Below are 275,166 nucleotides of genomic sequence, written 5' to 3'. Positions count from 1 at the left end.
CTTGAGTGTTCTAACGCCACTTCTTCAAAACAGACTCGCCCAGGCCGTGGTATTTTGTGGAAGAGCCACACTCAAGGGCCAAAGAGCCGCATGTGGCTCGCGAGCCGCGGTTTGCTGACCACTGGCCTAGTCCATAGAGCCTATCAATTGTTGTACTGTTGATATTTGGCTCTGTTGACTAATGAGTTTGCCGACCACTGGCCTAGTCGGCAAACTCATTAGTCAACAGAGCCAAATATCAACAGCACGACGATTGAAATTTCTTGTGAGAGCCAAATTTTTTAAACTTAAACTATATAGGTAGGTACATTGTTATTAACTTAATTAGGGTACTCCTAAGCTGGCCTTTGCTAAAAACTCAAGGGGCCAAAGAGCCGCATGTGGCTCGCGAGCCGCAGTTTGCCGACCACGGGACTAGGCGATGGCTCCTAGACTACAAACCTATACAGCATGTTACTGTCCAAAATCCTGTAGGCAACTGGAATACAATGGTAAATATTGGTATCTAAACATAAAAAAAGGTACAGTGAAAATGCTGTATAAAACAGCGGCCACCAACCTTTCGGACCTTACGGACCAGCCGTGGTCCGCAGACCCCCGGGTGGCGACCGCTGGGATAAAAGATAAAAAATGGTGCACTGAGCAGGCGCACTTGCTGTGAAGGGAGCCTGCAGGAGTGGAGGCTGCTCTGGGCGAGTCAGTGAGGGTGAGTGGATGTGAAGGCCTAGGACCTCCTGTCCACCACTGTAGACTTTATACACACTGTACACTCAGGCTCCACTCCATTTACAAAAAAATACTTTTCTTTCTTTAATACTAAATTAAACTGAGCTTACTTTTTTACTTTATAAACAAAAAGTATTTCTTTAACCCCTGGCCAGTGTGACTCGGTTGGTTGGAGCATCATCCCTTACACTGAAAGGTGGCGGGTTTGAATTTCCGGTCAGGGCACATGATCCCTGGTCGGGGTAGGTATGGGAGGCGGCCAATCGATGTTGATGGTTGATGTTTCTCTCTCTCCCTCTCCCTTCCTCTAGATTCTAGAATCAATGAAGAAGAAAAACTAGGACCCAAACACACACATTAGCCTAGACCTACACAGCACTGTCTTCCATTGGCACTTGTTTTCCCACGGGAAGTTCAAGGGCAATAACAGGCCCGGAGTTGCCACCTCCGGTGACAGCAGTGCCTCCTTCTGGAAAACCTCCTGGAGGGCCTGCCCGAGGCTCCTCTTGGGGGCCCGTCCCTCTTTTCGGAAAGCAGGACCTCTAGGAGGTCCGCAGGCCACAGGACGTTTTCAGTCCCTTTATACTCTTATGGGACCAGTGTCATCTGCAGGCAAGACATGCGTTACCCTGAGTCAGGACTGCGCTTGGTCTGTTACAGCGGCATTTAAAGTGGGTTTTCAGTACCAGACATTTTCTCCACCAAAATCTCAGGGAGGGTCCCACCGCGCAGGGAGGTGCCCACGATGTCACAGAGGGAAGCGCTCAGCCAGGCAGGGTAATGCCGCAGCGCCATGGCCGCCATGGCAACTGGGCTCTGGTCTGCGGGCTCTTAAGGATTTCTGTGACCTTGGGGCGGGGCACAGTCCCCAGACCCAGTTTAAAAAGCGGAAACCATACACAGGAAGCATCTATCTCGGTCTCTTGAGATCTTGCTTCCAGGTGTACCCCTGGCTCAAATAGATTCTTACAGAAATTCACAAAGAACTGGAAATCATAAACAGGAGAGATGGTCTGCAGCCGCCCACACTCCACCTGGCCCTTCCTCGTGGTGCGCCCTGGTCCAGAAGGTTCCACCGCGTTTTTTCGAAGGAAGTATTACGCATCTGGGAAAACAGATAAGGTGCCCACGGTCACCAAGAGCTGGCAGATCGGGAAGCCATCCCGTCTCCATTCTTCCCACGCCCCGGCCCCTGCCACGCCGCCCCGGGCATCTTCCAGCGGAGGCCAGTGCTCCTCGTGCCAGCGAAACGCGTCCGGTGGCCTCTCCACGGAGAGCCGCCATCTCAATGGACGGGGCCGGCGGCTCCGGGCGACCCTCCGGGAGCCACAGGGCCCGCGCTCCGGGGCGCCACTCCCGCCACGGGCCCCAGCGCTGCGGGCGCCCGCCAGCCCTTCCCGCGGCCCCGCGGGGCCTGGGATTCTAACGGGGCCGCGTGCGCGGGGCGGCGCCGCGCGTGATTGGCCGCGCCGGGCTGGGGGGCGGGCCCGCGCCGGGCGGCCCGCAGGGCGCCGACAATGAGGCTCCATAAAAGGCAGCGGCGGGGGGCTGGGGCCCCGGATTGAGCCCTCCCCGCCCGGGGTCCCGACGTTCCAGGTCGCGGGGAGGCCCGGACGCGGCCGTCGCAGGCCCGGCGGGCGGCGGGGAGGGGGCGGCGGCTGAGCGCCAGGCCCGCGCGCCGGCCCTGCGGAGCCCGGGCGCGGCGGCCCCGGCCGCACCATGGCCCTCAAGGCCGAAGGCGCCGCGCTGGACTGCTTCGAGGTGACGCTCAAATGCGAGGAAGCGGAGGACGAGGACGAGGCCGTGGTGGTGGCCGTGATCCCGCGGCCCGAGCCGATGCTCAGAGGTGAGGAGGGGAGGGGACTCCACTTCCGCGTCGCGGTCCGGGGTCGGACCTGCCCCCGGGGGCCCCCGCGCACCCCTGCCCCTGGGGTCTGGGCCCGGCGCCCTCCCCCTCCGCTCCGGCCGGGCGCCCGCCCCGCCCCCTCCCGGGCTCGGAATCGCAGGCCTCCCGAGCCCCTCCCCCGCCCGGGGTCTGGAGCCTTCGACCCCTGCCCGCCCGCCGCGCTCCGGAGCTTCCGGTGCCCGAGCGCCCCCTTTCCCGAGCCCAGCCGGCGGCCGGATCCCCGGAGTCGCCTGCGGTCCGCGGCCGTGGTCTCCCGCCCCGCGGAGCGGACACAGGCCCAGGGCCCGGCTGTGCCACCGGTGGGCCGAGGGCGGCGGGCCGAGGGCCCGAGCACCGGGGCGCGGCCGCCTGGTGGTCCCGAGCGGTTCGGAGGATGGAGGCCGGCGCCGCAGCCTCCGGCCCGGAGGATTGTAAGGGCCCTGCAGCTCCCCGGCCCCCACCTCCACACCTAGGCCCTCCACTTGCGCGAGCCACAGGTGTCACATTCCACGGCCTCGGGGGTGAGTGGGGGTGCTGGCAGCACCCGGTTTCAGAGAAGCCCTTGCCTGGGGGGGAGGGGGCGCCCGCAGCCTCCCTAGGAGGAGAGTGGCCGCGGGAGGGGCCTCGAGGAAGGTCTGGGAACTTTCCTCCAAGTCTCCAGGCCTCCGGACGGGGAAACAAAGGGCACCTTAATGGGAGAAGCACTGGTCATGGAAATGCAAATAGCCTGACCCCCAGGCCCCTCTTTTTGGGGGGAAGTGCCCAGGGGAGGCAGAGGGGAAAGCCATTCGCTTTACCTCCGGGACGGAATGAGGGAAGGGCTGCCTCTTCCGTTTGGAATCTGGAGGGTTCGAAGATGAGTGGGGGATAAAGGCACCATCCTCAGAGCTTCCAGTCCAACAGAGAGAGCATCTCCCAGCTTCTCCTGGTATTCATGGAGTGCTCCGCGCCAGGCGGTTAGGGATGAGGAACTAGAAGCCCAGAGAAGCTCATTAGGGGACACCTACTATGTGCCAGGCACTGTTTTAGGCTGGACATGCTAATGGCCATAAACAAAGAGGAAACTGCCCCTCTGGAACATACACACGCACATCCTAAGGACCGAACGCAGACAGACGTAAATCAGCGCATAGTAAGCCAGGTGGCGATCAGTGGTTCCGAGAACACTAGAGCAGAGTGAGGAGGAAAGAGTGGGGTCAGTGTTTTATTTGGGACATGGATGGTCGATTCTCTAAGGAGGTGAAATTTGAGCACAGACCCAAAGGAAGGGTGGGAGTGAACCCCAGAGAGACGTGGAGGAAAGCCTTTTAGGCAGAGGGACTTGCAAGTACACAGGTCCTGAGGCAAGAAGCTGTGGGGGAGAGAGAGGATGAATTCAAGGTTTGGGGCCTGAGCACCCAGAAGGATGGGCTTCCCGCTAACTGAGGTGGGAAGCCTTCGGCAGGCTTGGGAGGTCGGGAGTTCGGGTTGGAACGTGGTAAGGCTGAGGTGCCTGGGACACATTCCAGTGGGGAGGTCAGGTAGGAAGTTAGACACACGAGTCTAGATTTCATGGGAGAGTCTGGCTGGAGGTATAAGCACGGGAATTGTCAGCAGGCGGGCAGTGGGACCAGACGGTGAGAGGAAGAGGGCAGACAGAAGCGGTCTGAGAAGTCATGTGTGCTCCAGCGATTCCAGGGCGGAGATGGAGTCATTCCCTCATCAGGCATTTCTGAGCGCCGCTCTCTGCCGGGCACTATTGATGCTGTTGATAACAGGCGTGAAGGATCAGAAGTCCATGCTGTCCTGGAGCCTACAGTGTGCATTAGGAACACCTGTGAGACACACCGTGCCAGGTGGTGATGTGTGCTGTGGAGGAACGGAAACGGTGACGGGGAAAGGAGTGCGCAGGTGGCGTGGCGGCAGCTTTCTGCACTGGCAGAGACGGCCATGGTGGGAATGTGGTTCTTCAGCAGCGACCTGGCAGAGGGGAGGGAGCCGTGCAGGTTCCTGGAAAGAGATGATGAGGGACGGAAATGAAATGAGGAACTGGCGTAGGTGACTGAAAAAGAGCCCCAGTGAAGGAAGAAGAACCACAGGAAGGTGGTACCCTGGAAGCTGAGTGACAGGTCAGGATGGTGGAAGTGATCAGTCAGAAGATGAGGTTTAAGAGCTGACTGCTGGGTTCAGCACGGGTGACCTTGATGAGAGCTGTTCTGGACGAGTAGTGGGAAAGAAAGCCTGATTCCAACTCGGGGTCCAGGTGCCTACCATGGTCACATGGGAGTTAGATACACCCCCACTTTGGACCTGGATCTTCTGAGTCCTAGCCAATTCCCCTGTCATTTCAAATGCCACCTCTTCCATGCAGCCCCAGGTGCCGGGGCCTCCCATATTGGTATTTCGTCCCGTCCTCTTGGGTGGGGACGAGCCGTACCCATGAGGGGTCTTAGGCACTCCGCACAGCCCTGAGCTGCCTGCCTTTGCCGAGCTACCAAGAGCTCCTGCCCTGGCAGCTAATGGTCCTTGTGCACAAAGGGCAGGCGCCGGGCAGCCCCATGGGGATGCGGTTACCGCTGCCAAGGCTCAGGGGCGCTGTGCGAGGGGCTAGCTTGGATGGGACGGGCGGCCTTCTGAGGGAGCCTCAACAGCTGGAGAAGCAGGCATTGCTCACTCACTGACCGAAGGCCCATTGAGCATCTCCTCTCCTATGTGCCCGCCCTGTGGGGACAATAAGATGATAAAATTTACCATCTTTGACCTCAAGAAAGTGTGACTTGATGTCAGATGTGGATGTAACAAACTGCCAGGGCTGGGAGGCCGAGGCTCCCAGGCGTGAGAATCTGAGCGGGTCCTTTAAGGGAGTGTAGGAATTTGCCAGATTGACTGGGGATTCTGGGTGGATGTGCAAGTTTATTATTTTAAAATATATTTTTATTGATTTCAGAGAGGAAGGGAGAGGGAGAGAGAGAGATAGAAACATCAATGATGAGAGAGAATCATTGATGGGCTGCCTCCTTCCTGCACACCCCACACTGGGGATCAAGCCCGCAACCCGGGCATGTGCCCTTGACCAGAATCGAACCTGGGACCCTTCAGTCCACAGGCCGATGCTCTATCCACTAAGCCCTGGTTGGCAAACTGCGGCTCTCGAGCCACTTGCGGCTCTTTGGCCCCTTAAGTGTGGCTCTTCCACAAAATACCACGGCCTGGGCGAGTCTATTTTGAAGAAGTGGCATTAGAAGAAGTTTAAGTTTAAAAAATTTGGCTCTCAAAAGAAATTTCAATCGTTGTGCTGTTGATATTTGGCTCTGTTGACTAAGGAGTTTGCCGACCACTGCACTAAGCCAAACCGGGTAGGGCCAAACAGTTTGTTCTTGTATTGTGGTTATTATTACCTAACTTGCCCATCCCTGTAGTGTTCCAATAGGAGACAAAGGCAAGGGCTGTTTACGGGAAAGGGAAGGGGACATTGTGTCAGTGTTCGGAAGGCATTTCTGACGGTGCAGATACCCTAAATAGTGAGGCTAATTCTAAAGGATGTTTTTAATTTTCAGTTCAGTGGTCATCGTATCTGCTTTCTTCTTATCCTTGCTTTAGGACACGTAGCTTTAGGCCCAGTCCAAAGGTTATTTTGCCCTTTTAACATCCCAAAGATTTGAGGCATAAGATGTGCAAGGTAGTTCCTCTGGGATGACAGCTCCAGCTCCATTTATTTATTTTTTCCTCCTTTTTTAGGATGAAAGCTGAAGAATTTATTTTGTTTAAAAATTTTTATTGATTTCACAGAGGAGGGAGAGGGAGAGAGAGATAGAAACATCAATGATGAAGAGAATCATTGATTGGCTGCCTCCTGCACGCCCCTCACTAGGGATTGAGCCCGCAACCTGGTTATGTGCCCTGACCAGAAATTGAACTGTGACCTCTGGTCCATAGGTCAGTGCTCAACCACGGAGCCACACCAGCCGGGCTATTCATTTTTTCACAGTGGAATGCTCCTCCCGTACACCCCAAGTGTGGGGACTTGTGTCCTAACTAATACTGGCCATGGGCACCTTTGCTGATCACACCGCCCCCTCCTCCTTCCGTAGTGGCTCAGCAGGAGAAGACCCCGCCGCCCAGGCCCGGCCTGCTGGAGGCAGGCGGCAATGGCTGTGAGGAGCCCAAGCTGCAGATGACTTGGGAGCAGGAGTTCCTGGTGGGGAACAGCCCGGAAGGCAGCGGGCGGGCGCTGTGCATGGTGTGTGGGGCCGAGATCCAGTTCCCCTCGGCGGACACGGCGCGCGCGCACATCCTGGAGCAGCATCCTCACACCCTGGACCTGAGCCCTTCTGAGAAGAGCAACATCCTGGAGGCCTGGAGCGAGGGGGTGGCCCTTTTGCAAGATGTCGGAGCTGAGCAGCCATCCCCACCCAACTCAGGTAGTTGGGCCGGGGGTGGGGGTGGGAGAAAAGCAGGCCTGTGGGAGCACGCGGGTGGCGCTCACGGGGCATTTGCCCCCTTCAGACTCGGCCCAGGACGGCAGTGCAGACCCTGACTCTGCCCCAGACCCTGCCAGAATGCCAGCAGAGATTGTCGTTCTTCTTGACTCCGAGGACAGCACAGTCCTCCCGAGGAGGACCCGGCCCAGGGGACTCCGCCCCCTTGAGCTTCCAGGTCAGTCATGGGGAGCCAGTGAGGCTGAGCTGGGGGAAAGGGAGGCACAGGCCTGTGTTCTGGGGTAGAGAGGCTGTTGGGCAGAGAGCTTCGGCAGCGGGGTTCAGGCATATTCCCTCTTTTGCAGTCGCCCCTGCCACAGAGCCAGTAAATAAGAAGCCCCGGAGTCAGAGATGGAAGGAGCCCCCTGAGGAAGAGCCCGTCAGAAAGAAAAGAGGCAGATCCATGACCAAAAACCCGGACCCGGACCCGGACTCTGACTCAGGTGAAGGGGGAGCCCGGGTCGGGGCACGTGGGGGTGGGCAGGGCCCAGTCCGAGGGCTCCCGCACCTCGCCTGAGTGGTGCTCAGGCCTCCAGGTCCTGGCCTCCGTGGGGGAAGGCTGCCCACCCTCCTGGACTCACAGTTCCACTCTCCCTTGCAGACCCCTTGTCGCCTGACTCGCCCACAGAGGCTTTCACAGCGCCCCCCGAGGTCCGACACTTCACTGACGGCAGCTTCCCTCCCGGCTTCGTCCTGCAGCTCTTTTCCCACACCCAGCTAAGGGCCGCCGGCGGCAAGGACGCCCCCAGGGAGGGGCAGGCAGCCGAAGGAGGCCTCCCCCCGCTGGAGAGCCCCTCTCCAGGTGAGCTCCCGAGGGAGACCGGGGCCGGGCAGGCTGCGTGGGCTCCGGCCCCGTGGAGGCTGCTCCTTGATGTTGGGCGCTTGGGTCCCTGCGAGATGGGGCCTGGGGCTGGCGGATTTGAAGGACGGGCTGGCTCTGGGCTGAGCTTTCCTGGCAGGGCCTTGGCGTGTCCCGGAAGTGGTCATTAGGTTGGACTAGGCCAGTCCTCCCCCAAGGTGACACCGGAAGTTGACTGGAGCCTGAGTGAGAGGTGCCCACCTGGGCCTGTTTACAGACTAGACCAGTGAACACTCAGCAGAACCTCTGGGCAGAGCGGCTCAGTGAGTTGCCGAATGACAGCAGGGAGCGTGTTTTTGTAGCACATCCTCCTGATCGTGAGAAACTTCTGTGCGCAGTTCCCTGGGTCCTTACGGAGTGCCTTTCTAGGAGATTCTCAGGTGCTTCCTTCTTCCATGCCTGTGTCAGTCCCTGTGGCTGCTCTAACAAGTTGCCACCGACCCAGTGGCTCCCAACAGCACAGATGTGTTGCTTTTCAGTTCTGGAGGTCAGAGGTCTCCCCGGCTGGAAAGTCACAGTGTCGGCAGGACCGCGTTTCCTCGGAGGCTCGGGGAGCCTGGATCTTGCCTTTTCAGGGTTCTAGAGGCCGCCCGCATTCTCTGCTTCGCCTCCTTCCATCTTCAAGGCCCACGGGGGCCAGCAGACCCTTTCTCGGGATGCCATCTTTGGCCTGATCTTCTGCCGCCTCGTTCCCCCCTTACGGACGCTTGTGACCACACTGAGTCCACCAGACCGCCCCCGAGGAATCCGTAGTTTAAAGTCAGCCGACCGGCACCATCCATTCCAGCCGCGCAGAGCCTAAGCCTGCAGCCTCGCTCCTCCATTGCCGTGGAACTTACCCTGTTCACAGGTCCTGGGGTTGGGGACAAGGACACCGTGGGGGCCGGTGTTCTGCCCGTACCACAGTCATGGCACCAAGCAGAGGCAGGGTTCCGATGAGAGCCGAGCATTTCAGTAGGGCGGAGGCTGAGCCTGCGTCCTCTTCGTTTCGCCATGCCGGGCCCTGCTCGCAGCGGCGCTGCTCAGGAAGTGGTTCTTGCAGGAGTGAGTGAGTGACGCGGGAGTGCCTTGTCCCAGCCGGTCTGCATGTGCGTGTGGCGTTAGAGCCCGAGGAAGAGGCACTCGAGAGGAAGAGCAAGCGTGCCCCTCTCAGCCCCAGCACGACCGCGATGCCCGCTCGTCACAGCTGCTCTGTATCCTCAGCCCTTCCCCAGGGCTCTGCGTGTGCAGCAGGTCGTGTGTGTGCTTCCTTCCCATCTCAGGCAGGCGTCCCTTCACGTAGATCCCGCTTTAACTGGCTCAAGTTTCAGCTTGAGTCACATTCCAGTCCTGCCTCCCCGAGACTGCTTGGACTTGAACGTTTCTGAGTCTCCTGTTGTCGTGGGTCACGGCGCTAAGTGGCTGCCTCTTCTCTGTTCAGTGGGTCTGCTTTCGTTCTCCAAAGAGCCTTCATTTTGAGCCCTGGGTTCCCAGTGCCCAGCTCCACCTCTGTGGCGTGGTGGGTAGCCGAGAAGGGAGTCCCTGGGCCTCGGTCCCTTTGGGGTGAGTGGGGAGAGACTTGAGGCTCAGCAAACTGAGTGACGGGAGGGGTGGAGGGGCTGCAGGTACTCCCCGCAGGGGCAGGATCTGTGGAGTTCGGACTCGGCCGGGAGCCACAGAAGACACTAAACAACCCAACAGCAAGTGGCCTGCCGCCCAGCCCCGAGCAGAGCCCCGTGGAAAACGACATGCGAGAGGCAGCCTTGGTCCCCAAGCAGCTGTGGCCGGAGGGACAGGCTGGAGGCAGTGCAGAGAAGAGGGCCCCACGCTGGTCCCGGGCAGAGGACAGCGCCGCAGGCTCTTCCGGGACCTCAGAGCTTGGCTGGATTTCTCCGAAACAGGCTTCAACCGAATGTCTCTGCTCTGAGTTGTTTTACGTATTAAAGTTCGCTGAAGATTTTATTTGAATAAAGACACTACCACTTTTAAAAGTTTAAAGATCAAGGTTTTAGAAGTTGGAGAAGTTCTCTGGTCAGGTCAGCTGAGCGGATGGATACGAGTGTGAAGCGGCCCGGAAAGGCTTTCTGGGGCCTTGGAGGGTGAAGGTGGGAGGGTGCCCAGGCCGAAGAGGCCCTGAGGGCCCGGCTCCCGTTTTCCCGAAGAGGACGCTGAGCCTTGGGAGGTAAGGCAGCGCGCTCAGGCCCCTCGCTTGCCTGGGCCCACCCACAGGGCCAGAGCCCAGCCCCTGGCTCCCTCTCTCCCTCCCTCCCTAGGCCACATCCGCTGCCTTTACTCCCCCCACTGTAACTATCGCTCCTGCAAAGGCTAGTCCTTAGACCCATCGCCAGGGCCATCTCTCCCCGCCGGACATTTCTCTGTTACCCATCAGTTTTTTTCTGGATTTTGCCCAGCAGCCTACACAGCTCTTACTTCTCCCTTCTTACCCCTCCTCCTTCCCTAGCCACTGTCCCATTTGTCCGTGGACTTCCATCCGCTTTGGGAATGGCAGCTCCTTCAGGTCAGGGTGCTTGCCTGTCTCACTTACTGTGCTCTCTCTCCCCAGTGCCCAAATAGGTGCCGCTTAACCAGGTATTTGGTGAATGAATGAATGAATAAGTGCCCCAACCGTGGGTCAGGGTGTATACTCACTCCCTGGTGACCCGCCCACAATCGCAGCTTTAAATACCATTCTTGTGCTCACAACTCCTGCCTTGACCCTCCAGCCCAGACCTCTCCCCTGGGTCCCAGCCTCTCTTCGAATTGCCCATGGACATCTCTACTCGGGCTAAGGGTTCTCTCAAGCTTGGCACGTCGGAGCGGAGCCCAGTCTCTTCCCCTCGCCCCCGGTCAATCTAGTCTTCCTCAGTCTTTTCTTCCTGAGCCACTGGCCACCTCATTCTTCAGTTTGCTTGGGTCAGACCCTCCGTCATCCTCTTGTCTCTCAAAACCACATCAGACCATGGACAAATCTGTTAGCCCCACCTCCAGACGTGTTCAGAATTCACCTCCTGTCCCACCTCCACTGCGGCTCCCCTGTCCGAGCTGCCGCTTGCCCGGTTCCTGGGACAGCCTTCCAGCCAGTGTCTGGCTTCTTCCCTTTGCCCACTGTGGCCGGTCTCGGAGCAGCCAGGGTCCCTGTCGAACACCCAAGTCTTTCCTGGTGATGTGATCCTCACCCCAGGACCTTTCCTGGCCCTGCACCCTCACTGCAGGCACTGGCCTTGCTGTTCCTGCAGCAGCAGGTCGCTCTGCAGCGGCACCTGCACTGTCTTCCTCCCACCGGATGCTGCTCCCCCAGCTCTCTGCCCAGCTGGCCCCTCACTTCCTGTCCATCTTTGCTCACAGGTCAGCATCCTGAGACCCTCCCTCTCCCCTTCCCTGGCATACGTTTTTTCCTTTGCATCTGTCTGCATACATCCTATTGCATCTCTTGTTTATTCTCATTGATTGGCTCTCATCACTGGGACATCAATTCCAAGAAAGCCACTTGCTCTGCTCCATGCGCCGCCGTTCCCCTAGCAACGTGGGGCAGAGCGTGGTAGCCTGATAAGTTACTGTTGATCAAGGAGCGAATGAGCGGGGTTCAGCCTGTCCTCACGGAGCTTCTGGTTTATCAGGAGGCAGACCAGCTGCTGAGGACAAAGCAGAATTTGCTCCATTGGGCTTCCCACGCACCGGGCACTGGGCTCTGGAAACGGGGGTGTGTGCGGAGACCTTCAGGAACATCCTCATAGTGGGGTGTCTGGAGGGCCCTGACCCTGCTCTCTGCTCCCATTCCTGCCCAGGTCCCCCTTCGGGCCTTCGCGGGACACTGGATCTCCAGGTCATCCGGGTGGATGGAGGAGTCCCCGGCAGTCAGCCTCCTACAAGATTGGTCCAAGCATCCCCAGGGCACCAAGGGTGTGGGAGCAGGTGACACCCCAGACCGCCCGCGGTTTTGTTGGAATCAGCACCACGGGGGGTGGCGAGAAGCAGGGAGTGGTGTATAGGTTCCTGCTTCCCGGGAGGGGGTGGAGGAGGCCGTGTCTCTTGGCTTCTCAGAGCTTCCGCTCTGCCACCTGATGAAGAGTGCCAAGGCAGGACGGAGGCGGGGAGGGGGCACAGAAAAGTGCCCGCCCAGCAGGTGGGGACGCGGCTGAGGCTGTGTGTTGGGGCACTGGGCCTGTGGAGAACCCCGCCGATCCTTTGCTGACCCACACCTCTCTGTCCCACCCCCTCCCACCCTCTCAGCCGCTCACCATTCTCCTTTGGCGCAGTGCCTTACACCAGAGAGAGGAGGTCACCACGGGGTTTGAGCTGAGTCCCACTACCTCGGAGGACGCCTCTCCTCCCCCCTGTCCAGGCCCCTAAACCAGGAGGCCTCCATTACCTCTTCCCGCTCCATCCCTGCAGGAGGCCACGCAGCCCACCTGGGCCTCATTCACTCCCACTCCTGTTCCGGTTGTACATACATCTCCTTGTTGACAATAAATTATTTTTTTTTATTAAGAGAGTTCCGTCTGGGCCATCATTGGGGGGAGGGGCTTGCAGGAGGGTAGCTGGCCTCCTGGGGTGACCTTGAGGGGCAGGAGGGCTGAAAGGTCCTGGGCAGGACCAGGGCAGGGCTTTGTTGGTCCAGAGGCCTAGGTCTGCCTTGGCATCAGAGAAGCGTCCCCCTTCCCTCCCCTGCCCTGGACATGAGCTTGCTGACTCCCAGGCCACTGTCCGAGAGAAGCCACCGCCCAGGGTCCTCAGCCTAGGAGGTGAGGCTTAACCTGACCTTTTTAACCTTTTGCACTCGACACGTAGTTTCACCGAGGGGGGGGAGGGGGATTTTTGTCTATTTTTCCAGTATCTTTTCTTGTTTTCATTAGCATGAAAGGACAAGTAAAATGTAAATGCCGTCTCAACTGATGCCACCACCTAAGCTTATCTTTTGCATAGGCAGCAATCTTGAGTAGGAGGGTCCAAGGCATGAGTCCTTGCATCATGCCTTTTTGAGCTTGCATCATCTTCCCTTGGTAAAGAACCTTCCTTATCTTTTCGTCTCCTAGGTTTGTTTAGGTTTCTATTAGCATACCACAGATGTCATGACACAGGGTTTAGTTGGATGATTGGTTTGCCCCCTAGCAGTTGCACGTTCTGAGTGAATTTCCCCTCCTCAGGATGGATAAGTTTTCCAAAGACATAGAAAGCAGCGATGATGAATTTTACTTCGAAAACGAAGAAAAAAGTGAAAAATGTAATAGTGACGAAAGTGAGTTCTCCGAGGATGCGAGTGGAGATGAACAAATCGCTGGTCCTAGTGGAACTACAGAAAGGAAAAAGTCCCTTGCTTTGCCCAAAGATCTGGCTGAAAGTACTGACAGTGACAGTGACATTGAATTCATAAAGGCAAAACGAAGACGCACAATTGTTTATTCGAGTGAGAGTGATGGAGATATAGGTGATAACATTGAGAAATCGGGTATAAGACCCAGTGAAAGTTACGTTTCTAGGGGAAAACAGGAAAAAGAAGAGTGGACATCTACATCTGTGAGTGACAAAGAGCCTAGCAGAATCCCTTTCTCCACTGGTCAGTTACATGTTGGACCTCAAGTTCCTTCTGGATGTGCCACACCAATAGCCTTTTTTCAGTTGTTTTTTACTGAGACGTTGATAAAAAATATAACGGATGAGACAAATGAGTATGCTAGGCATAAAATTAGCCAGAAAGAACTATCCCAGCGATCCACTTGGAATAATTGGAAAGATGTGACGATAGAGGAAATGAAGGCTTTTCTTGGTGTAATACTAAATATGGGTGTATTGATTAACCCCAACTTGCAGAGTTATTGGTCCATGGATTTTGAGTCTCATATACCATTTTTTCAATCTGTTTTCAAAAGAGAAAGGTTCTTGCAAATATTTTGGATGTTACACTTGAAAAACGACCAAAAGTCAAGTAAAGATTTGAGAACAAGAACCGAGAAGGTAAACCGCTTCTTGTCATACCTGGAAATGAAATTTAGGGAGAGATTCTGTCCTGAAAGAGAGATTGCTGTTGATGAGGCTGTTGTTGGTTCCAAGGGAAAGATACACTTCATCACATATAATCCTAAAAAGCCAACAAAACAGGGTATTCGTTTATATGTCCTCTCAGATTCAAAATGTGGTTACGTACATTCATTTGTCCCTTATTATGGAGGAATAACATCTGAAACGTTGGTGAGACCTGATCTCCCTTTTACTAGCAGAATAGTTTTAGAGCTTCATGAAAGATTGAAGAACTCAGTACCTGGTTCTCAAGGTTATCATTTCTTCACTGACAGGTATTACACTAGTGTCACTCTTGCAAAGGAATTGTTCAAGGAAAAAACACACTTGACAGGGACAATAATGCCCAATAGGAAAGATAATCCACCTGTTATCCAACATCCAAAGCTAATGAAAGGAGAGATGGTGGCTTTCAGGGATGAAAATGTAGTGCTTCTTGCGTGGAAAGACAAGAGGATAGTCACAATGCTCAGTACATGGGACACTTCAGAGACTGAGTCTGTGGAAAGGAGAGTGCGTGGTGGTGGGAAGGAAATAGTTCTCAAACCCAAGGTCGTGACCAACTATACAAAGTTTATGGGGGGTGTTGATATAGCTGATCACTACACAGGCACATACTGTTTTATGAGGAAGACTCTAAAATGGTGGCGTAAATTGTTTTTCTGGGGGCTTGGGGTCAGTGTTCTAAATTCCTATATATTGTACAAAGAATGCCAAAAAAGAAAAAATGAAAAACCGATAACGCATGTGAAATTTATTAGGAAACTAGTACATGATCTTGTTGGAGAATTCAGAGATGGTACACTAACTTCCAGGGGTAGATTATTATCCACTAACTTAGAGCAACGTTTAGATGGAAAGCTCCATATAATCACACCTCACCCTAACAAAAAACACAAAGATTGTGTTGTTTGTTCTAACAGAAAAATCAAAGGAGGAAGAAGAGAGACGATTTATATTTGCGAAACATGTGAATGTAAACCAGGTCTTCATGTGGGTGAATGTTTCAAAAAATATCACACCATGAAAAATTATAGAGATTAAAATTACTCTTTGAATGTATCAATAATTTGAAATATAAAAAAATCCAAATAAATAAGTTTGTTTGAAAAGAAACTCCAGTTTTTTATTCTACTGCCGCACTTTGTAAAATCTGGGATATTTAAAAAATTAAATCCCGAGTAGAATAAAGGAATCGAGTAAAAAGCAAGCGAGTGCAAAGGGTTAAGGGGAAGTGGTGGTGGCCAGCCCGCAGCGGGAGAGATGCATCCCCTCCCCCGCCCCACAATGGGAGGGTGTGCACGCGGGTCCTAAATGCAGCCCTGCCTTCAACAGTTCAGCTCTGTGTGCTCAGCTGAACGCTTTGGTTTAATTGGACCCGAGCCTTTGTCCTGTTTCCTGTTCCCCAGACCAGGAGGAGGTCCACCTTGGGTCTCTTCACCAGATTCCTTCCCCTCCAAAACTGCCATCACAGGCCAGTGATGGTGAGGACTGGTGTTTCCCGTTGGTGGTATGGTGTTCTGAAGAAGGGCCTGGGAGCTTCCCCCAGACCCCACACAGCACTGCCCTGTTTGGAGTCCAGGGGCAGGTGGGATAAAGCGGGGAGTCCCCCGTCTGCTCCTGATAAATACTGAGTGTTCAGGAGAAGGCGTTGGCTAGGGCCGAGGGCAGCGGTTCTCGTATGGCACTGACTCAGCCAGGTTTGAGACCATCCAGAAAGCCAGTCCCTAAATCAGGGAGGACCTGATTTAGAAGGATCTGGGCCTGAGGTCGCTGTCGCCTGTGCTGGTGTCACTTGATCCAGACCGGATGTGAGGAATCTCACTGTGATCTCACTCATGGGACGTGGTCCTTTCTCCCCATCTGACTCACTTGGAGCCCAAGGATGTATGGGGCCTTGTCCAGGGGAGGTGAGAAGACTCGTCAGCGGGCAAAGATTCCCGGCCCAGTGTGGCGTCAGGGGGGCCATGGGATTTCGGTGTCTGCCACCATTTGCGCAGGTTGGCAAAACTTGTGTCCTCCCTAACAGGAAGGAAGGAATGATGCTGGAAATCTGGCTCTGCAACCAGGATGTGAACTATTGCAGTTGATTACTCTTCATCCTTTCAATCGTGTGACTGTTTACATTATGCCGACGTGCTTTTACACAACGTGGCTGTGTTGCTGGATGTTCCCAATTGAGAAAACGTACATACAAGCTCGTTGTAAAATCGTGAAGCTAAATGCACCTTCCCCACTGTCAACATGATTCATGGTTTGACCCACTAGACTGTGAGCTCCTTCGGGGCAGGGACTGGTTTGCAGTGACTCCATTTTCCTAGAGCCCTGCACAGGGCCTGGCACAGAGTAGGTGCTCAATAAATGTTTGTCGAGTGCCCTCTTGGCTTGTATTTGTGCCATTTTTTCAACATAAGCTGGTCCCTGGAGTACAGTTCTCCGCCTAGGGCGGTTGCCACGGTGACGTCAGCCCCACAGCCCAGCTGGCAGGGGTCCGCCCAGCCTCGGCCTGGACCAGGACCAGGACCGGAGGGACTGGAGGAGCATGTGTGGCCGGGAGCTGCCACTGGGCACCTCTGGGCTCCGGGGAGAAGGAGGTAGAGAGCATGGAGCCAAGGGCATGACTCCACCCGGAATTCAGAGGGAGGTTTCTGAATGTAGGGCTGATGGCTCAGGGTCCCCCACCGGGACTAGAGCCCCCATCCCGGAACACCAAGAAAGCCTCGCAAATACCAGCGCCTCCCAGGGCTGGGTGATGAGAACCAACCACGGCTTGCGGGGAAGGGGTGGGGAAGAAGGTGCCACTGCCCCGACTCCTGCCACCCAAGCTCCTAGTCCCCAACACTCCTTTGTGCTCTGAAGCTGGCCACCTGCTGCCCCTCCCAGTTGCCCTCCTAGATCAAGGAGATCTTTTTGGATGCCAGTCATAGCCTGTGGGCAAAGCCGGTCTGAGACGAGGGAAGAAGCAGCCCCTCCCGTCCCTGAAGAGAACTCGTGTGAGGGTATGGCTAGGGGGGGGTCCGGCTGGGCCCTGTGCAGCACCCCATTTGCATCGCCGGTCTGGCCCATCACTGGGCTACGTGTAGCTCAAATGAGATGGCATTCTGGGCCCTTTGTAAACTGCAAAGCCCTACACACCCTGAGGTGTGGCAGAGGCTGGGGGCTGGGATAGGAGAGCGTCTCTGATGGGGTTGCAGACCCTCTGTCTCCCCCACCGGGTCTGTTGGGAAGGGAATGCCCAGCTGACCTCCCCAAGGGGCACAAGCAGGGAGGGGCAGCTGCCTGCAGCTGTGGTGACGGGGAGGGTGGTTCCACTGCACCCCGGTGTGTCTGTTTGCCCACCTCCTTGGAACCAGGTGCCTCAGCCCAGGCCCTTCCCTAGAGGAAGGAACAGCATCGGCCCTCGCACAGAATACACCGGTCTCCAGGGGAGGAAGGAGAGCAGGCCTTGGGGCTCCCCAGCACCATGTCCAGCCCCAGGCTCCTCAGGCCCCACATCGCCTAAGAAGCAGGAGCCGCAAGGGGGCGGGACGACCACCCGTGGGCTCCGATTCCAGCAAACACGAAGGAAGATCCCGTGAGCAGTTAACAGCCTCGTCCCCACTGTGGGTCACCCCGCGTTGTGCCCCTTGTATGGGTGAGGAAGCTGAGGCGCCGCGGTGAGCCAGGTGGCTTGTCTGATGTGCCGAGCCTGGGTCTGACCCCGAGCTGTAGTCTTCTACACTGAGCGGCCATCTTCCCCGGAGAGCCCAGGTGGGAGACAGGAAGGTCATTCACAGAGACAAACCTCAGCAGCAGCACCCGTCCCCTCGCACTCTGATGGTGGTGCCCAGTGTCCTCAGCACCCCAATTTGCAGAGTCCCCCCGGTCCTGGCACTGCTGCGATCGTGCCCTGTGCCCGGCGGTGCCGACCAGAGAGGCTCACTGCAGACGGGGAAGTGTGCCGCGCCGGCACGGCCAAGGGTGAGCCTGAGGGGGCGGTGAAGGATGGAGAACAGACAGACAAGAGAATGAAAGCTGGGTCTCGGTGGGACGCTGTCCTCTCTGATGGAGAGCTGGCGACAGCGCCACGGACTACAGGCCGGGTCTTTATTTTATAGCCGATGCCACGAGGCACAGTGAGGGCTGGTCAAGATGTTTACAACATTCTCGTGGGTTTCAATCCCACTCAATTACATGCACCTGAACTCTTATCAAGCCCACATCACTCAGGCACGTGGGGCCACGTGTTCGGACCACAGGTTCAAGCTGACAACCACAGCTGTTGGCTATCATGGTGCTGGGAGGGCTCTGCCCTCCAGGCTGGGACTTGCACGTGGCCACGAGAGGACTGTGCCCTCTCATCAGTCCGAGGCTTGAACCTGTCCACGCACTGGAGCTGCGCCCCACATGGAAGCGTGCTCCTCTCGCCTGTCCTGCTGACAGTGGCTGGGAACCAAGCAGAGGGCTTTTTTTAATTTTAATATTTTTATTGATTTCAGAGAGGAAGGAAGAGGGAGAGATAGAAACATCAACGAGGAGAGAGAATCATTGATTGGCTGCCTCCTGCACACCTCCTACTGGGGATGTGCCCGCAACCAAGGTACATGTCCTTGACCAGAATCGAACCTGGGACCCTTGAGTCTGCAGACAGCTGCTCTATCCACTGAGCCAAACCAGACAGGGCTCAAGCAGAGGGCTCTGAGGGTGGAGGCAGATCTGCTCCTCCCCTGCCCCTTCTCTCCAGAAGTTGGCTCCTGGGCCCCTGGGTGGGCCCTGCCTGCTGACCCTGGCCTCACCCAGGGACCTGTGACACCGGCTCAGGCTGGGCTTGGTATTTGGAAGCTACAAAAGCAGTGGCTGGTACAGTGATGTCCACCTGAGCTTGGGCCTCTAGGGGGCAGAGCATTGGGGAGGGGGGGTGGCGTGCTTCTCCTAGCCAGACCCTGTCATTTCCCCTCACTTCCTTTCCCTGACATGAGGCGAGTCCTCTTGCCCACCATGGAACCCACGTCTTCATGGGGAGCAGTTTGCCTCTGAGAGACTCGCCCCTGGCCCTCTGAGGTCAGAATTGGTGGAGACAGCCGTATGCAGACTGTGGCTCAGAGCTCAGGCTCGAGAGGCCACGCAGATCCCAGCCCACAGCTGTGAGATGGGTGAGATGCATGCGCTGCTCCGGGTGCTGGGGATACAGCCATGAACATACAGCCGCGAACAAGACAGACAGCCCACTCCCTGGCCCCCCAACCCCACCCCCGCTCCAGGGGAGACACAGCAAACCAGGTTCTGGGTGTGGCCCGCAGGGAGGATGCTGGGAGGAAAAACCAGCTGTCATGGAGGGGCGCTTTTTGTTGTTATTGTTCTTTTTTTAATCATGGACATTTTTTTTCTTGTTTTATCTTTTCTGTTTTTTATTTTAATATGTTTTTATTGATTTCAGAGAGAGGAAGGGAGAGGGAGAGAGAGAGAAACATCTATCAGCTGCCTCCTGCACACCCCCTACTGGGGATCAAGCCCACCACCTGGGCATGTGCCCTGACCTGGAATCGAACCGAGACCTCCTGGTGCCATGGGTCAACACTCAGCCAGTGAGCCACACCGGCCGGGCTGATCATGGACATTTTCAAACACACCCGAAAGAAGACAGAGAATAGCATAAAAAATGCCCATGTACCCCACTTCAACAAATATGGCCAATTTGGTTTCTCCTCATCTCCCGCCATCTCTCTTCCTTCTGGACTGTTTTAAAGCACCTCTGGCTCCAGATATTATATTATTTATAAAATCCCAGATATTATATTATTTCATCTGAAATTAGGTCTGTTTGTATCTCTAGGAGATGAACTCTCTGTTCATGTCATTATCACACTTTAAAAATTAATAGCCTAGCCAGCAAGGCTCAGTGGTTGAGCGTCGACCTATGAACCAGGAGGTTTCGGTTTGCTTCCCGGTCAGGGCATATGCTCGGGTTACGGGCTTGATCCCTCGTGTGGGGCACGCAGGAGGCAATCGATCAATGATTCTCATTGATGTTTTCATCTCTTTCCCCATCTCCCTTCCTCTCTGAAATCAATAAAAAAATATTTTTTAAAAATTAATAATCCCTTAATGTCATCTAATACATAGTCAGTGTTCCCATTACCCAATTGGTCCAAGAATATCTTTTAAAAGTTTGTTGAACCAAGATGGCAGCGTAGGTAAACACCTGTACTCACCGCCTCCCACAACAACATCAAAATTACAACTAAAATACAGAACAACCACCATCCAGAACCGCCTGGAAGCTGGCTGAGTGGAGGTCCTACAACTAGAGACATGAAGAAGAAAGTAGGTTGAGACCTGTAGGCGGAGCGGAGGCGCGGACCAGGCTGGTCTGGCACCCAATCAGAAGACGCTCAACTGCAGGGCTGTGCACACAGGGTGCACCTAGAGGACACGCACCGTACAGGACACCCGCTACACAAGGCCACTCTTCCAGCTCCAGGACTCACAGCAGCTCTACCCAACACACAGGAACAAACACCGGGCAGCAGCCAACATGCAAAGACAAAGAAACAGGTCACAAATGAGAGAAATGGAAGCCAGCAAACTGCTGGATACAGAGTTCAAAACCAGGGTTATAAGGTTACTCAAGGGTCTTGAGACTCTCAAGGATCTTAGTGAGAAGGTGAAAGACATGAAAAAGGACCAGTCGGAAATTAAGCATTCACTCACTGAAATAAAGAACAACTCACAGGGATTCAACAGTAGAGGATTACCAGAGTCAACTCAATGATATGGAATGTGAGGAAGCAAAAAACACCCAATCAGAAGAGCAAAATGAATAAAAAATATGAAGAAAGTGTAAGGAGCCTCGGGGACAATATCAAGCATACCAATATTCACATTATGGTACCAGAAAGGGAAGAGAGAAAGCAAGATATTGAAAACCTATTTGGGGGGAGGGGCCAATGGGGGGATAAAGACACATATGTAATACCTTAATCAATAAAGAAAAAAAGAAAGAAAGACAGGAAGAAAGAAAACCTATTTGAAGAAATAATGACAGGAAACTTCCCCCACCTGGTGAAAGAAATAGACTTACGAGTCCAGGAAGTGCATCGAGTCCCAAACAAGAGGAATCCAAAGAGGACCACACCAAGACACATCACAATTAAAACGCCAAGGGCTAAAGACAAAGAGAGAATCTTGAAAGCAGCAAGAGAAAATCAGTTAGTTCCCTACAAGGGAGCACCCATATGACTGTCAGCTGACTTCTCAACAGAAACTCTGCAGGCCAGAGGGAGTGGCAAGAAATATTCAAAGTGATGAATAGTAAGAACCTACAACCAAGATTACTCTACCCAGCAACGCTCTCATTTAGAATTGAAGGTCAGATAAAGAGCTTCACAGACAAGAGAAAACTAAAGGAATTCATCACCACCAAACCAGTATTATATGAAATGCTGAAGGGTATTCTTTAAAAAGAGAAAGAAAAAGGAGGAGGAAGAGGGATAAAAAATATGAACAATAAAATGGCAACAAATACATATCTATCATCAGTTGAATCTAAAAATCAAAATAAACGAACAAAAAATCTAATGACCAAAATAAACTGGTGAATAAAACAGAATCAGAAGCATGGAAGCATGGAACAGACTGACAAATCTCGGAGGCAACGGGGGGGGGGGATGGGAAGAGATTAACCACAGATCTTACCTATGGACACAGACAGTAAGGTGGTGAAGGCCTGCGGTGGGGCAGGGACCGGGTGGAGGGGGTACTGGGGGGTGTGGGTGGAACGGGGACATCTGTAATACTCTCAACAATAAAGATTTAAAAAATTAAATCAATAAAAGTTTTTAAATTGTGGTGAAATACATATAACATTTGCCATCATAACCACTCTTTATATATACATACATATACATACATACATACATATATATATACACATATATGTATATATATATTCTTATTGATTTCAGAGAAGAAGGGGGAGGGAGAGAAAGACAGAAACATTAATGATGAGAGAGAATCATGGATCATCTGCCTCCTGCATGCCCCACACTGGGGATCAAGCCCACAACCCGGGTGAGGGAGAGGGAGAGAGAAGCATTGATTGGCTTCCTCCTGCATGCCCCCTTCTGGGAACGAGCCTGCAAACAGGCATGTGCCCTGACTGGAAATCCGACTGATGACCTTTTGGTGCCCGGGACAACGCTCAACCAGCTAAGCCACACGGGCCAGGGCAGCCACCTTAAGTGTACAGTTCCGTAGTAAGTACATTCCTGTGGTGCAGCCAACCTCCAGGACGCTGTGAATATCTTTTCGCAGCTGGTTTGTTTGCAGCAGGATCTGAGTAAGGTGCACGCATTGCATTGGGTGGTGTGTTTCAGCCTGTAACAACCTTTCTTTCCTCCGTTTTTCCTTCTTTCTTTTTCCTTGATTAAAAACACTGTGCTCTGCCCGGCCCGCGTGGCTCGGTGGTTGAGTGTCGACCTATGAACCAGGAGGTCACGGTTCGATTCCCGGTCAGGGCACATGCCCGGGTTGTGGGCTCCATCCCCAGTGTGGGGCATGCAGGAGGCAACTGATCCATGATTCTCTGTCATCATGGATGTTTCTACCCCTCTCCCTCTCTGAAATCAATAAAAATAATATAAAAAAAAGGAAACACAACACTGTGGTCTGTAGACAGAATGTCCTGTTCTGGATCTGGCTGACTGCGTACCCGATAGGGGTTCGCACGTCCCCCCGGGGGGAGGCCGTGTGGAGGTGAGGGCTTCCATGCAGATAGATAGGGGAAGGGAGTCCGGGCAGAGGGGACAAGGAGGCCAAAACCCGGGGGCTTTTGCTCCCCAGGGGCTCACAGACATCCCGCCTTCATGTCAGACATTGTTGGAGGCACCAGGACCCCGCTGGGAACCAGAAAATGTCCCTGCTCTCCTCGGGGCCGGAGACCTAGACACTGCAGGGCTCCGGGTACGTGGGGAAGTCATCTTGGCAGACTGGCGAGTTGTTGCCTGCCCGCCCCACCTCCTCCAGGAAGCCAGGAAGAGCCCTGGACACCAGCTGGCACCCGCTCCCCTCTGCCAACCCCGAGCCTGAGGCTGCCGGCCTGTCTGCCGGCCTCCCCCAGATGGGAGCGCCCTGCGGGCTGGTTCCTGCACGCTCCCTGGGCCGCTCCCACTCCTGCCAGTCCTTCCTGGCGGCCCTTTGCATGTCCTTGGGATCAGATTCAGGGTCCCCGCCTCTGAGCAGCTTTCCCCCTCTTTCTTACCTTCAAACCAAAAACATCGTTTTCCTCTGGAAAGAGCACTTACTTGAAACAAAAAAAACCCTCCATTTTCACGAGCTACATTAAAGCCAGCACGCGCTGAAACGGGAAGCCCGGCTTCCAGAGTAAACGTGATGATCCCAAGATGTTACGATTCCCTGGAAAAGTCTGTTTTCCCCAAGTTACTCCATCCGATCCAGGCCCCATGCTCCCACAGGCCCCAGATCCTTTGCTTTGGGATCCCCTCTGCGCCCCATGTAAAGCTGCCCCCTTCTGCTTTCTCCTTTGCTTCTCACAGGGCCTCTGCCAAAACCAGCCTGGCCCCCCATCCGGGATATTTAGCCATCTCTGCAACGGAGGCTGCAGAAGCCTCAGACAGTGAGTGACCCGTGTGTGGGGGGTGGCTCGGTCCAAAGGGCACCTCCTCCCAGGAAAACGGACTGTGAAGGTGCCCTCCCCCAGGTTGGTATGCAGTGGCCTCTGGGAGCAGCTGGACCTTTCTTCTGCAGAAAACACGTGAGCCAGGCTGGCAGGGGCGTCGTCCCCTCCGTGCCAGGCACGAGTCCAGGTCATGGGTGAGGCCGGGCAAGCCGAGTGTTGTTGCCGGGTTAGGGTTTCGGAGAGTGTGGTAGCCCATTCGGGCTGCTGCCACCAAACACCACAGACTCGTGGCTTACAAACAACAAATGTACTTCTCACAGTTCTGGGGGCTGGGAAGTCCAAGATCAAAGCCCTGGCCGGTTCGGTGTCTGGCCAGGGCCCTCTTCCTGGTTTATAGGAGGCAGACTTCTCGCTGCGTCCTCACACGGGGGGGAAGGAGCAAAGAGCTCTGGGAAATTGCTTTTCTTTCTTTTTCTTTTTTTAAAAAATATACATTTTTATTGATTTCAGAGAGAAAGGGAGAGGGAGAGAGAGACAGAAACATCAATGATGAGAGAGAATCATTGATCGGCTGCCTCCTGCATGCCCCCCACCGGGGACCGAGCCCACAACCTGGGCATATGCCCTTGAATGGAATTGAGCCCGGGACCCCTCAGTCTGCAATCCAACGCTCTATCCGCTGAGCCAAACCGGCGAGGGTGAAATTGCTTTTCTAAGGGTACGAATCCCATTATGCCCATTGGGGTACATGGAGCCCTATGGCCTAATCGCCTCCCAAAGGCCCATCACCGTGGGGGTTAGGGTTTCAACATAGGACTCTTGCGGCCGGGGGGAGGGGGGGCGTGGCGGGGGGTGTAGGGGGTACACCTTCTATCTATAGCATTCAGGAAGGCCCCGAGAGCCAAGGGTTCAGCTACCCCTCATTGTACAGACAAGGGCCCTGGGCCCTGCGGGGGAAAGAGAGTTACCTAACGGCTCACGTGATCCATTCGTGACAGAGCTGGGACAGAATGGGCTCTCTGACTTCCGATCCACTGTTGTCCTTCTGGGAAACGGGGGGGATGTAGCCGGAAACGTGAGGCCCCGGGAGTCTGGCTAGGGTGTGCTAGTAATAACAGCAACCCACACGAAGTGCTGGCCTCCACCGCCCCTGTCTAAGCCTGTCTAATGTATTAACTCTTACAGCCTCGCAGCTCAGCCCCACGCGGCCACTGCGCTCACTGTTCCCATTTAAAAGATGGGAAGATGAAGGTCGACAGAGGTGTGGCGGCTTGCCTGAGAGCACATGCGACTGAGGAGCAGCGGGCTGTGGAGTCTCGGTGTTGGCCCTCTGCCCCACACGGCGCCTCTCCGGGCTGATTGCCCAATGCCCACTCCCCTGGCCAGGGCCCGAGCTTCCCTAGGCTTTGCCTTCCTTATTAGTAGATTGGGTAGTAGCAGTGCCCCCTGAGTACTGTACCTGCCCTGACACCCACACCGTGCACAGCTCTCAACGCGTGTTGGCAAAACCAGGAAAGGGGCCGAGACGGGCCGTTCCTGTCCTTGTGTAGCTCACGTCCTGGTTGTCCTGGTGGTGGTTGGACAGGGGGCACCGATAATTAACATTTCTAGCTCATCACTTCTAAGGTGCACACTTTTTCACACTCTACCATCTCTAAAATGTTCTCAATTCAATATGGTACGTGGCAATAGTGGCAAAGCGTGATGGACATTCAGAGACTCCAAGAAAAGTAGGGTAAATCTCTGCAGGATGTGGGGGGAGGGGGGCGGACTCCGAGGAGTGAGAGGGCAGGAGTGGGCCTTGCCCTCCGTGACCAGTTTCTGGCCACTCCCCATCCTCCAAGTGGCCTGCCCAGAGCGAGCCTGCCCTCTGGCTCCGTGGCTGGGAGGGTTGAGAACTGCCATGTTGCAGAGGCGTGAGAATAAGGGTGTCTTCCACTCCAGCACCCTGCGCTCCCTTTACTTCTTTCCTCCCTGCCCGCCACGGAGGGGCTGCTACTCGAAGGCCTCTTGTGCCTGCTGGGGTCGGGAATCCCATACATTTGCCTTCTCCAGGTCCAGTGGGCGTCACGGCTGCCCTGGAGCACTGGCCCTACGCTGTTCGTATGAAAAATAATGCGATAATTAACAAATAGCTCGGGCGGCGTGGCTCAGTGGTTGAGTGTCAACCTATGAACCAGGAGGCCACGGTTCGAATCCTGGTCAGGGCACATGCCCAGGTTGCGGGCTCGATCCCCAGTTGGGGGCATGCAGGAGGCAGCCAATCAATGATTCTCACTCATCATTGATGTTTTATGTCTCGCTCCCTCTCCCTTTCTCTCTGAAATCAATAAAAATGCATTAAAAATAAATTTATTAAAAAAATAGGTCCTACCTGGTTTGGCTCAGTGGATAGAGCCGACACCTGTGGACGAAGGGTCCTGGGTTCAATTCCAGTCAGGGGCACATGCCCAGGTTGCGGGCTTGATCCCCAGTAGGGGGTGTGCAGGAGGCAGCCAATCAATGATTCTCTCATCATCGATGTTTCTATCTTTCTCTCTCTCTCTCCCTTCCTCTCTGAAATCAATAAAAAATATATAAAAAATAGTAATACAAGAATAAATTCTGTGTTCCGTGTACTCACACTGTAAACCTACTTTTGCGTACCCCTGTATACCTCAAATCCGACCACTTCCTCTGCTGCTGCCTTCTCTAAGGCTCTGTCATCTCTCACTTGATTTATCATGACAGCCTCCTTCCTGCACTCCTGCCCCTTCACTCTGTTCTCAACCCAGCAGCCAGGCAGGTCACCTCACCCCCAGGGAAGCCACCGGCTTGGCTCCACTGAGCCTTTCTGCCCTCTCCTCCTACTACTCTCCTCCTGGCTCACTCTGCTCCAGTCTCATGGGCCTCCTTATTCTTCCTTTCTTTCTTAAAATATATTTTTATTGATTTCAGAGAGAAAGGGAGAGGGAAAGAGAGGTAGACACATCAATGATGAGAGAGAATCATTGATCAGCTGCCTCTTGCATGCCCCACACTGGGGATGCAGCCTGCACCCCGGGGCATGTGCCCTGACCGGGAATTGGGAATCGAACCGTGACCTCCTGGTTCATAGATCAAAGCTCAACCACTGAGCCATGCCCACCTGGGCAGCCTCCTTATTCTTTAAATAGCCAGGCCTGCTCCCGCCCCAGGGCCTTTGCTCTGGCTGTCACCTCTTTCTGGAATGTTCTTTCCCAATATCTGCAGAGCTCACTTCCTTTCCTCTTTCAAGTCTTTGCTCAAATGTCACCTTCTCAGTGAGGCCTACATTGACCACCTTAGTGCTGCAACTCCCTTTCCACCCACCTCGCCCTGCAATTCTGACCCCCCTTATAGCTAGCTCTATTTCCCCCATGGCATTTAATTTTTACTATTATGTTTGTTGTCTACCTCCACGCAGGTGGCGGGGGGTGGGTATTGAGATGTAAGTTCCCTGATAGCAGAGATCCTTACTTATTTATACCTGAAGAGCCTAGAACAATGCCTTGCGCATCCTAGGTGCTCAGTAGAGATTTGTGGATGAATGAATTTGCAAATTAGAGAGGGATAAATGTGTGGTAATGTATAATTAATCTTAGAGGAGAAGTAGGTGGGTTCAGGGATTTGAGAAGGTAATATCTGAACTGGATCTTGGAGTACACCTGGAAGTTGAGGTAGGTGACTGGCAATTGATCAGCCTGAACAAAAGCATGGAGCTGGGACAGCTTGGTGGCAGGGCAGGAGCTGGGGGAGGTGTCAACCGGTGATACCCAGTTGGAGGGTATTAGCAAGCTGAGGCCAGACTGTGCGAAGCTTTAGATGAAGGTACAGGCTTTTCCTACGGCCAGGACCAGCTACAAAACTTACGGGGCACCGTGCAAATGAAAACGAGGGCCCCTTGGTGAACGTTTCGGAATGACAGCAGAGTGTGAGGCTTAAATCAAGCTCAAGGCCCTTCTCAGAGCAGGGCTCTGGGTGGCTGCACAGGTTACAGGCCCAGGAAGCCAGCCTGCCTGTCCCATGGGGGAGCGGTGAGAGCCTCCAGCAGGACAGACATGTAATTGGAGCTGGACTTAGGAAGATTGTTCTGGCATGTCTGGTGGGGCAGGTCGGAGGGCGGCTAAGCAGAGAGACCAATTAGGCAGCCTCGTGTGGAGAGTGAGGAAGACGAGGGGACAGGTGGGATGGGGTAAGGTGGGCTAAGGGGCAGAGGACAGGGCTGGGAACTTGTGTGACCAGAAGCATGGGGGAAGTAGAGTGACCTTAGACAAGAGCATGGGCCGGGAGACTCCTGAGCACCCACCTTTGCTCCTCCAACCCCTTCCTCTTTCCCCTTCTTTCCAGACATCGGCCGTGCCACTCCCTTTGGCCACCAGAGGGCAGATCATTCTCACGGATTTTTCAAGATGAATTTGGGTTTGAGGGGGAGGTGGGGCGGCGGCGGGGGGGGGGGGGGGGGGGGGGGGGATAGCCTCTGTTCTCACCTCTTCCCTTTTTTCTCCCTCAACTCCTCTGCATTTCTCCCCAACTTCTCCCTCAATGGCTGGGTGCCTGAATGGAGCTGGGGTGGGCACGGGGAAGTGTAAGGGTCCTGGGATCGGGTGCACTCACTAAGACTGTAGATGGTAGCTGTTGCCTTAGGAAGTATTTTCATACCATCCTCCGACCGCAGCTGCCTGGCTGCCTCTTTCTCTGGCTGACTTGGCCAAGGGCTCTGCTCAGGATACTGTAGCTGGGAGTTGGAAGTCAAGGGTCAGAGGTGCAGCCAGCACTTTCCCCCACAATCCCTGCGCCTTTGGGAAGGCGTTGGTTGAACCTGGCTCCTGTGGGGATTCTGGCTTCTGCCCACCTTAAGCTGCCTTTGAGCCCGGGGAAAGGGGGGCAAGTTCTAACATGTCTGGAGTACTCTGGGTGGGGGCAGCTTAGAGCCAGAGGAATCAGACGGCCTCTCCCTGGTGAGACAATCCCGGGGAAAGGGAAGAGGGGGCCCAGGTTGCCACGCAGACTTCCTGTTAGAGTCAGGGGCTCTCCAAAGGGGAGCGGGGCCTCAGAGTTCATGAACCCAATGGCCTGGCTTTATTGGTGGGAAAGATGAGGCCCAGGGGAGGAAAGGGACGTCTGCAGGTACCCATTCTTAGCGCCATCCAGCGGAATTCTCATTTTCAACCGGTTTCTATTTCCTTTTCCTTGACTTTCTTTGTCTTAGAACTGAAATGTGAATTAAGATGAGAAGGTCTCTCTTATCTTACTTTGCAGGAGTATTTAAAAAGGTAACTGGCACCCAGCGGTGTGGCTCTGGTTGAGCAATGATTTCACAGTTTGATTCCTGGTCAAGGCACATGCCTGGGTTTCCAGCTTGATCCCTAGCAGGGGGCGGGCAGGAGGCAGACGATCAATGATCCTCTCATCTTCGATGTTTCTCTCTCTCTCTTCCTCTCGAAAATCAATAAAAAATATACTTTAAAAAAAAACTAGTACTTTAAAAATAAATGAAAAGGTAGCTGGCAGGATAATATGACTATAGTGTGATGTTTTGTGCAATTTTGAACAATTTAAAGACTTATTTTTGGGGGGGGGGCAGAGGAAGGTAACTGGGATTCAAAGATGTTATTTAGAATGTGATTCTTTCTGAGTCGAGGAGGCTAAACTCAGACACAGTATGTGATTTTCCCAAGATCATTTTCACTCCACGGGGCTGGGGCTGGCATGCGGGGCTGGGGCGACCTCTGAGCCTTTCACAGCTGGGAGCCAGGGACGCTGACCTGGTGCAGATGGTGGGTGATAAAGGGTAGGTAGACAGGTAATGGAATCATGCTGTACCGGACAGGTGACAGACATATTGATAGGTTGGGCGACAAACGAGCTGACCCACAACAAACGGACGCGCGGATGGGAGTTGCTTTAGAATCGCAGGGACGCCTCACAGCCTTATTTTCTATTTAGTCAAATCACAACACGCACCGGAGTTCCACGCTCCCTGTTCAAGGTTTGAAAATACCCGAAAACTGACGGAAAGAAGCGAAGAGTTAGACTCGGTACCACCCGAGGGAATGACCCGGGGCTCGCCGGGCCTCGGGTGTTGCCGGAAATGGCCGACGACCGCCGCCGTCGGCTGCGGGGCGGGGCGGGGCGGGGGCGGGGCCGGTTCTCCGCACGCGGGACGGCTTCGGGTGTTTCCGGAAACTGCCGAGAGCCAGCTGAAGTGGGCGGGGGAGGCCTGTGGGCGTGGCTAGAGCACCTGGAGTCGCTTCGTGGATTTCCGAAAACAGAGCCGAAGCTCGGTCTTCGGGATCGAGGAGGCGCGCGCGTCCCCGGGGGTTGCCTTCTTCGGTGTTTCCGGAACTCACCCGTAGTCGGCGGCGGGGAGAAGGAGGCAAGCCGCCCTCCCGTTCCAGGCCGCTTCGGATGTTTCCGGCTGCTGCCGGCGGAAAGAGCCGAGGGCCGGCGGTGGCGGCGGCCATGTTGGGAGCAGCAGGTCCGGCGGCGGCTGCCTGTGTGCCGGGCGCGGAGCAGTGCCGCTGAGGGCAGGGGAGGAGCGAGGCGGGCGGCCGACTGCGGCGGCAGAGAGTAGGCGGAGCGGCGCGGCCCGGCCGAAAGGCGGCACAGCCCAGCCGGGGGTCGGGGGGGTGCGGTCCGGAGCCGCTCGGAGCCGGCGCGGCCTAGCCCGAGCGGCGCATCCCCGGGCTGGCGTGAACGGCTGCCCGGCCTCCCCGCACCCCCGGCCGGGGCCCATGCGGCGGGTGCCTCTGCTGTGAGAAGCCCCGCCCGGCCGGGCTCCGCGCCTTCCCTTCCCTCCCTTCAAGCTTCTCGGTTCCCTCCCCTGAGATACCGGCGCCATGTCCAGCGCCCGGACCCCCCTACCCACGCTGAACGAGAGGGACACGGAGCAGGTAAGGAGCTCCGAGGGCTCCCGGAATTCTCCGGCCGGGCCCCTGCACCTTGCAGAGCCTTCTCCCTCCTCTGCTCTCCTCGTGCCCCTGCCGCCAACCTGCAAGCTCCAGCTGCCCTGTCATCTGTCTTCCGGCCCCGCACATCCCCCTCCGAGTCCTGTCCTGGGACCCACCTCATCCGGGCTGCAAGCTGCACACTTGTCTTTCTGCTGACCCCCCTTGTCCCCTCACCGCCCTCCCGCGCGCTTCCGTGTTACCTCCCCAGCTTCCTCTTCTCTCCCCTTTTTTCTCAGGGCCCTTCTGGTCTTCCTCCACCCACGCTCACAGCAGCCACCCTCTGCTCAGCCGGTAGCACCCGGCGGTTTGCTCCAGGTCGTGGTCCCCCTCTTCCTCTGCCTCTCTAGCCTGGTTTCCCCTCCGCCCGCGCAGGTTCTCCCAGTGCCTGGTTGTCACCCTCAGGGTCCTTGCCCCGGAATGTGTTCTCGGCCCCTTTCCCCCGTCCAGTTCCCCAGTTTTGTTTTGTTTTTACCCTGCTGCTTCCTTCTCCAAATGGTGCTCTCCCTCTTGCTTGCAACCCACCAGCTCCACCCTCATCACCTTTCCAAATCGTTCGCCTACTCTTTGCTCATCACTTTCCCTTCTTCTCTCCAGAAGCTCCCCGTGCCTCGCCGCTGGCAGTTGTTGCTTCCGCGTTTCCCCTACAGCTGTCATGCGCATACTTTTCCCACAGGTTGCCTTTGGGGTTCCAGTCATCACTCCCTTCAGTCTTGGGATCCCTCATGCTCTCTTCCCCTGGGGTTTGGCTTTTAAATCTCTAGGCCCCCCGTTTCTCACTGCGAGTGCTTGGCCAGCCTTCTGGGCCTCTCCCTAGCAAGGGAAAGATGTGCCCTTTCAGTCCACCCCAGGAACACAACACAACCTGTTGCTCAGCTCTCTTCCCCGCCTTGCTTCACTGCCTGGCCTTTCTCTCTCACCTGCCACGCAGACCGTGGTGCCTGCCTGCCTCTTCCCTCCCGGATCTGCCACTTTTCATAGCATCCTTCTCCCTGCTTTGCTGCCTTCCAGTTTCTCTGCTCTCACCCCCTCTGCCTTACTGTGCCTCTTCATCAGGATTGCCCTTCCATGTCCATATTAGTCTCCTGCCTTCTTCACATATTTAAGTCCCCACACATGCTCCTGCCCTCTCCCTTCCGACTCACTAGTCATGGTAGCTCCCCATGCAGGCGTTTTGCACACTGGTTTCTTGAGCTGCTCTCCCGTCGTGCTGACAATCACGGCTGTGGTTTGTCACCCAGGCCTTAGCTTTTCTGTGTCATCTCACCTCCACGCCGAGAGCGGCCACTTCCCACCCCTCCCCTTTCTGTCACCATCTCTAGTGTCCCTTGCTGACTGCTCTGTGGAGTGTTCCCTGCCTGTCACACCTTTTGCGGGCTTTTAAAAAAAAAAAAAACTTCACTTGAAAAAGGAGCCCTTGTCCCCTGGGGCCGCAGTGCTTTTTGCATCCTTTTGCCTCATTACATTCTTTATATTTTCCTCGTGTTCCCTTCTTTCCTTTTAGCCCATTGGGACCCTTGCTATATTCTCTTGCATGTTAACATCTTTCTCTGAAAATATTCCCTCTTTTCATCCTTCCTACATTTTTCTCTGGTTACCCCCTCACTCTGTCACCGGGGCAGTCAGGAACTCCAGAAGAGTTCTGGCCTCAGTTTTCCTGTGCGGTGGTGGTTGACCCTTTTATTACGGAGGTTGAGAGAGGGCTGGCTGATTTCCTTGTCGCCGCTGGATTTGGCAGCTGGTTCTGCATGGGACGGGGTCTTTGGCGGCAGGAGTGTGGTCTGCTTGTCATCGTCTCCCTCGCTGGCCTGCTGTTCCTCTGCTGATGGGAACCACTTGTTCTAGGCCCTCCTGAAGATGCCTCTTCCATTCCTTTTCCTATCACAATCTTTGGTTTAGCAGGTAAACCCTGCTTAACCAGAGCACTTTCCCAGGCTGTTGATTATGAGCTGGTAGGAGGAGGCCAAGGGACTGACGGGCACCCTCAGGCATTTGGGGAGTGGCGATGGAGTGCCTGCTCCCAGGGAGGCTGTGGGGGGCCTTGTCCTGCAGCAGAGAGCACCTGGCTGCCTCAGTGTGGTTTCTTGGTGCTGTTTACAAAATGTAAATGTATTCTTGCCGTGGCCTTTTCCTTGTGATGTGTGTGTTAATTTCTTCTCCTCCGTACGTGCTGAGCGCAGAGTAGGAACTTGGTGCACACCCATTGGTTTATGATAGCAGTCATCGGTGCACCTTTTGGGAATATAAGCTGCTCTTCGGTAACCTTGTGCAGAGCAGTGGCTGCACACATTGTCATTCTGTTCCAAATTACCAGTCACTCATCCCGGTCCTGTTCTCGATGGTCTGAGGTTCTGCGCCACTTCATAGCTTCTGCTCATGGTAGCCAGTCTTACCATTAACTTGATATGAAGTCTCATCCTATTAAAAGCACAGACTTTGGAAAACCTTGGATACACCATCACAGGCAGGCGCTGTACTGTTTAAAACAGGAAAGAAGACAAGTAGCAGCTCCTTGGTCACAAGACCAGAGATGCTGGAAGCATTGGGCTCCTTTGGAAGAATTCGTGCCACGCGGGGAGAGCAAGGACGCCCTTCTGGTCCCGGTGCCGTCCTAGCTAAAGTGGTCATGGGAGCTCAGTCGCTGCAATAAGCCGAAATGCTGTGAAACAGAAAGCAAGGACTTTGGTTGGGCTGATTTCTTCCCCAAAGGTCCTCGATCACCTTATTTAGATTTAAATGATTTAAACTGGCTTCACCAGGAAATAGGTAAACAGACTCCACTGGTTGTCCTCAAGTTCTAGTCTCTTGCTCTTCCTCTCCCCGTCTTTAAAACATGTGGCTGATGAGAAGCTGTTTCCAGGAGCTCTTTGATCCCATCTCAATTAAACACACATGAACACGCACACACACACATAAACACAAACACACACACACACACACACACAGAAGATGTTAAAGCATAAAAATAAACCCTGCATTGTAGGAAGATTGCCTGTTTGCTGTCAACTCTGCTTCTAATAGTGAAAGTAGGAGATAAAAGCAAGGCAAGCCCTGTCCTTAGCACGATGGTGTGACACCTGATTTCGGATGTGCTTTTTCACAGCCACAGCCTCTTCCTTCGGCAGGAGGGTTGTGGCCTCCTGGGCTGGGAGTTTGGGGGATTCTTAGTCTGTGAGCTGAGCTTTCTGTTCACTTTTCCAAATGGCTCCTCTGGCCTGAAGGCTTGGCAGTGGTGAAAGCAATCAGCAAGATGAGGTTTGTCTTCCCAGCCAGCAGCAGCAGTGGAGAGGGGTCCAACTTCCAGAGTTCACCTGCGGCTGCCTAGAGCTTTCTGTAGCACCTGTGGAGGGCTGCATGGCTTCAGGCCTGCTCCACCTCTGAGAGAAAACAGGGGCCTCTCACTACCCACCCCACTTCTGCTCAAGGGGCAGGGGAGGGTGATGCTGTCATTCCTCTAGGGAGGGAGGGGCATTGTCATTCTCTCAGTTCTGGGAAGGGGTGTTTGGAAATCTGAGTGAAGAAAGCAAATCCAACATAGGATCCTGAAAAGACCAACGGAACCACTTCAAACACACATCCCTTGGATCCCAGGGCTGGGTCTGGCAGAAGGTTGCCGTGAATAATTTGGTTCTGGTGGCATCTAGTAGAGCTCAGCTAGACCCCATTTCACCACCGCCCTGCGAGTTGTGCAGCCCCGCGCTCTGGGTGCCGGCTCTGACCTCTGCTCTTTGACTCCTTGGTGCTGCTTTCTAGTCAGGGATGTGGGTAAATGTCAGGCCATAGATTCTCATTTTATGGTTGGCCCTAGAAATCAGGTGTTCTTAGAGCAAGGGCTTTGGAGTCCCTGGAGTTCATAGAATTGCCATACCGTGACCTTTGAACCCAGTAAAGGTAACTACTAGTAAGCTCTAATAATTCCTCTCTGATCTGTGGGTTTGGGGAAGTAGCTAAGCAGATGGATACAAGGCAATCACTGCACTGTGGCCTGCTTAAACTCGGGCTTGCAGGGGGATACCTGAATCTTTCTGATGGCGACCAAAGATTGGGCCCACAGTTTTTTTCAGGGTAAATGTCTTAAGTAGTGTTGATGCCTCTAAGGTTGGAAGAGATTGAGAATCTGTTTACCTGAGAGATTTGCCTGGTTAGATCTCCTGAGAATCAAAAGCTGCTCAGACTAGACTGCTTTCTCTTTGGACAGAACAGCCTCATTCTCAGTAGGCATCTGGCCAGGACTAACCCATGCCTTCATGAACTCTTTCTCATTGAGCACTTAGCCACCTGGCTGGCATTTCTCCCCCCCAGGAGCTTCCATGACTTGCCTACATATATATATTATGTCGTCTTGAATGAATATTTTATGCCTAGAGTGCAGCCAGGCTTCAGACTTTGTGGCCCATTATCGACAAGAGGATGGGGGCTGGGTGCCACCTTTGGCCTGATGATTGTGTCTCTACCAAATGGACTCCCCCTCGCGCACTCTGAAGCCCATTAATGGACTGGGATGAAGTAACCTCAGCAAATGGAAAGGCGAGGAGGGTGGCCGGCCTTCCCTCCCTGAGACTGCCTGATGAGGCTTCCTCCGCGCTCTGCTCGGCGAGGCTGTGGCCGGGGGCTCTGGCCCTCTGCTCTGAGCGGAGCTGTGGGAAGGTTTCATTTGCTGTTCGCTGTGGTGGTGCTGCCAGGTTTGCCCCTTTCCTGTCAAATATAAACTGAGAGGGCTGTGGACAGGGTGGGTGGAGTTAAACATGGCCCTTCCTCCTTCCGCCGAAGTTCAGCACAATGACAAACCAGTTAGGTGGCCGAGTTTTCTGCTCTTGCTGGGAGATTCCAGCATTTGTACATTTTGCACTTGAAGCTTGGATTCTCCAGGCTTCCTCCCAGCCTTCATCAAACACGAGTGAGTCACTGAAGTGTTCTGTGCGTTTTCCCCTCCGTCTCAGAAAGGGAGAGCAAGCCTTTACAAACCTTGTGGGGGAGGAAACCACCCCTTTCCCACTCTGGCTTGGGAGGGGGCCTCTGTCCCCGTGTCAACCCTGAGAGCTCGAGCTTTGAGCGGAATGTCCCTCACTGCCCACCACTCTCGTTGGATGTAATTGCTGTCTTTTAGACTTGGAGAGGCACATGGATTCTGAAACACCGGGAGAGAATCTGGCCTCGGGGTTTCCAGCTCTCCCTCAGGAGGAGGGAACCCGCTAGCCCTGCTCCTCCTTTTGGGGGATAAATAGGCTGGATCGCGTCACCTGAATTGTCTGTTTTGTCCAGAGCATTTGAAGTTCCTTGGTCCCTGTGGGGGGTTCTTTCCACAGATGTCTGTCTTTGGGTTGGTACTCATTCCCCCTACTTCATGTGTTTCTTTTTCTGAACCAAATAATTAATTTTAGACTTAAAAGCTATGTAATCACAAGGTTTGGTAGGCGGGAGGGTGAAGTGGACACGGATGTTGGTGGCGGGATGAGTCCTGTGGGACAGGGGGGGTGGGAGAGGAGGTGAGGAGGTGGGTGTGTGGTCAATGGCTGGCTCCACGCCATCTCTCTCTCTCACACACGGAAGGCAGAGCAGACCAGAGGCTTTGCTGTGGAACCAGTCAAGCTGGTTTGGGGCAGCCTCGGCCTACTTTCCTCTGTTCTTTGGGAAGTTGGCAATACGAAGGTCTGTCTCCTCTGCGCTGCTCATTGAGGCGTGAGCTGGGACGATGTCTGTAAACACCCTCTCCCCCTCACACCGAGTGGGTCTCTGAGTTGAGGCTCCATGTGCGTGGGCCTTCTCTGCACCCACCCACCTCCAGGCAGTGTTGTCCCGGGAAGCTCGGGAAGCTCGAAGGTACAGCTCCTTTCCTTGGCCCCTTTGCAGTTCACCGCTTGGCAGAGGGCCCTCCGCCTGGCCAGGAGGGAGGGCCTGGGTCTGATTGGCTCCCCATTTGTTGATCTGGAAGGAAATGTGGACTCTTAACTCCTGGCGGTCGTGATCTGGCTGCTAAATCCAATGAGACCCCAGACCTCCTGCCTCAGTGCAGGGGACTGCCTGCTGGGGAAGGAAAGGGGAGGACCGCGGGTACTTCAGCGGAGGGGAGCAGTTGGGGAAGGCACCTGTGGGAGGTGGGAGCCATCAGCCACATGTTGGCACTGAGTGAACAGCAGTAGGGGAAGGGCATAGCTGGGTTCTGAGGCTCCCGTGGCCACCCGTGCTGCTAATGTCGCAGCTTTTCCGTCTCTCACTCCGCAGAAGACGCCCAGGTCTGAACGGTTGGTAATGAATGAATGAGCGAGGCTGCCTGCGAGCTGCTCCAGCCTGTGCCCTGGTCCTGGGGGGCAGGCTGCTCCTGTGGCGTCTACGTCTATGATGATCTACTCCCCCAGCAGCACTTTGCTGAGTTGTTGTTTGGGTTGCTGATAATCCTGTTGGGAGGGTGGCCCCCTTTTCCCACCATCTTCCTTAGCCTCGGGGGTTGGCTGGCCTTCCCCTACCCTGTCACTTCCCCGCCTTCCTCCCACGGATGGCCATCCTTGCCTGCTTTCGCAGGTGGTGTTGGAAGCACTTGTGCTTTGTTTTGCCCACGAGAGTTTGTATCACTGGTTCTCCAGTCACGGTGGGCCCTCGGTCCAGCATAGCTTCTGACTGCGTGGAGCTTACGGCAGAGGTGAAGGGAGCTCCCAGCACTTGGAGGCTTCAGTCGGTGGTTTTGTTGTGGTCAGAGCAGGCTCTGCAGCTTGAGGCCCTGCATTGGAATCTTGGTTTAGCCCCTCCTGTGACCTTGGGCTTGCTTAATTGCTCTAAGCCTGCTTGCTCCTCTGTAAAAAAGGAGGAATAACAGTACCTGTCTTTTAGGTGTAGTTGTGGCTATTAAAAGAGTTCATGAATATAAAGCACTTAGAATAGATCTTGGCAGGATGTAATCATCATCACTGTTTAAATGAGCAATTTAGTAGATTTTCTCAGAGTACCACATAACTTTAGGTCTGGGCCCTTGGAATTTCTCTGCAATTGATTAAAAAAATTTGGCCTCACAGTGACATTTTATATACCCTTCTGGCCCCAAGGTTATAGCCAGAGGGATAGAAAAAAAGAAAAGAGAGAAAAAAATAACAAAAAGGGGGGGGAGGGGAGAAAGAATTTGGCCTCTTCTAGCCATTGGGGTCCCAAAGGTGCTTTTTCTAGCATTTCTGTTTGTTTGTTTTAAATTTATTTTTCTATTATTTTTTTTTTACCAATCAGCTATCTAAGAGAAATCGAATGTTATTGGAAAGGTTTATGTTCTTTTAAGAGCACTTTTTTTTAAAGTTCACTTATTTTCAAGTATCAATATTAGGCCATCTTATTGATTAGGGGAAACCCCCTGCCGTCTGCCTGCCCACATTTCTGTGTTGTGACCGGTGGTGGTGCACGTGCTGCCGCATCAGTGGCTGGGAAGCCAAATCCAAAGACACCGGAGCTCGGGCTCCTCCGAGTTAGAGGAAGTGCCACCAAGCGCAGGATTCCTCTCGCCATGGTCCTTTCTTCCAGGGCAGGTCTACCCTGTTTCTCCGAAGACCACGTGGGCCCTTCGCAGCTAAGGATTTTAGGTTCCTTTTTCACCAGCAGAGGGGCCTTCAAAGGCAGGGTCTTGTGCCTCTGCTGTTGGCTCCCCGGTGTGACTAGAAAGCCTCCCCTTTGCGATGCCTGGAAGGTCACAGCCATTTCTCAGCTCTTCCTGTGACTTTGTGGGCTTTGCATCTGGGGCTGAGGTTGTGGTCTCAGTTCCCTGTTGGTCTTCCTGTCTTGCTCTTCTGGAGCCTGAGTGCCTTGTCAGAACAGCAGGCACGTTGCTTAGTTTTTCCCATCGCACCTGCGGCCAGGGAGAAAGGTGACAGTGTGGCCGCGAGCTCACAGGGAATATTTCTTCCACTGCGTTTTCCTCTTCCTTTTGACCCTTTGCTGACTTGTCTCACTTCCTTTATTTTTTTCCCCCCCTGTTTGGTTTCTTTGAACTCCGTTCCTTCATTATTCCTGTCCATCTCAGGTTTTCATCTCCACGTCCCCCTCGGCCTTACCTGTTTCTGTGCCTCTTTTGTGGCATGGCTCAGGAGAGGAATTTTGATAGTCTGAGATCTCCTTGATGTATAGAATCCCAGCACCACCCAGTCTTTTCATTCTCCTATTCCTCTGATTTCTGTAAAGTTAAGGATTCACTTCTTTAGAAACATTTTCTTTTTATGTCTCTGGAGCCACCTACCTCAGTAAAGCCAGGCTTGGCAACCTGACAACTTATTAGGGACGGCATCCCAGTTTCCCTGGTGACAGGGCTAAGCTGTTTCCTCTGGCCTAGTAGGAATGCCATAATCTAGACCCTGTCTTGGGAGAAATCTGAGGAAGCACTTGTTCATTTTGGTAGCACAGCCTTGGCTAGTTGCTCAGTGGTTAGAGCATCTGCCTGCAGACCTAAGGGTCACGGGTTTGGTTCCCAGTGAAGGTGCGGGCATGTACCTGGGTTGCGGGTTCGATCCCTGGCCCCAGTCAGGGTGTGTGCGGGAGGCAAATTTATGTGTCTCTCTCACATCTCTCTCTTCCTCCCCCTCCTCCCTTTCACTCTCCTAAAAATTATTGGAAAAAATATCTTTGGGTGAGGATTAATTTAAAAAAATTATTTTCAGTATTACAATGCAGTCTTTGCAATTTGTTTCACTCTTACTCTCTCACCAGTATACAGTGGAGTTTTCCAGAGGCTGAATGATGTGTGTTGACATCATCACTCTTGGCTAATGAAACATGTGTTTCTGTATTCTTGTTTTCTACAATTTTTAAGGTAATGCTTTAAGGTATAAATATGGAAGTTTTCAATGATGAACTCAGTTTGTTCTCAGTACTTCATCTGTGCCCTTACTAACTTTCTTTAGTTGTGTCTGCTATAATTTCTGTAAACCTCATTATCTATAATAATCTATAATAATAAAAGCGTAATATGCTAATTAGATGGACATCCTTCCAGACGAAGCCAGGGCTGCAAGGGAAGCCTGGGTCCCGGGTGCCTGCCGGCGGGAAGCAGGAAGCCGGTGCTGGCAGCCAGGGGAAGGGAGGCCTACGCTTGCACGAATTTCGTGCATTGGGCCTCTAGTTGTTCAATAAGTCATTATTTTGAAATCCCAGTATTTTCCCAGCATCTTTGAGAAAACACAACAGAAGTAAGTACAACTCACTTTTGGGAAACTTGTAATTTTTTAAATTTTATTTTCAAGTTATTTTAGTGCTTAATTCTATTTTATTCTGAAATAGAAGAAAACTTATAATATTTCTCTTATATTTAAGGATGGATTGTTGGCTTAAAAAAGGGAGATTAGGAGACCTGCTTTCTCAACACATAGCTGCAATGTCTATTTACTGAAATGGACGTATACACAAGTGAAAGCGAGGAATGACTCCAAAGAGACGGGGCAAAACTGTAAGAAATGCAAAATGATAATAATAATTAAAACAGGAAAAGTTTTCTTCTTCTCAGCTTTACAGATATTAATAGTGTACCTTATTGTGTCTTAAGCAACAGCACTTTTTTGTGTAGTTCAAGACCCATCAGTCAGAGTTTAGAGGAAAAGGAATTGAATATTTTAACTGTACACACCATGAGTTCTTTCAAAGCCAAAACTTGTTCCAGCTTTTCAACCTAGAAATGAAAAAGTCACTGAAGCCTCGTAGGATAATTATCACGTTGCTTTGGTGGGGAAACTGCACAGTAGCTAAGAGACCAGTGGGGTCTTGAACAGCTGACATCCTGTATGCCTGCTGGATGAAAGTTAGCAAAACTCAGGGCAGTGCCATTTCCTATGTTCCTGTGACTGGTCAAATGAAAGATTTAGCTGCAAACATGAAGATTAATATTTTGTTTACAGAATTTAACTTTCACCTTACAAATGAGCACCTTTATAGACATGGCTCAACTTGTATCAGCATCAGCTACAAAAAAAAACACTTTTGTATGAATAATGCTCAGCAGCAGACACAAGTGGTGATAAATATGCCAAGGGTTGAATAATATTTTTGACTCTGATTGTTTCTCCCGGAACAACTTCATTTCCATTTGCTCTGTGGGTGCAGCGGCCATGGCAGAGAAGACTGCTGGCACTCAGCATGCCCAGGCAGTGACACCAAACTCCTGGCGGTCGGAGACGTGGACTTTGTTCCCGCTACACAAGCCATTTGCACTTAATGTCCTGGATAAAGCACTAAAAATTACTATTGTTTATGAAATCTCAGTCCTCGAGCAAAGGTTTCTTTAGTATTCTGAGTGAGAAATGCAGTCTCCACGGAGCACTGCTGCTGTGCCCCGCAGTACAATGACTGGCTTGAGAACATGTACTTGTGTGTTGGAACTGAACCAGCTGCGTGGGTCATCATTTTTACTTGAGAGAACAACTGATGGACAAACTGTAGTTCTTCGTACTGGAGTATTTCGTGAAATGCATTTTCTTGAAATTGAACAAAGTGAGTCTGTCACCATTGCCAGTGACACAATTCAAGTTTTCAAGTGAAAATCACAATTTTGGAAAATTTGTATTTGTCAAAGAACTTTTTTTATGAGATCAGTGGTAAAATTAATGGAATATGATCTTTTGATGTTGTATGAAATGCCAATATTTGGAAATTCTGCATGAGTCAACGAAGGAATATTTTCCAAATTGCCAGTGGATAAAAGAGCCATTCAGAGTGCAAGATGACCAATGGATTTTAATGTAAAAGTACACAAAAGGTTCACTGATAAAATTTCAGATTGCACATTGCAACTAGCCTTTAAAAACTACCACTTGTTGCCCTGGCTGGTGTGGCTCACTAGGTGGAGCCTCGCCTCCTGCACCAAAAGGTTGCCAGTTTGATTCCCAGTCAGGGCACATGCCCAATTACGGGCATGATCCCCAGTAGGGGGCACACAGGAGGCAGTCGATCCATGTTTCTCTCTTCCTCCTTCCCTCCTTTCTCTCTCTCTCTCTCTCTCTCTCTCTCTCTCTCTCTCTCAAAATCAATGGGAAAAAATATCCTCAGGTGAAGATTAACAAACAAACAAATAAATAAAAACATATATTATTTAAAAACTCAAAGACCTACCACTTGTTGCCCCGGCTGGATGGCTTGGTTGGTCAAAGCATCGTCCTGTATACCAAAGAGGTTGGGGGTTCAAATCATGGTGCGGGCTCGTACCTAGGTTTCAGGTCCAATTTCTAGGTGGGGCGCCTACAGGAGGCGACCTATCATTGTTTCTCTCACTTCCTTTCTCTCTGAAATCAATAAACATATTGTCGGGTGAGGATAAAAACAGCAAAAAAAGACCACTTAATGAGTTTTGGTATAATATCAAAGAAGAAAATCTGCAGTATCTGAATGGCTATTAAACTCCATTTTCCAACTACAGGTCTGTGTGAAGTGAGATTTTCTTCATACCTTTGAACCAAAACAACATTTTGAAACACATTGAATGCAGAAGCAGATGTGAGAAGTTGGTTCTCTTGCATTAATCCAGACATTAAAGAGATATACAAGAATGTAAAACAATGCAGCTCTTGTCATGAATTTCATTCTATTTTTTTAAAATATATTTTTATTGATTTCAGAGAGGAAGGGAGAGAGAGATAGAAACATCAATGATGAGAGAGAATCACTGATTGGCTGCCTTCTGCACACCCCAACTGGGGATCGAGCTCGCAACCCGGGCATGTGCCCTTGACAGGAATTGAACCTGAGACCCTTCAGTCTGCAGACTGACACTCTATCCACTGAGCCAAACAGTCTAGGGCTCATTTTCTTTTAAATAATACAGTTTCTTCATTAAGAATAGGTTATTTGGCCCTAACTGGTTTGGCTCAGTAGATTGATCATCGGCCTGCGAACTGAAAGGTCCCAGGTTCAATTCTTTTCAAGGGCATGTACCTTGGTTGCTGGCACATCTCCAGGTAGGAGGTGTGCGGGAGGCAGCTGATCGATGTTTCTCTCTCATCAATGTTTCTAACACTCTATCCTTCTCCCTTCCTCTCTGTAAAAAATCAATAAAATATATTTTAAAAAAAGAATAGGTTATTTGGTTATAGGTTATTTTGAGACTGAAAAGTGAGAAAACCTCTGTTGTAGACAAAACCCGAGTTGATGGTCCCTCTTGGGTCGGTTACTTGCGATGACCTCATAAAGAGCCTAGTTTATAATTACCAGCCCCATATAATCTCTGCGTAAGCCTGAGAGACTGACCCACGTTAATTTCCTTCTTTTAGTACATACAACTGGCCTCATAAGGTGTTTGCTGCTTTATCTGTGGTTGGTTTGTTTCTTTTCCCTCAAAAAAATTAGAGAGAGGGGGAGGGTGAGAGAGAGAGAGAGAGAAACATCAATCTGTTGTTCCACTTATTGATGCATTCATTGGTTGTGTATGTGCCCTGACAGGGATCGAACCGGCAAGCTTGGTGTATTGGGACTGTGCTATGACCAGCTGAGCTACCCGGCTCCTTTCTCTTTTTTCTTTATTCCTGAATTTCTTTCCCTTTTTCTTATTTTCTCTTTATTTTATTTTTAATTTTTCTCATTTTTTTGGTTCAATTTTTCCACTTTTTCCCTCTTTTTTCTTTGGCATTTCACACAACATAAAAAAAATCATATTTTTCGTTTTTGTTTCTTTAGTTTGTTAATATTTGGTTTTTAGGTTTTTGGTCTGGCATTGTGTTTTTGATTGCATTATAAGATCAGTTCCTCAGGCAGACTTCCTTTGGTGTGTGTAAAGTTGTGGTTTGGAAAATACAGTTTTTGCATTAAAAATAAGTAACTCAGGCCCTAGCTGGTTTGGCTCAGTGAATAGAGTGTTGGCCTGTGGACTGAAGGGACCTGGGTTCAATTCCGGCCAAAGGCACATGCCTGGGTTACAGGCTCGATCCCCAGTAGGGGGCGTGTAGGAGGCAGCAAATCAATGATTCTCTCTCATCATTGATGTTTCTATCTCCCTCTTCCTTCCTCTCTGAAATCAATAAAAAATATATTTAAAAAAAATAAGCTCCCTGTATTTAAAAAAACACTCAGGTTTACATGTAATGGGTTTATGAATGTTCTCTTAAATTAATGGATACACATGTAAATCTTTCCTCATATTAATTTCTAATGTATTAAATAATTAATGGATGCAGTCTATATAAGCAGAAGTTTTTGCTTACATTTTTAATAGTACAAAGGGTTTCTGAAAGCAAAAAGTGTAAGAATCATGGTTGTAGACAAAACTTGAGTTAATTCTCTCTGGCTTTGGTTGGTCAATTTCTTGGTAATTTCATAAAAAACCATTTTGCAATTCCCAGCCCCTTCTTAGTCCTGACTGGCTCTCAGGAAGCCACTTGCTGCCTTGGCTTGCTGTCCTGGTTCGCTGAGGAAGCTGGCTCTCAGTGGCCCCAGGGACTTTGACCAAACTTGGCTCATTTCTTTCTTTGAGTACATAGCATTGGCCTTGTGAGTTTCTTTTAACTGTTAAAACAATTTTATTTTTTAAGTTTTGAGATAATTTTAAACTTAGAAGAGTTGCAAGAATAGTCCAAAGAATTCCTGTGCATTTTTCACCCAGTGTCCCTGTGTTAACATCTATGTCACCATCTCGGAGCATGTATCAAAACTAAAAATTAATCTTGGTACAATGCTATTGACCAAGGTACAGAACTCCTTTAGATTTCATCAGTTTTTCCACTGATGTGCCTTTTCTGTTCAAAGATCCAGTCCAGAGCCCACATTGCATTTAGTTGTCATGTCTTTATAGTCTCCTCAAATCTGAAATTTCTTAATCTTCCTGTGTCTTTCAGGACTCGTTTTGAAGAATACTGGTCAGTGTTTTATAGAACATTCCTCAGTTATGGTAGTCTGAAATTTTTTCATGGCCTTGTGCTTTAATCCTTTTCCCCCCATTGTGGTAAAATACCCATAACTTATAATTTACTTTTTAGAAAATGTGCATTTTTATTAATTTCAAAGAGGAAAGGAGAGGGAGAGATAGAAACATCAATGATGAGAGAATCACCGATTGGCTGCCTCCTGCACACCCCACATTGGGGATCAAGCCTGCAACCGGGGGAAGTGCCCTGACCCGGAATCAAACCATGACCTCCTGGCTCATAGGTCGACATTCAACCACTGAGCCACACCAGCTGGGCCATATAATTTATTTTAATATTTTTTTTAAGTGTAGTCCAGTGGCATTAAGTACATTCACAATGTTATGTAACCATCACCACTATTGCTAGAACTTTTTCATCATTCCAAACAGAAACTCTACATCAGTTAAATAATCACTCCCCATCTACCCTGCCCCCAGCCTCTGGGAGCCTCTATTATACTTTATGTATAAATTTTCCTATTCTAGATAACTCATGTAAATGAAATCATACAATCCTTGTTTTGTGTCTGGCTCAATTACTTAGCATAATGTTTTCAAGGCTCATCCACATGTTTTAGCTTTAATTCCATTTTAAAAGTTAACTGGGATTTGCCCAGCCAGAGAGGCTCAATTGGTTGTTTTCCGTGCGCGAGAAAGGTTGCCAGTGTGATTCCTGGTCGGGGCACATACCTGGGGTTGCGGGTTCAATCCTCAGTCGGGGGGTGTGTGGAAGGCAACTGATTTTTTAAAATTTATTTTTATTTATTTATTTTTAAATTTCTTTATTAAGATATTACATATGTGTCCTTATCCCCCCATCCACCCACCCCCCCCCCCCCCGCTCATGCCCTCGCCCCCCGGAAGGCAACTGAGTGATGTTTCTCTCTCACATTGATCTCTCTCTCTCCCTCCCTCTGTCCTTTCCTCTCTCTAAGCATGTCCTTTGGTGACGATTAAAAAATGGTTAACTTAGATTTTATAATGATGGTGATGATATGTTGAAAAATAATTATTAAGATGTAGTTGTAATGGGTTTAGTAGTATTTTAAATTAATTAATAGTTGAACATTTTCTCTGTTTTAATTATAATACAGTAGCTATAACCCACATAAACAAGCTATTTGAGGTCCTTGTAATAAGAGTGTAAAGGTTTCCAGACAGAGGTGTGAGAGCCGCTTCTGTAGACAGGTGTGGGGTTGATGTCCCTGCCTCGATTGGCTGGTTCCTTGCAATGACCTCATAGTGAGCCTTTGTTTTGCAATTCCCAGAGTCCTGGCGGGGCTGCTGGCAGGCACTCGCTGCTTTGGTCTGCAGTCCTTCCAGCTGAGGAAGCTGGTTCTCAGGGACTTTGACCAAAGTTGGCTTGTTTCCTCCTTCTAATACAGGGTATTGGCCTTTTTTTTTTTTTATTCCATTAAAAAGATCATTTGGCTTACTTGGATTTCATTATGACAGTAGATTTTTTTAAAGCTTATAAATTGGCTATTGGTCAATTCCAAAGTTGAAAACTGCAAAGCTTGCTTAGCCTCTAACCTTGAAGAACCTTGTGCCTACAATAGCTGAAGGCCATACGCTCCGGCCACTCCCCCAGGCCAGCACACCCAGCAGCCTGGCCCGGTGGCTGGAGGGCCCACACACTTTGTTGCTCTTTCTTCTGTACTTCACTCTTGGTTAGCCTTTTGGTTAATGCCTGCCCAAACCCACACGTCTGTAGGTGCGTGCTATTTCCTCCTGAAAGAGGTGAGCAGGTTTGGGGGGTGACAGCGTGTGAGCTTTATCTTCTCAGAGACAGCTAAAGTTACATTGGATATATCATCATTCTCGAGCTTGTCCTTTTGCTTATGCTCATCCTCTGATTTCTGTGGTCCTCTAACCTATCAACGCTTCCCTTAGTGCGGTTACTAGTCGACCTTTGGGCCTCGCTCTAGTAGTCACTTGGACCAGCTTTAAGCACATCTTTTTAAACTGATCTCATTTGTTCAGAATCACTTCTCATCAGAGCCATTAAAAAAAACCTGTTTAATCAAGTTCTTCACTTATATCAATTTGAGTCTACATATAGACTTGCCGGATTATAGCTCTGCTAGTATTTCCTGTCACTCAGCAAGTCCCACAATCCTGTGCTTTTTACACAAAGCATATTTCTTTTGGGATTCACACATGGCTTTCATTTCAGTTCCAGAATTGAACTTGATGTGCTTTTTCTCTCTTCGGCCGCTGGTCTGTACAGAAGATAGATTCTTGCTTTCAAAAAGCACTTGTTCACTCTGTTAGCTCAGGCAGTGACAGTAACGGTGTCTCCTGGGCGGACCTACGTTCCCTAGGTGGTTGGGTACTTTAAGGGTAGACAGTGCCCCAACCCATTCTCTCTCACGGGGCATGGTATGCCTTGAGTGTTTATAGCTATGTCTTTAGCTATAAACATAATAGCCAACGTTTATGGAGCACTTACTTTGTCCCAGGTACTTGCTTAGCTGTTTTACATTCATTAACTCATTTAATCTTTGTGAGATAGTAGGTCTTACTATTTTCCCACTTTACAGATGAGAAAACAGGCCCCAGAAATGCTGAGTAACTTGTTTAAGGTAATAAACCCAAGTGGTCTGGCATGTATGTTGGTGTCAAACCAAACTTTCTTGACTGCGGCGAACTTCGGCTCTGGCTTCAGTTGTGCCCAGACAGGAGGACAGAGGCCGTCCTTCAGCATTAGCTCCCCGTCAGCGCTGGGTAGGACGTCGCCCTCCTTGGCTCTCGAGTCGGGCACGGCTCCTCTGCCCGGCTGTTCCTCTCTGCCCTGGGCGGCCTGTTGCCCAGGTGGCGCAGGGGTGGAGACACGGTGCTGCTGTCCGGCTCACCTCCCTGGCCTTACTGCACCATGCAGAGCTGTGGGAACTAACAAACGGACTTAATCCTGCCTCTTACTCTTCTGTTTCTTTTCATCGGGAATTTTAAGAACCCCTTTAGAAAAACGAGTCCTGAGACCTAAAATTGGTAACGAACAGGTAAGTGCCCCACTGAGTAGGACGGTTGGGATGCCTGGAGTGGACTGTCCTGCACTGCAGCACCCAGGAAATGCTGGGGTTCTAGAGCTCTTTTAAAAGCACTTCCCCTTCCCCCACAAAAAAGAAAAAAAAGAGAAAGCTTTTGTCTGTGTATCTTAACTGGAGACGTGTTATCCTTAATGAAACTAACGTTCTCTCTTTACAACCCTCGATGTGTGTGCCCCTTACCCATGGAGAGGCCCCGAGCGACTTGCTTCTGGCCTTGACTGCCAGGGCCCTGGCACCGGAGCTGGTAGTCAGGCCTCCGTGTGCGTTTGGGACCTGCCAGCTCAGTCCGGGGAGCTGAACTCTGGCCATCTTGCTGTGTGTCTTTTCCCCGTGGCTTGTGTAACCTGCCTCCGTTCCTGTTTGCATTTGTTGGTCTTTCCTGGGCTCCCTTCTCTCTGCTGAAGCTCGTCCCCGTGGCGATCACGTGGGATCCTAGCCGGCGTGCGTTTCTTAGGGAGAGTGGCTGCTGGTGCGCCTCGCTGCGGTTTCAGTGAACTGAGTTCGTGAGTTTACGGTTTGATCTCCTTGCTTGTCTCACCCTGGCGGTAGTGCCTTTTCTTCTGTCCTGTGAGAAGTTTTCATTTTTATTCACACAGTCCTAAAATTTCAAGCCCATTTTCAGCTACAAGGATAAAGGGTTGAGCTGCTGCCCTTGGTTTAAGCATCATTTACCCACTTGTGCCCCTCTGCTGCCCTGGCAGAGAGAGAGGGAGTTTGACTGTATGATTGTATTTCTGTTCAAACCTGATTCATTTCTCCGAGATCACGGTTACGTGCCATTTCTAAGTGACTTTGGAACCCATCTTTTTGTTACCGAGGAAAGACCAAGGTCCACATAAACTACTCTGACAAGCACAGCTTTCTCGCCACTGATTCTTCCTCCCACTTCCCATCCTGCACGTTTTCCAGCGGAGGCAGCTGCGCTCAGACAGGTGTTCTTCGGGCTGCGGCCGCTGCTTCCTCGGAGAGCGCAGGGCAGCGTTTCCCTGCTCATGAAAAGGCTGCATGTCGGTCAGGTCCACAGGGGCTCTGCCCTCTGCGCTGGCATTCCCAGGGGGGAGAACCGCTCCCTAATTACCGCCTCACGCTGGCAGAGGTGTGGCTGCTAATTGATTAGATGTCACAGTCCTTGGCATTACTGTGGAACTGTTGGGGTTGTTTTGTTTTTAAATAAACAGGTTTGAGCCAGGTAAATTTATTTTGGAGAGATGAAGATCTCTATGAGGATTTCCATTTACTAGTCTCATGTCTTTAATGCCATTTCTATATTCTTCTTTTCTTTTATTTTTTTTGTCAATCCTCACCGAGGACATTTTTTCCATTGGTTTTTTAAAAACTTGTTTAGAGGGGGTGGGAGGGAGCGAGAGAAAGAGGGAGAGAAACATTGACGTGAGAGGGACATGTGGATCGTGTTTCTCCCACATGTGCCCTGACTGGGGCTGGGGATTGAACCTGCAACCCAGGTACATGCTCTTGACTGAGAACCGAGCCCTCGACCCTTCAGTGCACAGGCCAGAGCTCCAACCATTGAGCACACCGGCCAGGGTTCTGTGTCTTTATTTTCTCACTTGGTAGTTAGAGGCACTCGGTTAGCTTTTGCTGCCATTTTGGTGCAGGCGATGAATAACTTGGGCACTGTTCTCCTCCCGGGCACCTCGTGTGCTCCCGTTCTGCCCGGTAGCACTCGATTCCTTTCTGTGGTTTGTTTTCATTCCCTCCTTTCTGTCGTGGAATGGTTGAACTCTATTTTGAAATCCATTTTTCAGATCGTGTCTAAAAGCAAACACCCTGCCTTTCTTAAAACTACAGAACTGCTTGTGAGACAGCCGATAGGCAGGCTGCCGAAGCCCCGGTGTCCAGACCGGTCCCTGCACGATGACCGGCCGTGAGGGTTTTCCTCGGTAACAAATGTTCGGTGCCGAGCTCCCAGCTTCACATTCAGAACCCTGACATTACGAAACTCTTCATGGCAAACCCATTCCAGAAGAGTCTTGTGAAGCTAATCTGCTGTCGATGGTACAGGACAGGTTTTCAGCAAACCAATTCCCAGTCCCCCATACCTACTGAAAAACGTTTTTTTTAAGGAAGTGGTTTCTTTTTGAGGTGATATTTGAACCAAGTCTCTCACTAGCTTTTCCCATTTTTAAGATGGGGCTAGCTTCAGAATTGTCTTTTCCCCAATGGAGGACACTTGAGCCTCAATCCCTGGGCTCCGAATGAACTGACTGTCTTTCTTTTAAGATGGCAGAGAACCTTCTGTCTAGAGGATTTTGTCTTCTCAAGCTCTTCCAGGAATGAGGACTAGTAGCTGTTCCTCCCTCCTGCCTTCCAGAAGAGCTCGGACACTGCTGGTGGCCCGATGGGTCAGCACAGTTTACCACCTGGCACCCGTGGGCACTGACTGAAAGGGAATTGAGGAGGGAGACGATTGGGAGGTAAAAGGAAACTACATAATGTGCCTCCCTGGTCCCAGCCAGCGATGAGAGATGGTGGTTCTGGATGCAAAGCTTCAAGAATTCCTTCCAGCCCTGGGCGGTGTGGCTAAGTGGTTGTAGTGTCAAACCTCGTACCAAAGGGCCTTGGGTTCAATTCCCGGTCAAGGGCATGAACCTGGGTTGCAGGTTTGATCCCCGGCCCTGGTCGGGGCACATGTGGGAGGCAGCCAATTGATGTGTCTCTCCCACATCAATGTTTCTCTCCCCCCCCCCATCCCCCCCAACTCTCTAAAAGTCAATAGAAAAAATATCCTTGCGTGAGAATTAACAACAGAAATTTCTTCCAACTCTTCCCCTCTCGTGTTCTGTTGCTAGGGGCTTTTTCTGACTTTATTTCTGTAACTTTAAGTCCTGAGCAACTCTTTTGACTGTGTGTATGTTCTTCCCATGTCATCTTTGCTTGCATATTGGGCTTGTCCCTGGTTTCCAGATCGGGTGGGATAAGGAAAGCTAAATGACTGCTTCTGCAGTGTGTCTCCTTGGGTTAGCTTTCTCACCGTGGCCGCCTCAGGGGGTGGGCAGCCCCCCTCAGGAAGCCCCAGGCTTCAGCCAGCCTGGCCGCACGCAGGTCCCAGCGAGAAGTGAGACTGGGGTCGTCGGACCTCTTGGCCTGGGCATGGCTGCTCTGAGAAACAACAAAAGCCACGGACGTGTTTTTGTAGCACGTTGGGCGGAACAGGTAGACTGTAACCTTAGTTCCTGGATTGGGCCCCACGTCGGACTGTGTGATTTGTGCTCGTATCTCCTGCCAGCTAATCAGCTCCTTGGAAGGCTGGACTGTACTTTATCCTTCTCTGCATCCCTTCCTTCCCCGAGTCTTCAGAGTGCGTGTGTGTGGTCACCTTCCAGTCATTTGTGAAAGAAGATGAATTGTAACAGGGGCGTTCTTCTCCCCTTGTAACCGCACTGGGGAAGTGTGTCCATACCGATGTGTATCTCTCCAGTTGGGGCCATATAAGTCACACGTGTCTAATAGGTGCATGAGTGACTTTTTCAGGAGGAGGGGAAGGCTTACGCTGTCACTGGGTTAAGAACTCAGAGGAGAATGCTCGGCTGAGAAAACCCTGTCTGGCTTTCGAAGAAGGGACCAGAGCCGGAGAGCCAAGCCCCCCGGTTTTGCTGAGTTCTCTTCTTGCCCTGACCCACAGCACCGCTGGCTGCTGGTTAGACTGGCCTCCTGCCCCCTTGACGGTGGCTGAGTGAGAAGGCCACTGAGCGGTGGGGATTGTGCCTGGAGTTGGAGAGAGGATGTGGTGATCAAAGGCTGGCGTCGTTTATAGCGGGAGAAAGCTCGGGGGCAACGGACAGGAACCAGTTCACAGCCCGGCGCCTGCTGCTGTGAGGGCCCAGGTTCGTCTTGAGCGTCTCAGGGGGGATCCTTTGCTTTTCTGAATTGACCAACAGTTGTGAGGAGACCAGGGACCACGTTTGTGAATGGGGCAAGAGCGAGAAAGAACCATTTTCTTCTTCCTGACTCCCTGTCTGTGGCTCAGGGTGTGAAAGCGCCACCTGACTTTTGACTCTCCTGTTTCTGAGCTGGCGCAGGAGGCACCGGCTGTGCAGGGTGGTGGAAGAGGACCTGTTGGACTGGTCTGCTTGGACCCGCCCCGCGCCCCCCCCCCCCCCCCCCTTGGGTAGGGAGACTGAAACTGCTGAACTGCAGCTGCTGGGCTTTGCCAAGTCAGTTTCTCCTCCTGGATCACCTACCGTGGTGCGCAGACTCAGCTCCCACCCAGCAGCCCTTGGAGGAGCCGAGCTGCTGGGGAACCATGCTTCGGGTGGGGCAGGTGCTAGGTGTGCCACAGACCCAGCTGCGCCTGCTCAGAGCAGCTCCGACAGGCCGCAGAGCCTGGGGCTCCTGGCACTAGGCTGTGTCATAGTGCCTTTCCCTGCGCTTGTGGCCACATCGCGGTATGCAGGGAGCTGGGCAGCGTGGGGAGCTTGTAAACTGGGGGGAAATGCAGTCTGGGGAGGGAAAGGATCCTTCCCTGGGCACACGAGGTGCAGGATGGGCATGCTGCTCGGCTGGAGTAGTCATGTCGGGTAATTTTTCAGCCCTAGGCAGAAGAAACTGTCCAGTGTGTGAGCCTGGTGTCCAAGGCATGTTAGGTGAGGTTACACGGTGGGGCAGACTTTGGGCAGGCTGAACTGCTGTGAACCAAGGTCAGGAAGTGGTCTTCCGGACACGCAGACTGTGCCCACTTCCTGCTCCTTCTCAGGGACACAGGTCTGGCCGGCTTGTGAGTGCAGAGGCACCGAGAGCCCCGCATCCATGTGGGCAGACCCTCGGAGCTCATCCCCAGCCCGCATCCTACAAGGGGAGAAACAGGCCCCAAGAGGGCGAATGACTTGCTCAAGGTTATGTAACTTGTTTGGGCGGAGCTGGGTCTAGAGTTGCACTCCCTTGGGGACCTTGGCACTATTACCCCCCCCCCCCCCCCCCCATTGCTTCCACTTCAAAGGCATTCCTGTTGCTTAGAGGGCGGTGAGGGGCCACCTGCAGGCCTCATGGCAGAAGCGGGGCTGGGAGGCCCCGGCTGCACACACGGGAGCCGTTCTGAAAGCCCGCCCATGCCAGCAGGCCCCGGGAGCGCGTTCACGCAGTGGGCACTGCGTCCTAGCTTTGACCCACGTTCGAGGGTCACACGGAAAGGAGTGGTGCTATTAGGTGAGGAGTCACCCTGCAAAAAGCAGGAAGACCCCGACCCTGACTTTCGCTCATGGGTTCGGAAAGCCCTTCTTCAGAGCCTGTTCGGCACGGAGGCCACCGAGATGCCTTAAGTCTAGAAGTTTCCCTTCGGCTGCTCTCAGCCGTGTGTAATGGTGAACCAGACAGTCACCGGGAGCTGTGGGGACACAGGCCATCAGCAAGCAGTGAAGTCCTATGAGTGCAGGAACGGCTGACCTGCAGGTGCTGGAGCCAGACACACTGAGGGCCTGTGAGGCCAGAGGGCTGGAGCGGGAGGCTTCCTGCGGGAAGTGGGATCTGAGCTGAGGCCAACCTGGAAGGAGAGTGAGCAGATTCAGGTTCGGGAGGGAAAGTTCGGGTGGGGGTGCGGGTGGGAGGCTGTATAGCAGAGGCCTGGAGGCCTGGGAGAACTTTCTGCTTTTGAAGACCAGTGGTGGGAGCCCAGAGGGGGAAGAGGCCAGGGGCCAGGGTGAGGCTGGAGCTGCCGCCGGGAAAAGGAGCCACGTGGGTATGAAATTAGTTTTACATGTCTGCGTATATACACACAGAGAGATGTACATGCACATGTACATATACACACACGGATATGTAAATCGTGTGTGTGTGCATTGAAGTGGTGCTTTGAATAGGAAGCCATCACTTCCTGTTCCAGTGCTGGGCGCCCTGCTGAGATGAGTGTTGGTGTCTCCTCCCCCCCCCCCCCCAAACCGTGTGGAGCAGAGTGAAGGGCCTGGGTGTGGGTGGGTGGAGGGGAGGCTGTCCTAGGTGTCTGTCCTGGCAGGAGGACGGGGTTAGCCTTGGAGCAGGGCTGGCTGAGGACCCCGTGGGACTCCTTTAGGCCCAGGGGTCGGCACCAGTTCCCTCTTGTCATGGGGAGGGGTGACTCAACCCATCGCTGCCACCGGCTTCTGCAGGCTTTTCAGAGGCCCGCGGAGGCACCTGGTGAGAGAGAGGAAGTACCTGGCGGCCATCGCGCCTGCCACTCCTGACACATTCCTCTCGCTGAACAGCACCTCCCAGTGGCAGCCGCCGGCTCTGCGCTGACAGGACGGGCTCCCTCCCCGTGGGCGGGCCATCGGCTGTGGCTTCTGCTCTGCCCGTGGTCACTGCCTAGATGGCACAGCACAGCCAGTGAGTCCCCCTTCGCTCCTGTCATGGCGGTCAGGGGCGCGTGCTTGAGAGGCCGACCTCAACCAGAGGTTGTAGACATGACCGAACTCCACGCTGCAGGGTTCAGGGCGCAGCGGCAAAGCGCCTCGGGGCAATGGGAGCGCTTCACTCGGACTGAGTACAGATGTTCCCCGTGGACAGCTGGGCTGTCCCCTCTCCTGCCAGCGAGTGAGTCCCGTTCCCGTGCTAGCCCGGCTCTTACTGTTTCCCCTCCTGCCTTCCCCAGAGACCATTAAGCTGCCCACCTCCTGTTACGTTCCAGTTCTGATAGGAGCGCCATTGAAAGTTCTTGGCGGGAGACCAGCCCGCTGCTGCCCGGTTGGCTCCCTGCGTTCCCGGCGTGTTTGATGTGCACATTCCCCAGAGTTCCGTGCAGCTGGCTGGCTCTGTGGTGCCCAGAGATTGGCGCTCTCCTGAAAGGGAGACCCAGCTGCTGTCCTCCCTGGATTTAGGGGCGGGGTTTGAAAATAGAGAATCATAATCTCCTTCCTCCTCCTCCTCCCCTCCTCCCCCTCCCCACCCCTCCAACACCGCCAGCAAACTGGAGTGACTGGCTCTGGAGCCGGCTCAGGGACTCAGCCCGCCTCACTGCTCTGCATGGCAGCAGCGATCTGGAGGAAGATTAATGGGCTTGTGAGTATGTGAACAGGGAGCACATTGCATCTCGGCCTGCAGTTCTGTGGCAGGTGTGGACTCACTCTGGTGGTAGGCAGACCAGGGCTCTGTCGGGGAGATGGCGACCCAGCCAGGTATGTGTGTGCCTAAGGCCACCTTGTTCTTTAAGACTTGGAGAAATGGAAAGCGCTTCTAGATACTCCTGCTCTTCAGAGGAGCCTGGTGGGTGGTCGGGAGTTTATTCCTAGAATCTCCTGCAGCACAATATCCCCTTTTTTCTAAGCCAGTTGCTTTAGTTTCTAAGCTGGACTTACTACCTTCAGTTTTCTTAGGAAGGTTAGGAAAGTGGTAGCTGCTCCGTTGCTAGAAAGGGGGTGCTGGAGAGGGGAGCACAGGTGGCCAGCGGGTGTATCATGTTCCCCCTCTGGCTGGCTAGAGAGGGGACACCCTCACCCTCTTCTGCTGACCTCTTCAGCCAGCCCCGGCAACACCCACAGGGAGACATCCTCTTGCTGCTAAGGCTTGAGTGCCTACGGCACAGACCAGACCAGAGCAGTCCAAGCTTGCTGAGACGGGGGATTCGGGGTTCAGGGGCTGTGCCAGGCGGTTTTGCAGAGGACCAGGGTGGTGGGGGGAGACTATTTTGCAGGGCCAGGGCCAGCATCGGCGGCCGGCTGTGGAGAGCCTAGCTGCCCGGAGCCACCGGCTCGGGTGCTGACCACCGTCCCCTCTGGCTGTGTCTCTGGCTAGTGCTGTCATTGTCAGATTGGCCCTCTGGTTAGAGAGGACACCCTGACCTGGTCTCTGGGCTCGCTGCTGCCTGAGCACCTCTGCCCTAGAGCTGTACCCAGTTTGTCTCCCAGTTCTGACTTTGAGTGGGGCAAGAAGTGGTCACAGGAAGTTCTGTTTGGTAGTTGGACTTCTGACTGGGCATCTGGGCATCTGGGAGCTGAGTGCTTTTTTATCCAGACGTACCCTTGAGAACTCCCTTTCTTAAGCTCTGCGTCACATCTCTCGGTGGGCCAGGAGAGCTTTGCTTGGGTATTAATTGTTGGGGTTCTGTGTTGCTCACCCCTGTATTCTCTCCCACCCCCTAACAAACCCAAACCTTTCTTACAAATAACATTGAAAAAGTTGAACAGTCCTCAAGGTCACTGGATCGTAAGTGGTATTTGGCGTAGTTAGCTGCTCTGGTGTTTGGTGAGAGATTTCTGCTTTATATTGGAGCAGAAGATTTCTTGGCGGAAGGCCTCTGCGCTGTTCCCAGTGCTTGCCCTGTGTACGGGGTTTGCCCCCTCCCCTCCCCTCCCCTGCCAGGTTTGAATCCTCTTGCCTATAAACAAGTGCAGCAGGACGTGTCAGGCCAGCTCACATGACCTTGGTTATCTCTCCATGGGGTAGCCAGCATCAGCTTTAGATACACAGGCACTTGATGTGGTAGAGCCGTCAGGGTAAAGGGGAGATGCCAGGAGGAAGCCGGGGTCTGCCGAGGAAGGTGAGGGCTAGTGAACGTGACCCTCAGTGAGGACCACGTAGGAAAAGTCAGCTGCCGTTGGCAGGAATGAGAAGACGGCTAGACAGTTTCATTCCTTGTTGCCTTTTGTCCCTGCATTTCTACTCCTGGCAACTCATTTCTCTTTCTCCTGTCTCTCACATCCTGTCTGGAGGGGCCGGGGCATGCAGCTGTTTCAGGAAACTGCCCCCGAGACAGATGCGTGCATGCTAGTTCATGGGATACAAAACCCAGCACCAAAAATCCCACCTTCCCAAGCGGTGGTCTTGTGTTGTATGAAGGACAGCTGGCGGCGGGAGCCGGGCTGCCACGGAAGCGTCTCCACCCAGAGACACTCAGGAGATGGAAGTAGAGCTCAGTTTTCACACACGTTTCCCCCCTCTCACCACTGAAGAGGGGGTGCCCGTCAGCACATAACCGTCGGGACTCTGGCCACACTGTGTGTATGTGTGTGCTTCTCACATGCGAGCCACATTTCCCATTGTGACTGCTGATCTGCAAAGTTTCCAGGCCCATCTCTCTAGAAACTCTTGGCACAGTTGCCTGCATTGTATGTCTCAAGAGCTGTGTTGTATGCTCTGGATTTTCCTAGGGTGGGATGTGTATGTTTCAAGTGCTTTTTATCGGGGGAGAGTAGAGTGGACTCTTATGGAGGGGAGAAAACATTTTGGCTGCTGGGGACTTTCTCTGGTTCTGTAAGAAACCCAGGCTCCAGTACGAGCTGTGCGAGTAGAACTTGGCCTTTGACTCTGGAGCTCTCGGCCAGTTCAAAGATCCACCTGTTTTTACATGTATAGAGCATGTGTGGTGATCATTGGGTAAATAAGTTAAGCCCAAAGCCTTTTTAACAATCCACCTCTCTCCACATATCTTTTTCTGGCAACCTACAGAGTAAGTTAGGAAAGCATATGGAATTATAATAATAATAGCTAGTATGTCATGAGCATTTAGTATATGCCAGGCATTGTTCTAAGTGTTTTGGATGTTGGATATACAGCAATTTCTGACTTTAAAAAATCTGTTTTCTCTTGATAGAGACCCTTTTATGTCTGTGGGGTCTTTGTTGGTGGTTGGTTGTACGGACTAGACAGAACAACAGAATGGGTAGCGGTGGCTTCCTGCTGCCCAGTTAGATTCTTCTAAGCGGAGATGTCTGGGTGGTGTTTTTCTCTCCATCTTCAGGTCTTTATTTAAGCCACCATGCCTGTTGGCAAGTAGAGCTACCCTTCAGGATTTGTTGGGGGGGATCTGTATTCCTTTTGTGGCCACCTTTATTCCCTGCTCTCTTTGGAGGTGAAGAGCTAGAGACTTGGCTGCTCGCCTCCTTCAAAATAACCAGCATTCCCTTGTCTGCAGTCTGCGTGGTGGTACATCTAACAGTGCCCCAAAGCGGCCCTCTTCCTCCCCAGCACCACCTGTTCACTGGTGGTCCTAGTTCATGAGCTAATTTGTACCAAGGAGACCCGCTCCCAGCTTCAGATCGCAGAGGTCGGAATCCTCAGACCCTCCAGCCCACGTCTCCCTGCTGCCTGGGCCAGGGCTCAGCTGGCCTGTTCTGGACCACTCCCTTCTCTGAGAGACTCTCTTTCTAGGACTCTCTCTGAAAAGATGAATTAACTATAAAAAGTGCTTTTTATTTACTTTTTAATAGATGTTTATTGGTTTCAGAGAGGAAGGGAGAGGGAAAGAGAGAGAGAGAGAAACATCAATGATGAGAGAATCGTTGATTGTCTGCCTCCTACATGCCCCACACTGGGGATCGAGCCCACAACCCGGGCATGTGCCCAGAACAGGAATTGAGCCGTGACTTCCTAGTTCACAGGTGGACCTTCAACCACTGAGCCATGCTGGCCAGGCTAAAAAGTGCTTTTTAAGAAGACACTTGTAATGGAAAATGGCTGTCATCTCTTTTACCATACCCTACTCCTAGGCCAAGTGTGTAGACAACTAGGGCACCCTGAAGTAGAACTGTCACTGTCACCAGAAAATGAACAGTGTATGGCTTTGGGGGCAACCTAGGCCTAAAGCCAGAAGCCGACATGCACTCAGTCTGACTGAGAAGCTCTGTTTTCCAGTCTTCTCTTCTGACCAACGAGCCCTCCTCCATTTATCTGGCAAGCTAGCCAGGCACCTGCCCAGGTGGCCACTTAGCAATAGGGTCCAGCAGTCTCTGCCCTTGGCCCCGGGTCAAGACTGCAGTACAGGGACGGGCCTGGTGAGGTGGCTATGAGGTATGTCCCGGCTTCAGTTGCCAAGCGGAGACCGTTCTAAAGAGCGCTTGCTCTTTGATGCGTCAGGGGACTGCCCCAGGCTCCCTTTTGTTCTCTCTCTAGTGGAGTTCTCCCGGCTTCCTTAGCCCTTCTCCCCTGTGAGGCAGTCTCCACTCACGGCTCCTTTCCTCCGCCTCAGTCCTCATCTCCACCTGGTTTCCTACCTCCTTAGCCCAGTGGCTCCCAACCTTATTTTGGCCACGCCCCACCTAAGCCTCTCTAACATCCTGATGCGCCCCCTCCTCCTGTGACATGTAGTTCTTGTTATTCAAAAAGTGAACTATTGTCGAAACTGGTTTGGCTCAGTGGATAGAGCGTCGGCCTGTGGACTGAAGGGTCTCAGGTTCGATTCCGGTTGGGGGCACGTACCTTGGTTGTGGGCACATCCCCAGTAGGAGGTGTGCAGGAGGCAGCTGATCGATGTTTCTCTCTCATCAATGTTTCTAACTCTCTATCCCTCTCCCTTCCTCTCTGTAAAAAAATCAATAAAAAATATATTTTTTTAAAAAGTGAACTATTCACGTGGAGGAAGCCTAAAAGGCCATGAACTTGGTCTAAACAAGCTTGCAAAGAACATGGCATCTATGAAAGAGAAAAATAAAAGAACGAAAGTACAGTTGAAGTACTGAGGAAGAAATCACTAAGAAATTGTTTAAAAAATAATATGAAGTGATATGAAAAAATAGAAAATAGTTTCAAAACATAATAGAGAACTGAAATGCATAAATATGTCACAATATATATTTATATACTATATATGAGGCCCCTAGAACCATAAGAAATGCAAAAAATTCACTGTGAATAACTCATTCTTGAATTGTCCCCCTTAAAAATCAAATTGCCCCCCCTGTGGGGCATGTGCCCCACGTTGGGAACCACTGCCTAGACCTTTGGTCCTGCTCAGCCACCCCAAATACTTTGAAGTAACCCTCTTTTACCTCAAGTCCTCTTGTTTCAAGCCATCACCCAGGGTTTGAAGTTGAGGGAGCCCCGTTTCTGCTGCCCACTGCTGCTGGCAGAACAAAAACGTTCCTGGGTTCCATGGGGAACACAGAACTCATTGCCCTGCTGTGGACTGTGGTTAAGATCTGAAATATGGTTTATCAGCTATTCAGGTACAATGGGGGGCCCTCACGGGCTGGCCTGAGAACACAGCCTCCGTTTGTAACCTGTTTCTATGGGTAAATAGTTCCTTCTCAGAGCAGAACTTTGGGCAAGTTGGGGGTGTCTTTGGTACGCTGCAAAAGATTTGCATGTGCTTGTGGAAGTGTTCTCATTACTTTGTAGTCATAGCACCATCTACCACAAAAATTGTCCTCTTGTATGCAAATGACAATGACCAAAAGACACACACACACCACTTCCTACCCAGAAAGCTGTACTCATTTCCCGAGGGCCAGGTGAGAGTGAGCGCTCCATGTGGCCAATGGGACCCATTGTCAGGGAGCACTGGGAACAGGTGCCCTCGCCTGCTCGGTGTTTAATGTTCGGCCTGAGCAGCAGCAGCCCCGTCGGGTTTGTGGAAAGTCCAGCCCGTTGGATTTTTACGGGTCACTTAGGTGGAGCGGCCACATTGTAGCCCAGCTAGGTGGGGGCAGTTCTGAGGCGAGAGTGACGGTGATGGCCTTAGGTGGTGTCTTTTCTTCTGCTTGAGCTCTGACCTCTGGCCATGGTGACTTCTGGGGCAGCAAACTTTGTCCCAGTGTTTCTTCTGACATTTCCTCCTCCTTGAACTCCCTCTTTGAAACTGGAGGAGGAGGACAGCAGTATTTTTTCCACTTCCAGAGGGAGATGCAGCGGAAAGGGGCCCTTGCTTTATGCAGCACCTCCCCGTGTGGGTAGGACCCCGAAGGCCCTCGTCCCAGCGCAGGGCTGGTCTGCTCCCAGCTCAGCATGAATGGTTTAGGAAACCACATTTGGAAAGGGCAGAGACGGAGGGCAAAATCGCACCCAGGTAGCAAGGCTTGGCATGAATGCTGAGGGTTTTTGGTTTTTGTGTGTGTTTTAAGATCTCGTGCTTCTCTTTTACTTTGTGTTGGCAAAAACCCGGAGAAGATGGGAGATTCTGGAGGAGATGATTATGCTGGGTGAGTCAACTGAGCTCCCCAGCTGCCGTTTTTAGTTCCTTTGCTTTCTGTGCCGGGAGGCAGTTTGAGGAGGGGGAGGGGCAGGGGCAGGGTGGGGTTGCTGATTTCCGGAGCAGGACTCGAGGCAGGTGTGTGTAGGTGACATTTTGGGCCATCTCGGGCCTTACAGTCAGCACATCGATTGCAGGGAGAGATGCTGAAGCCGAGCTCTCGTGTGGCAAACAGTCAATGTTTCCTCCAGGTCCCTGTTGCTTTCCCAGAGCCTCGGCACTGCAGGACCCAGTGGTCTGGACAGCAGAGCCGCGGAAGGACTGAGTGAGAGAAGCAGAGAGAACGGTCTGAAGTGGGAGAGCCTGGTGGTGGCTGGGCAGCAGGAAGTTTGGAGGAGAGGGTTCCCCCTCTGTGATGAAAGGAGGGCTTGGGCTTGATTGAGGGGGGGCCCTGCTGGTTCTGACATTTCCTCCTCCTTGATGGTCTTGTTCACCAACTTGGCCTTGAGCTTTGTGTTAGGAGGGAGCACAAGGCTTTATGCTTGGGGTGGAGCAAGCACTCCATAGGGGTCATCTGTCCGCGGGAGAGGGGATCGCGCACTCGCTGCTCCTTGGAAGTTGTCTGCAGAGTACACTGGTCACGTCCTAACATGTTTCCTCCCTTATTCGTTTTTACACATTTATTGTTCAGAACCTTGTTGAATACTTCCGCCATGTGCTCAGGCGTTGCTGTGGGCCATGGATAAGAGACCAGGTCCCTCCCTTTGTGGAAGAGTGAAGTGGGAAGGGCAGGTGGTAACCACCAACTTCACAGGCAGCAGGTATCCGGAAAGAGGGGAAGGGGTCTTGTGGCAAGAGGTTTTGACCTTCCTTTCTCGGCCCTTGTCTTTTCTCCTGCGGGATGGAGGGGTAGGGTGACTTTAAGGCCAAAAAGTTGTACCACTTTGATTTGGTAAGTGTAGTCAGACCTCGATTCTTGAATGTCTCCCATCTCGAACAATTCGCTTCTCTACTTGACGGTTCTTTCATGCGGAAAGCTCTATGATCAGTCACAAGTCTCTCAGGCGACAGAGGAGAAGGTGACCGTGTGTGAGCCGTTTACCACGTTAACCTCTCAGGATATTGTGCTGTCAATATTTTTGTGTGTTTTTTTTGCTTTTGTTGCTGCTTATTAAATTTTTATTTTTATTGTACATTTCCTTTTTATTAAATTTTCTTTTATATTTCATGTCCTTTTTGTTTTTAAAGTGTTTATTTATAGATTAGACATGTAGTATATATTCGAAAGGTTAAAACGGAATCGTTTGGGATAAATTAATTCAGTTTACATTGTTTCTAATGGGAAAAATGATTCGGTTTTTGAATAGCCTTCTGGAAATAATGAAGTTCGAGAAACGAGGTTCCACTGTATTTTAACATGGGCCAGCTGGGTGCAGGCACTGTTAGGCCCTAAGCGCATACAGAAGTGAGCAAGACCTTGTCTTGATGGCTCAGAGCTCATGGATACACAAAGGGGTACAGATAGGATGGTGTGCGAGTCCAGAGCAGGGAGAGATCATGCGCAACTGAGAAGGGATCTGGATAATTCTTTAGACAAAAGGGACAAGAGGGCTGACTTACCTGGACCATTTAAGAGAAGGCATTATGTGCTAGCTGGTGCTTTGCTTTTAGTGAGGATCTGTGGTACTCTTCATACCATAGCTCTGATCCCTTTCCTACACTGCCCCAGGGGGGTGGCTGGGGTCCCACCACAGGGCTAACTCCAGAGGACGCCCTTCGCTCCCACCCCAGAGGCAGGCAGGCAGTGTGCTAAAAACGTAAGTTACTTGCAAAGGAAAGGGAGCTCGAGGGAGGCCCAGGCCCCTCAGCTGCACTGGTTAGTCTCCACGAGCTCCCCACAATCCTCTGTGGAATGAGCCAACCCTTTCTGCTGCAGGCTGCCTTCTGCCTCCCCCAGAGCCCGGGCTGCTGGCAGGCTGGCTCTCCTGTGATATGGAGGAACTTGGTGGTCTCCATGGTTACAGTAACCCACTGGTACGGGAGGAGCTGAATGGAGTGTGAGGCTGGCAATGTGAGCTTCCCCCAGCCCCTGGCACCGTGTGGTGCGGGTCTGTGGCTGTTTCTTGGGCCTTTTCTGGAAGGAGTTAAGGAACGGACGAGGAAGGGAAGAACGGGCACACCTCTGTCCTCTCTGGGCTACTCGGGCAGAGGCGGGTGCCTTCTCGCTCACCCACTCGTCTTGGCAGGAGTGGTTTCATGTTAGGAAAGGGTCTTTTTTACGAGACAGCCCAGCCATGGTAGAATTATGACTTGATTCTAGAAGGAATACCAGCTTTGCTACTCTGGTACTTGTAGTCAAGATCTTGGAGATTAAAACTCTTCTTAGGGCTCAGAGAACCCCTTGAGATGAGAAGCACGGTCCTACCTGAAAGTAAAGAAACCAGGAAGCATTGTGGAGACCTTACCTTGTACCAGGCGCTACGGCCCGTCAGCACCATGTCCTAGCCGCACTGATCCCGTGAAGTGTATGCAGCTAGTGTCCTCCTGTCCCAGGCGAGGACTCAGACTAAGAGAAGTCAGATCATCTCGCTCCGTCAGCTGGTAAGGAGCAAAGGCAGGGCTCCCTCCCACTCAAGTCCGTCTCTCCAGGGCCTCCCCCCATAATGCAGCAGGCAGAGAGGCTCTAGTGAGTCTAATGTGCAGTCCCCTCCCTAAGTTCTAGAAGGCGGGAACCAGGTCTCTCTGAGCTTTGCAAATGGCCTTGGCTCCAGAGGTAGGCACTCAGCAAAGGTTCGCTGAAGCGACAGCAGTAGTTGGGGAATGAGATGGAGCTCCCTCGGTGGGCTCCACCGGCATTTCAAGTGCCGGAAGACGGGACGTTGAGGGGCGCTCATTGTATTGTGGCTTCAGTGAACTAAGGGGAGTGAGTGAGCTGGAGGTGGCTCAGTTCTCATCTCACGCCAGGTCAGCTCTTGCCTGCTGGTCTTCCCAGGCAGGCCCTGGCCTCGGCTGGGGCTGCTTTGAGGCCCGCAGGCTGCTCCCCTCATGGCCCAGGCGGCAGTGCCGGTGGCCCTGGCTTGGGATGAGGCTTGCAGCCCAGGGAGTTAAAGGGCAAAGACGCTGCCCTTGCTTCAGTTTCAGGCTCTGCTTGTCTCCTTTGCCGGGGAGGCACCTACCCTGGCTGGAAAGAGGGAGCAGCCCTTTGACCGTTTGCCACAGCTTCACCCCCTCTCTGCGGTGGGGTATTAAGGAAAGGGGGTCCCTCAGGTGCAGCCATCACAGTTAACTTCAGGGGTGTGGGGGTTGCATCCAGCCTCTCCACTGGTCAGAGCTTACCACCGCTTTACAAGATCTCCTACCCAGAATGCTCCACTGGTTTATTACCTCTTGGCAGTTGAGAGTGACAGTTATTCAGGATCAAAGGATGCAAAGGCAGGGCTCCCTCCCACTTGGATGCACTGAAGGAGGAAGGGTTAAAGAGCTAGTGACGTGCCAGGGCCATGTGACTTCACAGCTTAGTCCTACCCCGTCTGCCCCAGCCAGCCTCTCTGAGGTCAGTGCTTGGTACTTCCTCAGATAGAAAGCCCCTTACTGCCCCGGCAGACAGGACTGAGGACGCAGTCTTTCAGTCCCTTCGGAGTAAAGGGGCAGGTGGTCCCAGGCCAGCCTGAGGCCCCGGTCCACATCAAGGCCCACTTTGGAAAGGAGTGGTCCTCTTATGGGACCACCCGGGGAGGCCTTTAAAACACCCTCCACTACTGGCCTTCACCAGACATTGGCATTCCTGTGGCCCCAGGCACCTTCCCTGCATCTTCACATCGTCACCTCGCCTAGTCTGGAGGAAGAGCCAGGGACTTGCCTTTTCGGGGGGAAGTAAAAGCAGATTAGGCATCAAGAAGGGTTGATGACTGGTAGAGGGGACACAGAGTACTTACGTGGGCACAAAAGCCCGGGCTCCCGTCCCAGCTCTGCATGGGAGGCGAGGGACCTTGGGCAAGTCTCTTCACTCCTGTAAAGTGAGGGTCCTGCCTACCCCATCGGCCTCTGGTGTGAACATGCAGTGCCTGCTGATCTCATGTGTAAGACAAACACTGAAGTAGTATGATCTTCAGGTGTCTGGGATTATGGCCGACCAGCAGGGCTCTTTAAGGTGTTGCCTCATGGGAAGGATCCCAGCCTAGGGTAGTGGATTGAATGGGAAGTGATCAGGGAGCCAGAAGAAAGGCCAGGACCAGAACACAGAGCACAGACAAGGCCAACAGGGGCTTTGCAGGAGGAAGGTGTGAGGAATGGCTGCCCCTGCTACCCCAGGCCCTCAGAGCTTGTTGTGTGAGGGGGCGGTGCGGGGGGCCAGGGGGTGGGGGGTTGGAGTTGGGTGGGAACCTGGGTTAGATTGCCAGAAACAGGGTTGGAAGGGACTTAAAGGGACATTTCATTCTTCGGCCTTTGGGTAAAATTTAGAACCCAAAGACCTCTGAAGGGCTTCACTGGATCCCTGGACCCCCTGAAATTTGCCCAAGATGTTTTGTATGTAAGCCACATGCATTTTCCTAAGGGTCCAGCTGCCGCTGCTGGGTAGCTGGTTTCTGCCACCTGTCCCCCAACCTTGTCCTTGGCGGGTGGTTTGCTGGTCTTGCCCCTCTGGGTCAGCATGTCTGATTCACACACTCCTCTGCCCTGGCTCCGATCCCAGCCCTTTCCCAGGTCCCACCTGCCGCAGGTGAGATAAGGACTTTATGACAGCCCGGCTAGAGTGAGTCTCCTCCTCACCCTCTCCCAGCTGTTACCCAGCAAGGCACCTTGGGGAGGGTGGGGCAGCCCACTTCCGGCGCGGGGGAGGGGAAGGGAGAAGGAAGTTGATCTAAACCCGCCTCTTTCTCTCTCAGTCTCCCTCCTTCCTGGTCCCCTCCTGCCCCTCTCCTCCCACCTCGCTCCGGTGTAGTGTCCTGAGCTCTGCATTTCCTGGCTCCAGGGCCTGACCCGCAAGAAGCCCCGGCTTGTCCCCGTCGCTCTGCTTGCCAGGCCCGGCTCTCTGCTAGTGGTAGTTTCGGTTGCGACATAGTCCAGGTTCCCAGGCAGGAGCCGCCGGGCCTGGCTGCTTTGCTGCTTTTCACGGAGGAGGTGGTGGAAGGTGTCGCCTGCTTCGGCTGAGTAAGGGTGGCTGGCGGAGCGCCCCCGCCCTGGGCCTGGCTCTCCCGGCCTCTGTACTTTGCCCTCGCTGCCTGACAGGTTCTGCTGTGGCTCTGCTGGATGGAAGTTGCTGGTAGTCCTTGTCCCTTTCTCCAGCCGGGTATGTTTTCCTCTTGTGTTGTTTTGCTCTGGGATTGCCCTTTCCTCTTCCTTCCCTCCCACCCAAACGGGCTCCTTGAAGAAGTGCTAGATGGAGCCAGCCGCTGGCTCTAGTAAAATCCGCGGGAAGGGTGAAGAGGCACTGGCCAGGGAAGGAAGAGCAACGACCAACAGAAGAGTCTCCCCTGAGACTCAGCCCGAGGGAGAGGAAGGGGTGGTGACAGGCAGGGGCCCAGGGCGGGCTCACGGGTGCCACAGTGAGGGGAGACTGCCATCTGGGGGGGTCGCCCCGGGCCAGTGCCAGGGACACTGTTCTCCCTCCGCTCCACAGAGCCGGGCTCACGCTGCCCTGGCCAGGGAGTGCCTGCTGTCACCCCTCCCAGTTTGGTCCCTTCCCTGGGAAGCCTCGGGACACCTGAATGCAGAGCCCCAAAGCGGAGCTTCTCTAGGGAAGAGCTGGTGGTAGGAGCCTCCAGCATTCGGGAAGGGGCCCTGCCCACCTGAGTCAGCGCCCGGCCTCTCGGGGTGGAGGCTGTCTTCCGGGCAAGCCTGGTGCCGCCTGGGCCAGGCTGGGATCCCAGGTGGAAGGCCCGCGGCTGGAAGGCTCTTGTCCTTTTATCCCCACGTCCTGCGTTCCCTTCTCCTCTCTGCGGAGGACGCCGCAGCTGTTCAGGCCCTCCTTCTGAGCCGGCCTGCTAGTGACCTGCGTGGTCTGCCGTTGGGTTCCAAGTACGGCCTCGAAGGGTGACTCCCTTGTTCTGTCTGAAGGCTGTCTGAGCGCCGTGGGGTCTGCTGTCACCCAGCTTCCTCAGACCACGGGGGCCTGCCTGGGCTGTGCTGTCAGCCAAAGCTGTAGGAATGCCTGGCGCTCCTTGTCTTACTGTAAGCAAGGAGGCTAGAGGGAGAGGGGCGATCTGGCTGTAGCCAGATCCTATTTGGTTGGCCCGCAAGGGCAGCTGGTCCTCAGCCCTCCACCCTGTTGGTGAGTGTGGTCCAGGCGGAATGGGCCTGGACAGAACCAGGGAAGGGACTCTCTCACCTCTTCGCTGGCCTTCCTGGGTCCAAGAAACAGTTTCTACCGGAGATTTCTCACGTCTCCCCGTGGGCCCTCCTCACCCTGTCCCACTTCCCTGCTCGGGGGACATAGGACAGCTTAGAAGAGGCCAGGAGGTTAGGAGAAGAACTACACACTCTGAGTCCCGAGAGTTGGGTGGTTCAGTCCTGAAAGGGGAGTGGGTGACTTGGGGGCCGGGGATCAGCGAGCACACACCAGTGCTCTCTCCGTCTCTGGGTCCGAGACAGGCAGAATCTTCACTCTTTACTGCCCTGGATACCCAGCTTGGAACCGGCCCTTCCCAGCTGCCCGTCCAGTCCCTCCTGCGAAGAATAGGGGTGCTGGTGTCGGCCGGCAGCAGGAGTCAGAGGGGATGGTGGCCAGCGCTCAGCCGTGACCTCTTTCCAGCAGCGAGGACCATAGTGTCTCTTCCCAGCCTCCACCGGGGCTGCAGCCAGCTCAGGAGGACTCTACTTAGATGCCCAAGTCTTGCTGACGAGAAGGCTCTGGCTTTAAGAACAGTGGTATTTGGGAACTAAAAATAATGGCAGTAATAGTTGCTCTTTCCTGATTGTTGGATAAAGCATTGTATGTGTGTCCTCTTGCCTGCCCAGTGTGAAGTAGGGAATAGCGTATGCCACGTTATAGATGCGGAAGCTGATGCAGTAGGTGGTGGGTGGAAGCGAGTGATGTTGGACAGACTGGTGTTCGACATCGACTGGACTGTCCTGACACAGGTGTGGGGTCACCACACACCACTCAGCTTTTGGCTGCTTTGCTTCCCCCTTTGTAATGATCCCTTCTCCCTCTTAAGGACGGTGTTGATGATACTAAAGTTAGCATGTGTTCGTAAGTGGCAGATTTGGGATTTGAACCCCGGCACTTTGTCTCTGGCCCTATACTCTTAAGCCCCTCTTGTCACAGTTGTTCCTTGAAGTCCATCCAGCATGCAGCTCATCGTGACAGGAAGTGCTGTCCCGCTATGCCATGCAGACCAGCCTCTGGGGCTAGAAACACCAAGAGGTATGGGCGCACGACAGGCAGTAAGATTCCCTGATATTTGGCTTCAGAGGGGCAGAGGGCCCAAATTCTCAGGTAGATGCTAAATCCCTATTCCACATTTTGAGGACTTGGAGACTGCCAAATCATATGCTCCGAAAAGAGGGGCGTGCTGAGAGCTCAGGAGGTGAAGGAGAGGTTGCCGGGAACTTTCCCACCCGTCTTCCGCTCATGGGAGTCGGGCCAGAAGGAAGGGCCCTGGAGCGGTCTTGCAGCACCTGCGGGAGGTGGGGTGAGAAGAAGCAGGCCACGGAGGCCAGGCCATCAGGACCCTGTTGCAGGGGACTTGGAGTGCCCTCTGGTAGACGAGCCAGTACCAGTGAGCCTAGAAATGTCCTTCTCTCCAAGGGGCATAACCCTTAGAGCTCCTTTTGGAGGGAAAAAAACAACTATTTGAAAATCTCCGGGTCTAGCAAATGCTGTTTGAGGACCAGCCAGGCTTATGTGAGCTGCATGGTGTCTGGACACCAGAGAGCAGGAGAGCTCTGTAGGCTGAGGGGACGCGGCAAAGGCTTGGGGGCGTTCGGCTTGCAGAAGAGAGAAGGCGCCCTGAAAGGCCAAGGAGGTGAACAGGGCCTCTGCTGACACGCCAGGAGCCTCTCCTTTCCCAGGAAATCTTTTCCCCTCAAAGGTTCAACCCGCCCTTGCTGGTGTGGCTCAGTGGATAGAGCGTCGGCCTGCGGACTGAAGGGTCCCGGGTTGATTCCAGCCAAGGGCACATGCCCGGGTTGCAGGCTTGATCCCCAGTAGAAGGCGTGCAGGAGGCAGCTGATCCATGATTCTCTCTCATCATTGATGCTTCTATCTCCCTCTCCCTCTTGCTTCCTCTCTGAAATCAATAAAATTATATTTTTTTAAACGGTTCAACCCATGTGCTTGTGGGATCTGAGTCAAGCAGCTCACCCCAAACCAGCCAGCAGCTGCTGTGCAGAGAGAGGAAAGCCCTCCACTGACACAATGAAGAAGGGAAACATCCGTCGCAGATACTTTGTGTTGTTGTTTTTCTGCCTCAAAAGCATCTGGTTGGGGAAGCTCAGGAACCCTGGACAGTTCCTTGGTGGTGGCAAGTCATGCCTTTCCTCTGTGGTTTTTGTGGGCTTGCTTCACTTACAGCCAGAAGGGGCTGTGAGAGGAAGAGCTTTGACTCACACTCTGGTCACCCTGCTCCCCTCCAGACTCTCTCCTGAATTTCCCAAGGCAGCGTGGATGGTTCTGGGGTGAGGCTCTGGCAGTAGCTTTGTCCCATATGCTGGAATGATGGTGTCGTGTGTTCTTTGAGAGATAAATCAGGACTCTAGACAAGACTCGGACCAGACTCTTAACAGTTTTACTGAGATATAATTCTCATACCATAAAGGTCACCCATTAAAGTGTACAGTTAAGAGCTATGCATCTCTCACCACAACCTCCCCACCCTCTTCTGCCCTCAGCCCTCGACGAATCTGCTCTCCGTCTCCGTGGATTGGCCTGTTCTGGACTTTCCATAGAAATGGAATCATACAATATGTATGACTGGCTTCGTTCACTCAGCAACATGTTTTCAAAGTCCATTCGTGGTGTTGCATGTGTCAGAACACTTGTTTAAATTGCCAGTGAATATTGCACGGTGTGGATATGCCAGCTTATCTGTTCCCCAGTTGATGGGCGTTTGTGTCATTTCCGCTTTCTGGCGGTTAGGAATATGGGATGTTTTGAATGAACATGCACAGAAAGTTTTTGTGTGGACATACATTTCCTCTTCCCTTGGTATGTAGCTACGAGTGGAATTGCTGTGTCACGGTATTTCTGTGTTTAGTTAGCCCTTTGAGGAATATACAAGTCTTCGGATGTCCTCCTCTGGACCATCCCCTTTTTGAGTTATGTTTCTGTGCCTGGTCAGTGCCATTGCTGTTATTCTGCCTCCTCACACCCTTTGAGCAGTGGGGTGGCTAAGAAGGGCAGACTGTTACCTTGCTCAGACCCTGTCATGCAGTCCATTCATTACACGAGGACTCATTGAGCACCTACCGTAACCCTGCCTGTCTAGTTGCTGGGATGTAACAGTGAGTACATGGGTCTTCTTGAACTTCCACTCCATCGGGACAGACAACAGATCACTGCAAAGTGAGAAACAGGAAAGGTACATGTAAAGTGAGTGCGTGGAAGTAATCCTGCTGCTGCTGCTGCTGTGAGATGCAGCCTTCTCCCGGGTGAACAGGCACCAGGGCGCATGCGGGGACTAGCAGGGCAGCGTGCTTACCGGGTGCTGTCTCCGCCCCGCAGCCCCCCTTGGGACACCTCGACTCCAAGCCCAGCAGTAAGTCCAACATGCTGCGGGGCCGCAACTCGGCCACCTCTGCTGACGAGCAGCCCCACATTGGCAACTACCGACTCCTCAAGACCATTGGCAAGGGCAACTTTGCCAAAGTGAAGCTGGCTCGGCACATCCTGACTGGGAAAGAGGTGAGCCTGGGCTGGGGACATGGCAGCACCTCCCAACTGTTGGCACCCCATAGGTAGTGGTGGGACTGCTACCTCAGCCGTCCTCTTGTTTACCGGACAGAAATGTGATCTGAGCAAACAGGAGTGCCAAGAGGGACGGGACAAAAAGGAGGTGGAAATAGGAAGGAGGAAGTGGCTTCGAGTCCTGGGTTTAGTCTGGTAAAGAGGTAATCTTGGGCTTTTTGTCTCATGTTCAGGTCGCTGTGAAGATCATTGACAAGACTCAACTGAACTCCTCCAGCCTGCAGAAAGTAAGCACACAGCCCTCTCGGCAGGGGTCCGTGACCTCCTGACCCCATTGGGATCTCCTCTTGAATCCCTAGTTGAACTCTGGTCCTCTCACTGTCCCTCTGCATGACTGTGCTGTCTGCGGGGCTTTGGCTGACCCTCGGGGCTGACTCCTGACGGGGCTCCCTGGCCACAGGCACTCTCTGTCGCAGCCTCTCTGGCCCCTCCCTGCCACTTGGCCTACCTGTCTGACCTACTTCTGCACCTTGTTATCTTTTGGCCTCTGGCCAGCCGTATGCCAAACTCATGTTGTAGCCATCACTCAGCGCATTCCCAGACCTGGAGGGATGAAGGTGGGTCACTCTGGAAGCACAGGGGTCAGAGGAGAGGGAACCTGCCCCGGCCTCTGCCAGCTGCGGGGAGAGCGGGCATTGAAGACGGGCTTTAAATCTCCCCTGTTCCACACCTGTGACAGGGAGTGCAGACGACCGGCAGGCACTCCCGGCTCTCCTCACTTCGGCTCCTCTTGGCTAAAAGGCGCAGGCTCCTGTGCCATAGTCTGGTTCGGTGAGGCGGGCTTCTCCTCCCCTCCTGACTACGGCGGGAAACCATGGTCTCACTTAGCTGGTGGGGAAACCCTCCCGATGGCCCCCTGCTCGAGAAACGATGAGGCGCTGGTAGGAGGCGGGACAGGGGACTTGCGTTGGCAGAGGGGGCCAGCGTGCTAGTGACCGTTGGTGTAGAACTGGACGCTGCCCTCTCCTTCCGTCCCGGGCTCCGCAGGCAGGAAGGAGAAGGAGGAAATCTCCCATCTGGCTCCCACAAAGCTGCCCCTTCAGGTCAAGTCCGGTTTCCTGTGTGTCCTCGTACTCCAGCTGACCCGGCTTCCAGTTTCTGACCTGGACTAGCCTAGTGCTTTTCACCCGAGGCAGATGGAGTTTTTCTTCAGGAGCGCATTGTGTCAACCGCAGTGACACTGGGGCGCTTGGGGTGAGGAGCTGAGGCCTGTCACTGTCAGAGCGGCTCTCGGAGTTGAGAGCGTGTGGGTTGAGGTGCCCTGACATGCTGACAGACAAAACCAAAGTGTTTTCTTTTTCTGTTGCCGTGGGAGCCCCAAGGTTCTTTGGTTCAAGGGAAACGTTGCTGTCACCACGCGGGCTCCCCGTTGGAGCTTTGGGAAGGAAGGGAAAGCCAGCTCCTCTCGGCTTGTTGGCTCAGACCCACAGAGCCGAAGCCAGTGTGGCGGGGCCCTTGGGCCTGGGGAGCAGGCCAGCCTGCCGCCACCGTGACGGCCAGCGTCAGTGGGCATCTTACTTCCCACCTCTTCCTCCCTGCCGCTTCCTGCCGGGCTGGAAGGCCCAGTACCAGACAGCTGTAGCCTCTTAGGAGCCTTCTAACGGCTCTGTTACCGAGGCCAGTCTGATTCTGGCCAAATCACTGGCTTTAAATTTTACCCAGCAATGACCCTAAAGGACGAAGATTGGAGAAGCTAGCCCCTCGGGGTTCTAGAAAGCCCAGAAAACTCCGGCTCTCCCAGGAGCGCCCTTTCCGGCCAGGGCACCCTCGGGGGAAGAACCCTGGCAGCTGCCTGTGGGCCCCATTCAGTGCTGCTTCCCATCGCTGCCCCTGAGGTGGGCTCCAGGATTTTTTGCTTCTTCACCCAAGACACTGCGGGACCAGGAAGAAAGCAGGAGAAACCTGGGCTCTGGCGAGAGAAGGGAGCCCAGGGCAGAACCAGGTCCTGAAGAATGGGAAGCCTGCCTCCACTCCTCTCCAGCTCATGAAAGTGCTGGGCATCATCAAAGGGGAGATGTGTTCACTTTATTTCACAAACTGGACTCCAGCCCTCACCCACCCTCCACCCCAAGAAAACTAGTTTGGCTCTTTGTGCGCGTGGAGAGGCCTGGAAGTTACAGAACCCCCACCTCCAGGCCGCTGGCCCCCGCAGAGGGGCTGGAGTTCAGTTCTGTCTTCTTTCTTTATGGAAATGTAAGGTTTGGAGGCCCCGGTTTTGTTTCACAAAGAGAGCGTGAGTGTGTGGAGGTGGATGTGATTAAAATTGGCATCCGCTATATATAGGAGTGGCTCCTGTCCCCTCCCCAGGGGCCCCGAGAGAAAGGCCTGCCCACTGGTGCAGGGCCCTCTGACTTCCGTGAATCAGATGACGGGCTCCTCCAGCGCTCCCGCCTTCACACAGACCGAGCTGGAGTCTCTTTTGTCCTGAACTTCAGTTCTGAGTATTCCTGCACAGGGGCTCACGGTCCCTCCTTGAGAGGCACCCAACCGAAACCCTTCTGCTGTGCGGGGCAGGATTTGGGTGGACCGCAAGGGGCGGCTGGCTTGCCCAGGTGCAGAAGCTCAGGGTACGAGCCGTCGGAGCCCAGCTTCCCTCCCGCTGACCCTTCCTCCCCCTCGCCTATTCTCAGCCCTCAGGGCCGGGCATGGGAGGTGCAGACAATTGCCCTGTTTCTTGTCCTTGCCCGTCTTCTTTTTGGAGAAAGGAGCCTAGCAGTGCCTCAGTTGGAGGGGCCGAGGAGAGCAAGTGGAGAAACATGACCCCTCTGTTTTACTTTCCAGCTGTTCCGGGAAGTAAGGATAATGAAGGTTTTGAATCACCCCAACATAGGTGAGAACCAGCTGCCGCGCCATTCTTCCCCCACATCAGGCTCCACGCCCCGGCATATTGTCCTTCTCGCCTGCGCCCTGCCCGCTGGGGGCTGCAGTCCTCGGGATGCCTGGGGGAAGCCCAGCGCCCAGTGCAGCTCTGAGAGGAACTGGTCCTTGGGAGGAGGGAGGGGCCTTCATCCCTAGGATGCCCCAGTGCATGTTGGGGCTCGGTATGTGGCCCCTCCTACTTTCTTGACTCCTGGCTTGGCCTTTTCTCTTGTAGTTAAATTATTTGAAGTGATTGAGACGGAAAAAACTCTCTACCTTGTCATGGAGTATGCCAGTGGAGGTAGGTATGGCACTGCCTCTCCTGCCGGGCGCCCACTCCGCCGGCCCCAGCGAGCTCTCACCCAGCCCTGTGCCCGTCTCTTGCAGGAGAGGTGTTTGATTACCTCGTGGCTCATGGCAGGATGAAAGAAAAAGAGGCTCGAGCCAAATTCCGCCAGGTGGGTGTGACTCCCTCCCTGGAGCACGGGTCTGACCGTGGCCTTTGGGGTCTGGCATACAGGGAGGGGCTGCCTGTCTGTAAGAGCCTGGGTGGCAGCTTAGAATGAGGTCCCAAGGTCACAGCTGTGCCAGCGCCTGTGCCTCCCCCAGGTGCTCGGACTAACCCTTCTTCCTTCCTTTCAGATAGTGTCTGCTGTGCAGTACTGCCACCAGAAGTTCATTGTTCACAGAGACTTAAAGGTAGGCGTGCTCGCCCTGGCTGGTGTGGCTCAGCGGATAGAGCGTCAGCCTGGGGACTGAAGGGTCCCAGGTTTGATTCTGGTCAAGGGCACCTGCCCGGGTTCCAGGCTCAATCCCCAGTTGGGGGCGTGCAGGAGGAGGCCGATCCATGATTCTCTTCATCGTTGATGTTTCTCTCTCTCCCTCCTTCTCCCTTCCTCTCTGAAATCGATAAAAATGTATTAAAAACATAAAAAAAAAAAAAAAGGTAGGCGTGCTCTCCCCCTGCACCTTTGATTAGGGCAGGTGTTCCCCTCCATTCACCGTGACGTGACCACCAGGCCTCAGCATGCCAGGCACCGCCAGCCTCTAGTGCTTTGGAGATAATGAGGAAGCCGCTGGTGTGCTGCTAATGGAGCCTGAGACTAGACTCAGGATCCCGTTCCGGCAGCGGGCAGAGGCTCTGGGCCACCCTCCAGTGTGCCAGGCAGGGCGCTCCAGTCAGGCGGCCCAGGGCTGACTGAGGGGGGATGCTGACGGCGTTGACACCCGCCGCGCAGCAGCTGTGCAGAGTGCACGTGCACGGAGGTTCGAAAGTGAGGCAGACGTGACCGCGGTGAGCCTGGGCCTGACCGGCTTTGGCAGCTCAGAGCGGCTCTGAGCCTTCAGATCCCAGCTCTCGCGTGGCTGCCCTCTCCCAGCCCAGCCTGTTCACGCTGAGGACGGCCTGCCTGGGGCTGGGAGAAGGTCCTAAGCCTGGAGAGGGCGTTCTGTTGGCTTTCCCGTCCCCGCAGCTCCTGCCTGCCCAGTGCCTCGTGGGTCCACCCGGGTCCCTGACGTTTCCCTCTTCCTCCAGGCAGAAAACCTGCTCCTGGATGCTGACATGAACATCAAGATCGCAGACTTTGGTTTCAGCAACGAGTTCACCTTTGGGAACAAGCTGGACACCTTCTGTGGGAGCCCCCCGTACGCGGCCCCGGAACTCTTCCAGGGCAAGAAGTACGACGGGCCCGAGGTGGACGTGTGGAGCCTGGGCGTCATCCTGTACACACTGGTCAGCGGCTCCCTGCCCTTTGATGGACAGAACCTCAAGGTGGAGTGAAGCGCAGGCCGAGATCATTGTTGTTCCTCTCATTTCCGCTCTCAGCCTCCGGGCTTACCCGACCTCTCCCCTTTGCCACCTCTTACACTTCCCACGCCAGCGCTTCAGAGCAGGGCTTGCAGAAGGCAGCAGCGGAAGGTCTTCTGCAGCCAGTGCAGTCACCTCACTTCTCCAGGGATGGGACCAGTTGTGTGTCCGTTCATGCCCTCGGGGCACTCAGCTCGCAGGCCTCGGGCTGGTCAGGGGAGGGTCATGTCCCTGCTCTCTGCCTCCTCCTGCATTTCATTTCTGTCTGCCTGGCCGGTCTTAAGCTCTCAGGAGCCCCGATACTAGGTTTCTTCCCTCGGCTTTGGGGTGATTTCCGTTTCCCTCCTGCAGGAACTGCGGGAGCGGGTACTGAGGGGAAAATACCGTATTCCGTTCTACATGTCCACAGACTGTGAAAACCTGCTGAAGAAATTTCTCATTCTCAATCCCAGCAAGAGAGGCACTTTAGAGGTGAGCAGCTGAGAGCCCCGCTGGCCGGAAGGGCCCGGGTTCCCAAGGAAACCTTCACACTGAGGCTCCTTCCTCTTCACTTTATTCCCCAGCAAATCATGAAAGATCGATGGATGAATGTGGGTCACGAAGATGATGAATTAAAGCCTTATGTGGAGCCACTCCCTGACTACAAGGACCCCCGGCGGACAGGTGAGGCGAGGCTGGGCCGTGAGGTGGAGCCAGCCAAGGCCTCGGGACCAGCCTTAACTATATATCCCCCTGTGCAGAGCTGATGGTGTCCATGGGTTACACACGAGAAGAGATCCAGGACTCGCTGGTGGGCCAGCGGTACAACGAGGTGATGGCCACCTACCTGCTCCTCGGCTACAAGAGCTCGGAGGTGTGTGCCCTGCCCCTCCCCGGTCCCCTGCTGGCCGTGGCACCCCCGTGCTTCCATACCCCACTGAGGGCCGGAGCTCGTGTCTGCGTGTGTGTGCTGCCTCTGCTGATGAGTTTTCAGCCTCAGCTTTGGGGGCCAGAGTCCTCTGGTCTTTGCTCTCGCTGATCCCCGGAGATCAGTGAATGAATAGGTGGCTGGTGGGGTCTGGGCCTGGGTCTGGGCTTCCATATGGGTGAGCAGATCGGGCTCTGTGCTGGTGGGTCAGTTCTGTGTTCACCTAGAAATTTTGTTTCCATATGTTTGTCTCTGTTTTTGGAACTGTGCATCTCCGGGGCTCTGCACGCAAGGGTCCCTGTGTTTTTCTGAGAAGAGTCTCGAGTCTGTGCTGCTTCTGCCTGGTGCTTGTGTCGATATGTGGAACTGTGTGCATGTATGTCCATCTTCTCGTCTGTGCATCTGGGTCATCATGTCTTACGTCGGAGTCCGTGGGGTCTGTGGGATGGGGGTCTGGGTCTCCATCTGCGTCCCCACGTGCACGCGTGGCCTCTCCACCCTGCTCCCCCGTGGTGTCGGGCTTCCTCTTGGTTCTCCCTTAGCCTGCCCAGGAGGTATACGAGAGGGCTCTGTGTCTGGACCTGTGGTCCTGTGGGCGTGTGTATCCCTCTCTGAGGTGGGGGTCTTCGTGGGAGTGGTGGTGTGTCTGTCTGTGTCTGTTGGGGTCTGTGTCGGCCACCTGTTTCCACAAGTGTCCAGTTGCACATTGGTCTTGCAGGGCCTGGTCATAGGAGCGCCGGGTGGATTTGTGGATCTCTGCCTAACTTCTGCCCCCCCCCCCCCCCCCGCCCTTTCTGTTCTTGCAGCAGGAAGGCGATGCCATCACCTTGAAGCCCAGGCCTTCAGCTGATATGACCAATAGCAGTGCCCCTTCCCCCTCCCACAAGGTACAGCGGAGCGTCTCGGCCAACCCCAAGCAGCGGCGCTTCAGCGACCAGGGTAAGTGCTTTTGGGAATTGCAGGTGGGGGACTCACCCCTCTGCTGAGAGGTCACACGTTCTCGGCCTTTGGATGACATAGCTGAGTTTTACTCCCCATTCAGCGACTTATTAGTAGCATCACCTGGGCAGGCCCATTCCCTCAGCCTCTGAGAGGTGGTGTTTGCTGATTGCTGGCAAGACTGTAGGAGAGCAGGCGTGGGGTGGGCACTCTATGGGCCCTGTCCTTACCCGTTCCCACTGTCACTCTGGCCCAGCAGCTGGTCCTGCCATTCCCACCTCAAATTCCTACTCTAAGAAGACTCAGAGCAACAACGCGGAAAACAAGCGGCCTGAGGAGGACCGGGAGTCGGGGCGGAAGGCCAGCAGCACAGCCAAAGTGCCTGCCAGCCCCCTGCCCGGCCTAGAGAGGAAGAAGACCACCCCCACCCCCTCCACGGTGAGCCATGCTGCCTGGTCTCCTTCCATCTCCTCCTCCCACCCCCTCGGCCTGTCCTCTCCAGGCAGCTCTTAGTCCGGACCCACTCCCTGTGGCTGCCTGCCTGACCTCTCCTCCGGGACACTCGGGCTTACTCAGAAAGCCTCGCCCCCGCAGGAACAGCCAGCCGGTGTTTCCCGACCCGGGCCTGCTCTGGGGGCAGGTGGGGGGAAGGGGTGCTGTGACCCTGCCAGTCAAACACTGGCTCTCTGTAACACAGCCTTGTTCTCTTCCCCACAGAACAGCATCCTCTCCACCAGCACAAATCGAAGCAGGAATTCCCCACTTTTGGAGAGGGCCAGCCTTGGCCAGGCCTCCATCCAGAATGGCAAAGACAGGTGAGCAGGCCTGGGCCAGGAGCCACTCTCACGGCGGTGACCTCTGTCAGCAGCACCACTCCCCTCCCTGCTCCCTGGAGTTCCGTCCGCTCTGTCTGGTCCAGCTTTCCACACACCAGACCTCCTCCCTCCCCCCTCCCCCACCCCACTCCACCCTCTTTTCCCTGTGCTCCTGCGACCGCTCCTTGCAGTGTACCAAGTGTGACTCCCTGGTCATCTCGGCTGCCAGCCAGGGCATGGCAACCCGCTCCTCTAGGCATCAGTGCTGAGGCTCGTTCTGGGGCCCCAGGTGCAGGCAGGGCAGAACTGAGGTGCCCACCTGCGGGGTCTGCACGCAGAGGTGACCCCAGCTGTGCCCCGAGAGCAGAGTTTCCAGCCCCTTGACCATCAGCATCTCTTACTGTGCGTTCCTGACTCCACCTCTTCTGAGCCTGATGAAAACTTAGCAACACCCTGCTCTTTCTGGAGAGGAGACATCCTTGTTCTTAGACTTCCTAGGAGACCCGTGTGGCGGGAGGCAGCTGCCTCCTGTTGGCTTTCCTGCACTTTCGGTTTCCTCCCCAGGCCCTGGACCACCTCGCCTTCCTCACCTGCCCTCCGCTCCAGCTCTGCCTTCCTCAGCTCTGACTGGTGTCCCGCTGCTGCTCCCTGGGCTGACCTGCATCCTGCCGAGCTGCCCGCTCTGGCCCCTCCCGCCTGCCCTTGCTCCTAACCCAGCCTCCTGCCCGCCCAGCCCTAACCCAGGCCTTTCCGCTGCTTTTGTCTCCTAGCCTAACCATGCCAGGGTCCCGGGCCTCCACGGCTTCTGCTTCAGCCGCAGCCTCTGCGGCCCGGCCCCGCCAGCACCAGAAATCCATGTCGGCCTCCGTGCACCCCAACAAGGCCACTGGGCTGCCCCCCACGGACAGTAACTGTGAGGTGCCGCGGCCCAGGCAAGTGTGCTGGGGCAGCTGGGGCACCTGCTGCCCTACACCTGTCCCACCCCCGCCCCCAACAGTTTCCTCCACCTGGTCCTGCTCTGTCCTCGTCATCTTAGCCACAGAAACGGCTTTGTCCCCTGCAGCCAGGAAGTGGAAGGAACAAAAAATGGCTTAATGCCCCCTCTTTTCCTCCAGTCTCCCCTCAGAACAGATAGCCCGAAGCCGCCCCGAGGCTCCAGAAGGAAGCCTTTTGGTTCTGAGCCTTCCTGGACTTCCTTAGGACCCAGGAACAGTCAGCATCACAGGGACTCACCCTTGAGGGTTGGTCAACAACATTGTCCCCTCGAGGTTCCAGTCTGCCCAGCTCCCAGGGAGCCACATCTCTCCAGCCTGTACTGCTCTCCACACACGTATCCCTCCTTGCCTCCCTCCCTCCCCCAAACCATCTCCTCCCACCTCACCTAGATGTCCTCCTCACCAGTGTCCTCAGTGGTCACACCCCTCCTCCTGTGTCCTCTGTGATGGCTGCCTCTGCCCTCGCATCTCCTTCCCTGCTCCCACCAGGGCTCCAGGTGCTTGGCGGGATGGCTTCTCGGGCCCTGATGCATTTCCCCACCCCCACCTCTTTTCCCACAGCACAGCCCCCCAGCGTGTCCCTGTCGCCTCCCCCTCCGCCCACAACATCAGCAGCAGTGGAGGAGCCCCAGACCGAACTAACTTCCCCCGGGGTGTGTCCAGTCGGAGCACCTTCCATGCTGGGCAGCTCCGGCAAGTGCGGGACCAGCAGAATTTGCCCTACGGTGTAACCCCAGCCTCTCCCTCTGGCAACAGCCAAGGACGGCGGGGGGCTTCGGGGAGCATTTTCAGCAAATTCACCTCCAAGTTTGTACGAAGGTGAGTCGGGGCCTTAAGGTGGCAAAGTGTGAGGCCAGGCCTGCCTGCCTGCCTGCCTGCGGGTGGATGGGGGTACCTGGAACTGGGCTTGGGTCCGAGGGTTCAAAGAGGCTTCTGAAAGCCTACGAAATTGGATCTTTGTCAACAACTCAGGTGCCCAGACCCTCCTAGTCCCGCTCAGGTCTCCCCAACTCCTCATACATACACCTCATTCTCTGGCCTGAGCAGATGGCCCATGCTGATGCCGCCTCCTCTCTAGGAGAGTGTGAACTCAGATGCTAAAATAAAAGCCCCCTCTTCTCCTGGGTTCCCATGGAAACTTATATTTGGTGACGCAGCTGCAAAGTCATGAGACCTGAGCCAGGCTGGGCCAGCAAGGAGTTTTTCCTGGTCTCCTGTCTTGCCCCCTCTGACCTCCTTTCCCCGAGCCCAGGTGGTTGGTTAGGTCTCGCTGCAGCCACTCCCTCTGCTCCAGCCATGCGCTCCAGCCAGGGCTGCCAGGATGAAGGCCGTAAGTGCAGCAGCTGGGGGGGGCCCAGGGCGGCCGCCTCCCTCGCAGGCTGATGCGCTGATTTTCTTGTGTGGGAACCAGGGTGGGGAGTCTCTTCATGAGGTTTCCCACACCTGGCTCCCCACCACCCCACAGGGACAGTTTTGACTCTTGAGGTGCATCCAGGACTCTGGCCTCTTGGGACAGTCCCTGTCTCTGTCCCATCCTTCCTCTGCCACCTCAGGGTGGCGCAGGAGGCAGCAGGAGGCTGGCGAGAGCAGGCAGCCTGCCCTCCGCCCGCTCAGCTGGAGTAGACGAGAAGCATGCCCCTTGCCGGCCCTGGAATCCAGGTGCAGGGCTGCAGGTGGCGCGAGCAGATCCCGTGCCTGGGACTCTAGTCTCGCTGAGCGGCTCTTCCACAAACGGGGTGACCCTTGAGCCTGTAAAGTCCACCCCCACCTGCTTATCCACATACCGTCTTGTTGTTTTTGTTTTTTTATTTCTTTTTTTATTTTGTCTTTTTTTTGTTTGTTTTTTTAGAAATCTGTCTTTCAGGTTTGCCAGAAGGTAGGCGTTGAGCCCAGTGTGTGTGTGTGTCTGTCCTGTGTCCTGTGTCGTCCTCTGTCACTAACTCCCCTTTCTGGCTCCTGCTCCCCCTCCGTGTGCTAACCACATCTGTGTGGCCCTCTGCCATCTTAAAGGGATGAAGACGGCTCGGACTGGGCTGCCACGTGAGGCCACATTTGCCCACCCGGGGCAGATGGCTGTGAAGAAGATGGGCCTCTCCCCAAGCAAGGGGGCTCGTCTCAGGGAACTCTCCCTTTAAGATTGGCTCCTCCCCCACTCCCCACCCTGGGTTTTGGTCTTTGGTCTCGAACATGGGTTTGTGTTCTGGCCCTTCCCCTGTCTGCATGCGCTCCCAGGAGGGTCTCCTTGCCGAGGTTGACAGTGCACCTGGGACGGTCTCTCATTCTGGGTCTCCTGGCTTCTCCTTCTCTATCCCTGCGAACCTCTGGGCTCTGTGACCTCCTGCCCCTGTCCCAGGGGTGGCAGGACTTTGGAGGTACTGCAGGGACTCGGGGTACACGAGTGGGGCACAGCACCCCTCTGGCAGCTCCTGCAGAGCTCAGGCCACCCCCCCAGCACACCTGCTGCTTCCAGCAGTATCTGGATGAACCAAGCCGCCTCCCTTCTGGGCTGACACAGCCATGGCCCGTGGCTTCCAAAGAGCCAGGAGCTGGGATGTTCTAGGGCCCTGGCGAAACGGGAGATCCCCCTCACTCAGGCATCTCCCTTCCTAGGCCGGGTCCTGGCTCTGCTACCCGCCCCCGCCTCCCCGGCCCTCATCACCCTCTCTGGAGGCCTGGGTGGGCCAAATACCAAATACCAAGCTGTGGGACACCTGGTCGGCACGTTGGTGCCCCAGCTGACAGAGCAACAGCCGAGACAGGGTCTTCAGGCTTTCCCTTCCACCTACCGAACCCCACCCAGCTCTTCACTGCATGGCTGGCTGCTGACTCATGTGGGGGCCAGCCCTGCAGGCGCCTCCACCCACAGGGCAAGAGCCAGTGGGGCCGGAGAGCAGCCAGGCTCCGGGCGCAGTGCGCTTGTCTGCATGTGTGTCTGATGTCTTTGTGTTCCTTTTACATGTGCTGCTGCTGCTGCTCTCTCTCTCCTCACACCCTGCCCTCCTCTGCAACCCCCATTTCCCAGCTCCAGGCACCCATCTTCCAGCCAGGAGCTGGAGAAGCCGCTCAGCGGGGCCAGACCTCTCCCCACACCCCAAGGGGTCTGCCCTGCCCTGCCCTTTGTCCTCTCTTCTGTATAATTGGATGGCTTGCGGCCTGGCAGGCAGGGGAGTTATCAAAGAATGGGGGAGGTGGGCTAGTCTGGGGCCCTTCTCCTCCCCTCCCGGCCCCAGGCACCATCCCCAGCACATCAAAGCGGTTCCAGAGCTTGGCCCTCTGAGCTCCCAGCCCCTTCCCCCAGAGGCCTGCGATTCTGAGACCGCGCGGAGGTGCGGAAGACCCCCGGACAGCAGCCTGGCCATGGTCTGGGGGCCCTGCCTGCCCTGTGACTGCTGGGTGCTGGTGCCTGCACCTCCACAGCCTCCCTGCCAGCACACTCCTCTGGGACTGTGGGGAGGGGCAGGGCTCCCTGTTGGAAAGGGCCAAGCCAGCTGCCGGTGTGAGGTGCCGCAGAGCCCTGTTGGCCTGCCAGGTGATGGGAAAGCGGCCTCAGGGCCGGGTCCTGCCTGCCCCGGTGGCACCTCCCTGGACTGCCTCACGTGGGTCTGCGGCGGTGGAAGGAGCGAGAAGTCCCAGCACTAAACTCTCCCTCGCTCTGTTTTTTGAGGAACCTGAATGAACCTGAAAGCAAAGATCGAGTGGAGACTCTCAGGTGAGAGGGCTGGAGCCAGCACCGGCCCTGCCCCGGCTGCCGGGCTTGCCACGCCTCCCGCTCCGCTCCTCCTGCCACCCCTTCGCCACCCTCTGGAGGCTTCCCTTTTCCTCAGAGAGTCCCCATACCCAGCTCCGGGGGCCTTCTGCGGTCAGGTGTGCTCGGGAAGGGGGAGCCCTGCTCACCTGTCTGGGCCTCCACGCTTCCCGTGTCCAGCCCTGAACTCGGGCTGGTGAGCGGTGCTCCCCGTTCCTCCCTGACCCTCCCTCTTCAAAGGGAAGCATGACTGTACCCCTGCCCCCCCGGGCTGGCTTCTGCCTGGCTTCTCCTCGCCTCTGCCCAGGTGGAGGCCGGACCACCCACGCCCCTCGCCCGCCCTCTGCTCTCCTCTGCTCTCAGGGGCCCGGGTGCCAGGGGGGTGCCGTGGGTGGATGCCTCGGCCCCGCTGATGCGGCTCTGCCTCTCCGCAGACCTCACGTGGTGGGCGGTGGCGGCAGTGACAAGGAGAAGGAGGAGTCCCGGGAGGCCAAGCCGCGCTCACTCCGCTTCACGTGGAGCATGAAGACCACGAGCTCCATGGAGCCCAACGAGATGATGCGGGAGATCCGCAAGGTGCTGGACGCCAACAGCTGCCAGAACGAGCTGCACGAGAAGTACATGCTGCTGTGCATGCACGGCACGCCGGGCCACGAGGACTTCGTGCAGTGGGAGATGGAGGTGTGCAAACTGCCGCGGCTCTCCCTCAACGGGGTGCGGTTTAAGCGGATATCGGGCACCTCCATGGCCTTCAAAAACATTGCCTCCAAAATAGCCAACGAGCTGAAGCTTTAACAGGCTGCCAGGAGTGGGGGGCGACGGAGGCGGGCCGCTGGACTTAGCTGCTGGCCCGCCGCTCCGGCCCACCGGGCGAGACTGCAGACGGATGGCGTGTCTCCCCCTGCTGGCTCTTCTCCCTCCCGCCCTGCTCAGTTTTTTCTTCCTGTTTGTGGGGATGGGAGGTGGTCTTTCCCCCACGTTGACCCTGCCCAGATGCTGCCCTTCCCCCTCTCCCACAGGAGGTCAAGGAAGGGAGGAGGGCAGGGCAGGGCTCCCCCTCGGTACTGCGGTTGCACAGAGTATTTCGCCTAAACCAAGAACTTTTTTATTACCAAAAAGAAAAAAGAAAAAAAAAATCCCAGCGGCCACTTTTCCTCCCTGCCCCATTGGGACAGTTGAGACTGGATCTGTGGGGTTTCCTGGGAGGGTGGCTCAGGGCTGGAACGCTCTCAGGCAAGAGTGGTGGAGCTCCCTGTCAGGCCCTCCGCCAGGCCCACTGTGGGCTTCTCCCCTCCCCCCTCCCCTCCAAGCAAACCACCAGAGGTGGCCTTCCCCTGACCTCAGGCCCCTGGGCTGGAGCCTGGGGGGCTAGGGGCTGGGGTGGGGGTGCTGTGCAGCCCTGAGGTGGGTGGGCTGGCAGCGAGACGTGGGGCTCTGGCCTCCCCCCCACACTGTATCCTCTGCCCCCCTTCCCCAGAGCTGGGCATTTCCTTCCACAAGCTGCTGTGGGGACTTTTGTCCCCCCCTCAAGTCTGTGCCATCTTGTCCCACCCCCTCCCGGGGAAGAAGGCGGGGCTGACCCTAGGGCTGGGATAGGGGAGGGGACTGCTGGGCAGATGGGCTCCTGGCCCCAGGGGGCCGCCTGGGCTGGGCGTTCTCCATTATGGGAGAGCCTTTTGTCTGAAAGCGCAAAGCGAAGCCCGCTCACTCGCCGCTCCTCTTCTCTCCCCACTGCTCCGTTCATTGGCATTAATCTGGGCACCAGCTAGCTCCATAGCAGTGACTTCCCTCACCACTCATCTCTGGCCTTGCCTTTCTTCCTGACACCGTCACCCCTCCACTCAGGAGACACTGCCCAGAGCCTCCAGGCCACCGGCGGGGGCCGGATAGGGCAGCAGGGCCGGGCCTCTGCCCTCCACGGTGGGGGACAGGCCAGGCCACTCCCAGCTCGCTAACCTGTGGCCGGGGTGGGAGTGGCTGGTGGTGGGCGCTTGGCTGGTGGCGGCCGCTGCATCCCTTAATTTATTTCTCTGCTGTTTCTGTTGTTGAGAAATTGGGGGAAGGGGTCCAGCACAGAGGCTGCCCTACCCTCACCTGAGTTGTACATTTTTTGTGATGGGTTTTATTTTTTATTTTATTATTTTATTATTTTTTTTGATTTATGATGACTCCACCCCTACTCATCACCCCCACTCCCAGGCCAGGTTCCTTGGCAATTAAAGCCCTTGGGTCCCAGGAAGGGGCCTTGCCAACCTCAGTCCTCCTGCCCCCAAGCCCACCTTCGGGCTCGGCTCCGACCAAGGGCTCCCTCCTCCCCTTCCTCCCCTCCTGCCCTATGGAACAGCCCTGGTGCTCCGAGGGGCTGGGAGGGCTTGGCTTGGCTCCCAAGGGGGGGGTGGTGGCCAGGGGCTCCCAGGCAAGGCGGCCCTCCCCACCCAGCCCCCCACTCCTGCACTTAGTTTCTCCTCTGGATCAAACACGTAATAAAGAGAATGTTTGGAATCTGAGCTACCTCCTCCTCTTTCTTCTCCCAACTGGGCAGGGACCCAGTCCCTGTGGGCAAGATGCAGCCTAGCTGCCTTCCTTGCAGGAGAATGGATCCCTGTCTGGGGCCAGGGGCACACCCTCCCACCCTCGTGGCAGTCAGGAAGCAAGGCCCAGGGTCCTTACACCAACAGGGAGAGAGGACTCAGTGAGCGTGGAAGGTTTTATTTCTTTAAAAACATTGAAAAATAAACCCATGTCTGCATCTGTTCCTTTCTCTAAGCTTCCGGGTGGCGAGTGAAGTGGGCACCCTCCGAGCTCAGCACTTCCCTCGAGGCCTCTCGTGTGGCCAAAGTGGGGAGAGCTGCCCCTTAGCTGCTGTCGAGCCCCAGGGGACCTCTCTGCCCCCTCCCCCCTGCAGCCCCTCCCTACCTCACCCCAGACTTATTGCTAAAAGAAGGGAAAGAGGAAGAACTGCCAACAGGCCAAAATGTCCTCTCCCCCACCCCCCAAGCTACGATCGGGACCCCCTCTACACGGAGGGTAGGGCCTAAAGGCCACACCCCAGCTGACTAGGAGGCAGCCAGTGCAGCCCCATCCAGGAAGAGCAAGTACCCTCAGGCCAGCTCAGAGGCCCTGGGCCCCAGCCCCAGCCCCAGCTGGGCTGCTGGGAGATGGGCTCAGCTGCCTGAGATGGTCAGGTCAGCAGCTGGGGGTCTTTGAAAGCCCTTGCAAGAGCTCTAGTCCCTTCCGTCAGTGAAGCCAGGGGTGCCCAACACATCCAGCAAAGGTGTTCTGGAGCCTCTGGGTGACGAGCCTCAGGGCTCAGAGCGAGGGGGCTGGAGGCTCCAGCGGGGCTCCAATCAGGGTGGGTGGGGGCTGAGGGCCAGGGCGGGCACTGTGGCGGGAGGCAGCCACAGCTGGGCGGATAAGAGGTGGGGGGGGCTGGTTGGGGGCCAGCCGGGGCTGGAGGAAGCGGCCCTGCTGTAGTGGGGGTGGCTGGCGAAGCAGGGTAGGAGCCGTGGGCAAAGGTGGCCTCAGCAGTGGGGGCGGCTGGGACAGTGAGGTGGGAGGTGGAGGAGGGGGTGGCGCAGGGGGCACGGGTCGGGGCACAGATGTTGAGACAGATGTGATCTGGACCTGAAAGGAAAGAGAAGAGTGAGAAACCCGGCTCCGCCACACCCACAGCTCAACCCAGGAACGTGGTGGCTCCTCTCCTCTCCTCTCGGAAGGGTCTCTCGCCCCTTCTCACCTCGTCATCTTCCTCTAGGGCCGGGGCCGGCAAGGGGGCCCCTCTCCTAGCCTCCTCCATGGGGACCGGGGCTCCAGGGGCCCCATCCTGCTCAGCCTCCCATTCCTGCAGCACCTCCTCCAGATTGAAGCGGCGCCGGTAGCTCACAAAAAAGGTCTTCACCTGGGTCAGAGTCTTGTTCCCAATCACCTCTGCAATAGCCCCGAAGTCTTTGCCGTACCTGCGGATGGCTGCGGGGCCAAAGGGCAGCAGAGAGAGCACCTTGGAGCTAGTTACTTCCTGACCCTTCCCCTCTGCCCAGCCCCTTGGAGGGTGGGGAAGACATCCCTGGGGCCCTCTGTTCTCCTCAAAGTCGCACCCACCTTGTACAGCCAGAAGCTGCTCATCTGTGGTCCAGCGGGAGTTGAACTTGGTGTTGACCTGAAGAGCAAGGAATATATCCCCGACACTCAAAAACATGAAAACGGAGGCGCCGCTCTCCAAGCAGAATGCCCCTTGCTGCCCCGCCTCCAGAGAGGGCCCCTTCCTGCACCCCAACTCCAGAGCAGCCTCACCTCAGGGGGGCGGAGCGGGTCAATGCCGCCCTCCAGGGCTTGGCGGAGGCTGCTGTTGGTCTGCTTCATGCTTTGCACCTGGAAGGCCAGGCAATGAAGGGGTGTCAAGCTCTCCGTGCCGGGGAGCCGGTCAATGCCAGCCCTCCCAGGGCTCTGGTTCTGCACACACCAGTGCCACTTCCCACAAAGCTCTTTGCCACCCACCACCTCGCTCACTCCACCCTCACAGCCACTCAGCAGGGAGACGCCGTGCCCCACTCCTGTGCACAGGCCAGTGGGGGAAGAATGCCAAGTCGCCCCGCAGCCCAGAAGGCAAGGCAGGGGCAGCAGCAGGTTGGCACCTGCACCGGCTCCCTCACACCTCAGCTGCCCAGTCAGTTCCCAGCTGCCGACGGCTCCCTCTGTGCGCCCCTTCTCTTCTCAGACCCCACCTGACGCTTGAGGGAGATGAGCTGGGAATCAAGGCCTCGAAGCGTGAGGTTGGCAAGGTCTGGGCTTCCCGACACGGCGGTGAGGCCCTCGGGGCTCAGGTACATGCCCTTGGGGGGGCGCCGCCGCGTCCTCAGTGGGTGGTGGCGATACTGAGACGCCTGGGCCTCCTTCTTCCCGGGGCCTGGGCGGGCGTTCAGAGGCCGAGAGGGCAGAGGCTGCCAGAGAAAGGAGAGGACGGTGGTGGCGCAGAGCCCAAGGAGAGGGCAGGCAAGTGGGCCCGGCCAGCTCTAAGACCTCACCTCTCTCTTGGGGTCCCCGGCATCGGGCTCTCCCTCACTCACAGCGCCTCGTCCCTCTTCGAGCTCATCACTGCTGACACAGGGCGAGAGAGAGAGTGAGGCAGGGGCAGGGCCCCAGGAGCTCCGCTTGGTCCCTCCCACACCCCGGCTCACCCCTGGCCCCCCCCACCTCTCTTCTTTGTCCTTCCGGCCCCCCAGCCGCCGGGCCTGTCTGTCCATCACGCTGGTCCGGCTCCGGGTCTTCTTCCAAGAGTAGTAATACTTCACCAGGCTGGGGATCAGCTTGTCGGGCAGCTGGAGGGGCAACGCCAGAGGCTGGGGCCACGGAGCCTGGGCCCCGGGCAGGCGCGTCAGGAAGGAGGGGCTGAGGCGCGATGGCGGGGGCGGAGGGCTTTACCATCTGCTGGATCCGCTGGAAGCACTTGCCATGGAAGCCAAAGGCCTGTTCAAACAGCACCTTGTCCTCCACGGTCCACTCATCAGGGAAGGGGGTGAAGTTGGCCAGGTCGGCCAGTGACTTCTCCACGTCGTGCTTATGCCACAGGAGCATGCCCAGTGCCTGGCCCGGGAGAGGGCACAACTCAGTCTGAGCCACCCCAGCACGGTCTGGTCCCCCCCAAACCCCGGTGGGGCCACGGCTCACCTGCTCAATGTTGTAGCCATGCTTCTCCTTGGCCATTGCAATGTACTTGTCAACTGCGGGGGGGATGGGGCCGGATCTTGGATGAGGGATTACAACTCCTAACCCTGCCCCCCCGGCCCCCCCCACACACACACACAGGGGGACGCCTCCAAGCCTGAGCCCCAGGGCAGGGGTTGAACCCACACACTCAGCCTCCAGCCCACTTCTGGGGCAGACGGGCATGAGCGCCAGCCCCCAGTTCCCAGGGATGTGCATGAAGCCAGGCTCCCACCCACTCACGCTTGGCATCCGACACACAGTGGTTGGGCGACCACACGAGCATCCCCTTCAGCTCCTTGTTGCTGTAGCGTGCCGGGCTCTCTGGAGGGGAGGGGAGGAGGGAAGGCGCTCAGCAGCCTCCTGGCGCGGGCCTGGACGCATGGCCAGAGGGCGGCAGGGCAGGGCCTGCGAGGTGAGGCCCAGAAAGGAGGAGGGGCAGAGACCCAGACAGGAAGGCAGAGCAGGAAAACTAGCCATGCCATGGGGCCACCCACCCCCGCCTGCCCGCCTGGCTGTCCTTCCAGTGGGCGCCAGCCAAGGGCTCCCCCTAGGTGGGGGCTCAGGGCCAAGCCCTGGGCCCTGGGCGCCCCTCCCTGTGCAGCCTGTCCTGCCACTCACCAGGCTTGCACTCGGGGATTACGGCCTGGTAATTGGTTCCAACGCGGATCATGCTGTCTGTGGAGCCAGAGGGAGGCAGTCAGGACTCCAGGGAGGGAGGGAGGGAGGATGGGAGGATGTGGCGGGGGAGGTGGCCTGGAGTTCTTCCTGAGCACCCGGGGCCCCCACCTTCCAGGAGGCTCACTTTCCCCTGTTACCCTCAGCCATACAAGGAACTGGAATAGGAAGAGACGCTGCCTAGTCACAGCCTGTGGGGGCATGGGGGGCATGGGGGGCTCAGGGGGAGACAGCGGACAAGGGGCCAGTTTCAGAGCCCAGACCAGGCAGAGCCCTTTGTTCTGGCGGGGGGCGGGGGGCGGGGGGCGGTAGGAGGGCTGCCCCTAGACCTGGACCTCAGCCCTGCAGGAATCCAAGGCTCCTCCCCACCACATGAGCTTCCCAGCTCGGTGTGCTGTCTTTCCAGACCCTGACCAGCCAGGCCCAGTCCCCTGCAAGGTGGCAAGGTATGAGGGGCCCAATCTGTGGGTGGGAGGGTGAGGGACGCCCTAGCCCCTCAGGGCGCGGGCGGGCAGCTAGGGGCCCAGCCTCCAGATTCCGTGCCGGCAGCCCCAGGCTTTGGGGAGAAGCAAGGCACAGGCTCCGACCCAAGGAGGGCAGGAGCCATGAGTGGAACACGCCAGTGGTCGGCCACTCTCCCCTCCCCGCCCCGCCCCCCCACTCCCAGTCCGGGGGGGGGGGGGCGCCTCTAACCCTGGGCCGCGGGGCTCACCGTGCGAGTGCTCCTCCTCGCTGCTGTCATCCTCCGAGTGAGGCTGTCCGCCGTTGGGCGCCGTCTTAGCCCGGCTGCGGGACAGGATCCCGGAGCCCGCGCTCGGCTTCTCCATCACCGAGGGCATCACCCCGCCCAGATGCCCCGGGGGGCGCGGGAGCCTTCGGAGAGCGACCGGGGGTGGCCGCGCTCGCCTCGAGTGCCGTGCCCGGCCCGGCCTGGAGAGGTCGCCACTGAGGCTACGAGAGGCAGGAGGTCGGCGTGGCTAGGGTCCGGCGAGGCGGGAGCCCGGCGGGCAGCCCCGCGCTCTCCGCGACCCCCACGGGCGAGGGCGTCGGAAAAGTTTGTGTAGAAGTGGGGTGCGCAGGGGAATGAGCGCGAGACCCGGTGCGGCTGCGGGGCGCGCTCGCTCGGTGCGCTCCCCGGGACGGGGGCTCCCCCGGGGGAAGTGAGGGCGCCCTGTCCTCGGGGCGCCCCGAGCCCCACCGCCCTCCTACCCACGCAGTTCCGCGAGCGGGCACGGCAGAGCCACTGGCGCCCCCCGCGGGCTCCGCGTCTCTCGGTTTCACCGGGATGCCACAGTCCCCGGGCGGGTACCCCTGTCCCGACCAGACCCCTGCCTGCGACCGCAGCCGGCGGGGCTACGGGGGCGGCGGCGGGACGGCGCGCACGGCGGGCGGCGCGGGGGCAGAGTTGCGGGTGCGGGCGGAGCGCAGCCGCGGGCGCCGCCTCGCACGCTCCCAGCGCGCTCGCTCTCCCTCTCCCGGCGCTCGGGCTGCCGCTCGCTCGCTCGCCCGTCCGCTCTCCGCCGCCGCTCGCTCCTCGCGCACACAATGAAGCTGCTGGCAGGGAAGTAGTGCCGGCTGCGGCCTCAGCACCCCTCCCCCAGCCGATGCCTCCGCCAGCTGAACATCTGGCCCTGGGGTGGGAGGGAGGGCCCGGGGGGCGGGGCCTGGGGCCGGGGCTAGACCTCCAGGGGGTGGGGTCAGGGCCGGAGTGGTGAGCGCTCCCCTCCGCGGGCCCCCGGGGCTCTCAGACTTGCCCCTGGGGGAGACCTCGCTGTCCCCCCGCAGTAGCTGGGGGTCATCCCCACCCACGCGCACACCAGTCCCACCCACCAGTGGGCTCGGTTTACTGCCGCCTGCCCCGGGGGCCCTGAGGCCGCCGGCCTGCCCGCCCGGGTGGAGCCCAGCTTTTCCTTCATTTCCCTTCCTGCCAAGGAACTCCCCGCCCCCCCTTCCGCAGGGGGGACCCCCCCTCTTTAGGCGCCCTTGGGGGCCAGAGCGGATGGGAGGCCGGACAGGCCAGGAATGAATTCCTCCAAGAGCTACTCGGCCAAACCTAGCTTCTGGTGCATCTGTGGGTCCCCAGGGGTCACCCCGATTGCCTTTCATTGCTGCAGTGTACACCCCAAAACGGCATAAGGGGCTGAGGGGTGGGGAGTGAGAGGTGCAGGGAGAGGTCTGGACTGCCGGGAGAGGGGAGCTGGGTCTCCGCCCCGCTAGGTTCCCTGTCACCCCGCGGGGAGCAGCACCCCCTCCCCCAGGACAAGCTCGGGCAGAGTGACAGACCGGGAAGCGGGCAGAGCGGCACAGACGGAGATGGGGGTGGGGGTGGGCAGAGAGTTCCAAAGCCAGACCCGCCACCCTGCCAGGCACACAAAGAGCCAAGCACACACCGGCGGCGGCTCGGAGCCCGCGAGCCGTGCGGGCCCGTCCCCGCAGCCCCGGCACGTGCGGCAGCGCACACAGGCCCCCACCCGCCGCCCCTCCCACCCCAGCCCGGGCTCTGGGACACACCTCCCCGGGCACACCCCGCTGTGCCCAGACCGAGCCGAGCCTGCACGGGCACCCTCTCCCTCCGCTTCCCGGCCACTCTGTAATCAGATTCCTAAATTTAGAAGCAGCCCTGGGCCCGGCCCGCGGTCCCCGCCCCCACCCTCCGCCAGAGGCCGGCCGGCCAGGGTCCTGCGGTCGGTGCAGGACCTGCTTGGGGCCTCCTGGTCCTGGGGGCTCCTGCCGGCGGTTGGGCAAAGTCAGCCGGGACTCCACCCGGCTGTGGCACTGTCGGGCCGCCTGGGGCCACCCTGGGCCACCCAGCCCGCGGCCACGTTGCCCGCCACCCCTCCAGCCAGAGCTACGGGGCCTTTTCCTCCTCCTAAGTCACGGACTGGGCACCAAGCCCCGGGTGGGGAGGTCTGGACAAAGGAGGGGGAGGGCTGGGCCAAGGGCAGACCCGAGCTGAGGGGTCTGTGCGGATGAAAAGAGCCTCCCGCCTGACCCTTCCTGAGTGGCAGGGCTCCACCCCGCCCCCAGCACCTCCAGGCTTCGGAAGGCTGTCATCTCTGTCCCCTCCTGCCTGGCAGGCAGCCATCGCTGCACACAGCCCTCTCCTAGGATGCAGTCTTCCATCTTGCCCACACCGGAACCCCATTAGGCCGGGCCTCAGTTGGGTTCCCCATCCCCCCCCCTTGCCTCCTCTTTCTACCCACACCTAGCGTCCTGGGCCCAGCCTCCCGCCCAGGCCTCAGCATTAGGCATATTCTGTCCCCTCCTCCAGGGCTGCCCCAGGTACCCCCAGCCCCTGGCACCCTTCCTTCCCCAGCATCCCCCAACACGCACACGCACACGTGTACACATAAGAACCTCATTCTGTTCTCCCATCTCCCTAGAGCCTGGAGCTCAAGGCGAAGATTCTGCTCTGGAGGTGGGGGCAGGGAGGGGAGGTTTATTCTGTGGAGTTGGAGGGGGAGCTCCTAGGCCCTGGTGTGATCAGGCTTTTGCCTACGAAGTGGGACACAATAAGGGAAAGATTTGCCTAGGAATTTGGGGGTGACTGTAGGGGCCACAGTATCCAGAGAGGAGGGGCATCCTGGTGAGAAAACGCTCCCCAAGGGCGATGGCGGCGGAGTTAGAAGGGGGAGGGGCGAGGCCCCACCCTCCCACCTGCTGCAGCTGCCCCCTCCCCAGCTGGCCCCCTCTTTTGTGCAAAGCCACACAAAGGACAAGGGGCCCCGGTCGGCCTGGCCATCTGCTCCCAGCAGCCTGAAGGCTCTTAAAGAGACAGCACCCCCTCCCTGCCGCCCTGGGGCTGTGGGGCTGAAGGGAGTAGGCTGCTCTGAGGGACCAAATCCCACACACTCTCCCTGGCTGCCCAGCGCCTAGGTCAGGAATCACACTCCCCCAGGCCAGGGCGCAGAGGGGCCACGTGGCCAGGGACAGGGGTGTGGGAGGGAGAGGAGAGGCAGCCAGGGGAACCAGACCCTCCCCTGAGCTTTAGGCAGCAGAGGAGCCAGCAGGGCTCCAAAACGGGGACCGGGACCGAGAACTGGGGTCCCTTCCCTCCCTGAGGCCACCTCTGGGCTGTGAGACCTGCTCCCCATTCTCCCACCATTCTCACTGAGCGCCCCCCCTCGCCGTTCCTGGGGAGGAGGACGGGGCCTCCTTTCTGAGGGCTGCGGGCCGCCTCGCAGCCACCCCGTGACCCCGGCACATTTCTTTCCTGCATTCTCCCATGGAGGATCCTGGGGTCGCTCGGCCCCCACCCCGGCCTCCTCAAAGCCCTGGGCCAGGTCTGAGGCTGCCTCCCTCCCCAGGCCTAGATGAGGCTCCGAACCCCGAGATCCCCAGGGGAGCCAGCCCAAACCCCTTTGTCACTCGGCTGAGGACACACGTTTCCACGGTGTGTGATGGTTTAGGTCCTGTCTGTCTGCCCGCCGTGCTGTGTGCAGGCAGGGGCGGACGGGGCTGTCCGCCGTGTTCACGGCGGGGGGGGGGGGGGGGGTCTCGGTGCCTGGCATGGAGCAGGCACTCGGTATTCGCTGAAGAATAAATGTCAGGAGACCCCAAAGCCTTCCTCTGCCCCGGGCTCCACGGCCGCCTGCCGGTTGGGCACCTTGCCTCCTCCCTCCTCAAGGTGAGGCAGAAGGGACAAAAGTTGAACAGGGATGCTGGGAGAGAAAGGAGGGTGACCTTGAATGAGCCACCCAGCCACCGGCCTCCCCTCACAGCTCCCTCCTCCCAAAGGCGGGGGCAGCGCCAGCCAATCCTGAACTCACATCCCTGCCAGACAGACTGGGACTGTCCCGAGCTCTGGCCGCTGCGGTGTGGTGCCTGGGACCCCCGCCAGGCCCTCCGCGGCCACAGCCAAGGGTCTGAGCTTGGGGAGGGAGCAGCAGGCAGGCAGGCAGCCCTGGGGTGGGGGAGGGAGGGTGGCAGGATCTAAGCAAAAACCTGGCTGAGCCGCTGGGGGAGTTGGGGGGAGGTGCTCCCTGGCCTGGAAGCCTGGGGAGAAGGGAAGCGGGGACGGGGGAGGTGGGCTCCATTGGGAAGGAGCTTGGGGAGTTCCCTCCAGGGCCCCCACCCTCTCAGTCCTGCCCAGACAGGAATGCATTGATTCCTCCCTTCTCCCTGCCACCCCCCAGCCCCCTGGCAGGCTGTGCGGCCCAGGGCACTGCCTCCCCCTCTCTGGGCCCAGTCAGTCATCTGGACGGGCCCACACTCCCACCCAGGCTGTGAAGAGGCCGACAGAAGGTGACGGAGGTGACAATCGGTGCTGGCCTGCCTCAGCACTGCGGCTGCGTGGGAACGGGGTGAGGGGTGAGGCAGGCACATCTGCGCGTGGAGCTGGGGGAGGGCAGAGCAGAGCCCCGGGGAGGTCAGCAAGGAGACCCCGGGCTTCCTGACACCCACACCGCGGAAACCTGACTCCCTGGGCAAAGCAGGGCCTGGGGAGGGAGGGTCAGCAAGACCTTAGCTGAGGCAGACGCCAGGAGGAGATGGGGCTCCCTGGACCCATGAGGGGGCACTTTCCAGATCCGGGAGCCCAGGCTGTTTTTCCGGAAGCCAGGAAGGGGACCTCCCCTCGCCCTCACCTGGGCAACAGTGGGCGCCCTCTGGCGGTGACAGTGTGAACCAAGGGGTCCCACCTCAGCCTGGCCTCAGGGTGCTAAGCCCGGCCTTCTCCCAGGGCCAGTGCATGGGATCAAGGTCCCCCTGGGCCATTTGGAGTTACTGAGCTTTAGCTCCAATTTCCCGCAAATTTCCCTGGTCCAGAACCACCCAGAATAAAGTCGGGTGGAGTACAAGCCCCCCAGTGACGTGGCAGCGGAGACAGGAAGAGCAAGGGAAATGCAGGCATAGAGCCGGCCAAGATCTCGGACCTGGTTTCTCGCTTGCTGTGTGGCCTGAGGTGAGGGACTTGGCCTCTCTGAACTTCGGTCCCTCCATCTCTCAAAGGGAACAATAATTCTGAACTCATCCGATTGCTGGGAGGATCCAGCATCATCTTATCTGGAATGGAATTAGAGCCTCGTTGATACTGAAGCAGGGGTCCCTGCTGAGACCCCAGCAGGGCCGGAAGCCCCTTGACTGTTCTGCGAGGCGGCCCAGGCTCTGGGGGCCGGCGAAGGCCATGGCCACCTGGGCTCTTGGGGCTGACCTTTGGAGCGAATAGCTCTTCCTCTGTGACATCTGACATCTGACGTCCTCCCTTCAGACGTGGCCACTCCTCCAGATTCCGGCCTTCAGTGTGCTCTCTCCCGCACAAGGACACGTCGCTGGATGCCAATTCTCAGACGCTGCTTGGCCCACGCCCCGCGCCTGCTCAGGGATGCTCCATGGCTCCCTGTGGCCTTCCGGGCAAGGCTGCAACTTCTCCCCCAGGTCAGTCCTCCCGGGCTCCCCAGCCTGTTCCGACCCCGCCAAACAGGTGTGCTCACCATCTGCTGAGCCCTCCCTGGTGCCCCGCGAGGCCCCATCCTCTCGCCAACCCTGGCCTGGCCCTGGGACTGCTGACTCCTCAGGCAAGCTGGTCTCTGACGGGCACAGCCAGGGCTCCTGGGCTGGCACAGCGCATCCTTCTGCTCCCCTCAGCTCCTCCTGCACCCCACCCCCACCCACCGGCTGCATGGCTCTCAGCACATGACCTTGCCTCCCACTTCCAGAGAGAATGGAGGCCATCTGGCCGGGAGCCCTCCGCGGCCTGCCCCACACCCAGGACCCCCTCCTTCCCGCTCACCTCAGTGTAGCTGTGCCTTCCCCCTTCCAGGCCAGCCTCGCTCCCAGGCTCCACACACACACACACTCACACTCACACTCACACACACACTCACACTCACACACACACACACTCATACTCACACTCACAGACACACACACTCACACACACACACACTCACACTCACACACACACACACTCACACACACTCACACACACACACACACACACTCACACACACACACACACTCACACACACACACACACACACTCACACACACTCACACACACTCACACACTCACACACACACTCACACACACACTCACACACTCACACACACACTCACACACACACACACACACTCACTCACACACACTCACACTCACACTCCAGAGCACCTTGGTCTTGGTCCTCATGTATCTTTCCTCCCTCATTATTTCCCTCCCTCGGTACATCAACCTGCTTAAATCCCTCCATCCTAAACCTCCCACCCCCACATACACTGACACACAGCACGCACACACACACACACACACACACACACACACACACAGCTCCCTCCCTCCAGGATCCCCTTTAAGGACCCCTGTCAGCTACAGCTACAGCTGCCTTTTCCTTTGTTAAGCTGAGCTTCTTAGAAGAGTTGTTCCACCCTCCATCCTTGAGCTCACTCCCACTCACTCCCCAGCCCCAGGCAGTGCCACTCCACAGACTGTTCTGGCCGAGGTCACCAGGGCTGTTATCTGTGGACCCGAAGGACATTCGGCAGTGATGGTCTCACCCCACCTCTGGACAGGGAGGGCCACCCCTGCTCCGAGGCAGCAGCTCCCCGGGCTGCCCTCCTGGCTGCCTCCAAACCCTACTGTTGGTCTTTCACGCCCACCCCGGGCTGTGGACACTCCAATCGCCCACCCCAGGCTCCGGACCCCCATATCCAACCAACTGCCTTCTGTACATCTGAGCTTGGTTATCTCTCACCTCAAACCGGTCGGTCCAAAGGGATCTCAGCCTCTTGCCCACTCATTGGCACTGCCTGCCCCCCCTCCCAGTTCCTCTCCCCCCCACCCCCCGACCCCTGCTGCCAAAGTAGATACAGGGGAGCTGCCCTGGACTCCTCCCTGCGCTTCACTTCCATGTCCATCCGTCTCCCATTTCCTGTCCAGCTCGTCCACACGGCCACCCCCTCACCCTTTACCAACACAGCCGCCCAGCCGGCCTCCCCGCCTCCCCGCCTGCCCTCATGCCTTCCTGGGGAGCCAGGGAGATCTTTCTCAAATCCATCTGACCAAGTCAATCCCTAGCTTCCATTATCCTCGGATTGAGTCCAAGCTCCCCAGCATGGCTTATCTCCTCCCACAGCTGGCCTCCTGACCTCCGCTCCCCCTTAGCCTTTCTCCTCTGGGGGTCAGTGTGGGGCCGATCCCACCAATGTCAGCCTTGCCAGGCCCGGGACACCAGGATTGGTTCAGAATGTAGACCAGTGACCCCAAATGGCCCCACCAGCAGGCTGCACCCCTGGGACAACGGCCAGGCGGCTGAGCCAGGAGGGCTGGCTGCCATTTTAAAGCCCCTCTGCGGAGGGCGCCACGAAGAGACAGAAAAACCTGGTTTCTCAGCGACACCACTGAGTCACTGGATCGACCTCGTCTGAAGCCACTGAGCCCTGAACTTTTCAGCCAGTGAATACATTTCCCTGATTGAGCTGGTTCATTCCAGTCTTCTGTCACTTGCAACCACAGCCCCTGAAAGAATACATCTCTCAGCACCACCCCGCCTGAACTTCTGCGTTGGCCGCGCGCAGCCACCTGCCGTTCCGATAGCTGGGAAGCACTACTCCATCCCTCCTGCCTATTCCGGTTTGCCTTGCAAAGTGCAGCTCAGCTGTCACCTTGCCCAGGACGTTTGCCCTCTCCATCTCAGCACAAGTCCCTCCAGTGGAACCGTCTGCCTGTTTATCTATCTTGTCCCCTCCTCGCAGCTGTGAGCCCAGAGGGTGGGGCATCTGTCTTCCTCACTGGGCATCCCCAGCTCCTCACATGCTCCACAGCAGCTGGCACACAGCAGGTGCTTAACCGATGTCTGCTGAGTGAGTCAGCGTCAGGTCTCCGAGCACCACCTCCTCAGGAGAGCCCTCCTGGCTGCCCCCAGCCCCTCTCACTCCATAGCTACCTACACTGCCAGGCCCAGGAAAGTCCTTTCTGCCAAATCTCCCCTGACTTGTACCAACATATCTGGAGCACCTTGTTGGCAAAGTCATGAATAATGATGGGAAGAGTCAAGTCCTTACCCTATATAATAAAGAGGCAATATGCAAATCGACCCTCACGTCACAAGATGGCCGCCCCCACATTGTCACAAGATGGCCGCCACAAGATGGCCACCCCACATCATTACAAGATGGCCACCCCCATGTTGTCACAAGATGGCCACCCCCATGTCATCACAAGATGGCTGCCCCCACATTGTCACAAGATGGCCAGCAGGGAAGGACAGTTGGAGGGGACCAGGCCTGCAGGGGAGGGCAGTTGGGGGTGATTGGGCCAGCAGGGGAGCAGTTAGGTGTCAATCATGCTGGCAGGGGAGTGGTTAGGGGCAATCAGGCAGCCAGGCAGGCGAGTGGTTAGGAGCCGGCAGTCCCAGATTGTGAGAGGGATCCCAGATTGGAGAGGGTGCAGGCTGGGCTGAGGGACACCCCTCCAGTGCATGAATTTCATGCACCAGGCCTCTAATAATAATATAACAGCCAATTTCTCTGAGTGCCTATTATTTTTTCACAGCTACATCCTCAGACCTCAAATTAGTACAATTACTTAGATGTTCAATAACTGTTGTTGAATAAATTAGTGGATGACTAAGCAAATGAATTCAATGCTTAGAGGTACCAACCACTATGTGCAAAATGCCTCACTAAGGCCTTTGCCAGGCAGCTCAGTTAGTTAGAGCATCGTCCCGATATGCCAAGGTTGCAGGTTCAATCCTTGGTCAGGACACATACAAGAATCAACCAGTGAATGCATATATAAGTGGAACAGCAAATTGATCTCTCTCTCTCTCTCTCAAAATCAATAAATAAAAATTAATTTTAAAAAAGCCTTACCTAAGTTATCTCATTTTCCCCAGTCCAGGTGAGGAGTGACTTGCCTAAGATCTCACAGCTTGAAAGTGGCAAAGCTGAGACGGATCCCAAACCAGTGGAGGCCAGAGCCCTGGTTTCCGTATCTCTGTGTCCACATCCTTTCAGTGGAAATGCTTTTGGCTGTCCCCCCTCGATGGCACGCAGAGAAGAGCAGACACTTTATTGTCCCTCCGGAGAAGTGCGAGGTTGGTGGTCAGCACACGGACACGCTCAGTGGTCACTGAGGCCTCAGGTGCTCTCTCAGCTCTGCCTCTTGCATCTCTCGGGCTTTCCTCGCGGTCACCAGCTGGCTGCAGCTGCTCCGAGCACTCTCCGCTCGAAGCCCAGTTTCCAGAGTGGGGGAGAGGGACGTAGGGCAGGGCTTTCTCCTTGGAATCTTTCATCACAGCTTTCTTTTTAAAAAATATATTTTTATTGATTTCAGAGAGGAAGGGAGAGGGAGAGGGAGAGAGAGAAACATTAATGATGAGAGAGAGTCATTGATCAGCTGCCTCCTGCACGCCCCACACTGGGGGATCAAGCCCACAACCCGGGCATGTGCCCTTGACAGGAACCGAACCTGGGACCTTTTGATCTGCAGGCCGATGCTCTATCCACTGAGCTAAACCAGCGAGGGCTGGGAGAAATCCCTTTCCCAAGAATCCCTGTCCTTTAAGCCAATCCCCAGCAAAGGATAGATGCATAGGATTCCATGATGGGATTGGACCAGCACACCGACCAGGGGTCTCCACCCATCACCTGAGCACAGTGTGGGGTCTATCAGCAAGGAAGACGAAAGCATGGCTGTTGGGTGGGCAGGCCCCCTGGCCCCCGCTGCCCACCCCACCGGCCTGGCACGGCACCCTCCTGGCACTCTTATTGGCTGAGCTACCACCAGGAGAAGGGGATGGGTCTTTCAGGCCCACTCCACGTCCTTAAGCTTGATCTCAGTTTTAGAACCTCTTCCCTGGCAGACGTGGGCTCTGGACCCGAAGTCACGGCCCCAGGGGCCCACCTTCCCTAAGATGAGAACCAGCAAAGGGGGCGACAGTTCCTACCGGACCACAGGCTCATGAGGCCCGGTGGTGAGTCTGCAGGACAGACAGATGGCCCGGAACAGACAGACGAGCTGCTGGATTCTGACGTGTGTAGCTTAGATGTATTCAGTCATCCATTCAGCAAGCATTGTTGCTCATCATCTCCTCCAACTCCTCGCTCCCCTCTGCAAAGTCTGAACCAGCAGTGCTGGCGGGCAGGCTGCCTGGAGACTGCTGGCGTGGCCTCTGGTCTGCACCTTGCTCTGCAGAAAGGACGCCTGAGGGATTAGCAATGTCTGCCGTGGGCACCAAATCGGTGGCGGGAGTCCGAAGGAAAGAGGCTGGGAAACAGAATAAGTTACGGGCAGAAAGACCGTGGCCCTGAAGAGGAGGCCCTGACATGTTATAGGCTGAATGGTGTCCTCCCCCAAAATTCCCGTGTAAGTCCCAACCCCCAGGACTTCAAATGCAACCTTCTTTCGAGATAGGCTCTTTCCAGAGGTGATCGAATTACAGTGAGGTCGCTAGGGTGGGCGCTACTGCAACGGACTGAGGTCCTTTTAAGAAGGGGCGGTCCAGACGCAGACCGCCACGGAGGGAGAAGGCCGCGTGAACATGAAGATGGTCATCTAAGCATCCTGCTCTCGGGGCCCGCACAAGGCCCGACCTGGCCAGTCCCTGATTCCAGATTCTGGTAAGTGGCTGATGCTTAAGCCACCCAGCCTGGGACACCTTGTGACAGCATTCCTGGGAGACACACAGGGGCCAGGCCTCTGGGCACAGGACCTGGACAAGGGCCTGAAGCGGCTGTGGGCCCAAAAGTCAGGACATCTCAACCCCCGCCCCGGCTGTCCAGGGGAGGTGGACTCCATGGCCCCTCGCCTTCCCCAGGCCAGCGAGGCCAGCGGTCACGGTCACGAGGACAGCCAGCCACCGATGGTCTCCTGTTGACTTCTCCCGCCAAGCGTGGTGCCTGAGGACCTTGAAGTCGAGGTCTAACGGCAGCCCTGTGTCAGCGAGGCAGCCCTAGTCCGCCTGCCCGGGACCCTGAGGTTGCTTCTGAGAGTCAGCGGCTCAGGCAGATTTTACCGGGTGGTTCTGCTTCGGGGTCTCCCATGGGGGTTGCCACCGAGGTGTTGGCTGGGACGCCCGTCATGGGAAGGCTGTGGGACAGTCCTCTCCAAGGTGCTCGCTGCCCGGTCAGCAGCTCGGGGCTGGCTGCTGGCGGGAAGCCTCAGCCCCTCCCCCGTGGGCTTCTCCCCGGCAGCCTGTGCGTCCTGGCGGCCTGGCGGCTGGCTTCCCCCGCAGGGAGCCATCGGACAGACTCAAGTTTGGCCTCAGTTCTGGGACCTCGTCCTGGGATTCACGCACGGCCACTGCTACAGGGGTTCTTTGTTTTGTTTTGTTTGTCTTTGTTTTTGTCACACAGCTCGGCCCCATTCAGTGTGGAGGAGACTATATAAGGGCATGAACCCCAGGAGCTGAGGGTCATTGGGGGGGGGGGGGTGGCTACCACAGGCCGCATGAGCTCTGCTGCTCTAGGGGTTCTGGGGGCAAAGGGTCAGGGGAGGACGAATCCTACAGGTTGAGCCTGGGAAAGAGCGCGCCTTGGGAGCACGTGAGTCCCCAGGGCTGCCGTAGCTGGATGGCTGAGCACAACGGCAATTTACTTCCTCACGGTTCTGGAGGCCAGAAGTTCAGAATCTCTGAGAACCCTCTCCAGGCCTCCCTCCCGGCTGCTGAGGGACACCCCACCCTCGGCATCCTCGGCTGAGCCACGCCTCTCCGCTTGGCCTCTGCCTCCACCTGCCCACCTCCCCTGTCCGGGGGCCTCAAACCGCCCTCTCCTTTGTCTTCTAAGGACGCCAGTCACTGGATTTAAAGCCAATCCTAAATCAAGGATGATCTCACCCCGAAATCCTTAATTACATCCGCAAAGACCCTATTTCCAAACAAGGTCTCCTTCACAGGTGCCAGGGGTTAGAGCTTCAACGTATCTTTACAGGGGACTCAATTCAACCCCTATGAGAGGCATCTCCGTGGGGGCGGGGGCTGGCTGATGCCATGACCTAATCTCTCCACCTGCTTTGGCTCAGGTGTCACCGCCTCCAGGGAGCCTGTTACCTTCCCTCGGTGCCCCCGTGCCTGCGCCTGCCACCATTATTCCTCCAGCTAACATCTACTGAGCCAGCCCGGGGGTCGGGTCCCAGGGGTACAGCAGTTAAGGTTGCCAAATCTATATATTTTTTAAATTGATTTTTTTGTTGTTAGTGAGGAAGGGGGAGGGAGAGAGAGAGAGAAACACCGATGTGAGAGCGATACATGGATCAGCTGCCTCCTGCACACCTCCTACTGGGGATCAGCCGCAACCTGGGCCTGTGCCCTGACTGGAACCAAACCAGCCACCTTTCAGTGCAGGGACGATGCCCAACCAACCGAGCCACACAGGCCAGGGTTAGGCTGCCACATATGACATAAAAAGATGCAGGGCGCCCGGTGAATTTCAGATCAAGGGTAAGTTTAAGCTTGACCCCATGTATTGTGTCTGGCAACCCTGACAGCAGCAGAGAGCAGCACTGCCCCCGGCGGCGGGGAGCCTGCAGCCTCATGGGGAGCTGGCAGAGGAGAGGGGCCCTGCTGGTGGGTCACAGAGGCTGGATGAGGTAGCAGGAGGCCCAGGAAGTGTGTCGGGGCCAGCCACCTGAGTAAGGAAAAGGCTTCCATCTTTAAGCTGGGACCCCACAGATGAGGAGCAGAGAGGGTTTCGGGTGAGGGGACAGCAGGTGGGGGTGGAGAGGGGGGACCTGGGAGGCGGGCAGCGGCCAAACACCCTAACCCTCCAGAGAGCCCAGAACCTTGTAGGGCTTTAACTGGCAGGGCTAGCTGTGCCTGTGAAGAGAGAGGAGGATTGTGCCCTCACAGATGCCAAGGAAAAAACAGTGTTTCAAGAAAAAGGGAGTGAGTGACGCCAGCAGCTGGAGGGAGGTCCAGGAAGAGAAGGGCCTAGATGTGTCCCTTGGAATGAGCAGAGCTGCCGGAGGCACCAGGGAGAGGCCAGGCTGCAGCGGGTGGCGGGTTAGTGGCAGGAGAGGCCAGAAGGTAGAGACAGGGTAGACCGCTGTTTCCAGATGCTTCTGAGTAAGAGGGCGGCCCAGCGCAGGCCCGAGCTGGAGAGGAGCGGGGCGGAGAAGGCTGGAGGAGGGAGGGGGCTGCAGGGAGGGGCCCCGAGGGGGTGAGGCCCAGGGAAGTCTGGCCTTGGAGGAGGCTCAGCTCGCCCTGTGGCAGGAAGAGGCAGGTGGGGAACATTGGGATTCTTTGGGGGAAATCAAGGACCCGCGGGCCAGCTGATGACATGGTGGCTAGGCCTGTTCTCCAGCTCAGACGACAACACGGAGCACACAGTGGCCCTGAGTCTCTGCTGAGCAAATGAGCAGATGAATAGCTGGGAGCAGCTGAGGGCTCTGGAGTGACGGAGGCGGGGGGGGGGGGGGGGAGGAGGGGGGCTCCAAGGACAGTATTGGGGGGAGTGGTTATCTTGGGGTGAAGGGGAGGCAGAGGAGGAGGAGGAGCCCAGAAAGAAGGTGGGAGGGGTACAGGCCTGAGAGGAGGGTCAGAGAGGAGGAGAGTGGAGAAAGGCCCCGGGCCCCTGCGTGGGAGCTGGAGGGAGTGGCTAACGCGGCCGTGTGGACAGCCTGGTCAGTAGAGGCAGGTGTTTGGCAGGAAATGGAGGGAGGGAGGGGTGGAGCAGGGGCACAGCGGTGGGGAGATGTACTTTTATACGTGGGAGGGGATTCCTTTCCTGACCCAGGCCATGCCAGGTGCTGTCCACCATCCCATCTCATTTAACCCCCAGAACCCCCACGGAAGAAGACGGTGAAATGATTGCTCTGGGTGGTCTCACAATTGGGGGGTTGGGGGCTACATGATGTCACCTCCCCAAGGGACTACTGGGCTCTCCCCTCCCAGGCCTTGTCTGGGAGCCAGCAAATTCCAGCAGCCTGGGCGGGTGGGGACCCAAGAGTGGGGAGTGGCAGGAAAGACAGGGCGCAAGGTGTCCTGGTGGCAGGCACCTGTTCCCTGAAGCAGCTGGCCACGAAGCTGCACGGGGGGCAGAGAGAGGCGAGAAGCCCAGTGGGAGGGGCCCTGTGCTGGGGAGGGGGCTGAACCTCATTCCTACCTGCCCCACTGCTTCCTGCTCACTGTCCCTTCCCCCAAGTCTCCTGGCCTCCTCCTCCTTCAGAGGCAAGTTGAGATGCCCCCACCTTGGCCACGCTCCTCTGACCCTTAGCTCCCTCTTTTGGTCCTCAGAATGCTAGCAACCCGATTTTCTGACCGAGGAATAAGATACAGGATGGCGATTCATTCTAGTCTACCTACACTCCTTCCAAGTCTCTCCCAGCCTCATCCAGCTTTAAATACCACCCATGGGTCTACTGTGCTGAAATGTTTATCTCCTGCCTGGACCTCTCCCCTGAGTTCCAGACTCCGAGTTCTCCACGTGTCCATGCGAATATCCAAAAAACTTCTCAGGCCCTAGCCGGTTTGGCTCAGTGGATAGAGCGTCGGCCTGCAGACTGAAGGGTCCCGGGTTCGATTCCGGTCAAGGGCATGTACCTTGGTTGCAGGCACATCCCCAGTAGGGGGTGTGCAGGAGGCAGTTGATCGATGTTTCTCTCTCATCGATGTTTCTAACTCTCCCTCCCTCTCCCTTCCTCTCTGTAAAAAAAAAATCAATAAAATAAATTTAAAAAATAAAAAGCATCTCAGAACAGACATGGCTGGAACGGAGTTCCTGATCTCCCCCTCCCACCCTCCCACCTGTCCCACCTGGCTCCTTGCAGAGCCGTCCACGTCTCCGGTGAAGCCACTCCATTTTCCCCAGCGGCACAAGCTAAAAATCTGAAGGCATCTCAACTCTTTTCTTTCCCTCACACCCTACATCCACTCCTCCAGCAAGTCCCGTTGGATCTGCCTTCCACACGCACCCAGGCCCTGACCCCTTCTCCCACCTCCACTGCTACCCCGCTGGTGCCAGCACCACCACTCTTGCCTTTGGCCTTGCCCCTACCCTCTCCTCATCCCAGCACCAGGGCGGCACTGCACACAGCCCTGCTGCTCCTCCACGCAAGCGCGCTGACAGCATCCCAGCTTGCTCTAGTCTCAGCGTCTTTCAAGACCTGCCAGCCCTCCATGATCTTCTCCTTACCTGCTTGGTCTCACCTCCTACTGCTCTGCTGGCCCCTCTGCTCCAGCCATACTGGACTTCCTGCAGCTCCTCAGACATTCCAGCCATGTCCCACTTGGAGGCTTTGCCCTAGCCGTACCCCCTGGCTGAAATGCCCTTGCCCCATGGAGACTCATGATTTGCCCCTGCCTCTCTTTCAGAGCTTGACTCCAATGTCACCTCGTGCTTGCCTTCCCCGTGCATCCTGGTTAAAACTGTACCCCCTGACCGTCCCTATCCTCTCTGCCTGCCTTTTCCCCCTCCACAGAACCTATGTCATCTAATGTAGTATGCAGTACGTATTTTACCCAATCATTTAATTATCTGCCTCCTCCCTCTAGTTCTATGAGAGCAGCGTCTTTTCTGCTTGGCAGTTTTCTTCGCTGTTGGAAACAGTGTCTGGCAGACGGTGGGCACCCAGCAAATGTTGCTTGAGTGCCTGTTCTGAGCACTGAAGATGGGGTAATGAGCAAAACCTGACCAAGTCCGTGAAGCGGAAGTCCTGGGCAGTGTCCCTTCCATCTTCGGGTGTTCAACCCTACCCGCAGAGCTCTCAGAAGCGAAGACTCTGTCTCCGCCCTTGGATTTTGGTGGGCCCCAGCACAAGCTCCCTGGGTAGTTCTAATGAAGGTCATGTGGGGGTCACATCTTGGTCTTCTGGAATAGACTGAAATACTGTCCAGGATGCCTGGGGTCTCATTTTTCACAGCACCATCCACGCTTCTTTAACAGTTGTCACATGCCTGTCTCCTCTCCAGTCCTGTTTTAGACGGCAGCCAGCATCTTGTTCTTCTCTGTGGCCCCTGTCTCAGCACAGCGTAGGTGCCAGTAAATGTTGGGAGAGCAAATGAATGGAGAGTGAATGAATGGTGACAAGATGGATGAATGAATAATGGGACTCTAGTTAGAAGGGAATTTCAAGAGTTCAGGATCTAGCCTCACCGGCCTGGCTCAGTGGCTGAGCATCAACCTATGAACCAGGAGGCCATGGTTCAATTCCTGGTCAGGGCACATGCCCCGGGCTGGATCCCCAATGTGGGGTGCACAGGAGGCAGCCGATCAATAATTCTCTCTCATCATTGATGTTTCTGTCTCCCTTTCTCTCTGAAATCAATAAAAAATATATTTAAAAAATAAATAAAGAGTTCAGGATCTAGGTGGGAACGTTTGTGCCCTGGCCAGGTGTGTGTGGCTCAGCTGAGTGGAGCGTCATTCTGGACACCAAAAGGTTGCAGGTTCGATCCTCGGTCTGGTGCATACCCATCCATGTATCTCTCACACTAATGTTTCTCTCTAAAATCAATTAAAAACAAACAAAAAAAAGACTTCCCTGTGCCCCAGAGTTGCAGGAGGGGCTGGTACTTGAGAGGTCGTGACGGTTTGGTTGTCTGTGAAGGTGGCTGCTCCGCCCCAGGGGAGGGGGGGGCCACAGGGATGCTGAGCGCCAGGGCTGCCCAGAGGCGCGCTTCTCAGCGCGGCGCAGCTGTTGCCATAGCTACAGAAGCAGCCTGGCGAGGAGGGGGCGGGCCCGGGGCTACGTCATTCTTAGCGCGACGCTGCTCTGCGACTCCCGCCTCTTTCGGCTGCAAGACCCTCAGCCCGCCTCTCGCGCTCTCCACCTGCACGCGCCCCCACCCCCCCTCGGCTGTGCGCACGCGCGGTGCCCACCAGAGCGCGCGGGGGAGCCCGCCAGGCGCATGCGCGGTGCGGGGACCGCGGTCGCTCTGCTGTCGCCGCTGCCACCGTAGCTGCCGTTGCCGCCTTCCTGCCGGCAAGTGTGGGAAAGAGGAGCTGAGGGCCGCCGCCACCGTTGCCGCCATGGGGGTGAGTGAGCCCGAGAGAGGAGACGCGAGGGTCCGGGGCGCTCCCCGCTCCACTTGCTCCCTGCGCCCCCATTGTTCCTGAACCCCCTCTCACGTGACCCCGACCCCCTCCGGCCTCACGTGACCCCCAGCCCCCAAATTACCCGACTCCCCCATTCTAAGTGTCCCCCTGCCCGGGCCTAGCGCGGGAATCCCCTGGGGAGCCCCCTTCTCCGGACCCCACCCCCTCGGGTGTCCCCGCCCTTCGCGTCCCGTCCGCCCGCCTTCCTAGCTGACCTGTTATCTTCGTGGCCTTCCCCGGCCCCTGCGCGGATCTTGGGGTGTCTCCCCCCCTCCCCCCGTTCCCAGGAGTCACTGTCACCTGGTTGTCACCGGCTTTGGGGCTTCCCACATCTTAGGTGAGCCCTGGCCTGGAGGCAGCCGAGGCCCAGGGAGAAGAAGGCACCCAGCCAAGGTCACCCAGACGGGGACCGGGGGCCAGGCCGACTCGGGTCTCCCCAACCCCTGCCGCCCCGCTGCCCGCTGCACGGCCTCTCGGTGACGCCGGCTCCCTGCCCTCTTTCCAAACCTCCGCGCCGGGTTCCTCCTGCCTCGGAAGCGGGTTCTTCCGTCCCAGGGGCGCAGGGAGGTGTCCTTCGCATTCCCGGTCGCCAGCCGTCTCAGCACTGCGGGTGGCTTCGCAGCGGGAGCGCGGGGGGCGGGGGGCAGGGGCTGGCGCGGGCCGCGGCGTGCACGGGGTGGCCACCTGTTCCGTGCGGGGCCGCCGGGTGCTGATGGAAGTTACGCACATGTTTCGGTGGGTTCGCCTTCCTAAGCCCCAAGCAGCGTAGCATCAGGCCCTCTCCGAAACATGTACCCGGCCCTTCCTGTTATATTATTAGTGTTTACATGGGATTTCCCCCGCTTTCGGGAGCCAGAGCTACCGCAGTTCCAGCCCCACCCGCTGGCCAGGGCCGTGGCCTCTGTGAATTTGAATTTCCTCATGTATGTGATGAGGGTGGCGTCCCTCCCCCTTAGGAGAGATGGACGGGTTGCGTGAGGTCGTGGGTGTAGGTAGCCCCGTAGCCTCCGGATTAGTGGCTGTTGCTTTTTGCCTGTATTCGCAGCCTTTACTTGGTGATCTAACATAGATGTGGGCTAGTTTTACTTTAACCCATTGGGTGAGTCCCTACTGTTACTAACCTAGATGTTTTTCTCATTCAAATAGTTATTGACTGAACAAATCAACTTGTTAGACAAAAATAGTTGTCTAACCCATGTCAAGCACTTTATGTAATTCACGTCAAAGCGCATCCATCATGTTTCAACAAGGAATTTGGGGGACGATGTGTTCCATATGTAGGAAATCAAGTCTGGAGACTTTGGGCATCTTTAACCTGGACGTGGGTGGAGGCCCCGACCCAGGTGGAACTAAAGGAAACCTGTGTGCCCGGCATGGGCTCGTTAGGTATTTACCCAGCATCAGCCCCTGTAGACGGAGCAGGAAAAAGAAGCATAACGTGCCATTCCGGGCCAACACTTCCTATCGGCTGAGTTCCTCACAGGCCTCAGAGATACTGTGGTCCGAGCTTCCTTCAGGCCCAGGCCTATCACTCAGACATTACAGATGTGCCTCTCAGAATGCCCCGACCTCGTCTCTTCTGTTCTGAAACTCACTGCAAGAGAGAGACATCCATTTTCTTCCCTGAAACCTAACTGGACCCCTCTCATTATCCTCTTTCCTCATGGGCGGGGCTGTGGACGCCCCACTTCAGTGTCAGGATGGTCCCCATAGTGGTCCCTTTCCAGCAGAGGGCCACGCTCCCGACAGCTGACCTCAGGCTAAGAGAGGGGCCTCCGATGGAGCACCATTCTTCAGAGTGCTTTGGCGCTGGCTGCCACACCGGCATTGTTTTAGGAATTAGAGTTTAGATGTCTCCCTTTGCCCCCCACAGAGGTTCTTTTCGGATCTTGGATACTTTGTGGGACGGAGGGAAGAGGGGTAATTAACACTGAAAATCCAGGACATGACAAATTCTTTATCTGAAAGGTGCCTCTTGCCTCCATCTGGGTGTTTTCTTGTGTCTTTAAATTTCTCCAGCCCTAGGTGGTTTGGCTCAGTGGATAGAGCATCAGCCTGCGAACCGAAGGGTCCCGGGTTCGATTCTGGTCAAGGGCACATACCTTGGTCGCAGGCTTCTCTCCAGCCCGGGCCCTGGTTGGGGCGTGTGCAGGAGGCAACCAATCAGTGTGTTTCTCTCACATCGATATTTTTCTCTGTCTTTCCTTCTCTCTTCCACTCTCTCTAAAAAATCCATGGAAAAATAATTTCTCCATGTCCGAAAACTGAGTGTGGGGGTACTAATTTGGTAGGAACAGCAAGGGGAGGAGTGTCACAGCTGCATGTGAAAACATGACACACTTCGTAATGTGTCCTAAGTGTAATTGATGGAGTAGTGGTATGAGTACCGGCTGTTTGCTGAGTACTGGGTTGTAAATTGGCAAATAAAGCAAATGTGACCTCTACCTCGGGGAGTGAACGGTTTGGTGGGAATGAGGGAGATGGTAATAGGAAGACCTCTTTGAGAACTCCGTGGCCCTGAAAGTTATCTGACCTCTCTGTGCCTCAGTTTTCTCATCGAAGAAGTGGGCACACATACCTTGCTAAGTTCTTGTGAAGATTAAAGTAAATCATCTATTAAAGCACTAGCAGAGTGTCTGCCACTAGTGGACACTTGATAGTCCCATTTTATGGATGGGGAAATTGAGGTTCAGAGAAACCTTGCTGGAAGAGATTAAATAACTTGTCCAAAGTCACACAGCTACCAAGTAGAAGAGCTGAAAAGCAAATCCAGTCTCTTGACTCAAAATCCACACTCTATTATAGAAAGCTCCCTCGGGAAAGACACTTCCCACAATGAGCTTCACTGTTCCCTGTGCTTATGCCCACTTTAATGAGGAGGATTTCTCTATGTCCCTGCAGGATAGTCTTACCTCCACAGCATAGGGCAAAGCTAACTGGAGCAGTAGGAGATCGCTTTTCCGAGGGTGTGCTAGGTTTGCGGGGGAGCCCCTGCCTGCCTGGCCCAGCCTGCTGCAGTCTGCCTCCTACCCCCTGTGCAGGCAGCAAGGCGCTGAAGGGGCGCTTCCATTATCTGCAGTCTGGGGTCATGGCAGCCCCAAGCCTCACTCCGAGGATTGCCTGGCCCGCCTGTTCCCCTGCATGAATGAGCCTGTAAATCCGAGGCCTGGGCTGGCGCTCCCGCTGCTGGTGCTTTGGAATGGCTCACTTCCTGTGCTTAGAAATGCGGGAACCCACGTGTCAGTGCTCTCCGAGTCCCTGGAGCCGTGCTTCCCTTCCAGCGCCTTTGATCCTTCAGCTCTGTGTCATGTTAAGAGAGCTAGCGTGCTGGGTGGAGGAAGGGAGCTGCTTCTGCTGTGAAGGGGTGCTGACCTCTGACCTGTCCTTACAGCTGTTCCGTGAGGCCAGTGTTGCCTTCCCGTTTCTCTGGAGATGGAGTTGCTTTCACAAGCCATGCAGGGGCGGGAGGGCACTGGCCTGGCCTGATTGGTGCCAAAGCTCATGTTCTTTCTGCCCCATCGCACAGCCCTGGAGACCCGTCTCAGGTCTCCCTGTTCCTTACCCCTACCTCAAGGAGATAGGACTTGGGGTGGCACTGTGTTGGCACGTCATACCAGCCATCACCAAGCCAGAGGGCAATGGGAAATGAATTGCTGTATAGCTGCCTGGAGGGCTTTTGAGGTCTCATCTTGACCTTGACCTTGGCCGGCCTGAGGAGGTCTTTGACAGTGACGTGGCTCTCAGCGGGAGAGAGCTTGGCTGGTGAACTAACACTGGGTCTGTGGCCCAGCCCTTGGGATCGGGTTTCCCCTCTGCCATTTACTCTCTGGGGAGCTTGGAACGAGTCATACAGCCCTTTGAGCCTCAGTTTCCTCATGTGTAAGGGAGGCCATGTTTCTGCCCTGGGAACTGAGCCAGGTAATGTTTGTGAAAGCACTTTGCCAGCCGAGCGTATCTCCGTGCTGTCTGGAAACCCAATTCCTAAGGGAAAGATGGAGGCTCCAAAACCTGTCTGTGTAGAGAGGGCTGGTTCTGTGTCCAGATCCCAGCCCCTCTTAGGGAGACAGTATGTCCTCTCGTGTGTTCCTTCCTCTGGATCTAGCCTGGCCTCCAGCACCGTGCTCAGCCTGCAGATACCAATGGCTGGTGTTGGATGAGGTCATGCCTGGACGAGCAGTCCCTGGTATCTGAACTCTTGCCTCCTGGTTGCTTGAAGTAGGAGTCAGCAGTGTCACTCCTGGGGGAACTGAGGGTAGAATTTATCCCGATCAACCTTCCCAGCAGTTGGTTTTTCTCAGCCTTTCCTGGGGCCAATCAGTGTCCACTAAGGTGTGACTGGAGGTAATAGGACTCTCTCTGGTGAGCTCAGCCATCTTACCATGCCTTTGGGGTGCCTCTGCACCAGCTGGGTGGACGAGCACCTCCAGATGTGTGTGCTGCTCTGGTTCTTGGGTGTGAGTGAGAACTGTCATTTACTGAGCATGTGCTATGTTAACCCTCCCGGGCTAATGCCTCCAGGTAGACATTCATGGCCCCACTCCTTAGATGGGAGAGGAGGCAGTGTTTTGCCTGAAGATGCAGGGACTGAAGAGCAGAAAGAGGCTTTGGATAAGATCTGTCAGGCTCCAGAGCTGGGCTCTTTCCCTGTGTTCCCCCAGGAGGGTCCACTTAGGCCTGAGAGCCGCACACGAGCCTCAGAAAGGCTCTGCCCTCGCTGCAGTTGTGTGTGGTTTCCCGCTGTGCAGGGCAGCCCTCCTTCGCTCCTCCCTCGCCTGTGTGGCTGCCATTCGGCTTTGCTGACCACGTGTCCGCAAGGCCTCTGTCCCCAGGTGAACCGCCTGGGGCCCTCACTCTGCCCAGTGTGCCTGCCACTCACTGGCGTGGCTGAGCAGCGCTTCTGTCTCCTTAAGCCAGAGCGCCCTGGCCCTAGCTGAGACCGGCCCAGCTCCCTGGCTTTGTCCTGAGGCTGGAAGACACTGGAAAGGCTTCCAATAAACTTGCACTTGGGAACCTCTGTCGGCAGCTTCCTCGGATGCATCTCCTCCCTGAAGCCTGCCCTGAATCCGTCCGAAACGTCTTGTTCCCTCCGCAGGGGGAATGGCTGAGGGGATCTTTCTTAGGCGTCTGCTGGGGGCAGGCTCCGCTGCAGGATTGTCTGTGCTCGCACCGGGCCTCACCGTGACCAGCAGTCCCCAGGGTCAGTCCTCTCCCTGACGGAAGCTGAGACGCCCCCACGGTCTCACGCCTGGAACATGCTTGGGCCTTTCCCACCCACCAAGTGTGGCAGCCCGGCTCGGAGTTCTGCTGCTGAGGCCAAGTCCGTGGGACCCTTCGGTTCCTCAAAGGCTGGGCCACAGCCCTTCAAGCCAACTTTGCTTTTCTCTGTTACAGAGGAAGTCGAGCAAAGCAAAGGAGAAGAAGCAGAAGCGGTTGGAGGAGCGGGCAGCCATGGATGCCGTCTGTGCCAAAGTGGACGCAGCCAACAGGGTGACTCCTCCTTCCCAGTCCCTTCCTCCTCCAACTGCAACTTGGTTTTTACTTTTGCTTCCTTTGGCGCCACCCTGTGGCAGAATTGTGTTACTACCCACCACACCTCTGCTGCCTCCTTGCTGAGGAAAAGGAGCCAAAATGAGCCAGGGAGGGTTTCCAGGTGGGCGGGCAGTTGGCCCACATGTGCAGGGAAATGTGGATTCAGACGGAAGCGGCTGCGCCCCTCTGTGGGTCCCTTACCAGTAGAAGAGGGCCTGCAGCCCTGACCGGTGTGGCTCAGTGGATAGCGCGTCGGCCTGCGGACTGAAAGGTCCCAGGTTCGATTCCGGTCAAGGGCATGTACCTTGGTTGCGGGCACATCCCCAGTAGGAGGTGTGCAGGAGGCAGCTGATCGATGTTTCTAGCTCTTTGTCCCTCTCCCTTCATCTCTGTAAAAAATGAATAAAATATATTTTTAAAAAAAAAGAAGAGGGCCTGGAGAAATTTTTGTTAGGATTTTGCATTTTGGGGAGCACACCTCCCTCATAAAATGTGGTGTAATTTCCTCACTCATTCTTCAAACATTTATTGACTGCCCGTGAAGTGCCACAGGGTGTTCTGGGACCAGGAAGATGCAGCCGCCTGGTTTCAAGAGGCTGCAGTCGGGAGGAATAGCCGTGAACCTGAGCACCAGATGGGCCCGGATTTCAAACTGAACCAGAGAGATGCTGGTCACCTTCCCGCCCCCTTCATATCCCACCTTTTGTTGTTCTTACAGCCCCTCAGTGAGCAGTCCACATTGATCAGGATGTGGCTCAGGATGTGATTTCCCGTTTTGGGTTTTGATAGGGGAGCAGTGAGCAGATTGTATGCCCACAGGCCAGTATTAGTTTTAGCCTGGGAGAGTCTCTTCCTGTCCTGGCAGATAAACTAACAACTCTCTTTGGCCTCCTCACCATGCCTCCCTCTTACGTGTGGTTTCAGAGCTGAGGCAGGGAGTCCCTCTGAGGGTGCATCTGGCCCAGCAGCTGAGCCTCCCAGTGTGGTCTGACCAGCATCGGACTTCAGGGCAGAGCGTACGCTCTGCCACGCGTGTGTTTGTGCTACTTCTCTTTCTTTCCCTCCACAGCTTGGCGACCCTTTAGAGGCTTTCCCCGTGTTCAAGAAATACGATCGAAACGGGTGAGTGTTCAGCATCCCTAGCTTTTGTCTCGAGTCTCTTCAGGAATTCACCTTTCCGGAGTAGGCTTCCCCAGACTCAAATTTTCCCATTCTTCTCGGTTAGGGAAAAGCAGAAAAGGTGGCTAGTGCCCTGTTGATATAAAATCCCCCAGTTAGGGTGACAAAAGAATCCATAAATGAGCAGATTGCATAGTCTCAGATTGATGCCTCTAGGATTTGTTATTTTTTCTGGACAAAGAATCATAGAGCTGAAACTCTTAAAAAAAATCATCCAGGCTGACTCTCATTTCATACAGGGGGAAACTGAGGCTCAGAGAAGTTGAATAGGATTTCTGAGTCTGGCAGCCAAGGGGGCTTTTAATTCCCAATCCAGTGCTCTTTCCCAAGTGTATAGTATTCTTGTTAAAATCCACTTACTGGCTTTGTGACCCTGGACAAATTACTTAACCTCTCTGTGCCTGAATTTTCTACTCGGGAATGGGTCTAATAATAGCATCTTCCTAATGGAGTCATCAGGAGAATTAAATGTAAAGCATTCGTGCCTGGAGCATACTAAAAGCTAGAACAGTGTCAGCAATTATTACTACTGTTATTACTGATTAATTTACTGTATGGTCTGGATTACAGCCCCCCTCTCCTTTCAGTCCTCTTGGTATAAAATAGGAAGCATGATCTGTTTTACCAGAGATGCGTTGGCTGGGGGGGAAGTGGGAGTTACGGTTTTAGAGAATCACAGCTGTGGGTTTGAATCATAACTGTGTCTCTTATTAACTATATACTTCGACAAGTCAGTCATCCTCTGTAAGCCTCATTTTTTACTCTATTAAATGGAGTGAAGATGCCAAACTCGCAGGGTTGTTTTAAGGAGGAAAGAGAATGTATCCAGCTCTGTAAGTAGTAGGTGGTATGAGTTTATTTTTTAATATATATATATTTAATTGATTTCAGAGAGGAAGGGAGAGGGAGAGAGAGATAGAAACATTAATGATGAGAATCATCGATTGGCTGCCTCCCACACGTCCCCCACTGGGGATCAAGCCCACGACCCAGGCACGTGCCCCTAACTGGAATCGAACCCGGGTCCCTTTACTCTGCAGGCCGACGCTCTATCCACCGACCCAAATCAGCCAGGGCGGTGGTATGAGTATTTTAATGAACAAGAAAGACAAGTGTAAACACATGAGTTATGACGCAAAGACTATGAGGCAGCACTGTATTTGCCTTTCATAGCTGAGTCTGAATCTCAGTGTCACCTTAATTTATTCATTCTTTCTGTCTGTGCCAGACAGCACAGCTCCTCTGGCGGCTTTGTCATTCACCTTCGGGGAGGCCTTTGTCATAGTGAGAGATCCCTTACTGTGAGAGCTCTTAGAGACTTCTACACGGCCACTGTTTACAAAGACGGGAAGACTCTTCCAAGCCAGGAAGTTCCAAATTTACGTGGCTGAGCACATGTACAGCTCACCTGGTGCAGCAGTCAGCATAGGTGAGGGTGGGAACGTCCTGTGAGGGGTCATGTTGAAGGTCACTGAAGATAAGGACTTGGAGTTGCTGACTCCAGTCCCTTCAGAAGGTGGCACTACCTGGAGAATGTGAGTTGGCAGTTTGGCCGAGGAATTGAACTATGATTTATTTATGTTTCATTTAGAAATAAATAGCAGATTGCGATATGCCTGCCGCATTTGTTAGTTTGGGAAAACAGTGTGGGGCTGGACCTGTTCTACTCTGATCAGCTGAGAGCACCTGTGTTGTCTTCAGAGGAGGCAGCACTCCTCAGGGTGGTGTGGGCCTTGGTCTTCCTGGGGGCCTGAGGGCACCCCGATGCTTTCAGAGGAGATGGTAGATAAAAGGAAGAGGTCTCGTGGGAGCCCAGGGAGGAGCCATTCAGAATTAGAGCAGCAGGAAGAGTGCCTACGAGCAGGGACTGAGGGCAGAGAGGACGGGAGTGTTTATAACGGTGCAGGAGAGGGCGGGAGAGCAAGGAGGCAGCCGAGAGGGGAACCTTAGAGGCACCTCCTACAGTCATGTCCGGGGGCTGGGCTGGGCCTTTCTGTGTAGATTCTGAGATCGGGCTGTCGGGGCAGCGGGCAGCACTGGGCCGCAGCGGCTTCAGATGCTTCTTTTTCTTCTCAGGTTAAACGTCTCCATCGAGTGTAAGCGAGTGTCTGGATTGGAGGCAGCCACGGTGGACTGGGCCTTCGACCTGACCAAAACGAACATGCAGACCATGTAAGACGCCCTGACGGCCGCGGGCTCGCCCCAGGCTGACTCTCCCCTCCCGGAGCTCCTGGTCCTGACTGCCCCCACTTTCCCAGGTATGAGCAAAGTGAGTGGGGCTGGAAGGACCGAGAAAAGCGGGAGGAAATGACAGATGACCGAGCCTGGTACCTCATTGCTTGGGAAAACAGTTCCGTCCCCGTTGCCTTTTCCCACTTTCGGTTCGACGTGGAGTGTGGGGATGAAGTCCTGTACTGGTAGGAGCCCCGGCTGGGGGTGTGGTGTGGGGAGGAGACCCCGCTCCCGGCACTCCAGCGGGTGGCCCAGTCCACTGTGCCTGTCGGTCCTCTGGCCGGCCTGAGCCTCTAAGCTCACCCTCTGCTTTCTTCACCCAGCTACGAAGTGCAGTTGGAAAGCAAGGTGCGGCGGAAAGGCCTGGGGAAGTTCCTCATACAGATTCTGCAGCTCATGGCCAACAGGTAAGGGCCACCCGCGTGTCGCACAGTTGGAAGGAGCTGCCTCAGAGGTGTCCGCTGTTCTGTGCGTCTCCATGGAGAACAAGGCTCTCGGGAATATTTTGGAAGAAGGGCATCTAGAACCCTCTCAGCAAGATATTCCCTGTCCTGCTGTAATCCCAGATTTTGTACATGCGCCTCGTGTATAATGGGGGTGCAGAGAGGAAGTGGAGGAGCGGTCAGGCAGTGGGGGCCTAATGCCCGTGCAGTCTCATCAGCCCCTATCAGAGGGAGCAGTGCTGTGGGTGCCCCAGACAGAGGCTGGACTCGGGGCGCGGAAGTGCTTCTGAGGGGCAGGCAGAGGCACGAGAGAGGAAGCAGACTTAGCATCTGTCTCTCTGCAAGGCATGCTCTCTGCTTTCTCCTCAGCACACAGATGAAGAAGGTGATGTTAACAGTATTTAAGCACAATCATGGCGCCTACCAGTTCTTCAGAGAAGCGCTGCAGTAAGGAGCTGGGCCCTGGTGTGGGACTTTCTGCCCCGCCGCCTTTTTCCTGGTCCCGGCCCCATTCATCCGATGCCTAGCTCCCTGTCCTGTGGTCTGGGGGGTGGGGGCTCGGGGATGGCCTGGGAGTGCCCTCTGGCTCGGGCTCCTTCCCTCCTCCTGTACCCTCACACCTAGGGCTCTCACGAGTGTGGTGGTGGAAAAGTTCCTGGGCCAGGGAGGAAGGCAGTCAGCTCCTGCAACCAACCTTTCCTCCTGCCTGCCTTGCAGATTTGAAATCGATGACTCTTCCCCCAGCATGTCTGGTTGCTGTGGGGAGGACTGCTCCTACGAGATCCTGAGCCGGAGGACCAAGTTTGGGGACAGTCAGCATTCCCATGCTGGTGGGCACTGTGGTGGCTGCTGTCACTGAACTCCCAACCAGAACGCCCTCTCCAAGGTCTACCCTCTCCCTGGTCTCCTGCCGCCTGCCAGGTGCCCTCAGAGCTGTGGCCTCCTCAGCCCTGCACGTGCCAGGCTGCGCCCTGAGAGCACAGAACCCTGGGGAGGAGTGGTCCCAGGGCCCCTCCTCCTCTCCTAGAAGAGCAGAGTGCCAGGAGGGAGCCGAGAGGAGAGGATGCCGAGGGAAGAAAGAGCTGGTGGAGGCTGGGCGTGAAGTCGTCCGGCATGGAGGCTGCCTTCTCACTCCACTCTTGCGCCCTTGAGCGTAAGATTCCCTGACTCCTCTGTAGCTGGATTTCCGACACTGGCCTCCCACCAACCTCCTGACACACACACACACACACACACACACACACACACACACAAGCGTGGACAAATGGAGTGTTTATGCCCACCTAATGAAAGTCCTGGAGCCCCGGTCAGGGTCTGGCTGGTCCTCAGAGGGGAATGGACTTGGTGGAAGGTCTGGGCACAGCAAGGCTTCAGACTCCTGCTTCGTGGGCGGAATGCTCTGATGGCGTCCGGGGAAGGTCTGTGCTGCGACAGGCCCACAAGGGAGCGCTCTAGCTGTGCTCTCTGGACCGTTCGAGGGGGTTGTCCCAGGGGACCGGCAGCTCTGGGAAGAAGGCTGCCTCCCTCTCCATCACTGTCTGAGGGGCTGAGGAGCCAGGAGAAGGTGCCGGGTGGGCCCGCACTGCTCCTTTGGGCTTTTGGACTTCGCTGCGTTCTAAGCTTAACCTCGATCGATGGCATGACTCAAGTTTCTAAATCCTAGCAAAAAGCCAGAGGGCCTGCCTGCCCTCTCCATCGCCCTCCCTCTCCCCTTGCCCTCACCTGCCCCAGGTACCTCTTCTTACTAAGGGGGGAATAACATCAGGGAGCCCCTCGTCTCCCCCCAGAAGGACCTCTCGTTCCTGGCATCGTTATTGCCTTCCTCTCAGATCTTGGTGCTGATAGCTCTCTGCAGGTGGGCGTCCCCCCTCTTCAGAGAGCCCCCAGCCAGCAGCAGGCCCTCCGCCTGCGCGCCCAGCCTCGCCCCTCGCTGCCTCAGTGAGGCACTAGTGCCACTGCCCTGGCCGGCAGCTCGGGCTGCAGCAGGACCGCCGACCGCCGCGTGGCCACAGCGGCTCCTCTTGGGTCACCTGGGCCGCGGCTGGCACAGGGAGGGAAGGCCTTCCTCTTCTCAGGATAGAGGCTGTGGGGTCAGAGCCCCCACTTGCCCTAATCCCTAGGCCTCGTTCTCCCTCCAGGGGAAAATGACCAAATCCTTACCCAGGAACAAGCACCTAATGCCACCTCCACCTGGACGTCCTCGAGCTCTGCATTAGGGCGTGTCTTAAAGTCCTAGCCTTTGTGAAGTTGCTGTCCTGGAGGCCCGTGGGTCCTTCCGACCTCTGCTCACAGCCCACTCTGCCCTGACTCGGGCCTCTGCTGACGGGTCTCCCTGGAGCTGTGCTTGCTTCTCCCCCGGATCCCTGCTTGTGGGGGTCTGTGCACATGGCCGCCTTCACCCAGCCCCCGCCGAGCGCTCCTCATTGCTCTTGACCCCCCAGCTGTGAGAGGGCCACTCCCTTGGAGAGGGCCCTGCAGCTTTACACTGGAATAAGCCCACCCGTGTCCTTGTCCTGCTGGCTCCCAGGGGGTTTGACCCGAGGGGCGGGGTTTCCGTTTCTGGGAGGGCGTTGGTGGGCTTCCAAGAATCATGGAACGACAGAAGCGTGTTTAGGAAGAGTTTCCTCCGATTGCTGTCTCCGAGACAGAAGGATGACTATTTATTGTCTTAGATCATGGGTTTCTGGTACCTCCCACTCAAGGGGACCAAAGGGAGCCCCCAGGGTAAGTCCCACAGGAGGTGAGTTCCGTGTATGTTCTCTCCGGTCACTGACCGCCTGCACCGAGTCCCTTTGGGCGCTTGGTGCCACGCCCTCGCCCAGCCTCCTGGCCACGCCCGGGGCTGCTGGGAGGGGGCTGGGCGGCGAGGCGCTGCCTGAGGCCAGCAGGGGGCGCTTGTCAGTTCTCAACCCTCAGTCTCCCCACTGACCCAGGTCATGGTGGTGAGAAACAGCAGGCCTTTGCCGGGCTTTTTGTTTGTTTGGGGCACATTAAAATATTTTTTAAGATTTTCTTTTTAGTTGTATTCACTCTATTTCAGGTTATTTTTGTTGATGTCAAATGTGTATATGATGTGTATGGTTTTTAACCCTTCCAGGGTTTTTTAGAGGAAACTTTGAAGGATATATTTTTTCTTTAGCAACTTATCACTGGAATCAAAGGGGAAAAGTGATCTCTTTTTGCATTGGTTGTATTTGTATGTCACAAATAAAAGATACTTTGTTCAGCTGCCGGGGTCGTGCCTGTGCTGGGTGCCCTGGGCGTGTGGGCTCGGGACACCTTGGTCTCCAGACTGTCCCAGTCGGGCCTGTGCTCTGGAGGCATGCAGCGGTGATGGCAAGAGAAGCCTCAGGCCTGAGAAACCGGGGTGTCTGGGTGAGCAGCCGGAGGTGGGAGCTGAGACCAAAGGCATGTGTTTCTGTCACTTCCCAGAAGCCCTGGGCAGAGGTCAAAGGTAGAGGGGCACCTGCTTTGCATCCTGGAGAGTCCTGCTCTAGGCGTGACACCTGGCACCTGTGGCTGGAGGTCAGTCCCAGTGCAGCTTGGGTGTTGGACAGAGGAGCGGGTTGGTGTTCCTGGGCTCCCTCTTACTTTACTCCGATGGTCTTTGTGCCTTAAAAAGATCCCAACCCCTCTCCCTCCACTCAAGAGGCAAAGGCCCCGAGGAGGGATAACTCACGTCAGGCCTGACAGGGAGGGACACTGTGAGCTGGGGAGGCTCTGTCCTGGCCTCAAGTGTGACAGATGGAGCCCTGCGCTCCTCTCCCAGGTGGGACTCGGGCCAGTCCTGGCCGGGGTGAGCTGGGAGAGGCAGGAAGTGGGCTGGAAGGTAGAGCTCAGAGGCACTTCCTGTGGACACTGAAGGGGCTGGCCTGTCACGCTCCTGTGGGGATCACATCTGCTGGAAGGTGAGGGGAGGCTCGGGTGGAACTCCCGAGCCACAGGGAGCATTTGCGCGGTGGAGGGTCAGGTATCTGGGGAGAGGAGCAGGGTGGCGGCCTGTGGTGGCCTCAGCCGTGCAGGTGGGCACACCCGGGGGTGGGGGATGGTTTGTGCGGCTGTCCTATCTGTGAGGCACAAAGAAAGGTATCAGGGTCCTTGGGAGGGGAGAGCATTCCACTGGCTGATCACAACAGGTTCCTCGGGACGAAAGCTCCTTGTTCCTTGAAGGCCGTTGTAGTCAGGCAGGAATTCCTTGGAACGCCCATCCCCTGGCTACCAGGTAAAAGGCGGAAGTTGGAAAGGGTGAGGCCCTTCCTTCATCATCTGCCCTCCATCTTCCCGCGGCCCCGGCCCGTGGTCCTCCACTTCCCTCCCGCCGCAGCTCAGGCCTCTCTGCTCCCGGGCACCTGGACGAGTGGTCAGAGCTGAGCTGGTTTCGACCGCCAGGCCTGTCACCCAGGGCAGGTGCCCTCGTTCCTGCGCTTCCTCTCCGAGGGCAGCAGAGGCCAGGGGCTGGGAGGCTGGGAGGGTGCGGCCGGGAGCCCTGTCGACTGGACAGCCCGAAACTGGCCTTTGATGAGCGCCTGACGTGCCGGTGACAGCTCACACTCGGTGCTCCTGTGTGCGGGCGCAGTGCCGCGCTTGCTCATGTTGATCTGTCCCACGCAGGGGGCTGCCAAGGAAGATGGGGAGGCGCTGAGAAGGAGTGGCTGCCTCGTGAGGCTTACCCACACAGGAGGGTTGGAAGAGGGTCTTGGGACTGAGGAAGCCGCCAGTGGTGACAACCTGCCCTGCAGCCAGCTCCTAGTTCTCTGGAGAGGAGGAGGCAGCCAGAGCCATCTCGTGTTCAGAGCCCAGGGCCCTGGGCCCCAGCTTTTCCCTGATGCACCTCCTGCTCAGCTGGATGGGGGAGGAAAGGTGATGATGAGGGGAGAGGCAGGCTGTGCCCCTGACCTGCCAGCTGCCCTGGTGATGGTGCCATGCTCCCTGGGGCACTGGAGTGTCAGGATGCCATGCTCGCTGGGCACATTCTTGCCCACATATGAGTCCTGACCCATGCCCACCATGACACCCTCAGGTGAGACGGGGAGGGGAGGCCTTGGGTGTGCTTGGGAGGTGTTCCAGCCTCGCAGCCCCGCCCCTCTGGGTCTCAGTTTACCCGCCGTTGCCCTGGGGGCTGGTGTGGAGGGAGCAGCAGCACTCAGAGATCTGTCAGCTTCAGGGTGTGGGCCCTCCCTCCCCAGTGAAGCCGGCCTTTGCCACGCCTGAGTTGTCACACGTGAGCGAGGCGGTCTGGTCCTCATCACACATGGCACTGGCTGTGGGCTGAGGGCAGAGGGGTAACCACACCTGGCTCCCTGTGGGCAGGCACCCCAGCCACGTCCTCCCTGTGCCTTGGCAGCGGCTGCAGGACTGGGGCTCTCCCAGCGAGGACAGCAGGGCACCCCTCCGGCTGCCCTCGGCCCTGTCACTGCCTGACAGCTGCATCAGGGCCGCCCCTGCTTTTTGGAGAGGGGGCTGCTGGGAGCTCACAGAGCAGAGATGTTGGCAGTATTCAACGGACCCAGGTGCAAACCCCGCCCTGGCAGTGCAGACTGAGCCGGGGGCCCGGCCTCTGCCCGCCTCTCCTCCTCTCTGGTGGGGCTTCTGAGGGAAGTCAGTCTCTGGGCCGAGGAAAGCCCAGGAACGGAGGCTAATGCGCCTCTTCCACAGTCACTCCTTTTCCTCCAGCCGCTGGCGAAGGAGGTGAACGGGCAGGCATTTCCCTGGGAGTAACCCTGGGACCCACAGGAAGGCCCCGGGCCTCTGGCCTGGCTGTGCTCTAATCTGGGCGTCAGTACTTTGTTCATAAGACAAAGGCCTGGCCAAGCCCTTTAGGGCAGCAGGCCCTGCCCTTCCTTCTGGAGGCATGCAGCCGGGCTCCCGCCCTGAGCCCCCAGGCTGTCTGCTTCGAGGGGAAAGATTTACCTTTAGAAGGCTCTGTCCTGGCTGTTTGCCAGAGCCTGGGGCAGGGTGAGGGCAGGAGCCTGGTGCTGAGGTGGGCTGGGCTGAGACTGCGACAGTACCAACACCCATGAGTGTGTGTGTGGGGGGGGGGGAGAGGGGAGGGGGAGAGGGGGGGTTTGGGTAGCTCAGGGCCTGGGGGCCCATTCCTGCAGAGGAAGCTCAGGCACAGCCCATCCTTTGGGCACTCTGAGTCCATGGCCACCTTTCTGTGAGCCCCCCGCCTACCTCCATGGGGCTGAGTTTTCTACAACGCTCCTGTGTTCCCAGTCCTTGCCACAGCCTTTGCTCCTGTTAGCCACAGTATCCAAACTGGAACTTCTGGAAACTCCTTGTGTGAAGATGGTTAAAAGCATGGGGTTTGCAGCAGACAGACCTGCCCTGGAATCCTGTCCAGGCCGCCCCGTAGCTGCAGGACCCTCAGTAGCTCATCCAGGTCTCCTTTGTCGGAAAATTGGAATAACAGTATCTCCCTCATCTCTTGTTGTGAAGATAGAATGAGATGGTAGAGGTAAGGCCTGGCTCCGGGGCTGGCTCCTTACCCCTTTCCTTTGCCTTATGCCTCCCGTTCAGTGCCCTGCAATTCGTCATCGTCTGCGTGTGGAGGTGTGCCAGGCCCTTTGGAGACAGTGGTGAACCAGACCCAGACTGCCCTCGGGTGGCCCCCGGGCTAGGGATGGAGACCAGCCCTGTGGGCGCTGCTGGGCACAGGCAGCAGGGGCCTGGGGGGCCGTGAAGGCTGACGGATGAAGTGCCACCCATTCCTGCCTACCACGCCAGGCACTCGCACTAGCTTCTCACAAAGTGCGTGTTTATCATCTCTCCCCCTCGAATATTTCTGTGATAAGGGAGTCCTTGTTCACTTGGATCCAGAACAGTTCCTGGAACACAGTAGGGACGAGTGAGTATTTATTGAATAAAGAGAGCTGTATCTCTAAGCGGAGGCCGGGAGAGTAGGCGTTAGAGGTGAAAAAGGAAAGCTAGGTAAGAGCTGAAAGTGTTCTAGGCAGATACAAAGCAGATACAAAGAAGCAAAAGGCTTGGGGGTGGGGGTGGGGGGGGCAAGACCCTGAGCAAGGAGGGAGGTGTGGAGTATTTAGAGACAGGCTGAAGAGTGACATCCAGAAAACGGAACTCGGACCAATGAAAGTTAAGTAGGTGTATGATTTGGTTAGATTTATGTTTAAAAAGAAGGAAAGTAGGGGTGGAGGGAGGAAGGTCGTTTGCCCTGCGTGGAGTCTGGGGGTGATTTCCATTAGAGAGGCTAATGGAAAACGAAGAGAGTTCGGTTAGGTTAGTGTCAGCGGGTCGGGCAAGACGCGGGAGGCCGGCAGAGGGGAGTCTGAAGAGAGAGCGAGGAGCGCAGGGATGGAGGGGGAGGCCGGGGCGGCGCGGGGGTGCAGGGGGAGGCCGGGGCGGCGCGGGGGTGCAGGGGGAGGCCGGGGCGGCGCGGGGGTGCAGGGGGAGGCCGGGGCGGCGCCTGGCAGGCCGCCCTGGGTCGGGGCGCACGCCTGGGCTCCGAGCTCGATCCCCGGTAGGTGGGGGGCGTGCAGGAGGCAGCCCAGCGACGTCAGCTCTCCCATCGACGTTCCTCCCTTCCTCTCTTCCTCTCCCTCTAAAAAAAATAAAAAATAAAAAAAGGGGTGCCGCCTAGGGTTATAACTTACACTTATGTGACAGCGTGACCACAACTGTCACTCACGAAGATAGGCCACTTGGGAGGCGGGGCATAGCCGGTAGGACGCCCTCCAGGCCCCGCCCACCGGTGGGAGGGTGGCGTCGATTGGCTGTTTCGAGGAACGCGCCCAAAACCAAGGGAGGTGCGGCCTTTCGTCATTTCCGGGGCGTTCCCGGGTCGCCTCCCCTGCTCCGGAAGTCTCGGGCAGCCATTTTGACTCCCCGACCTTGGGCTCCGCCAGGCCGCCGTCTGCAGTGCGTTCTGTGCGGTCATGTCTCCGCTGGCGCCGCTCCTGCTGCGGGGCCTCGCGGGCCCGGCCCGGCGGCTCCTGGTGCCGCGCGCGCAGGTGCACTCCAAGCCTCCGCGGGAGCAGCTCGGCACCCTGGTGAGCCGGGCGGGGGCGGCGGGTTCCGCGTGGCCCGAGCTGCCGGGCGGGTGGGGGCCGGCCTGAGGGCGCAGGGGACGTGCCCGGCCCCCGGCCTGCAGTCGGCCCCAGGATTTCGGGTCACAGCCTGCCCGTCGGTTCCTGGGGTTGCCTGACGACGTCAGCGAGGATAGTAGTTGCTACCGCGACTAATGGTTAGGGAAGCGGGTGCGGCGGGGGAGCGGGCAAGAGGACCCCAACAGGTGTTTGCAATTCCAGGAACGTGGGAGGTTTAACCCCGACTGCCCGCTCCCTCCTGTTGGGCGCAGCTACCCATTGCCTCAGTGGCGGAACCCGCCTTGCGTTTAAGCCCTCGGAGTCCAGGCTAGCAGGCCCGGGAGGTGCTGCGATGGAGGAGCTCATAGTGATCATAGTTGCAGCTGGCACCGCTGGGGGCCTGCTGTGTGCCAGGCACGGTGCCAAGACTGCTGTGCTGGCCCCGTCAGTCCTGCCCGTGACCCGAGAAGAAAGGCATGAACTCCATTTCTGCTGAGGGAGCGGAGATTTAGGAGCAGCCGCATTGACTTGTCAAAAGTCACACCCTTCGGTGGTGAAGAAGGAATTTGAACTCAAGTGTGACTCCAGGTTTCCCAGCGATCTTAGCTATAGGGAGTGTGGAAATGGCTGAAAAAAGCCTGGATTCCAGCCCCGGGGGTGCCTGCAGTCCCGGGAAGGAGGTGGGAGGTGCATTTTTACAGTTACCAGCCCATGGAAGGTTCCTGGGTCCCAGCCGGCCAGCTATAAACAGGTTTACATCCTTGTTCCTGTTCCTTCACTTGATCAACGGCTGGTGGATTCCTCCATGGATTCTAACCCAGGCTGCCCCTCCCCCCTTCCATGTCTGACCCTTGACCTCAGGGCCTGGAGTGGGCCTTGGATCTGCAGCCTGAACCTTCACTCCAGGAGGGGGGCTTCTGCTGCCTGGGGAGCTGCCCAGACATCCGGGCCCCTGGGCAGTTTCTTACTGTGGGGCTTCCTTCCTTGTGCTCCGTGCAGGACGTCGCCATTGGGCTCACCTCCTGCTTCCTGTGCATCTTCCTGCCGGCGGGCTGGGTGTTGTCTCACCTGGAGAGCTACAAGAAGCGGGAGTGAGGGGCTGTCCTCCTCCCCTGTGACCTGACCACCCGCCTGTCCTGATCATGTCTGCTGCATTCCTGGCCGCCTCCCCTGGAGGGCGTCCTTCAGCTACCGCGGCCTCTTCTGCAATATGACCTCTTGGTTTCTCCATTGTGATCATGGGACCATGTAATTCGGTGTATAAGGCCCTGCTGGGTAGGACCCACCTTGGAACAATAAAGTCTATTTAAATCATGCTTCAGAAATTCACCGTACCTTCCACCTGGGCTTCTGCCTCCATACTTGAGCTGAGGTTGGTGTTGGGTGGGGGTGTGGAGAAGGGGGCCTGCTGGCTGACTGGCCAGTGGTCGGTCCTGGTGCCCAGCCATTCCCTCTGCTGTCGGGGAGGGCTGCTTCCTTTGCGTGCTTTCCTGTGTTGAAATGTTTTTTCTTGGGAAAACAAACACTTGTTATTGGGCAGCCTTGTGTGTGTGTGTGTCTGTCTGTCTGTCTCCGTGTCTGCCTCTCCCTTTGGGGCCAGCCTTCCCTGGCTGGAGTTGGAGCTCCAACCATTTCTCAGATGGTGATGTCCTTCCTAGTTGGGGGGAAGGGGGGGCAGACTTGACAGTGTCTTGCTTTTTTATGTCAACGCCAGGGCCCCTTGCCTTTTATCACTATATCCGTAAGTGCTCATGGACTGACTGGCTTCTTCTCCCTGCCGCTGCTCGGTCCCTTCTCCTCCTTGGTTGGGGAATTGCTGCTCCTCCATCCCTAGGGGCCTGGGGGGCCTCCTAAGCTGGGAAATACTCCACACTGAGCTGGAATCCTGACTTCAGTGTCTGGAAGGAACCCCCAGACTGCCGTCCCCACCCTGGAGGGCAGTTTAGCTCTCCTTTGCTGTGTCCCTTCCCCTGGGTGATTTCTGAACAGACACAGGGTGCCAGGGCTTCGGGCCAGGAGGGCGGGCAGAGCTGCCAGGTAAAGCTGAAGTGCTCTAGGATGTGGCTGGCTGAGGCCCTGGGTGTCAGAACTCCCATCTCCCCAAACCCTCTTCGGCAGGGCTCTTGTTTCCTGATTGGCGTTGACAGAAGCTCAAGATGAACCCTGTTCTCCCTTTTGTCTAACCTTTCCTGGCCTTTTTGTGTGGTGTCCGGGGGACCCAGTGCCTGGATAGTGGGACAAGGCACTTCTGCCGGCTGCCTCCCTGAGGTGGGGATGGTTGCCTGCCCTAAAAGGCTTGTTTCCACACAGGCCAGCCTCTGCCGGGCCTGGAGGGGCCGGGCCTTGAATGCTGGGGGGTGTCCACAGGGTGGGATAGTGGCCCAGGAGTGGGATGTAGGATCTGAAGGGCAACCTAAGCCAGGCTGGGGTGAGGAGGGAGGAGCACCCACCTGTCACCGGCAGGGTCCTCCACAGCTCCCTTGTCTTGGGGGCGGGAGCTCATGGCTATCACCTGCCTCACTCTGGGAGGCTGTAGGGAGCGGCTATAGGGTCAGGCCTCAGACTGACCTGTGGCAGAGCCACATACAAGTCCCAGCTTGGAGGGCAGAGCCCTCCGAGCACAATGAAGCTTGACCTTATAGTCCTCCCTTGTTCCTGGGTAGCTAATGGGCCGTGGGAGGTGCAGCAAGTGCTGCCAAAACAAGGCCTGAGTAAGAAGTAGGTTTGAAACTCGCAAGAACATTGTAAACATGTTGACCACTCCCTTTGCTTTGTGTGAACCTATCCAATAAAAGGGTAATATGCAAATTAACCATCACTCCGTCACAAAGATGGCAGCACCCAGTCCTCTCAGCCCCACCCAAGTCCCCCAGTCCTGGGGGTGGGGGGGTGGCCAGCATGAGTGGCCTGGCGGAATGCTTGCTTCATCACCACAGCAACAAGGCAATCGTTCCGCGCCCGGCTGCAGATGGGCCTCTGGGCTGTGGAGGGCCTCTGGGCTGCGGGCGCAGAGCGGCCAGGCCCTGCAGAGAGCTACTGGCGCACGGATTCATGCGCAGGGCTACTAGTCTGACTATAAGATAAAGCTTCAGCTTACAGGCTGCGTCACTGCTTCCTCATCCAGGCAGTGATCCACCTGGTCCCAACTGTATTCTCTTGTCTGTCTTTAATCCTTCACCACCCTCCTCAGATTCACTCGGCCGTGCTGGACACGGCTCAGGAGGCTTCCCGTTTGACATCTCGAGCGGAGAGCTCTGAGCTGCTAGGTTGCTGTGGACACAGATTAGGCCACGGGCTGCCATGTAGCAAGAACGTGACCCCAGGCCAGGAGAGGGGTTAAGTTTCTGTGGTAACGCCACTGTCCTGCCAAGGGTTTTGATTGGGTGTCATTTTGTGTCCCTGGAACCCAAAGGGACAGCGGGCCCCTGTCCGAGCAGCACTACTCCGGCCCAAAGCTGCACATCTCAAGCCACAGCGCGAGTTGATGAAAAGCGAGTGGTTACAGGCAAGCCCCTCAGAGCCCTGGCCTGAGCGCGCCCTTATCAAGCCCGGCAGCTCCTCAGCCCCTCTCCCCCACAACCTGCTGGAGCCGCAGCACATGTGGATGTGGGCAGGGTCACTTGGGGGTGGATGGGCGAGTAGGGCGCGGGTGACCGGCCATGCTCGAGCCCCATTCTCCCTTTGGTTCTTGGTGTGGTTCTGGGCCTGAAGTCTGGTCACCTTTCGGAGTCCCTCTCCCATCCCCTACCGAGAGGTAAGGCTCCCTGACCTCCCAGCCAGCATTTTCTGGGTCTGCGGGGGCCTGTGGGGCCTGGGTCTGGAGGACGGGGTCCGCCATGGTGTGCTTGCTGGTGGGGGAGGCTGCGGTCCTGGCAGATACTATGTCAAGAACAGTGGGCTGGGAGGCAGAGCTCTGGGTTTGAGGCCTGGTTTGGCCATTTGCTATATGACAGTGGGCAAGTCATTTAGCCTCTCTGAGCCTCAGTTTCCATGATTTTAAAATTAAGGTGGTGTGACCAGCAGAATTGTGGCCTCCCAAAGATGTCCATGTCCTGACCCCTGGAATCTGTGAGTAAATTACATGGCAAAGGGGACTCTGCAGATGTGATTAAAATTGTGTTGAAATGGAAGAGCCGATGGGCCCAGTGTAATCCTTATGGTGGACGATGGACAAGGAAGAGGGAAATGGTCATTTCATTTTGGGAGGACTCTGCCCACCTGTCTGCCTGCCTGTGCTGGCTGTGAAGATGGAGAAAGTGGGCCGGGAGCCAAGGAACGCAGTGACCTCCAGGACCTGGGAACAGCCCTCAGAGTACAGCCAGCAAGAACACGGCACCTCAGTCCGACAGCAGCAAGCACTGGATCCTGCCAACACCCTGCAGGCGGCAGCAGCTTCTCCAGAGCTCCGGAAAGGAGCGCAGCCAGCAGATGCGTCAGTTTTGTCCCGCGGAACCCGGACCAGACCTCTGGCCTCTGGGTCTGTGAAGTCGGACATTGTGTTGTGAGCGCGAGGTTTCGTGGTTGGTTTATGGTAGCAGGAAGGGAACGAATGCATCCCCCTGCGTGCGCGTGGAGGCTCTCCCCGGGGACGGGCACCAGGGGACTGGGTCCTCAACAGACTGAGATGTGTTGGAATGGGAGGGATTGCCAGGAGGAGGCGTGTGGCTGGGATGGGACGGGCGGGGTGGCTCTCTCCCTGTGCCGCCTCTGCCCCTCCTCTGCTTGCCTTTGCCTGAGGTGGCCCGGACCCTGCAGGCGAGAATCAACCCAGCCCGCAGCCCATCGGTCTGGCCTCTGACTTTGGAGCCAGCTGCCTATGACCCTTGTGGCTTCCTGCCGTGGCGTTCCAGAGGTTCCTTTGGCGCCAGGCATGCCCCCACTCTTCCCATCTGGGGAGCTGCCTGCCCCCAAGCCGGCCGTGGAGAGGGTCACTGATCCCTCGTCTTGGGCTCTCCTGTGCGGCTTTTCCTGGCCACGGCCTTCCTGTGAGGATCGTGGCCCTCCCGGGGCCCATGCCACGTCCTTGCTGCCAGGCCCTCTCCCCTGAGAGGTGGGAGAAGTGAGTGGGCCTGGCAGCCATGTGGCCCCCTGTGCCATCCGTACAGTGTCACGGTCCCTGGGTCCTGGTACGGGTCGCCTCTCCCTCCTCCTGACAGAATCCAGCTGGCATGGGTGGGGAGTGCAGACACTGCGAGCCAGCAGGGCTGTGAGGAGGCGTCTGTGCCGTGTCCGTGCCGTGGGACAGCAAGCCTGGGCTGCGCCTGCCGCCTTTGTGACTGTGACAGCAGCCGAACCCCACCCCGTGCTGCCCGTTTCACTGCGGACCTCGCCAGCTGGGGAGCAGCGCGGGGCGTTTCTGGGTTGGCATTGGGAGGCAGAGGAAAGCCGCGCTCTGCTGGTGACTCCTGGCAGATGTGCACTGGCCTTTAGACGCTTCAGGTAGAGAACTGAAACCCTGAAACGGTAAAAGGGACATTTACCGTGGAGTGAGGGGAAGAGGAGTTCTTAACCACGAGAGATCGACCTGGAAAAGAGGGGGCAAAACTTGAGCCCCTGCACCCTGGCTGGTGTGTCTCGGTTGGACCATCATCTGTACACCAGAAGGCGGCGGGTTTGATTCCTGGTCAGGGCACATACCCAGGCTGTGGGTTGCATCCCGTCTGATCCGTTTCTCACACGGATGTTCCTCTCCCTTCCTCGCTCTAAAATCAATTAAAAAAAAAGTTGAGTTCCCTGGGCCAGTTTCCTGCTCGCTGTTCTGCCTGACAAGGAGGGCTGGGCAGCAGGGGGAGAGAGCACCCTCCTTTCAGGCCTGTACATGGGGGCGGGGGGTTTGTTCAGGCCCCAGGCCTTGGGAGGGGGGCGTTGGCAGTCACTGTAGCACGCGGATTCCTTCTGACTCCAGAGCAGCTGTGCTCCCTGTCCTTAGTCCCAACCTCAGCCTCCCGCCCCCCCCGCCCCGTGCTCCCTCCCATCACGGACTCCCCCCTGGAAGTAAGGGAGGAGGGGGTAGTTGTCTTACAGCTATTTTTAAGAGCTAATAAGATAGTTGAAGATAAAAACATTAGGCTTCAAGATTTAGTAAAGCCTAATACGTTTTTGTCATCAACTGTCTTATTAGCTCTTCACAGACCACCAATTCTCTTCTACTGACTGAAGAGCTGATTGGCATTCCAGATTTTACTGTTAAAACCCGGAAAAGAAATGAACAGTGTGGAGGCACAGGGTCCAAATTGGGTGGCTCCTTTGCTTTCTTGACTTTGGAAGAAACCCCAAGGCTCAGTGACGCGGTGAGCAGGCATTTGCGGTGCTTGTGACACAGGTTTGACGGTGGTCGCGTTGCTGTGGGAAGGTCACCGGGGCGGTGTGGTGAGCCCAGGCACCAGCTCCAGGACCGGACCAAGCTCACGAACACATTCCACTCCTGCACTGTGACCAGCTGAGGGGCTGCCTGGGACTGAGGCAGGAGCCAGAGCCCCAGGCTACCACCTAACAGTAGCTTCAGCATCCCAGGCCTTACCACTTTGTAACCTTTTAAAAGATATACATGCTTTCATTGCTTTTAGAGAGGGAGGGAGAGGGAGAGATAGAAACATCCATCAGCTGCCCCTCAAACGCCCCCTAGTGGGGACTGAGCCCAAAACCCAACAGGGGACTCGGTTCATGGGTCAATGCTCAACCAACAAGCAACACGGACCGGGCCACTTTGTAACCGTTTTACTTTTAGGTAATTCACGGGCAATTTTAACATTGCACAGAAGCATCCTGTGTACCCTTTACCCAGTTTCCTCCATTAGTAACATTTTGTAAAACTGTAGTACAGCATATACAGTTAGATACAGAATGTTTTGCCCTGGCCAGTGTGGTTGAGCATCATCCTGGGAACTGAAAGGTCACTTTAAAAAAAAAAAAAAAAATCCTCACCCAACCCTCGCCAGTTTGGCTCAGTGGATAGAGCATCGGCCTGCAGACTGAAGGGTCCCGGGTTCGATTCAGGTCAAGGGCACATGTCCAGGTTGTGGGCTCCATCCCCAGTAGGGAGCCTGCAGGAGGCAGCCAGTCAATAAATGTCTCATCATTGATGTTTCTCTATCTCTCTCTCTCTTCCTCTCTGAAATCAATAAAAATGTATTTAAAAAAGTTCTCACCCAAGGAGTGAGGATATTTTTTCCATTGATTTTTAGAGAGTGGAAGGGGGGGGGGGGGGGGGAGGAAAGAGAGAGAGAGAAACATTGAGAAACATCCATTAGTTGCCTCCTACTGGCGCTCTACTGTGGCTGGGGATGGAACCTGCTACCAGGGTATATGCCCTTGACCAGGGAATCAACCCAGTGACCCTCTAACCCAGTGGTTCTCAACCTTCCTAATGCTGCGACCCTTTAATACAGTTCCTCATGTTGTGGTGACCCTCAACCATAACATTATTTTCGTTGCTACTTCATAACTGTAATTTTGCTACTGTTATGAATCGTAGTGTAAATATCTGTGTTTTCCGGTGGTCTTAGGCGACCCCTGTGAAAGGGTCGTTCGACCCCCAAAGGGGTCGCGACCCACAGGTTGAGAACTGCTGCTCTAACCACTGAGTAAAATAGGCCAGGGCCAAAGGTCACGGGTTTGATTCCCAGTCAGAGCACATGCCCAGGTTGTGAATTCAGACTGGTCAGGGACAGAGGGTGTATGGATTGGTCGGTTTCTCTTCCTCCCATCCTCTCTCTAAAAAAATCAATAAAAACATATGAAAGCCCGGCCCATGTGGCTCATTGGTTGGGCATCACCAGTGCACCAAAAGGTTGCTGGTTCAGTTCCCAGTTAGGGCATGTGCCCAGGGTTGCAGGCTCAGTCCCCCGTGAGAGGCCTGCAGGAGGCAGTCGAATTCTGTTCTCTCTCTCTCTAAAAATCAATTTAGAAAACTTATTTAAGAAAGATACAGAGCCCTAGCTGGTTTGGCTCAGTGGATAGAACGTCGGCCTACGGACTGAAGGGTCCCAGGTTCGATTCCGGTCAAGGGCACATGTCGGGGTTGGGGTCTTGGTGCCCAGTGTGGGGTGGGCAAGATGCAGCCAATCAGTGATTCTCTCTCATTATTGATGTTTCTATCTCTCTCACCCTCTCCCTTCCTCTCTCAAATCAATAAAAAAATAAAAATAGACTAAAAAAAAGATACAGAATGTTTCATCCCCACAAGGATCCCTCCAGTTTCCTTTTTACAACCACTCCCACTTTCCTCTGGCCCCCACTCCTTCCTTAAACCCTGGCAGCCACTATTGTTTTTCATTTTTATCAACTCCCTGCTTTTTTTTTTTTTTTTTAAATTATTTCCATTGATTTCAGAGAGGAAGGGAGAGGGAGAGAGAGAAACATCAATGGTGAGAGAGCATCATGGACCGGCTGCCCCTGCACGGCCAGTAGCCCCACACGGGGATGGAGAGCCCCGACCGGGATCGCCCCTGACCTCCCGGTTTATGGGTCGCCGCCGCCAACTCCCTGCTTTTCAAAGACCTCGCCTTTCTCACAACCAGAAGCGCACAGGCCCCGGCGCTGGGTCCGGAGACGCTGGCCTGGCGCCGAAGGGGCTGCCCTCCCGCCCGGAGCGGGAGCCAACGCCGCAGAGACGGAGGCTCCCGGAGCGGGGTCCCCTCTGCCGGGCGATCGCCGGCCCGGGGCCCGGAGCCCACCGCAGGCCGACCCCCCTTCCCCCTTCCTACTTCTCTCCATAACTCAGGCCAAACTCCAGGGAAAAGGACACTCGGCTCCAGGAGGTCCCAGCCCGGGTGCGGGAGGCCGGGAAGCCCAGCCCGCAGGTGCCGGCGGAGGGGGCGGGGCGGCGGCTCCTCCGAGGCCGGGCCCTGCGCCCGCGGCGGCCAGGGACTCCCCGCCCCTCCGGCGGCCAAGCCTGAGGGGACCCCGTTGCTAGAGGCGTTGCCAGGGAGGGGTCACGAGGAGGGGCTCTCTTCCGGGAGGAGGACAACTGGTAACCCGGAAGCGGTCGGCAGTGCGGCGCTGTTTAAAGATGGCGGCGGAGGAACCTCAGCAGCAGAAGCAGGAGCCGCTGGGCAGCGACGCCGAAGGTACTGCCTCCGGGAGGACCGGCCGGCCGGGGCCAGGGGCGCGATGCGGGGCCGCTGGCTCCCGAGGAGGCGGGGGGCGGGGCGGCCGGCGGCCAGGACGGAGCGCGCGAACGGCCCCTTTCTCCGCCGTCGCCGCCGCCTCCCCTCCCCCTCACAATAGAAGGAGCCGCCGCTGCGACCCCCGTCCGGGCGGGCGGGGCGGCCCCGGCCCGCGGCCCTTCCCCTCGCGCGCACCCGGGGCGGGGCCTGGGCCGCCCCGCCCCCGCCCCCTCCCCCCGCGCCGGGCTCCCGGTCCCCTGCCCCGCCGCCCCGGTCCCTGCAGTCAGGCCGAGGCCGAGGCCTAGGTCGGCCCCGCCGCTCGCCCGCCTTCTCCAGAGCAGCCGGCGCCCGGGAGGCGTCGCGTTCCCCGGGGCTGCGGGCACAAAGGGCGGGGCGGCCGCCGGGGATGCTGCGGGCGGGGGGTGTGAGCGGCGGGCGTGTGCCCCGAGGACTGCGCCCGCCTTCCCCGTAGAGCCCCCTCTTCCGGCCAGGCAGCCTGCCCGCCGGCCTGGCCATTGTTTTCTTAGACCTCTGAAGGGTTGGACCTTTCAAAATGGTGCCACTCGCTCCATTTTCACTCACGAGCTCGGCCCTGGGAACTAAGTCGGTCCCTTGGGTGGGAGGGACAGCGCCATTGCGGGCAGCGAAGGGGACGGGTCGAGGCCCAGCTGCGGACCCGGGCTGCTCAGGCCACCAGTATTGGCCTTCAAAGTTAGCACCCCCCCCCCCCCCATTTTAGCCGCACACTTGAGGGGCAGCCCTGGGAGACCCCGGCCCCCGGGAAGGTCTTGCTCGGGGTCACGTCAGTTGAGGAGGAGCCAGGACCAGCAGTCCTGGCCGCTGGCTCCTCACAGTGGCTGCTCCGAGTGAGCCCCTCAGGTACCCGCTCCTCGTGATGTCATCGAGGGGAGGGAGGGGGAGGGAGGCTCTGCAGAGGCGGCGGGAGAGGGACTGGTGAAGCGCTCAGCCTTGGGGTTGGGCAGGCCTGGGTTCCATCACAAGTCTTTCCTAGTTGTGACCTTGGGCAGGTTACTTCACCTGGGCATTTGTTTTACCTGTAAAGTGGGCACCATTGAGAATACACAGGACCTGTGGGGGTGGGTAGGGGCTGGGGGGGGGGATGGGAGGTATCTGTAACACTGTCAACAATAAAAACAAGTGAAAAAGGGTGCACAGGACGGCAGGAGGAGGAAGGGCGTGGCCAAGCCAGTGCAGGCTCACAGGAAGCTCTCCTCCAGCCCAGGACTCTGCCTCCTCCTCCTCTTTTCCCAGGGGACCTGCCCGCCTCGCCCCAGAGCACTCCCAGCTGCGGGGAAGGTGCAGGAAGCCAGGGGCAGGGGTGTTAGAGCTGGAGGACACACCTTGGGGTGATGGCCTCTGCCCTGCATGTCAAATGGGAGAAAACTAAGGCCTTGGAGCGGAAGGGCTTTGCCAGGACAGTTGGGTGGAACAGGATGTAAGATGCACCTTCCAGATTCTAGGCTGCTCTCCTGGCTGCTTTGTCCTTGGTCCAGCGGCCTAGAGTGGAGCTAGCCAGGCCCGCGGTAACCCTTGGCTGCTTCCTTCTTCCAGGTGTTAACTGTCTTGCCTATGATGAAGCCATCATGGCTCAGCAGGACCGAATTCAACAAGAGGTGAGGGGCTGTGCCAGTCTATGTGGATGCATAGACTGGGCCTGAGGCCTGTTGTTTCTCTCTACTTTGGAAGCCCTTTCCTCTCCAAGCTGTGCTAGATACTGGGTGCCTTCAGGCGGGGGTGGGGGGTCTGTCCCTGTGCCCCCGGGTGCCTGGCGCAGCACCCTTCCTCCAGGGTTAGGTGTTCTGCTGTCAGGCGTAGGCCGCTCCAGCCACCCGCCAGCGTGATGGTTCCCTGCCCTCTGCAGATCGCTGTGCAGAACCCTCTGGTCTCGGAGCGGCTGGAGCTCTCGGTCCTGTACAAGGAGTATGCTGAGGACGACAACATCTACCAACAGAAGATCAAGGTGGGAGCCCAGCTGGGCGGGCAGGAGGCGTGGGGTGGGAGCAGGAGCAGGAGCAGGTCTACGCCAGACACGCTCCTTGCTGGGCCTGGCCTCTTAGAGGGCAGAGTGTTGGGGGAGCCCTCTGGCTGCTGGAATCCTCGGACCTGGATTTAAATCTTGACTTTGCCACACAGCAGCTGTGTCCTCGGCAGGCCCTTTAACGTCTCTGGCCTCTGGCTTCCTGTCTGTAAGTTGGGATGATGAAAGCATGGGCCCACGGTTGTTGAGGGCAGTTGTGAGGTTGAGCGAGAGACTTGTGGGGCATGATGGTCTCAGTGCTCACCCTGGGGCCGAATGGACTGGGGTGGAGACTAGACCTTTGTGCCAGGTCCTGCTGCTTCATTTACAAACAGTTAAGCCCTTAACCACTCACTTCTGTGTGAGCTCGGAGGCTGAGATGTGGCAGTGGGTTTGTGTTAACAGTAACCACTGACAGCCTGGGGGTTTAGTAAGTGTACTCCTCCCACCTCCCCCTAAGGATCAGAGATGCTTAGAACCTTCTATCCATGTCAGGGCCAAGCTGGTAACCCAGGTGATTGAAGGTGGTCAGGTCCAGGGTGAATATGGCACCACAGCTCTGAATCAGACGGGCAGGGAGTGGAAGCACCTGGGCCCATGGGAGTGACCATGGCTGTCACTCCATTGTTGCCAGATCTGTTTTTTCCAAGAGAAGCCAGAAATTATTTTGATACGAAATCTCCAGGTTCCTAACACTTGGCAGGTAGTTCAAATTTAAAATGTTACATGGATTGCCCTCGCTGGTTTGGCTCAGTGGATAGAACACCGTGGACCGAAAGGTCCCAGGTTCAATTCCAGTCAAAGGCATGTACCTAGGTTGCAGGCTCCGCCCCAGCCCGGGCCCTGTGCAGGAGGCAACCAATCGATGTGTTTCTCTCAAAATTTCTCACTTTTTCTCTCTCTCTAAAAAGTCATTGGGAAAATATCCTCGGGTGAGGATTTAAAAAATAAAATGTTATGTGGATCAAACAATACATACAGGCCAGATCCAGCTGTGTGTGGCCTGTGGTCTACTCTGACCCCTTGCTTAGGGTGTTTGCGATTTACCCAAGGTCTGTGGAGAGGTGACGGTACTGGTTCTGGGCCTGACAGACCGGGTTTGAGTCATCTTCACCACTTCCAGCTGTGTGAGCTCGGGCAACGCAGCATCCCTGGGCGGAGGTCCCCGCCTCACGGCGAGCGTGATGCTGGAGGAGATGCGGTGGTCCGTGCTGGGCTCTGCGCAGCGCACAGCCAGGGCCGCCCCAGCGGTGGGTCCCTTCTCTCCCTCACGTGGTTGGTTGGTGGAGTGGGGCCTTATTTCCAGACTTCCCTGGCACCCTTAGGCCACCCTGGTGAAACGGACAGGGTGGGTGTTAGGGTTCTTTCCCATCGAGTCATTCAGCGAATGTTGGAGTGTCGGCATGCTGTGTGTGCAGAACTGACACCCCCACTCTGCTGTGCCTGAGCCCACTTTGCTTCTAGGGAGGTGCCTGAGCATAGATGACAGAGCCTAAACAGAGCTGGGTGGCTCTGCGAAATGGGCCCCTCGGAGGGTTAGTAGGATAATGGGTGCTAGCCCTCTGCAAAGGCCTGGCGTGGAGAAAGTGCTCAGCAGGATTCTGGGAACTCCCTGGGAGCTGCAGTGATTTGGGCTCTTCGCACGCATTGTGCGCTGTCGTCTTAACGTTATGAGCACAGGCTGTGGGCCAGGCACTGCTTCGGGCGCTGAAGATGGAGTGATGACTACCACTGGCAAACTCCTGCCCTCATGGAGCTTAGGGACAGACAGATAAGCCAGGGGTAGCTGAGCGGTGGTGGTGGAGTGATTGAACTGACGGCACAGGAGTAGGCTGTGGCCGCTGGGGCAGGGGTACATGGGTGGTTTGAGGAGCGTGTGGAGGCAAGTGGGGAGCAGTTGGCGGTGGGAAATGGGGCTGCAACCAGAGAAAGGACTTGGAGGAAGATGAGGGTATCAGCAGGTTTCTGGGCTGCTCAGGTGGCTGGGGTGAGAGTAGGCTGAGCGCAGGTGGAGGCCAGGAGACTTGAGATGGGAGCTTTGCAATCAGATCAGCAGGAGGCCGGAGAGTTAAGCAGTGACAAGTGCTTGGTACTGGATGCATTCAGGATAGAGCCAGAGGGTCTGCGTTGGATTGGGTGTGGTGTGAGGCTTTTAGGGAGTGAGGGAGTGCAGTTGATTGAGGGGAAGGCCGAGAGGAGCGGGCACGTGGGGAGGTCAGGACCTGCCTTGCCAGGCCGGGCAGTTCAGATGAGGCGGCTGGATGTGTGAGCTGAAATTGGAGGGCAGGCCTGGGATAGGGCAGTCGAAGAGTTACGTTAAGACTATTTAAATCCCAAGATTGATGACATCGAGAGTTGACAAGCGGAAGCTGTCCCGGCCTGAGCAGGGTTGTGCCTGCACGTGACGGTGACTGTGGAGGGATGTGTGTTGTGACCATCTTCTGGCAGGTGACGCGCCATGTCTTGAAGGGTGTTGTGGTTTGGTGGTGACCCTGACCATCACAGGTCAGAGGGATGAGGTGGCGTGGCAGTGAGGTACGAGGACAAGGAGAGGGGGGAGGAAAGTGTGGAGGTGTCTTGAGGTGGGGGTTTAAGGAGAATGGAGAAGGTATGAAGGAGCCATTGGGGAGCCGGGGAGGGTGCCCAAGCCAGGGAGTGAGGCCTGTTTGCCAGGCAGCACTACTGGCCCACTTCGGGGCAGGTTTGACTGACAGAAGAAAGTCCATGGAGTTTGGCTAGGAAACCGGAAGACGGCACCTGGAGGTGGTACCTGTGAGCCGGCAGGGTAGAGGTGAGGAGCCACCGAGGGGAGCTGTTTGCCACCCCGGCCTGGGGGCTGTGCACCCCTGATCCGAACCAGTTTGCCCTGGTCTCATGGTTTGAATGACTGATCACGGGACAGCTGCACTGGCCCAGGACGGATTCGCTCGCTGGTTTTTACGAGCAGACAGCCCTGCAGGCCCAGGCACTCGGTACTGGAGGTAGAGCCTGGCGTGGCCAGTGGCTGGTGACTCATGCAGCCAGTGTGTACATAAGGCGAGGCTTTGGGGGCTCTGGGCAGTGGGTCACTAGGTGACTCCCGCCACCAGAGTCAGCAGCCAAGGGTGGCAGGTAGCTGCTTGGGGCTCAGTTGCCACGGCTGTGGTGTGGCCTTGTTGGGTGGTGCCTTGGCCTGCCCTGGTGCTGGCTGACGATGGGCACGGGTGGGGCGGCTGCCTTCTGCAGGACCTCCACAAAAAGTACTCGTACATCCGCAAGACCAGGCCCGACGGAAACTGCTTCTACCGAGCCTTCGGGTTCTCCCACCTGGAGGCGCTGCTGGATGACAGCAAGGAGTTGCAGAGGTGAGGAGGGTGGGCGCCCTGGCCCTGAAGGAGGTGGCGAAGTTCATGGGGGCTTGTGGGGCCCCCTCCTCCTTGATGACTAGGAGGTGTACAGCTCCACCCGAGGGCAGACAGTAGGCTGGGCCCCTACTCTGTGGCTGAGGAGCCCATGCCCCCCCCCCTTCCCCTCCTGCCCCCAGGTTCAAGGCTGTGTCTGCCAAGAGCAAAGAAGACCTGGTGTCCCAGGGCTTCACCGAGTTCACAATTGAGGATTTCCACAACACGGTGAGCCCCGTCCTGATGGCCTGTCGGCCAGAGTGGAGGGTGGGTGGCCTGGCCGCGGCGGGGTTGACCCATCTCCTCCCTCATCTTGTCTCTCTTCGGCGGCAGTTCATGGACCTGATCGAGCAGGTGGAGAAGCAGACCTCAGTAGCCGACCTGCTGGCTTCCTTCAACGACCAGAGCACCTCGGACTACCTGGTGGTCTACCTGCGGCTGCTCACCTCTGGCTACCTGCAGCGGGAGAGCAAGTTCTTCGAGCACTTCATCGAGGGTGGGCGGACTGTCAAGGAGTTCTGCCAGCAGGTGCCACCCCGCCTCACTTCTCAGATTCAGGGCCCTCTTTCCTCTCCTTTCCTCTCCTCTCCGGGTGGGAGCACCGGGGCCTGGGGGCGTGCCCTGGGGTCGGCGGGGCTTGGGGCGGGGTGCTGAGACCCGGCACTGACCTGCACCCTGCTGCAGGAGGTGGAGCCCATGTGCAAGGAGAGCGACCACATCCACATCATCGCGCTGGCCCAGGCCCTCAGCGTCTCCATCCAGGTGGAGTACATGGACCGCGGCGAGGGCGGCACCACCAACCCGCACATCTTCCCCGAGGGCTCCGAGCCCAAGGTCTACCTTCTCTACCGGCCTGGACACTACGACATCCTCTACAAATAGGGCTGGCTCGCCCGCCGCTGCCCTGCTGCCCTCCCCTCTGCCAGGCACTAGACATGTACAGAGGTTTTTGTGTGGTTGTAAATGGTCATATTTCACTCCCCCTTCCCTGTCATACAACCGTCCACGTTTTATTAAAGGGGATGCTGGTGGTGAGCCCTGTGTGCGTGTCCCTGCTCTGCTGCTGCCCGCCTGGATGCTGTGTGTCTGGCTGACCCCTCCCCCAGGTGGGTTCCTCAGCCTTTCACCTGTCCGCCCCAAGCCTCCCCAGCAGTTTTGAGGGGCTAGGCCTCTTGGGGCCCCCTCCTGGTTATTGGGATTCTGCTTCCTTCGTGCCTCCCTCCCCTCCTTAGCTGGCCCAGGAAGTTCCCTGGGGCTTACCCAGGGGCCTAGGACCATCAAGGCTTCAAGCTGCCCCCTCATAGGTCACTCCGTCCTGCTGTCGTGGCCAGCGCCCCACACCCCAGCTGCCTGCTTCCCATCAGGTCTGCATGTCAGGGACACTGGGTGCAGAGGGCCGACATGATGGTGCAACCTGGCTCAGCAGGCGGAGGAGCTGGGGTACCTCCTGTGCACCCCCAGGTGACCCCACCCTGGTAGGGGCGGGGCAGCCTTCAAGCCTCTGCTTGGTCAGGTCCCCAGGCAGGACTTGCCAGGCTGCCATCCCCCTGCCCACCCCAGGCCCCTGCCTGTGCCTGCTTTGCACCCCCTTTGCTTCAGCCACGGTGTCTGCATTGCTTGCCTTTTTGCCTTGACTTCCTTTTCTCCCCACCCCAGCACATGTGGGGGCTTAATCCCCAGGCTGTGAACTCCTTGGGGGGCAGGCCCTCAATAAATGTGAAGTACTGCCCACGTCTGCCATCGCCTGGCCCCTGAACTCACCGCCCCTCTGAGCCTGCACCTGCCTGCACCTGTGGGTACCTCCCTCACCCAGTCAGGGCTCAGACAGCGGAGCTGCAACAGGTGGTCTTTATTAGGAGGCTCCCGAGGGGCAGGGGCTGAGGGAAAGGACGGTGACCAGGCCCAGCTGCAGGCTTCAGCCACCTCTCAGAGCTGGGAGCGAGGTCCAGCAGGCCCCGGCGAGGCTGCGGGCAGAGCACAGAGGTTGGAGGGGGCGGTGGGCTGTGGGCTTCCCAGGCTGCCTCCCTGTGGGTGAGCACCAGGGTGAGCGGGCGTGTTAGTGGGCAGGTTAGTGGGCAGCCACACAGCAGGCCAGGCCCTGCTTACCCGTCCTGGTCAGGGTGTGCGGCGGGGGCCTCAGGCTGGAAGGCAGAGGACATTGAGAACCGGCCTGGGGGGTGGGGGGAGGGTGGGGCTGGTGGGGGTGGGCCCTGCCATAGGTACCTACCCACTGGGAAGTAGTGGGGGAGCCGCTGCAGGTAGATGTTTTCATCCTTCTCCAGAAACACACAGATGATCAGCCGGTCCACCTGCACCAGGGCCTGGTCAGCGCAGGAGCCGCCTCTCCCTGGCTCCCGGCCCGGTCACTGTCCCCCCTTGCCCCTTTGGGACGCCCTTCAAGCTAGGCTACACCCTTCACCGAAGGGGTTCACGGTGTGAGAGGGGAAGGAGAGGGGGTGCAGGAAGGGCTGGTGTGGCCAGAGACTTGTGGGCAGGTGCGATGCACCCCATCACCCCACTCCTTCAGGCCCCTCACCTGGGCCCAGCCTCACCTTGTCCTTGTGCTGCTCCAGCCACTCGCGCAGTGCAGCCAGCACCACCTCCGCCGCCGCCTCGTTGGGGTAGCCTGGGGACCCCAAGAAAGGGAGTCCCGGTTCTGCCCTGCCCCCTCGCCGCTCTGCCACACGTTCAGCTCCCACTGCCTGCCCGCCTGCCCCGACCCCGCCCTTTCTCCTCTCCGGGACCCCACTCACCAAACACGCCGGTGGAGATGCAGGGGAACGCCTGGCAGGGGGGAGGGGAGGGGAGGGAGGGGAAGGGATAGCGTCACTCCGCCACGCCCCTCCTCGCGCCCGGCTTCACCGGCCGCCCCCGCCCCGCCCCCGGCGCCCGCCCCGCCCCGCCCCCGGCGCCCTCACCGCCGAGCGGAGCCGGTGCTCCAGCAGCAGGTCGAGGCTGCTCAGGTAGCAGCTGCGGAGCTCGGCGGCCTGGCTGGCGCTGGGCTCTCCGTGGGCGATGGGCCCCACCGTGTGGATGACATCTGCGGGAGGCGACCGGGTCAGGCCGCGAGGGCCCTGTGCCCTCGGTTCCCCCTCCAGGTTCCAGGACGTGGCCCACAGGTGTGCTCTGGGGCCCAAACCACACCGCGATGGCCTCCCCGCCCCTCCACAGCCGCGGGCACCGGCCTAGAGGCTGGCGCGAAGGTCCGCCCCGCAGCGCCCCCGCCCTTCAGGTCCTGTCCCCCAGCCTCCGCCGCCCCGTGTGCGGCAGGGCCAGGTCCCGGCACTCAGGCTAAGTGCCCCCAGCAGTCCGGGGCCGCGCCAGTGACAAAGGCTGGGCACGCGCCCCTAGGGCGGGCTGTCGGACTCACGCTTGGCGGGCAGCCGGTAGCCGCCGGTGATCTTGGCCTTGCCGGTCTCGCAGTTCTGCAGGGTCCGGCACTCGTCGGTGAGCAGCGGCCCGGCGGCCCGGTGGATGCAGCCGTCCACTGCGGGGGGCGGGGCAGTGAGCCTGGGCTCCTCGCGTCCCGCCCGAGCCCATTGTACGGAGGAGAAGGCTGAGGCCCACGGCTGAATGGGCCCAGTCCCCTCGATCGCGCCGGGGCCCAGCGGGCACCGCCCTTTCTCCCACGGCCTCCAGCCGCTCGCGTCGCCTCCGCCCCCATTGTTTCCCCTCGGGAGAAACCGAGGCGCAGAGGGTCCGCCGCGGGCCCCGCAGGCAGCGGCGCGGGACGGCCGGCAGGGGGCGCGCCAGGCCCGCTCTGCTCTTCCCCGGCAGCGGCGAGGGCGCGGCGGGCTGGGGCTGCCGGACGTGGCGGCTCCAAGCGGTGGGTCGGGCCGCAGGTACCGCCCAAGCGCCGGGTCGGGGGTAAGTGCTCCCTACCCCAGGGTCGACCTCCCGAGGCGAGGCTCCCCGGGCCGCGCAAGCTCTAGGTCCACTTTACAGATGAGGAGACTGAGGCCACTGGTTACAGTGTCCGCTCAAGTCCGGGCCCTGAGCCCGGTCTTCCAGCCCCTCGGGGCGCACCTGCTCCATAACAAGCCGCCTCGTTAGCGCATCCGCCGTAATTGGGGCCGCGCCGGGCTTGTTAGACCCGGAACGGAACGAAGGCGGCTCTGGGGCCCGGCCGGAGGCTCTGGGGGCCCGGCCTGGGCTCAGGTAAACAACTGGGGCGGGCGTGGCGGAGGCGCAAAGGCGACACCCCTTCAGCCCCCCTCTCCCTGGTGCAGGGCCAAGTCCAGGCTCCCCCCTCCCTTCCTGTGCCAACGGGCAGGTTGGCAAGTCCTTTCCCGAGTGCCCGCTGCTTCATCTGGAAAACTGGGACCGGGACCCTCCCCTGGGGTGGAGTTGGCATCCTGGCCCAGAGAACAGGACCCACCGCTCCCCGGAGAGGCGGGGGGCCAGGAGCTCTGCGGGCACCAGCGGCGGGGTGCTCACAAAAGCAGGGCAGGACCGCCATCTCTCCGTTTCACAGATGCACATACTGAGGCCCTTCCTCCTCCATCACAGCCCCACCCCGAGTCTTGGCACAGGTTCAGGAACACCAGCTGGACACCCCCCTCTGTGCCTCTCGGCGGGGGGGGGGGGTCCCAATTAAACTTAATTTTGCAGCTTTACTCTGAGCTGATATCAGATTTCCCAGAGCATCCCATAGGTGTGTGTGGGGGGGGAGTTGGGGGAACCCTGGGGGGGCTTTGGAACCGTGCAGGGATCAGGGCCGCTGCAGCCCATGGGAGGCGCGGAGAGAGTCCAGGTGCTGAGGGGCAGTGCCCGGCCTGGGGTGTGTGGGGGTCCCCGGGCAGTGCCTGCTCTGGGCGGAGGTGCCCGGTGACCACCCAGCGCGGTGTGCAACAGCAGGAGCTGGGAGCTGGGCGCTGGGTTCAGATCCCAGCCCCGCAGTCACAGACGTGTGGCACGGGGTACAGCCTCTCTGGACCCCAATTGCCCCATCTGTCAATGAGACGCTAGCGGGTAGCCACCTCACAGGGCTCTTGGGGGATAAGTGAGTGAGTTTGTGTAGCGTGGGTAAGCCAGAGCCGGGCAGAGTGGAGAGCTGCGTGGCTGCGGGTGTTTTCGTGGGACAGTGTGACAAGCTGGGCATGAGCGCGGCGTGTGTACACCTGAGCGTGAGCACGGTGTGCTCAGGGCGTGCAGGGCACAGGGGCACAGGGGTGAGCACAGGGATGTGGCTGAGCCAGCTCCCTGGGGACATGCCCTCCTGCCCGTGGTGCCGGCCCCTTGGTGACCTGGCCTGCTGCTGGGGAGGGTGCCTGCGGAAGTGGAGCTCCCTGAGATGTGTGTTTCAGGGATTTAATGTTTCCTGCAGCAGCGCACAGGCCTGCAGCCAGGCCTTCGGGGCTGACCTGGGGGGAGGGGGGAGGCGGAGGAGGAGTGGGAGCCTCCCCAGCAGAATGGGGTCGGGCCCTGTGACTGCAGGGCAGGCGGCCAGGGGAGCAGGTCCCTCACAGCAGAGACGAGGGAAGGGCCCTGGGCACCACCCTGGCCAGAGCACACACCGCCCCCACCCCCGCCGCCGCCTCCCTCTCCACACTCCAGCGTTCTCCCTCCTCTGAGTGCCAGGGGCCCTGCTGCTTGGCAGAGGCTCGGACCCGGCCCTGGCCTGGGCTTCTGCTGGGCTAAGCTAAGCCCTGGAGGCTGCAGGAGGGAGAGTTCCCTGCCCCTCCTGCCTGACCTGGGCGGCTGGGAAAAGCTCCGGGCCTGGCCCTGGGGCTGCTGGTGGGAGGGGGTGTCCCAGTTCATACCGGCTGGCCCCTCAGTCCCCTCCCTGGGCCCCTCAGAAGTGCACAGGCTGCAGCTGTCTGGGGGCCGTCTGCCCTCTGCTCCAGCCCTGACCTCTCAGGCACCCCAGCCCCAGACCAGCCCAGCGCTCTGCTTGGGCGCCCTCCAGCCCTCCTGCCGACAGCGTGGCCCCGCACCCACCCTCAGCCTTCAGCTCAGCCAGCCCCTTCCTCGTCACAGGCCGGGCGCTGGCAGGGCCGGGCGGGAGCAGGAAGGGAGCGGGCAGAGGGCAGGGCCGCAGCCTGGCATCCTTGTAGCCAGGCAGGCAGGCTCCTGTGGGGCCCTTTGCCAAGGTGCTTAGGATCTGTTGGCCGCTATTTAGGGTGCTGTAATATTCATGAAGGAAAGATTAGATATTTAAATTTATTCAGCAATAAATGCATCTCAGTGGGAGAGCATTCCTCACGCTAAACAAACAAGCAAGCAGGGGCTAATTAATTATTTACAGGAACTAGAGGAGGCCTTGGCCTGGGGGAGACGGGGCAGCTGTGCCCCATCAGAGGGCAGGAGACCCTGACCGGCCCTGGGCCTACCCCTCCACCTCCCCCCCTCCCCCAGTCGCCCTCCACTGTCTGGTGGGTCTGGCCACTGCACGTCCATTCTGGGGTTTCTCTTCCCAGAAATCCTGCCCACAAGCTTGCTGGTGGCTTTGGGCAAGTCACTTAACCTCTCTGAGCCTCAGAACTGGCCCCAGAGAGTTGTGGGAGGACTGAGATACACTGAGTGGCGGCCTGCGGGGGAGGGACTGAAGGCCAGAGTCATTTAGCAACTTGTCCAAGGTCTCCCGTCAGAGGCCAGCTGCTCAGGGTCTGAGGCCCGAAGCCCGTCCAGCAGGAGCAGGGACCGAAGTCCTGGAGGCAAAGCCACGCTCCCGCCATGGCCATGGGGGTGTGTCCCTGCCTGTGTGGCCCTCAGCCGCCCTGCTCTGCCCAGGGCAGGAAGGGAGAGGCCGGGCCTGGGGAGCACCCTCGGGGGGATATCTCTGTGTCTCTGAATGGAGCTCGCTGGGGCTGTGAGGGCAGGGCTGACCCAGCCCAGTGAGACCCAAGTCCCTCCCCCAGCTCCTCCACCCTTGCTGCATCACTGCATCTCCGTGCCTCAGTTGCCTCAACTGCAAAAGGTCAGTGACAGCACCTCCCTCCAGGGTTGGCCTGAGTGTTCAGTGAGAGAATGCACCAGAGTGCCCTGCACTTTATCACACTGTCATCCCATTTTACAGATGGGGACACTGAGGCCCCGTCACAGACTCTGTAAACAGGAGACTACTGTGCCGTTCACGCTCTGAGGCCTCTTTCACCCGAGGGACAGGGTGAGCGGCTGGGGCTTGGAGAAAGCCCTGGAGTGAGCTTGAGGCCTGAGGGGCTGGGGGAAGGCTGTGCCTCAAGAGCCCAGGCAGGCACCTGGGTCTGGGCCCTAGAGACCACTCCCCACCCGGGCATAGGGGTGCCCAGTCTAAGGGGAGCCCACTCCGGCCACCTTGGTGCTGGCCAGGCCCTAGCCACCTATATGAACACCAAATGCCAGTGCTGGGCAGATGTGGAAACTGAGTCCCTGCGAGGGTACCAGCTGGGTCAAGGGCAGAAGCCTGAGCTGCTGCACCCCCAGACCCCTAACCCTGCAGAGGCAGGCCCAGCCATAAAGCCTGGATAAATGACTCACCCACGGGCCCTGCGCCCTTCTCTCCTGGCCCCACCCTGCACGCTCCATCTCTCTTTCCCTCCCAGCCCCGACTGAGCCTTGGGGGCCACAACCCCACGTCATGCCTCAGTGCCAGAACGGATTTGTGCTTCTGCCCACGCCCTCCTGGTCACTCATTCGTCCAACAAACCCACACCAGGGAGAACCAAGATGGTGGCGTAGGTAAATGCCAGTACTCGCCGCCTCCCACAACCACATCAAAATTACAACTAAAATACAACAGAACAACCATCATCCAGAACCGCCTGAAAGCTGGCTGAATGGAAGTCCTACAACTAGAGCAGTAAAGCAGAAAGCAGGTGGACACTAGTGGGAGTGGTGGAGGCACGGAACGGGCTGGGCCAGCACCCACCTGTGGCATGTTTTTAATCGGGAGGGAGATCGTCTCTGCAAGGGGTCCCAGCTCCACGCCAGGCCCCCAGCCCAGGCTCCCAGAGCTGGGAAGAGAAGTCCCCATAACGATGGGCTTTAAAAACCAGCGGGGATTGGGGCTGAGTGACACAGAGGCTGCTGGAGCCCAGCTGTTCCTTTTAAAGAGCCGGCACACAAACTGAACTTACAAGGTTCTGCTTCCTCTGAGCTCCAGCGCCAGGGTGAGGCTCTGGGGGACCCAGACACATACGAGGAGGAACCGGATTGTTGGGCATCAGGGCAAGAACTCGGAGGCTTTGTCCCCGGTGGAGGTGCTCGCAGGGGTCATTGTTCCTATGCTGGAACCTCCCCAGTTGCAGGGCTGACTGGCAGCCATTTCTGTTTGTTCTGCTCTGGTGATTCCCTGAGACCCTGGCCCATCCATTTGCAGCTCCACCCAAGCTGTTTGCAGCAGCTTTTGCATATAAAAGGCCTGTCCTGACTCAGGTTTCAGACTTTGCTAAAATCTCTTAAACAAGATGCAGCTGGCTCAGCATGCCCCAAACCTACAATAAAGGGCCCAAGATCCTGCAGTAACACGAGCTTGCCTTGCTTCACAGCTGGGCCTCACCTGGGCACCTCCAAGCCCAACACAAACAGCTCCTGCAGGGTGGCCCCCGGCAGTGGCTGACCTTGCACCTCACTGGAGCCAGTGCACCCCATGGACAGCTTCATGAGACTTTCAAGGATCTTAGTGAGAAGGTCAGAGTCAGGAATTAAGCACACACTGACTGAAATAAAGGGTAATTTAGAGGGATTCAATAGTAGAGTAGAGGAGTCCGAGAATCAGATCAACAATGTGGAATATGAGGAAGCAAAAAACACCCAATTAAAAGAGAAAAAAAATCCAAAAATATGAAGGTTGTGTAAGGAACCTCTGGGACAACTTCAAGCGTACCAACATTTGCATTATGGGGGTGCCAGAAGGAGATGAGAGCGAGCAAGATATTGAAAACCTATTTGAAGAAATAATGACAGGAAACTTCCCCTACCTGGTGAAAGAAATAGACTTATGAGTCCAGGAAGTACAGAGAGCCCCAAACAAGAGGAGCCCAAAGAGGACCACACCAAGAAACATGATTAAAATGCCAAGGGCTAAAGACAAAGAATATTAAAAGCAGCAAGAGAAAAACAGTTAGTTCCCTACAAGGGAGCACCCATATGACTGTCAGCTGACTTCTCAACAGAAACTCTGCAGGCCAGAGGGAGTGGCAAGAAATATTCAAAGTGATGAATAGCAAGGACCTACAACCAAGATTACTCTACCCAGCAAAGCTATCATTCAGAATCGAAGGTCAGATAAAGAGCTTCACAGATAAGAAAAAGCTAAAGGAGTTCATCACCGCCAAACCAAAATCACCACCAAAATGTTGAAGGGTATTATTTAAGAAGAAGAAGAGATAAAAAAAATATGAACAATAAAACGGCAACAAATACGTATCTATCAACAATTGAATATAAAAGTAAACAAGAAGTCTAAGGAACAAAATAAACTGGTGAATAAAACAGAATCAGAGGCATGGACACAGGAAGCAGACTGGGGAATGTCAGCGGGAAGGGGGGAGTGTGGGAAGAGATTAACCGAAGATCTCACCTAGGGACACGGACAGTAGGGTGGTGAAGGCCTGGGCCAGTTGGGAAGCAGGTGGAGGGGGCAGTGGGGGGAGAAGGGGGACATCTGTAATACTCTCAACAATAAAGATTAAAACAAAACAAAAAAACAAACAACAAAACACCCACACCAGCCCCGGCTCTGTGCTGGGCCTGGGCCCGGCCCATTGTCCAGGGGGGGTGCAGAGCTCATACGCGCCAGGCCCCACCCTCATGCTGCCACGGCGGGTGGGCGCCCCGGGGAGGAGATGGATGGACGACAGCGCCGTGATGTGATCTGAAATTCATTATGGGGTGAGATCAGCTCCTTAAATGGGGATTTGAAAACATTAGGGCTTCATTATGTACACAACGGCAGCGCCTCATTCATCATGCAAAAATCACTCCCGTTATTAAAAATCCCCCGGCAGCTGCCTGCTGGGGGAGGGCGGGGCCCACCAGCCTGGGCTGAGCCCCCTCTGGGGACAGAGTCCCCTCGGTCCTCCTACCCAGCGAGGGCCAGCTGCCGAGTGGGGGTGGGGAGCACAGGTCCCCTCAGGGGACTCGGTGCCTCGGTTTCCTCATCTGCAAATCGGGAAGCGAGTGTAGAGCCCATAGCATCAAGGTGAGGGCACGAGAGATTCTGCAGGGAGGGGCTCAGCAAGGCCCTGGCATTCACGCAGGGAGGCGGGGCCTTTACTTGGGGAGGGCAGTGTCCCCCTTGCTCCCAGGAGCCCATGAAATAAAATCCTCAACTCAGAGTGAGGATGAGGCTCCCTCCAGCCTCCACCTGAGATGCGTACTGGCCCTCCCCCGTGGCTCCCACGTGGCTCCCGCCGCCCTCCCACGTGGCTCCCGCCGCCCTCCCACGTGGCTCCCATGGGCACCCAGCAGTGGGAGGGGCCCAGGGTAACGCCCTGTGGGAGGAGGGCAAGCACAGCTCCCAAATCACCTGTGAAAACAGTGGCGAGGGGAGGGAGGTGCGGGGCGGGGGTGCTGTTTTGTGCTTGGGAAAGCCTCTCCAAAGAGGGAGACCTGAACCGATGAGAGAGGCAAGAACTGGCTTCTGGAAGGTCAGAGAAGGCGGTCCAGGCAGAAGGCCGGCTGGGGCCGGGGGCAGGGCAGGAACCTGGGATGGATCCCATCGAGGCGAGAAGTTTTGAGCAGGGAAGGGGCACGGTCTGAGGGTCCTCTGGGCCCTTTGCTGTTCCCTCATCCCAGGTGCCCTTCCCTGCAGCCCAGCCCAGCCCAGCCCAGCCCACTCTAGGTCAGAGGGGCCGGCCGTGCCCTGCCCCGAGCCTGGCATGCAGTGGTGCTTAGTAAGTTGGTTCCTCTGAGCCCAGCCCCTGGCGTGCCCCCTGTGCCCGGCTCAGCTAGTCAGAGCGCCCGCCTGGGAAGCAGCTGCGGGTGGGTGGCACCGGGCCGTGGGAGATAGTGCTGCCAGGCAGGGTGCTGGGGTGGCAGGCGCACCGGGCAGAATACATGGAGGCCTCGCCATTCCTCCTGGGCCTGACTGTCTATGAACAGAGGAGGGCAGGAGAGAGAGAAAGAAGAGGGAGCAAGAGAGAATGAGAAATGGGAGCGGGCCGTGTCGGAGAGAAAGCAAGTGAGAGGGAGACAGACTCCAGCGAGGGAGCAGAGAGCAGGGGCAGGCAGAGCCCTGGAGGCAGAGAGAGACCAAGTGCGGAAGGGCGGGAGGTGGGAGGGACGGGTGGAGACGGAGGGGAGGAAGGCACACCTCCCCCGGGATCATGCGTGCCTGGCCCCTGTGTGCGGAGAGAGGGTGGGCCCAGGTGGCGAGGGAGTGCCGTGGTGGGGAGGGATTTGGGCACACGGCACACAGGTACCTGGGCTGGGTGGGTCGGGGGCCTGGGCACAGCCACCCACACACAGGTCCGCACGGAGCACCTACTCTCCGCCAGGAGGTGGACAGACAGGTGCTTGCGTGCCCCTCGGGGGGGTGGTCTGACGGGGAGCAGGTGGTACCTAAACAACCACACAAATGGAGTCTGATGGTTAAGGGGGCAGATGCCGGCCACGAGGGACAGGGCCTGAGCACGCAGGCCTCAGGCGGGGAGGGGCTGAGGCTGGCGTGACAGATGACTAGGAGGAAGGTTGGGGTGGGGGCAGGGGAGGCCTCAGGCACAGCAGCGGCAGGTGCCAAGGCCCGGGCCACCCTGGCTTCTCTGGTCTGTGACATGCCTGGGCACATGGAACACACGCGGGGACCTGCCACGTGGGCGTGGGAGCTGCACAGAGCTGAGCGGGCGGGAGGGCGCGAGCGCTGGCTCCTGCAGGTGTGGTGGGCCGCGGGCCCCCGAAGGAAGGGGAGTGTGTGTGGGGGGAATGGGTGGGGGCTCCATCCCGCTCTGCCCACCTGCCCTGCCAGGGACCCACCAACCGCAGCCCAGCCCCCGGCCAGCCGTGGGGGCACTGCCAGGCGGTGCGGAGATGGCGGCCACGCCAGCAGAGGAAGGCGCCCTGAATTAATCTGTCACTAAGGCTCGGCCATGGCAGGCGCAGTCATGATTTAGATGAATAATTGAAACGCTCCGATACATTTATTATCCCTTTAGTGCAAAAGTGGCAGAGAAAGACGAGGGGTAATTGAAAAAGCGCGCACAAATCTCGGCGAGAAAGCCGGCTCCTTATCGCCAAGCAAACATTTCAGTCCTAATAAACAGGAGAGACACGCGTCAGGGCCCTGTCGATCCCCATCCTGATTTAGGGCCCGCCTCCCTGCTTACCATACAATGAGAGAGTGTTTAAAAATATTTTTTTTATCGAGACAGTAAAAGGCTCTCCGGAGGGAGGAGGGAGGAGGGAGGAGGGAGGAGGGAGGAGGGAGGAGGGAGGAGGGAGGAGGGAGGAGGGAGGAGGGAGGAGGGAGGAGGGAGGAGGGAGGAGGGAGGGCGGGCGTGGGCCCACAGTCTCCAGGCGAAGGGATTGGCTGGGAGGCTGGGGGGCTGCCCAGGACGTGGCCCTCCACCTGGTGGCGCTCTGGCCTGTGGAGCTCCTATTCAGCCTTTAGGGCCCAATGGGTTTCCGAGGGCAGACGAGTGCGGACTCCCCTCCCCCAAACACACACTCCGAAAGGGCCCTGGGAAGGAAGGGGGAGTAGGGGCTTCCCAAGACTCGCTGTTCCGGTTCCGGAACCACCCGGTGTCGAAGCTGCACCTGGCGTAGCCCCCGGGCCTGGTGGGGGAGGCCCAGGAGCCTGGACCCTCCGGGGGAGTCTTTTGGCCCCAGCACCCCCTGGGGGCTTTCCCTGAGGTTGGGGTGCCCCGCAGGCTCCCTGCCCCAGAGGCTGCATCCTCTCCACTTGGACCCACCGCGTCCAGCAGTGGACACTGGGCTGCTGCACCCCAGCTCCGCAGGCCAGGCCCCGTCCCCTCAGAGGCCCCTTCGGGCTGACGGCTGCCCCAGGCCAGGCCCCGTCCCCTCAGAGGCCCCTTCGGGCTGATGGCTGCCCCAGGCCAGGCCCCGTCCCCTCAGAGGCCCCTTCGGGCTGACGGCTGCCCCAGGCCAGACCCCGTCCCCTCAGAGGCCCCTTCGGGCTGACGGCTGCCCCAGGCCAGGCCCCGTCCCCTGAGGCCCCTTCGGGCTGACGGCTGCCCCGGGCCCGCTGGCTCATCGCCGCTGTCCCTCTCTGCAGGACTGGCCGGGCACCCGGGGCGTGAGACCTGGGTCCCACCTCCGAGGGCAGGGCCCAGCACAGAGCGTGCCACTGACCGCCCCACAAGATCCCCAGAACGCTGCTCCTGGGAAAGTTCCTTCCAGTGGGGACACAGACAATGAGAACAAACATAAGGCGGAGTCCATTCGGGGGTGAGTGCTGCGGGGAAGGCAGAGCCGGTGAGGGGAGCGGCGTGGGCTGGGCCCTTCGAAACGGTGGCCGGGGCGGCCGAAGGAACTCGTGCTTGTTAAATGCCCGGACGGCTGGGCAGGTGGGTGGGTGGTGATGGGAGATGGATGGGTGGGTGGGTAGATAAAAGGGTGGTAACAGGAGAGTTGGGGGTGGGTAGAGGCCTGAACCCCTCATGGTGGGAACTTCAGGGGACCCCATGGGGAGGCTGGGGTCCATCTGGGCGGAGTCGGGTAGGGTCCCCGGCCCCCAGCCCCGGGCTGCTCCTCCCTGGTGGGTAAGGCGGATGGACCTGACCAGACCAGGGGTGGTGAGGGCACAGGGGACAGACGTGAAGGCAGAGATGTCCCGGGACAGGGGGCCCTCTCCCTTCCAGCCCCAGGCGGGCATCAGGCCTCCCCCAGCCCCAGCCTCACCCCTACCCTGGTCCCCTCCCTACCGCCTCCACCTGTTCCAATCACATTAGCGGAGTGACAGCCCCAGCGAGTCCTTGGGCGGCTCCATAAATCTCCGCCGGCGTTAAAAGGCTGGACTCCGGTCCCACTTCCTCCCGGGCCCGCTCACCCCATCCATCTCGGCGTCAGTCAGCCGCTCTGGGGGCTGCTGCAGCCTCCCCCCACCCTCAGTGACGCAGGAAGGCGAGTTAGAGGGACCCCAAGATGCCTCCCTCCTTAGGCTGGCCAGAGCAGGTGCCCTTTGACCTCCCAGAGTGAGGTCACCAGGCCGTATATGAGCCACACCCTGCTGGGCCCGAAACCTCAGTGGCTCCCCCGGCCTCGTCGGCAGCTCAGGCCGTCCCTGCCTTCACTGCGGATCATTCATTTGCTCACGGCCACTTAGTGGACACCTGCTCTTGGGCAGAGCCCGCTCCGCGCTGGAGATAGTCGTGCCTCCGAGCTTTTGCTCTCGGGCAGACAGACCATAAACAGGAGGTTGTCTGGCCGGTGAGGGAGAGGTGCCTGAGGAAAAGAAAACCTGGAGCAGTGTGAGGAGCTGGGAGGCAGGGCAGGGCAGGGTGGGGCAGGGCAGCTACAATTTCACTTACGGGTGAGGGCGGGCCTCGGAGAGGTGGGTGTGAGGCGTGTAAGAGGGGAAGGGAGCAGCTGCGTGGCTTTCTGAGGAGGAGCAGTCTGGGCAGAGGGCTCAGCCAGTGCAAAGGCCCTGGGGCAGGAGCGGGCCAGGCCAGTGCAGGAAGGCCAGTGTGGCCGCGCAGAGTGGGGACCGGCCGGGCAGTGTGGCGGGGAGTCTGAGCGGTGCCTGGGGAGCTGGGACCACGGCTCTGAGGGAGGGGAGAGCCCTGTCAGAGTTCTGAGCCGAAGAGGGGTGTGACCTGACCGAGGATTTAGAAGGCCCACACCTTGTTGTGATCCTTGTCTTTGGACACGGAGTGGCTAAAACTCCAGCCCTTCAGGTGGTCTCCCGTCCCCCTCTCCCCTCCCCCTCCCTCCTCCCCTCCTCCCGGCTGGGCTCTGACGTGTCCCATCTTCTGAGCTTCCCCCAACCCCCATGTCTCCCTCATTTCAGGGTTCACCCGCTGGTGCCTTTGCCCAGGACACCCTTCCCACTGCTCTTCTCCGGCTCTCTCCTACCCGCAGGCCCCACCTCCTTCCAGAAGCCGCCCTGATCCCCAAGCTGGACAGCTGCTCCTGGCCGAGTCCCCACCGTGCCTGTGAGTGTCCCCCGACCACCCTGTGTAATGGTGGGTGCTCTCATCTAGACGGTGAGCTCTGGAGGGCAGGGACCAGGCCCCTCTGGTGCCCAGTGGGTCTGTCCCGGCACCCAGGTCAGGGCCCAGCACACAGTAGGCGCTCAGTCATTGGGTGAGGAATGAACAGACAGGGAGGGTGGCTGTGGGCGGAGCAGGGCCTCAGGGTCCTCCGAAAGGACCGGCTTCGGAGGAGGGTCCAGGGTCCTGTCTGCGGCCCCGCCTCCAGCGAAGCCCCCTCGTTCTGTGGGGCCTCAGGGTGGCTGTGACCTCCACCGCGCCATAGCTGGAGGAGAAGTGGGGAGGGAGGGAGGGAGGGAAAACATCTCCAGCCACAAACAGCCCCCCGCATCCCGGCTGGCACGGACAGCTCTCAGCGCTGCTCTTATTCATTCCTGACCTTCCTGCCCCTTTTACTCCCCCCTTTTAAAGCCTGGCCCGGGCCCGCCACGCTGCCATAAACACAGCCCCCGGATTTATCCCGCGGCGCATTAACCCCTGCCCCCGGCCTCGCCAATCATCCTGCCGGCGCAGACAGCCGCAGCCAGCCAGCGCGCCCAGGGGCTGGGGCAGCGGGCACAGCTGGCTGGGGAGTCGGGCCCTGGGGCAAGGGCCTGCCCCGTGGCACCTGCTGACCTTGGCCTGGCTGTGAAGCCCACCCTGACCTCGGGCCCCGCCCACCTGGCCCTGCCGGGACCCGCCTCCTCGTGGGCGTTCACCCGCGTGAACAGCCTCTCTCGAGGACCGACCCGCAGTGGGCAGGCTCCCCCTGGCTCTCCGAGACCTCGGCCTGGCTGCGGAGTCCCCTTTCAAGGTTTCGGAGCAGAGCACAGACGGTAATTTTCCCTCCCCGCTGGGAAACTGAGGCCAAAGGGCACGCCGGGGGCACGTCAGGGTCAAAGGCAGGGCCGGGCTCTCCCACCGCCCCTGCGGCCCGCCGGTCCCTGGCCCTTTCCAACCTCACCTGCCCCCCTCCTCCCAGCCACAGGCCAGAGGCCGCTGTTGGGAGGGTGGGGACCTGCCCAGGCCGCCCAGCAGTGAGGGACCAGGCCTGCCTCCGGCATCTGGCTTTGTCTAAGCGATGGCAGGCAGACAAGGCGGGGGGGCGGGGGGGGGCCGGCGGGCAGGAAAGGGGGGCCGATGGAGACGTGGGGGCACTGTGGGGTGATGGGAAGGCTGCAGCTAGGCCCTGGGGCCCCGGGGAGAGAAGCAGCTGAGGAGAGAGTGGCATCTCCCCCACCCCCTTGTTCCCCCACCCACACACCCTCAGATCACAGGAAGGGTCAAGGGTCACTCACCGCCACCACCTCCGAGCAGGGAGCTGTTGGCTGCAAGAGAGAGAAAAAGCCGTCAGGTGGGTTGGGCAGGTGGGTTGGGCAGGTGGGTTGGGCAGGTGGGGCGGGCTGGTGGGTTGGGCAGGTGGGGCGGGCTGGTGGGGCGGGCTGGTGGGTTGGGCAGGTGGGGCGGGCAGGTGGGTTGGGCAGGTGGGGCGGGCAGGTGGGGCGGGCAGGTGGGCGGGCTGTGTGGAGGGTGGAGACGGGGCTGCCAGCTGGGCCTTCAGACTCTGGGCACAGTCTCCTCCGAGGGAGGCAGGTGAGGGGGAGGTGAAGGGGCTGGGACTCCTCTCCCCCCGTCTTGTGGGCCTGGATTTGTATGGCGGTGAGGGAGGGCCGCGGAGCCGCCAGGGTCCTGCCGGCTCACCCCGGGAGACCCTGCACGTGGGGTCTAGAGTGGCAGACAACCTGCGGCCACGAGTGTCCACTGTGTTCGTTCACTCATTCGTTCACTCATTCACTCACTCACCCATTAATTCACTCACTCACTCACTCACTCACCCATTAATTCACTCACTCACTCACTCATTCACTCATTCACTCACCCATTAATTCACTCATTAATTCACTCACTCACTCATTCACTCACTCATTCATTCACTCACTCATTCACTTACTCATTCACTCACTCATTCACTCACTCACTCATTCATTCACTCACTCATTCATTCACTCACTCACTCATTCACTCATTCACTCACTCATTCACTCACCCATTAATTCACTCACTCACTCATTCACTCACTCATTCATTCGCCCTCTCTGGAGGCTCATCTGTGCTGGGCTGGGGTAGCGATGTGGACAAAAGGGCTCCTGAGGGTCTCAGGCCGGAAGCCACTGGGACACTGTGGTTGCAGCCGGGGTGGTGATGAGTGTGGGGGGAGAACATGAGATGGAGGGTGATGGAAGGGCCCGGAGCACTGGGCCTGGACCCAAAGCCGGGGTCAGTAGATGGGTGACTCGAGCCACGGTCCTCTGTGCCTCAGTTTCCCCAGGGAGAATCGGCCACCTTCCAGGGTTGATATGAAGCAAGGGAGCTCCCACCCGGGCCCCTCCCTCGACCAGAGCTGGACTGCCAGCCGCCCGGTCCACCTCGCTCTGCCCGGCTGGCCGCCCCTCCCCCCTCCGCAGGCTGATGGGGGCAAAGGGAAGCAGGCAGCCTCCGCCGACGTCAGGCTGTTCAGGCCAGCACCCCCCACCCCCAGCAGGGCTCCAGCTCCGGCCACACAGCGCCTGTGCCGTGGCTGGTGCGAGTCAGGGCAGTGCCCTGGCCCAGGTGCTGCCGGTGGGAGGCCTGCCCCCGCCCCTGGCCGCAGGAGCCCTGGCTCCCAGGCAGCCCTCAGCTCCTGCACCGGCCGGGCACCCCCTGCCTCCCTCAGTGTGAGGGGACACGCAGCAGAGCCGGCGGGAGCTGGCCGGCGCAGGCGGTGCCACGCGGAAGCTGCGGACGCGGCTAAGTGGTGGCGGCGGCTCCGAGTGGCTGGTCTCTGGAGCTGACAGCCCGTCGCTCGGGGAATAATTAATTCACAGCCTGAAAACCCGGGGCTGCAAGTTGCCACGTTACTTGCCAGATTAATACAAGCAGCTAATTAAGATGGAGCGGCGGGGAGGACGGGCGCTCCCAGAGCAGGGCTAGCGGGCCACGGGGAGCTCGGGAGGCGGCGAGCAGCTGGAGCGGCTCCTAGGGAGAGCAGGAGGGGGGCTGCGGGGGACCCCAGGCAGACAGGCCCCCCGGCAGACAGGCGGGCGGCCGAGGGGCTGGGCCCCCAAAGGCCTGGATGTGGCCTCTGCCCCAGGAAGGCGCTCTCAGTGGCAGAGGCGGCTGTTTGCACACGGAGGGCCTGTTCACTCAGGAAGCCCCAGGAAGGAGCTGCTGTCCCCGTTTCATAGACAGGGAAGCCAGGCCGCAGGGTTGAGCTGCACACGGAGGTAGCAGGACTGGAAGTGGGTCTGTCTGACTCCAGAGCCACGCCGTAAAGCGGGCTGACCCCGAGGCAGACTGCCCGAGGGCCTGTCACAGGGCGGCCTCCACACCAGGCAGAGCGCACAGTAGGCCCGCCCCCACCCCGCAGGTCTGAGTGCAGAGCTGGGGGGCTGGGCATCGGGCAGCCCTGTCCCAGAGCCAGCGGGGGCATCTCGGGCTCAGGGGGCCCAGCTCCCAGCGCCCTAGGTCCTCAGGGCAGTCCGGGCGGCTGTCGGAAGCTGCCCTCCCGGCCCTTCCCACCTCCCCCATCACCTCTCTCTCTTAATTAACACCGGCTGCAAATGAGCTGGCTCTGCTCCGAGGGAGGGCTCCGTGCCAAATGGGTTGGCAGGGAGCCTTGAAGGGGCAGGAGGGGAGGGGGCACCGACCTGCCGCTCTGCAGGCCTCTGTCAGAAGGCAATGCCAACCCCACTTGGGTGACCCTGCCCAGGAGAGGGAACTGGGGTGACTGCCAGGTGCCCACCCGGCCGGGCGTGTCCGGGGGCCGGGGAGGCCCGCCCGGGGGCATTACCTGCCGCAGGTGGGAAAGTCAGGTGGGGCCGACCCTGGGGCCAACTTGGGCTGCACAGAGGACTGGCCACCGGCCTGCCCCCAGCTCAGCAGGTGTCCTCGGAGGCTGGTCCGCAGGGCCCTCGCCCAGCCCGCCACACTCGGCAGTCCACGGGCAGCGACCTGCGGCCCTCCCCTGCTCTCCCCCGGCCCGGGTCTGGCTCTCTCCCAGGTGCCTGGCCGCCTGGCCACCCGGAACGCCCATAGGCTGACCGAGGTGCTCGGCTGGGCCAGATCCCCGCGGCCAATGGCCTGGGGGTTTGGGGAGGATGCTGACAAAGGGGGCACAGTGCCCAAGACACCAACAGGCACCCTGGGGTGTGCCCCCCGGCCCCCCACCCGAAGCAGGTGGTCCCAGGCCAGGGCTGGCTCTCCCTCCTCGCCCTCCGGACGAGGCCTTGCGCCTCCAGCTCCTGCCCCTCCTGCTGCCGCCCTTCACGCTCCCCGCAGTTGGGTTTCGGCTCCAATAACAACGGGGGATCAGCCATTTCTCAGGCGAGGAAACGGGGCTCACGGGGGGAGTGGGGAGTGGGGAGGGGCTGGAACAGGACAGCTGGTTGTCGGCCCCCATTTTCTTCGCCCCCGTCCCCTCCCTGAGCCTGAAAGGGCTCCTGACACGTCTCACGGAGCCCGGTGATGGCTGAGCCGCGAGGGGGGTGGGGATGAGCCCTGGATTCCAGCCTAAGCCGGGGCTCCCGACCTGGCTCTGCCCAAGGGACCCAAACCTGCCCCAGCAAAGCAGGGCTCTGTGAGCTCCGGGCGGGCTGGGAGCTGGGCCAGGCCTCACCTGGGGCCCAGGGAGGGGGATGAGGCTTAGCTGGCTCTGCAGGGGGTGTAGGCTCCTGGGACAGAGGGGGCACCCTGGGGGCTGGGGTGCCAGGTCTGGAAACTGCCAGCGGAGTCTGCCAGTCGGCGCCCTCCCCCCCCCCCCCGCCACCGCCCCACAGCGCCGGTGGTCCAGGCCCGCGTGTCCCCTGCCCGTGGACCTGGACGTGCCTGCGCTGCGCTCCACTGGCCTTGAGTAACCGGCTCCAAGCTCGGCGCTGGGCCTGTGACCTTGGGGTGGCAATGAGTCCTCACCCCTCTCGCCCGTCACTACCAAATCCTCTGTCCCCTGATGGTGGCCCACCGGGGCAGGGGCTGGGGGCCGGGGGCGCTCACTCCCCATCTCCACACGCTCTGCTGCCCTTCCCTGCTCCACACTGCTCCTCATGCAGTGACCCCCCAACCCCATTTCACCCCTGCTTCCTCCATGCCCTCAGGCCCTGCGCCTCCTCTGGGGGCGGGGGGGCGGGACCCAGCCCCTCCCCACCCCAGCGCTTGCCGTCCCTGTGGGCAGGTGGTGTCGCTGCCCAGGCAGTGCTCCTGACCTAGCTCAGGGCTGGCCGGTGGCCACTGCCCCGTGAAAGGGAGACAGAGGACACCCGGGGGCAAGGCAGACCCCGGGGCCACTTCTCTCCCCACACAAAACACTTTAATTGGTGCCAACCATGTGCCCGGTGCCGCCCGGCACAGAGATGAACCGGACACTGTCCCTGGGAGGAGGGGGAAGCATGGGGCAGCCCGAAGCCCGGCGGGCTTCACGGAGGAGGTGGCTGTGAGCCGAGGCTGGAGGGAGGCTGCGCCTCCAGAGAAGGAAAGGCATGTGGGGGGGGGAGGGGGCATGGCCAGGGCAGGGGCACTGCCAGGGCCGGACGGTCAGGGCACCTCCCGTTCAGGAAGAGGGGCCTGGTCAGCTGGGCCCGACTCCTCCGCCGGGGGGATGGGAGGGGCTGCAGGAACCGGGGTGGGAAGAGGCGGAGTGAGCGGCGGAGGGAGGCCCCTCTTTCTCTCCCGGTTGCCCCCCCCCGCCCAGCACCCCCTTAGAGGAAGAGCCCCCAGGTTGAGGGCCCAGGCGTGTGTCTTGGGCCCACAACACTGTCAGGGAGCCACGCAGATGTTGTCATTTCTTTTAAGAAAAAAGTGAGCTTTAAGGTTGAAGAAGATGTTTTAACATACAATGTTCAGATGTCTGTCTTTATGCCAATAAAGGAATCAAATCTGACTTTAATGTTGTTTTAGGAAAAAGGGCCCGCAGTGGCAGGGGAGCGGGGCGGAGGCCAGGGCAGCTCCGAACTCACACCCCGTGCGGGAGACGCGTTACCGCCCGTTTACAGACGAGGGAGCCGGTCCACGGAGCGTGACCTTCTCACAGCGGATTGCGATTCTCCTGTTTTACCCGCGGCTCCTCCTCTCACAGCCCCTCGGCTCTCAGGATAGAGAACTGGTCCCTGGCATTCCCCAAGCCTGTGCCCTGCGGACTCACCCCTCATTGCTTCCCGCGCCCCTCCACCTCTCCCTCAGCCACAATCCGGGTCCTCAGACTTGCCCCATTCCTCCTGCCCCAGGGCCTTTGCACGGGCTGCTGCCTCTGCCCGGAAGACACCCTCACCATCGCCCAGCCTGGGAGTCAGCCTGGAGGAGCACATCAGCTACCAGGGTCGAGCGCGTCTCCCTGGCTACGCCCTCCCAGGGGTTGTGAATCACTGTGTCCAGCATCTTCCCCTCCCAGGTGAGTGCCTCCCGTAGCCCCGTGTGTCCCGCCCACAGGGTGTCCCCAGCTCCCAGCACAGAGCCCGGTGCACAGCAGGTGCCGCTGACAATTCACTGAACAAACCAAACAGGTTGTACGTGGGCTGTGCCCAGAGTCGCTCAGCGAGGCTGCACGGGCTGCCTGGCTCCGAAGCCCGGCTCTCACCCACGGGCCGCGCAGAGGCAGGACCTGGGTGGGGTGTGCAGGCCACAGGGCTGGCCCCAGGGCAGTGGCAGGAGGCGGCTAGGAGCCTTTCTCTGATGGGAACTAAGTCCTCCAGCCCCGGGTGGGGGAGCGCCCAGGGAGGCAGGGACGCGTGGGGGGGCTGCTGCCAGAGCGGGGACTCAGTGACCTGGAGAAAGCGCTGAGCCGGTCGCTGGGCCCGGAGAGCCGGCGTGCGGGGGCAGCGGTGACAGAGTGACTCTGAGCCCACACAGTCCCTCTGCGTGCTTCTGGGGCCGCAGCTGACACGTGCCCCGGCCGCTGCTCCTAACACCTTGTCCGGGCCTCACAGGCGGAGAGGCCGCCAGCCAGCCTCCGGGAGCTGGGGGCTGTCCCTCCGCCCCCGCAGGCCGGGCCGCTGTCCTCCGTCCTCCTTTGCGAGGCCAGATCTCAGCGTCCTGTCATTTGACCGGTAGGCATCCAGTCCCCACCGAGCCAGGCTCTGGGACACAGCGGGCAAGGCCCTGCAGCACCACGCTCACCGGCCAGGGGGGTTGGGCAACAACAGAAGAAGAATAAACTGAAAGAGAATCAGTCGGCACCAGAGGCTGTGGAGGGAGTCACAGGGAGAGGAGAGCGGTGGGGCTGATCTAGAAGGATCAAGGGACCTCCTGCCTGGAGGGAGCAGCCTGTGCAAAGGCCCTGGGGCAGGAGTGGGCCTGGTGGGTTTGAGGTCCATCCAGGAGGGGGCGAGTAGGAAAGAAGGTCAAAGGGCAATGGGGGCGGGAGGGGGACCCGCTAGCTACTGCACTGTCCAGGGGATCCCTTCCCAAACCTCCCTGAGGGGGAGCCTCTTTGGCACCCCCACTGCCTATGTGTCCTGACTGCAGCTGCCCGTTCTGGCCTGCCTCCCCCCGGGCTGGGCCCCACTGCCCCCCTGTTCCCCAGAGCCTGGCACAGTGGCTGGGACCTACGAGGTGATGATTGATTGCCGGCTGGCAGCCCCAGCTCCGCAGGCAGGTTTAGGGGAGTGGGCTTTGTTCTTGGGAAATCAGTGCGTTGCCCCCCACCCCCCAGGCCAGTGGTGTTATGGAGGGTGAGTCGTTTAAAACATGTTTTAGGTGAGAAGTGCCCCTTCGAGTGAATAACATGTAAAATGTGCTGAATTTCTGAAGATAAAACGAGAGACTTCAAAGGCATCTCAAGCTGCGAGCAGTTACCCTGTTTGACAAGCTCTGCCCCTCAGGCCAAGGTCACTGTCCTCTGAGGTGGGGCTGCCGTGAAAGTGTGAGGGTTACTGGACATTTCCCAGGTTTGGGGGCGCTCACGGGGCGGGGGGGGACAAGGGGCTCACATTTGTGGGCACCGACCACAGGCTTTCACCCGGCACCGCTGCTGATCATCTGAACACGTCCTATTACAGATGGGGAAACTGAGGCCCAGAGAGGCCCGTGACTTGCCCAAGGCCACAGTGCTTAGCGGGCGGGGCCAGTGTCTGTGCTCGGCCAGCCGGTCCTGAAGCCCCGGCTGTGAACTTGAATCTGAGCCAGTCGCTCTGCCTCCTGGGGCCTCCGTCTCCTCGTCTGCGGGGTGGGGAGGTAGTTAACGGACGTCCTGGGGCACAGATGGTAACATGGAAAATGCCTGTAAAACGGTGGCAATGGGGTCCCGTAACAAGAGCAGCTTCCCACTGAGGTTCGGTCACCAGCGCCCCAGGGAGAGCCAGGGGGACTCTGCTGAATGTGCAGCTCCATTCGACAGAAGGGGAAACTGAGGCTCAATGAGTGCCTGGCCCGAGGCCACACAGGTTAGGGTGGTGGAGACAGGATTCGAAGCCCGCGGGTCTGACCCTGGAACCCGGGACACGAAGCACCCTGCTCAGCCAGACTGGGCTTGTTTGCCTCCGGGACTGAGCCCCTCACCCCCTCTGCTCTGAGCAAAGCCCTGCGATCCTCAAAGCTGTCGGGAGCTGTACCCACCCCCACCCCCACCTCCAGGATGCCCCTCTCACTGGCCCTGTGCCAGGCCCTGCCTCCTCTGCCTCCCCTGAACCTTCAATCCTGCCCGAGCGCCCCCCCCCCTTCACCTCTGCAGCGCCCTCCCGGGTTTGCCCAGGCCTCCCACCCCAGGCCTCTCCCTACAAAAGCCACCCCGGCAGCCATTTCAGCTCAAAGCCTGGTTCCTGTGGGCCTGGGCCTCTCCTCTGTCCCCTCCTGCCTGGGTGCCTTGGACTCGGCCCCTAGAGACCCAACCTCCCAGCCAGTGGCCCCCAAGCTGGCCCCCACACTCTCCGACCCCCAAGCCCCTCAACACCCCCTCTCCCAGCCCCGTCCCAGTCACCTCCCACTGGCTGGTATATTTGGTTATGCCAGAGACTCACGGGTAATCTACATAAACGTAACACACGTAAACAAAAAGCAGAAGAAAAGGGGGTACCGTTCGCTCACCACTCAGACTCCACTAGCCCCGTTCACTTTCCTGCAGGACCTTTTAGACTTTAAATAAAAACAAAACATAGTTAATAACACGTTTATCAAGCCAGTTCTCTGCGCCAGGCACCGGGCCAGGCCTTTTAGGTGGATCCTCTCATTTCACGGTTCCCTCCCCTGAGAGCCAGTGAGGGTGATGTTATTTCCCCACTTCACAGATGAGGAAATAGAGGCTCAGAGAGGTTGAGTGACTTGCCCAAGGTCATGCAGCGGGGCTGGGAAGTGGGGGAGCCAGAGTGTGAGTCAGGGAGTCCGACTTCCAAGGGACCACTGCGGCCGCAGCGCTGCCGGGCCTCCCCTCCCCCAGGAGCCGGGGGCCGGCACTCAGCGTCCCACCATTAGCATAACCATGAGCAGGAGCATCCCTGAAACCCAATTACCAGGAGATGGCTTGGGCCCCAGCCAGCCGGGTGCAGTCTCTGTCTACGCAGGAATGAGGGGCTGGAGCCCAAGGGAGGGATGGCTGAGGGAACTGTCCTGAGGGGGGGGCCGGAAAAGGCCCCTGGTCCGCTCCGGTCGGTGTGGGCGTGACGCCTCTGATCAGTCCCGCTGGACAATGCCAACTACCCCCAAGGACAAGGCACAGGTTCTCCCGCCCCCAGCCGGCTGGGTGACCCCAGGCAGCTCCGTGCCTTCTCTGAGCTTCATTTTAAAACCAGGAGCTGATTGAACAGAAAACAAACCATGGGTTTGGAGGAGGAAAGAGTTCCCCCTAACAGCCAGGCAGGCCGGGCCTCCACTCCTCACTTCCCCTCGAGGCCCACTGACCGTCTCCTCTCCCCTGGGCCGTTCCTCTGCCCCTCACCCTCACTCATCCTCACCCTCATCCTCACCCTCATCCTCACCCTCACTCATCCTCACCCTCACTCATCCTCACCCTCACCCTCATCCTCACCCTCATCCTCACTCATCCTCATCCTCATCCTCATCCTCACCCTCACCCTCATCCTCACCCTCACTCATCCTCACCCTCACCCTCATCCTCATCCTCACCCTCATCCTCACTCATTCTCATCCTCACCCTCATCCTCACCCCCATCCTCACTCATCCTCACCCTCATCCTCATCCTCACTCATCCTCATTCTCATCCTCACCCTCATCCTCACCCTCATCCTCATCCTCACCCTCATCCTCACCCTCATCCTCAATCTCATCCTCATCCTCACCCTCATCCTCATCCTCACCCTCACTCACCCTCATCCTCACCCTCATCCTCACCCTCACTCATCCTCATCCTCACCCTCATCCTCACCCTCATCCTCACCCTCATCCTCACCCTCATCCTCATCCTCACTCATCCTCATCCTCATCCTCATCCTCACCCTCACTCATCCTCACCCTCATCCTCATCCTCACCCTCATCCTCACCCTCACTCATCCTCATCCCCATCCTCATCCTAATCCTCACCCTCACCCTCACCCTCACCCCCATCCTCACCCTCACCCTCATCCTCATCCTCACTCATCCTCATTCTCATCCTCACCCTCATCCTCACCCTCACTCATTCTCATCCTCACCCTCACCCTCACTCATCCTCATCCTCATCCTTACCCTCACCCTCACCCTCACCCTCACCCTCACCCTCACCCTCATCCTCATCCTCACCCTCATCCTCATCCTCATCCTCACCCTCACTCATCCTCACTCACCCTCACCCTCATCCTCACCCTCACTCATCCTCACCCTCACTCATCCTCACCCTCATCCTCATCCTCACCCTCATCCTCATCCTCATCCTCATCCTCACCCTCATCCTCACCCTCATCCTCATCCTCACCCTCATCCTCATCCTCATCCTCACCCTCACCCTCACCCTCACCCTCACCCTCACCCTCACCCTCACCCTCACCCTCACCCTCATCCTCATCTTCATCCTCTCAGCAACCTTTTCTATTGACTTCACACACACACACACACACACACACACACACACACACACGGCCCCTTGACCTACCACCAGCCCAACAAATACACCATCACAGAAGAGTTGAAGCGCCGCCCCCCAGAGGAACCCCCACCCTGCATTCAGGTTGCATGTTCTTGACGGTTCTGCTGTGTCTGATATTAGTGGGTCCTGCACGTCTCCATTTCATAGAAAGCGGAGTTCCTGGGGGCGGCCGCAGGCCCCGCCATGCTGGGGGGGTGGCCCTGCTGCTCTAGCTGGTCTGTTTGCACTGCCGGGTAATACTCCAGGCCGGGGCCTCCCACACCCTCCATCCGCCCTCCCGCAGGCCAACAGGCCGGTGTGCGGTTTTGTGTCTTGCACACGCAGCTGCAGTGGCATCGTGCACAAGCCCCGTGCACACACGTGCCGGGAGTTCCGTCGGGCGTACACCTGGGAGTGGGACTGCTGGGCGGTGGGATATGCACATCTTTTACTTCTCTAGTTTTTGCCAAATTGCTCTCCAAAGTGGTTGTTCAGATGATCGCTTTAAAATATAAATTAAGTCATGTCACTTCCCTGCTTAAAAATCTCAAATAGCTTCCGATTACATTAGAATAAAATCCATATTCCCCTCCATGAATGCCTGGCTACATCCCACACTCCGCTCCCCCCAGTTTCCTGGCCTTCTTTCTCGTCCTCCAATAGGTCTTGCTCTTTCATGCCCCAGGGCCTTTGCACATGCTGCTTCCTCTGCCTGACACACTCTCCCTGCAGCTTTTCCCAAACAGGCTCCCTCTTACCCTTCAGGCCTCAATGAAAGGTCACCTCGTCCGAGTGGCCCCTCTTGACCACCCGGCTGAATGCCTCCGGTCCCTCTGACCACACTGTATTTTCTGTTGGAGCCCGCACCATGGTCCGGAATGATCTCATCCTCAGATTTGTTTGCTGATGTGCTCCCGGCATGACAGCCTGGGAGAGGGCCTAGTCTTCTTTGGTCATTCTTGTACCCCGAGGCCAACACGGTCCGGCACTGAGGAACTGCTCTCCGTGCCATTCATCCACTCAGCAGACATTGATTTGGGCCAGTCTGGCTGCCATGTCTGGAGGGTGCATGAGCTGTGGGTCAGGGAGGGTGAGCTGCAGCGGAGGGGCTCTGCAGAGGGGAGTGTGGTCCAGTTGAGGGCAGGGAGCCGGGAGCCCTCGCCCATGGCCTCAGGGAGCCGCGGCAGGTGCGGGAGCAGCAGGGTGGGGCTTGCACTTTAGAAACACCCTCTCAGAGCTGCGGGGGAGGGAATTGCGGGGGGTGGGCCTGGGCAGGGGCTGGGGGTCGTGGTGGCCAAGGGGTGACAGAGGGCCAGGGAGAGAGGCAGTGCTGCACCCACGGGGACCAATTAGAGAAGCGTGGGAGACCGGGACCGGCTTCTGCGTGCGGCCCAATCCGGTCAATGGAAGGAGCACTTGGTGTGTGAGCGCCCCCCTGTCCCCTCCCTCCACCCCTGCAGGGGGCCGGGGGCAGCTTCCTGATGCAGAAATCCAGCGGCTCCTCCCTGGACCCCGGAGGCGCCCTTGACCTAGCCCCGACCCTCGAGCACAGATGGGACACGGAGGCCCTCGGGGGACAGGATCACTCCTGTGGGAACGTGACTGCTGCACGGAGACAAACACTCACCTTCTCTCCGGGACAGAGAAGGGGCAAACCCTGGCTGCCCAGGGAGTTCAGGAGACCCCAGGAGGGGACTTCCTCGGAAACTGCCCACCCACAGCCTGGCCTGCCCGCCTCCTCGGCCGCCTGCCCGCTGATGGCTCCCGCACCTGACAGGGACTCTCAGGACCAAAGACTTGGGGGCCGGCGGGGGGGCCAGGGGGCTCTTTCGAGGTCACTCAGCCGGGAAGAGGCAGAGCAGGTTAACCCTTCAGTGGGAGAAGCCCGTCAGCAGGGCCAGGTGAGGTGGGGAGGAGTCCCAGCTCCTGCCCTTCCCTGGCCCTGGGGTCTGGGCGCCCGGGGCACCCCAGCTCTGTAGGCTCAGGACGGCCATCCTACCCCCTTCCAGGCCCCAGCCTGGCTCCTGCCCTGACTGCCTCGTGTCCCCCCAGGGCTGGGTGCTCCTCCTCTGTCTTCCTGACCTCCCATCTGGGCTCTGCTGTGAGGAGGGGGAGGAGGAGGAGAGGGAGGGGAGAGGAGGCAGGCAGTAGCAGCCATTGGTATGCAAGGCCCTGCCTCAGCCCCTCCAAGGCCCAGCCTTTCTGCTCAGCTCTTTAAGAATCCCTCCTAGGCAGCGAGCAGCTTGGTGGTTGCTGGGCAACACCCCCCCACATCCCATTGGCACCCTCTCCCTCTCCCCCTCCCCCTCCCCTGTGCCTCCTCTCCGCCCAGTCTCAGCAGTGCCCTTAGCTGAGAACCCGCCAGGCCTGGCTGCACCTGTGCCAGCAGGTGAGGGGCCTTGAGTGACCCCACCCAGCCCCAGCCCTGGGCCGCGGCTCTGGGCCAGCAGGGACTCGAGGAGGGAGAGCCCGGGCTCAGGACACCCCATCTGCAGACCCCTTGCCCCCATGTTCAGTGGCTTCAGCCATCTGAGGTGAAGGAGCTGCCGGGGAAGGACAGAGAGGACCGGGGGTGGGGGAAGGAGCCAGGAGCTGAGCAGGTGACCCGGCCACCCAGCCGCTGGGCTGCCGCCTGCAGACTGTGCTGGGAGAAGCCCCCTCCTTTCTGCGGGCCGCGCACCCCACCCTCCCTGTCTGGTCAGGAACCTGGGTGGGAAGAGCCCAAGGTGGTGGTGGTGGTGGGGGGCGGGGTCCCTGAGCCCTGATAAACAGGTCTGCAGGGGTCAGAAGAGGCTCAGTGATGGGTGGGGTGTCACTGGAGGCCCAATCCAGTGGACGTCTCTGAGGCTCCAGTCTCAGAACCTCCAAGCATCTTCCACCCCCCCTTCCTCAGCCCTGCCCTTCCCTCCTCCCTGCTGGGCAGTCTCGGGGACCCTGCCCTGTGGCTCCCCAACATCTTGGGCATGGGCCCTCTTTTGTCCTCCCAACTTCTTCCTGATCAGGCTTGCACCTCCGGCCTCCCCTCTGCTTCCATCTCCACCACCCTCTGCCCGGAGCCGCTCACCCCACCCCTCTGCCCGGACTGCCCCTGCACACGGTTCACGCTGCCTCCCTGAACGTGGAAGTGTCGCAGGTGCGGGACAGCCAGTCCCCAGAGAAAGCGGCAGCTCTGCGGGGCATCGTGGCCAGGGAGCGAGCGGGTGAGGGGGGAGGAGCGAGCGAGGGGCAGCCCCGGGGCTGGCAGAGATGGGAGTTGGGGGGGCGGTGATGTCATTTGTGGGGAGAAGGAGGCTCCTAAAGGAGAGGAGGCCCATCAGAGACAAGTCTCTGTCCTGCCAGGGAGGGGGCTGGCTGGAACCCTGGCCCCGGGGGGGGGAGGGGCAGTCCTGCTCTGCCCAGGCCCGGGTTGGACCTCGCCCGCCTCACTCCCCATCACCCTCCCCTCCACGCCCCGGACCACGCCCTGCCCTGCCCTGCCCTGCCCAGGGCCCGGGACATCGTCTCTGGGCAGTTCCAGTTGGGAGCAGCTGGCACCGCTGCTCTTGCCACACACGGGCCTACGGCAGATGCTGGGGACACGAAGGGACCAAGGGGTCCTGGCTGTGCCTCAGGTGCTGGGAGAGCTGGACGCCAACAGAACACGGGCTCTGCCAGGTCCAGTCTTGGCCACTGTTCTCTGTGCTACGGGGGGTGGGGGGTGGGGGGCGGAGAACGTGCCGGCCACACCTGCTCTCAGCCAGGCTAACGCGTCGTCCAGTGGGTGGGAAATGGAGCCCACCAGTCACATGTGATCACAGACGGAGCTGAGAGCTGCCAGGAGAGGCCCGAGGGAGCAGGGAGCAAGGGGACCTCCTTGGGAAAGGTGGGGTTCGGGGGACAGGAGGGTTAAGCCCCGGACGAAGGGTGAGCGGGCGTTGGCTGGGCCTCTTGGCGGAGTACAGGGAAGCGGGGCCCTGTGTCAGTGCCGGGGAGCACTGAGGCTGAAGCAGGAGGCACCCCCCTGGCCAGCAGCTCCCCAGGCCCCCGGCCCAGGCCCACCCTTCTGTGTCCCGCCGCCCCAGCTCAGGACGCGCTGGCTTCATCCCGCCTGGCTTCGGTCCCTGCTGTGCCCGCTCCCCGGAGCGCCCGCTCTGGGCTTCTTCCCGGACTGGGGGCCTCGCTCCCTGCTCCCCCAGAGTCTGCGCGGGGGTCCACCCGCCGCTCCTGCACCCGGACCCTGTGCTCTGGGGAGGGGCCCGCCTCTGCAGTGCGGGATGGAAAGGGTCAGTCAGGTGGGGGTGAGGGAGCGCGGTGCTTAGGGCTTGGGCCTGAGAAGCTGCTCGGACGGACGTCCTGGTGAGGGCTGGTGTGCCCGGCAGGTGTGCCCGACAGGCGTGCCCAGCAGGTGTGCACAGCCAGCCTGCCCACAGGCCACAGGCCACCGTTCATGGACAGCTCCCTGGGGCACCAGGGCATCCCTGGGGCCATGGTCTGGGAGCCAGGTGGACCAGGTATTCAGGGACTGGGGTTCTCTGGGGGCCCCCTCAGGTATCCCCAGGCCCAGGGGACCCTGGGGATCTTGGAGGGTGGAGATGAGGTCCTCCTGCCCCCCAACCCCGCGCAGGCCCAAGCAGGGCCGAGGGTGGCACCACCGTGGTTGACAACAACCTAATAACGGTGAGCCGTGTTGTCGCTGAAGCGCTCACAGCACACAGACTTCCTCCTGGAGCCTCACGGACTGTCACACTAGCCCTGGGATGGCTGCGATGCCTCATTCAGAGAAGAAAATTGAGGAGCAGCAAGGCTAGAGGCTAGGATAGAGCCTGGGGTCACCAGCGGGTAAGTGGGGAGGTGGCGAGCAGAATCCAGGCCTGGGGACTGCAGAGTGGGGAGGCAGACGGGGAGCGGGTGCTGGGCGCAGGGCCGGGTGACTGGCGGCTCGGTGGTAGGGGCCACCGCCCGGTGACGGCCACCCTGGGAGCGAGCGGGGGAGCTGGGCTTGTCCAGCCGCAGGTCGAAGCCAGAAATGGCCCCGGGTGACCGCTGCCTGGGCTGAGCGATCTCCAGTGCCCAGCGCGAAGATGAAGATGAAGACGAAGACGAGCTCAGGTCCTGGGCCGGGCCCACCAACCTCGCTGTCACCGGTGCACACGGGCGCTTAGCAAGCGCTTGGTGAAGGAACAGGTAACTTTCTGAATCTCGTAGCCGATGGCGCCCCGGCTGTACTACACTCCCTCCCCCGGCACCCTGTCCTTCCCAGAGCAAGGCCGGGCCCCAGGCTTCTTCACGGCCCTGCACACCTCGCGTGGCTGCTGTCCGCACCTCATCTTCACCCTGGCCCCCGACTCCCGTCCCCCAAACTCTGACCGAGAGCTCCTTCTCTCCAAACCACAGGTTCTTCCAGGTCACAGCGCATCCCCCCCACCCTCCAAGACCTGGCTCAGGAGCCCCCTCCCTGGGAAGCTGGCCGGGCAGGTCGCCGCTGACGTGGCCCCCGTGTCCTGGGGCGATGAGGTCGGCCTCCGCACGCCCTCGCTGCCTGGGCGCCCATGCCCCTTGCTGGATGTCCTGCTTTGCCAGGGCTGGATGGAGCAGGCCCCGATTCACGTTTGGTCTGTGGTGTCCCCCAAAGTGCTCAGACACAGTGGACCTCCATAGATGCTCTGCGAACTGTGCACAGCCGCCCGGCACAGCTGAGCGAGTTACGGTGCAGCAGCTCGAGGGAGTATCACGCGGCCATTAAGACCACCGTCACGAAGGTGCTATTTGGATATCTAAGAGCCACACGCAGAAGTGTATGCCCACCCTCCACTCCACCTCGCGGCTGAGGGTGCCCTGGGCCAGCCCTGCGCTTGGCATGTGGGCGGCAGGGATGGGAAGGGGTCCCTCCTTCCGGGATGCAGTTAGACGAGGAGGAAGACACGCACATAATTCCTGAGCAACGTGCCAAGCGCCACGAGGGAGGGACGACGGAGCCCGAGGGCCCCAGCCCATCTGGGGGTCTGGGCAGGCGGAACGGGACCAGAGCTCTGTGAAAATTACAGCTGACGGCGCACAGACAAGCCTGGAAGGGCGCGGGAAACAAAGGCTGCTGATGCCACAGGGCAGTGGCGTTGTGGGCGATTTTTCTTTCCTTCTTATTGGTATAATGTTTGGGCAATAAATAAAAATTGGGAGGAAAAATAGCTGCTTGGTGAATGGAGCAGGAGGGGAATCAAGGGGAGTTAAATGGGGAGAGGCAAGAAGGGCAAAGGCGGGGTACCCACGGTGAGAACAGGTGACAGCCTCAGGCAAGGAAGCCTCCTGTGCCCTGGGCTGGGGGCCGGAGCAGCGATGGGGACCGGGACGAACAGGGGGGTGTGTGGGGGGCATAGCTCTCCCTCCAGGGACCTGAGAATCTCCTCCCACAGGGCAGGGTGGCTTGGCCAGGCCCTGAAGGGCAGCAAAGAGCAGGCTGTGCTGGGCCCCTGGCAGGGTCTGACACAGGCCTGGGTTGGTTCTGGCGAGAGGGGTCCCAGCCAGATTGTGGGGCGTCTGGGTGTTGACCTGCGAGCAGTGGGGCCAGGGGAAGGGGGAGCTCTAGGCAGAGGCAGGGACTCAGCTCCAGGGAAAAGGATGGCAGGAGGGATGATGGGGCTCAGGCCCTAGGGTCCCAGAGACTGTCAGGAGCAGGCGCTTTCCTGGCCCACCGCCAACCCGACCCCACACAACAGGTGCAGGCATTCCCCAAGCCCCTCACGTGCGCCAAGCACTGCCCGAGCCCCCTCCTAGTCAAGGTCTCCTTCAACCTTCACATCGACCCTCCGAGGCAGGTGGTTCATGCTCCCATTTTTCAACAGAGGACGCTGAGGCTTGGAGAGGTTAAGTAACGCTCAAGGTCACAGTCGGCTTTGGGGGGGGGGGGAGTTAGGGGCTGGGACCTGACCTGGCACTGCCCGCTTAGGCAGCTGCGGGGGGGGGGGGGGTAGAGCCAGTGCAGGTGCGGGTCCGCGTGGGGAAGGGCGCCCGGCCGGGAGGAAGGGGTTAGGCTCGCGTGGGTACCTGTTGTGAATGAATGCATGGGTGGGCGGATGAATGAATGAATGGCTAGGTGGCTGGAAGGATGAATGAATGAGTGGGTGCGAAGAGGAGGGGTGTCAGGGCAGGCTGCGAGAGCGAGAGCCCCTTTCTGCCCCCACCCCGACCCCGCGCTGGAGGCTGGCTTTGGGAGCCTCCCTCCTCGCCCCGGGGGGCCGGCTCCCCAACCTCCGCCTCCCGCCTCCCAGCCATTTTCGCCGGAGGGCAGGGGCAGGAGGACGCGGCGGCCGGTTCTCCCGGCTGGGCCCGAATCCCCGCGCGGCGGCGCAGCCTCCCGCGCCGGGTCCCGCCGGCCAGTGCGCAGCGCGGCGCCCCCGCCCCCGCCGCCTCCTCCCCGCCTTCCCCGCCCCCCCACCGCTCCCTCCCCTCCCTCCCGGCTCCGCGCCTGCACGCACGGCCCCCGCCGCCGCCGCCGCCGCGAGGGGAGAGGCGGCCGCCCAGCCTGGTTCCCCGCGCCCTGCTCGCCGCCGCCGCTCGCGCAGGCACCGCTCCCGGCCCTCACCCCGCCGAGCGCACCCGCCCGGGCACACGCACCCGCCGCCGGGCGCATCCCCGCGCACAGCCCCCGCGGCTCCTCCGGGCGCCCGAGCCGGGCAGATGCGCCGCTGCGCGCCCCTCGCCCCGGGCCCGACGCCGCGCTCCGCATGCCGGGGGCTCCCCGCCCGGGCTCCCCGGGCGCCTGCCAGCTCCGGTTCCCTCCCGCTCCTTGGAATAACCCCTGAGGCTCCAGCCGTCGCCGCAAAGTTTCCCGAGGAGACCCGCCTCCCCGGCCGCTGCGCAGGTAAGGAAGGATCCGCGGGGCGGGGGCGGGGGGCCCAGCGAGCGGGACGGGGCGCCGGGGCCGGTGGGGCGGGGGCTGGGAGTGCGCGGGGGCGCGGCCGGGGCGGGCTGCCCGGTTTTGACCCGGCGCCGTGGGGGCCGCGCCGCCTTTGGGATTTGGGGCGGGGGTCGCCGAGTCGACAGCCGAGCGCCGGCGGAGCTGGCCCCGCCGCGGGGAGGAGCGGGTGCGCGGGGAGATGCGGGGTGCGCGGTCGGCGGCTCCACTCTCCAGAGCTGAGGTTGGAAAGGGCGGGGGCTCGGACGGAACCCCAGCCCGAGCCCCTCGCTGCGCCCCCAGGGGGCGGCCCGGCCCGCCGTGGGGTGCCAGGCTGGGCTGGCTGGTTACAGCACCCAGAAACCAGAGGGTTTGGGTTTGGGGAGCCTGGAGAGAGGCAGCCGGCCGGCCCAGGCGCGGCGTTCCGGTCCCCACCAACTGCGTGAGTCACGGCTGGAACGAGGTTTTATTTTTAAAACGACTTCGAGGGGGGCGCAAGCAGCCTCCAACTTCCCTCCGTGCGCGCCGTGGGCTGTGGGCCCGGTGCGGGCCGGGCTGGGCGGTGCACCGGGCGCCGGAACGGGGGACCCAGCCTGCTCGCGTCCCAGGGCAGCGAGCCCCCACCCAAGCCCGAGGCCAGGCACACGCCCCTCCTCGCGGGGGCCCAGAGGCCAGGGAAGGGGGCTGGGCAGAGCCTGGTGATCAGAGGTCTCCGTGGAGAAAGTTGTGGAGCTGGAGGCATCAGGGAACAGCCCAGGCGTCCAGGTGCCCTGAGGGCTGCGAGGCTCCCGGTTCGGCTTTAAGATAACAGCCCAGCTGGTGTGCCAGGCCCCTGCAGCCCCAGCCAGAGCCCTGATAGGAAGAAAGCCCTGGCGTGGGGCAGAGGGGGCCCGCTGAGTCCTGCCCTGCCCCCCCTGGACCCTGAGCCCTCAGGAGGATGGAGACCTGCCCTGCTGGGCCCCCTCCCCGGGTGGCTTAGGAGTTGGGGTGGCACCTCCTCTGGCCTGTGTGGGGGCACCCAGCCCGGCAGGATGCTGGATTCCATGGGCATAGGGAAGTGGGCGGGGGCATGCCCCTCTGCCCAGCCGAGTGGGGAGGGTGGCCACGCTCAGGGGCTCCAGGCTCCGGTTTCTGGAGGGAAAGCCAAGAGCCTCTCTCCCTGCCAGCCCCGGAGCGGCGCACACATCACCTGTCAGCGGGCCCACTGGCTCCGTGGGCGACGGCTCAGGGCTTCCTGAGGGTGAAAAGGAAAACGGCCTGAGCTGCCAGGGCCCGTGCCCGGGAGGGTGCCGCACCGCAGGGTGGGCAGCGAGGGGCTCTGAGGGGCCCTTCAGCCACATCCCGACTGCAGGGCCAGCCACGGGCAGGTCTGAGAGCAGGAGAGAGGAGGGCACAGGGGCGTGGGGGGCTGTGGATGGGCCCCAGCCCTGTGATCTCACACGGACAGCGACCCGACGCCTCTGTAAGAAGCGCCCCCAGCGTGGGTTGAAGCCAGGCCCGCCCTCGCTCCACCTCTTACTGGGTCCAAGTCCCTCCACCCCCTGAGCCTCAGTTTCCCTTGTTGGGAAATGGAGTTGACTGTATCCACCTCCTGAGGCTGTATGTGGAGGGGGCGGGGTCAGGACTGCGTTATAAAATGGGGTGAGGTGGACAGATGCCCCACTCCTGGGCTGAAGGGGTCCCCGAGGACTGAGGGGTCGGGGGTCAGAGTCCTGACGTGACGCTGGCCTCCAGCAGTGGCGCCCCCTGGAGCCTCCTGAGGAGAGCCCCTGGGAGCCCCCAGCTTGTTTGTGAGGAGCCGGTGGGAGGGGTGCCCATCCAGTCCCCTGCTGCCAGGGCTCGATGGGGAGGCCGTTAGCCCGAAAGACTCAGCTCTGCAAACAGGTCTGGCGGCCGAGCTGGGGCACTACTGGGTGACCCCAGTCTGCGACCTCTGGGGACCCCGCTTCCTTGCCTGCACGGCACGGGGGGGGGGATGTCGTGGCCCTGAGGATGCGTGGGCACCCGGTGTGGGAGGGCAGGGCACGAAAGATGGCAGGTGGTGTCTGTGCTCGCTTCCAAGTCAGCCGAGCGATGGCTCGGAACTGCAGGTGGCCTGAGATGGCGGGTGTCGAGGGAGAGAGGCCGCTGGAACCCGCAGACCGACCGCAGAGGCCCAGCGCGGTGGCCGAGGTCAAGCAATGGGGGAAGGGTGAGGCCCCTGGGGCCTGCTGGGCACAGCCCCCTCCGCCCAGTCAGCTGGGACAGAGGCAGGGAGGTAGGGAGCTGGGTGCGGCACGCGTGGCAGGCTCTGGGCCTCTGGGGGGCAGCTGGTCTCCGCCAGGGGGGGCAGATGGCTCAGGAGAGGTGGCGAGCAGGGAAAGGCCCTGTCCTGCAGTGTGGGTGGCCCCGCTGTGTGTCTCTGGAAGTGGGGACCTGCTGGCAGTTGCCTCCCCAGCCGGCCAGGCTGCCCTGGAGTCAGGGCTGGGAACGGCCTGATCTCTGAGATGGGCCTGCCCGGGGCGTGGGGGGAGGGGGTTCTGGCCTCGGGGCGCTAGGACTTGTGGTTCCTGAGGAGGCTGTCTCTGCCTGGCCTGCTGACTTCGAATGAACGGATCTTACGGGGCCTCGACACCTTCATCCATAAAGTGGGGTAAGGGCCCATCTTGGGGATGCGCACTAGGAGATGGTGCCTAGGAAGTTCTAGCTGAGTTTATTCCTGGAAATGTGGGCTCCTTGGGTCCCCACCCTGCTCATGCTGGCCTTGGAGTGGCAGGAAGGACCGACTCAGCTCCCACCCGTCACCAAAGCCCAGGGGGATCGCACCCGCCTGCTGGCCAGACCTGGCCCCAGTGCCGGTGGGAATGCGCAGGGGTGAGGCTTTGTCAGCAGGCGGGGGTGGGGGCACCCTCATGGGATGCGCTGTAAGAGTCTGGACAGGGAAGGGCTTGAGGGGCGTGGGCGAGGCCGGAGGTTCTCAGTGCTGGTAGAGGGGTGAGTGGGGGTGGCCCCAGGGTGCTCACCGTCAGGAGAGGCTGCCTGGGCTCTGGGAGGGTGGGGCTGGCTCAGGCCTACGGCCTGCTTACTGCCCTGGATGCACAACCCTCTGTGTGGGTTTCGGGGGGTCCCCTTCCCAGAACCTGGGTTCTTTTCCTCCAGACAAAGTTCAGGCCTGCTCCTGTTTGTGCCACGGTGCGAGGCAGCTGCATTCTGTCCTCAAGGCTGGGGTGAGGGGCGTGGACCGATGGCGGAGGAGACGGGAAAAGACAGGGTGACCCCAGGGTGCCCTGACCGCGCTCCCACCCCCCAGTGGCCTGCTTTCCCTGAGGGCAGCTGGAGTGGGAGGGCCGGAGGACAGGGGCCTGTTCCACGGGCGTGTTAGCGGAGCCGCGGGTGTGCCTGTTTACGCCGCGCAGCGGCCCCCAGAGCCTGGCCCTCCCGGGGTCAGCAGCTCTGCAGATGATGTCAGCACCTGGGGCCTCAGCTCACCTGTGGGAGTTGTTTGCTGGATGTGCTGCCGCCCCGCGTTCTGAGCCCCACTGTGCGGCTGGCAGACTGCGTGCTGCCCACACCCCGCAGGGCCAGGGCCAGGGCCAGCGAGTATGGGAGAAGGAAGTGGGGCGGGAGGTTGGAGACAGGCATTGCTTCGCTGGGAGGGTGGCCCACAGGCAGCCTGCTCAGCACCCCTGGCTCTTCTCCCTCCCTCTGCCCTCCTTTCCTGCTCATCCATCCATCCACCCATCCACCCATCCATCTACCCATCCATCCACCCATCCACCCACCCACCCACCCATCCATCCATCCATCCATCCATCCATCCATCCATCCATCCGCTCAGGAGATGGGTGTTGCGTGTGGGCTATGGGCCAGGCCAGGTGCTGGGCTCTGGGCTGAAAGGGGGAAACGAAGCAGCCTACGTCTTGCCCTCAGGGAGCCTGGGGATGGGGGTCAGGCAGCAATCAGATACCCCCTTCCCACCTGGAGCCTCGGGCTCTGATGGCGGGAAGGCAGCCCTGTGAGGTTGGGCGACAGGGGAGCCTGCTGGGCGCTGGGGTCAGGGAAGGGGGTGCTTGAGCCAAGACGTGAAGCTGGGGCAGGAGATGGCGAAAGAAGGGGCAGAGCAGGGGCCTGGCAGACAGAACCGGCAGAAGGGGCTTGCCTGGGGACGCTTGGCGGGGGTGCGAGGCGGGGGTGCTGGCGGGCACGCGGCACCTGCAGGCCCTGCGCCGTGGGTCTGCTCAGAGCTTGTGGTCCGTCGCCTTGGGTCTCTGCTGGCCAGTCCATCTCCTTCTCTCCACCCTGGGCCTGCCTCGGGCACCCTCTGCCCGTCCTCCGGTGGCCTGTGCACCCACCTACGTGGACAGGCTGGGCCAGCATCGGAAGGGCCAGGAGGGAGAGTATTTGGGCTTGTCTGTGAGGGGGCAGCCATAGGAACCCTCTCCTGGCTCTCACTGTCCCCCGTGCGGAGACTGGGCCCTGGACAGAGGGTGGTGCTGGGAACAGAAGGGAGCGATGGCCAGTCCCCTGGAGGCACCAGGACCAGCTGTTCGGGGCCCAGCTAACCGCTAGGGGACACTGCCTCCCAGGCGGAGCGCAGGACCCAGGCATCCGGCCGCGGGTCCAGGTGCTGCCGGCTGTGCCGGGAGGGAGCCGCTGGCAGGGAGGCAGCGGCAGGGCTGTGTGTGGATGGCTTTGTGCTTAATTAAAACGGGGATCAGGACGGGGTCGCTGAGGCGCTGGTCCCGGCTGCTCCGCCTGCGCTGATCCTGAGGAGCAGCCTCCTCGCTCCCCTCTCCCCCCTCTGCCTGGCTTCATCCTTGGCACCAGATTACAACAGATTTAGCAAACAGATAGAGAGAGAGAGAGAGAGAGAGAGAGAGAGGGAGAGGGAGAGGGAGAGGGAGAGGGAGAGAGAGAGAGAGAGAGAGAGAGAGAGAGAGAGAGAGGGAGAGAGAGAGAGAGAGAGAGACGGAGGGAGGGAGGAGGGGGTGACTTTGGATCTGTCCCCTGCCGCCCTCCACTCCTCACCCCCTGCGAGGCCTGGGAGAAGGTCCTGGCAGTGCCACGGGGCACGGGGTGGGCTTTCCCAGGCTGCCACGGGCTGCCTGGTGGAGGGAGAAGAGGGAGAGCTGAGTTTTCAGGGGCCAGGGGGCACCCAGGATCGCTCAGGGTGGGGGAACCCCTGGCTGGTCCTGAGTGGTGACAGGGCTGGTGATAGGGGTCAGAGGCTCCACCGAGGGCGGAGGCCGGTCTGTCTTATCCCGGGAGCTTCCCTGCGGCCTGGGGTGGGGCCGGCACCCAGTAGGCGCTCCCTCCCTTCTCCCTCCTTTCCTGCTCGGGAAGGAAGGGTGACACCACCACTGAACAATTGCTCAGGAGCGGGCGCGGGTGGCAGTAGAGGGCCCAGCCTTCCAGCTGGGATCCCGGGGGTGAAATCCATGGACCGAGCTGCCCTCCGGGGACGCGCCCTCCTGCGCTCTGCACGGCCCGCCCAGCAGCTGCCTGCTGGCTTCTCTGGGGTGACCTTGATTCACAACATGCCCCTCGGTAGGCAGACTTGAGGGGCTGGTTCTGGCTCGGAAATCTGGCTGCTTGGACTCTCAGGGTCCTGGGAGTTGGCCGTGGTCCTGAGGGGCGGCCCCCCCGCCCCCCCCCGGCGCCACCTCCCCGTGCTGAGGGAGGGCTGAGGCTCAGTGGGTGGTAGACTCACTCTCAGAGAAGCTGCCTGAGGTGGGCCAGGCCCGGAGCAGGGCCAGGTGAGGACAGGGACCCCGTGCATCGTGCTGACACCTCTCGCACACGCACACGCACACGCCCTTTTGCACACACTGGCTCACACCTAACCCTTCTCGTGGGCGTCCCGCCCCTCCAGACGGAGCCATTGCCGGCTCGCTTTCCCTGGGCCCCTCTCTGGGGAGGGGGTGGTGCAAGGGATGAGAAGCAGGGATGACAGCCCTGGACCAGCCCGGAAGCCTGGCCATGGTCAGCCCTGCAGCCTAACCTCTGACCCCAGAGAGGGGGCTGAGCAGTCAGCTGGGCACTCAGCAGGCCACCTGCCTGGAGCCAGCAGAGAGGGGGCTGCCAGGGAACAGAGTGGGGCTGTGGGGGGCCCGTTCCCTCCTCATGGAGGCTGCACCCCACACAGAGTGCCCACCTGCCGCAGGGAGACAGACCACACCCCCTGCCCCCCAGTCACAGCAGGGCTCTGTGTGCCTCGGTTTCCCCACTGCTACTGGCCACGGGTTCGGCCCCCCAGGCCCGAAGGGCCCAGCAGCCCTGAGTGTGCCCCAGGCCTGGGCTGTCGGGAGGCTGAGCTGGGGCGCTGGGCGCTGGGCCGAGGGTGCGGTCTGGGTGGCGGGCCTGGCATTTCTCTCCAGGCCCAGATGCTGCCGTGATGTCAGCAGGTGGCCCAGCTGGGCCTGGCTGCCCGCCGGTGCCCCCAGAGGCGCTCGGGCAGCCGAGGGGCCCGGGAGGGCGCGCGCAGCCTGCGGTCACGGCGCAATCTCCATTAGGCCGGCGGGCGAGGCTGCAGCCTGGGATCCTATTAAAAGCTTTTTCATTGTTCCCTGCGATGGCTCCCCTCCGCCAGGACCTGGGCGCGCTGATAATTCATTTGCGGAAGGGAAAGGGGCGAAGAGTGCAGGAGAGGGAAATGCCATTATTTACTCGGCTCCTGGGCGGCGCGGGCCTGCCCGGGGCCGCGTGAGCGGGGGCACCGCATCCCCCAAGTCAGGAGGTGGGGGGCCAGGCTCTGTGGCCAGGGAGGAGGGGGTTGGGAGGTGGAGGCTGCGCCCTCTGGGGGCTCCAGGGTGGCGGGGGCCCTGACACTCGGAGGCCCCAGACCCGACCTGCCGCTGAGGGCCCCTGGAGCTCCGCCCGGACCTGACCCTGGCTGGGTGGGGGCGGCGGCCACCTCCCCGGGTCCCGAGGGTGCGGAGTTGAGAGATGGCTCCGGGGGTCTCGGGATGGGAGGGGAAACGGTTGCTGGGTGGGCCGACAGAGGAGCCCCACTCTCCACAGCTGCCAGCTCTGTGGCTGTTCAAGTCCCCGCGCCCCTGGACGCTGTAAAGCAGGAAGCGACCTCGGCCTCTGGGGAGGGAGGAACTCCGAACTAACCACGATATGAGCCCCGCTGACCAGGGTCTCACCGTGAGCGTCACGGACAGCGTCTGTGTTGGCGGAACCGCGTTACTGCCCTTTCCACACGAGGAAACTGAGGCGCCGTCACCCAGCCTCTGGGCGGCAGGGGTGGGACTCGAATCCCAGCCTCTCAGCACAGTGACTGACTCCTGTGGGGGCTGCACAGAGACCTGGCTCCCCCTTCACCCCCAGGCGGGATCGGGACCCCCCCCCCCCCCCCCCCCGCTGACGTCTCAGCGGCGCTGTGGGGCATGGCCTGAACGGGCTCAGAGAGGTGCGGTCATTTGCACAGAGGCGGGACAGAGCAGGGTTTAAACCGGGCTGGCTCTGGGCTCGTGAAGTGTCGCCTGTGCTGGGTGCCCGGCTGCCCGGGGGGCGGGGCTCCATACCAGGCGTGTCGGGGCAGCCCCAGGCGGTGCCGGTTTGGGACTAGGACCCCACAGAGGGTCAGGCCAGGGGGCTCTGATGGGCCTGAGTCCCCTCACGCACACCCCTGGCTGGCCGTCGTCCAACTGCGGTGATGGCAGAGGCAGTCCCGATGCCCTGTGGACGTCACCCCCACGCCCACCCCTCCAGCACAGGTACTGCCAGGCGGTTAGAGAGTGTATGTTTAGTCAAGTCACTCACTGACGCTGAGACCATCCGTGGCTCCCTGTTTCTTGGAAATCGAGTCCAAGACCCTCGGCCTGGCATTTCAGACCTTCCCAGCCCGGCCCCGCCTGCCCCACAGTCCGTCCTCCTGTCACTCCCGCATCAGGCCTGTGGGTGACACAGATCGCACCCTGAGCCTCCCGCCTGCTGGGCCTTGTGTCCAGAGGCCGCCCTCGCTCCGGGCGCCACCTCCCATGCGAAGCCCTCCCCGGCCCAGGAGGCACCGGCCCCTCCTGCCTCCCGCTCCCGGGCACTTGGCAGGCCGCTCATTTGACAGGTGACATGTGACCGCGTAGGTGGCTGCAGTTTACATCTGCCCCACCTCCACCCGCCTTTCCTCCTCCTCCTCCCCGCCCCAGGCCCTTCGAGATGCTGTTAGTGCTGCTTAACCGAGGCGTGGAATCCGGGACACATTCATTCATCCAACGAGGCTCCCTGAGCCCCGAGCGCGCTGACCAATAGCCTCCTCTTTACAGCGGCCCCGGGAGTGGGCGGCGGCGGCCCATTTCCTGGAGGAGAAGGGGAGAGCCAGGCCCTTCAGCCCGAGGCGGAGCTGGGGAGGAAGCTGGGCCCCAGGCGGGGCAGCGATGGGGTGGTGACCACCTGGCATCCCCTGGGCCCGCCGGCCTGCCTGGCACTGAGTGGATCGGGCCTTAAATGCGGTCTCATTTGACCCTCACGGTTGCCCAGGGAGGATTGTACTTGGTGGATCCGTTTTACAGGAGGAAATGGAGGCGAAGAGAGGGAAGGAGGCAGAGCCCCAGGCCCGTGACCTCCTGAGAGCCCTGGGCAGGGGAGCGGGGCTGTCCCCGTGGCCTGTGTGCCAGGCCTGGAGCTGTTCCTGAGGGTGGGGATCGGGCAGGCCCTGCCCCCCGCAGCTCCCCCCGGAGGCCCTGCCTGGCTCTCAGGCCCGAAGCCTGCCCTGGCTGGGCATCCCCTGGGTGAGAGGAGACGGGAGATGGCGAGCCCCGCAGCAGGTCGGGCGTGGGCCCTGCCCCCACGCAGCTGCCTGCCCGGCCCTGTGGCCTCACAGACAGACAGAGCTTGTGAGAGCCGGGGGCCTCCGAGGAGAGCTTGGCTCCCGCGGCAGCTGCTCAAAGGCCTCTTTGTGGCAGCACCTTCCGTGGGCAGCTGCCCCGACGCAGGCGGACACAGAGCCCAGCCTTTGTGCCCAGTGCTGCCCCCGCCCTGACCTGGGCCCTCCGTGGGGAGGGGCTGCCTTGGACCCCCGGATGGCCTGGGATGGGGTGGTCTGTGTTGCCAGGCTAGGGAACCTGGCCCCCCACCAGCTCACAGACAGCGATGGAGGAGGCGGTCCCTAGCCTGAGTCAGGCTGGGGATGGGGTGTGGAAGCCAGAGCATTAATTAATAATAATAATAATAGCAAAAGCACAGCAATAGCAGTGTCTGCTGCCATTTGAGGAACTCCTGCTGTATGTCTGCCGACAGGCATTTACGCGTATTATCTCGGAGATCCCTCAGAGCAACTCTACGGATCGCGCAGTTATTGCCCCATTTTACAGATGTGGAAACCGAGGCTCTGTGACGCTAAGACCTTCCCCCATACCGTAAGGGATTTGCTGGGTCTCTCTCAAGAGCTCCAGAACCTTTTTAAAAGATCCTCACCCAAGGATGAGTTTATAGAGAGAGGAAGGGGGGGGGGGGGAGAGAGAGAGAGAGCGAGCGCGAGCGAGCGTCGGTTTCCTCCTGTACACACCCTGATCGGGGACCAAATCCACAACCTAGTTATGTGCCCTGACCGGAATTGAACCCAAAAGCTTTGTGGTGTATGGGACGACGCTCCAGCCAACGAGCCACCCTGCCAGGGCCAGACCCCCTTCTTAAGCACCAGGTACTGCCATCCCTATCAAGCCCCCAAAGAGCCCTCATGGTGTGCAGAGGCGGAGTCCCCCCCCCCCCCCCCACGGAGCTCCTACTCTCTCACCCGCAGCCCTGTGTGAGGGACGCCCGGTTACTCCGTTTTCAAGCCGAGGAAACTGCCGCTCGGAGGGATGGACGGGGTGCCCGGCTCAGGGTGGCCGTGGGCAGACGGCACCTTACTTCCCACCCGTGTTCTTCCCAGGCCTAGCCTCTGGGGGAGGGAGGTGGTTGCCGGAACTGTGTGGGCGGGGATGGTGGAGGAGTGATGGAGACTTGAGGGACTTCAGGCTGAGCCCCCCGCCCCCCTCCTGGGAGGACCCCCAGAGACCAAGTGTTACGCTGGCCCGTGTAGTAGGGGAAACGGAGGCACAGAAAAGGGAAAGGGCTGGCCTGGGCCCGAAGCCTTGGGCGGGAGGGCGCTCAGCCACTCTGAGCCCTTCCTGGGGGCCAGGCCTGTGCTCAGCACAGAGCTGCGGAACCAGCCTCCCAGGACCTCCTAAGGGAGGTGCCACTGTCACCCCATCCTGCAGATGAGGAGACTGAGGCAGCCCCACGCCAGCCCCGGGCAGTCTAAGGCTCATCAGTCCCCCAGTCCCTCACCGCCCTGCCCCAGGTGCTTGCTGGGAGGGACGGGGCTGTGGGTGGGGCCAGGCGGACGGCTCAGGGACCTTCAGCAGGAAAGGCTGCCAAGGGCAGGGTCCCGCTTCTGAGCTGGTCTTAGTTTCCCCATCTGTGAAATGGGTGCCCAGCCCGTGTGGCCCCTTCCTAGGGGGCTCACCGGTGAAATCCTGTCTGCAGACCCTCCCCCTCCCCCAGCACCCCCCCCCCTCAGAGCCTGGTGGCCACTCAGCCTGGATGTCGGACTAGAAATCATGTTATTAATATTCACAACAAGCAGCCTGGTGAAGTGACGGGGCGGTCCCCTGCTCTTCCCCGGGGCTCTCTCCTGAGGCCAGGGAGTCAGGCCCTCGGGCCTCTGTGCCCAGCCCACCCTGGCCAGGGCCAGGCGACCCCTGCAGGGCAGCCAGGTGCCGGGCTCCCAGGCCCCTCCTCACCCTGCCAGCTCCCTCCTCCCCCCTCACAGCACCTGGGGGACCCGAGTCCCAGGGACACGGCAGCTCCGTCTCAGGGCTCGGCTCTAAGACCAGCGCGCTCCCTCCTGCTCAGAGGGCCTGGCTGCCCGGCGTGTCTGCAGCCGTGGCAGCGCCTCGCGGAGCCCTCGGTAGGACGACGGCAGGGCTGTGTTCTTCCTGACCCTGTGGCTATGGACGCTTCTGGGCCACCCCCTCTGTGCTTCAGTCCCGGGAGGAGAGCCCCCCACAGGGCGGCTGCAGACTGAGCAGGCTTCGCTCTGGCTGAGCGTGCGGGCGCCAGGTGCTCAGCCCCCCCTGCCCCTGAGGGTTCTAACGGGGGAGAGACAGCCAGGCTCGTGGGGCCCCAGGCAACCCGCACAGCCCGCTGGGGTGGCATGAGGGCAGGGTCCCAAGGCGGTTCTGACTCAGAGAGGGAACTGGAGGCCAGCTGGCCTTTGCCCCCGTCTTTCCTGGCTCCCAGCCTTGCTCTTGCCCCACCTCCACGGGCTTCTCCTTCCCCCTCGGTCCCCATCCCTAATCCTTCTCACTCAGCATTGCCAGGGGCAGTTGGATGTCCCCAACCGTGCGCTCCAGGGGCTTGGTCCCAAGTATTGTGCCCACCCCCTTGGGTGGGGGTTGACGTCATGGAGGCCACCCTCGGAGTACAGTTCCAGCGCCCCTGGCCACTCACCTAGCCCCCTCCAGGCCTCAGTTTCCTCATCTGTAACATGGGGCCAGGATGTTACAGGGGGAAGTAGCTCTCCAAAGACACCAGCACTGACAGCCCTCCGGACGCCTGGTGGGCGACTGGGTGGGTGCATGGTCTGCAGACCAGGGAGGAGCTGCGGCGGAGGCGGGGGGCTGCGGCGGCTTGGACTGGCACCTTCTGTGGTGAGAGTCACGTGGCAGCCCCGGCTCCCCAGGACCTGGCACTGATTGAGTCTCCTCATTACAGGGCAGAGGGCACCTGCGTGGAACCGCGCTCTGGCTCCCAGGCGGGCAGCAGAGCTGACGGCCGAGCAGGCTCACAGCTGCTTGCGCGGAAACTGAATCTGTCGGGTCTGACAGACGGCCACACGCCACCACTAATGCAATTCCGGCGTGGGAGAGGCCTGGGAGCCGCCGGCTGCGTGCACCCCGGCCCTGGGCCCAGACAGCACTCCCTGTGAGGCCTTGTTCCAATGCATGGGGCAGCAGGCGGAGGCTGGTCACACTCCCCGTAGGCCAAGTCCATCAGGTGGGCAGGGCTGGGGCTCGGACCCTCACAAGCTCTGATTCGTCCCAGAGGTGGACAGAGTGCCCGTGGCCTCTGGTCTCACTCCTGGCCTGGGCCCCAGGGATTCTGGCGCCTAAACTGGGCTCCTTTGGATCGGGGCCACGCCCACCCCACCCTTAGGTCCCGTCTTTCCTCCAGAGCGTCTGCGAGAGGCACAGTGAGAATCTTCCAGGCCGCGTGGTCCCTGAGCACCGTGCTCCTGCTTATGGCACTTTTGCTCTGAGGAGAGGCGGGGGCTGCTCGTGAACTTGGTGGCATCTCTGGCAGAGTTTGGGGGAGAAGGCGGGCAGGCTCCTCACACCCGCCTCCTTCCAGTGGGAAAGAGCACCCTCAGGGCCAGGGCATGGATCTGGACAGGCCGCCCGAGCCTCCATTCTGACCTGGGGACGCTCAGGTCGGGATCTTGGGGGACGGGAAGCACACACGGGTATCGTCTGTTAACCTTTCTGAGCTGGGAGAGCGGTTTCTTCCCGGCGTGGAGGAGGTCGGAGGCGGTGGCACAGAGCCGGCAGGATGGGACCGAGTGGCACTGGGACCCACACGCCTTCCCTGCTGCCCGGCAGACATGGCGAATCGATCCCAGGACTGTCTCCTCTGAGCTGGGAAGGCAGCTTGGGGGGGAAGCTGCCAGGCACCCCGGGCAGGCATTTTGCAAAGGAAGAAGTGGGGGGGAGGGGGGTCCCCGAGAGGCAGAGTGGCTTGCCACAGCCTTAGAGGTGGGGACGGCACTGAAACCCAGGCCTCCCGACTCCAGAGCTCCGTGTTATGGAAGCTGCTGGCCCAGGGGTTCTTTACCTGGAGGCGTTCTGCCCGGTGCCAGGATGGCCCCATTAGAGCCCACTGCCCCCCCCCCGCCCCCCGCCAGGCGCAGGGTGGCCAGGCTGCGCTCGCTCCCGCCTGTTAACCTTTATGGGCTGCAGCCTGCCTGTGCGCGGCCTGGTAACAGCCGCTTACACTCTGGGCTCTTAACTGCAGCCCAGGGACGCGTGTGGGTGTGGGATCTGCGGCTCCCACCAGCATGCTGAGCCCCCGGAGGGGGTGTGGGGCCGGGGGAGGGTCGAGTGCTGGCTCAGAGCTGCAGTCAGTCAGGGGCTGGGCTCGGGACCCTAGGAGGGCATGCCGGGGGCTGGGGGCTCCCCCTTCCAGCTCCAGGGCTGCCTCTGCGCAGCCTCATGCTTTGCGAGGAGGTAGCTCTGCTGGCTTCCAGGTTACCCTTTTAATTAAGCCAATTAATTAGTGCCTTTAATGAAGCAGATTAACCAGGCCAGGTTCTGCAAACGTGGCTGTCACAGCCCACGGTTTCTTGCAGGTCAGGATTTGGAGGGGCTGCTTGGCCGGGCCTGCAGTCCTGGGGGGCTGAGATGCCTGCTCCAGGAACGGGGGTGGGGGGGCCTGCACCGAGACAGCTGGCTCAGCCGTGACCGGAGAGACTCGGGTTAGACAGAGGAAGGACTGCTTGGCGCGGGGATGGGTGAGAGGGACGCGGCGGCCGCTTCCTCAGGAGACAGTGCGCTCAGCAGGGCCTGATGTTGGCTTCAGAAAGCACGCTGCCCTGTCCATCCACGTGGCCTTTCTTACATCACAAAGTGGGCGCTGGGCTCCTTGAAGGATCCCTCGGGGCCCTCACTCCTCCCACCCCCTCAGCCCCGAGACACCTCATGGCGCGCAGGCCAGCAGCCGGCCAGTGGGCCCCCGAGGGTCTGTGCACCAGGACAAGCCACTGCCCCTTCCTGGGGTTCCTCGTCTGTGAAAGGGGCCAGCGCTCCTGCCTCCACCCCACCCGGCCACCCCTTCCTGCCTGTTGTTACTCGTCCTCTTGCTGCTTGAGTGGCCACCCTGCTCAGGGGTCACTTTCCAGCCAGCTTTTAAGGACGTTTAGTGTCTCCTGTTAAAAACGACCACCCGGCGCCCACCTTTCCCCTCTAGCCGCCGCCGCCTCTCTCTTCCCCTTCACAGCCACGTCTCTCAAAACGGCGGGTCCTTCTCCCACTTGCCACTTCCCACCCCACTGCAGCCCGGCTCCCACCCGCCCTTTCTTCCTTCTCCGGGCTGACGTCGCCTCCTCCAGGCAGCCCTCCTGGCTTCCCTAGCCTGGTCCAGAACTTGACTTTCACCGGGGCCAACCGGTGTGTCACGAGAGTAGCCTTGGGCCTTAGTTGTCCCCTAACCTGCTGTGCCCGGGCCAGGGCCAGGAGTGGAGGCCTGCCTGGAGGAGGCGCTCCCCGGGGGCCAGGGCAGGGGGCGAGGGGCAGCCACTAGCTTTGCCTCCAGTTTATCTTGAGAGGGACACCGTGGGGTGGGTGAGAGACAGGAATGGGGACAGCACCACCATCGCGCTCAGAGGCGCCTCTCTCAGCACCAGCTGGACGCAGCCGGCTCTGGGGGGCGGGCGGAGTGGCTCTTCATTAGCGGGAACCACAGGGGACAGGCAATTTGCACAGGCCAGGAGGGCGGCGAGGCGGAGCGGGGCTGGAGGGCGGGCACTCAGGGCCGGCTCGTCCCCACCCACATGCCTCCCCCAGGATGGCAGCGTCGCACCCGCGTCCTTTCCCGGCACTGGGCACACGGGACAGCGTCTGTCCGCGGCCCGTCTCCACGAGGCAGGGAGCCTGCGGGGCCTGTGCCTACCAGCAGCGACTGTCCACGGGCTGGATGGGGCCGTGGGGGATGCTCCCTGCTCCTCGGCCGCCTTGGTTTCCCCTCCCTCCAGCGGGCATCGGTCTGGGGACAGCTCTTCGCACCAGGCCTGGCTCGTGACTGTTGGGTGTGCTCTCGCCCCTTCGGGGCTGCTGGAGCAGGCAGGGCACAGCCGGGCGGGCAGAGACCATGCTGGCTCCTGCTGACAGCAGCCACGTGGGCAAGGCGCTCAAGATACGCTGTCGATTCCCTGGGCCTCAGGCCTCCCATCCACAAAATGGGAGCACAGTTTGTCCTTGCTGCCCGGAAGGGTTGGCAGGAAGCTGTATTTGGAGAGGAGGGGGAGCAGAGGGGGCTCAGGAGGCTCCTCCGAGCTCCCCCTAATATGCGGCCACAGCCGCCTCGCTGTCAGTCTCCGGGCCATCCAGGCCTGGGTGCCACTGCCTGGGTGGCATTGCCAGAGGAGTGGCAGGGGAGCCCAGGGGAGAGGCTGAGGGAGCTGGGCCTCAGCCAGGTCTGCAGGGTCCCCCCAGCCCCCCCCCCCCTCACTGCTTCCTGTTCCCCACGCCCAGGCTCTGCCTCGGTGCCAGTAGGAACAGCCCTCCCTCCTGGAGGAAATTCACGCCCACAGCGGCCTGAGCTGTCTGCGGGAGGAGGACCGGGAGGAGGGGGTCTGAGGGAACAGGATGTTGGGCCTGCTGGCTGGCGGCTGGATTTCGGGACGGGGACCGAGCAGGTGGGGTCTCTGTGCTCAGGCCGTCCAGGCCCCGTCCTGCTCAGGGCCGCTTCACCTGCCGAGGTGAGAGCAGAGCCGCACGGGAGTGCCCCCCCCCCCCCCCCCCCGGTGCCAGGCGGCGTGCGGGCTCTGAGGACAGAGAGGAGACAGACAGCCCCCCTGGCCCTTTCCGGCGAGGGAAGAGGAGGCCGGGCATGGAGGCAGTCCGTGGTCTCCAGGGTCAAACAGGCCAGCCCGGCCCCTTCTCGGGTGAAGAGAGGGGGGCGCCGGGGCTGACCTCCTGGGGCCACTGGCTGGTGAGGCCGGGCAGGACCTGCGGCGGGGCCTGGGCGGCAGGTGCGCCTCCTCGGCCTGCGGGCAGGCTCTCCCGGCAGGGACGTGGGTGCCGGGAGGGGCAGCCCTGCCCGGGCACCTGGCCCCTGGCCACAGTGGAGGGCCGGGGCCGGAGGGGCTGCAGAGGGGTGTCCTCGTGCAGGGTCCCCCCTCTAGCTACAGGTGGAGGGAGGCCTTCCCAGGCTGTGGGAAGAGGAGGAAGGGACAGTCAGGGAGCACGTGCTCGGCGCTCGGTGCTGTGCCGAGTCCATCGGCAGTCCCCAGCAGGCAGCAGCGCCCCCCGCACAGAGGCGGGCGTGGAGGCACACTCTCCCACCCTGCCGCCCTGGGCTGCGGTGCCTCGCCGGCCACCTCCGGTCAGGGGGCAGCCCAGCCCCACCTCAGCGCAGCCCTCCCGGACAGCCTCCCCTCCGATCTGTGAGCCGCGGCGTGAGCTGCTCATGTCCGGCCGCGTCATGTACAATTCAAACCCATTACCGTCCTGTCTGTCTAACGGATGACACCCTCCCACAGCCCCCGGGGCGCGGTGTGTCTGAGCACAGTCCGCCCGCAGTCAGTCACCCTCTCATTCCGTGGCTGGGAGAGGGCACAGGGCATCTGAGAAGGGTAACCCGCTCTTCCTGCCCCGAGGGAGCCCTGGGATGGGGGAGCTGGGGACCCCCGCCAGCCTGACCGTGACCCCCTCTCTGTTCATCTCAGCTCTCGGCCTGCAGGGAGGCGGCAGCGGGAGCAGGGCTGGGCCTGGGCTGCCACCTGTGGGTGGGGAGGGCTGGGGGGAGGCCTGTCTGCCGCTCCCTTTATGCCAGGCTGGGTTGGGAGGCGCCTGGAGTGGGGGTACCCAGGCAGACCTCTCTGGGGGAGCTGCCGCTTCCCTCTAGCAGGGGCAGCAGATGCCCCAGGCCCGGAGATGCCGCGAGGACGCTGGGGAGGGGCGCTGCGAGCGGGCAGCCGCCGAGTGCAGCGGGCACAGCCCTGTAATTGGGCAGCCGGTTCCCAGATAAGGCCGATGACACTGAGCAGCTTCCCACTCCACACGCGCCGCGGCCGCTCATTTCCTGCTCCCGCAGCCGCGATGCCAATTACCTCGCCTCCTGCTCGCCGGTGGCAGCTTCGGGGCTGCCAGACAATTCCTCTGTCATCGGCCGGCCTGCGTCCTCTCCGGAGGGGGGGGGCATGGCGAGGGCAGCGGCGGGTGAGCGGGACCCGCCGTGGGGGAGGGGCTGCGCTGGGCTTGGTGGAGGTCAGGGTGGGTCACAGACCCAGGCCCCCCCACCCGGAAGGCCGCCTTTGCTGTCCTGTCGCAGAACGGAGCTCACGGTTTGCCGAGTGGGCGCCGGCGCTGGCAAGTGGGTGTGTGCACAGAACAGCCTGCCCCCCCCCACCCCGTTTTTCAGCAACTGCCCTGCCTGCCCCCCCTTCCCTCCGCCCGCTTCCCCTCTTCCCTTCCCTGGGCCACAAAGTCAGACCCTGGACAAGTCACCGAGCGCCTCAGGACCCGTTGTCTCTAAACCGGGGTGACGGGCAGCGCCCTCACAGCGTGGGTGTCAGGACGGGATGAGAGGAGACCTCGGGGCGCGCAGCTTGCCCACTGGCGAGGGCACCTCCGTCTCCGTTAGTGCCCAGCACGCAGGCTCTGTGGTTGGGGGAGGGCAGGCACGGTTTTGCGCTGGGGAAACAGGCTTGCGCGGGTTTGGCCGGTGCTGAAAGGACGGACGACTCCAGCGCCATTTAGGGTGGACGTGGCCGGCCACCGGCTTGGGGGTGAAGTACGTGTCCGAGAGGGTCCCGCAGAGCCGGCTGTCTTGCTGCCTGCAGGAGTGGTGGGAGGGGGTGCCCCTAGGGTAGGAAGCCGGACAAGGAAGGTGGGTTCACCAGCTCTGAGGACTCGGGGTCCCCCTGGCCGTCCCTGCCTGCAGCACACCTCCTCTCTCACTGGGGGACGGGCAGCACAGAGGGGTCTGTGCCAGGATAGGGGCCTGCGGTGGCAGTCCGGCCGTGGTGCAGACAGGGAAACCGAGGCCCAGGCAGAGAGGGTGGGTCACACAGCCGCAGTCAGACCCAGCTTCTCCTCCAAATCCGGGTCCATCCCTCTCCGAGGGCTCTCCAGACGCTAGGTGCTGATTGGCTGCCAGTTTCACCCAATAGGAGGGGAACCTCGACGCCCCTGGGGGCGGGACTCGAGACCCCTTCCTTGGACTAGTGCTGAGGGCCTGGGCCGGGAAGGGCAGCGCAGTGCAGTGAGCCTAGGGGCCCCCTCCCACCTGGCGGGGGGGCGGGGGGGGGGGGAGCCGGCGAACAACTCCCTAAGGGGCGACTAACAGACCAATTAAGCTGCCAATAAAAAAATTTAATCAAGTAATAATGCACCTTACTTTGTTTAATTAGTGTTCTGTCAAGTGAATGAATATTTAAGGCTCGGGTGGCGGTGCCAGCATCTGCCCAACGGGCAGAGGCCGAGCCTACATTTCAATCGGCCTGACAGCGCTCCACGCGGGCATTGATCACCGCCCCCGCCGCCCAGAGGGCCAGAGCGTGCCTGGCGCAATGGGGAGCTCTCCACCCCTGCGCAGGCCCTCTACAGCCGTCCGGCCCCCGTCCGGGCCTCAGTTTCCTCATCTGCAAAATGGGGGCAGTAGTCCAGGAGAGCTCTGCTAGGTCTAAAAAGTCAAACTTGGACTGATTTTGTTTCTGGAGCCCCAGTGGCCCAGGGGGGTGCAGAAGGTATGTGGAGCCTGATAACCCCGTCCGTCTGTCCCAAGTCCACTCCCCCCGGGACGTCTGGCGTCTGTCAGCTCCGTGGCTACAAGGTCAGAGCTGTGTGTGCCAGTGAAGGGGATGCCTAGATGAGACCCCAACCCAGCGACACCCTGGGAGGTGCCCCTCCACGCGCCCCCGGCCTGCGGGACCCGGGCCAGGCCTGTCGGGCCTGTACTTTGTTCACTAGGCCTTTCATTCATTCAGCAACGTGGGGGCTTGTGCTCTGCCTGGCTCAGGGTTTCTCCTCCTGGAAAATGCGGGACTCGAACCGCCTCTCGAAGGCCCAGTCTAAGAATGCTGCGAGCCCAGGGTCACCCCTCAACACACGTTCCGCTGGAGTCCACCCCAAGCCCCCAGCGGTGGCGAGAGAGCCCTTGGGCCCTGGGCGTAGCACGCCCCCTCTGGGACTCATTTGCATATTCATGACCTAGGTGGGGTGGTGGCCCTTCTCCGGACTCACGCATCCTCAACCTCGGCCTCTTCTTCCCTTTACTTCCTGCCATGCCAAGGCCGGGCACACCCCCACTCCCCAACCACCCGAGAGCCTGGCGCTGGAAGGACCTGGGTAATTATTTGTTTCAGTTGAGCTGTTTTCAGTCTAGGCTAGGCTGAGTCTTGTAATGAGTATGGATTTGCCAGTAAATAAGTCCCCCGCTCTAACCCCTGTAATAAATGCGTTTGGAGTAATCTGGCGATCACGCGGCGTAATTTGCTGGCTGTCAGGGCAGATTGATGCGCCACGCGCTGACTTTGCCGCCGTCCGCCCTTCGTGCACGCTGCGCCTCCGTCCCTGCCCCCGGCTGCAGGGGAGGGCCCTTCCGCTAGGGAAGAGGAGTGGGCCTGGTCTGCTCAGGCCCCGGTCCGGCCTTGGGATCCCGCCTGCACCCCACGGCGTGGGCCTCTGACCCCATCGTGCCCCCCTGGGCAGCCAGTCCATGGCTCCGAACTGCCGTCAAAACCATGGGAGTCCTCGGTGCCACCTGGACTTGCTAAGTTGGGTGATCTGTGTGCGGGGTCCCTCATCTGCATTTGAAAGTGCCTCCCTCTGACCCCACGGAAGCAGCCAGGGCACATGTGGAAGCGCCCCTCAATGGAACATCGAGTTCCAGCTTTCCGGAGTGAATGAGACACTCGGCCTCCCCCCTCCCGCGTGCTTCTGTTGGCCACTTTCCCACACAAGCACGGCTCTGTTCGCGCCTCTGAGACGTTTGCCGAGCCTCTGCCTGGCGTGCCGCAGCCCCTTCTCTGCCGGAGATGTCCCCCGGCTTTGCTCAAATGCTCCCTCCTCCACGAAGCCTTCCGGAACTCACTCAGAGGGGTCCCTCCTCGGCGCTTCCCTGACTGGGCATCACAGTTGTTTTCTTACACAGCGGCCTGGTCCTGACACACGATGAGGGCTGCACCTCCCACTGGCTTCTGTGAGCAGCCTTGCCCTGTGCCTGGCACACAGTAGGTGCTTCTGAATCCGCGAGCGAGTGAGGAGTCTGTGGGCTGACACGGCTCAGCTTTGGCACAGATATGTCACATCTTGGAGTTTTATGCTGCCAAGCCCTGTGCCCACATCCTGGGATAACCTGAGCATTCTAAAAGGGGGGGGCGGGGGGGAGAGAACCAGGAAGGCAGCCTCCTACCTAACAAGGGCCTGAAGGAAGTCGGTTCCAGCCAATTCAGCCCCGCCGCCTCCTACACTCCTCCCACCTAAACTGGGGTGAGTGTAAGGTTCAACTCGGTGGGGTTTACTGAACACCCAGCAGGGGCAGGCACAGTGCTAGGCACGGGATGGAGCCACGCTGCCAGGTGCTGCCATTTGACGAGACTCACAGAGCCCCACCCCCCTCCTGCTCTGCGCCAAAGCCCTTGGTGCTAGAAGTGCCCAGTGCCTTCCGGGGCCGGACCCACTGAGGCCCCCGAGGGCCACCCCCAAACCAGGCCACGGGGGGCTGGGGGAGGCAGGCAGGGTGCTCCACCCGGCCCCACCTTCCAGGCCAGCCCGTCCTGGTCCTGCGCCTGGGCCCTGAGCCGCTCCTGTGTCCTGGCCTGGCCCGGGACACCACAGCTGCAGGGGACAGGGCTCCTGCCCCGCTTCCGGGGTTCGAGAGTGAACAAGACAACCGGAGGGCAAGTCCTGGCCTGGGACAGTGTGGAGTGAGGGCTCAGAAGGAAGCCGCTGCAGTGATCCCCGGGCAGGCCCAGGAGCCGGGGAACCGCTGGGTGCCCTCGGGCGGGTGCTCAACCTCTCTGTGCCCGTTTCCTCATCTGAGCCGCATGGAGAGTGATACCGCGCGCTCTTCGTAGGGTTAACGTTGGATGCACGTGTAAGGGTTTTAAAGCGCCCAGAGGATTGCTTGTGCATCAGCAATGCCAGGCGTGTGTCAACTACAATCACGGCCATCGTACACCAGCCCCAGGGAGGCCCGTGGGGCGGAGGAGGGCGAGGGGACGAGTTCCAAGGAGGTGATGCTTTTCTTTAAGGATGAACAGGAGTTCGTCGGGTGGGGGAAGGGCAGTCTCAGGCACCCCAGGAAGCCTCCATTATGGGGCAGCCCTCCTTGACCCCCCCCCCCCCCCCTGGCTGAAGCTCATAGGGAATAACCTCTAACCTCTGCAGGAGTGACATCGGTGTGTGCTGTCGGGGTGAGGAGCAAGAGCAGAGGCCGGCGGTGGGGAGCGGGGACGCGCACCTCGGCATCTGCCGGAACCCGGCTCCCCCACGACAGCCATGGCTGGTTCCCCGCCGCCTGTCAGCCAGCAATCATGTCTCATAAAGGCCCCAAATTAGACAGCCGAGCGCAAGCACCTTCGCTCTAACAATGCAATTAGCACAGACAAAGCCTCCCGCTTCCTCCCAGCCCCAGGGAGGGGGGCAGAGGGCGGCGGATGAGCCGGGCCCTCCCCGGAGAGCTGTGGGGAGGTTTGAAAAGGAACCGGTGCTAGACCAGGAGGTGACAATGAACCGCATCCGAGTGACGGCTCCTCTGTCAGGCAGCCTGGGGAGCCCACATCTTCACTGGATCTTCCCAGGCACCCGGCTTTGAACCCGACACCCACACGTCCCGAGGTCCTTCCCCCAGCCCCTCTGCACCCCCAGCCCCTCTGTCTCCCTAGCCCCTCTGCCCCCCAGCCCCTCTGTCTCCCTAGCCCCTCTGCCCCCCAGCCCCTCTGTCTCCCTAGCCCCGCTGCCCCCCAGCCCCTCTGCCCCCAGCCCCTCTGCCCCCCAGCCCCTCTGCCCCCCCAGCCCCTCTGCCCCCCAGCCCCTCTGCCCCCCAGCCCCTCTGTACCCCCAGCCCCTCTGCACTCCCAGCCCCTCTGCCCCCCAGCCCCTCTGCACCCCAGCCCCTCTGTCTCCCTAGCCCCTCTGCCCCCCAGCCCCTCTGCCCCCCAGCCCCTGCCCCCCAGCCCCTCTGCCCCCCAGCCCCTCTAGCTCTCGCTCTCCTGCATCTTCCTCCTCTCCTTCTGAGGACAGATGCAGGCTGGGTCTACATGAATAAAACATCAGTGAAAGGGGAAAATCCCAAACTGCAGGCCTGGGCTGGAGGACAGAAAGCCAGCCAGCCACGGTGCTGCTCCACGTGCGCCCTGCTCGTGTGGGGGTGGGTCTCACCCATGGGCGGGCCTCACCGAGGGCAGCCCTGTCCAATGCCTCTGACGCCGCAGGGAGGGAGGGGTGAGTGCCGGGGGCTGAGCAGGATCTGCCTGGGGGCCGGGACCCGGGATCCTGACTCCTCGGCCTTCTGCTCCCACACGGACTGCCAGCCGTTTCCTCTTGGCCAAGGAGCCGGCGGCCTCAGGCCCTGCCTGGCCGGGCACGCGGGCCGGTGTGTGCACACGACCATGGCCCTCACCCAAGCCCTGCCCGCTGGCTGCCGCAGAGCCGGCTGCTTCCTCTCTGGCCTCATTAAAACCCAGCGTGTCCTGACACCGGAGGGGGTGCAGGGGTGGGGCCTCTGGCCAGACATTAAACACGACACGGAAGGGGGTTTTCTCCGAGCGCTCCCCGCCCCTCGCCCCTGCTCCCCAGCCAGGGTGGCAGCCAGGCCTGGCACCCACCACCCAGCAGAGAGGCTGGCAGAAAGGGGGCGGCCAGCCAGCACCTCGGGCACTCAGTGGCCAGGAGCCCAGAGTTCCACAAGGACCTTAATCATTCATTTGTTCATTCATTCATTCGCTGCCTGTCTCCGGAGCCCACACACCACGTGCCAGGCAGGAGGGACACCGTGGTCACGGGGGCCGATCAGGTGGTGCCCCCCACTCCCTGGAGTAGCCTAGTGGGGGGACAGGCCAGCCACAGGGCAGGGACAGTGCTGGGGACAGGAGTTCTGACCAAGGAGCCGGGGACAGGCACGTGACCCAGCCCTGGGGGCCTTGGAGGTTTTCCACGGGAGAAACGGGCTGCACACAGGCCTGGAGGCGAGGTGCTGGGGCCAGGGCCGGGGTGCAGGGCAGCGTTCAGGACAGGGTTGGGGTGGGAGAGGCCGAGGAGGGGAGGCACAGAGGTGAAGCGTGGGGGGTGCTGAGGTGAGAGAGGTGAGGCCGGGGTGGCAGGTCGGGGCAGGGGCAGGGACAGGCCTGTCAGAGGCTGGGCTTGGCTCAGGGGCCGGGGCCTTGGAGGGCGCTGAGCCGGGGGGGGGGGGGGGGGGGCTTTACAATGCGTTCCCTCCTTCTCCCTTTCCTTCCCTCCAAAACCAAACCCTCATGAGGCAGCAGTGAGCACGCAGGGAGAGTGCCCGTCCTGAGCCAGAGAAGATCGCACAGGTGGACCCCCCTCCCTCCGTGCACAGCCAGCCGCACGGGCGGGGCGCAGCCAGGCTCCCCCAGCGCCGAGGGGCGGGCCGCTCAGAGGAGAGCACAGACAGGCCGGCCTGGGGAAGGCTCCGGGAGGCCACCTCCGGGCGGGCCTCGGAGGATGAGGAGGACTGGCTGGGTGGCTGCAGAGGTGCATTTAAAGAGCCACTCTGCTCAGGGGGCCTGCACCTCCAAGGTGGGAGCATGGCGAGGCTCACTCCGGGGACCCCACTCCCCGAAGGGCTCCACTGGGAGGCAGATGCCTAAGGCCCTGAAGCTGGAGAGCAGCAGGGGGAGGGGGACCGAGGCGTCCAGCCCCAGTGCCCACGCCGACGACCGCAGGCCGCGCTGCCCGCCGGAGCAGGAGGCGGATGCGGGGTGGCAGCCCCTGCCGGGCGCTGCGGGGGAGGGGCAGCGTGCCACCAGCCTCCGGGCCTCCTCCCTCCTGCTGGCGATCGCCGGGGAGACTGCAAGAGGTGTCCACAGCCGGGGTGGGCAGCTCCGGGGAGGGCGCATGAGGTTTGAGGGGGGATGGAAGTCTCCCATGTGCCCCAGGCGGGCTGCTGGAGGCCAGACAGCCGGGCTGTGGGGTGGGGGCAGCCTGCCCACCTGTAGGAACGCGCAGCTCTTGGAGGGGGCAGGGAGAGCCGGCCGTGCTCAGGGCACCCGCTCCAGCCTGGACAACAGGCCTCTCTCGGCCCCTCCCCACCGCGTCCGTCTCCCCCGAGAGCGGTGAGCGGGAGTCCATTATCAAACAAACAACAGCTGCTGACGTGAAAATGAAATATAGATTCGGTACCCGCGCCTTTCGCTCACAAATCATGCCCCCAGCCCAGGTGACAGCCAGCAGATACCGGCTCAGATAGCAGAACGAGGGGGAGATCTCACCAACTCCCCAGCCCCCCCCCCCCCAGGCTCAAGGACCCAAAGCAGGGCCCAGGCTGACTCCCTGCTGCCCCGGGGTGGGTGACAGCGGGGACAGGCCGTGGCTCCTGCACATCCACCACCTGGGCCAGCTGTCCCCGCCCCGACAGTCTCGGCCGCGCCCCTGGGGGTCGGGCAGGCGCAGCCCAGTTTGGGACCCGGGGTGGCCCGAGCCGTGCGCTTTCCTGCTGTGCCGCTGTGTACACCCCCAGAACGGGCACCGAGGGGCCCGGGAGGAGCGGGCAGCGCCTCCTGCTCCGGGCCATTGAACCAGTGGTCCCCGACTCACGAGTGGGCGGGCGGCGAGCTCATCCCCATTACAAGGCGCTCGGGGACCCTGACGGCTAATTCGATCGAAAACTGCCTTGCAATAAAAGCTCAGAACGGAAAACCACCGAGTCTTGGGGGTTATTTAACAAATTGCCTCACAGATAAATACATTAAAATGATTCTCAAACTGGAGCCGCTCGGAGTTGAAGTAAAATTAAGAAAGTCGAATCAAAATGTAAATTAATGGCGTTGAGATACAGCGTTTGCGTTGGCAGGAACCGCGCGCGTGGGGAGCATCGGAGTGTTGGCAGGGGCTCTGCCTTCTGTTCAGGTGACGTGGCGCCTGCAGGCAGTGCCAGGAACCCCTTCGGTGCCAGGCGTCCGGGAGCTGGGGCCCGGCGGCCCCGCCCCACCCGGTGCCCGCTGGCCGTCCTCTGTGGTCAGGGACCCTCCCGCCCACCAGCACTGGCAGGAACCCTGCTGGCTCGTTCCGGCCTCTGTCGGGGCTTCCGTGGAGGTGCTCGGAACTGCGGGGGCTGGGCAGGAGGGGGCACCCAGGTGACCCTCCCTCCCCTGGGCCTGGGCGTGACCCCGGGTGCCAGCACACGGCATCGGCACCGTTATCGAGACCTGTCGTTCTTTCTCTTTTTTCCCTTCAGTCCTCACGCGAGGACATGTTTTACTGATTCCAGAGAAACGGGAAGGGGGAGGGAGAGAGAGATCGATGTGTGAGAGAAACATCGATCAGCCACCTCCCGCACCCGCCCCGACCGGGGATCGAACCTGCCACCCAGGTACGCGCCCGGACCAGGAATCGAACCCACAACGTTTGGCGCACGGACAACGCTCCAACCAGGGCTCGACCTGTCTTTCTTGATAGTGCTCATCCGTCTCGGGGAGAGAAAAGGAGGAGGCATCCCCAGGGCACAGTGGAGGGCGGGGAGGAGGGCGGGGGTGAGGGTGTGGCCGACCACCCGGGCTCAGCCTGGACTGCAGGGTGGTCCGGAGAGGCGGAGGGAGGGGGAGCAGGAAGGTGCTGTGTGTGCCGCCCCTACTCCACCCACCGCACCCCCTGGGGCGTCTTCACCTGGAGCCACGAGCCCAGGGGACACCGAGGGGAAGGCCTGCCAGGTCTGGCCCAGGGCGGCTGGCGGCACAGGGATGGGGCGAGCAGCCTCGCTGGGCTCGGCAGGTTGGCTGGAGGAAGGGATGGATTTCAGGGGGAGCACAGCCACTGGGAGCCTGGGTGGGAGGTGAGGGGCTCTGCCTGCCCAAGCAGCTCCCCAAGACGGGGGGCCAGTTGTGGTGGGGCAGCTGAGGGCAGGCTCTGCCCTGCGAGGGCCTGACCCCATCCTGAGTGTGGGGAGGCGGTCTCCTCCCTGCAGGGGCCCTCACAGAGCTGGGTGCGCCCGTGGGAGGGGCGCAGTGACCCGGTCCGGTCGGGGCAGCTGCGTTACCTCAGTGTTTCACGGGAAACCTGTGAGCTGCGGGCCCTGCAGACGCAACAGGCTTCTAATTGACAGAGTCATTACGCCTTTAGCAAATGGTCGAGGGAGAAAAAATAGCCATGATGAGGGTTTATCTTGGGCGCCCATCCCAGACGTCAGCTGTGAAGGTGGGTGCCACCCTGACCCTCAGGGCTGCGTCCATGTCCCTCCACATGGAAGCAGAGCGGGGGGGGGGTGTCCAGGAGAATGGGGGGCGGCTGGGGGGTGGCCAGAGGTGTCAGCAAGAGGCCCAGAGGGGCCAGGTGGTGTGCTCAGCGTCACATAGCTGGTGGTGATAGAGATGGGAAGTGAATTCCTCCGGCACCAAGTGGGGCCCCTGAGATGGATGATCAGAGCCCAGCCCCCCCTCTCCGAGCTCGCTGCCCGCCCCCCCCCCCCTCCGCACTGAGGGTGCGGGTTCTCCCCCAGCCTTGCCGAGCTTCGGCTTCCTCTCCCGTGAGATGCAGCTGCGGCGGCGGGCTGCCTCGGGAGGAAATGGGCAGGAAGTGTTTAAAAACTCTAAGATGCCAAGCAAACAGGAGGCTGGCGGGAAGCCCCCCACGCTCCTTGCAGGCAGTCGGGGGGCCACCTGAGGACGGGTGGCAGGTCTGAGGATGGGATCGGATGCCGCCTCCACCTCCCGCCACCGCGGAGCAGAAGGAAACACCCTAACTAACCCGGCGGCGGCGTGCGGGCCCCGGGCCGCCCAGCTGATCGGGCAGATTTAACTGGACTTGGAAAAATAAAAAAGGCAACACACAAACCGCCGCCTGCTCCTCCCGCTGCAATAAAAATGGATTTATTTGTTCGTGGAATGAAATTTAATAACTTTGGCGGGAGATGAGGCGTGAACAATAATAGTTTTTGGCTCTTTCTCCGTGTGGAGGGTGGGGAGCGGAGGGAGGAGCAGTGAGGGGGACCCGCGTGGGACCCCGGCGGGGAAGGGGTGCTCATGGGCCCACATCCTCCGGGCGTGGCTGAGTGCCCCGGGGAGGGCCTGTCTATTCATCGCTCCGAGGACAGCCACCCAGTGCTCGGGCCTCCACTTCGCGCTGGCCACTCGCGGCCGTTCTTCCCGCCCAGTTCCCCGGCCTAGAGCAGCCGCCAGCCTCCCCGAGCACCACCCTGCCCCGGGGCCGGTCCCTGGGCCCGGAACACCGAGCTCAGCGGCAGGGAGCGGAAGTCAGGGATGGACACCTGTGTCTGCCTTTCCCAGGGACCTGGTGCGGCCGGGTCGGGCCTGGGCCGAAGCCAAGGGGCGTCCCCTGGCCAGCTTCCCAGGCAGCCCCTGTTCCCGCAAACTCCTGTTCCTCCAGCTCCTGCTTGTGCCACTTCACCCCTCGGGGCCTCAGTTTCCCCACGTGCGGGCGGCTGTAGTGTCGCCATGAGACCAGGGCCCTTGGTCGAGCAGGCGGCCCAGGGGTCAGGTGTGGGTGCTCGGTCCTCCCGGGGCCTGAGAGTCCTGAGACCATGGGGGGCCCTGAGTCAGGACTCACTCAGGCTGTGTGCAGGGGAGGGGGTGGCAGGGGCCTCCAGGAGTCCCCCAACCTGCCCAACCTGCAGCCTGGAGAGCCCTGAGCCGCCGGGGGGACTGGCCGGCTCCTGTGCCGCGCTGGCGGGTCGATAACAAAACAAACGCGCTATTGACCGACTGCCGCGCACTAAATCCTCCCGGCAGACAAGATGATGTGAGCGCGAATCGACTGCTGAACTCATAACCTGCTCAGCCCTGCCCGGCCGGCAGCCACAGGAGGGGCGGCTGGGGCCTGGGGGAGGCGGGGGGGAGGGGCGGGTGCAGGGCCTCACGCTGTCCCGAGGTGGAGGGTGGTCCTGCACCCTCGCACAGGCCGGGCCCGGGAGGCAGGTGTCGGGACCGTGGCCTGGGGGTGCCCTCAGTGCAGGAATGCCAGAAGCTACAGCTAGGTCAGCTGATCCAAGTCTTTTGTTTTTACTTAAAATAATCGCGTGACACCAGCGAAATGTGAAAAAACACATATGGCGTCTCTGGAAGTGATGAAGCGGCACGATAAACCATACGCTCCGAACCCGCCGTGCAAGGGAGCGCAGCGGTTAGCGCCTCCGCTGGGTTAGATACTGGCTGTGCCCCCTCCCGCTGTGTGGCTCTAGGCAGGTTTCTCCGCCTCTCTGTGCGGGGGTCCCCACAACCATAAAATGGGGCAGTGAGAGCACCGCTCACCCCTGCCCCGGCTATAGGGTTGCTCTGAGGCTTAAGCGGGTTTAGGTTTCTAAAGCACTCGGAGCACAAGAAGAGGGAACAGTCTCGGAATTTGGGGTTTCTTTCTTTCTTGCTTCCTGTGGCAGCTTCATCCCTTGTGTGGTCCAGGGGTCCCTCACCTGACCTTCTCAGGGTCTGTGAACCCCAGGACTTCCACGTAAATCTGAATGTCTGGGGATCATATTCCAGGAAGAGGATCAGATTCTCAAGGCGAGCCCCCCGAAAGTGAAGACCCCCCTCCCCAGCTGCTCCAACTGCCCCATTTTACTCGCATGAAGGGTCCTGTGGCTCAGGGAGGGGAAGAGTCCCGCCCTGTCAGCATCAGAGCGGGCGGGCCCAGCTGTGGATGGTTCAGAGCGGATTACCCCTGCTCCCGATGCCCAGCCACATGCAGGGAGCCTGAGGGGGCAGAGACACCCCCCTGCAGGTTCCCCGGCCCAGAGCAGCCCCCCGGTTCCCCTGAGCCCTGCGAGCACCCCCCCCCCCCGGGGGCTGTGTGATGCTGGGCACCTGGTGTGTGCTGATGGCGTCCAGCTGTGACCAGGGGGCTGTCTCCCTGCAGATTCCCCACTGCCCCTGGGCCCTCCCTCGCTCTCCTCTGAGGCAGCCAGAGCCGGGTCCGCGAGATCTGCCTTTGAACCCCACTTGACACTTTCTGGCTTCTGCTCTGGCTGGGTTCCTTAGCGGCCCAGAGCCTCAGTTTACTCATCCGTAAGATGGACAGAACGCCGGGTGGTTTGGGGAAGGATGCACTGAGGTCACACGTGGCCCTGATTAACTTATTAACTCGAAATTAGTGCCGTGCCGAGGCCTCCTGGCCTGGCTCAGCACGGAGGGAGGTGCGTCAGAGGCTGGGCCGGGAGCCCTGTGGTCTGGCGCATCAGATGGTGTGTGAGTGCGTGCGCGCGCGCGGGTTCTCGCCTCCTAAACACACTTCTCGAGGAGTGAAAGCTGGGCCTTGGCAGGGTAAACACTGCAGCTTCCGCGGAGAAGCCCAGAAGCGGCCCTGCCCTGAGCTCCAGCAGGGGCGGCCCCGCAGCCCGGGACCTTGCAGAGGCCAAAGCTGGGACCTGGGTCCGGCCCGGCCACCTCTGGGCTCTGGGCTAGAGGACTGGCCGGCTGGGAGTGGGGAGGGAAGGCAGGGCCCTGACTACCGGAGAGCCTTGGAGGCCCAGGTACGAGGGCCACATTCCCCTCATGACTACCCCTGGGGTGACCTGTCGGCCCAGCCAGTCAGAGGGATGTTGGGGGGAATGCCCCTCCCCACGCCAGTTCTTCCCCCGCCAAGGAAGAGTCACCCAGAATGCCACAATGAGGTGTGAACCTGGATCAACACAATGGCCCCTTTTATGAGGGGGAAACTGAGGCCCAGAAAGGAAGGGCTTCCCCAAGGCCCCAGAATCCAGTTTGTGTGTGTGGGGGGTCCCCTCTCGACCAGGGAGTGAGGCTAATGAAAGAGGTCGGGGCTGAGAAGGGAGGCCTGGGATCCGAGACCCCGCCCCCGGCACCCGCAGGATGAGGAGGGCTGTGGGGATCTCGGCCTTGCTGGCGAGGGCCCTTCCCAGGAATCCTGGGCCATCTACACGGGCTGGGACCTGCCTGGCGGGCCCTCGGCCCCGCCCTCCCCATGACCCCCAGCACGCCACGTGCATGGGATCTCCTGCGTCTGAACCATTCCCTGGGCACGTCTGAAGCCTGGCACACGAAACCCTTCATTTCTTTGGATCGTCATCATCACCCGTTACTGTTCTCATCTTATAGGTGGGGAAACTGAGGCTCAGAGAGGCTAAGTCACTCGCCCAAAGCCACCCAGCTGGTACGTGGCAGAACCACAGGCAGGCTCAAGCTGAGGGCATGGGAGAAAGCGGAGGGAGTGTCTGACCCCATTGCCCTCCGCCCTCGGTGGCTGGGCTCGTGTCCCTTCCCATCCTGAACTGAAGTGACAATCCGCACAGCTCCTGGGTCGGGGGAGGAGCGACCCAGGCTGCCCTCTGCCCTCAGCCAGGCGCCGGCGGCAGGTCACAAACCACATGGCCCCCTCCCCCTCCACGCTCCCCTCCACGCTCCCTCTCCTCCTCATGCTCCTGCCTGCTCCTCTCCCGGGCTTGGGGCTAAGCCTTCCTCACGTGGAGGGATCTGCACACGGAGGGAGTTTTCACAGCTGGGTTATCGCCTCCTAAAAATAGGGCCGAGTGATGGATGGTCGCTGTCGCCAGGCCCTCCAGCCATGGGGAGCGGGGGGAGGGGAGAAGGGGGGTGGGCGGAGGAGGGGTCCATAGACCCCAGCCCAGTGCCCTCACCCCAGGGTGACTCCCCAGCCCCGGGGGGGCCTGAACCCCTCTCGCTGATGGGGGAGAAGGTGGTCTGCGCCTGAGCTGGGTCTGAGCCTCCAGGAGGAGCCGGCTGCACAGCCACAGCCACAGCCACAGCCACACCAGGCCCAGGGAGGTGCCTGCCCGGCAGCCAGGAGCCCCCGGCGGCGGGTTGGGGCTGTGCCTCTGGAGGGATGTCTGGGGATCAAGCACCGTCCCGGGCTGCCCTGCCGTCTCCCCCTGCTCAGCTGTGCTCAGCTCTTGGTTTTGTTTTTTGGCTTCTTGGTTGTTAAAGACCCATCAGCCTGGCCTCCGCGTCAGGTGCTGAGGGGCATTTGGGGTAGAAGCTCTGGGCTTCAGGCTGACGGGAAGGTGGGGGCACAGGGACTCCTTGCTTCCAGCGTGTGCGTGCACATACACACACATGCATACACGCACACGCACAGCCCAGACATGAGGACACACTGATGGGCACACCCTCACAGACAGATGGACACACTGGCATGCACACCCACCCCCCCCCGCCCGGGCCCTCGTCTCCCAGGTTCAGGTGGAAGGGGGTGTCACTGCCCCTCGCCTCGCGGTCGCCTAGCATTGGGCCAGCGTTGCCAAGGGAGGGAGGACCCCGGCCCAGGAGCCTGAGAGGGCCGTGCTGGGGCCTCCCGGGGGGATGGGTGGGTCCGTCTGGCTCAGCGGGTCCCCCTCCTTCTAGCCCTCCTCAGCCGGGGTCCCGGAGGCTCTCCCCACCGTCCAGGCCTGGGCAGTCGCATGTCGGCTCTGTGAGTGGCCTTCCCTCCCCAGGCATGGCCTTGGCTCACGGCTGTGTACAGTGCCCTCGCGTGTGCCTGGCATGTGGCTGCTGCAGACAGCCCTTCTCTTCCTTCCTCACGCCCAGCCCCCAGCCCAGCCACAGGCCCAGCCCGGGATGCTGGCAGAACTGGCCCTGAAGGCCATCGCCCTGTGGAGGGAGACGGACGTGCTGGCTCTCTGCTCGGGTCGGAGAAGTGAGACCCCACCCTGGCCTCCTCTCCCCCGCCCCGCCCAGCCCCGTCTGCAGTGAGGCTCTCGGGGCGAGGCGGCCTCGGAATTACATATTAAATGCAGCTGCACCGACACATGGCCTCAATCCAATTACGCCAGGAAACAAGAGGAGCCGCTTAGGCTAATCTGGTTATTCCGGCCGGCCTCCCTCGGCGGCCTCGCAGGGATGCCCAGGAGGGCAGCTGTCTGGGTGGGCAGCGGCGTGAGCGAGGCCTGTGCCCCCTGGAGTCCTAGGGGGCGGCCGCAGCACTGACTGCCTGTCTCTGGGGGCTCCCCTGGCAGGGAAGCCACGGGCTGTGGAGAGGCTGCTCGGCTGGCAGCCCGGCCGGAATGAGCCCCTTATCCATCATCCTGCAATGTTTACAGAGCACAGCGCGGCCAAGCACCCGGCCGGATGGGCCCGGGGACCCAGCAGTGCAGGGGCGCGGGCTCTGCCTCAGGGTGGGCACCCCGAGCTGGGGGATAATCGGGTGTAAATCTGAAAGGCGGCCTCGGAGGGCGGGAGGGAGGCCATCGAGGATGGGATGGGGGCCAGGAGCAGTTGATGGCTGGGAGCAGACGGAAGGCGATGGCGTGTAGCAGCTAGGCCACACTCAGGACAGGCTGGGAATTCCCTCTGGAGGAGGTGATGGGGCTGGGGGACAGAGCTGTTCCTGGGGGTGAACAAAGCCACGGGGGTCAGAGCTCAAGGCCAAAGTGGGGCTCAGATTCCGGGCGAGGCTCAGAGGTCAGGGCTCAGACCCCTCCTCTGGGTGTAGGCGGCTGGTGGGAGGGGAGGAGAGGGTCTGGGGCCTGGAACCCCAGACCTCTGCCCTCCTCCATCCTGCAGCTCTGGGCACCCCACGAGGAGCAGGCGGAGTACTGGGGTGTCATGCAAAGGGTTCCCCGCAGGAGGAAGCGGGGGTGTCCTGGGCCCCAGCATTTGAGAAGGCCCAGACCCCTGCCCGCTTTCCCTCAGCTCAGATTTCGCAGGACCTGGAAGGCGGCGGTTCTGAGAAAGGCCGAGTGTCTGCTCCGAGCACCACCTTCCTCTCCCGACCCCACCTTCCGCCTGACGTCCTCCTCCTGGTTCCTCCCCTCGAAACACCGCACAGTGTGCTGTCCACGCCGCCAGGTGCCAAGCGCCCCCTGGCGTTGTCTCATTTCATCCCAGTCACCCTCCCCCGGGTGGGCACCAGCAGCCCCATTTTACAGGCGAGGAAACCGAGGCCCTCGGAGGTGAAGCACTAATAGGTAAAGATCGGGGTCTGCACCCCGCCCGCCCGCTCAGAGCCCGGGCCGTTCCGCTCCAGCGCACTCCCTCCTCTTAGGTTGTGTTTCTGTAAGCTGCCGCTAATCCTTCAGGACGAGATGGGAATAAATAAACACACACATAAGTAAGTAATGAGAGGCTGCAGGGCGAGGCTGATGGGGTCAGAGCTGGGAGTGGGAGACGGCGACAGCGTGGGCAGCGCTATTTCTGGGCCCTTCTGCAACTGGGGGGGGGGGGCGGTGGTGGCATGGGAGCTCCCTCCGTACCTCAAGAGTGAGTCAGCTGCAGACGTGTGGCATGGGCTGGGGCCTGGCGTGGGGCACCCCGAGCAGGAGGAGGCACAGGGTGAGTGGGAGGGGGAGGCTGAGGGGGAGGGCCGGTGCCAGGGGAGCGTGGCTGATGCTGGCAGGGGCCTGCGAGGGCACCTCCTATGCTGCTTGCTTCTCACAGCCCAGACCCTGATGCTCCTGTTACAACGCAAATATGAACCCGTCCTCCCTCGTGGGCACACTGGGAGGACTGGCTCAGCACCTGCCAGGAACAGAGCCGAGTCCCCAAGCAAGGGCACAGGGCCCTCCAGTCCAGACCGTCTGGCAGGAGGACACGGGTTCCTGGCCGGTGACTAACGGGTAAGAGGAACCTGTGCCCTCCACCGCGGGGCTCCAGAGGTGACACGGCTGTTTCAGGGCCTGGATTCCTGCTAGTGTGCACGCGCCCGTGCTCGAACATGCGTGCGTCAGGGTGCTGGGGTGCGCCTGTCCTGAGCAGCACTGGGTCCCCTCAGCATCTCCAGCCCAGCCCGCCGCGTCGGGCCTGAGCGGGCCCAGCTCCCTTCCTCTGTAACCCACACCCTGGACAGCAGCTGGGAGGTCGCGAGGCGATAGGAGGAGCCTGAGCTCTGGGGTCAAAGGGCCGGGACTTGGGTCATCCCTGCTGACCTCACTGCTTTGTCTGTAAAGTGGGTGCACCGTGCCCACTCAGGAAAGCACCCAGGAGGGCCCCAGCACGCGGCGGTGGGGGTGAGAGCAGGGACACAAAGCTGCTCAGGCCGGGACCAGCCGTGAGGAAGCAGGGCTGTGCACGGGGGCTGCCAGGGCTTGGCCTCGGCCTCTAGGCCCCTTGCTTTGGGGACCCCAGCATTGTTCCCCATCCAGCCAGACCGTGTGAACCCAAAGCTACACCCCCAGGTCCGAAGAGGTGATGCCCTGACCCTGGTGGGGAACAGAAAGACCCCTCCCCAGCTCTGCGAGCCCCTTGCTGCCCCGTGACAGTAGGGGTGGGGGGACCACGGGCAGGGCCCTGCTTATATTATGGTGTCGGCTAATAACAATAGGTCCCATTTTACAGATGAAGAAACTGAGGCTCCGAGAGGTGCATTCGCTTGCAGAAGGTCCCTCAGTGTGTCTGGGATTCAAGCCCAGGCAGTCTGGCCCCAGGGAGGATCAGGGTGCTGGGGACAGAGGGCAGCTGGGGGGGGGGGGCTGTCTGAGCAGATGGGTGGGGTGCCCAGGGCTACCTCCCCAGTGAAGGGAGCCAGTGGCCTTGGCAGGGCTCCTCTGGAGGCAGCGCTGCCCCTGGGCACCGCAGGGAGGCGTGCCCACGCACAGCCCATCTGTCCTGTTCAATTTGGAGCCGAAGTGCAAACAAGGCTCAGAGCCCGCGGCTCCCACCCCAAATTGAGTTCAGCGCTGTGATTTCGCGGCAGCGGCGGCGGCCTGCCTTCCGGGGAGGGGTGGGAAGGCTGGCACGGGGGCCAGGCCCAACCACGGCACAGGCTGGGCTGGCGGGCAGGAGCTGGCGGGGGCCAGGCCACTTCTCGGGGGCAGCCAGCTCAGCTGGCGGGATCTTCCGCCCAAATTAAATTTTAGCCCAGGTCATAAATCTTCCAGGTCCGTCCCCTACCCCCCCCCCCCGGGTCCGCCACCAGCTGCAGCCGGGCCGGTGTGGGCATAGCCTCAGGCTCCCTGTGCCTGGGCATCCGGCCTGCCTGCCTTGGGGAGAGGGACAGTCATACACGGACAGACCGGGGGTCCCGCCGGTCACCGGGCGCCGGGGCTGGCTAAGGGCTCAGCCCATAGGCCCGGTAGAAGCTGTGTCATCAGCTGGCGGCCCTGAAGGCCTCGCCAGGGTCCCAGGGGGGCCATGGGTGGCTCTTCTGTCAGAAAGGCCTGGCTCAGACCACAGCCCCCCTCTTCCCGGACCTGAGTGTGCAGTGGGGACCATGGCGCGCCCGGTAGGGATGGGGAGGAATAAGGGGGTGATGCGGATGAAGCCCCGGGACAAGGAAGGGGGGCTCTCCCCGGGTCACCACCAGAAAGGTGGGGTGGGTGCCCCTCCTGTCCCCGCGGCCCCCAGGGCCCTCATTGGTCAGTTTGCCGTTTTATGGAGGTGGGAGGGGTGCAGTGACTTCACCAGCTGTGGGGGCACAGCTCAAGTCCCCTGGTGCCCTGTGACCGCCCGGCGCAGAGGACGCAGCATTCCCGCGCCGCCCCAGGCCTCCCCGCCGCCCCCCACCCCCCACCTTCTACTCTCAAGTCCCAACCTGCCCCCACCCCCGCACTGTCCCCTGTGGTCACCCCCCACCCCCGGCTCAGGACGAAGGCCAGACCCCTGCCCCCACGTGGGCTTGTCCCAGTACCACCCCAAAGCGGCCCTCTCCTGCCTGCGGGCCCTGTGGGCGTCAGGTGTCCGACTCTATGAGTGTAACCCGCGTGCAGGGGAGAGAGAGGGAGTGCAGATGTCAGCACTGAGGGGTCTGGGACGGGCAGAGCCCCAGGCAGGGGCTGGTGGAGCGCGGCAGCCGCTCTGACTCTGCAGTGGGCAGCACAGTGTGGGAGGAGCCGCCAGCCCCCCCAGGCCCTGCAGGAGCTGACCTGCCCTCTCTCCCCCCACTCCCACCGAGTCCCTGCAGGAGCTGACCTGCCCTCTCTCCTCCGTGGTGGGGGCCTGCCCCGCCCCCCCAGGCCCTGCAGGAGCTGACCTGCCCTCTCTCCTCCGTGGTGGGGGCCTGCCCCGCCCCCCCCAGGCCCTGCAGGAGCTGACCTGCCCTCTCTCCCCCCCTCCCCCCGAGTCCCTGCAGGAGCTGACCTGCCCTCTCTCCTCCGTGGTGGGGGCCTGCCCCGCCCCCCCAGTCCCTGCAGGAGCTGACCTGCCCTCTCTCCTCCGTGGCAGGGCCTGGCCCCCCTCCCCCCCAGTCGCTGCAGGAGCTGACCTGCCCTCTCTCCTCCGTGGTGGGGCCTGACAGGGAAAGCCAGAGAGAAAACCTTTCCATGTGAGACCCCGCCCCTGGCCCCCACGTCTCCTGGCTGACGCTCCCCTTCACCCCCTGCCCTGGCCACCCCCCTGCTGGCCTGTTCACACAGCCACTTTCTGGGCCTTGGCTGCCACCCTGACCTACGCCCCCAAATGCGTGTTCTCCCGCACAGCACAGGGAGCTCCCCACCAGTGAGCGCCGGCCCAGGTGTGGACCGAAAGGCAGTGAGAGGCAGCGGCGCAGTGCCGCGGCCCGGGGTGTGCGGGCCTGAGGAAGGCGCACCTGCGCCGCCCGCAGCCCCAGCTTCACGGCGGCCAGGGCCGTGGTCAGGCCGGCCCGGTCCCCGAGCCCCTGCTTCTCCCCAGGCCCCTGCTCAGGGCGATAGGGAGGGCCTGGGCCCAGGGCGGCCCCTGGGCATGTGGCTCGCACCCAGCCAGCCGCGTTCCCTGGGAACAGAGCAGCGGCGTCTCCTCCTCGCTGGGGCTCCGGGCTGGGAGGCAGGGCCCCAGGCCCCAGGCCAGGAGCTCCCACTGGGACGGGCACAGCTGGTGCCAGCGTCCGGCCAGCCTCACTCCCACCCTGGATCCACTGGCCACCTTCCTGGGGGTGAAGGGGCTCCGTTCCTCACGTCTGAGGCAAGGAGGAGGTGGGAGAGGCCCGGAGGTGTCCGGGGGGGGGCTATAGGCCTCCTCAGCTGTTGGGGGGCTGGGAAGGGCCCTGCCAGAGATCACACCGCCCAGAGGGGCTGGACAAGCAGGTCCCCCATTCGTGCTGGCCCCTGTCACGGCTGCCTCTCCTGGCCTCCCTGCTCCTCTCCTGGGCACTTGGGTCTCCATGAGTCGTCGGCCCGCACTCCAGGGCCCAGGGGCACGGTTCCTCAGAAAGTATTTGGCAGAAATAAAGCTGAGCCACCTGGGGACGCCTCCAGGTGAGTGAAGAGCAGCTGCTGCCTCCCCCGGGGAGGGACCAGGTGGTTGCCTGGAGCCGTAACCAGGGGCTGGGGCCCTGCGTCAAGGGCTCAGCTGCCAGGCGGGCGGGGAGGGCGGCGGGGACGCGGGGCAGAGGAGCCCGTCCGGCCCCAGCCCTGCTCCTCTGAGACGGAGAGGCCTCGGACCCCTCACCTGGGGAAGGGAGGCAGGAGCGTGCTCCTTCAGGGCCCCCGCGGGCCGAGGGGAGCCTGGCAGGTAGGCAGCCGCTCGCAGCAACCGCCAGCCTCGCCCTCGACGGCAGGTGGCCTCTACGCTCAGTCCTGCGCTTTCCTGGGCAGAGCTGCCCAGCTCGGGCCCCTCACCACGCACCTGATCGCCCCTCCCGCCCCGGAGGCCTCAGCACAGCCTCCTGCTTTCACCACGGTCCCCGACACCCCGATGCCAGCCCCCGGGCCCCTGCACCCCGTCCCAGCACCCCTCTCGCAGGTGCGCACGAGGCCCGGCGCTGTGCCGGGTGCACGGACGCCTGTGAAGGCTGCCCCCTTCCCCCCCCGTCCCCCCCCCCCCCCCGGCAGCCCTCCGCTCGGTGCACAGCCCTTCCCAGCGGGTCTCCTGGCCTCGGGGCCCCTCCGCTCTGAGTTTTAGTTTCGTCAGCACAGAGTCCCGGAGCCGGTCTGGGTCTGGGTGGCCTCGTCTGTGAAACGGGGCGCACGCTCCCTCACAGGGTCGGTAAGACGGTGAAAGACGCGAACCTGCCGGCGCCACAGAGGCAGGGGTCAGAGTGCGTGAGGGGGCGGTTCACAGTCCTGGGCGGGAGCCAGCAAGGGAGGGGGCTCTCTGGCGACCACGGGGGAGGCTGTTACCCCAGGCCTGCGGGGCGGGGGAGGCCACGGTCACGCGGTCCCTCGGTCCGGGGGCCAGCAAGGGGGGACGCAGCGGGGACCCATGCTCCACCTGGCTCTCCCCCCTCCCTCCCAGCTGCTGAGGCCCCCGTGGCCCCGCCAGCGGGAAGCAGGGGTCCCGGGCCCTTCTGGTCACCCGCAGCCAGGCTCCCGGCCCAGAGCAGGCTGAGCAGCGACCGAGGGCACAGCTGCCCGGCTTCCCGTCCCCGGAGCCTTGGGAGGACGCAGGCGGGTGATGGTGAAGAGGGTGGCGTTTCACCCAGTGAAGAGCAGCCCCCCCCCCCCCCCGACTCCGCTGTATCTCAGCTGTGAGACCACGGTTGGGTGACCAGGGGTTTGTGCTGAAGCTGGGAAAGCCCCCATAAGCCAGGACCTGCAGTCACCCCGGCCCTGGGGCGAGGGCCTCCCATCGCTGAGCCTCGGTTTCCTCCTCTGCACACAGGACAGGTCGCTGGGGAGATCAGTTCCGACCCAGCAGGGCGGGTGGGGCGGGGAGGGCGCAGGTCGCCGGCCCTCCGTCCGAAACGCGTCGGAAGGCGTGGGCCAGCCAGGAGCCCAGCGGCAGTTCTTTATCGCCGCGTTTCCAGGGGCAGGAAAGCCACAGACAAGTGAGTCCAGGTGGCAGGGCGCAGCCACAGAGCCGCTGCTTTATTTCCCTGTCTGGTCTCCAGCCCCGGCCGGCGCACCGGTCGATAGTAATTTATGCCGCAGCCCCCGGAGCAGAGGGGAGGCGGCCAGAAACCACATTTGGTGGGAGTCGCCCTCCCTGTGCCAGCCCTGCCTCACAGGTGGCTGAGGCACGCGGGGGGGGGGGGGGGGGGGGGGGAGGGGGCGGGGCGTGCAGCCAGAGTGTGGGCAGCTCAGGCCTCGTCCTGACCACCACCCAGACCCACACCCTGTGGCAGAGGCGTTGAAAGACTCAATGGGCCCTCGGACAGCTCTGGGTCATTTGGGGCTTGTCTCGGGTGGGAGCCCAGAGGAGCAGGGCCTGAGCGCTCAGGAAGGCGGGGGGCGGGGGGGGGGTGGAGCAGGGAACTGGGAGAGGGCAAGGAAGGCACCAGCCCGGGGGGTGGAGGGGGGTCTTGGCCGGGTCTGATGGGGGGTAACTCTCGAGCAGAAATCACGCCATGGTGGTGTCTCACTGAGGCAGGGCCAGCTGCGGGAGGAGGCGGGGAGGAGGGAGAGGGCCCGAGGGGGGCCGCTGGCCGACACTCAGCGCCAGGTAAGGGGTGTCCAGCCTGCAGAGCCTCCGCCCGCGCTACCCCGCCGCGGGAGAGCGGGCTGTGATTTGGTTTCATAATTTACGCAGCTGATTTCATCATGTTTCATGTTCTGTCATGTTTCCTGCTGTTACAATTTCATCCTTCCCTCTGGGGGGCCTGGGGACGTTAAACTGGGAAGCTGGGGGGAGGTGGCTCCAAGCTGAGCTGTCAGCCAGGCTGGGGAGAGGGAGGGGCCGAGGGAGGGAGGGAGGGAGCGGGGTTCCCCAGGCCCTGGGGCGGGGGCCCAGGAAAGAGGCTCACTGATTGGGCTGGTCTCAGGGGCTGTAGTAATAATAGCTGACGTCTGTGTGTGGAGCGTGCCAGCTGGTCCTTCGGGGGCTCGCGGGGTCCCTCTGATCCTCACCGCAGGCCTAGGAGAGCACTTCCCTTGGTAACCACCCTGGAGACCTGGTGCCCAGAGACGCAGCACACAGAGACGCAGCACACCGGCCCAAGCAACACAGCCCCTTCCCCCGCCCAGACCTCTGACTCCAGGCTGTTAACCACCTGTTCTTCCTGCAACAGCCCTCCTGGCCCTGTGGCCACATCCCAGCGCTCAACGAGGCAGCTGAGGCCCCAGGAGGTCAAGGGCTTGTCCAAGGTCATCTAGCACAGAGCACGCTGCCTGCATGGCCTCTCTCCCGCCTGTCCAGCAGCCCTCTATCCCGTGACGCCTGCCCCACCTGACAGGAGCTGGGCAGAAACCTGATTTGCAAACAAAGGTAGCCTGGCTGCACACTCATAATTAAAGGGGTGCCCTCCCACACCAGGGCCTATGGCATGCCCCGGTGTATTCAGAAGGCCAGCCGGGCCCCTGCCCCTGCCCCCCACCTACTGGAAAACAAGGCCACCCCCCCCCCCCCGGCCTACTAGGGGCAGCGTGACTGTCCTGGGATGGCACTGCCCAGGGCTGGCCCTCAGCAGGGACAGTGTGACCACCCAGAGTGGCATCTGGCACCGAGCATTCTCCACGCCAGCTGCCCAGAGCGGCTCTGAAAAGAGCTTCGAGGAGGGCTCCCACTTCCACCCACGGACGCCTCCCCTCTTCTAGTCTCTCCTTTCTGCCTGGCTCTAAAAAAACCACACACGGATGGTTTCGTCTCGGGGAATTAGTATTCCAGGCAGGGCTGGGGATGTGAGAGGAACGTCAAGGCGGACCACAGAGCTGGTGGGGACGAGTTGCTGCACCTGGCGGGGGCCCGGGAGTGGGGCCTGGGGAGGGGACGGCGGGCTCCGACCCACCGCGGGGAAGGTTGAGGCCGGAGGGGAGGCCCCGGGTCCAGGGCTGGAGGAGGAGGAGACGGGGTGGCTCAGGGCAGAGCTTGAGTCTGGCCAGGACATGTGGCTCCCACCCAGCTATCTACCCCACCCCTTCCCTCTCTCATTTGGGCCTCATTAGCTGAAGGTGTGTGTCCCTACTGTGTGCCAGGCTCTGAGCTAGGTGCTGGGAAGCACGGGGCCGGGGCACGCCTGTCCTCACCCCTGCGTGTCGCTGGCACAGGGCTGGCGCCCGGCACGCAGCAGGCGCTTTCTAAGGCTGGTTAAGAGGCTGTGTGAACATGGGAAGGCGCGTCCCAAAGCCTATTTTGAAGAACATGCAAAGCTTGGGAGGCTGGCAGGTCACCACTGGAGCAAACAGTTACACGGGGATCAGACAGGACTTCTCAGAGCCTTTAACCTGCGCGTGTGTCTGCAGCCTGTGGAGGGCGCTCCCGCCCGCAGCCCTTGCCTGGCTGAGCACAGCCCTCGGCCCCTGGCCACACAGGTGGGCAAGAGGGAGCGTCCCGACTCTGCGGGGGACCCCGTGACCCTGGGCGGCCCCTGAAAAGCTCTGCCTCCTTCGGCGGGAAGCTGAAATGGTGGGAACAGTGTCTGTGGGTTCAGGGCAGAGGTGGTCTCGGGCTCAGTACAGGCGGCGGCTGTTGTGTTACTTCCCACATCGAGCACTCAGCTCGGTGCGCCCGGGCCCCGTCAGAACTCACCCACGGCAGCTATGGTTGGTGTCACTGCTGCGGACAGTCCTTGCCCTTAAGAGCAGGGGTTGGGGGAGCCCCAAGGAGGAGGACGGGGTCAGCCAAGGAGGCACGGCGTGGCCGCCGGAGCAGGCCCTCTAGGCCCCGTGACCTCTCTGCACGTGGCCGTCCTCGTCCAGCCTGGGCCTGGGTGCCCCCAGCAATGGCAGCCTAGGCCAGCTTCGGGCATCTCTGCCCGTGACAGGTTTCCCCCTTAACTAAACCCTTTCTGGTTCATCTGTCCTGGGCCTCCCACACAGGCCCCTTCCCCCTCGGGTCAGCCAACCAAAACACTGCGCACAGCCCGACGGTGTGGCTCAGCGATGGAGCGTCAACCTGTGGGGCGCGGCTACAGTGTTGGGACAGGTTCAAGTCTTGGACTGATGAGAGGGCACAGTCCTCTGATTGCCACGTGCAAGTCCCAGCCTGGAGGGCAGAGCCTCCCAGACCATGATAGCCAACAGCTGGAGTTGTCAGCGTGAACCTATGGTCCGAACACGTGGCCCCACGTGCCTGAGTGATACAGGCTGCAGGCAAACAAAGCTGGATCAGGTGCATGTAGTTGAGTGGGATTGAAACCCACGAGAATGCTGTAAACATCTTGACCAGCCCTTACTGTGCCTCGTGGCATCGGCTATAAAATAAAGACGCGGGCTGTAGTCCGTGGCGCTGTCTCTCAGGGAGCAGCATCCCACCCAGACTCAGCTCTCATTCTCGTGTTTGTCTTTTCCAAGCCTTTCAGCCGACCCCACTCAGGGTCCCTGAACCTGGCGGAGCTGGTGTGGCACATAAGGCGCCCGGGGCTGAGTACGCCATGGCCGTGCCAGCCTGCCACATCAACCCGCGAACCAAGAGGTCCCTGGTTGGGTTCCGGATCAGGGCACATGCCCGGGTGGCAGCTCGACCCCCAGTAGGGGGCGTGTAGGAGGCAACCGATTGATGTTTCTCTCTTACTGATGTTCCTACCTCTATTCCTCTTCCTTCCTCTCTAAAATCAATAAAAACATAAACAAGCAAACACAAAAGAACAAGCATAAAGGGTCCCTCTCTCCCCCGAACAGCCCCCCCCCTCCCTCACTGCACGACCACTCTCAGGCCCTGGGCCTCTGCCCTGCAGGGCGGCTGTGCATCCTGGGGCCCAGCTGGTCTGAGAGGGCAGATACGTGGGGGGCAGGGTGGGGAAGGCCTGCTTTATATGCAGTGCGCCCCTCCTCCACTAGCCCACCGAGCAAAACCTGGCAGTCAGCTCTGCAGGCACAAGACCGGGCTGCTGAGGAGCAGGGGCCGAGAGGCCGTTCTGAAGCAGGCCAGGAACGGCGGCGGGGGGTCCTTCCTGGGGACGGGGACCTTCCTGGGGACGGGACCCTCAGCCAGAACCGAAGGCAGGCTCCGGAGGGAAGCCCGCCCTGTCTGACCGCTGAGCCGTCCAGTCGCTTGCAGCGCGGGCGGACTCCAGGAGCGGCTGTGCGGCGGCTGCGGGCACAGCATTTCTCTCCAGGGAAAGTGGCTGGGGAGGCCGACCGCAGAGGCCAGAGGCCGGCGATGTCGGACCTCCAGCTCCTCGTCTGGCGGGCCTGCCCCGGGGAGGCACGTGCCTGTGGGTGGCTGCGGGTCAGGGAAGCTCACGTGCAAGGCCAGGCCCCGCTCCAGAGCGAAGGAACCGGGGGCCGCTCGCCTGCCGCAGCTTCAAAGAGCCTCATCATTAACAAAAGTGCTCGGGAACCCTTTCCTCCTCCCTCGCTCCTTAAGGCAGGCTCCCGAAAGGAAAGGAAAATCTGCGGCGAGGCAGCGAGCGAGCGAACCTCAGAGGGGGGGCCACGCCTCGCTGAGGTGTGGGCTTCCTTTATTTATTTAAAATAGCCTCCCTCTTTGTCCCTTCCTCCCGATTCAGGGGGTCTCTCAGGCTGCACTTTAAGTCCTTTTGAAGTGTTACAACCATTTTCTCCTCTTTCAATTAGCAGTAAGAGAAGGAAGCTAATAGCTTCCTGAGCGACTCGCTGTAAATATTAACAAAGCCTGGCCTGGCCGCGGGGCGGGCTGTGTGTTTACGGGAAGGAGGGGAGGGGTGGGCGATTTCCAACACGGAGGCGAAAATCCCTTGGCACCGGCTTCTGCTGGTGCAGGGGGGGCGGGGAGCCGGCGGAGAGGGCGCGTGGCCCTGGGGGCCGAGGCTGGCACAGCGGGCGGAGGGGAGTGGGCATTCTGGGAGAAAGGCGGCTTCCGCCAGCCGCACCCGGGTAACTCCTGGAATCCCCAGCGTGTGGCTTGGATGTGGTCAGTGGGGGAGGGTTGAGGACTGGCTTTTGAATACAGAGACTGGAGGGGGTGCTGAGGGTCCCCAGCCGCCCACTGGACCCTGGCACCCACGATGTAGGGCTCCTGAAAGATCCTGAGGCCAGGGAGGGGACGGAGGGGAGGGGAGGAGAGGGGAGGGCAGGTCCGTGTGAGTGTGCAGGGCCAGGGCCAGGGGGGACCGCGTCTTTCCCTCCCAGCTCCCACTGCCCACAGCGGCTCGGGGTGGGGAGCCCACAGCCGCTGTGGTGCCGGCAGAAGCCGGCCCGTTTCCTGAGGAAGGCTGGGCCCTCGCGGCCGGCGCCGGGTTCGCCATCGTTCAGGCCCCGGGGCTAGCCACAGGCCCTGCTGGGAGCAACGGAGTGACAGAGCCAGCAGGTGGGCTCGGCCAGCCGGCGGCCTCCTTCCCAGGAGCCAGGGCCCGAACTGGCCCAGGCCCGCCCCTCCTGTGCCCCGCCGCGTTCAGGCAGGCCCAGGCCACTGTACCCTCCTGCTCACCTCGCAGGCTGCCCCCTCCAGAGGCCGGCGCCAGCTGCCCTGGCTGCTCTGCCCCCTCGACCACTCTCACTGCTCACTTGGCACAGAAGTTCTCCTGCCACCGCCGCCGCCACGAGGAGAGTCCAGAGGCTCGGGAGTGCTCCCGACACGGGGGCCGCCCGCCCTGTCCCGCGGCAGCCGGGGCGACGGTGCCCACCTGGCGGCCTTTCTGTTACTCGGCTGCCCTGTGGGGGCAGCGCCCTAAACTGGTAGGGCCAAGCCTCCACACCCCGCAGTCGGTGCAGGGAAGGGGCCGCTGGACCCAGTGGGCAGGCGGGTGCCCACAGTCCAGGCTGCGTGGGCCCCGGTCTGCTCTGCCAGCCCAGCACAGGGCACCTCTGGCTGGTAGCTGCCTTGCTCCCAGGCCCTGGCTCCAGCCCTCACGTGGAGGGAGGGAGAGGGCATCTGTCCCGGCAGAGGGCCCACGTCTTCTCCCGGAGACGCTCTGGCCGAGGAGAGCTGCCCCTGGGCCCTGAGCGGTTGGCTCCTCTGCCCCGGGCACTGCCCACCCAGTCCCCCGAGGCCTGTCTGAGTGAGGGTGGGCTCTGGCAGGGGTCCAGGCCTGCTGGCCCGGCAGCCGCCCACATACTGGCTCGCACACCAGCCCCAAAAGTGTGGTTTTGTCAGAAAACAGTTGCATTAGCAGCGTGGAGCTGGGAGGGTTCACACCGAGTTTGCAGGCACTCTCGCCTCCGCCCTTCTCACCCGCTGTGTGGGTGCTGTGTGTGGTGCCAAGCCTGGGGGCCCGAGAGCGTGAGAGGGGGGCAGGGTAGGGCCTCTCGTCTGCCAGCGCAGAGGGAGGAACTGGAGCCTCCAACTGGAGCTCCCCCCCAGAAGCCTCCAGCTGCCCCTGCCCATGGCACCTAGAACCTGTCTGTAGTGCTGGCAGCCCCGGCCTGTCTTCAGAGAGGCCTCCGAGTCAGCCCCTGCCCTCAACCCGTGGCTCCCTCCCCCCCAGCCCAGGCCTCTACTCCTGCTCCTGGGGACCCTGTCCCGGCCTGGCACCTTCCCGTTCTCCACATGGTCATGCCCTCCCTGCCCGGCACCTGTGCTGGCTCCCACTCCCCTCAGTGTGAAGAGAGGCCTCAGCTGGGCATTCACAACTCCCCCAAGGCCAGAACCCTGCCTCCCCCCTCAGCTCAGACCACTGCCCTCCACGGACACCAGCCCGCCCACCTCGCAAAGCCCGCCCACCTCTGAGCTTTTGCATATGCTGTTCCCTCGGCCTGAAAGTGCTTCCTACTCCACCCTCTGTCAGTTACAGGAACAGCCCCCCTGCCCTGGGGCTCCGGCCCCTGCCCTCTGCGCCCAGAGAGAGGGCGCCCGGCTGTGGCAGCCCCCAGGCCCGTGCTGGCTCCATTGGAGTGACCCACACTCCGCAGGGGGAAGCGACCAGGCCCTGGGATGGCCTGCCTCACGGGAGGAAGTCGGCAGCCGCGGAACAGACTCCAGGTTTGAGGCGCACACAGCCTTTTCATCTCGGAAGGTCAGACACACATGCTGACCTCCGCCGGGAAGTCCGGAATGAAAGCCCACGCCGGCTCTGACCCGCTTACAGGGATCTAAACCCGGGCCTCTGCGCGTCTGTCCAGCGAGGGGCCGGCGTGGTGTTCATTTGAAACACCGCTTGGCTACGTCTGCGGCCATAAAGCCCACCTGGTGCCCGGCAGCACATGCTAGGCGTCTGATTAATCACAGGCACATAAAACCCGTCCGGAGAGCCGCAGGTTGGAATGAAGCAGGAGGGCTAATTGCTAATGTGAGAATGAGTATCCGCGAGGAGCCATCTCTCCGGCAGCCAGAGCTGTAACGATGGGGAGCGTTTCCATGGCGGGGGCCCCTGAGGTCCATCGGGGGGGGGCGGGTGGCTCTGGAAGACGGACAGGTGGTCCGGAGGAGACTGGCCACACCTGCCCCATTCTAGCTCGCCACCGAGCTCCCACGTGACTGTCAGGACATGGGAGTCGAGGACCAGGACCACAGGAAGCCCCTGGGATCCACAGCCGGCCTCCCCTGCTTGGCAAGATGGGGGGCTTTTTGCTCCCCTAATGCCATGTGTCTCCCACGGCGGCCCTTGGGGAGCCAGTGGCCGTTCTGTTGGACCTCAAGCTCCCGGAGGACAGGGGCTCCTCGTCGGGCCCCAGCGCCTTGCCTGGTGCTGGGAGCATGACTGGGCTCAGTACGTGTGTGCAGGGTGGGTGGACGGAGAGGTGGACGGGTGGGTATATGGAGGAATGGATGGATGGACGGACGGATGGATGACTGGATGAGAGGACCTCGGGAGAGACCCAAAACGCCTCAGTGCAGTGGGCCCGGGGCCGCCTGGCATTTGTGTGTCTTTTGTGCTGAGACGGGCATCGGGCAGGGAGAGGGAGCTGGCCGAGTCCGAGGCCTGCTGTCGTGTAGGCCGTACGTGGACAAGTCCCCTTCTTTTTATTTAAGTCCCCTTTGCGCCTGCACAACGGGGCGGCCCTCCCCGCGCCGCCAGCACGCGGGCTGTGCCCGGCACAGGGAAGACGGCAGCGCAGGGCTGACCTGGAAAAGGACGAGGCCCCTTTGTCAGCGGAGGCGCCGGGCGCGGAGAGGTGGACTGCGCACTTGGCTTTCTTCCCCTCAGACTTCTCCTAACGCAGCTGTGATGTTAGACAGCAGAAAGCGAAACCGCGAGCGTCTCGGGCAGTTACAAATGGAAGCTTTTGTTCCGCTGACCCAAAAAAGGGTTCTTTGGTACCTGAACGCCGAGACCGGTGGGTCGGGGGGAGGCGGGGTGAGGCGAGGCGAGGCGAGGCGGGGGTGAGCAGGGGCAGTCCCGTGGGGAGAGTGCCCAGGAGCTGGCCAAGGAGGCGGGGGCCGAAGAGGGCTCCGGGTGACTGAGCCCTTGGGACCCCACAGATCCATTCCGTCCTTGGTCAACTTGACCTGCCACGTAGGAAGTCCACGCGCCACCGCTAACTTCGTCTGCACTGCGTGTGTACGCCTGGTTCCTTGCGGGACCCTAGGGCGGGCGCGGGTAGGGGCAGCGGGGAAGGTGGGGACGGCGGGGAGGGCAGACCCACGATATACAAAGCTGGACGGGCCAGAGCTCTGCTTGAAGCCCGGGTTTTCTACGTGAGGAAGCACAGTGGGGAGTTCACTGGTGCATTCATTAGGCACCTCTGTGTGCAAGGCGCCGAGCCAGGCCCTGTCTCGGTGAAGTCTCAGACAAGCTGATGCAGTCCCGTCCTTGAACCCGGGAGATGCTGGGCCATTGCCGGCATGGTCTGTGCGACCACCCACCCAACGCGGGAGGTGAGGGGTGATGCTGGGTGGGCCGCTGCAGGAGGGCGAACGGCGTGGGGTTTGGGGGAAGAGGTGGAGACAGGTGGGTGGACCAGGCCTGTGGGGCCCTGGAGGCTGCCCCAGGACACTGCCCCGACCCCGAGGGCTGTGGGAAGGGCCTGATGCAGCGGGATGAAGCTGCCTTCCTGCATTCATAGTTTCAGAACTCTCTGTCTTGGGGGACCAGCGGCTGCCTCCACACGCCCCCCCCCGCCCCCCACGGTATAAAGGTTTCCTCGCCTGGACTAGGGAGGCAGATGACCTCATTGGACTCTTTCCGTCTCTTGCTTTCATAGATAAACGACAGCGTATCACTGGATGAAATCACACGAGCCCAGCATCACCCCTTACGAGGGGACTGCCCTCATCGTCCCTCCGGTCCAGCCCCCACCCTGCCCCTTCCTGGGGCCACCCCGCCCGCCTGCTCACACCTGCTGTCCCCCGGGGCTCGGTAGTCCTGGCCCTCCTTGCTCCTGGGGAAGCTTGTCCCCAACCCCCTCCCCCCAATCCTGTGGGCCCCATCGGCCTGGCCGGTACTGCCCTCTGAATGCATCCCTGCAGGCCGGGCGCCCGTGGGCAGTGACCCCGGTCTGGGCTCCAGGCGTATTAAAGCACCTTCTCTAAACATGTGTTTTTATCTGGAACAGCCCCTGACCACAGGCACTTCTCAAGCCAGCCACCTTCAGCCCGCAGCCAAGGGCCCAGATGCAGCCGAGCCCATCTGGATCCTGTTTCACACGGAGCTGACACGCTCAGATGTGTAATGAAAGCACTCTTCCAAAGGGGCTCCCGCAGGGGGAGTCGGGACGCCAGGGCCGCGGCCTCCGCGGCGCCAGGCCAGGGCGAGGGCCACGCCGGCGAGAGGCTGTGGGTTTGTTTGGATGCCTGCAAACAGCCGGCCCTGCCCCCGGGCTCTGTGGAAGGGCAGGTGGGGTGCGGAGCCCTGACCCCAGCCTGGGAAGCGGGGTGGCCGCCGGACGGACGGAGGCAGGGACGCAGCATCCCTGGTTCCCTGATGCTCCTGCTCGCCAAGGGCAGCGGGAAAGGCAGAGCGTGTTCTGGAAGCCGAGGCCACGGCCCCGGTGGGGTCCTTTGAATGACAGGAGGAGCAGCAGCTGTGGGGGGAGCGGGGCTCCGGGCTGGGGCAGGGCCCTGCAGGGTCAGGCCTCTCAGGACTTCCTTTCCTCTCGTTCCCGACCCCCTCCCCCGGGGAAGGGGAGCCGGGGCTCTGGGGAAGGGGCTGTTTGTTACTGGATTTGAGAAGGGAAGGGAGGTGGTGGAGAATGGTCCCAGTCCCTCCCAGCTCCTGGGAAAGGGGCTTCAAGAACAGGTGCCGAGGGATGGGAGGAGAGGGGTCGCAGCCCCAGCAGCCTGTCCGGGGCGGGGGGGGGGGGGGCGCTCCTAATTCCAGGGCTTAATCACTCTGTTGTCTTTCGGCAGGTGAGGAGGAGGCAGGGAGTGGGTGAGAAGGACTCCCTTTTGGACAGACAAGACCAGGAGGTGAAGCAGGAATAACCCGTCCCTCGCCCCCGCCCCCACCTCCCCAGTGAGAAAACCTCTCTGCAAACAGGGGCAGCCAAGCAGGACCGAGCCCCCGCCCCCCCAGCATCTTCCCAAAGAGGGGCGGTGGGCCTGACAGCTCGGCGGCGCATGTCACAGCTCAGCCCGCCGTGAGCCTGAACTCCTCCGCGGGTAATGGACTCCCGCCTGCCCCCGGGGACGGAGACGCAGCCCGAGTGGCAGGGCCAGCGCGTCTTTGGAGAGCGGCTCCCTCTCGGCTGTCTCAGCAGAGCGCTCCCTGCGCCGGAACCCATTCTGCCAAGTGACTTAAAGGGATTAAAAAAACCCACAACTGGGTAAAGAAAAGGGGGTAAAAGCCACGAAGAGCCTTCTGGAGGAGGTGGTGGCCAGCAGACAAGAGAGCGGAAGTTGAAAGGCAGCGAGAGGCCGTGGCCGGGATGGGCGCCGGGCCATAGGGCATGCCGGGGCGCAGGGGCCCAGAACACCCGCAGGCCGTGCACGGGAGCCGGGGAGAGGCCAGCCGCGCCCGCGGCCCAGGCCCTGCAGAATGCTGCTCTGGACCCGCAGCCCCGCCTGACCTCAAGGGGCCCAGAAGAGCCCAGCGCCGGGGCTCCTCCCTGCACCCGGGCTGCCCCAGCGCCCCAGGTCTGCGGTCTGCACCCCGAGCGCCAGGGCCACAGGCCGGAACATGAGCGTGGCCTAGGCCCACCTGGACCCACGCGCAGCACCCAGAGCGGCCATCCCAGCCAGACCAGCCGGCTCAGGAAGGAGGTGAGGCGGGCGGGCAGGGCCCCGGGGGGCTCCTGGTGCCCGGAGAGGGCGTAAGGACCAAACAGCGGGGCCCGCCCCTCCGCGGGCCGGGTCAAACTGGGGCCTCACAGAGCTCCCAGGTCTGCAGCTCCACCCCACCCACCCACACATGTGGGACAGGGGAGGGCTCATTGCTACCTGGTGGCCCCGTGCTGCGGGCTCTACTCCAGGGGGGGTGGACTCAAGGTGTGATTGGTGGTCTCTCAGGGAGTCACTGCTGCACCCCTTCCAGGCCCTCTGTCCTCGGAGGAGGGTCTCGCTTAGAGCCCCTCCGAGTTCTGCCCAGAGGGGGCAGCAGTGAGGCCGCGGGGAGCAGAGCTTGGGTGGCTTCCGTGCTGGCGAGGAGGACCCAGCCCAGGCCCGGCTCCCGCTGGCCTTTGGGCAGCCCCTGCTCAGCTTCCAGCTCAGCCCCAAGAAGGCAGCGAGTGCCAAGACGGATGGGAGCCGCTGGCTGTGATCCCCAGGCCTGGACCCCTAAGGTCTGCCAGGGCTGGGCCCGCTGGGGGGCAGGGTCCTGTCCTGTCTCCCCATCCCCTGAGGCCAAGAGGGAGGACTCAAGCCTCCCCAGACACAAATCCTGGCAACCTGGAGCGGAGGCGGCGCCCGGGGCAGGGCAGGGAAGCCCCAATTCATTAACAAGATGGAAAATGACACTTCCCCGTGCGCTTCCCCAGGAGAGGGGCTGATTTATGGCTGCTCCGGGCCGGGACATTCGTCAGCGCCGCGTGGCGCGCACGCCGTCTGCGGGGGCATTAATAGTGTGTTATTAGCCACCGGCGTGAACGATGCCCTGCGGATGGGCCGTTTGCTGTTATTTATCGTGAAGGTGCCAGACCCGCAGCGGGGCCGGCTGGAGCCTGAGCTTGGCCCCTGCCCGGCGGCCTCCCTGGTGCCTGGCCCCCTTCTCCTCCCGCCCCGTCAAGGGTGGGGGCCGTCATCCCTGGGGCTGAGGCCAGGACGGGCGGGAGCGGCTGGCTATGGTCCCCCAGGCCTGTCCCCCAAATATTTACGGAGAACCTGTTCAGTGCCCGGCTCTGCCTCGAAATCGGGCTGTGGAGCCCATTGGGCGGGGGCTGGTGGCTGGCCTTCGGGTGTGAGCGGAGTGACCTTGGGCCCTTCCCGTCCCCTCCCCGAGCGCGCTGCCCTCGGCACGGGAGGCCCAGGCTCCGCAGGGCGGCGGCCGGAGTTTGTGAAGGGCCCGAGGCAGCAGGCGCTCAGGCCGCCATTTACTGCCACGACCTGGTCTGACGCCAGCGGGCCAGAGGGGCTGACCCTGGTGGGGAGAAGCAGACTCCACGAGACCCGCCTCAGCCGGACACTGTCCATCATCGCCCCCAGGAAAGGGCTCGAGCGTTGGTGCCAAGGCCGGAGGAGGCGGGCAGGGGGAGGGCTGTCCACGGCTGCCGGAGGGTTCTCTCTGCCCGGGACCCGTCCGTCCCCGCTCCGGGCCTCGGTGAAAAGCCGACGATCTGCGAGATCCTCTCCCTCCCCAGCCCGAGAGTGGGTTCCACCCTGTGCGTATCTGTGGGAGTGGGAGGGAGGGGCCATCTCTAAGGAAGGGGGGCCGGCCTCTGCCGCCTGGAGGGGGACCTGCAATGGGGCAGTTCCGGGCTGGTCACCCCACGTGAGAGGCGATGAGCGGGACAGCGGGGGTCTTCCTGGGGTTTGCCCCTCCCCGGGTGGGGCCTCCCTGGCGGAGGGGCAGGTAAGACCCTGGGGAGGGGAGAGCGACGGACATGGAGTGCAGGGCCTGGCTGTGTCGGGACTCTCTACCACAGGGCACAACTCGGACCAGTCCCTCGGCCTCGGGGCCGCCGTGGTGGAGGCACCTGGCTCTGTCACCTCCTGGACGGGGCTGAAGGAGGCCCAGCCGTTCCCTTCTCTCCTGGGTTTCAGATTCTAGGGCCTCCCTTTCGGTGTATCCATCCATCCACCCACCCACCCACAGATGTTATGGGCACCCCCGGCCAGGCTCTGGACTAGGCGCACGGATAAGGCAGGACGTGTCCTCACTGGTAGGAGTTGCACGCTCGAGGCAGGGGTTGCACAGTCAGTTTGTCCTAAATACGAGGCGGGGGGGTCTCACCAGGACCAGGGCCTGCATGTGGAAGGTGCCAGCCTCCGCCCAGCTCCCGGCCTCTGCCACGTGACCAGCAGGCCTCGCCAGACCCCGTCTTTCCAGGTCCCCCGCTCCTCTCTCGGCCCCTGGCTGCCAGGGTCCCGGCTGCCGAGGAGGCGGGCAGGGCAGGCCCAGGGGACCCCTGCTCTGTTCTCCAGGGCTTCCCAGCCCTGCAGGTGCTGCCCCCCTCTTCCTTCCTCCCAGCACCCCCAGAATAAAGGCCCTCGGGCCCCCCTCCTACCTCTGAGACTCCCCAGCGGCTCCTTTTCTTTCCCAAAAGGAACTGAGCCTGAGTCTAGGCAGCTTGACTGAAAATGCACGCTGACAGAGGAAGTGTCAGGTGCGGAACCGCTTATTAGACGACGCCGGGGAGAAAGAGACAAAATTACACGTGTCTCCTTTCATCCCCCTCCCCCTCCTGGCCCTGAACAGTTCCTATCGAGCACTGTTATCAATATAATTAACCTCCCAAGACCCAATTTTAAAGTTTTATTTTTAAAAGCGGTTTACATTCTCTGAAGTTCAGGACACCCCGGCCCCCGGCCCCCGGCCCCGCCCAGGCGGCCTGCGAGGGGAGAGGAGCGGGAGGTACATTTTTAGTGAATTTGCATACCTGCCTGCAATTACCGCCAGTGATAACTACTGATGCATAATGCATGCAGCATGAAATTAGAAAAATAATTAACTTTAGGTTTTAAAAGAATCCCTACCCTCACCCCCCCCCCCCCCACGCTTTACCAGTTCTCAATGGCACCAGAAGACGGATCAGGCGTGGCGTGGAGCAGTGTAGGGTTAGAAGGGCATTGCGGGCCGTGGCCCCCCGCCCCAAGGAGGTGCCTCCCGTGGGCATAGACTGGCCTGGGCAGGAGCCCCACTCACACTACAATCCCCGGCTCCCCTCCTCACCTGCCCTCACATCCCCCGGACCTGCAGGGAAGCGCTGCCGATCGCTTATGACACGCTGGCGCCGGTTCTGACCACCACTCTGCACCAGGCCCTCCGCGCAGGCTTGGACATAACCGTCCTTGATCCGCACAAGAACCCAGGGGAGTGGGTGACTCCCGGTCCCAGCTTACGGATGCAGGCCTGAGCCCCGAGGCCATCCTGCCTTCACAGGGGAGGGGGTCCCGGAGGCGGGGGAGCTCTCCCAGGCCTCCCCGGCAGAGAGAGGGAGAGCTGCTCCCCGCCTCCCTCCCTCCACGTGGCTTACACCGGGGAGGGGGTGTAGGCTGGTGAAGAAGGAAATGTGGGGGCCCTCATTCTTTAAACAAGATTTGCTGAGGACCCATCTCAGATAGGGAGGTGACCCTGCCTTGGTGGAGCTCCCTGCCTGGTGGGTTGGGGTCCCCCTGCCTTTCCCTTCCTGGGGCTGAAACTGCTTCTGTCCCCCAAGATGCCCTGCACACCTCGCTCCTGCCTGGGGCCCTGCTCTGCCAGTGGGCGAGGGCCTGGCAAGGTTTAGGAAAACAATTCTTCTTGCAGAAGGGAGGGTCCGGGAGGGGCACCGGGAGGGGGCGAGGGTCGTCCTCTGTCCCGCCGCTGCTTCCTGGCCCTCTGTGTCTGCCCTCCCTCTTCTGAAGCGCAGCCAGGACGAGGGGCGCCGCCCTGAGTGGTCACAGGAGGGCCTTGGGGTCCCTCCCTGGGGACAGCTCTTCTTTCCCAAACCCCCAGGCCTGTGCCGGGCACTCCCCACAACCTCCCTCAGCAGCACGTTACCGAGGAGGAAACCGGGCCCAGGGAGGCATCGCCGCCCGTCACACAGCCGGGGACTGGGCAGGCCAGACTCTAACCTAGCGCCCTGCTGTCCTCTCTCCCCGCACGCCTTTCTTGGAGTCACTGCCACCTGGAATTCTCAGATTCCTGGCTGGCACTGCTGGGGGGAGGGGCGGAGGAAGCACAAGGTGAGGGGGGACGGGGGCACGGACCAGCGCTTATGGGGGCTCAGCAGGCGGGGGAGTGAAGAAGGGGCTGGTGCGGAGCAGAGGACAGAGACAAGCAGCTGGCACAGAGCGAGGCCAGTGGGCCGGACAGCGGGAGAATCAGCAGCTGTGACCCTCAGGCACAGGTCACGTCCAGGTGGCCCTCACGAGGGGTACTTTGCACATAGGATCTTATTGCATCCTCAGTGGCCACGCTTGTAGATGAGGAAGCTGAAGCTCAGAGAGGGCAAGTAACTTGCTCAAGGTCACACAGCCTGGAGGGGCTGAGGCAGCTTAAACCCAGGTTTCTCTGTCCTGAAAGATGGCAGGAGCTGGCAGCAAATGCCAAGGACGGTGCCCCTTGGCGGATAGGGGTCTGGATACCTCCGGTCTGAGCCACCTCACTCCTACCCCTCCCCGCCCCCCAACAGTCGATCGAGGATCGTGCTGTCCGTCATGGAGCTGGCAGGCCATAGCTCACACCCTGCTGAAGTCTGTGGACCCGTGCAAGGATGACCAGTGGCCCCGAAAAGACAGGCGATTTACCGGGTTTAATCTGATGGCCACATACACCATCCCACACACAGCAAGGGAATACAAAGGCTGCCTAGCTCCTGGGCAATTAATGGGCTCCTCCAGCGAGGCGTGCCCCCCCCCACCCCAGGCCCCGCCCTGCTCTCCCAGAACCAGGGGGCTCAGAGTGGGTGGCCTTGGGGAGGGGGTAGCAGAAGCGACTGCAGCCAAGATGGATGAGGCCCACTGATAGGGGGACAGAAAGGCCTTGGGTCCCTGCCTCCCAGGTGCTGGTTGGCTATCCATCAGGCATCTCTGAAATATGCAATTTACACTCCGTTATTGATGCCGGGGCCTGTGGGGGCTGCAGGCTGCGGCCATGAGCTGAGTGGGCGCCGGGAACGGACTTCCATGCCAGGGAAGGCGGTGGCTGGCCTTGCCTTTGGCCTCAACAAGCCTGCCCCCTGCTCAGGGCACAGGGGCCACCCGCATCCCCGTGCCAGGACACAGCCTTGGCAGACCCGAAAGGGGGGTGTCCTCTGACCATCTGCTGGGGCCCCAGCAGGGGCTCTCCCAGGCTTGGACTTGACCCCTGAGACCAAGGGGGTGGCCTCTGGGCAGGCCTGCACCTTGCTGTCCTCAGCACCTGCCCTGGCCCTGGCCCTGGCCCTCTGCTCCTACGCAGCTTGGGACAGGACTCCAGGCTCCGTCGCCTGCGAGGTCTGGCTCCGTGCAGATGAAGGAAGGGACAGGTGTGAGGCTGGAAACCGGGGCTGGCTGTGACCTGGATAGGCCCCTCACCCCCGAGCCTCAGGCTGCTCGGCTATAAAAGGGGACAGAGGACGTGTGTACGTGGCGGGGTGAAGGTACAGACGCATGCCTGTGAAGGGGGGGGGTGAGGTCTGGCTGGAGGGCTCCCCCTGCTGCCTGGGCTCTCCCTGTCCTCCGGAGGTCAGCTACCCAGGTGTGTGGGACCGTTACCTGCTCTGAGCCCATCTGTCCTATGACCTGGGCCAGTGCCTTCCCGGTCCCGGGTATAATGACCGGTGGGAGTCAGTGGTCAGATGAGGTTGGGCAGCCTGGGACCCCCACGCTGCTCCCAGATCTTACACGGTGGCTCTCAGTGCCGCTGAGGGCAGATGGGCTGGGGAGCATGGTGCGAGGCTCTGGGGGGAGAGGAGAGGGAAGTGGCCAGGTGCCCGGTCAGGGGAACAAAGATGTCAGCCCAATCCGCAGGCAGCAGAGACCGCCTCCGTGTTCCGGGACGGGGGCTGAGCGGGTGAGGACCCGTAGCCTGGGCTGGGGGCCGAGGGCCGAGGCTGCAGTCCTTGGTCCCTCAGGCCAGTGAGTGCCGGTGGAGGGAGCCAGAGCTGGCTTCAAGGGCCCAGATGCTGGGCATGGCTCAGTGCCCCCTCTTCCCCCTCTGGTCCCAGGTGCAGACCCCCGGCACCCTTCCCCTCCCTGATCCTCAGTTGCTTCCAGCCAGGTGTCCTGGGCTGGCCCTTGACCTGCCTTGGGGGACGTTACAGACAAAGCTTCGTGCTGCAGAAAGGCCGTGGGCGGGGTGAGTGCATTAGCGGGGGGCAAGGCCTGAGCTCTCTCCAGAAGGCCTTGGAGCTGCAGGCTGGGCAAGGCCCCTGTAAATGCAAACGGGGCATGAATGTGGGGGGCTAGTGGAGGAGGTGCTCCCACTTCCTCAGTCCCTTCTGTACTCGGGTGGTCCCTGATGCCAAGCCACGCAGGCCAACACAGCCCCTGCCCCTGCCCTGGAGCACCCGAAATGTGGTTGGCACATCAAAACATGATGGTCACCAAAACAGCACGACCCACAGTCCGCGGACACTCAGCGCTCTGAGCTTGGTGATGGAGAGTCTGGCCTGGGCTCCGCCTTCCCACTGCTTCAGTGGCCTTGACGAAGTGCACATCTCCACGCCTCAGCTTTCTCATCTGTCAAATGGGAATGTGAAGGGCTCTGGCCTTGTGTGCTGGGAGGACCAAATGACTTACGTATTCCTAGAGCGCTAGGCGAGGTCTTCATTGTAGGATGAGCTACCGTCCCACCAGAACTGAATCACACGTGGCCAGAACAAGGGGCGTATGGTATGGGCTTACTAAACATCTGTGGGTGACTGGGTGGCCAGATGCCTGGATGGATGGATGGATGGATGGATGGATGGATGGACGGACGGACGGACGGCTCAGTGAGCGGGTGGGTGGATAGAAGGATGGATGACGGAGCAGGTGGAAGCTCTACCTGGCATCAGGAAGCCTAGCAGAGGAGAGGGCATTGGAGCCTGGTCCTGAAGGGTGAGGAGCCGTGTGCTGGAGAAGAGCAGTCCTGACGTAGAGAGACAGAGAAGGAAGAAGGTTGGACAGGGCTGAGACACGGAGACACTTGGCCGCTGGGGCGTGGGAGTGAGGCCCCCACGGGCTCCCGCGCTGAGCGTGTCCCGCTTCTGCTCTGCACACCAGGGCTGCCCCGGCCGGGGCCGCGGCGCGGGGTCCGAGGGGCCATTGCGTCCCACCCCCGAGAAGCCTTTGTGAACCGGGATTTATACAGCAGGCCTTGGCCTGCCGCGTGGAGACACCTTCCCTACCGAGGCTGAAAGATAATTCCTCTTTAATTGATTTCTTTACCATTACGAACAGTAAAATCATGAGAAAGGTCTCGGCTGCAGTTTTTCCATTTGTGAAAACTGGAATTACACCTCCAGGCAGTTCCCTCAGAGCACGGGGCCCTCCCTCCTTTTAAGCGTCTCATTTCTTTAAATGTAAGAAGAAGAAGAAATTACGTATCTGTACATTCAAGTTTTGTGACCTGCGGAAGGGGACAAGGGGTGGGGTAATCTCCCACAGACCGCGGAGCTGGGAGGCCACCGCTGAGGAGGAGAGGTTTCTGTAAATACACGAGGAGGCAGCTCTGTTGACACCTCCTTCTTCTGTCTAAAACGCACGCGTGACGCGGGGCATGTTTTAACACCAGTGAAGCGCCCGCTCTCCCGCTCCCCAGGGACGGCGCAGGCAGCCTCTGTGCCGCAGGTTCGAGTCACGCCCCCACCCCTTTGAGCTCGCAGGCCTCCCCGAAACAAGCTCTCCCTGCGAACCCTGGGTCTGAGCCAGATTGAGTTCCTCACTCCAGTGAGAAATGGCTCGGAATCCATAAAACACGCCCTAAATCCATCCCATCGACACGGGCCAGCCACGGTTAGCGTTCGCCGTGAAAACCGGGTCGGCGTGAAATCCTGAAGGAAGAGACGGAGCTGCGGCGGGGCCCTCGCTAAATGGGCCTCGCCCGGGGCGCAGCGTCGCCGTCCGGGAGGCACGCAGCCTCCGTCTCACTCGCGGGCAACGTGCCGCTTCCACTGAGGCTTAGAGGTAGCCACGTGTCGCCAGAGTCCAACCTAAGCCGGAGCGGTCACCTGTGACATCACCCTGGCACTACGGGGCCGGGGTCCCGTGCCTCCAGGCTCGGTGTCTGCTCACGTCCCCGCCCGCTGCGGCCTCCTGGTGGCACACGGTGGTCACTGTGGCGCCCTCTCACCGCACGGCGCCCTCTCACCGCACGTGTCTTGTGCTCCTTGCAGGTGTTGAGGCCCGGTCCCCCCCGCCATCCACCATGGTGGTGGCACACCCCACTGCCACCGCCGCCACCACGCCTGCTGCCACGGCGACGGCCACGGTCGTGATGGCCACGGCCACCATGGACCTGCGCGACTGGCTGTTCCTCTGCTACGGGCTCATCGCCTTCCTGACGGAGGTCATCGACAGCACCACCTGCCCCTCCGTGTGCCGCTGCGACAACGGCTTCATCTACTGCAACGACCGGGGGCTCACCGCCATCCCCGCCGACATCCCCGACGGCGCCACCACCCTCTACCTGCAGAACAACCAGATCAACAACGCCGGCATCCCCCAGGGCCTCAAGGCCAAGGTCAGCGTGCAGGTCATCTACCTGTACGACAACGCCCTGGACGAGTTCCCCGTCAACCTGCCCCGCTCGCTGCGGGAGCTGCACCTGCAGGACAACAACGTGCGCGCCATCGCCCGGGCCTCGCTGGCCCGCCTCCCGCTGCTGGAGAAGCTGCACCTGGACGACAACTCCGTGTCCACCGTCAGCATCGAGGAGGACGCCTTCGCCGACAGCCAGCGGCTCAAGCTGCTCTTCCTGAGCCGCAACCACCTGAGCAGCATCCCCTCGGGGCTGCCCCGCACGCTGGAGGAGCTGCGGCTGGACGACAACCGGATCTCCACCATCCCGCTGCACGCCTTCAAGGGCCTGCACAGCCTCCGGCGCCTGGTGCTCGACGGCAACCTGCTGGCCAACCAGCGCATCGCCGACGACACCTTCAGCCGCCTGCAGAACCTCACCGAGCTCTCGCTGGTGCGCAACTCGCTGGCCGCCCCGCCCCTCAACCTGCCCAGCGCCCACCTGCAGAAGCTCTACCTGCAGGACAACGCCATCAGCCACGTCCCCTACAACACGCTGGCCAAGATGCGCGAGCTGGAGCGCCTGGACCTGTCCAACAACAACCTCACCACGCTGCCCCGCGGCCTGTTCGACGACCTGGAGAACCTGGCCCAGCTGCTGCTCCGGAACAACCCCTGGTTCTGCGGCTGCAACCTCATGTGGCTGCGGGACTGGGTGAAGGCGCGGGCGGCCGTGGTCAACGTGCGCGGCCTCATGTGCCAGGGCCCCGAGAAGGTGCGGGGCATGGCCATCAAGGACATCACCAGCGAGATGGACGCGTGCTTCGAGGCGGGGCCCCAAGGCGGCGCGGCCCACGCGGCCGCCAAGACGACCGCCGGCCACCACGCCTCCGCCACCACGCCCCAGGGCTCGCTCTTCACCCTCAAGGCCAAGAGGCCGGGCCTGCGCCTTCCCGACTCCAACCTGGACTACCCCATGGCCACGGGCGAGGGCGCCAAGACCCTGGTCCTCCACGTGAAGCCCCTGACGGCGGACTCCATCCGCATCACGTGGAAGGCCACGCTCCCCGCCGCCTCCTTCCGGCTCAGCTGGCTGCGCCTGGGCCACAGCCCGGCCGTGGGCTCCATCACAGAGACCCTGGTGCAGGGGGACAAGACGGAGTACCTGCTGACGGCCCTGGAGCCCAAGTCCACCTACATCATCTGCATGGTCACCATGGAGACGGGCAACACCTACGCGGCCGACGAGACGCCCGTGTGCGCCAAGGCGGAGACGGCCGACAGCTACGGCCCCACCACCACCCTCAACCAGGAGCAGAACGCCAACCCCATGGCCGGCCTGCCCCTGGCGGGCATCGTGGGGGGCGCGGTGGCGCTCGTCTTGCTCTTCCTGGTCCTGGGGGCCCTCTGCTGGTACGTGCACCGCGCCGGGGACCTGCTGAGCCGGGAGCGGGCCTACCCCCGGGGCGGCCAGAAGGGCAGCTACCTGGAGTCGGGGACCAAGAAGGACAACTCCATCCTGGAGGTCCGAGGCCCGGGGCTGCAGATGCTGCCCATCAACCCTTACCGCGCCAAAGAGGAGTACGTGATCCACACCATCTTCCCCTCCAACGGCAGCAGCCTGTGCAGGGGCACGCACACCGTCGGCTACGGCACCACGCGGGGCTACCGTGGCGGCGGCATCCCCGACATAGACTATTCCTACACATGAGGCCGCCCCCACCTCCTCCCGGCGCGGCGACCCCGCGGCTTTGCCCCGCTTGCTGCCACCCGACAGAGCAAGGAGAAGGACTCCGCGGCGACTTCCCCAGCAAAAAGCCACGTGTGGGGAGGGCTGGCACTTTTCTAGAACACAGCAGTGAGGAAAAAAGGTTTTTTTAAGGATAGAAGACGGGCGGGGGGTGGGTTGTCGTTGCCGAAGACATAATTTATACCCAATTATGCCAGTTGGGGAGGGAAGGACTAAAAATAACACTGCAGGAAGGGCTGGGTCGGGTGTTTTCCCCTGAAGTGGAAAGATACTACCTGTACCGCGTCTGTGCACGCCTCCTGCTCTGCCCAGGGCCGTCACGAGGGGCCCGCCAGAGAGAAGCCGCCGTGGGACACGGACGCCCCCGCGCAGCGCTCGCTGCCAGCCGCTCACCGGCAACGACGCGATGGGACATGTTCAGGCCCCTCACCCAGGAGAGGAGGGGGAGTTAGAGCTTTTCTCCCGTCTCCTCCCCGGCTCTTCCCATACCATCTCCCTCACAGGTTTTCAGAAATACCGCGTCTTTTACTGCGTTCTTTGAACAGTGATGGAACCAGTTAAAAACTAGACTCCCTTTTCCTGTCGGAACCCTCTTCACATCCACGGGCCACACGCCGTGGAAGCCCCCGGAAGCTGCGGCCTCTCTGGCCACTTGGAGTTGCGTCCATCCACCCATCGCGAGGTTGCGTCTCTAAACACAGACGAGTAGACAGAGCCACGGAGATGGTCCTGACAGCACCTCCTGGGTCCGTTCGTACCATTTCTTGAGACAATAGAGTCATGAACATGTTGCTTTCTCCTAACAGTCAGTGAGTGAGTAGACACGGTGTGTTGGGGATCGGAGTGGGGTGGGGGTGGGGGGGCCAATGCCGTTCCTAAAGGCAGAGGCGTGTCTGTTCTGGACGGGTGGCTGGGGGGACCCCGGGCAAGGGATGCTTTCCGTTTGATCCTATCTCAGGTTGGCCAGAGCTGGGCCATGCTTTCTGATATAGAGAAACGTTCTTTAACTGCCAGTGCCCTCCTCTCCCCCCGCCCCCCATTTTCCCCCTCCACACTTGCAGTCACCTCAGTAGCTCCTCCTCTGTGCTCTGTGCTTCCTCCTGGGACAGGTAGCTGGTGCGGGGATGGGTTTTGTGTGTGTTTTCAAATCAGCTGATTAGATCTAATGGTTTCCATGGCTGCTCAAACAACACCCAGAAAAAGACACGGAAATTCTCAGAAAAGCCCTGGGAGACAGCACTCCCGAGTGCAAAACCCTCAGCCGTGCCCACCCGGGACTGTCCTGGAGACGGAGGCCCAGGTCTCCCGAGAAACAAGCCGGCCCCCAAAAGGCGCTGGCTGGCCGGGGCCCCCGCAGAGTTCAGGCTGCATTGCCTCCCCCGGAAGCACCATGGCCATCCTTTATCAGCTGACGGTGCGGCGTGGCGAGCCGCGAGATGAAAACGATGATGAAATAACGACAGCAAATCTGGACGGAAGAGCGGGCGGGCGCCCGGGGTTCTGCTCGCTCTGCGTCCCTGTTCTCGGGAACGGGGTCGCCATCCGTCAGCCTGCCACGTGCCCCCGCACCGGGGAAGAGCGGCGTCAAAGGCGAGGCGCTGGCCGGAGGGCAGGGAGGGTGAGAAGGGGTCCAGCCGCAGGCGGCGGCGTTTTCAGAGGCCTCGGCTGCTCCGACCAAAGCCAAAGGCAGGAGGGCGACACCGAACAGCGGGCACAGGGCCGACTGCTCGATGGACATGAAAAGATGCTGCTGGCCCTGCGGTGAGGGGGTGGGCGGAAGGGACACAGACCGCGTGGACGGAGGAGAGACGCGGCCGGGCTCGCCACGGCCTGGCCGGAGGAAGGGTCCCACCCAGTGGGGCTCCCAGCTCCCCAGCCCCAGGGACAGGCCGAGGGGCACGGACACCTTACGTTCCATTTTTCCCTTTTTCCCCTTTTCCTGTTTTCTCCGACAGTGTCAGGAGATTTTCCAAGCCTTAATTTCACGTGTGTATGAAGGTGGCCTGCGGGGCCTCCAGACACAGGCTCGTTCCCGTTCCCGCAGCTCGGAGGAGCAGGGGGGCCGCTGGGTGTGGCCGGGAGACGAGGGTGGGCCCGGGTGTGGGGCACTGGCTGGAGGGCGGGCGTCCATGGTGTCTGCTGTTTCTGAAATGGGGTCCCCTCCCTCCAGGCACCACTCCTGCCTTCCGCCAGTGTCCCAGGAAAGTTGGTCCCTGGACACCCCACTACCAGCCCCCAGGCCCCCACTGCCAACGGGCTCAGTCCCCCCTCCCACTCTAGGTCCTCCCTCCTCCTCTCCCCAGGCCAGGCAGAGGTCAGGTCATCCCTCCGAGGCTGGGAAGGCACCTGGGGTCAGCAGGGGCCCAGTCCGTGGGGCTGCGTGGAGGGGAGGGCCTTGCAGGCCTAGAACCAGCCTGTATGGAACTCTTCCCCCCAAGAGCATTAAGCAGGCCTGGCCCCCCCCCCCCCACAACCCCCCGGACAGTGTCCCTCTCCTACTCCGGCTCTTGCACGAACAGCGCTCAGGCAGGGCTCACACTGGCTCAGAGCCCAGGCCCTGCCTGACCCGCCGCGCACCGTCCCACCCGTGTGGGCGCAGAAGTTCGTGGAGACTTGGGCCAGCCAGCGCCCTGGGGGCCCCCTCATCCTTTCTGCCCTGAGCATCCCAACACCTTCCCGGCATTCTGTCTGAGAGCGGGACCGCGATGTCCACTGCCTCACGTCCCCCCCAAGCCAGGGAGGGGCCTAAAGCCAGGCCCACTCTGAAACCCCATTCCCTCCGGATCCAACTCCCCCTCCCCCCCACTGGCCACATAACCACGAGCGAGAGGATGCCCCAGGGCCCCCGCCCCCGCCCCCACCCCCCTGGACGCATGTGAGCCGGGGCCTGGGCCACCACTTCTGTCCAGAATCTGCCTTCGGGGGGCGGCCCGCCTGCCCTGGCAGCCTCTAACCCGCCAGGACAACCTGGCTGGCCTCGGCGGTGACACGTGCATCTTGTGGCATTTAAGGCAGGTTTAAAGCAAAAAAAAAAAAAAAAAAGCCCACGACATTTCTTTGGTTAAGTGGTTTACCCTTCGTGGTAATTAGATGTAGCGATTGGACTCTCTTTCCTATTACATGGCAATTTTCCTTTAAATTTCCCCTTTAAAAAAAAAAAAAAAAAAAGGAAGGAGAGGAGGCAGCAGGGCCAGGCGAGACATTTGCATTTTGCGAATGAGGCCTCTAAGCTCGGCTCAGGCGTTGGGCCCAATGTATGGAATGCTTAAGAGATTACTAAGAATAAAATCTATTAATTAGTCATACTCAATCCCACAGACATGACGTGCATCAAAAGCTGCTTTTCTTCCCTTTTCTCCGTCCCTCTTCCTGTGGCCTCCCGAGGCAGCCTCCATCTTCTCCTTTAAACTGGCTCCGCTGCCTGGACCGCCTCCATGGTAACAGGCTGGTGGCGAACCAGGAGGCGACCCTGCCCAGGGCCCTGGTGCTGGGCCTGGGGGCAGGAGCTGGGCAATGGCTTCTCGCTCTGGGTGATGCTGGCAGAGGAGGTGACAGCAGCTGGGAAGAGGGCAGTGGCTTTGGGGGGCCCAGGCTCCCCCACCCAAAGCCGGAAGGCCACGCCTGCCTTGTGCCTCTTCCCCCTCCTTTGACGGGTCCAGGGAAGCCCACCAGCCCCAACAAGGGGAGCCCAAGGCCAGGCAGAGAGTGAGGAGGGGCTAGGGAGGGCCCCCAGAGAGCTACAGGGAACGTGTGCTTTGCAAATCCACAGCCTCTGTTTCCCCTCCTGTAAAGTGGGGGTGGGCTGAGGTGGCGCCTAGCTTCACCCAGTAAAGCTGGGTGCTCCAGAGACCACCTCTCCTCCGCTGGTCCTGGAATCAGTTGGTCCAATACAGGTGACGGAGGACCAGAGCAGAAGGGACAGCCAGGGGAGGGAGGCCTGTGGGTCTGAGCAGGCTGATCGGAGCCTGGCGCGGGGCTGGGCAGCGTGCCTGGGACTGCATCTGAGCCCCCCTCCTCCCCGCCTGGGGGCTGGGGACCGAGGGGAGGACACCTGCCCCCAGAAAACGGCAGCACGAGTCCCAAAGCCAGCCCACGCCACCCCAGAAACCTGCGTCTGCTGAACGCACCAGGGAGGAGGACTGGGCATCCGAGGCGGATGCTTATGGAAAACACAAGGAAAATGGATGCGGCAGATGGGGAGCAATGGGGCTGGGGCACCTGCTGGAAGGAGGGGCCTCGGGGTGCACGGCAGCCTGCGCCCCCAAGGACCAGACCGAGCTCTCGGGGCCAGGACAGGGCCAGGGTCCGCTGCGGGCGTCCCAGGAGCCCAGGCCCCTCCGGCATTCAGGCGGCACAGGTGACGGGCAGCAGACACCTGGTGCTGGCCGGGCGCCAGGCCGAGTGCTAACAAGCAATTCACAGCCTTCCCGAACGCAGGCAGAGGAGGCATCCTTTTCCTGAGGAGGGATAAAAGGCTCAAAAATGCAAATCATTACCATTTACAACCAAGCGAGTCTGCTAAATTGATTAGGAAAGATTAAACTCCTTGGAGGTGAAGGAAAAGGGGATTTTTCGAGTTTTATGAACCTGCCCCCAGCGACCACGCGTGGAGCAGGGATTTATAAGCCGGGCGCAGGGGCTGCCTCCTGGCGGCTGCCGGGGGAGCCGGGGTTCTGTGAAGGCCGACACCACCCAGGCCGGAGCGCTCGGCGTGCCCGTGCACGGGTTGATGAAGCTGGGGCTCCAGCACTGCCCCCGGAGAAACCAAGTCTGCCTCCATCCGGGGCCTTGTGCTCTGGCTCTAAAACAGGGGGCTCCTTGGCCCTGAGGACAGTCATTCCGAAGCTGTCCCAGCCCCCAGCGGAGCCTTGACCCCTGCCCTCCAGATTCTGTCCGCCTGCAGCGGTCACACGTGAGGGGAAGTGGCCAGGCCAGTCACTCAGAGAGGAGGACTCGAGCCATGAGCTTTTCTGCTTCCTTTCTGTCCCAGGATGGGTGCGTCTCCCATCCACCCATCCCTGCCGTCGGTGAAAGGGGAGTGGGGCCAGCTGTACAGGCAGGGAAGGGAAACTCTGGCCTAGCAGAGGAATCCGGCAGTGAGCGCTCCGTCACTGGGAGCATTCAAGGACTTGATGAGGCTATGGCGGGGACTGTCACGGGTCTTGGACTAGACGGTCCTGGTCCCCCCTTTACGTCATCATCCCCAGGACCCGGAAAGGGAGACACGGAGATGACCACTGTGCTGCTCCGGATGACCGGTGCCCTCTGAAAACCCAGGTCCAGGCCATCCCCAGCCCCGTCAAAGAGCTGCCTGTGCTACAGAGAGATGCCACCAAAGTCCCACCCGCAGTGTCCCCGGGAGAGGAAGTACAGACAGGCACCACTCCATCCAGGAGCCTGGACGGGGGGCAGAGGGTGGCCCACCCCTGGGGCTGGCTCACCTGGGGCCGCGGGGCCACCGCCCAGCCTCGGCTCCGGGTCCCGGCTGCCTCCTGGACCTGCTCCCAGTGCCGGGTCCTGCCACGCCAGCTCCCACCACCGTCCCACCGGCTGTTTTCCTAACACACACTCGGCTGCTGGCTCAGACATCCATCCCAGCCGCTGACGGCTGCCTGGGGCGCCGTTCACTCTGCCTTTTTAAGCAGTTACCGTTTCCTTTGAAATGTTCCAAGTGCTTGCCTGGAAAAGGCACGTTTGCTTCTTTAAAAACACTCACCGAAAGGTCCCCGGGCTCTGGATCCCTCCTCCCTCCCTCCACCTCCTCCTCTTCCCTTTGCATTTCGGATGCATTCTTTTTCTCTGGTTTCCTCGGTTCCATGATGGCTGGGTCAGGCCCACTTTCCCACCACAAATGGGATTGGCAGGCGTGCCCAGACCCCCGCGGCCGCAGGGGCAAGGCGGCCCGGCCCGTTCTCCCCGGGGCAGACCTCCACCCCGGGGCAGCTCCTGCCCAGCCTCCGCCCTTGTTGCCGAGGTGCTCTGCTTGTGCCGGGCGGGCAGTGTGGGCCTACTGCGGGGGCTCGCCCCCACGTCCTCGCAAAGCCAGCCCGAGGCCCCGCAGCCACCGGAGCGAGCAGGGCACCCTGACCCCCGTCCTTCCCGCACTCCCACGCCGCCCCCACACCTGAGAGCCGGAAACGCTGAGCCCGGAGAGTCCTTGCAGGAAGGTCTTTGCTGTCACCGCCCTAAATCTCTCTCAGCTGTCAGGGTGGACGGCGGCTCGGGCAGGTGCCAGGCCCCTGAGCCCGTCCGTGTCGGGTCACTGAGCCCAGCACAGCGCCTGGCACACGGCTGCTCCGTCACCTCTTCTCCAACCCTCCCCTCGCCTCCTGGTCCTCCCGCCCACGTCTGCCCCTCAGGCTCGGCCCCAAGGCCCAGGCAAAGGGCCCACGCATGTTAGCAACTGCCCCCACCAATCCGGCACCTGCCCCCTGGCAGCCGAGCACGAGGGGCCTCTCAGGGTTCCTCCTCTCGGAAGCAGCTCACTCCGCTCTCCTTGGACCCACGATCATCAGCTGGGCCCAACGGGGAAAGCCAGCCACGGGGCGGCGTTCGCAGGCAGCCTGGCGGACTCAGTCACCCCTGAGCCGAGCCTCGGGTGGGTGACAAAGAGGGCGGAGAACTGGGTGTCCCACCTGTGTGACCCTCGGGCCACCCGCCCGGAGGAACTAGCCAAGCTTTCTCCTCAACACGAGCTGCCAAGCCACAGACCGGGGCTGCCACACGCTGTCTCCCGGGGGCTGGCGGCCCGGGCGCCTCTCCCCTGCCCGCCTCGCCCCTGCCCTGCGCGGAGGACACACCTGCAGCGTCCCAGAGGCCACCCGTCTCTGGCCGGTCCTGTCTCCGGAAGCTCTGGCTCCCCGGCGGAAGATACAAAACTCTGAAACTAGCCTTAGTTTTTCTTCTTTAAAAACATGTTTTTATTGATTTCAGAGAGGAAGGGAGAGGGAGAGAGAGAAACATCAATGATGAGAGAGAATCATTGATTGGCTGCCTCCTGCACGCCCCACACTGGGGATCGAGCCCGAAACCCGGGAATGTGTCCCGACCGGGAATCGAACCGTGACCTCCTGGTTCACAGGTCGATGCTCAGTCACTGAGCCACGCCGGCCAGGCACTAGCCTTAGCTTTTTTTACCTGACCCAGCACGCCACATGCCAGCAGGCCACTGGGCCCGCTGAGACGCCCACCCGGCGTCCGGGGCCGGGCGGCAGACTGCAGTGGGTGGGGGGTTCTTTGGACGGGGGAACCTGGTGCCTTGCAGCTCACAGAGATGCTGAGAGCCGTGGGGAGGGGTCTGGATGGCCCTGCCTGTGAGGTTTGTCATCTGGAAGGGGGAGGGGGGGAGCGATGGTGCGGAAGGTTGGGGAGGCTGCGGGGTTGGAATGTGGAGAGCCAGCTGGCTGGAGCGGACGCCCGCTCATTACGAATGTCCCCCAGGAGGGTGTGAACGGGAGGCAAAGGGGAAAAGTCCGCTGAGAGAGACCCCGGCGTGAACACGGCAGAGGGAACGTTTTTGAAGACCCACCCGCAGCAGACCCCTTTGCCGGTCAAGGTTGTGGCGCGGCCTTCGGCGTTGAGCGTTCCGGAGCCTCGCTCAGCGGGACCCGTTCCCGGTGGTCTGGGGAGGAGGCTGGGGGGGTCCTCAGCCGGGCCCTGGAGAAGGGTGGGCCCCTCCCCTACAGAAGGCGGGTGCCTCATCTCCTGAAAGCCTGTGACCAAGGTCCCTTCCGCTGCCGAGGGACCCCAGCCCCCCTGGGCCCCACCCCTCCCTCCCCTGCGGGATCAGCCCCATAGGGCCCCTGGGCCGCACACCCCTTGTTTTTCCCCTGTTTTTCTGAAGGGCAAAGCAGCCTCGGGGGCTGGAGGGATGGGACCACCCCTCCGGCTGCCTGCTGCCGTCTGAGGCCCGGCGGGCTGACCCGGCCCGGCCTCGGCCGCCGCCCTCCCAGCCTCAGCACCACAGAGGGTTTTGGAAACCGACACACCGACGCCCACCACGACCACCACACAAACCAAAGTGCACTGCGCCCGCCCGGCCTCCTTCCTGTAGGTGCCTTGAAGCGTCCATGTCGACACGAATGTGATGAACTATCTGGTCCTATTTTCTGTTTGTCTGTTTTCATATGAAACGTCCGAGTCCACTCCCCTTGTCCTTTCTTGAAATAAATAGATTTAACTTTTACCGCCGTCTCGCTGCTGACTCTGTCGCACAGTCTGGACGCCCACCCCTCCTCCCCAGGGTGGCGCTGGCCCGGGCGGTGGCGGGGGTTGGGGGGTGGGGGGTGTTGGATAGAGACTCTGGGTTGGGGCACCATCGGCACCAGAATGATTCTGCCCCAAGAGGAGAGGGACCTCTGACCCCATCCCACAGGCCTCGAGGAAGGAGACCTCCCCGTAAAGGCAAACTCCGAGGGGGTCCCCATGTGGAGACAGTACGGGGAGCTGTGGGTCGGCCCAGACGAGGCGCTGGCACCCCGTGGGCATTCGGATGCGGCTGGGATTGCACGGGCTCTTCCTTGGCCGGGTGCACACTTCCTGGCCCCCCCTGCCAGGTGCAGGCCTCTGCATACACCCCGGCTTCCACAACCTTCTAGGCCTTATCTGAGGTCTCAGATCAGGAAAAGAAAAAATCATTCTCCGTGAGAACAGCAGCAGCTGCTGCTAAATTAACATAAGTCATTACTTGCGCCTTAGATCCGATTTCACTCTGGGTCCGGGTTAATGAGCTTCTCCTTAGGTTCCAAGGAGGCGAAGTCATTCTCGATGTCTGTGGGTGGCACGTGGCCCTCCTGGGGTGACTCGGGAGGCTCTGACCCCACAGGTGACCCTCTGCCCTCACCTTCTCCCATCCTTCCACCCACTGCGGGCAGGAGCCAGCCCCAAGGGACCAGGCCAAAGAGCAGCCCAGGAGGTGAGCGCCCCGGGGCCAGCGCACAGGGGGTGCGCAGGAGGGCAGGGGGCGTAGGAGTGGGGGAGGCCAGCTCACCTCACCCTCTACACACGGGCAGTCGTGCACAAACCAGGGAGCCCCCGAGGTTCTCTTCACGCCCAGGCAGGAGGGCTGGGTTCCCAAACTGTGTTCCTCTGGAGCTAACGGAGGCTCTGCCAGGAAGGGTTCGCGGCCACAGGCTTTGGGAACCACTGGATTGGAGCTACTGCTGTGCGGAGGGTGCCTCCGACCGGGCCTTGGAGCCCCTCGGCGTCCCTCCGGACTGGGTGAGACCCACGGGCCCCAGCACTCACCCCTGTGCCTCAGTTTCCACCTCTGTAGAAGGTGCATGGTGGGAGCTCATCGCTCTCATTTCTACCATCACGGCAGCACCAAGCCTGCTGACGCCAGGTTCTAGAAGCTTCCTGCCTCCTGCCTCCACTTCCCGGGAAGGGTCTCTGGCCTCGCCAAGCATCCCAGAGGGGAGGTGACCAAACCCAGGAAGAGTCTAACACCCCAAACCACACCCCCACACCCACGCTCTGTGGTCTGTTCTTAGCACCCGGCCTCGGAGGCGCCAGAAGCTTCCGAGGTCACCCAGACACCCCGAAATGCTGCCTCAGGTCTTGCTCATCCATGTTCAGGCGCCCCAAACAAAGCGTCTCTGGGCTACACGCTGGCACCCCCCTCCCCCTCACACCCTGGTCCTCCTGCCAGCACCTGCCTCCCGGCGCCCGCTGCGCCCCCCCCCCCCCTCCCGGGGGCGCCTCTGAGGGACCCTCCCCTCCAGCGGCTCCGTGAATAGGCTCTCTCTGCCGCTAACTGACGGCGCGGAGACAAGCCACGCTCCCCTCGGAGATTTACAGGGGAAGTGAAATCTTATTTGCACCGCTGCCAAGCCGGGCCGCGGTGAATTACGCCTGGAGAAGAGCCCCGGCCGCGCCTCGCGGAAGCGCTGCGTCGGAGACGGGCTTATTAAAAGCACCGCGGCCACATTTCAACCTGTTCCAGGTGTTAAGTAATTTACTGCCGCCCAGAACTCAGCGGTGGGTTTTTATCATTTTCATTTCCATGATGCAGGCGCGTGCCCCCGAGAGGTCCCTGCACAGGGAACTTGGGTCTGAACGCTCCCTGCCACCCGCCCCGGGCACTGCGGGGGGCAACGGGGAGCAGGGGCCTGAGGAAGGGCAAGGATGAGGGCTCGAGGGGCAGCAGACGGCCCTGACGCATCCCAGGGTTACACCAGGCTTGGCCAAGCACAGAGCGGCAGGGAGGGCAGGCTCTGAGACCTCCCCCCCACGTGTGGGGGCCCAGTGATCCCCCAAAGCACGGGGGTGGTTTCTGAAGGCAGCCACAGCAGACTGCGGGAGCAGCCCACCGCTGTCTCAGGACCAACTGCCAGCCACACGATCCTCGAGTCTTTACCGAGCACCCACCGCGGGCCAGGCCCTGCTCCGATGGCTGATTGACATCTCCGAGAGGCAAATCAGCTCTTGGAAGAAAAGATGCTGGCGTGGGGGGCACTCGAGGGGGAGGGGCAGGGAGGGAGAGAGCCCGCCTCACTGAGCACCTGCTCTGGGCCAGGCACGGCAGCGGCCCTCGAAGCAGGGGCCTCCCACGTCACACATGGAGGCGCAGAGCCGCTGGGTGCCGGCACCCTGTGCCTTTCCTGGGGACATGCGGTGAGGGGCCCTTCCCCCACCCCGAGAAGCTCTGGGGGGATGCACAGCCTCCGTTCGCAGAAACTTCGGACAGGGGCCGTGCCGTCTGGGGCCCGCAGGGTCACAGAGGGCCTGCTCAGCAGTGCTGGGCGGAGGGCGGGCTCCCGCCTGCACGGTGGGCGTAAGCCTATTATGGAGGCTCGGGGGCCCAGCCGACGCTCTTTCCGAGCCCCTTCTCTCAGATACTCCAGCCCAAGGGGAATCTTCCAAGCCCGGCTGAGCCACGAGCAGAGGTTCTTTAATTAGCTTTCCCCTGGATCGGGGCCTGCAAATGGATTAGTCGTGGTGGGACGGAGATAGGGAACGGAGTCCTCCTTAAAGCTGAAATTACAAAGGGGGGTCAAGGGCCTCACCAGAGACAGCGGGGTCCCCTCCCCCCGGCAGCAGGCCCTCCCAGCTCCCCAGGGACTGGCGGAGGGAACCTGTCACCAGGAAGACACGCGGATGTGCTCGCAGCGAGGCCGAGGCCCCCGGGAAGCTGGCACGGAGAGACACTTGGCTCGGCCTGGCTGTGTGCCTGAGCCTTCTAACGAACATGCTTCCTCCCATGTGGCCGCCCAGATCTGAACTTCGTAATCAGGGGGGATTTCCTAAAGGGGCACCCCTCTGTGACAGGCAAAACGGCGCGGCCCCATGGCACTGGGTGCCCGGCATCTGTCACCAGGATCCGTTCTGGCGGATCCCCGTTTTCACCCAAGCAAACCGAGGTCCAGGCCTAAGGAGCTTGCCCAAGGCCAAAACCTGCCCAGGCTCCTCCCACAGCCCCCAGGCCTGGCCTATAGGAGGCCTTAGGAGGAGGCTTGATGGGGGGTCAGTGAGCCTGGAAGGAAGGCACAGATGGGCCCCCACCAGATACTACTGTGGGGAAGGAGGCCGCTAGGCCGCCGCCTCCAGGAAGCCCTCCCTGACCAGCCCACCAATGCACTTACACCCTGTGCTGTGACCCTGCTGTCCCTACTCTACAGCCAGCGCCTTCTAGAGCAGGGACTGGAAGGAGGGCTGCACCCACCTCCGTCTGGGGAACCGGAAAGAGAAGCCTAGAGGAGGCCAGGCCTCGGGAGCAGGAGAACAGGAAAGCGGGAACCCAGCAAGGGGAGGCGACCTGGGATCCCGGGAGTGGAGCCCTCGGCTGGCGCCACCCTCAGGGCCAGGCTCTCCTGCCGCTGACTTCGCCCAAGGAGGCTCCTGAGGGATGGGTGGGAGGACAATTCCAGAGCTTGGAGGCCCAGCTTCCCGGGACTGAAGCATCTGACGAATGACCTGTGCCCTCCTCCTCGAGCTTCGCATCAAAGGCGGCTCTGGGTGGGCAGCCACGCTGGGCTCTGCAAACGCAGCCGCCCTCAGGGACAGGCAGAGAAAGGGCATCTGGCCCGAGCCTCCGTGGCTTCCTGCTCCCTGTGCAGCAAGCGGAGCTACACCCGGGTGCCACCTGGGGCCCATCTGGACGCTCCACCTGGCTCCCCGTCCTGACCCTCCAGGCAGGTCTGCCCAGGGTCAGGTCATTACAGGTGACTGCACCCACCCAGGAGCGGCCGGGCCCACAGAGACCAGGACCACCCACCGCTGAGGAAGCGTGTGCACCCCCAGGGCCAGGGGGCTGGGCTGGGGTGAGGCTGGGAGCCAATCTCCCCTCCAGAAGCACCTGCAGCGGCAGGCGTGGTCGGGCAAGCAAGGGACCTGGAGGCAGGGGCGGCGGCCCTGCCGAGCCTTCCTGCGAGCAGAGAGGAGTCCCGTGTGCTTTCCGGCACCCAAGTGTTTCTGAGCACCTAGAGGTGCGGGATTGGTGCACGGGATTGGTGCACGCGGGATTGGTGCCTCTGCAGCGGGAAGAAGGATGCCTCTTATTTCAATTAGCCTTTTCTTGATTGCGTGCAAAGTTCTGCATCTTTCCACTTGTTTACTGGCTATTTGTTTCTCTCCTTCCGGGAATTGCCTGCCTCCATCTTTTGCCCATTTTTCTTGTTGATTTGTGGGGGCTCTTCGCATATTAAGAGAAGTGGAGGAGCAGCCTTCTCTCGGGCAGCCCCGCAGGGCCTCCCCCAGCCTCTTCGGTCCCGGGAAAGGGAGGAGGGCTGGTGTGGGTTTCTGGGGGCTCCCACGGAAGGCCTACCCCCCGCCCAGCTCCCCATGGGCCCACGCTGCCGGTGGGAGCCCCTGCCAGGCCTGCATCTCAGCTGGCAAAACCCAGAGGGCTTATTTTTCACTTACATGAGGCGTCTGCACTGCCTGTGGCTGGCGGGGTGCCCCCTGATGGCACTCGAGGGGAGCCAGCGGGTGTAGCTGGGCATCCAGGAGGAGGGGGTGACTTTCACCTTCCCAGGCCAGCTCCGTGGGGACCATCCCGCAAAAGGGGCAGGTCCCGAAGGCCCCGGCTGACTCTCCCACCAGATTCCGGGGTCCCTGCTGGCACACACCATCCCTGCCCCCTCCTCCAGCTACGATGGTCCCTGCCTAAAGAGTGACCAGGCCGAGGAGGGCACACCGGAGCCCTGCCCCTCACCCTCTGCCAGCTGACCTTCCGGGGCCTGGCATTCCCCAACCCTGTGGTTTATTTTCCCTCCCAAGCTTTCCATACTTCAGCAGACAACGCAGGCCGTAAACCTGATTTCTAAAGCCTCTAAGGGTAATAACATCGAGGGGGCTGGGGAAAGAAAGCCCCTCCTCTCCTCCATCACGGCTGCCGGAGCTCGCGGGGCCCTCTCCACAGCTGGGGCCGCCGCTCAGGGCAGCCCGCAGACGCCCCTGCGCCAGCCGGTAAATGGCGGCTCGGCCCAGGTTCCCAGGACCCGCAGCAGCCAGGGAGGCTGCAAACCGCCTGCTTACCTCCTCCCTGGCTCCCCTGCTCACGGCTGCACAAACCAGGGAGCGCTCCCGGGATCCCCAGGCGCCCCCTTCCCCACCCCTCACTACCCGGTGCAGCCTGCAGGCCGCTGTCCTGGGCCGGCCGTGGCCACAGTGATAGAGATGGTCAATGCGAAGGGCGGGTGGCCTGGTGGGCGTCCCGGGCAGCCACGCCCAGCAGCCTGCTCTGCACCGCGCCCGATGAGCCTCCGGGAGGGCAGGCGGCACTGCCCCAGGCGCCACTGTGACCGCTGATGACAAGAGGGATTGGGGCCCTGCAGGGACCTGGAGAGCTCAGCTCGCCCCCCGCGCTCTCCAAACAGCCCCCCCTCCATCCTGGGCTGACGGCACACCTGCTAACCAGAAGGACACCCAGAACTACAGTGGTTACCACGTGCCCATCCCCCTCATTCACTCACTCATTCCTTCAAAGGTGACAGGGTGGGGGGCCCAGATGACAGGGAGCAGACGTGGTTCAAGTGTCCTGACCTGCCCGGAGACAAGTCCCCACAGCAGCCCTGCGCCGGCTCCTCACCCTGAAAAGGGGGGCGCTAAAGCCGCCTCCCAGGTCACTGGGTGATGTGTGTCGGGGCTCAGAGGGTTGCTGGGCAGGGGGCGGGGACCACCATCAGCTGCTGGGGGGCAAGGGCTGGGCCAGCTGTGAGGACAAAGTATAGCGGGCAGGTCCCACCAGCCAGAGGGGAGAGGGCCCGTCTGGCGTCGGGGGATGGACCAGGTGACCCCCAGTCGCTTCCAGGTCAGGATGGGAAATGTCGGAAGACAGGGCATCCAGGCGGTAAAACCCCGCCTTCGGGGCAGATCCACTGTGCAGCCAGCCGATCCACAGCCAAGGGCTAGGGAGGCCCCTGGGTGTGGTGGTGGGGGTGGGGGAGGGGCACTCGGCTGGCTCTCGGGAGCCCCTCCCGGAAGTCACTCATCCTCCTCCTTCAGGATTAAAACATGTCACGACAAGGCATTAGCCACGGGCTCGGCTCCGGCTTAAGGAACTACAAAGAGGTAGAGAGAGAGGATCTTCCAACCAGGACTCCCCTCCCCTGCAAAGGGCCCCTCTGGGAGGGGGAGGGCAGTGGGGTGCCAGCCCCCGGGAGCATGGCTGTGGGGCTCTGAGCCAGCATTTGCACGGAGGGCTCGGTGGTTCTGGAATTTATGCAGCTGCCTGTGTGGGTCCTAAGGCGAGACGAATCTCCAGGCCGCTTTTCTCAGCGGGAACAAGCCTTTTCTTCAAATCAATGGTGACACATTTTTAAACTGCCATATTAAGGAGGGAAGGATTCTGCCGGCCCCCTGGGGGCAACCCTTATTAGTCACTGGCTCACAGGAGAGAGACTGCAGCGGCAGACCCAGCGGGCCTGGGCAAGGCAAGAGGCCGGAGACCCGGCCCACGGACACGGGGATGGGTGGCGACAAGAGGGCAGAGGGCGCCTCCCAAGTCGGAAGCCACGCCATGTGAGGGACGGTGCGGTGAGGGAGTGAGACTGGAGGGGGAGCTGGAGCAAGGTAGGAAGCATCTGCAGGGAAAATAAAGAACCGCGGGTAAGGGTCATCGATGGGGAGGAAGGAGGAAAAAGGGAGAGAGCAGAAAGAATGCGCTAGAGGCGTTAAGCTGATGTTTAAACTGATTCCCAAGTGTGGAGCTATAGAACCTAAAATCTTGTTTCACATTTTGCTCCGGCTGCCAGGAAGCTCAAAGCCACATTTCCTATTCCGTGGCGAGGGACTTGCTCGGCCTGGTTTTGACCCGGTGGAGACGAGGGTGGTTTCCGGGAGCCAAGCTGCCCGAGCAGCCACGCCGCCTCCCTGGGACCAGACGTCAGCACCGAGGGGCACGTGGCAGGGCTGAGCGGGGGCCACGACCCGGAACCCGGCCAGAGGCCAGCAGCTTGGAAAGCACGTGCCCAGGATGTGGAGGCCCACAGGCTCCAGGCGCGGCCAAGGGCACGTGGTGTGTCCTTCGAGGGGCCCTGGTCGGCGCCCTCCCTGGCCTCTTGTTCCTTTTTATTTCTGTGTTAACGGCTCCCTGGTTTTATTGGACCGATATTTCAGCGGAAAGAGGTGGGCTAAACGTTTTTTAAAAATCAATTCCAGCTCAAACGCCCACTTCCTCCGTGGTAACGGCCGCCATTTATCGAGTTCCAATGGCCCGTGGCGTGTGCACGTGGCCTCCGGAGCCTCGCCATCCCCTGCGGAGGGATGTCGCTCTGCCAGGCTTCCGGTGGAGGAAACCGGGGCTCAGAGGTCAAGGTCACAGGAGCTCCTAAGTGGCCACCGCAGCCCCATCCGACATGTCCCCTGGTGCGCCCCCACTCTGACCCCAGCACCCTGCTCTGCACCCAGAGGGGGCCCCCACCCCATTGTTAGGAGGGAGATGAATCCGAGTTAAGGTCAAGGCCGAGGAGGCCACGGTCAGGTGGCCCCTAGAAGTCCATCAACCCCTGGCCCTGCCTACGACCCCCTGTTCCCCGCTCTGCCCAACCCCAAGGCTTCGGCCACGACCCAGGGAAGTTCCCTGCCGGCTGCCAGACGGGATTTAGCTCCTTGAACAGTCGAAGCCGCAAAACTCCCGTCGCCGATGTCAATTCTGGGCCATTTGCCGAGTGGATTTTAATGTTCCTGCTTCCCCTCAACATCCTCAGCAAGGCAGCTCTTGCTTTTCAAAGGGGACGTGGCGTTTGATGGTGTTTAAGCCGTCGTGAAATACAGCCAGGCGGCAACAATAAAACAGACGCGGGCCCTGCTGGCAGGGGGATGGCTGACAGCCGGCGCCTCCCCACATGCCACGCGCAGCGCAGCTACTATTTTTATGGCAATTACCGCGTCCGGGACAGGGAGGCCGCAGCGTGCAGAGGTGGGTGCTGCTGCACCAGGACCATTTGTTGCCCCTGGGAGTGGGGTGCAGCTTGGGGGGGCACGGGGGGCGGGTAATGAACCAAGGCGGCGGGGCCAGCCTGGGGCCCAGCAGAGAAGGCCGACCATGGCCTCCACCCTCAGTCCCATCTGTGCTCACGGCCTCCTCCGTCCACTGCCTCCCACGTCCACATCCCAGGTCTCAGCCACCCAGCGCCTGCTCCGGAGTCCTCTGCCTTCTGCCTCCCGACATCCACAGTCGTAAGCGGCTGTGTCCCTCCCCGCCCCTGCCCAGCATGTGCCCCCGGACAGCCCACGCCACCCAAGGGTCCTTGGCCACGGGAGATACTAGGCAGGCGTCCCCGCGCCCCCTCCCCCACCACAGCAGTGGGCAGCAGGGGCCGGACCCTGTCCACACACGGACCCTGAGCATCGGAGGGCCCGCCCTCCGGAGAGGTCGGTGGGCGGGGAACGGACCTCACTAATGAGAACAATAGTTATCGTTCACTGAGCCGCTACGGTGCACAAGGCACTACAGGCAATAACTCACTTTTCCTCTTTTTTGTAAAAATGTATCTTATTGTTCAGAGTATTACGGACGTCCTCCATGTCGCCCCATCGCCCCCATCCACCCGCTCCCGCCCCGCCCCCGGCCTTCACCTCCCTGTGGTCCGAGTCCATGGGTTATGCATAAACGCATATAAGATCTTTGGTTAACCTCTTCCCGCCGCCCCCCTTCCCTCTGAGATTCCTTAGTCTGTTCCTTAACCCTCCCATGAGGCCGGGGCACATGTGGAAACTGAGGCCCGGGGAAGCATTAGTGGAACCGATGTACCTGAGTCTGTGTTGTGAGCAGCCATGGCCCTGGCCTCCAGAGGCCCCGAGACTGGCCCGGCCACACCAGCGCCCCCGCCCGGCGCGGCCAGGACAGCTGCGCCCGGTCAGCACGCAGCAGGTGGGGACTGCGGGGAAGGGGCCTGGGACGGTGCGCGGGCAGCATCAGGGCAAATCGTTTGCCAATGAAATAAATGAGCCCCAAAGGTGAGCTTCGGAGACAAAGGAGGACCCTGCAGAGGGGAGAGGCAGGGCGGCGGGGCTCACTTCAGTCCCCGGCAGCTCGGCGAGGGCGCGTCCCCAGCCTGCTCCCCGTCCGGGCCCTGCCCAGGCTGTTCCTGACACACACCCCCTCCCCCAGGGCAGGCAGAGCAGACACCGAGGCCCTACTGCAGAGGTGGGGAGCGGCCTGGCCCGCTCGCCCTGCACCCTCACAGTCACGAAACCCCAAATACCAAAGGCTAGGGGTCAGGAGGGGGCCCCTTTCTTGGCCACCCTGGGGCTCAGTCCATTCTCCGAAGGAAGGCCAGGAAGGCGGGGCCTTCAGCCTACTGGGCGGACGGAGGGACCAGACCCTGTCACAGCCCCGCCAGCCCTGGGTGCACAGCAGGCCCCGCCCGAGGGGGAGCGCCCTCTGAGCAGCAGCGACGCAGCGAGCGCAGAGCTGGCACCTGCCAAGGGTTCACTCGTCCCAGACGTCGTACTGAGCTTCTCCACCAGCTGTCTTCTTTCTCACTCCTAGCACCCCCAGAGCCCGGTCCCAGTGCACTCTCATTCCCATTTACAGATGGGAAAACTGAGGCTCAGAGAGGTTAAGCGACTTGCCCAAGGCCACACAGCTGGTACACGGTTGAGAGGTGGGAGATAAGGAAACAGGGCTGGATGCTTTGACTCTCTTTTAAGCCACGTGGTATCTTAGAGGCCACTCCAAGCTGGGACCAGGCCAGGCCTCACCCTGGAGGCCCTAGGGTCAGGGTCTGGCATGTGTGTGAGCCGCCCTAGGGGTCTGGAGAGGGCAGATTCCACACCCCTCTAAACCTCGTCGTCTGGACAGAGCTGGGTGCTGAGAGGGAGAAAAGGGAACCCCCGTTCCTGGGTGGCCTCCGCGTGCTGCGCCAGACCCCTCCCCCCCTGGGGACGGGGCCCTTCTGCTGAATGGGCAGGAGAGCACAGCCTCCTGGGAGGCCTGAAGCCGACCGGGCAGCCCTTCGCGAGCGCTGGCGGATCGTTCCGGAGAACAAGCCAAGGGCTACCGATCCAGCCCTTTTCACGCTTGGCCAACTTAATGGTCCCCATTAATTTCAAAACACACATTCCCACAAGCTCTGGCCTCCTCAGCTCAGTGCTCGGAGTGGAGAGCACTTCGGGGACACAGGCGGGCACACAGGTGCGGGTGCTGAGGCCACACGGCCTCAAGGACAGGGGGCGCTGGACAGAGCCGCTGGGGACGGGGGGCGGGGGGTTGTATGGTGGGGAGGGCGATAGCAGGGCCCTAAGAGGTGTCCCCTGATTGCGGTCTGTCCTGATGGGAGAAGAAGGCCAAGGAGAAAGGCCCGTGCAGGACTCCGGAAGGCCCGCTCTGCCGCTGCTGTGTGGCCCTGAGCAGGTCACCGTCCCTCTCTGAGACTGCGGACGCCTGGGGGGCAGGCACCGCGTCACCAAGCCCTGAGTCCCCGAGCCTCACACCTCACAGAGCCAGGAGCCTCACAAGCAGCCCACACGCGTGCGTCCACCACTGTCCTCGTCTGCCAGAAGCATTAGCCCTTCCGGCCCCGACTTCTGTGACCCCCAAGGCGGGGCGGGTGGAGTCTGGGGGAGGGCAGGAGGAGGGGCCCAGAGGAGTCACTGGTTCCCCAGCCCCTCCCACCGTCTGACAGACTCTCAAAGGCCTCGATCACTCCTCCCTTCAACCATCGCCTATTGAGACCCAAGACGAAGGGTCATGGGCCCGGGGCACGGGGTCCCCCTCCGGTCCCTGCGGAAGGACAGGAAGGATCTGGCTGAGGAACGGAGGCTCCCTCCACAGAAGACCTGGGGATGGAAGAGCCCTCCAGGGTCCGCGCGTCCCACCCACCGGCCAAGGCTCGGCTCTGCGGGCCAGGCCTGTGAGACCTGGGGGGGGGGTCTCAATAATTCAGGAGGAATCGTCACGTATGAATTTATGGAACCGCTTCCCGACCCTGAGGACACGAGCCGCCGCCGCCGCCTGCTGCAGGTGAGGCCTCGGCACCTTCTCGGGGTCCTGGGGTTTCAATGTGGGGAGGGGCCTCCCGGCCCCCGGGCCTCCCGGGTGGCTTTCCGGATGGACTGTCCCCCTTACCCCTCGCCCGGACCAGAGGGAGCGTCTGCAAAGGCAAACCTGATCGTATCCGCCAGCCCCACAGGGAGGGGGAGGTCCTGGCTGTGCCTCTTACCGGCGCTGTGGCTCTGTGCGGGCCTCAGTCTCCTCGTCTGTAAAATGGGGGAAATGGGGCGACATGTGCAGTCTGGGGGCAGCCCCTGGCCCAGAGGAAACACTCAGAAACAAGCTGCCCCAGCCCAGAAGCAGGGGCTCTGAGGGGCGAGCTGGGGACCGGGGCTGGGACCCAGCGCAGCCGCGTGGGCTGTATGGGTGGGAGCCCCCTGCGAGGCCTCGCAAGACCAACGAACCTGCGCCCAGAGGGTGGTCCCATCTTGTCTGCAGTGGCACCTGCGGCGCCAGCCTGCCCGACGCCCCCGTCCCCCTGCAGTGGGGACAGATGACCACACACCCACTCCGGGACCAACTTTTCAACCAGAATAAAGAGGAGGCATTCCCACCCACCTTCCCAAAAAGGATTTCCTGGAGGCTGTGGGGCCTGGAGAACCTCCGCTCCCAGCACCGCTGCTGTTTAGCTGTATGCCCTGAAGCAAGGTGCTTCACGCCTCTGAGCCTCAGTTTCCCCACTGACACCGTGGGGCTGATGTAACACCAGGAGTCCAGGAGAGGTGGCCTGGGGTGTGAATACAGCCTAGACCTGGAGGGAGACCCTTAGCTCAGGACGCGCCCTAGCTCATCCCAAGGATCTCGGAGCTTCCCCAATCCCACCCACCTCACCCCTCCCTGCCAGCACTCTCCTCTGCCCTTGGAGTGCCCTTGTCCAACTTCCGACTCAGCTTCCCCCTTCCTGGCTTGAGTGCCTCCTCCTCCAGGTAGCCTCCCTGATTGCCCCCCTCCCCCCCCCCCCGCCCCAGGCAGGACTCCCATCCCTCATACACGTTGCTGTTCCTTGCCATTCACATGTCCTACCCCAAGTTTTGGACTAGAGGTTGTGTCTCCCGTAGCCCAGGGCCTTCCCTCGTGTCCGGGACACAACAGGCCCACCACGTGTGTCTGCCGGAAGGAGGAAAGGCCATACATGAGTTCACATTCCACGTCGGGGCATTAGCTCTTTTTCTGAGCCTTGGTCTGATACTGAAAACGGGGCTCACCGTCCCGCCAGCCTTACAGCTGCCTCGGAGGGCACTGAGGGGTCAGCGCCAAGGAGGGGCCAGTCCTCACCCTGCGCTCCCCGGGGGACAGGGCCCAGCAAGATGGGCCGCTGCCCACAGGTCCCCGCCCGCCCGCCCGCCCGCTGCGGAGAGGTTGCAGCCGCTGGCGGTGGAGGCGAGCCTCAGCAAACACATTTAAATCTGAAGTGACAGATAAAGCGATTTACGGCGACAGTTTAGCGTCAGATCGCTTCCCACAAGGCAGCCGGCGTCCCCGGCCCCTGCTTGCTAGTCCATCAAGGCGGTCTCTAAATCACTGACTCCGAGCGAGCAGCAGCGGCCCAGGGACAGCGCGGGGGGGACAGCGCGGGGGCCGGCTCCGGGGGCCCGGCGGGCAGCAGAGGGACCAGGCGCGCAGTGTGGCTGACTTGGCCGCGGGAGGGCAGAGAAGCGCGGGCAGACCACAAATCAAAGCCCCAGGACTTCAGGAAGCAGAGTGCCACTTCACGCCTTGTTTTAAACAAATAAGCGGCTTTCAACTCCCAGGGAGGCCAGCGTGTCGCTGTGAAGCGTGGCTGCCCCGTCTGCACGCCCGGCCCACAGGCCCGGCCCGCCAGGGCCTCGCTGACCCGCCTCCCCTCCTGCCACCTCCCGGCAGAATTGATGGGTCCCTGCGCGTCGGGGCTCTCTGTGTCGCCCTGGTTTCCAGCGCTCTGTCACATTATATCCTACTTAGCGGCTCTTGCTCTTGACTTCCCCTCCATGATGTCCTGAGGGCTCCCCATGTGCCGGGCCCGGGGCCCAGCACTGGACCAGCCTGAGGTCAGCCTCACGCCACACGCCTGGAGCCAATGAGGACCCGTTTTTCAGATGAGGAAACAGAGGCTCCGACGGACGGGCCTGGCCGCCAGCAGGAACGCTGGGATTCGGACCCGCCTCCTGCCCTCTGTGCCCCGGCCCCGACCCAAAGGTTCTCTCTGTCTTTGCACAAAGCACTGCCTTCATCCCTGCTCTGTCCTGTTACCCCGAGGCCGGAGCCAGGAGCCCGCCCGGCCAGCCACCGATGGGGTCTGTCTTTGTGCACGGACACTTCCTCCCTGTCTGTCGAGAACTAGGGGAATGCTGGGATCCTCCAGGGCATGGAGACGACCCGGTCAAGGTCATCCCCCCGCCCATGGCAAAGACAAGACACACACTCCAGAAGCCGGACCACCCCGGGGTGGAGACCCCAGAACTGGAAGAGCTGCCAGGCATGGCTCTCCCCAGACACAGCCTGGGGGGTCGCAGGCCCGACACTGCCCCCCAGAACCTCTGCTCCGGAACGGGGGCCTGCCGGGGCTCCCTGGCTTGTCTTGCCGGCATGGCAGCCCAATTTAATTAAGATGGATGCTGCGTGCCCCGTGGGCAGGAGCCGTGGCCGGCACAGATGGTGGGAGCCTAAGGCTCTCCAGGCTGCCAGAGAGAGCGGGCGGCCTTGGCCAGCGGCTGAGGAGGGTCCAGGGGTGTCTGCACTGGGTCTGGGGGCTTGGGGGGTTTGGTCCCGCCCCTGTGGCCTCGAGCCCTGCCACCCACCGGCCAGGCAGTCCCCCTTCTACTCTCTGCCCCAGCAACCCCTCCATACAACATACCACCACACGCTCACACACACACACACACACACACACACACGCCAATCACATCTCAGATACCGCCGAGCGGGGTAAAAGTCAGTTCTGGGCTGCCAATGCCGGGGACCAGTTCAGAAATAGCCGGTGATTTTCCCAAGTCCTGAGAGAGGCCAGGGCGGGGTCCCTCTGCAGGCAGGGAGGAGTGAGGTACACAGGCAGGGGGGGCACCTGGCTCCTGCCCTCTCCAAGGATTCCCCAGGGCTCTCCCAAGGACCGGGAGACACACACACACACACACACACACACACACACACCCGCCGGCCCAAGGCTCTTCAGGATGGAGGGGGTTTGGGGGGCCCCAACCCCGCTTTCTTTCATAGGCCCTTCCCAACTCCCCATGCCTCCCCCTCCACGGTCCCTGCAACTGGAGCAAAGCCCAGGCCGCGATGGCACCTTCCCCATCCCCCATTCTGGCCACGGGGGCAAAAAGAGACACCCCCCCAAAACCCAGAAGCTCTGCTACTGACCTTGAGCCCCCAGCCCAGTCCAACCCCCCGCCAGTCCCAGGGGCCACTGACCCCGTGAGGCCAACATCGCCCTTGGCTTCAACACTAAAAATGTGACCATCTCCCCCCTGGAAAATCGCTCGCTCCTTTCCCCATTGTGGTGGCTCCGTGGGCCGGCGCTGAGAAGCAATTATTCACGGCTAATGATTATAATCAAGTCAAATAGAATTTAATGGACACGCGTTCTCTTCCTGCTCGAAACTTTACATATGAATTAAGCACATATGGGTTCCACGAGGCACGGACTAGATTTATGCCGCCCGGAAAAGCCCCTCCATGCCGCCACTTCTCATTCCGCTAATAAACAGGCTGATTTACGGGCGCCGCTGGGCGTGGGGACCGTGATCTCTGCTGCCCCCTGGTGGTGGGCAGCGCACGGCCTCAGCCAAGATAGTAGGGCCCCGGGGATGAGGCGTGAGGGAGGCCCCCCAGTGTGAGGCCCCATGCCAAGACCTCCAGGACCCCTGAGGTCTCACCAGTGCCAAGGCCACCCGAACACCAGGGCTGGGCAAACACCTGGACCAGGGCCTGGAGGGGTGCAAGCTCCGTGTGGGCTCCCTGTGCCCGAGGGCCAGCCTCAGCCGTTCCTTGGGGCTCCGGGCAGGTTCTGGGTTCTCCCTGCTGTGAGACTTTTTCTAGAAATAAGGAGATCCCAGGAAAACTCGCCACGAGGTGCCGGGTAAACTGAGGCCGGCAGAGGGAGGAGAAAGCTGATCATCTGTGGGAGGCACCCAGCACCCCTCTCCATCGCCGGGACAGGGCCGACGCCAGAGGAACGACGTGGCACCGGCAGCAGCGGCAGGTGCTGAGGCTCTCGGTTCATGCCAGGCGCCGCGTGTGCACCTCAGCTCGTGAGCATCAGCGCCTCATGCCCCCAACGCCCCACAGCTGGGTTTTCTCCCACCCGCGCCACGCCGAGGAGGAAACGGGAGCCCAGGCAGGCACGGAGGGAAGGGGGCCTCGGAGAGAGGTGCAGACGCTGCCACCCCAGCCCGGCGCTCTCCGATGCAGCCGGGACCGAGTGCTCTGAGCCGCGAGGCTGCCAGCGCCGCTGCTCTCCGAGGCTGGCAGGCACAGGGCACTCGGGGAGGGCCATTAATCACGCCGCAGCCCTCCGGAGCCCCCGCCGCTCCATCTGTACCCCGCCGACGCCCTGCCTGGTCCTCCCGCCCTCCCGCCCGGCCCCCCAACCACCCACTCAGCTGCGAAGGAGCTGATAAGATGCCCCTCCCCCTCCCGCCTTTGCTGCTCAGCATGGAGAGTGTCAGCAGGGTGCCGCCCACACCCTGGCCAGTGACCGACAGGGCAGGGGGCACTGGGCAGGGCAGCCCCAGGGGCCTGGGGGACTGTCCCCTCAGCCCCAGCCCCAGGGCGTGGTCCCCCTGCCCCCAGCCAACCCCTCCTGGGTGGAGGCAGCAACAACGCCCTCCTCCTCGGGGCTGCCGTGACATCTGCCAGCCCAGCTTGGCGTGTCTTAGCTCCATGTCTCCCAGATGGACGCACAGACCTCGTGGCCACCCTCGGGGCCCAGGGGAAAGAGCAGAAGCAGCAAAAGAAACACAGAGGTGACCCAGGCTCTGCCGCTCCGAGTCAGAACTCGGGTGCCTAGTCACCTGTGTACCGAGGCCGGCAACGTGGGGGCAGGGACACCCTTGGGACTGCAGTCCTGCCGACATCCAGAGGGGGTCACACAGAGGAGGCCGCTGCCAGACACGCAACCCAGACCACAAACAAGCAGGCCCCAGGCAGCCTGGTCACTTAGCCAGGTCAGCATCGGCACTACCACGCCCCGGAATCCCCTGAGGACCCCCCTCCCGGGCCAGCCCTGGCGTCGGACACAAGCCCAAGGGCGAGAGGAAGGAGACTGGGGATGCTTCTGGGGGTGCTGGAGACTGCGGGGTTTCCCTGTGCGTCTGCCCAGGTCCCCAAACCTTGCTCTAAGAAAGGGGCTCCCTGCTGTGATGTCCTGCGAGCAAGAGAGTGAGGGCTGGGTGAACCACCCGCACACCTGGACTTGACCGCCCCTTGACCCCTGCTCTGACCTTGGCCAGACAGCCACCGCCTGGGAGAGCAGCCACCTTCCTCCCCCCCTAGAGGGACAGAGCAGCAGACTCCCGACTCATCACAATAAACTGCCACGCCAGCAAGTCACCAGGGGAGCTGAGCCTGGGGCACCGGGCCGCTGCCCCCCCTTCCTCCCTGAGCTCCGCCCGCTCCAGGTCTGACAGTGCGGGCGGGCGGGAGGCCGAGGAAGGAAGCGGTGGTCAGGGCATCCGCCTTCCGGGAAGGGCGGCCGCAGCCCGGCGCGATTCCAGCCAGGCTCTCTCTTCCCGGCCGCTAATGGGCCTCCGAGCCGTGAGGCAGCGCAGCCAAGGCGCCTGACACCGAGGTCAGGGCTTCCAGGGAACAGGCATCCGCTCAGCCGACACTCCGGGCTCCCGTGGCGCCAGCAGCCCTCTCCTCCGGCCACCCGAGCCTCGCTGGAGCCAGGTGGTGCCCCCCGTGCCGGGCAGGGCGGACCGCAGCAAAGGTGACCAGGCAGCCAGCTCTCTGGCTCGGGCCGGCCAGCAGCCTCCACTCACCGGCGTTGACGATGGCGTCCACCTCCAGCTTGGTGATGTCACCGCGGAACAGGGAGATCTTCTCGTTGAGGTGCTTGTCCTTCTTGTACTTGGGCTCCTCCACCTTCACGGTCAGCCCTGGAACGAGCAGAGGCCGCGAGAGTGCCCACAGGCCGGGCGCACGGACCGCGCCCTCCGCCTCCGGAGGCCGAGAGAGTGCCCACAGGCCGGGCACCCAGACTGCGCCCTCCGCCTCCGGAGGCCGAGAGAGTGCCCACAGGCCGGGCGCCCGGACCGCGCCCTCCGCCTCCGGAGGCCGAGAGAGTGCCCACAGGCCGGGCACACGGACCGCGCCCTCCACCTCCGGAGGCCGAGAGAGTGCCCACAGGCCGGGCGCCCGGACCGCGCCCTCCGCCTCCGGAGGCCGAGAGAGTGCCCACAGGCCGGGCGCCCGGACCGCGCCCTCCGCCTCCGGAGGCCGAGAGAGTGCCCACAGGCCGGGCGCCCGGACCGCGCCCTCCACCTCCGGAGGCCGAGAGAGTGCCCACAGGCCGGGCCCGGACCGCGCCCTCCGCCTCCGGAGGCCGAGAGAGTGCCCACAGGCCGGGCGCCCGGACCGCGCCCTCCGCCTCCGGAGGCTGAGAGAGTGCCCACAGGCCGGGCGCCCGGACCGCGCCCTCCGCCTCCAGAGGCAGCTGGCCTGGGGGGCTGAGAACACTGGTATGGCAGCCCACACGACTAAGTGCCTACTGTGTGCAGCACACATCCAGTCTTGAATCCATAGCAATGCTATGCACAGGTACAGCAGTGGCACCGCCCTCCCCACCTTACAGATGTGGAGCGGAGGCCTGGGGGGGTTAAGTGACTTGCCCAGGTTACCAGTTACCAGGGCTACAATGTGCGGGGCCTGGGCGCTCCCCAGCACACACCCGGCAAGCCACTCCACCACAGCCACCAATCCTGGCTCAACAGCCCGGTGATGGCGGGTCTGGGCGCAGCTCCGAACACTGTCATGGGGGTAAAAGCCAAACCCGCCTCAGGCTGTGCTGCTAATTAAATGAGGAGACGCGTGCACCGTGCCCTGCACACAGCAAGCACTCACTACCCGCTGCTGCCACTCCCCTCGGCCTCGTCTGGAAGATTCTCCCAAGGTGTGGTCTGAAGGGCCCCGCCCGGGCCCGCGGGCCTCCCCAGCAGGCCTACCTTTCGCCGTCTCCTTCCAAGTGGGGACCTTCTTCAGCCTGATGAAGTCCTGGCAGAAGTAGTGCTCCTCCCGCTGCTTGTCGCTCAGGCCCTTCAGAAACGCTGTGGGGCGGGGCGGGGCGGGCAGGAGAGTCAAGGCAGGCAGGGAGGGTGGCCAACCTGGGGGCTCCCCCCACCCCATGGGTCTCGGGACTCTCGCCGCATCCAAGGATGCAAACCAGCCCTGGGAGTCCATTCTTCCCCAGGCTCCACCGGGGTGTTGGAGTCTGGAGGCTCCTGGAACATCCTGCCCTGCCCTCTTTGTTCAGGAGGGGAAACTGAGGCCCAGGGAGGCCGAGGCCATCCCTCCAGCACCACAGACCAGCGGTCAGAAATCACCTCGGCCACTTTCCCGCTGCGCCCTCAGCGCTAGGCCCCTAATTTCTTCATGTACAGAGCGGGGATTAAGACACCTCTTGCAGAATAATTTCAAGCTTACACATGCTAAGGCCAAGCAGGTGGGTGACAATGAATCAATTACATTATCAGTCAGTTACATCATCCATCGATTACATTATCAGTCCATTAAGTGATCAATCAGTTACATGATCAATCAGTTACATCACCAGTGGGTCTCATTACCAATCCGTTACATGATCCATAGACATCATCATCGTCATTACGTGTAGGCTCAGGACACAGGGAGCCAAGACAGCCTTCCTCCTCCCAGAGCCGAGCAGCCAGTGCCTGTTACAGCAGCCCCCCAGCACCGGCTGAGGGCTGCCCCCCGACAGGTGCCTGCTGGGTCGCCCGGGCCAGCTCCCCCCCCCCTCCCCCCGCTGCGGCCTCGGCCCTCCCTTTGGGCGGCACCAGGCAGAGGGGCTCAGAGTACCCCTCAGAAGCAGCCAGCTCTCCTGAGCCGTGGTCCAGGCTCGTGGCTTGTGAGCTCCCCCTGCTGGCCCGAGGCCACGCGTACCCAGGTGCTCAGCCCAGCCTCACTGCCCTGGACCGCGCACTCCCCGGCTGGAGCAGTCCCCACTGACCACGGGGGCGGGGGGCGGGGAATAACCAGCAAAAGGCACAGACAGGGGACTCAGAAAGCACCAGAAAGTGTGCAGAGGTGGGCGGGCCCTTGGAGGAAGTGGTGGGAGAGGAAGGGGTCATCCCGAGCCTTCTGGGGAGATGGCTGCAAGGGGCAGGTATTCAGGAGACAGGTTGGCCCCTGGGGGTGCCCTTTTCCTGCCCAGGTCCCCAGGTGCCTCCAAGCCTCGGCTCCTCACGGACGCAGGCCCCCAGGTCGTGGCCCGGCTCGGCGCTACGGTGGGGCGATTATAAAAGGCTCATCGCACCGTGGCTCAAACCAGAACCCCGCTTTCTGGCAGCCAGGCCCCACCCTTCCACAGACACCTACGAAGGGCAGGCCCTGAATGTGGTGCGGGGGGTACAACAGCCAGCAAGGCAGACGTGGCCCTGGGCCTGGAGAACCCACAATCCGGCCCGGGAGCCAGGCGACCAGGCTCAGCACCAGCAAGCCGTTGGGGGCTGGCACAGGGAACCGGCCCCCGGCCCCGGGGGACCTGAGAGACGGCCAGGGCGGGAAGGGGCTCCCCGGCAGGAGCAGCATGTTCAGGGGTGCGGGCTCCATCCCCAGTGTGGGGCGTGCAGGAGGCAGCCATCAATGGTTCTCTCTCATCACTGATGTTTCTGTCTCGCCCTCTCCTCTCCCTTCCTCTCTAGGAAATCAATAAAAATATTTTTAAAAATAAATAAATAAACTCTTGACCTCCCCCTGGTGGCCTGTCTTCCAGCCCATCCAGGTGCTGCTTCAGAAGTGGGTGCCCCCTCTTCCATCTCCCCTCTCCCAAGCCTCCCCCACTCGTCCTCCAGCCATCAGATGCTGCCTCCTCCCCCGAACAAGCAGCAAGCACCCCCCCCATCTCCCCCCCCTCCCGCCCACACCTCGTCCTCCCTTTCAGTCACTGGGCGTGAAGGTCCTTCCTCCCAGCCGAGCCTCCTGGCTCACCTTCCAGAGGACGAGCTCAGCTCCCCTCCACACCCCCTGCTGTTCCGTCTTTTAAAACAAAACCCTCCCTCGACCCCACATTCCACGCCCCACAGCTGTGGCCTCATTTCTCTGCCCCCCTCCTCCACTGCCCACACTTCCTCCCTCCCATGCTCCCCCAACCCAGGACGGTCAGGCCCCACCTCTCCATCAAGGCCAAGGTCAGAGATACCACGGGCCCCGTGGCCCAGTGCAGTGGCCCTTCCTGTCCTCCCTTGTTCACTCAGCACCTCCAGCCCCTTCGTCCCCGTCAGGGAGCCCCTCTCCTGGGCCCGCCTGGCTCGCTGGTCCCCTTCCCAGTCTCCTCCTCCTCCTCCTGCATCCACACCCTCCCTAGGTCTTCACAGCAACGCCACGCGGTCAAAACCCTTCTTTACGCTGATGACCCCAAGGCCGCTCCTTCAGCCCCTCCGCATCTTCTGAGCTGTCAGACGCATCCCCACCTTCCCCCCGAAACCAAGCCTTCTGCTCACCCTGCCAGGGGCCCAGCCTCCACCATCGCTCCCTAGAGCCCTCCAAAGCCCCCAACTCCCAGCGACTCCCCGTGTCCATCCGACCATCGGTTCCTCACACAGAGCCCAGGGAGCTTAGGAACATGTCGGAAGCCATCGCTCTGCTTAAAGCTCCTTTCAAACTCCGTGTCCTGACCATGGCCAAGTACCAGGCCTGCTCTCTCCCCAACCTCCTCCTGTGCGACCCGCCCCGGACAGTTCCTCCTGCCCCTCCCCCTCAGCCAGGCAGCCCAGCAGGTCACCTTGGCATGCCTCCACCAGCCAGGCTGTGCCCTGCCTCCGGGCCTTTGAGCCGGCTGTGCCCCCGCCTGGCCTTCCTCCTCCTGCCCTCCCCCTCCGAGCAGCCCTCCCCTGACTACACTTGACTCCTCACTTGACCTTGGCCACACCGGATCTGTCCTGTGTACTCCGGATCCCCACCACCTGGCACCGTGCCTGGCACGTGTGAACACCGTGGGCTGAATCAGGGAGCAGACGGGCGGAGACCTGGAGGTGGAGGACGGGATTTCTAAGAGAACAGTCTTCCGGCAGAGGGAACAGCATGTGCCAACGCCCTGAGGCAGGAGGGCGCTGTGGGCGGAGAGATGGAGAGGGAGCTAGAGCGGCCGGGCTGGGAACAAAGGCTCCCACCGAGGCAGAGGGCGCGCCGGGCAGGCTGGCCGGGCCGGCCGCTGCTGTGGTCCTTCCTGCTCCTCGTCCCACGGGCTGGCGCTCGCCACGCCCGGCATCACGTTCCTGGCGTCACCAGCCTCCCGGCGCCTCAGTGTCCTCATCTCTAGAACAGGCCACGCCGGCCTCCCGGAGCCTCAGTGTTCTCATCTCTAGAACAGGCCACGCCGGCCTCCCTGCGCCTCAGTGTCCTCATCTCTAGAACAGGCCACGCCGGCCTCCCGGCGCCCGGGCTGGCTGTGCCGAGCAGCTGGCCGGAACACGCTGTGTGAGCTGTGACACGCAGCCCGCGCCTGGGGACACGCACTCCTGCCCGGAGCGAGGGAAGACTCAAAGGAGCAAAACAAAACGAGACACAGTTTGGGGGGATTCTTCTTCAACTTGGAGCATAGTGAGTGAGGAGCTTTTTAAATGACGTGGGTCCCATATTTGTCATCTTGCACAACTGTGACCAAAGACACCCCCCTCTGAGGCCCTGGCACCGCCCAAGTGCGGGGACTCCCAGCCAGCTGCACCCGGGCCAGAGTGGACGCATCTGCTGTGACATGGAGACTGGGCAGCTGGGACCCAGACCGAGCCCCAGGGACCCCGTGCAACTCGTCTGGGTGCCCGGAGGTGGCTCAGGTCCCCTGGCCAACACCATCTGGCAGATGCCAGCACTCGCCTTTCAGAAAAGCAGAGAAGCCTTGCCCAGCCACTGGCAGGCCTGGGCCGGATGCAGCCCAGCGCTCACTCTCTCCTGCCCCGTCCTGTCCCCCCCCGCCCCCCGCCCCCTGTCCCCATGGCGTCATCTGAGTGACCACGGCCTGCACAGCCCCTCTCCAGCAAAGTCCAAAAGACGCCCCACTTCTCAGAGACGACAGAGGAAGACAACCAGAGCTCCCAGCTCTGCCACCAGCACTGAGTGCCAACCGTGGGGACATGAGTCAGCCTGTCCCTCCAGTCCGTGGCCCCCAAGCACGCACCTCTCGAGGCCAGCGTGGGGGGCACCATGTCCTCAACCCCAGGTCTCGGCCTGGCCCATCGGAGGAGCCACACACACTGGTCTCTGACTCCCGAGGAAGGAGAAGACAGCAGCGATTCTCACCCAGTGCCCGGTCACCCCCACCCCACCCCCCCACTTCCCGCCAGGGCGCCCGGCCCTCCTCACACGCCGGGGGAGAAGCGGGGCCCTTCGGCTGGACACGGGCCCACACACTGATAACATCTCCCACCTCCTTTTGCCCGAAAGACAGATGCAGACTGAAAGCACAAGTGAGTTTTATTTTTCTTATAAAAGATGTACAGCACCGGTTTTAATTTTCTTTCTGTTCGGAGCGGCGAGAGTACTTCACAGCTCAGTGAGACAGGTGCTGTGAAAAGATGTTTGCAGTAAATTCTGATGGGAGGCCTGACCCCAGACAAAGCTTCGGCAGCTCCGGGCACGGAAGCCGAGCCGGAGGAAGCGGGCTGGGCCAGGACCATAAAGTGCAGCGGGCGAGCGGGAACCCAACGATGTGTTTTAAGAAGTCTTTATGGCGCCGTGCACGCCGCTGCTCAGAAAGGGGAGGGCGGGCTGGCGCGGAGGGGGCTCCTCCTCCGGAGAAGGCCAGGTGGGCAGGGCTGATAACGCCGGGCTCTGGGAACAGGGCAGCGGGGCCATCAATCACCTGGGCTCACCGTCCCCCAGGAGCGGGCCTTGTCAAAGCTCGGGGCACGAGCAGCGGCGACAAAGAGCACGAGGCCCCGGTGCTTCCCTGCCTCCACCGCACCTGGGATGTGCCAAGGCGACGTCCTCAGAAGACAGATGGGAGAAGGCCCCCCCATCCCCAGGTGCGCCCGGAAAATTCCCCAGTTCAGCAGGCGCATCAGATAAATCATCCACTCTGGATGAAAGGCCACAGGGGTGGGAACGAGCCCTCGCCCCACCCGGTGCACACAGGCTGGAACACGCGTGCTTTCTTGAGCCCCCAGGGAGCGGAAACATGACTCAGGACGTGCGGGTCAAGCCCCGGCATCTGGCCACCTGGCAGGGACAGGTGTACTCAAGCTCAGCGTCTCCATGGCCAGAGCACAGCAGAGAGGAGACAGGCCTCGGGGGGCCGCTGGGGGGCCGCTGGGGACCCTCCGTGCACTGTGTGGGCCGCTGTGTATAAGTGGTTTTGATGTAATCCCAGTGCAACCTACAAAACCTGTTCGTCAGGCGTTGTTGGTCCTATTTCACAGATGAGGAAACTGAGGCTCAGGGAGCCTGGAAGTTTTCTTTTAGCACACAGCGTGGCCCCCACTGCAGGTCAGGGGGCCCCTCTCCTGGAGGCCGGGCCCTCCCGTGGTGACAGTCCCAGATGCCCTCAGTGCCTGACCTTGAGTCCCTTCACACCCAACTGCCTCCCAGCACAACTGTTTCTACAATTTTCTGATGAGCAGGCACCACGTGAGGGCATAATGAGGGGGTTAGATTAGAGAGAGTAACCCTGGCCAATGTCATCAGGTTCTGCAGAGGCCGCCCCAGACCGAACGTCTCCTCCTCAGGAAGACCCAGCCCGAAGCTCCTCGCTGACCTGGAGGGAGAACGGGCCCTGGGAAGCGGGCAGTTCCCCTGAAGGGAGAGGAAAGGAATCCCCCGAGGGAGGCAGAACTCGGCCCCCTGTCCAGAGGACTCACTGGGCCGTGGGGCTGGGCACCCTGCACGCGGGCCCAGAGCGGGCATGTCACTCTGCACACAGACCGCCACACGGAACAAGCGCCCAGGGCAGGGAAGCCTGCCCGGCCTGCCCGGGGCAGAGGGAGGGGCTTTCAGAATCACTCCCCAGCTCCCCAGCCAGAGAACCTCTGCTGCTGCGCGAACCCAGACGACGGTTTGTCTTCCACGGCTTTCCCACAGCGAGAGGGGGCTCCGGCCAGGTCCAGGCACAGGACTTCCCGGACCTCCTGCTAGAATTCCCCACCTTGAACTAGACATCAACCTTCTGACCTATGCATCAGTATCTTGTGAGTTTGGTTACTGTGCACCAGTCTTTTTTAACTGCTTTTATTTAAAAATATAAATATATAGCCGAAACCGGTTTGGCTCAGTGGATAAAGCGTCGGCCTGCGGACTCAAGGGTCCCGGGTTCGATTCCGGTCAAGGGCATGTACCTTGGTTGCGGGCACATCCCCAGTAGGGGGTGTGCAAGAGGCAGCTGATCGATGTTTGTAACTCTCTATCCCTCTCTCTTCCTCTCTGTAAAAAATCAATAAAATATATATTTTTTAAAAAAAATTAATAATATATATATATGTAATTTATTGGCTTTTAGAGAGAAATGACAGGAGAAGGAGAGAAACATTGATGTGAGAGCAAAACATTGATTGGCTGCCTCCTGCACGCCCCCTCCCAGGGATCGATCCGTAACCCAGGCCTGTGCCCTGACCGGGAATCAAACCGGCAACCTCCTGGTGCACAGGACGATGCCCAACCAACTGAGCCACACTGCCCAGGGCTGTGCACCAGTCGTTAAGAGAGGATCATCTCAGGCACAGACGGGCACGTGGAGGCCTGTGTAGGTATGTCCCCAAGAGAAGGGAGAGCTCATGTCCATCAAAGACATGTACGTGAATACTCAACACAGCGTTGTTCCCAACACTGGCAACCCGCATGCCCGTCCACCGGAGGACGGGACACACACTGGTGCATCCACACCACGGAATATCACGAGCCGTCAAAAAAGAGCAAACCGCCGACACACCCAGTAATGAGGACGAATCGCAGATAGGAAGCAAAAGGCGCTGGCACGCTGTACGCCTCTGTTCCTATGAAGGCCGAGAAGAGACTAACTGAACAGACAGAAGTAGCTAGCTTTAGAGGGTATTGACTGGAAAGGGTCTCAAAGGAACCTTCTGGGGTGATGGCAATGTTCTACCCATCGATCAGCCTGAGGGGCACGCTGGATGCGTGTACACAGGCGCTGACAGCACACTGAAGGCCTGTCCACTTGGTCTACGTCACTGCGGCTCTGCCCCGGTGTAAGCTGAATGTAGTGCAGAAAAGGTGTGGGGTCTTCAAGGACCCAAGCTGGGACCCCAACCAGAAGCAGGTCCAGCTGAGGCCGCACCCCCAGTGTGGTGGTCTTAAACATATGCCCTTACTTCTTTGATCCTCTTCCCTTCCAAAGGGGGACCCCTAATTCCCCTCCCTTGAATGTGGGCTGGACTCCATGACTAGAGCAAAGCCCTGGGATAAGGCAGAAGACATGCTGCTCGCCTGGGAAAACCGGGTCGCGAGAAGGCATGGTGGCTTCTGGCGGGGTCTCCTCTCGCTCCCTCTCTTGGATCACCTGCTCTGGGGAGAGCCGGCTGCCATGTTGTAGGGACACTCAAGCAGCCCTGGGGAGGCCCCCGGTGAAGAACTGAGTCCTCTAACCAACAGCCATGTCATGTGCGTGAGCCACCTGGGAACGGCTCGCTCCAGGCCTAAGCAAGTCCCCAGACCTCCTAGAACCCTGAGCCAGAACCACCCAGCTAAGCCACTCCCACGCCCCTGGCCATCAGAGTGAGACGCGTGCTGTTGAAGCCACTGGTTGGTTACGCAGTAACAGATAACGAAGACATAGGGAGGGCTCTGTGCTGCCATCTGACACCTGCTGGGGGCCTGACACCTGGTGCTGGGGCACCTGGGCCAGACCGCCCTCCTCACACGCCCCTGACAGGACCCTGGAGCTCAGGCAGCCCCATCTGCCATAGTTTCCGACCTTTACCTGGCATCGTCCCATTGGATGACCAAATTCTCTACGCAGTTTCCTCCCCTAAAGTAGAAGCTCCGTGAGGACAGGGCCCTTCCCTGTCTCACTCGTGGCTCAGTCCCCGGCACCAAACGGCGCTGCACACAGAAAGCACTCAATAAAAGTGGACTGACTGAATGAGTGGCCATCCCAGCAGAGGACAGAGTCGCCCAGAAGCCCGGGAACCCCTAGCCTGTCAGCTTCATGAGATCTGGAAGTTTTCAGGGGCACCAAGGAATGGGCGGCAACAGGGAGCTGGATCCTAAAAATTGAGACCGATCTGAGCCTGGTGCCCGGGGCCCCTGGCCTCCCTAGCTGTTTCCTACCATCCTGGGTTACCGTCCCCTGACAGAGAAGCCAGGCTCTCCGTGGGACAGTCCCCTGCCGGGGGTCTCTGGTGCCCCCTGCCGGGGGTCTCTGGTGCCCCCTGCCGGGGGTCTCTGCTGTCCCCTGCGGGGGGGCTTCTCCAGCCCCTGCTCCCTGCCCTGATCGGTGTTCTGGGGCCAGCGCTGAGAGCAAAGTCAAGTGCTTTCTGCGGGCGCTTTAAGATCCCAGCGCAGGCCAAGCGACTCAGGAGGTGGGTAAATCATCTTAAACTCTGCCTCCAATCCGGAGAGGACGCCGTCCCTATACCCCAACGGAGGCCGCCCAAGGCCTGCCTTCTCAGCCTCATTGGCCAAAGCCCCTCCACAGGCCGGCGCAGCCAATGAGCGGCTTTCCCTGCCCTTTCGAAAGGGGATCCAGCCGGGAATGGCCACAAGGGCCCAGGAGCAGACCCTGAAGGGCAGGGGCAGCTGGGACTGGCAATCTGGGCTATTTGGGGCTCTGCAGGTCAGGCTGCCTCCCTTCCTGGCTCTGTGCGCGAGGGGGGCGGGGGGACAGAGTCCAGCTCTGGGACTCCTGCCCGTCCTGTGGGGGTGATGTCACTGTTCTCACAGACACAATGCCCCATCTCTGCCCTGCTCCCCAGGCGCTCTGCCCTGTGTCCCCCAGGAGTGGGGCAGGGACTGTTAACAAGTGGCAGGAGGCCAGGGATGAGGGCGAAAGGGCACCAGACCACGTGCCCAGAGAGGCAGACCTTCCGGGGGAGGAGGTGGAGGGGGGACAGGCCTGCCCAGGGAAGCCACTCCTTGGGGTTATCTGATCCCACCAGGTGGGACACCAGCCAGAGAGCTACCCCCCAGCCCGTTCCCTGCCAGTGTGCCTAACACGCCGCCACCTGAGGAGCCATCCTGTGCAAAACACCGGGAGTTCGGGAACCTGAGGTCCGCTCTGCCACCAACTCCCAAGTGACCTTGGGCTACTCCGCTCAAGTACTGGGCCTCAGTTTCCCTCCTGCACAACGGAGCAAGGTGGGGGGTCCTGGATGATCTCTGGGGGTGCCCTGTGACCCATTCCAGTGGGGTAAGGCCACCTTCTTCACACCGCTCCTGACAGGGGACCTGGACCCCCGGTCTGGGGTGAACTGGTTTGTGGGGCTGGGGACGCGGGGCGGGGGAGAGGCGGGGAGGCGTGGCTGTGAACGGGGGAGTCCTGACCAGGGTATAGGGGGCCTCAACTTCCACCGGGCTCAGCAGGAAGCGCCTGCGGGTGGGGTGCCGTCCGGCCGCGGAAGCCCACGCGGGGCGGCCCTCGCCCTCGTCCCCTCCTGCTTACACTTACATTTCGCCTCCTTCCAGTCGGTGGAGGTGTTCAGGTCCACCTTCGCCGCCATGGCCAGGGGCGCCCAAGTGCGCACCCCAGCTCTCCGCCCCACCGCCGCCGCCCCCCAAGCCTCAACTCCCGCCGGGGTCCGCGCGCGGGGGCCGTAGGCACTGCTGCGGGTGCGCGGGGCCCCCGCGGAGGTGCCTGGCCCGGGGCGCGGGGCGCGGAAGAGCTGCCCCGCTGCGCGCAGCTGAGCCAGGCGGCCGGGCACTCGGCTCCGCAGAGACATGAGCGGGCGGCGCGCGCGGCTCCCCGCCCCCTGGGACTCCGGTGACGGTGCTCTGGGGAGACTCCCCCTTATTTACTCCGGAACAGGGTGTCGCTGCCAGCCCGGGCGACCGGCTCCCAGCCCGCGGGCCGCGCGGCCAGGAGAAAGCCGATGCCCCGCTGAGCACCCTGGGACTTGTAGTCCCGGCCGCCGGAGCGGGCCCCGCGCTCTCCACACACGTGCGCGCCCGCCAGGCCCCGCCCCCCCGGCACCCCCGCCCCCCGGCACCCCCGCCCCGGCCTCAGTTAGGCTCGGGGGACGGTCGCGCGGCCGCCCGGCCCCTCCCTCGGCGCTGGCTCGGCGGAGGCCAACTTCCCGGTCCGTGGAGACTCCCGCCCTCGGCCCTCCACGCGGCTCCGGCCCGACTCCGCCCGAACCCCGAGAGCTGGCCACGGCCGCCGCCATGAGGGACGTTTTGCTGCCAAGGGCCCCGGCTGGTCTCCCCGCGGGTCCCCCGGGTCCCTCCCCGCATCCCACCCCGCACCCAGTCTCCGGGAGCCCCGGTCGGGCTGCCCTTGGGGAGGTGACAAGGGACGCGAACAGGTAGGTACGTCCGGTTCCGGTTCGGCAGGTGCGCCGCCTCCTCTCGGTCCCGGGGCGGGCAGAGGAGCGGCTGGGACAGAATCTAGAGCCGCCCGGGAGGCAGGGGGACAGAGTGGGATTTGAAGGTCGAAAACTTGAGGTCCAAGTGACGTTTTCCGAGGAAGAATTGGGGTGATTTTTAAAAAAATATGTTTCCTGCCGAAACCGGTTTGGCTCAGTGGATAGATCATCGGCCTGCGGACTCAAGGGTCCCAGGTTCGATTCCGGTCAAGGGCATGGACCTTGGTTGCGGGCACTTCCTAGTATTTTACAAAGACTATAAAGATGGATTTTTAACATACTTTTATGTCTTTCTATACTACTGATACTATTTGGTAAATACAGTCGTGAATATTTTTATAACCAGTTCTAGCTTTGCCCCCCTGGGGTACACTGGCCCCTTGCAACTTGTTGAGGTGTAAACTATAAACAGCATTCAGGTCGGGCCAGTTGCAGACCTGCCCCAGCGCTTAGGCCTCTGCGCCCAGTGTGGCAGTGACCCTGGACAGGGCTGTGGGCGCCATGCTCAAAAGAGGATCAGGTCCTGACCGGTGTGGCTCAGTGGATAGAGCGTCGGCCTGCGGACTGAAGGGTCTCAGGTTCAGTTCCGGTCAAGGGCATGTACCTTGGTTGTGGGCACATCCCCAGTAGGGGGCGTGCAGGAGGCAGCTGATCGATGTTTCTCTCTCACTGATGTTTCTAACTCTATCTCTCTCTTCCTCTCTGTAAAATAAATAAAATATATATATACAAATTTTTAAAAAGAGGATCAGTGGCACACACGCCAGCGGGAGGAAGGCAGTGATTGGCCTTGGGAGTGGGGCAGAGAGGGGAGATCAAAAGTCAGGGGCCTGCGTGGCTCCGTGGACAGAGAGTCAGCCTGCGGACTAAAGAGTCCCGGGTTTGATTCCCATCAGGGCGCATGAAGGAGGCAGCCAATCGATCTGTTTCTCTCACATCGATATTTCTGTCTTCCACTCTCTCTAAAAATCAATGGAAAAAATATCCTCAGGTGAGGATTTAAATTAATTATTTTTAAATATATATATAATTTTTTTATTGATTTTTTTACAGAGAGGGAGAGGGATAGAGAGTTAGAAACATCGATGAGAGAGAAACATCGACCAGCTGCCTCCTGCACACCTCCTACTGGGGATGTGCCCGCAACCAAGGTACATGCCCTTGACCGGAATCGAACCTGGGACCCTTCAGTCCGCAGACCGACGCTCTATCCACTGAGCCAAACCGGTTAGAGCTAATTAAGTAATTAAAAAAAAAAAAATTCAGGGTCCAGGAAGGAAGGTCCAAGGGCCTCCAACATTCCAGGACCACCGGCAAGGCCTGTGCCCTCTCCCGGAAAGGTCAGTGAGATGAGTTCAGGACGTGGTGCTCAGGCCTCCATCCATGCCCAAGGTCACCTCTCCACCTGCCACTTCTCTAAGAACTCAGCCGTGCGAGACGGGCCTTGCCACCTCGCACACTGTGCGTTCGCTCTGCCTCCACTAACCTGTGTGTGCTCCCACCGCCCGGGGAGGCAGCTCTGCCCCAGGGCACGGCCCGGGTCAGCACAGCCTGCGAGGGTGGGGCCCAGGCTTCGGTCCAGGTTTTTGGTTCCCATCTGTGGTCTGGGAAGTGATCGCACAGATGTCACCGACTCGGTAAAGGATGTGGGTGACCCTGTTGTTCGTTTTCTATTGCTGCCGTAACCAGTTATTGCAAATTGAGGAGCTTAAACAGCACAAGGTTATCTTAAAATCCTGTAGGACACAAGTCTGACATGGGTCCCACGGGCTAACACAGGGAGTCAGCGGGGATGTGTTCCTTTCTGGGAAGTTGCCTTTTCCCGCTTCCAGAGACCACCCGCATTCCTTGGCTTGTCGCCCACATCCTCCAGCTTCAAAGCAGGCGATGGTGCCCCTCTGACCACTCTCCCATGGTGGCCTTTCCCTCTGCCGCTCTTTTGCTTACCTCGTTCATTTTCAAGGACGTTTGTGATTACATGGGGCCCACCAGGGTAACCCATGACAACCTTCCTATTGAAAGTCTGCCGAATTTGCCCTGACCGGTTTGGCTCAGTGGATAGAGCGTCGGCCTGCAGACTGAAGGGTCCCAGGTTCGATTCCGGTCAAGGGCATGTACCTTGGTTGCGGGCACATCCCCAGTAGGAGGTGTGCAGGAGGCAGCTGATGGATGTTTCTCTCTCATCGATGTTTCTAGTTCTCTATCCCTCTCCCTTCCTCTCTGTAAAAAATCAATAAAATATATTTTTTTTAAAAAAAAGAAAGAAAGAAAGTCTGCCGAATTCCATCTGCAACCTTAACTTCTCTTTGCAGTCATCCCGATATGCCAAGGTTATGGGTTTGAACTCTGGTCAGGGCACATCAAGAATCAACCAGTGAATGCATGAATAAGTGGAACAACAAATAAATGTCTCTCTCCCTTCTCCTCTCTCTAAAATCAGTTTTAAAAATTAAATAAAATAGCCCTAGCCAGTTTGGCTCAGTGGATAGAGGGCTGGCCTGAGGACTGAAGGGTCCCGGGTTCGATTCCAGTGAAGGGCACATACATCGGTTGCAGGCTCCATCCTCAGCCCTGGTCCCAGAGCACGTGCAGAGGCAACCAATTGATATGTCTCTCTCACTTCGATGTTTCTCCCTCTGTGTCTCTCCCTCTCCCTTCCACTCTCTAAAAATCAATGAAAAAATATCCTCGGGTGAGGATTAACAACAAAAAATAAATAAAATTAAAAAGCAAGCCGTGGATCAGGACTTGGTTTGTGATTTCAGTTGAGAGGCCTGGCCACACACCTGCGTGGATGTGGACGGAAGCATGATTCCCACTGGACCTCGCCTCAGAGAGTTTCAGCCTGACCTTACGGAAAAGGTAAAATTTTGCCGGGTACCAAAGGGGTGTGTGGGAGGGTGGGTATTATTTCAGGCCGAGGGACCCGCAGAAACACAGGCGTGGAAGTCTGCGGAATGCCAAATCTTCCGGAGAGGATGTAGCACCAGGCGTTGTCAGTTGAGGAATTTTAATATTGGAGAGGGAGGGGCTTTTGTGAGAGAAAAGCTACCTCCTGCTGCTTGTGTTTAAATTAATACTGCTTATTAAACTTATAAATTAAGAAAAGAACTCGTTTTTCTTACACATGCAAATACAACTTGCAAATCTAGTCTTCTATTTATAAATCTACTAATGTTTGTATAAAAATAAGAACAACTACTTTCATTTACTCTTTGATAAATATTTAATTAACTCACAGGTTCAATAGATTAAATTCTAAAAATGAATGCCAATTACAAACTTGGGTAATTAAATTCCCTAATAGATTTAAACTACATTGTACAGCATTGTACAATGAGGAAATAGCTGTTCCTCTCAAACACCTCAAAAATCTTAACAGAAGAGCCCTAGCTGGTGTGGCTCAGTGGATAGAGCATCGGCCTTCGGACTGAAGGGTCCCGGGTTCAATTCCAGCCAAGGGCACATGTCTGGGTTGTGGGCTTGATCCCCAGTAGGGGGAATGCAGGAGGCAACTGATCAATGATTCTCTTTCATCATTGATGTTTCTATCTCTCCCTCTCCCTTCCTCTCTGAAATCAATAAAATATATATATATATATAAAAAATATATATATATATATATACTTTAAAATCTTAACAGAAGAGACACATCTAACAAACATTTTTTCTTTTTTGTTCTTTTTTTCCTTTACAAATAGAGAGTGGGTGGAGGACTGAGGGTGCCCTCCCAAGCTAAGCCTATTTTTTTCTAATCAGTTAAACAATTCTTATCCCCTAATAGATTAAACTTATAAATATGTTAAATCAGTTCTCTTAATTATTCAAGTGCTGTTTATGAACTTGGGTCCTTTTATTATTATTTTTTATTTTTGTTAATCCTCCCTGAGAATATTTTTCCCATTGATTTTTAGAGAGAGTGGAAGCTGGTAGGGGGAGAGAGAGAAACATGTGAGAGAGACACATGGATTGGTTGCCTCCCACAGGCGCCCCACCAGAGCCCCTGGCTGAACCTGCAACCCAGGTACATGCCCTTAACTGGGGAATCGAACCCGAGACCCTTCCGGTGCACGGGTTGACACTCTAACCACTGAGAACACTAGCCAGGGCTGAACTGGGTCCTTTTATATTGTTTAAGTTATCTATTGCTGTGTATTAAATGAAAAGTTACTGGCTTAAAGTACTAACCAGGATGCTGAGTCAGCAGTTGGGCTGGGATAAGCTGGAAGGTTCATCTGCTGGTCTTGCCTGCATCACTCCCAGGATGGCCTTCATCTGACCACCCAGCGGGGACTGGGGCCCAGGATGGCCTCACTCACGTGACTGGCAGCTGATGCCGGCTGTCAGCAAGGCCCCTCAGGCCTGCTCTATGTGGTCTCTTACCCTCCCGTGGGCTAGATTGGGCATCTCCATGGCATCATGGCCCTGCTCCAAGAGGGTGAGGCCAGAGGCTGCAATGCCCCTTGAGGCCTGACTCTACAGTCACACTAATAACTCCATCACATCCTGTTGGTCAATGCAGGTTGCAAGTCCAGCCTATATTTGAGGGAAGGGAGAGAGATACAGACTCCACCTCTTAATGGGAGGAGCAGGCAATCCCATTGCAAAGGGTGGGCATCGAGGGGCAGCCTACCACTCACACCCTCTAATTAAAGTCACAGACCAAACAGGGCAGATTGACTGCACATGGCGGTGAACAGATTGTGGGCCCTGCCCAGAATCTAACGTGGGAGACACCTGGTTGACAAGTGAGTTCAGGCGGCACGGAGAGCTGCCCAGAGAATGAGTCCAAAGAGCAGGAAAAGGCTCAGCCAAGAGCAGCTAGATTCTCCCGCTCCATATGGCCTCCGCTCCGGTGGCTCCGTGGTGACTGGGTGGGGCTGGAGGGTCCGAGCCAGCTTCCCTCACACACCTGGGCTGGGGTGGTGAACAGCTGGGCTGTCCACGTGGCAGCTTGGGCTTCCTTGAACCATGGCTACCTCGGGACAGTGAGACCTTTTACATGGCAACACAGGGCTCCGAGAGTGAGTGTCTCAAAAGATGGGAAGTGTAAGCTGCCATGTTATAAGGCTTGAAAACGGGCACAGTAACTACCCCTGTATTCTATTGGTCAGCGTAGCCCCAGGGCCCACCAAATTCAAGGGGAGGGGACAAACCCCCACCTTTCAGTGGGTGGGGTGTCACCGAATTTGCACCTTCTTTCATCTCCTGCAGTGCCCCTGACAGCCTTCTCTTGGTATTGGGCGTCATCTTATGCACTGTGGTCATTTATATATACACTGAGTGGCCAGATGATGATGATCTCTGAACACATAATCATCTGGCCACTCAGTGTATATCCTATATAATAAAAGGCTAATATGCAAATTGTCCCCTCGACCAGGAGTTCGACCAGCAGGCAGGCCGGCCAATCACCCATGTCCCCTCCCCCTGGCCAGGCTGGCTGGACCCCACCCAGGCACGAATTCATGCACCGGGCCTCTAATACACACACACACACACACACTGAGTGGCCAGATTATTATGCATTCAGAGATCATAATAATCTGGCCACTCAGTGTATTTTTTTTTTTTTTAATTTATTTCAGAGAGGAAGGGAGAGGGAGAGAGAGATAGAAACATCAGTGATGAGAGAGAATCATCGACCGGCTGCCTCCTGCACACCCCACACTGGGGATGGAGCCTGCAACTCGGGTATGTGCCCTGACCAGGAATCAAACCGTGACCTCTGGTTCATAGGTCGATGCTCAGCCACTGAACTGGGCTGCACTGTGG

General features: G+C 60.3%; 8 protein-coding genes, 2 long non-coding RNA genes and 1 other non-coding gene across 19 annotated transcripts; 7 read left to right on the top strand and 4 right to left on the bottom strand.

Moving 5' to 3' along the window:
* The first annotated feature begins 2,308 nt into the window (after positions 1-2,308).
* SPINDOC (spindlin interactor and repressor of chromatin binding) lies at positions 2,309-12,203 on the top strand. Its single transcript, XM_054725836.1, is given in 7 exon segments — positions 2,309-2,572; positions 6,682-7,011; positions 7,097-7,246; positions 7,374-7,511; positions 7,670-7,870; positions 11,692-11,740; positions 11,742-12,203. Coding segments are annotated over 7 exon segments (1,149 nt in total). The 5' UTR covers positions 2,309-2,445; the 3' UTR covers positions 11,896-12,203.
* A 17,604-nt stretch (positions 12,204-29,807) lies between these two features.
* MARK2 (microtubule affinity regulating kinase 2) lies at positions 29,808-84,693 on the top strand. Of its 6 annotated transcripts, XM_008159035.3 has the most exons (19): positions 29,808-30,430; positions 69,877-70,056; positions 70,293-70,346; positions 72,901-72,949; positions 73,214-73,279; positions 73,366-73,436; positions 73,621-73,677; positions 74,513-74,749; positions 75,137-75,256; positions 75,349-75,448; positions 75,526-75,638; positions 76,499-76,631; positions 76,888-77,069; positions 77,349-77,446; positions 78,217-78,378; positions 79,003-79,260; positions 80,291-80,317; positions 82,106-82,150; positions 82,621-84,693. In XM_008159035.3, exons 1-19 carry the CDS (start codon positions 30,377-30,379, stop codon positions 82,979-82,981), a joined length of 2,367 nt encoding a protein of 788 aa, XP_008157257.1. In that variant the 5' UTR covers positions 29,808-30,376; the 3' UTR covers positions 82,982-84,693. The 6 variants fall into 6 exon arrangements, with proteins under 6 accessions (XP_008157257.1, XP_054581797.1, XP_027991677.1 ...); XM_054725822.1 differs by lacking the exon at positions 78,217-78,378 and having other exon boundaries at positions 76,502-76,631; XM_028135876.2 differs by lacking the exon at positions 78,217-78,378 and having other exon boundaries at positions 76,891-77,069.
* A 799-nt stretch (positions 84,694-85,492) lies between these two features.
* RCOR2 (REST corepressor 2) lies at positions 85,493-89,403 on the bottom strand. The gene is made up of 12 exons (XM_008159040.3): positions 89,277-89,403; positions 88,508-88,564; positions 88,130-88,210; positions 87,851-87,903; positions 87,605-87,766; positions 87,377-87,501; positions 87,208-87,277; positions 86,908-87,123; positions 86,477-86,554; positions 86,285-86,342; positions 85,923-86,152; positions 85,493-85,810 (listed from the first exon to the last, which is right to left on the bottom strand). The coding sequence occupies exons 1-12, from the start codon at positions 89,401-89,403 to the stop codon at positions 85,496-85,498; spliced, it is 1,572 nt and encodes a 523-aa protein (XP_008157262.1). The 3' UTR covers positions 85,493-85,495.
* A 16,840-nt stretch (positions 89,404-106,243) lies between these two features.
* On the top strand, positions 106,244-117,905 carry NAA40 (N-alpha-acetyltransferase 40, NatD catalytic subunit). The gene is made up of 8 exons (XM_028135867.2): positions 106,244-106,474; positions 111,926-112,021; positions 113,133-113,185; positions 115,319-115,414; positions 115,501-115,659; positions 115,798-115,881; positions 116,287-116,364; positions 116,635-117,905. The coding sequence occupies exons 1-8, from the start codon at positions 106,469-106,471 to the stop codon at positions 116,774-116,776; spliced, it is 714 nt and encodes a 237-aa protein (XP_027991668.1). The 5' UTR covers positions 106,244-106,468; the 3' UTR covers positions 116,777-117,905.
* A 2,419-nt stretch (positions 117,906-120,324) lies between these two features.
* Positions 120,325-122,182, bottom strand: LOC129151349 (uncharacterized). The gene is made up of 4 exons (XR_008558032.1): positions 122,092-122,182; positions 121,019-121,185; positions 120,646-120,759; positions 120,325-120,532 (listed from the first exon to the last, which is right to left on the bottom strand). It is a non-coding gene; the product is annotated as an uncharacterized LOC129151349 (long non-coding RNA).
* A 1,569-nt stretch (positions 122,183-123,751) lies between these two features.
* Positions 123,752-125,278, top strand: LOC103302033 (cytochrome c oxidase subunit 8A, mitochondrial). Its single transcript, XM_008159044.3, has 2 exons — positions 123,752-123,926; positions 124,962-125,278. The coding sequence occupies exons 1-2, from the start codon at positions 123,813-123,815 to the stop codon at positions 125,055-125,057; spliced, it is 210 nt and encodes a 69-aa protein (XP_008157266.1). The 5' UTR covers positions 123,752-123,812; the 3' UTR covers positions 125,058-125,278.
* Positions 125,279-132,830: 7,552 nt separating this feature from the next.
* On the top strand, positions 132,831-139,522 carry OTUB1 (OTU deubiquitinase, ubiquitin aldehyde binding 1). The gene is made up of 7 exons (XM_008159045.3): positions 132,831-133,030; positions 134,642-134,703; positions 134,952-135,050; positions 138,333-138,451; positions 138,631-138,715; positions 138,821-139,015; positions 139,172-139,522. Exons 1-7 carry the CDS (start codon positions 132,973-132,975, stop codon positions 139,367-139,369), a joined length of 816 nt encoding a protein of 271 aa, XP_008157267.1. The 5' UTR covers positions 132,831-132,972; the 3' UTR covers positions 139,370-139,522.
* A 799-nt stretch (positions 139,523-140,321) lies between these two features.
* MACROD1 (mono-ADP ribosylhydrolase 1) lies at positions 140,322-268,911 on the bottom strand. Of its 4 annotated transcripts, XM_054725839.1 has the most exons (11): positions 268,479-268,908; positions 258,856-258,957; positions 257,674-257,790; positions 154,854-154,883; positions 141,858-141,974; positions 141,406-141,527; positions 141,241-141,271; positions 141,040-141,113; positions 140,715-140,796; positions 140,594-140,628; positions 140,322-140,451 (listed from the first exon to the last, which is right to left on the bottom strand). In XM_054725839.1, the coding sequence occupies exons 1-10, from the start codon at positions 268,747-268,749 to the stop codon at positions 140,624-140,626; spliced, it is 951 nt and encodes a 316-aa protein (XP_054581814.1). In that variant the 5' UTR covers positions 268,750-268,908; the 3' UTR covers positions 140,322-140,451; positions 140,594-140,623. The 4 variants fall into 4 exon arrangements, with proteins under 4 accessions (XP_054581814.1, XP_054581812.1, XP_054581813.1 ...); XM_054725837.1 differs by lacking the exon at positions 140,594-140,628 and having other exon boundaries at positions 268,479-268,909; XM_054725838.1 differs by lacking the exons at positions 140,594-140,628; positions 154,854-154,883 and having other exon boundaries at positions 268,479-268,911.
* LOC129151350 (uncharacterized) lies at positions 151,787-159,890 on the top strand. Its single transcript, XR_008558033.1, has 3 exons — positions 151,787-151,813; positions 153,446-153,519; positions 159,810-159,890. It is a non-coding gene; the product is annotated as an uncharacterized LOC129151350 (long non-coding RNA).
* Positions 230,215-232,236, top strand: FLRT1 (fibronectin leucine rich transmembrane protein 1). The gene has a single exon (XM_008159046.3). It carries the CDS (start codon positions 230,215-230,217, stop codon positions 232,234-232,236), a length of 2,022 nt encoding a protein of 673 aa, XP_008157268.2.
* Positions 257,273-257,357, bottom strand: MIR9328 (microRNA mir-9328). The gene has a single exon (NR_129138.2). It is a non-coding gene; the product is annotated as a microRNA mir-9328 (primary transcript).
* Positions 268,912-275,166: the final 6,255 nt, after the last annotated feature.

This window comes from Eptesicus fuscus, chromosome 13 (assembly GCF_027574615.1).
Source record: "Eptesicus fuscus isolate TK198812 chromosome 13, DD_ASM_mEF_20220401, whole genome shotgun sequence".
Lineage (NCBI taxonomy): Eukaryota > Metazoa > Chordata > Mammalia > Chiroptera > Vespertilionidae > Eptesicus > Eptesicus fuscus.
Note: the sequence above shows the minus strand (reverse complement) of the source record. Positions and strands in the feature narration are given on the sequence as shown.

Coding starts and splice junctions, on each gene's coding strand:
- OTUB1 (XM_008159045.3), top strand. CDS start 132,973: ATGGCGGCGGAGGAACCTCAGCAGCAGAAGCAGGAGCCGCTGGGCAGC. Junction 133,031..134,641: donor GCTGGGCAGCGACGCCGAAG/GTACTGCCTCCG, acceptor TCCTTCTTCCAG/GTGTTAACTGTCTTGCCTAT. Junction 139,016..139,171: donor TCAAGGAGTTCTGCCAGCAG/GTGCCACCCCGC, acceptor ACCCTGCTGCAG/GAGGTGGAGCCCATGTGCAA.
- NAA40 (XM_028135867.2), top strand. Junction 115,415..115,500: donor AAAACGAACATGCAGACCAT/GTAAGACGCCCT, acceptor CCACTTTCCCAG/GTATGAGCAAAGTGAGTGGG. Junction 115,660..115,797: donor GGGGATGAAGTCCTGTACTG/GTAGGAGCCCCG, acceptor TTCTTCACCCAG/CTACGAAGTGCAGTTGGAAA.
- RCOR2 (XM_008159040.3), bottom strand. CDS start 89,403: ATGCCCTCGGTGATGGAGAAGCCGAGCGCGGGCTCCGGGATCCTGTCC. Junction 87,278..87,376: donor CGGAAGGACAAAGAAGAGAG/GTGGGGGGGGCC, acceptor CTGTGTCAGCAG/TGATGAGCTCGAAGAGGGAC. Junction 86,343..86,476: donor ACCCGCTCCGCCCCCCTGAG/GTGAGGCTGCTC, acceptor CTTGCTCTTCAG/GTCAACACCAAGTTCAACTC.
- FLRT1 (XM_008159046.3), top strand. CDS start 230,215: ATGGTGGTGGCACACCCCACTGCCACCGCCGCCACCACGCCTGCTGCC.
- MACROD1 (XM_054725837.1), bottom strand. CDS start 268,749: ATGTCTCTGCGGAGCCGAGTGCCCGGCCGCCTGGCTCAGCTGCGCGCA. Junction 258,958..268,478: donor CGACTGGAAGGAGGCGAAAT/GTAAGTGTAAGC, acceptor CCCGCCCCACAG/CGTTTCTGAAGGGCCTGAGC. Junction 141,528..141,857: donor CTACCGGCTGCCCGCCAAGC/GTGAGTCCGACA, acceptor CGCCTCCCGCAG/ATGTCATCCACACGGTGGGG.
- MARK2 (XM_008159035.3), top strand. CDS start 30,377: ATGTCCAGCGCCCGGACCCCCCTACCCACGCTGAACGAGAGGGACACG. Junction 77,070..77,348: donor CCACCCCCACCCCCTCCACG/GTGAGCCATGCT, acceptor TCTTCCCCACAG/AACAGCATCCTCTCCACCAG. Junction 79,261..80,290: donor ACCTCCAAGTTTGTACGAAG/GTGAGTCGGGGC, acceptor TTGTTTTTTTAG/AAATCTGTCTTTCAGGTTTG.
- LOC103302033 (XM_008159044.3), top strand. CDS start 123,813: ATGTCTCCGCTGGCGCCGCTCCTGCTGCGGGGCCTCGCGGGCCCGGCC. Junction 123,927..124,961: donor GGGAGCAGCTCGGCACCCTG/GTGAGCCGGGCG, acceptor TGCTCCGTGCAG/GACGTCGCCATTGGGCTCAC.